We start from the raw sequence: 236,071 nt of genomic DNA on the forward strand, positions 1-236,071 counted from the left end.
TATCCTTCAATTAAAAAATAAATAAATTTTTAAAAAATGAATAATTTATATGCTTGGCATTAGTGTTCAACCTGAGATCGTTCTAGGTATGCAAAAAGTTAAATAAAAATATGATAAACTACCTTATCTGGCAAAGTCCAGAACAATGAGATGACTTGTATGTGAAAATTCTACTTGTGCTTGTATTCATATATGGAACATACATTACTTATATGGATTACGTACATTACTCGCATGGATTCATACATTACTCATGTGGATTACACACATTATTCATGTGGATTACATACATTATTTATATATGGACTATACATTACAGAGCATGCAAGTGTCATCTGAGGACTCTTCACTAAGGAAAAACTCCTATAACCAACTTTTGGTTTCCCCTCAGCCCATGTCTACACTGCAGCCAGATTCAGGACTACAGGGCTTTCCCTTTAAAGCCAATTCAAATTCATAAAAATATACATTTTCTTAAAAAATTGGAGTAAAACACAGTTAAACACAACATATAGTAACAATAAAAATCCCCACCAGCCACTTCTGTTTTCTTCACAAAGTTCGTTTTCGAACAAGTCCGTTAGCCCTCAAATATTTATTTTCTCGTTCTAAGCAGCTCTACTTTTGTTCTTCTCAAATATTTGCCCCAGATAAACAGTGCTCTTTCTAGGAGAGGAATTCTGTCCTTTTAATCTTTCTGCTCCGACACTTTGGCCTGCTGGCTTTTGTCCATGTTCACTACCTCAGGATGGCAACATAGCTGCTTTGGCTCCAGATAGCACATCTGCATCTGTCTCCATCTATTGGAGAAGCAAAAGCTTTCCCAGAAGCACCTCTAGCCTAATTTGCTAGGAAAAGTGTAACTGAACATTAATTGTTGGGCATGTTGCCATGTCAGATATGACTGGGGTTTGTCAAGTCACAGGAGGGGAGAGGATCTCCGGCGGGCAATCAATGATGTCAGCCACAGCTGAGCTCTTTGAGGGAAGCAGTCCTAGCTCTGTGTCCGAGTGTTTGCTTGGAGTCTGTTCCTAACATATGCTCTTTCTTGGCTCGGTCAGGACTCGGCACCTTCTCCTGATGACTCAGCAGACCCCTCCTGTTACTGGCACAACTAGCACCTCTGAGTCTCTGCCACAGTGGGTCCTAGAACAGGCACAGAAAGCTCCCAACCAGCCATTCATGCCTAAGGGAGGCCCAGCAGTGCAAACTGGATCTTGGCTATGCCTGACCCTGCTGCCCATCTTCTTAACAACGTTGGCATAGAGCTACCACCTTGCCTGAGGGTTTTCTTCCAGACTCTCAAATGCGGAGTAGAGACAAACAGCCTTGTTCTGGAGGCCACTCCCCACCTCCCTCCTCCAGGTCTCAGCCTGTGTATCTGCCTCCTCACCTGTTCTCCTGATCTTTTCCCCCATCAACTCCCAAGCATGGAAGTATAGCATTCTCTATTTCTTTGATACCATATTCTCTTTCTTCCTGATCTCTTCACATGTAATAAAAATAATACTCAGACACACATACCCACACAGATGGTGAGGCAAGAAATCAGTTAATTTAGTACTCATGAGTTAAATAAACTAGTTAATCTAGTATTTTTTGTTTGAAATCAATTAAAAACTAGTATTTCTGGGATGTAAGAATGAGGAGCATACTAAATCTGCCTATTTATTTATTTATTTAATTTTAGCTGTACTCGGTCTTCGTTGCTGTGAGAGGGCTTTTTGTAGTTAGAGTGGCTTCTCTTGTCGGGCAGCACGGACTCTAGAACACAGGCTCACTAGTTCTGGCACACAGGCTTGGTTGCTCCAAGGGATGTGGAATCTTCCTGGACCAGGGATCAAACCCGTGTCCCCTGCATTGGTAGGCAGATTCCCAACCACTGGACCACTAGGGAAGCCCAAATCTGGCTGTTTGGTTTGAGTCTTTCCTTCTACAAGGTATCTAAATGAGATTTAGTCATTTTATTGGAATACAAGCCCTGGCTGCTGCTGCTGCTAAGTCACTTCAGTCATGTCTGACTCTGTGCGACCCCATAGATGGCAGCTCACCAGGCTCCCTCATCCCTGGGATTCTCCAGGCAAGAGTAATGGAGTGGGTTGCCATTTCCTTCTCCAATGCATGAAAGTGAAAAGTGAAAGTGAAGTCGCTCAGTTGTGTCCGACCCTCAGCAACCCCATGGACTGCAGCCTTCCAGGCTCCTCCGTCCATGGAATTTTTCAGGCAAGAGTACTGGAGTGGGGTGCCATTGCCTTCTCCGGGGAAGGACTTTAATCCTTCCAATTAAAAAATCTCTTTTCTAAAATCTCTCACCTACCTGGTTTTCATATATTCTCCATTTGTCTTTTTTTAAAATCTTTATTACTTTCATTTATTTATATGTGTATTTTTATTGAGATACTATTCACATAAGATAAAATTAATCATTAAAAATATTTACGTATTTGGCTGCACTGGGTCTTAGTTTCAGCATGTGAGATCTAGTTCCCTGACTAGGGATTGAACCCAGACCCCCTGCATTAGGAGCTCAGAGTCTCAGCCCCTGGACCACCAGGAAAGTCCCCCAAATTAATCATTTTAAAGTATAAAATTCAGTAGCATTTAGTATGCCACAACTGCTTCTATCTAGCTCCAGACATTTTTTTTCACCCCAAAAGGAGACATAAACCCATTAAACAGTTGATTCCAACTTGCCTCTCCCCCACTAATCCCCACTAATCTATTTTCTGTCTCTATGGCCTTAGATATTTCTGGCTATCTCATATAAATATCCTTTCTGCATATATCATATAAATGGAGTCAGACAATATGTGACGTCTTGTGTCTGGCTTCTTTCTCCCAGCATAATGTTTTCGATGTTCACCCAGCTTGTAGCATGTTGTTCAGTTGCTAAGCCATGTCCGACTCTTTGTACACACCTGGCTTCCCTATCTCTCACTATCTCCCAGAGTTTGTCCAAGATCATGTCCATTGAGTTGGTGACGCTGTCCAACCATCTCATCCTCAGCTGCCCTGGTCTCCTTTTGCCTTCCATCTTTCATGTAGCATGCATCAGTACTTCATTTTTTTTTTTGACTGAGTAATACTGCATTGTACATATGTATCACAATTTGTTTATCCTTTCATCTACTGATGGACATTTGACTTGCTTCCACCTGTTGGCTATTGTTAATAGTGTTTCTGTGAACCTATGTGTACATGTATTTGTCTGAGTCTACTTGATTTTTTTTTTTTTGGCTGCAGACAGAATCAACTTTTCATGTACTCAACAAATATTTGTTGCATTAGATTAAAACTGCTGCATCAACCACTGATTTCACAAATGTTTTGCTTCACTGGATAGAAGTCACAGAATTTTTAAAATGTTTGTGATAGGAACTTTATAAGTCATCTTTTCAACCCCCTCATCATGAAAGTACATGCTCTCAAAGCAGTAGTCTATTTAGAAGGCCCTAAATACAGTTTACATCATGATGCGTGGTGCCCTACTGATATTGTTCTTTGTTAACTGAATGGGTACAATTCAGCTTTTGTAGTCACAGATGGTTCTCCTTGAGAAGTGATCTCTGAATTTAAATTTAGCGGTTTGTCATTCTTTCGTTGTTTTTCTTTACAAAATATTCCAAAAAACCACCATCATCAGCATTTTTGTATAAAGTAGATATGGCAGACAGTCTTAATTGGTTTCAGTGATAAAATTAATTTTCAGTCCAAAATAGTCCAAATGCTTCGTTGTGTTGTGAGATTTATTTTTTGGTTTCTTTTCTTTGAGGTTTAAGACACTGTCTTGCTCTGGATTAGTCGTTTTTATTTTTTTAAGACTTTTTTCTCTTTTTTTGACATGAACTATTTTTAAAGTTTTTATTGAATTTGTTACAATATTACTTCTGTTTTATGTTTTGGTTTTCTGACTACAAGGCATGTGGGATCTTAGCTCCCCAACCAAGGATTGAACTTGGCTGCCTTGAAAGGGGACGTCTTGACCACTGGACAGTCAAGGAAGATGCTGGATTAGTTATTTTTTGATTAAATGAACCAGTACCTTGGGCTTCCATGGTGGCTCAGATGGTAAAGAATCCGCCTGCAATTGTGGTGGTTCAGATGGTAAAGAATCTGTCTGCAATTCAGGAGACCTGGGATCAATCCTTACATCAGGAAGATCCACTGAAGAGAATGGCTACCCACTTCAATATTCTTGCCTGGAGAACTCCGTGGACAGAGGAGCCTGGTGGGCCACAGTCAATGGGGTCGCAAAGAGTAGTTCATAAGTGAATGACTTTCACCCTGGGGCTTCCCAGGCGGTGCTAGTGATAAAGAGCCCACCTGCCAACGCAGGAGAGGTAAGATCCGCAGGTTTGATCCTTGGGTCGGGAAGATCCCCTGGGGGAGGGAATGGCAACCCACTCCAGTATTTTTGCCTGGACAATCCCATGGACAGAGGAGCCTGGAGGGCTACAGTCCATAGGGTCGCAAAGAATTGAACACGACTGAAGCTACTTAGCACGTAATACTTTTGCAAGGAAATATTAATATTTCTTTAAACACCAAGGTTAAACATTTTTTTTGTATACGACATTGTAAATCTTTACATTTTTAGCAATTGAATGAAAGTGACAGGGAGTATGGTCTGGTGCATTATATCCACTCTGAACATAAAACCAGTGAAATTCATGGAACAGTGATTATCCCACCTTGATTTAGCAAACCACAGAGCAGTAAAAGTCAAGGTTGAAGGGTAGGGACTTAATCTTCACTGCTGTGCTCCCCTAATACCTGGAACAGTGCCTGGACACACTAGGAGGTCAGTAAATATTTGATGGATGAGTGAACGAAATTAATTTGACTCTGGTTTTTGAAACAATGCTAATAAAAATAGATGTGATTTAAAAAATAGCATAGTAAAAATGAATTCCTGTGTCTTCTTTATAAATATTGTTTTAATTATGGACTATCTCTTAGGAGTTACACTTATAAATTTTTATTGAGGTATAAGTGACATATAATATTAATTTCAAGTATAAAAATGATTCAATATTTGTATATATTATGAAATGATCACCATAAGAAGGCTAGTTAACATCTGTCATCAGACACAGCTGCAAAAAACGCTTTTTTTCCTTGTGATGAAGACTTTCAAGATTTACTCTCTCAGCAACTTCTAAATATGCAGTATAGTATTACTAACTGTCGTCACCATATTGTATGTTATATCCTCATGACTAATTTATTTTGTAACTGAAGAATTTACATTTTTAATTGATATGTGTTACAGTTCAGGAACTTAAAAAAAGAAAAAAAAGAAAGAAAAAAATTTACTTTTAATCAAAAGAGTATTCTTGTTTTGACAGCTTTTGTTTCATTTTCCATTTTAAAAGCTATATAAATCCTCACATCTTTCAGAAATTCACAAACTACTCTTCAACCACTATTTTATATTGAGTATTGTTTCTGAATGGCGATAAGGACTATTTGTGCCTTAGTGAAATATTCAAAATAAACAGTAATGAATGAATTTAGAACCATTGTTTATAGTAATTTTCTCTGGATATATGGGATTATAATTGTTTTGTTTTCTTCATTTTGCTTGTTTTAATTTAAATAATGAACACCTATTGTTCTTTAAAAAATGAAGACAAAATACTGGAAAAATGTCCCTAGTTATGTAGCACTTGAAGTCTTACACTAAATCCTTTAGGAAACCAAACTACTATGAACCAAGTATATTCTGGGGATGCAGCTAAGAGCAATGAACCAATCATCCTTGCTCTCTTGAAAGTTACATGCTAGGAGGGGTGGAGTAGAACAGGTAATAACAGAAAGCTGTCAGAGAAAGAGTGAATCTAAAGAGCTGTATAGAAAGAAACTATTGACACGCATCACTTTGCAGAGAATATTCTCTATTCATTTGTTTGAAGACCTTACACTCTTAAATCCATTTGTTTGAGGACCTTAAATACTTAAAAAAAAAAAATTAAAGTAATGCATATCTAAGGTTATTGATATTTCTCCCGGCAATCTTGATTCCAGCTTGTGCTTCATCCAGCCCAGCGTTTCTCATGATGTACTCTGCATATAAGTTAAATAAGCAGGGTGACAATATACAGCCTTGAATACTTCTTTTCCTATTTGGAACCAGTCTGTTGTTCCATGTCCAGTTTTAACTGTTGCTTCCTGACCTGCATACAGGTTTCTCAAGAGGCAGGTCAGGTGGTCTGGTATTCCCATCTCTTTCAGAATTTTCCACAGTTTATTGTGATCCACACAGTCAAAGGCTTTGGCATAGTCAATAAAGCAGAAATAGATGTTTTTCTGGAACTTTCTTGCTTTTTCGATGATCCAGCGGATGTTGGCAATTTGATCTCTGGTTCCTCTGCCTTTTCTAAAACCAGCTTGAACATCTGGAAGTTTACGGTTCACGTATTGCTGAAGCCTGGCTTGGAGAATTTTGAGTATTACTTTACTAGTGTGTGAGATGAGTGCAATTGTGTGGTAGTTTGAGCATTCTTTGGCATTATCTTTCTTTGGAAATGTAATGAAAACTGACCTTTTCCAGTCCTGTGGCCACTGCTGAGTTTTCCAAATTTGCTGACATATCGAGTGCAGCACTTTCACAGCAGCATCTTTCAGGATTTGAAATAGCTCAACTGGAATTCCATCGCCTCCACTAGCTTTGTTCATAGTGGTGCTTCCTAAGGCCCACCTGACTTCACATTCCAGGATGTCCAGCTCTAGGTGAGTGTGAGTGATCACACCATCGTGATTATCTGGGTCGTGAAGATCTTTTTGTACAGTTCTTCTGTGTATCCTTGCCACCTCTTCTTAATATCTTCTGCTTCTGTTAGGTCCCTACCATTTCTGTCCTTTATTGAGCCCATCTTTGCATGAAATGTTCCCTTGGTATCTCTATTTTTCTTGAAGAGATCTCTAGTCTTCCCCATTCTATTGTTTTCCTCTATTTATTTGCCTTGATCGCTGAGGAAGGCTTTCTTATCTCTCCTTGCTATTATTTGGAACTCTGCATCAAATGGGTATACCTTTCCTTTTCTCCTTTGCTTTTTGCTTCCCTTCTTTTCACAGCTATTTGTAAGGCCTCCTCAGACAGCCATTTTTGCTTTTTTGCATTTCTTTTTCTTGGGGATGGTCTTGATCCCTGTCTCCTGTACAATGTCACAAACCTCCGTCCATAGTTCATCAGGCACTCTGTCTATCAGATCTAATCCCTTAAATCTATTTCTCACTTCCACTGTATAGTCATAAGGGATTTGATTTAGGTCATACCTGAATGGTCTAGTGGTTTTCCCCACTTTCTTCAGTTTCAGTTTGAATTTGGCAATAAGGAGTTCATGATCTGAGCCACAGTCAGCTCCCAGTCTTGTTTTTGCTGACTGTATAGAGCTTCTCCACCTTTGGCTGTAGAGAATATAATCAATCTAATTTCAGTGTCGACCATCTGGTGATGTCCATGTGTAGAGTCTTCTCTTGTGTTGTTGGAAGAGAGTGTTTGCTATGACCAGTGCATTCTCTTGGCAGAACTCTATTAGCCTTTGCCCTGCTTCATTCCATACTCCAAGGCCAAATTTGCCTGTTACTCCAGGTGTTTCTTGATTTCCTACTTTTGCATTCCAGTCCCCTATAATGAAAAGGACATCTTTTTTGGGTGTTAGTTCTAGGTCTTGTAGGTCTTCATAGAACTGTTCAACTTCAGCTTCCTCAGTGTTACTGGTTGGGGCATAGACCTGGATTACCGTGATATTGAATGGTTTGCCTTGGAAACGAACAGAGATCATTCTGTCATTTTTGAGCTGGAATCAAGATTGCAGGGAGAAATATCAATAACCTCAGATATACAGATGACACCACTCTTATGGCAGAAAGTGAAGAAGAACTAAAGAGCCTCTTGATGAAAATGAAAGAGGAGAGTGAAAAAGTTGGCTTAAAGCTCAACATTCAGAAAACAAAGATCATGGCATCTGGTCCCATCACTTCGTGGCAAATAGATGGGGAAACAGCGGAAACCGTGGCTGACTTTATTTTTCTGGGCTCCAAAATCACTGCAGATGGTGATTGCAGCCATGAAATTAAAAGACGCTTACTCCTTGGAAGGAAAGTTATGACCAACCTAGACTGCATATTAAAAAGCAGAGACATTACTTTGTCAGCAAAGGTCCATCTAGTCAAGGCTATGGTTTTTCCAGTGGTCATGTATGGATGTGAGAGTTGGACTATAAAGAAAGCTGAGCACCTAAGAATTAATTGATGCTTTTGAACTGTGGTGTTGGAGAAGACTCTTGAGAGTCCCTTGGACTGCAAGGAGATCCAACCAGTGCATCCTAAAGGAGATCAGTCCTGGGTATTCATTAGTAGGTCTGATGTTGAAGCTGAAACTCCAATACTTTGGCCACCTGATGCGAAGAGCTGACTCATTTGAAAAGACCCTGATGCTGGGAAAGATTGAGGGCAGGAGGAGAAGGGGACGACAGAGCATGAGATGGTTGGATGGTATCACCGACTCAATGGACATGGGTTTGGGTGGACTCCAGGAGTTGGTGATGGACAGGGAGGCCTGGCATGCTGCGGTTTATGGGGTTGCAGAGTCAGACATGACAGAGCGACTGAACTGAAGTGAACTGAAAGTACAGCATGCACATTTTAAAAAATAAAGGACATCAGAGTTTTTAATGAAAGGTAACATTGTTCTGCGAATCCCCCCCAACCCTGTTCCACAGACACCATTAATTTTTTGTCCTCAGTTCTTCAGGCAGTAACTTCCATGTATGTAAAAGTATACTTCTATTGCTATCTATTTAGCATCTATAGACATTATCTACTGACTTTGTGATATGACTAAAGTGCTACTACCTCTTTCCCTTCACACAGGTCTACCACTATTTGTGGTTATTCTTATGGGATAATTTAATGATACGTGCTTAGTCACTCAGTCATGTCCTACTCTTTTTGACGCCATGGACGGTAGCCCGCCAGGCTCCTCTGTCCATGGGGAGTCTCCAGGCAGGAATACTGGAGTGGGTTGCCATGTCCTCCTCCAGGGGATCTTCCCAACCCAGGAATTGAACCCAGGTCTCCAGCATAGGAGGTGGATTCTTTACTGTCTGAGCCACCAGGGAAGCCCTAATGTTATGAGTTAACCTTTATTTATTTTTTTTACCCCCAAAAAGTATTTAATGATTTCCCCACTTGGTAAAATGAAGATCTGGGAGCTCCTACTGGCTTTCAACTTCTGCCATTTCCCTCCATCTTCCAAACAATTGACAAGAGTCAATTGAGTTGTAATAATTTTACAGCAGACATATATTAAATAAAACTCAGTGGCTAAGCTCTGAAATCTCTGAAAGTGGAATGTGAATGCTTTTTATGAAACAGAACTGAGAAACTTCTTTTATCCTAACACCAGCCAAATCATGGGATTGAACATAGTCAATGCCTAGGTTGCAGGGCTGGGACTAGGCCTTGGTCACAAAATTTAAGGGGGCACCAAAAACTCAGTAGTCAAGACAGTTACTATTTTGATATAATACTTTAAAAACAAAAAATTAATGCAAAAAAATAAAAAAAAAACAGTCCAGAATGAAGAAAATAAAGGCATTTAGAAATAAAGATAGGCTTAGGAGAATGAGTAGAGGAAAAAAGATAAAAACATGTTTTGTTTTTTGCTTTCACTGTGCCATGCGGCATGTGGGATCTAGTTTCCTGACCAGGATTTGAACCTGCACCCCCTGAAAAGGGAGTGCAGTCTTAACCACTGGATGGCCAGGGAAGTCCCCCAAAATGTTTATATTTGTACCCCACAATTAACGGTGGTCTGTGCCTCTTTCTATAGCATCTCTGATTACATAGGTTGTGTATTAGAGCTGAAAAATGTTCAGATGAGAGAGGAAGGTGTGCCTTCCAGATTAGGAATGTGTGTGTGTGTGTGTGTGTGTGTGTGTGTTAGTCATTCAGTTGTGATTCTTTGTGACCGCATGGACTGTAGCCCACCAGGCTCCTTTGTCCATGGAATTTTCCAGGCAACAGCACTGGAGTGGGTTGCCATTATCGTCTCCGGGGGATCTTCCCGACCCAGGGATCGAATCCAGGTCTCCTGCATTGCAGGCAGATTCTTTATCATCTGAGCCACCATGGAAGCCACTGCATACTATCAAGGTGCTACCACAGTTTGGCTTCAAGACTTGCAAACTAATGCTATGTTGAATTAAGAGACAGAATTTTTGTGTCTTTAAAGGTGACTGGAGGGGAGGGGCCAGCAGATGAATTTTCTTGTTTGTTCAGAACTCCATGCATTTTCAATGTAGTTTCCTGCCCCTGCTCTGTGCAGGCCTGTTGGTCCAGGCAGCACCGGTGCTTTGAATAAGGGTCAGCAAAGGGGTCACCCTCCTGATTATTCCCTTCTAGCAGAGAGGAGGAGGAAGCCCCCGGCCCCCTGTCCACCACTGAGTCGCTGCAAAATCCTGGGCTTCCACTGACAGCTGCAAATTCCTCTCCCAGGAGCTGCCAAGCTTCTGGGGTTGCCATGGTCCATGGGAGCGAAATGCTGGCCGCCCTCCGCTGCACCAGCCCGGAGCAGGCTGCTGATGCTTTCCTCCAGTTCCTTTCAAAAGCTTTTAAAGGAGATCCTCGAGGGGCGGTGGGGGGCGGGCGGGGGGGAGGTCCAGGACCTTAACCAGGGCTTCAGTGCAAATGGCTAGGGCGAATAAAAGGCTTTTCTCAAAGTAATGGAGCAAGTGTCGTGCTTCCGTCTTTCCCTGGAGGGAAAGGGAGAGTAGAGACGGTCCTTCCCAAGCTTCACCTGCTGTAGGCAGCGCCTTTCAGCGTTTTCCCCAGGGATTCCTCATCCCGAGTCTTCCCTGGAGGGCAAGGAGGGCAGAAGAGGGTGCTCCTGAAACTTGGCCAGCTGTTGGCCGATCCTCCTAGCTTGTTTCAAAGGGTTTCTCACCCTGGGGGTCTAGGAGGGGGAAAAAAATCAGCTCTAAACCAACCGGCTGTGTGATCAGGCTGAATGGATCTATCGGGTGTGGCTTGCAAATTCTGGGCACACTTTCAGAAAATGGGGAGTGAAGCGAGATGATGAGAAGCCCCTTGGCACAGGCCTCATGGGTTTCCCCGGTACCTTCCTCCCTGACCCGGTCCTCTTTGGGATCTGAGGGCGGGACGGCGGGCGCGCCGGGAGTTTGGGGGTTCGCCTCCAGCCGCGGCGGGTGCAGACAAAGAGGAGGCGGTGTGTGTGTGTGTGGGGGGGGTAGTTTGGGCCCGACGCAGGTTGCCGGGTGCCGGCCGCGAGGTTCGGGGCGCGGGGCTGGCCGCGGTGGGCGCGGCGGCGGAGCGCGCTGGGAGGAGCCGCCGCGGCGTCTTCTGCAGGCGGCGCGCGCCCTCCGGGCCCCGCGGCGGCGCGTCACGCTCTCCCCCGCCCGGAGCCGACGAGCCGGGAGGCGGGAGGCGGCGGCCGCGCGGCTGCTGCTGCTGCAGTGGGGCAGGTGGTGGCCACTGGCGGCGACCTAGGCGGCGGTGAGTGGGGCGCGGCGCGGGCCCTCTCCCCTTCCCCATCCCCTCCTCACCTTTCCCTTCTCTCCCTGCCCGACCCGCTCCTGCCCGCCCGGATCGGGGCCGGCGGGACCGGGCCTGGCATCCAAGAGGGAGGACCGAGTCCCGCGCACCGGGCCATCCCCGTGGGGCCGCGGGCGGCCCCGGAGAGATGGCCCTGGAGGCCAGGGGTCCCTGGGGGTGCTCTCCCCGGAGCCGGAAAGTGGCCGACCCTGTGAGCGCCGAGCCCGGCCTTCCTTTCCTCCGCCCGCCTCAAGATGGAGCTTGGACTCCTTGCCCCTGCGCCGCCCCAGGCGCCGCTCCCTCCCTGGCGCCCCTCTTCGTTCCCCTCAGTCCTGGGGCGGCGGGCCGGACCCCCGGGGTGCCGAGGCCCAGCTGGACCTGTTGCCCCGGCGGTCACCTTAGCCTTTCTCGGGCCCGCGGCAGCGGTGCCCGCGAGCCGGCATGGAGGGCACCCTGGCCGTGGCCTCCGAGGCGGGCGCCGGCCGGTGGGCTGGCCTCGCTGGCCCGGGGCCCGGCCGGCCGTGGCTTTTGTCCCCCACCCCACCCCCCACGAATGGGACTGTGATTCTTGGAGAAGGTGGATGACAAGATTGACAGGGATTTCCGAAATAACACCGCTGCCCCGTAACCCGAACCTTCTGCTTCGTCAGGGGATTGACTCCGGAGACAGATGACACTTGTTCAGAGGTTATTTTCAAAGCAGAGCCTCCTGATTCCCCTCCTTTGGAGGTCCTGTGCTTCAGAAATTGTGGTTTTTGATCCGCGGAGAAACCCTCAACTCCGCTGTTGCTCCACTTCATGTGGCTTTTCCATCTGGCAGGGACCGAGCACCACCCCCTTCCTCCCTTCTCAGCCCCACCTCTTTGGTATGAAGAAATTACACGTTAAGTCTGTAATCTTTAGTTACCTGTTTTTAGCAAAACCTGGGCGCCAATTAACGTGTTTAAAAAGGCGGGTGGAGGAAAATATATGCTGCCTTTTTTGGTTGTTGTTGGATTCAGCAGTCTTGCCTTCTTCCTGTTTCAGGTTAGGACAGTTCCTGGCCGGTAAGAGCTCAGGACTAGTGTTACTGCTGCTGCTTTTATGGTTGTGGTCCTGGCTGGTGTTTTTTTCTTTTCCCATTGATTACTACTGTTACTTATAATATGTACAAGTCCAGAGACCAGGTCTGTTAGGATTTGGGGTGTAATAATAACCTTTTGCAAGAATCCTCAGGTATATGTTGCTCCTCAGTTTTGGGGCATTTTTCTCTGGAAATATTAACATTTATTGAGGGCTTCCTGTGGTCAAGCTCTGGGCAGGTCTTTTATGTGTTTTGTCTCAATTAACCTAGCCCAGTGATGGTGCTATTCAGTGCTATTATCCCATTTTACAGAAGAGGCATAGAAAGGTCAGGAACCTTGCTCAGGGTCACATAGCTGATAAGTGGTAGTGTCAGGATTGAAGCTCTGGTATTCTGACTCCTGGTGCTTGGTAATTGGTATAGTGACTCTCCTGCAAGGAGCAAGTCTGCCCTCCTTAAAGCAAAGACAGTGGGTGATTACTTGGCCAAGGGCTGGTCCTGAGTTTCTGAGGTTCAGAGAAAGTGGTAAGGTACAGCTTAGGCTTCTCACTAGGCCTAGTTCAAAAGGGTGAACAACAAACTGGGTGGACCCTGTGAAGGTATTCTGTCTAAAGATAAAGATCGCCCATCCCTCTTTTTTTTCCCCTAACAATTGCTTAAGCACTTACTTGTGCTTCAGTGAGAGAGACATAGGCAGATCTGGTTTCTGTTCTTTATAAGTTTGGAATTTGGTGCTTTTCTCATTGACCTTAAAAAATTTTTTTAACCTATTGTCAAACATTGAGTCTGCCCCATCCCTTGTGATCGGTGAATGCATATGAACTTAAGCAAGTAATGTTTGACTCTTGCTTTTAAGTTCTGTCTCTGTTGGCGTTCCAAACCCAAATCATGGTGTGTAAGAGGGGGCTTGGTCCTCCTGTGCTCCACAAAAGGTAGGCACTTTTGAATTGGTCATATATTGGCTGCCTGTTCTTCATTATTTATTACAGATGTATTTCTGTTCTTCCCAGAGTTTGTGTGTATCTATCTCAAGCTATTTGTGTGTATGTGTGTATGTATACATATGTATATGATACATATCTATATGTATATTTCAAGGACCTTGACTTTCACTTTATAGTACCCTCTACAGAATTCTGCAGAGTGCTGTGTGTTCAGTCAATATTTATTATTCAGTTAATTGAAAATATGAGGTGCATAAATTTGAGGATTGTTTTTTATTTTTTTAATATTTATTTATTTGGCTGTACCAGGTCTTAGTTGCAGCATGTGTGATCTGGTTCCCTGACCAGGGGTCGAACCTGGGTCCCCTCCATTGGGAGCACAGAATTTTAGCCACTGGACCACCAGGGAAGTCCCAGGACTGGTTTTATAGAAAAAGGCAAAACAAAACAAAACTGAAGGTAGTGTAGTAAAGTCATAGGAAGATGGCTTACTACTTGTTAACATTAAAAGAAAACTTTATTCAATGTTAACTAAAACGAGCCTTTCACCTCGTTTATTTTTCCACTTTATCTGAATTATCAGCTTCTCTCTCCTCTTCCTTGTACAAATGACGTGGGAAGTCGATTGTTTTCTCTAATATAAAGAATGGACACTGTTGTAATCACTGCAAACCAGTAAGTTCTCTTTTTCAGCATTTTTTTGTAGTGTGTGGTAGTCTCCCCAGAGGGAGTTCGTGGGGCTGTGGTGCACCTGTATGTGGGCTGTACTGAGGTCTCATTTGGAATTCACTCAGCAGGTGTTTATTGAGCACCTATTGTGTGCTGGTTGCTGTTCTGGGTGCTGGTGATACAGCAGTAAATAAAAGGGAAAGCCCTGTTGTTGGAACTCCCTTCAGGTAGGGGAGGCAGACAGTAACCATGTTAATACAATTTATTGTATGTTGGAAAGTGATACATATTAAGACTAAATACTACAAGTTTTGGAGACAAGAGGTAGGGTAATGGAAATTCTAGATAGGGTGATGAGAGGAGACCTTGCTGAGAAAATGGCTTTTAAATAGAGATCTAGGTGAAGTGAGGGAATGTTGATCCCCGAGGGAAGATCATACCAGGGAATCAGTTGCAAGGGTCCCGAGGCAGGAGCTTGGGACGGGCTAGATAATTTAAGGTTGTAGTCCTTAAATATGTATTAAATACATATGTATTAAAATATTAATTTATTTTTAATATTTATCTTTGTTTATGTACATATTTGTCCGTGCTAGGTCTTTGTTATGGGATGTGGGATCTAGTTCGTTGACCAGGGATTGAACCAGGCCCCTGCTCTCCATTGGAAGCTTTGGAGTCTTAGCCACTGGACCACTCAGGAAGTCCCTAAAATATTTTAAAATAGTGAAAGATAAAGAATTTTGTGCCATGATACTAGCGATTTTGTTGAAGAAAAAGTTGAAGATGTGGGGGAAGTAAAGCTTAAAGAATTTCACTAACTTGCCTTAAAGGCCACACAGCCAGTGAATAGAGAGCTAGAAATTGAACCTTAGTTTATATTATTTTAAGCAATGCGCAGACTATATTGGCAATGAAACCTTAAGGAAGTGGCTGGCAGAAAGGCCAGACCAGTACTTGATGTTCAGACTTGCTGTTGAGAATATACTTTCCTGTTTGTATGCAGGATTTTTGCTCAGTCCTGGGAGACCCTGTAACTGACATTTGCATATATTGCGTTTTCCTGGAATTATGCTCCTAGCAGCAAAGCCTTCCTTTTTAGTCTTAAAAGATTCATGATTCAAAATCTGTGTTTGATATAAGCCTTTAAGTGTCTTCAATCTTAATTGGAAGGCAGTGATGGTATTAGTCTCAATATGAATTTTTTAGATGACTGTTTAGGGAGGTTCTAAACTAATATAGCATCTTATATATGTATTTTAATATACATAATGTATGTTTCCCATGTAAATGGAACTCAAGGAATCCATATGCTTTAAATCAGCACTTGAGTTACAATGCACTTTTAAGGGAAAACATATTGACTGATGGTACTGTGTAAGAATTTCAAGAGTGACCTCTTCAGATTTCAAATCGGGAACAGAAGAGCCTTTTTTTTTTTTCCCGGTGGGTTGGCAGACTGTAATTAACCAACCTTGAATTTGGCTAGGACATCTGGGTTAATATCCTGGCCCTGGCACCAAGTACCAAGGAATCTTGGCCACATTTAGTAAAGAGCTTTTTTTTTTTCAGATCTCCATCTGGCACTTACAGAAAGACAGATTCCACGAGCACTAACTCAATGGGTGGGTCTGTTTTTTTGATTGTCTGTCTTATGGGGGTTCAGCAACACAATCTTAAAAGTAGTCTTTGCAAAATCTTAGAAAAGTAGTAGTCCTATTACAGAATCCCTATTGGGAACCCTTTCCTATATCTCTTTCCCTGGGGAAGTATACTCTCATCTGCCTCTTCTTAGGAATCCTAATGAGACTACAGACAGGCATTTCGCTGCCCTAATGTTTTATATAAGCATAAGGTCTAATATACTTCTGACTTGAATTAAGTGTTTTGGTATTTGTATTCTCTTTTGCTTACTTATGTCTAAGTATAGCTTGGATTAGATCCCAGTTTTAACTCTGCCCATTTTTTACACTTAAAATTGCCAAGTGCTTGTTTTACTGTATCTTTTCTGAAGTTAAAGGCCTGAAGATCCAGATGTTCAGGACGTGCAGATCATCCAAAATTTGGGTTTGATGTAAAACGGAAGGCAACTTTAATAGATTTCTCCCCCCTCCCTGGTTCTACAGATCCCTAGTCAAGTAGAACACTAAAATATTTGGCATACTTTTTTTCCCTGTCTTTTCAGGAAAGATGAGATATTAGGGAAATTTTCTTTAAAATATTTCAATCAAATCTTTTGATCTCCTGCCTTCTTTGTTTATCTGGTTTCCCCCATAGAATGATTTCTTACTGGAGATATTACATTCTAGTAACTTAAGGCAGGAAGGAAGATACATAGACTCTACTTTTCCAGACTATAGAAAAATAAACTTTATAGGCAGGGTAATTTTATTTTATATTTTTTACAGCTTAAATGAAAGAAAACTTTTTATCACTAAGTGTTTTTTCACACACATGGGTGACTGGAAAAAAGTGTATTGCTAATTTCTGTTGTAAGGCATATGTGGCTTGCTTGAGTTTCGACATTGAGATTCTAGAATCAGTCAAATTTAGATTTTTAAAAAACGTTTTCTAGTGAAGTGATTACTTTTTTGAGGTTCTCGGGTTTATTTTCGCCTTGCATACCAGTTTTACAAGGACCTTTGCATTTTAATAACATATACTAGCCATATATAATATGTGATTTCAGTGTATAAGATATAAACACACATATTAAAAGACAGAGAAAAAAACAAATTATCCATAATTCTACTGCCCAGAGAAAATTATTTCAGTGTTTTAGAGTATATCCTTCTAATCTTTTTCTTTATACTTAAAAAATGTCTTTATGGGCCCCGGCCATATCAGCCTGAAGGCGCCTGATCTCGTCTGATCTCGGAAGCTAAGCAGGGTCGGGCCTGCTTAGTATTAAAAAAAAAAGTCTTTATGGCTGGATCTGTATTTTTATATAGATTTTAATATTTTATGTATTTAGTTTTGGCTGTGCTGGGTCTTTGTTGCTGTGCGGGCTATTCTGTAGTTGCGGTGCACAGGCGTCTCATTTTGGCGGCTTCTCTTGTTGCGGAGCACAGGCTCTAGGGTCTGTGGGCTCAGTGGTTGCAGCTCCCCGGGCTCTAGAGCACAGGCTTGTTAGTTGTGACACAGGGGCTTAATTGCTCCTCTGCACGTGGGATCTTCCTGGATCAGGGATTGAACTCGTGTCTCCTGCATTGACAGGCAGATTCTTTACCACTGAACCACCAGGGAAGCCCTGTATTTCTGTTTGGACGTAATTAAAAGTCTAATATTGTCACAGGAAATATTCTCAGCGCACCAACATGAGGGGAATCAGGACTACTTTTAAGTTTGAGGAACGTCCCTGGTGGTCCAGTGGTTAAGAATCCACCTTCCAATGCAAGGGATGAGGGTTCTGGCCCTGTTTGGGGAACTAAAATCCCACAAGCCTCATAGTGCTAAATTACTTAGCTATATGCATGCTTTTATATTGGTGTGAAGCACTTGCTTTCTCCAGTGAAGTTTGAACCTTGGGAATAAAGATTTAAGGGGAAAAAAAAAAGTTTGCGGTCCTGAATTTGTTTCAGCCCCAGCTCCGTGAATCTTGTGAAGTTGGACGGTTGCTTGACTTCTAGTCTCTCATTCTGTAAAGTGGGGGTAACACCTGCCTGTTCACCTGATGGGGTTGCTGTCTTAATGTGGGGATTTGGTCATGATGATAGTGCTAAGGGAGTCACTGGCCCTTTCAAATACCAAAGAGGCCCAGGAAGACAGAGGAAAGACCAGTCCTGTACCACTGATTGACTGTGAGTCACCTGGCATATCTTGCAAATGGCTGGAGAAGGAAATGGCAACCCACTCCAGTGTTCTTGCCTGGAGAATCCCAGGGACAGGGGAGCCTGGTAGGCTGCCGTTTCTGGGGTCGCACAGAGTCGGACACAACTGAAGTGACTTAGCAGCAACAGCAGCAGATTTATTACAGTAAAGCTTTTCAGATGAATGTGACCAATCAAAAGTGTCCTATGGGGTAGGAGAAAACCCCAGAAATACTGATTTATCAAAAATCTCTTGAGAGCTGTGAGGACTCTGTGCTGGGTCTAAGCAGCTGTCTCACCAGGTGAGGCAGCTAACAGTGAGCCAGTTAGAGGCTAAAGTGGAGGCGTGCTGGGGCCCTGGAAGACAGTCCGTTTCACACGGCTTGTTGTTGTTTGGTCCCTAAATCATGTCCAACTCTTTTGTGACTCCATGAACTGTAGCCTGCCAGGCTCCTCTGTCCATAGGATTTTTCTGTGTATGTGTGAGAGAGGATTAAGGAAGCTTCCAACCAGTCAGTCCTTAAGGAAATCAACCCTGAATATTCATTGGAAGGACTGATGCTGAAGCTCCAATACTTTGACCACCTGCTGTGAAGAACTTACTCATTGGAAGAGACCCTGATGCTGGGAAATATTGAGGGTAGGAGGAGAAGGGGGCAACAGGTTGAGATGGCTTCTCTGACTCAATGGACATGAGTTTGAGCAAACTCTGGGAGATAGTGAGGACAGAGAAGCCTGGGGTGCTGCAGTCCGTGGGGTTGCAAAGAGTCAGACACGACTGAATGACTGAACAGTAACAACAAAGTGGGAAGTAGCTCTTGCGTTTGGTGTTGATGGAGATGGAGGGTCTCTAGGCAGGGATGGGTTAGAGAAGACTTTCTAGGCTGGATTGGATTGAGCAAAGGCATAAAGGGTAGCCTGCTGAGATCGTAGCAGATCTACTGCTCTGTACTTTGAGGGCAGGTAATAGGAAATAAAACTAAGACATTTGGGTCTGCATCAAGGAGAGGCTTCCCTGCCCTGAGCAGGAGTCCCTTTTACTGGTCTGTAGGTCCATGGGGTCGAAATGAGGCAAACACGACTGAGCACAACATAGCAGCATTTTTGTAACATTTCAGTTTTGTTTTTTTTTTGCAAGTCTTTCTTATGATGATTGCTCAAAACTTATCTGGTTATAGGTGGTAAATAGGCAAACTTCTGGTTATTTGTTGTTGTTCAGTCACTCAGTCATGTCTGACTCTGTGACTCCATGAACTGCAGCACTCCAGGCTTCCCTGTCCTTTACCAACTCCTGGAGCTTGCTCAAACTCATGTCCATTGAGTTGTGATGCCATCCAACCATCTCATCCTCTGTCATCCCCTTCTCCTGCCTTCAGTCTTTCCCAGCATCAGGGTCTTTTCCAATGTCAATTCTTCCCATCAGGTGGCCAAAGTATTGGAGTTTTGGCTTTTGCGTCAGTCCTCCCAATGAATATTCAGCTTTGATTTCCCTTAGGATTGACTGGTTTGATCTCCTTTCAGTCCTAGGGACTCTCAGGAGTCTTCTCCAGCAGCCAATCCCAGCTCTGTTATTACTTTGCTACTTTATTCACTTTATGTTAATACTTTCTGGAAGATCTGGTTCAAACTGATAACCTCTAGAACTAGTTTTCTCATCTCTGAACTGGGGATCAAAGGAATTTCAAATAGTCATCATGACGATTAAATGAATTAATATCTGTAAAACAGTATCCGAACTCTTCTCTCCCCTTTGATCCCTTGTGTCTTCCCGCATGCCCATTCCTAAAGGAAGTTGGGGTTCAGCACCTCAGTTTTCTTCTCTCATGTAACTTGAATGGGGGGAAAACCCACTTCTACTGGTCTGGGAAATGAAAACCTTATTTCCTGCCATGTATAGAAAATTACTTTGAGTCGGAGTGCCTTGCCACTGTCTAAGGGCACACCTTTAGACAACAGCTTGCACTGATGAACTTTAATTTATGAGGAGCTAAGTATTTCGCATGGGGTAGGAACTCGTGCTTCTCCTGTCAGAACTTGTGCCTTGCCAAACCTCAGGCCCTTTTGTATGTTTGTCAGTTTGATTTCCCACTGTTTAACTCCAAAGGAGTTTCTTTGTAAGATCTGATAGAACTTGCCTGTGTCTGTGTGAAAGATTACCTACAAAGGTAAAAAATAACCAACAATGAAGTTAGGTTATTAAGATCCAAATGAAACCAATTCCTAGTTTTTATTGACAATATCAGCGGTGGTTGTACGGGAAAACCGTCTTAGGGACATCTGAATAAATTTGAAATAGCCGAGTATCCTTCAGGATTGTGCAAACTGAAATTTGGTTATTTTCTCCATTCCCTCTAAAGACCTACAACTATTTTTTTTTTTTCCTTTGGCTTGCGGGATCTTAGTTCCCTGGCCAGGGATTGAAGCCGGGCCCCCATGAGTGGAAAGCGTTGACTCGTAACCACTGAACCGCCTGGGAATTCCCAGCCTGCAACTGTTAAAGTTGCTCATTTGGAAAGTAAAAGCAAGAAGGTTTTTATAAAGAGAGGGGGAAAAAAAACCAGTGAGGAAGTCATTGATTCTTCTGTTGTCTGTGTGCCCTTTTCCTGTTCAGAACAAGCAGTTGGTGAGCGTTTGCGTTTGGAATGGGCCACGTGTGACTGTTGAAGGGCAAGTGAAAAGTGTGCCAATTTTGATTCCTTTGTGAAGGCTGGAAAAGGAAATGAGTTTTAACCTGCCTTGAGATTGACTTACTCATCTCATTGCTGTTTATAACAGACCAGAAAACTTTTATTCATCTGCATAGATGAAGGTCAGGAGTCTCTAAACTGGAGACTGGGGTTTAAGTCCTGGACCGTTAAGTAACTGTGACCTTGACAAGTGGTTTCATTTTTTAGAATTAGTTTCCTCCGTGGTAAAATGAGGAAGTTGAACTAGATTGCAGGTCTCTTCTAATTCTAAAATTTTATGATGCTATATTAAGCACATTTGCTCCTTTTTACACGTTAGTATAATTGACTGCTGCCGACCTATTAAGTAAGTTCTTCTGGGAGATACTAACCAGGCCTAGTCATTTCAGTTCCTTATTTAAGATCTGTCTCTAAGCTGGCGGTATTAGAGTTACAGAATTGTAGGAATTTTGTGAAAGCTTGTATAAATGAGCAGAATAGCTCTAATTATTCAGCTCTTTGAAAAAAAAAAAAGTCCTTTGCAGATGGAGGAACTTCGGGAGACTGCTTATTTTCTGCTTATCTAAGTAACAGGAACAGAAAATGAATCTTTGTTCAAACTGAGCCGTGCAGAGACACTCCTAATTGCAGGCCGACGCGTCATGGCTCAGCGTTCCGTCTTAGAGAAGTCATCGAATGTTCCAGCTCTGTTTGCTTTGCTTGGGTTTTGGCACCCTCCCCCTCCTTTCAAAAACAGCTGTAGACTTTGAAACTCTGGGTACAACTTGTATTTGGTACTATGTCATATATGCTTCAAAATTTAAAAACATGTAATTTTCGAGCACAGAATAATTTTTCAAGGGGTTATGTCTCTCTATTGACATCCTTTTCTGACTTTTTTTGGCAAGCATCCTTAACTGAGTGTTGAATCATTTAACATTCTACTTCTGACTTTGATGGAAATATGTAAAACTTTCTGTTTATCTTCAGCATCCTACTGTGTGATATTCTCAAACCAACACTTAAGATTGGTAGACTGACTTTATAAATTGCTCGATAAGGGCTCTGCCAGTTAGAAATTGAAATTACAACTTCCTTGTAGCACCGTTTGAATTAAGAGGCCAATTAATTTTCTGATCCTTCCCTGCTTGTGTCTGCCCTTGAATGTCTAAATGGGTTTTTCACATTGATCCTTTTAGGCAAACAGTTACTACACTATTTTCATCTTCTGTACTTTATCCTTGGCTAGAGATGTGTAGTTTGTGTTTTTAATCTTTGTGTTAATGTTAAGGCTGTTGGAGTCTGGCCTGTTTAAAAAGTTATATATTGTGTGTGAAATATGTATATAAATACTTACCTAGATAAGTTTCAGTGAAAATGAATCTTTGTGGTCGTCCAGTACAATAAGGTGGTAAAAGGCTAAAGAAGACCCAGAATTATGCCTCCTGGACTCTTCATAAACACCAGTATTTCCTCAAGGATTTCCACCCCAGAGTAACCCATCAAGAGTTCTTTGACATCTGGGTGGTCCTGTAGCTGTCGTCACTCTGGGTAGCAAGGGTTACTCAGGGGTTGGAAATCTTTGAGGAAATACTGGTGTTTATGAATAATTCTTTTGACAATGGAATTAAAAAAAAAGACATGTCTTTAATACCGGATAAATATTTGTTAAATAATCTACCGTGTGAAAGGCACATTGATCTGAAGTCAGTAAGTGAAGACAGTGAGGATCATGGTTTGTTTTTTTTTTTGACAAACCCCCTCCCCGCCCCATGTGGGATCTTAGTCCTCTGACCAGGGATCTAACCCATGCCCCCTGCAGTGGGAATGTGGGTTGCCAGGGAAGTCCTGTGAGGACCATGTTTTTGAGGAATAGCTGCTAGTGCCTTTACTCAGTTACATGTCTCCTGGGAGTTGGTATAAGTCAACCCTATAAAAACAAGGTGGTTAAGTTGGGAGATGTGGGACTGAGTGGAAGTACTGAAAAGCGGCATTACAGTTAAGTTGGTATTTTTTACATTTTAACTTCACTCCTGTCTCCCATGTCTCCTTTTCTCTGCCTTTAACTTGCATTATTGTTTTGTGTCATGCTTTATAATGATTTCTGAAAAGTATAAATTTAGCACTCCATGAATATAAATTATTACCAGCTCTACCTTCAGCTTGTGGATTAACCATAAACTTATCAAAAGCAGTACTAAAGTAACTTGGATGAACTGTGAGAAAGGCATCAGGCAACTTTCAGTCCTTAGAAGGTTCTGTGTCTTTAGCCAGGTGATCTTTGGAGAATGCTCGTAATCTTCAGGCTAGACTGAGATGCTGCTTTTTCTAATTTATATGAAAAATTAAATACTGAATAGTAGTTTTCTCAATTTCAATTTTTACCTTGTATAGGGCTTCTTAGTTTAAGTCTTAGGTCTCTTGCTGCTATGGATGTCTTAAGATGTTTCAGACTCTGTCCCGTGTCTCAGTATTTCATGGTATTCTCTTTCTTTTAATACTTATTTTGTTTATTATTTATTTGGCCATGCTGGGTCTTAGTTACAGCATTTGGGATCTTTGATCTTTGTTTTGGCAGGCGGGATCTTCAGCTGTGGCCTGCGAACTCTTAGTTGCGGCATGTGGGATCTAGTTCCTTGACCAGAAATCAAACCTGGGCCCCCTGCATCGGGAGCACAGAGTCTTAACCACTGGACCACCATGGAAGTCCCTTCATGGAATTCTCTAAGGTGTTTCCAGCTGCTCTGGCCTCCTGAGCAAATACCAGACGCTGCCTCCCCACCCCCACTGCCCCCACCTTTAGGCATGTTGCACGGCAGGACAGTCGGCTCTCTGGAAGATGGATTCTCTCGTTTTCTCTCATTCTACGAGGGAAAGTGGCAATCTTTCATGTCTTGTGTATGTTTATTTTGGGGAGGGTTGTGTGACTTTTCCCCTGGCTGATCTTCCCCACTAGTCCCTAGGGTTGGAATGCTCTGCTGGAGGTGGTGGAATAAGAAACAGAGGGGCCATCTGGATCTCCGCCTCTGTCATCACCCAGCCTTAGCAGACTTACCTCTTGCTTTACCCTCTAAGCCAACCACTTAGCTGCTGCTAAAACCAGATGCCTCCAGTTCCCTGCTCACTCTTTATTCTAGTTTATCTCACTTGGTATTGCAGTGATGTGAAGCAGTGGCTCTTTGGTGGCCTGTGCCCTAAACTGTGTCTGGTGACATCACACACATTTTCTCTGTGTTCACGGGGCAAGCTTCCAGGAGGCCTGAACCTTAGGATGACCGCAGGTGGCTCCATGTCACTCATCACTGTTCCAGCACATTGAACACTTGCCTGATACTCTGTCCCAGAGGAGATGCGCCTCTCTTCATCCCACAAGACGTGTTCTGTGTCTTCATTCAGTAAACTGACACATTTCCCCAGTGTTGATACTTGGGACAGTGCTTTTTCCTCTCTGAGTCTTACGTTTTAGCCACTGGAGTATCTCTAAATCAAAGCCAACTTTACTAAAGTTCACGGGGGAAGAAACAACAGATGAGTGGGAAATGACAGTGAGGTCTCATCCTTCGTCCCTCTTTCTCTCCTATTAGTTTCCCCCTCCAGTCTCTGGTCCTGCTTTCCGAGTGTTCTCACTCCACACTTCCCCGAGTCTGTGTCGGCTTCCTGCAGTTAGAATGCCAGAAGCAGCTGAGCATGGAGCCGCCTCAGTAGAAGGATGCGTTCACTCGCCTCTTTGTACTTGAAACGCTGCCTCCTGCTCCGTCGCCCTTAAATCTGCCAGGCGCTACCTCTCAGGTTCCCTTCTTGTATCCTGAGACACACTTATTAAATTTTCATCTGTAACTCAGTCTCTGTTCTTTGCTTTGAGTATTGCGTGGGTGTGTTTTCAAACTGTGTTGAGCCATCAGTTTTACTGGGCAGTGCCTTGTGCTGTAAGCAGGGCTTCTTCATGCATCATGTATCCCTGTCAAATAGATATTTTAAAGGTGCTCTTACTGGAAATGTTATTTTTTTTTCATCTTTATCTTAAGAACAACTAAATTATTCACAGCTTTACATTCAAGAGCTTATCCATTTTTCCTTTCACAGTGTGTTGTAATGTGATTGTTGTTGCTGTTTTGTGTTAGTTGCTTAGTGGTGTCTGACTCTTTGCGACTCCATGGACTGTAGCCAGGCTCCTATATTCATGGGATTCTCCAGGCAAGAATACTGGAGTGGGTTGCCAGTCCCTTCTCCAGGGGATCTTCTGGACCCAGGGATCGAAGCCAGGTCTCCTATATTGCAGGCAGGCTCTTTACTGTGTGATCTACCAGGGAAGCCTGTAATGTGGTAGGAAAGATGAATGCTGCATACCCAGGGGCACTCGGATGTCTGATTGGCAAGTTCATTATCTATGTCAAGGGGAGAGTGTCCTTATAGTCTGCCTTACACGTAGTTCTAGAGCCTCACTGCCCAGTACAGTAGCCATAAGCCATGTATGGCTGTTGCAAGTCCAAGTTGAGATCTGAGTAGAAAAATACATAATTCGACCATGGAATATTACTCAGCTGTAAAAAGGAAAAAAAATTGTCATTTGTAGAGATGTGGATGGACCGAGAGTCTTCATAATAAGTCAGAAAGAAAAAAAAAATACTGTATATTATCACGTATATATGGAATCTAGAAAACTGGTACAGATGAACCTGTTTGCAGGGCAGGAATAGAGACAGAGACATAAGAATGAACTTGTGGACACAGAGGGGAAGGGGAGGGTGGGACAAATTGGAAAAGTGGCATTGACACATATACACTACAACATGTAAAGTAGGCAGCTAGTGGGAGGCCGCTGTCCAGCACAGGGAGCTCAGCTCGGTGCCCCGTGATGACCTAGAGGGCTGGGGTGGGAGGGGGAGGGAGGCTCGACAGAGAGGGGACATATGTGTGCATATAGCTGATTCAGTGTAAAGCAATTGTCCTCCAATAATAAAATTTTAAAATAACACAATTGGATTTTGGCCTAATATAAAAAGAATGTAAAATAACTGATTAACAGTTTTATGTTGATTACATTTGAAGTCATACTTTGCATATATTTGGTTAACAAAAATAGGTTATGATTTCACCTGGTATTTAAAATTTTTAAATACAATGATTAGAAAGTTCAAAGTTATACATTTGCCTCACATTTTATTTCCGTTGCAAAGAGCGAGTATCTCTGTGTCCACAAAGGAAATCTAATTCAAGACTTCTAGCTCTTTTTTTTTTTTTTTTAAAGACTTCTAGCTCTTACACAGCATTCACTGGGGGTGGTAATTGAATCGTTTGCCCAAAGCCTCACTGGCCTACTTTTTGAAGGAGATCCCAGGGTTGGGAAACCCTCTAATGTTGTCTTCATCAAATGCTTAGAAGGTGAGATACAGGTTGCTTCAGGTTGAAAATGTCAGTATTGCATCATTTTAGGGGTTCTTCCAGAGAAGGCAATGGCGCCCCACTCCAGTACTCTTGCCTGGAAAATCCCATGGACAGAGGAACCTGGTAGGCTGCAGTCCATGGGGTCACTAAGAGTCGGACACGACTGAGCGACTTCACTTTCACTTTTCACTTTCATGCACTGGAGAAGGAAATGGCAGCCCACTCCAGTGTTCTTGCCTGGAGAATCCCAGGGACGGGGGAGCCTGTCCGGCTGCCGTCTGTGGGGTCACACAGAGTCGGACACGACTGAAGCGACTTAGCAGCAGCAGCAGCAGGGGTTCTTCTTTCATTGAGTCAGTTCAGGACTTTTAAAAACTCTGACTGTGTATCAAGGACTTTTTTAGGCTCTTTGGATGCAGAGACCAGTTTCATCCCTGACCAGGAGAATCTTAGTCATCTCACAGTGTACAAACCAAACTGATTCATCATTCAGTTATAGAAGACTGCTCGGTGGCTCGGGCAGTCCAGAGAAGGAGAGAGGGCAGGCCTCACAGTCAGAAGAGACCTCGAGAGGAGATGATGCGTCTGCTTTTATTCTTGTAGAGTCATTTCCTGTGTCCCCCGGAAGTCCTGGCATGAGGGGTGTGCTGTGTGGAGCAGTGGAATATGGGCCTTGGGTGCATAAACAGGCATGACTCTGCATTTGCCATATGAGGACTTTCACCTCATTTCAGCTGGGAGATGAGAACTGTTTCACTTGGCCCAGGCAAAGCCCATCAGCTTACTGATTGGGTTTTGATATCCTTCTGTGAAGTTGAAAACACTTGACTTTCCTTGTTTTACTCAGAAATTGAAGAAAATATATAAATGAACTTCAGCTGTAATTGTGTTTTATGTATGTACAGATATATCAGTGTGAATGAAACTGAAAGATGAAAAAAATTGAGTAACTTGCCTTTCCTTGGTATAAATACGAGTCAATTTGGAAAGTAACCAGAGTGTTGTGTAAGTGTTTTCAGTGGGTGAAGCAGGGGAGCTCAGGTTACACAGTGTCTCCCATGGTGGGGGTGGGGGACAGCAAGTGACACAGCAGGCAGCAGACACTTACATAACCGTGACTTCAGGGGACAGGATTAGGCTGTGAATGAAGCTCCCAGTCTCCGGAACAGGATATTAGAATGCAGCCCTGTGAGTTTTTGTCTCTAGCTTGACTTGAAAACCAGCTTCAGAAACATCTTTTCTCTCGACTAGACTTTGCCTTATTCTCAGAACTTCTTTTCCCCTTCCCTTCTAAGTGTATAGACATTTAACATTTTAGAATTAGACGGGCGCTCAGAAGTCTCAGCGGGCAGCTGCCTGCAGCTAAGACACTTAACCTGCCTGATGCTCCATCTCTTCCCTGGCACCAGCAGGACTGAGCAGAAATCCAAGTGTCCAGGTGCCCACTCTGCTGTTGTGGGTACCTTGTTTTTGGAGGCTCAAAACCTCCCTTTAAACTCCCTCTCCTGGCAGGTTAAATTCATTGCAAATTCTTCAACTCTTCCTTGGCCTCCCAGTAGAATTTCCAAATTTCATAAATATAGTATTTTTGCTTTGCTGATGGGCTGTGAAGGGGCTGAAGGGAAGTGCAGGAGATGTGATTTGCCTCGGAGGATGCTGGAGAGCGAGAGGAGAGGCAGTGCTTTTTGGAGGCTGATCTTATCAGGTGTGGTTCTTTCTTCCCCGACGGCAGGGCACTCTGAACTCTGGCAAAATTGAAGTCACGGTAGCTTTCCTTTCACTTTTGAATCCTTGCCCTTTCACTTAGGGAGTTTGTATTTGAATCCAAAACAGTAGAACTACAAAAGGACAGACTTAGAAAATGATATTATTTAATGAGTTATCCTCAGGATGCCGAGTTCCAGGAAGGGGTTAAGTGCTAGCTGAAGGTCATCCAGCTGGGACAGAATCCAGCTGTCTCATTTCCCAATCTAACCCTCTTCTCATACTTTTCTTTTTTTAGAGCCACATTTTTTTTTTCACATTGGAAAAAGAATAACAGTAAACAAAAACAAAACCCACAAAGCAACAGCAAAAGAGGAAACAAGACCTTAGGAAATCAGATAAGAATTATGAAGATGATTATTCCTTTTCACTTGGACTTATAATTTACATTACACTTGTTGTGGGGGACTGCTTGTTTTGAGGAACTTCTCGTTTCTGTAAAGTGCTTAAGCTTTTTTCTTTAGGTTATGAAGTGGTGAAGAAGAATGTGGAGTTTGGATTTTACTAAAATATCTTCTATAATAAAAACTTTTTATTGTGGACAGTTTCATTCACATATGTAGACAAGTAGTCCCATCACCACCTAACTCTTGAACATTCATCAACTCACCATCAGTCTTATCTTACATACAATCACACTTGTGTTCTTTAAACATATTTCTGCTCTTGCCAGTAAAATGTCTTTTTGCTTTTAAAAAAACACAGTACTTTAACTTGTCTTTCATGTAATCATGCTTTTTATAGTGTGAAGCATTTCTGTCTCAGGAGCTTATCCTCAGATTTATTTTGAGTTTACTTAGCTGAGATGTTTTCCAAGGTCTTAGCAGAGTTTTGATCTCTTTGTCACTTGGTAAGAAAAGCTAGCTGCTGTAACATACTCCACTAATTTTAATGACTTAAATGGATGGGAGTTTATTTTCAGTTATAGAAGAGTGGGGTAGGTATTTCATGGCTGGGGAATGAAGAAAAGTGATGCAGGGATTCAGGCTTCTTCGGTGTCCTCCATCGATGCTTTTGAAGTCGCCCTGCTCATCTCCATCAAGCCACTGGAAGGGCCAAGAGTGGGAAGATTTTATGAGGAAGGCCTAAAAGTATACACGTTGCAGGCCCTGCTCTCCTTCCATTGGCTGGGACTCAGCGGTCACACTGAGCTGCAGAGGGAGCTGGGAAATGTGGTCTGTGACTCCAGGAAGAGAAGGAAGTAGGCTTGGTAAACACCTAGCCTGTCTGCCTGGGTACCCACTTCGTATTGCTTACACTGGCCTGTTGTGCTGATTTCTTTTTCCTGTGCACACAGCACACTAGAGTCTGCTTCCTCACTCCCTGGCTGCAACCCATTTTCAGTTCAGTTGAGTTGCTCAATCGTGTCCGACTCTTTGCGACCCCTTGGACTGTAGCACGCCAGGCTTCCCTGTCTATCACCAATTCCCAGAGTTTATTCAACCTCATGTCCGTTGAGGTGGTGATGCCATCCAACCATTTTATCCTCTGTCATCCCCTTCTCCTCCCGCCTTCAATCTTTCCCAGCATCAGGGTCTTTCCCAATGAGTCAGTTCTTCGAATCAGGTGGCCAAAGTACTGGAGTTTCAGCTTCAGCATCAGTCCTTCCAATGAATATTCAGGACTGATTTCCTTTAGGATGGACTGGTTGGATCTCCTTGCTGTCCAAGGGACTCTCAAGAGTCTTCTCCAACAGCATAGTTCAAAAGCATCAGTTCTTCAGTGCTCAGCTTTCTTTATAGTCCAGCTATCACATCCATACATGACTACTGGAAAAACCACAGCTTTGACTAGACGGACCTTTGTTGGCAAAGTAGTGTGTGCTTTTTAATATGCTGTCTAGGTTGGTTATAACTTTTCTTTCAAGGCGGGCCTTAGGAAGTGGGCCTTAGAAAGCAGCCCATTTTACTGTGACTCAAAAAAAGTCATTAAAAATCTTTTTCCTGGAACTTCCCTGGTGGTCCAGTGGTTAAGACTCCGCACTTCCAGTGCAGAGGGTGTGGGTTCAATCTCTGTTTGAGGAACTAAGATCCCACTTGCTGTGTGTCTTGGCCAAAAAAACAAAAAAATTGTTTTTCCTGCTTAAGTAATTATATCTGTTCATTAAATAAAATTTGAGAAATCCAAGAAAATCCAAAGGAGGTATAAAAAATTATATTTGTTCATTAAATAAAAATTTGAGAAACCCAAGAAAATACAAAGAAGGTATTAAAACTACCAGTAATCCCATCACCTGGAGATAATGATTATTAATCCTTTGTTACATTTCCCTCCAATTTAAGAATCTTTAACCACTTAGAAATAACAATAAAATGTCACTAGTTCTTTCTTTGTTCTGGGTTGCAAATTCCAGAACTCCTAGGGTGGTGGGGAACCACAACAATGACAACAATCTGGCAATTTTGGCTTTTCTTAGCAAAGAGACACTGTGCAGAACTGTGGTGAGGCTTTGTATTTCTGGCATTTTCTTTTCTTTTTTTTTTTTTAAGTCTTGTTTATATTAAGGGCTTCCCTGGTGGCTCAGATGGTAAAGAATCTGCCTGCAATGTGGGAGACCCGGGTTCGAATCCTGGGTCAGGAAAATACCCTAGGGAAATTATTTTTTAAAATAATTTTATTTGTTTAGAAATTTTTGGCTGAGCTGGGTCTTCACTGCTGCCTACAAGCTTTCTCTAGTTGCGGCAGGCGTGAGCCACCCTTCCTTGCGGTGCACGGGCTTCTTACTGTGGTGGCTTCTCTTGTTGCGGAGCGCAGGCTCTAGTGCGCTGGCTTGGTTGTCGTGGCATGTGGGCTTAGTTGACATGTGGATTGACATGTGGAATCTTGACATATGGAATCTTCCTGGTCCAGGGATCAAACCCATGCACCCTGCACTGACAAGCGGATTCTTATTCACTGCACCACCAGGGAAGCCCTGGTGAAATCAACCTCTAGCTTACACATCAGAAGCCTCCATCAGTATAAATAAATATTGGACTTGGTGAAGTTAGTGATGTAGTGGAGTGGCGAGACCAAGATGACATTTTAAGTTCATGATTTACTTCCTCCTCGGTTTTCAGAATTCTCAAACATAGCTTAATTTCCCAGGAGAGAATAATAAGAGAAAGTGTTTGAAACTGAACCAAAATAACAACTTGCAAACTTGAAGTATATAAAAATATGTGCCTGGTAGGGAGCTAAATCCTTAACTTAGGGGGATGTGCTGTTCTCTGCTCACCTGCATTGCCTGTGCTGGTCTGTAGTGGAGAACGAGTTGCTTAATTTTCACAGGATGATAATTTCTTGGGAGAAGTTACTTTTTTTGAATTATCAGCTCCAGATTCAGGGCTCCAGAACCTTCTGGTTTTCCTTTAACGTGGTGAGGTGGCATCCTAGAGGCTGACCAGCGTCAGAGTTCCTGTTTGTGATGTCAGCATCATGACCTCACAGCCAGGATTGCTCAAAATATTTGCCCAGCTCCTGCCAGGATATGAGCTGAGGCCTGGCCCGATTTTACAGACATCATGAGGTATCGGTTTGTCTCTTTTTGCTGGATTTGTGTTGACTTTTCTGCAACTTCAGTAGATTAAAAAGTAAAGACGTTGACATTGGGCCCTCTCTATTTTATTGAAAAAGAGTGTATAATGTTTAAGAAGATCACCGTTTTAAAAGCACTTCTGGCAGGACATATGAAAACAAAACGCAAAAGAAGAGCAGAAATATTTTAACTGTGTGGATGGGTATGTGGTTCACCAGTGGCTCTGTTTGCTATGAAATTTGCTGTCTGTTTTCCCATTCCCTGCAAATAAACATAACAATTTTTGTTCTGTGGAAATATATCTATAGCACCAGCCAAGTAATAGTTTGAAATGATTAGACTTATTTGTTAGTGGTATGAATTATTTATGACCCGGAGGCCTGAATTCTGATATATCACAATCGAGAAGTTGTCATCATTTGGTTTTGAATGTATCGCTTTGCTCTTTGAACATGTTTTAGTTGGAGTTGGAAGAAAAAGTGTTGGTCCACATAGATACCCAGAAATCTAGTCTCTGAGGGTTAATACATAATAGAATTTTCTAAAGAATGTCTTTCTTTAAACAGACAAAAACTTCAGGAAACTGTGTTCCTGTGTGTTGGGTGTTAAGCACTTGATAAATTAACCCCTCCTATTTTTTTAAAATTGTCTTTTTTTGTTGTTGCTGCACCCCAGGAATCGAACCTGTGCCCTCTACAGTGGGAGCTCAGAGTCTTAATCACTGGACCTCCAAGGAAGCCCCTCCCCCAGCTGTTTTTTATTTAAGTAGATATTGGACCCTTTCTCTAAGTTTGGTTCCGTGAGTTTGAATTGAAAGATCACGTGGCCAAAATTCTGTCGCTGTTGTCATTTTTCTCCCTGCAAAGCATGTCAGTATCTGAGAGACTCAACATCCCAGTTTCTGGATTAGACCTCTTTTTAAAGGATTGTTCTCTGTGTTCTCTATTTTTTCCCCTCTGTAACGGTCACATGGCCCTATTTTCCTAAACACATACAACCTAGAGTCTCAAAACACTTATTCTTTGAGACTAGGAGCCCTTTCTTAGCTTCACTTGGTGTGTTCCCTTCCAAATGTGCTGGATGAGTCTCTTGGACTGGGATGTCTTTAACACAACTTTTTATTTTTTAATTATTTGACTGCTGAATCTTAGTTGTGGCACGTGGGATCTAGTTCCCTAATCAGGGATCGAACCCTGCCCTTCTGCATTGGAAACACAGAGTCTCAACCACTGGACCACTAGGGAAGTCCCAAGACAACTTTTTGAAATGAGTCGTCCTGTACATGTAGGTTGTAGACCCCCGAAATCACCAGTTTGAAGTCAGTTTTATCTATGGGTACAATATGGAACCCCTGTTTAACTGCTTTAGGTCACTGTTCACGGTTGTAAACATTTCTGTGCTTTCAGCGTGTATTCTAACGTAGGGAGAACTGAATCTTTAACTTTTGAATTTTTGTTTGCTTTGCAAGACCTCTTTCGTGGAAGGGTTAACCGGGATGGAGTCCGAATGGTAGTGGGTGTTTGCAGATGGGTACAGGGGGGTGATCCCAGAGGGTCTTTTTTAAAAAGATTTATTTATTTATTTTTACTTACTTATGGCTGTGCTGGGTCTTCATTTCTGTGTGCAGGCCTCCTCCAGTTGCAGAAAGCAGGAGCTACTCTTGTTGGTGTGCGGGCTTCTCATTGCCGTGGCTTCTCTTGTTGCAGAGCATGGACTCTAGGCACATGGGCTTTGGTAGCTGGGGCATGTGGACTCAGCAGTTGTGGTGCATGGACCCAGCTGTCCCACTACATGTGGGATCTTCCCAAACCAGGGATCGAACCCATGTCCCCTGCCTTGACAGGTGGATTCTGTACCACTGAGCCACCAGAGAAGTCCCCAGAGGCATCTTGAAATGGCACTGTGGCAGTTTGCTGGGGCGGTTGGAGCAGTACCAGCTCTCTGTGTCTTGTATAAAGTATTAGATGGCAGTAGAGTCACCTTTAAACTTGGGCTTCATTACTGGGTCTTTTTTTTTTTTCTTTCCCTTTCAAAGTCCTGATAACTAACCCACTGTCCTTACTATAGTAAAAAAAATGTTTTTATCTGGATGTTTTCAATATTCTTACATTTACGAGGCAGGTGATAAGTGATTGCTTATTAAATTGCTTACTAAAAGGAAGAACTACAGCAATTCTTTCTGTGTTTGGAGAAGGCTATAGCTTGAACTGTATCTTTAACCTCTGAAAACTTGCTTGTTTAGAATGGGAGACTGATTTGTATGTAATTTCCTGTCCAGTAATGTGCAGTGAGAGAGGTTCTATTTGAGAGGAAAGTGGGGTGCTTGGATTCTTAGAAATAGTAATAGCTGGTATTTGAGATGCTGTCTATGTCCTGGCATTGTTTTCATCTCGTGAAACTTCCCCAGTTGCTGATATTTTCCAGTATCTAACACACTAGACAAATGGATAGGAATCCTTGACTTCATAGAGGGTAGAAGACATTTCTTTTTTGTTGGGTGGAAGAATAGCCCTTCTTTCTGAAATCCCACCTTTAGGTAAAGCTGACATTCTCAAGAAATACAATACTACACTTCTTTTGTAGAAATTCCAAAGAGGCTAGGTCTTGTAAGGTTATTTGCTTCCCTGAAATAAATATCTTGTCCTTTTGTATTTATTATCTAGATCAGATCTTGGAGTTAATCACAAACACAGGTTATTAACCTAGTTCAAAATTTTTGTGTATTTCAGGCCTGGCTTTTTTGTCTTCTTAAAATAAACCTGTAGGTTACACAGAAACAAAACAAAACTGTTCTTCTGGTGTTGATGTTTGACGACAGTGATTCCTGTTTTTAGGTGGAAATGTAAACCTTTCGGTGAGGAGGGAGGCGCAAGGGACTCTGCAGCTGAGCCGCCTGTGTCCTGGGGCCCTTCTCCCCGCTGCATAGTTGGTTCTCAGAAGTAGATCTCTCTTCTCTGTCTGGAGTTTGAGAAGCATACAAGCAAAATAGTAGCTATTGTTAACTGTTCAGAAGTGAGCTGTTAAGTTCTAGAGACAAACATTTTACAAATGGTTTTTAGCTTGAAAAAATATTAGAACCATGGCATCATTCAGTGGTATAAATAAAAGGTTCTGGGGGTTGGTGTGTGGTATGTGTTGCAATATTATAGTTTGGAAAGTGGGATAATAAAATAATGTGACAGACTTAAAAATAAATGAAAAAAATACACCAGAACTTCAGTTGTTTCATCTAGGGAGGCGTTGTTCACTAATTATAGTGATAAGCCGTTCATAAACCCTTTTTGGAACTCTTGGAATTGGCCCATGTGCCTTGGATACATTTTTGCTCTGTTCAGTAATTGCACATCATTGTATTTTTGAGGTTTTTGGGTTCAAGTTTTGGAAACAGCTAGTCGTAATTTTAAGAGCCAAGTCCAACGAAGAGTATTGAGCCATTGAGATGGTTGGTCGCTATTGCCTTGGGTCACTATTAAGGTGCAACTTAAAAACTGTCTCTAAAGTTATTTCTAAATGAAGAGTTAAAAATATTTTTGACCAAAGCAGTATTATTCAAATAAACTTAGTGTTTCCTCAGGTGGTTACTTTGAAGGACACTATTTGGCACATAGATGGTCCTTGGATGGAGGTGGTTCTACAGCAGTGCCGATAGAACTTAATGGCGCTGGAAATTATTCTGCATGTTGCATTGAGGCTGTCGAGCACTTGAAATGTGGCTGGTGTGACGGAGGAACTGAATTTTTAACTTGATTTCATTTTAAAAGAATTTAAACAGTGCAGGTGGCTAGTGGCTACTGTATTGGAGAGTACAGACCTAGAGTATTTAGCTTCCTGCTAGACTTATAAACTAGGGTGAGCAGCTTGTGGTAAGAAACCAAAAGTTTATCAAGCCACAGTAGCTTGTGAAATATCTGATCCCCCTCCCCTCCTGCAGTGTGTAAAGTAGTAAAGTCTGGAATTTGTCATTTGTATTCAGTGATACTAATCTTTATAGCCTCTCCCAAGTTTATCCTGGCTAAGGTATTATCCGAAGGGTTTTAGATGAGAAGCTTTCTTTATGTTTGCAGTTTAATCATTGTCTTTTGATGCTCATGGTTCTTCCCTGCTGATTAAGACCTGTCTCAGCAGCCAGCCCCGATCTGTTACCAGCACCCATGGCTGGAATGAATGAAAATTCGACATGTCCCTGGAAAAGAGGTTGCCAACTGTCAGTTAAAATCTTTGCTTGGTAATGGTGGTTAGGTTAAGATAATGAAAGGAACAAATGAAATAAATGTAAGGCCTGAAGGGAAACTGTAGACATCTTTTCGTTTTGGACCAGTTCAGTCAGTTCAGTTCAGTTCAGTCGCTCAGAAGTGTCCGACTCTTTGCGACCCCATGAATCGCAGCACGCCAGGCCTGTCCATCACCAACTCCCGGAGTTCACTCAAACTCATGTCCATTGAGTCGGTGATGCCATCCAACCATCTCATCCTCTGTCGTCCCCTTCTCCTCCTGCCCCCAATCCCTCCCAGCATCAGGGTCTTTTCCAATGAGTCATGAGGTGGCCAACGTATTGCAGTTTCAGCTTCAGCATCAGTCCTTCCAATGAACACCCAGGACTGATCTCCTTTAGAATGGACTGGTTGGATCTCCTTGCAGTCCAAGGGACTCTCAAGAGTCTTCTCCAACACCACAGTTCAAAAGCATCAATTCTTCGGCACTCAGCTTTCTTCACAGTCCAACTCTCACATCCATACATGACCACAGGAAAAACCATAGCCTTGACTAGATGGACCTTTGTTGGCAAAGTAATATCTCTGCTTTTCAATATGCTGTCTAGGTTGTTCATAACTTTCCTTCCAAGGAGTAAGTGTCTTTTAATTTCATGGCTGCAGTCACCATCTGTAGTGATTTTGGAGCCCCCCAAAATAAAGTCTGCCACTGTTTCCACTGTTTCCCCATCTATTTCCCATGAAGTGATGGGACCAGATGCCATGATCTTAGTTTTCTGAATGTTGAGCTTTAAGCCAACTTTTTCACTCTCCTCTTTCACTTTCATCAAGAGGCTTTTTAGTTCCTCTTCACTTTCTGCCATAAGGTATGATCTGCATATCTGAGGTTATTGATATTTCTCCTGGCAATCTTGATTCCAGCTTGTGCTTCCTCCAGCCCAGCGTTTCTCATGATGTACTCTGCATTTAAGTTAAATAAGCAGGGTGACAATATACAGCCTTGACGTACTCCTTGTCCTATTTGGAACCAGTCTGTTGTTCCATGTCCAGTTCTAACTGTTGCTTCCTGACCTGCATATAGATTTCTCAAGAGGCAGGTCAGGTGGTCTGGTATTCCCATCTCTTTCAGAATTTTCCACAGTTTATTGTGATCCACACAGTCAAAGGCTTTGGCATAGTCAATAAAGCAGAAACAGATGTTTTTCTGGAACTCTCTTTTTCGATGATCCAGCAGATGTTGGCAATTTGATCTCTGGTTCCTCTGCCTTTTCTAAAACCAGCTTGAACATCAGGAAGTTCACGATTCACGTATTGCTGAAGCCTGGCTTGGAGAATTTTGAGTATTACTTTACTAGTGTGTGAGATGAGTGCAATATTGTGGTAGTTTGAGCATTCTTTGGCTTTGCCTTTCTTTGGGATTGGAATGAAAACGGACCTTTTCCAGTCCTGTGGCCACTGATGAGTTTTCCAAATTTGCTGGCATATTGAGTGCAGCACTTTCACAGCATCATCTTTCAGGATTTGAAATAGCTCCACTGGAATTCCATCACCTCCACTAACTTTGTTTGTAGTGATGCTTTCTAAGGCCCACTTGACTTCACATTCCAGGATGTCTGGCTCTAGGTGAGTGATCACACCATCGTGATTACCTGGGTCGTGAAGCTCTTTTTTGTACAATTCTTCTGTGTATTCTTGCCACCTCTTCTTAATATCTTCTGCTTCTGTTAGGTCCATACCATTTTTGTCCTTTATCGAGCCCATCTTTGCATAAAATGTTCCCTTGGTATCTCTAATTTTCTTGAAGAGATCTCTAGTCTTTCCCAAAGATCTTTAATCTTTGGACCAGTAGATTAAAAAAAGAGAATCCCCCTGCCCTACCCTGCCGCACTTCGTGGCTTGTGGGATCTTAGTTCCCCAACCAGGGACTGAACCCAGGCCACAGCAGTGAAATCTGAGTCCTAACCACTGGATCACCAAGGAATTTCCTCTAAAACTCTTTCAAGTCTCTTTCCTATTTAACTCTCTAAATTGATTTCTTACAAGAATCTTCTAAGGTTTGCCATACTGAGCATCTTATTCACACGCTCCATACCTTTCTTCCTCCCTCGTTTCTTTTCTGAAATTGTTTCTCTCTGCCTTAAAAAAAAAAAAAAATCCTGACGGCCAACACCTGTCCAACACTGTTGCTGACCGCCACCCCCTCAAATTCTGCCTTGTCCCTGAAGTCTTTTCTCTCTGCACAGTCCACTCCACCTTTGCATCTTCTAAGACACTTTTAGGACCATCACATCCCATAGTTTGGTATTTCTCATGAGTGGCATTTTATTTTTAATTATTATATATTTGTGGGTCTTTTCTCTCCAACTGCATCGTAAATTCTTGAGCTTGGGCCTGTGTTATATGTTGTTCTGTCACCTGTAGCAAGCACCAAAAATAACTTTTTAAAATATTGGGTACGTCCCAACTGGTTTGTTAACTCATTTAAACAATTCAGAGTATTTTTCTCATTTTTGTATAGTCAGCTTTGTTTATAAAGTACAACTAGGGATATAAAGATGACTAAAATACGGTTTCATCCCCCCCCAGGGTGTGTTTAATCTGGTAGAATCTCTAGGGGGCTTCATAGGTGGCTCAGTGGTAAAGCATCTGCCTGCCAGTGAAGGAAACGCTAGGGATACAAGTTCGTTGCCTGGTCGGAAAGATCCCCTGGAGTAGGAAATGGCAACCTGCTCCAGTATTCTTGCCTAGAAAATTCTATGGACAGAGTCTGGCGGGCTGTAGTCCATGGGGTCTCAGAGAGTCTAATGTCTAAACACATACACACACAGACCCTATGGCCATATAGACCCAGCTCGGTGTGCCAGGTGATAGGAAAGAGATACAGACTTAGTTCTATGGGAGACTGAAGGATGAACACATTTTCATTGGTGAAAGGTTTTGTGGGGCAGCTGCATCCCTATCTGGCCCTTGCGTAGGGTTTCAGCAGATGAAAATAAGTAGGCTTGGAAATAGAGAAAGAAGTGGCAGCCCTCTCCAGTGTTCTTGCCTGGGAAATCCATGGACAGAGCAGCCTAGTGGGCTACAGTCCAGGGGGTTGTTGCAGAGTTGGACACCACCTAGCAACTGAACCACCAAACTACCAGGCTTGGAAAGTGCTTTCAAGACTGAGTGAAAAAGCTGAAACAAAAGCATCGAGTGAAAGCACCAAGACTTCTGTAGGGATAGTTGCCAAATCGATCACGTGGGTGATTCATGTGTGTGTAATTGAGAAAATGAACCTCTGATCTTATCAGTTGTTCAGCAGTGTTTCTCAGACGTTAGCCTCAGAACTATCTGAAAGGCTTGGAATGCAGATAGCCGGCCCCACCCCTAGAGTTCGTTTCAGTAGGTTTGGGGAAGATCCCAAATAATTTGCATTTCTAGCAAGTTCCCAGGAGATGCTGCTGCCGCTGCACATTTTGAAAAGTGCTGATAGCTCCATTCCATCTGATGTCTGCCTTAGAGAAATGTCCGTCTTATGTATACAGATACCCCAATGTCAATGTGTCATTGTGTTCACGTTGCTTTCCGTACCTACATCTGGTCTTGTATAGATTGCAGGTTCAGGCTTCTTCCATCACTCAGCCCCTAGCACAGTGCTGTAATAATGCAGGTAATACAGTAGTAAACCCTGTACTTGTTAACTTGACTTCCAGATCTAAAAATGATCTGAAAGAGAAGCACATGCTTCTGGAAGCCCTTTGGAACTGGGAAGCCCTCTGTGGCTCAAAATGTAAAGCAAAAATGCTTACAGTAGCAGTTCTCAAATGTTTTTTTCCTCAGGACCCCTGTACATCCTTAAAAATAATTGAGGTCTCCAAAGAGTTTTCATTTATATTGGTTTTATCTTTTGATATTTCCCATATTAGAAATTAAAACAAAATATTTTAAATAAATATTTATTAATATTTATTAATCATTAGAAATAACTGGAGAAGGAAGTGGCAACCCACTCCAGTGTTCTTGCCTGGAGAATCCCAGGGACGGGGGAGCCTGGTGGGCTTCCGTCAATGGGGTCGCACAGAGTCGGACACGACTGAAGCAACTTAGCAGCAGCAGCAGAAATAATAAGCCCACTAACATGTTATATGTCTTTAATGAAAAATAACTATTTTCTAAAGTAAAAAAAGAATGAATGACAAGATGGCATTGTTTCACATTCTTGCCAATCTCTAAATGACTGGCTTTAACAGAAGACAAGCTTAGTAAAAGACAACTCCTGCATTTGAACTGTAGTGATACGTTATTTTGGTTGAAGTCTATGAATAAAATTGGCCTTACCCAGATTTATAGGAAAGGCAAAGCATTTTCAGGTACGTATGGATTTTTTTCTTTTAATACTTCTCCAAAAACTTGATAGGTTGTAGTTTCTTAAAGGTGAAATCTCAAACTGTATGAATGAACTTCTATCATTACATAAAAATCCACTGGTCTAATTTGTGCTTTGAATGAATGTGATTTTGTAATATTATACATTGTTGGTTGGAAAAAAATTGACTGAGTTATGAGATCTTGCAAATATTGGCACATTTCATTTATACAATATAATTATATTTGTTAGTATTGTCTATCTCATGAGAAAAACCTGTAGTATTGAGACACTCTCAGGTTCACAGAGGATGTGTGAATAACTTGAATTTTATTTGTCAACAAATAGTTGTTTTCCTTGAAGTGACAGGCTCACATGATTCATTTTTAAGGAAATAGCTGCAGGATACAAAGTCTGAGTAACCATAGTTCCCCAGTTGGGGAACTAGATCCCATGTGCTGCAACAAAGATCCCTCGAGCTGCAACTAAGACCCAGCGCAGCCAAAATAAATAAATTAAAAAAAAAAAGAAAATAACTGGGCTTCCCAGGTGCCTCAGCAATAAGGGATCCTCCTGCCAATGCAGGCAATATAGGAGACAAGGGTTTCATCGTTGGTTCGGGAAGATCCCCTGGAGTAGGAAATGGCAACCTGCTCCAGTACTCATGCCTGGAAAATCCCGTGTACAGAGGAGCCTCGTGGGCCTGCCGTCCATGGGGTCTCAAAAGAGTGGAACATGACTGAGCACGCATACACACACGTCATAGTATTATAAGGCTCAACTGCAATAATAAGGATAACATTTATTGCTAAATGATAATATTCTGGTGTTGTGGTCTTCACATGTTGGGAGGGTAGAGGGGGTCTTACCTTAGATCCAAATTTCTTGATTAAGTGACCATAAGCATCAGAATTTCAAATATTCTCAATGTATTAGTGAGGCAAGTACATCTCTCTTCTTTTTGCATGTGTTTTAGAATTGATTCATTTCAGTATGACATTGACTGACCTTGAAACATTGTGCAGAGCAATTGTTTCTGGGTCATTACATTTTGTGGGTACCATGACCAAGAACTTTGATCTTTTCTTTCTCAGTGAATTGACTTTTTTCCCCAAAAGCAAGCCTGACATGGCATTCATTAATAATGCATGAAAAAGAAACCTAAATTGGAAGATTTAAAAGCCAACATTGGTGATGTTCCTCCTAATTCTCTTATTGAGACATAGATTTTTCTCCTTCATTAAATCTTGGTCACAGTTCCCCTGCTTTGGGATTCAAGTGGCTCAGATGGACTGAGAGCCAGAGGCACAAAGATCAGACAACAGAAGACTAAAAGACCCCGAGTTTATGACCATTCTTAGGTTCCTGATAAAAACACGCCTCTGTTTCTTGGGTCAAGGCTTTTAGGGGGCAGCGTTTTGTGAGCTTAGAGTGTTGAGCTGCAAGGTTTGAAACTGGCTGAGGCTGACCTAGTCACTTACTGTGGAGGTTTTCAGAATTTCTCTTTAGGGAGGAGCGCTTGATGTGAGCTCAAGAATTCACTGTTGCGCCTGAGTGAAATATTTTAAGGAGTACTTCATCCTCTCTTCTTAACACTATAATAGCTTTTCCAGGACTTTTGTGCCTCCTCCATCTGTTCTGTCCTTCCCTACCTGATCGTCATCACTTTATGATGTTGGACCAGGGTGAAGAGTTGGCAAGACACAGACCTCTTGGTACTCTCTGCACTTAGCTTATCCCCATCCTCCTCAAACATTTTTGCACGTGCAAACAAGCTTTTTGGCACCAGGGACCAGTTTCATGGAAGAATTTTTCCAGGGAGCGGGTTGGGGTGGGAGATAGTTTCAGGATGATTCAAGTGCATTCCATTTATTGTGCACTTTATTATTATGACGTTGTGATATATAATTGAATAATTAGTTCACCATAATGCAGAATCAGTGGGAACCCTGAGCTTGTTTTCCTAAGCTCAGGAGGTAATATGAGCAATGGGGAGCGGCTGTTAATACAGATGAAGCTTCACTTGCTCACCCGCTGCTCACCTCCTGTGCAGCCTGGTTCCTCAGAGGAACCAGTCTGTGTCCTGGTGGGTTGGAGACCCCTGGGCTAGAGGAGACTCAGCCAAACCCTTCCATCTGTCTAAGGCAGGAGCAGGAGCAGGTACCTCTGCTTGCATCTGACCGACTGTGGGTGGTGAGGATCTAGCAGTAAAGCACATGGTTTCAAATCTGAGTCAGAACCACCCGACCTGGTGCAGAGACTCCCAGCCCACTGCCACGGTCCTGGCAGCGGTGGTGGTGGTGGTGATACTAAGGAACCTGGGAATTCTGTATTAATAGTCAGAATAGGCAATCACCGTCTTCAGATTCACAGCAGTTCTGTATCTGTTAATCACAATCTTCTCCCAAACCACACAATTTACCTTTGACTTAAAAAAAAAAAGCCACTTTTGTGACATTTTGAACCCTCTTGAGAACCATGGGAAGTCTGCAGAGTGAACCTAATGACGCTCCTGTCTTGGCTTGATTTCCATTCAGTCTGATTAGCTTTGAACAGAAAAACATACATGGCTGTATTAGTTTCCGTCTGCCATAGCAAGCAACCACCAACCTGGTGGCTTAAATCTGTTCTGTCACAGCTCTGGAGGCCAAATGTCCGAAACCATGGTGTCGCCAGGGTAGGTTCCTTCTGGAGCTCTGAGGGAGAATCCATCTCAGGGAATCCATCTCAGGCTTTTCTCTTAGCTTTCTGTGGCTGCTGGCCACCCTTGGCTTGTAGACACTCGGCTGTAATCCCTGCCTCCATCTTCACCTGGCTGTCTCCTCTGTGCTCTTCTCTTCTAATTAGGACACTGGTCCTCAGGTTTAGGGCATGCAGGTCACCCAGGAGGCGCTCACCTCAAGGTCTGTTCACAGATTCCAGATGGATATCTCTTTTGATCAACAGATTTTCCTTTCCTTTTTTTTAGCCTCATGGCTTGTGGGATCTTAGTTCCCCAACCAGGGATCAAACCCGGGCCTTCGGCAGTGAGAGCATGGAGTCCCACCATTAATATAGGCTAATATAGTTAGTGTTAGCCTATAGTTAATGTAGGCTTGTGCCACTGAGCCACCAGGGAATTCCCAGATGGATATATCTTTTGGGGAGGCTGCCATTCAACCCACCACAGGGACGAAGGGGCCAGAGCAGCACCTCTGTCAGCCCTGGCCATGTTGTTTACTGATGCTCCGGATTGCTTGTAAAAGAGAGAGTGAGGTCTGTGCTTCGTCACCCAAACTCGACTAGCAGGAAAAAAAAATAAAAAAGCACGGAATGCAAACATTTGAGAGAGTGTTAGTAAATAGCATTTTTCTCTTTGAATTCTGTTTTCTTAGGTATTATGTCTAGAAATATTTTTCCCTATTCCAAAATCCAAAGGTCTTCCTTCACTCTTAAAGAGCAAATTACAGTTTTGCATGAGCCCAAAAGTTGTAGATTCGTACTTGGTCTTGACTAAATCAGATGATTGTGTTTCTATAAACAGAATAAAGACAATTTTCCTTTAGTACTTTCTAGATACGGCTTTCTTCTTACAGAGTTTGCCATTGAACCCCCTCTCTCATTTAACATATATATGGTTTTATATTGAGTTATTATATATTTCTGTGGATTAATCTATATATAGTTATTATAGGCTTGTGATCATAAATCTTAAGCAACATAGAAATGAATGAAGTGAAAACTGAAAGCTAACTCTGTTGAGTCTGGTGGGCATTTTTCTGAACCTCTTTATGGGTTATGTGGTTTTTGGGCAGTGTACTGAACTGGTATTATTAGATGCTATAAAGAAAAGTGAGCATATTACCAGCCTTAGCTTCCTGTCTTTAGGATAGTAAATTGCTTTTAAACCTATTTCAACAGCATCTTCATTTTTCTAAAAGACTTTTAAAAAATATTTATTTTTGTTTGCTTAGGGATCTTTAGTTGTAGATTGTGAACTCCTAGTTTCAACTTGTGGGATCTAGTTCCCTGACCAAGGATTGAACCCACGCCAAGCTCTGCATTGAGGGCGTGGAGTCTCAGCCACTGGACCACCAGGAAGTTCCAGCATCTTCAATCTTTTTGATATCTAGAGTTTTCTAGGTTCTTATGTTCATTGTGGAGACATAAGGGAGAGTTTAGGTTGTGAAAGCTGCTTTCCATAATTGTTTCTATTTTCTTTCTCTAGATTCTAAACTTCTTTTTCTGTTTATCTCTTTGCAGACTTAACCCAGAGACTGACTTCACTATAGAATCACCCACAGTTGTATCCATGACTGGGGAAAGATAGTGGCAACAGGCAGAGGAGAAGCAGCTCTGACACACAGAAGACAATGAGTATGCTAAAACCAAGCGGGCTTAAGGCCCCCACCAAGATTCTGAAGCCTGGAAGCACAGCCTTGAAGACGCCTGCTGCTGGTAATACTTTATGTTTCTCTTTAACAGCAAGTACAGTTTAATCCGATATGAAGACTTCTATTTGAAAGTCTTGATTTGAAAAATGTAAGAAGACAGTCTTTATAGAACTTCGTATTCTTGAAAATACTTGAAAAAGTTTCAATTAAAGACATAGAATTTTGTATCTAGAAGTCTTTTAAAAAATATATTGTTTAGTTGTACTGGGTCTTAGTTGTGGCATGTGGAATCTAGTTCCCTGACCAGGAATTGAACCCTGGCCCCCTGCATTGGGAGCATGGAGTCTTAACCACTGGAGCACCAGGGAAGTTCCAAACTTTCTCTCTAGAAGTCTTATTCAATGAAGAGTCTATCTTAATTTCATTTCTTCAGTGTAAGGCAGCGGTCCCAACCTTTTTGGCACCAGAGACTGATTTCATGGAAGACAGTTTTTTCACAAACTTGTGGAGGGGGTGGGTTTGGGGATGATTCAAGTGCATTATGTTTATTGTGCACTTTATTCCTAATCTAACGCTGCTGCTGATCTGACAGGAGGCACTCATTTGGGCCCAGAGGTTAGGGACCCCTGGTACACCGGTGCTGAAATAATTGTCAAGCTAACTTCAGTATTTGATCCTGACAGTGTTAAAGTATTTCTTCAGTTTTCTTCCCCATGTATCTTCCTGAGCCCATCAGGACCTTTCTCCTCGGGGTTTAGGGATATGTAGAGAAAGCAAAGACTAGTCAGACTTAAAAGATACGATGACAGTCATTGACCCGAAATTGGCCATTGTCATCAGGGAGCAGGTACTACAGTGGCTCAAGTCTGGCTCATGAGGGAGGCCTGTGCCAGTTTATAGATGAACCTGCGCCTTTGAATATCTTTAGCAACCTGGAGAAGGCAATGGCACCCCACGCCAGTACTCTTGCCTGGCAAATCCCATGGATGGAGGAGCCTGGTAGGCTGCAGTCCATGGGGTCGCTAGGAGTCAGACACAACTGAGCGACTTCACTTTCACTTTTCACTTCCATGCATTGGAGAAGGAAATGGCAACCCACTCCAGTGTTCTTGCCTGGAGAATCCCAGGGACGGGGGAGCCTGGTGGGCTGCCGTCTATGGGATCACACAGAGTCGGACACGACTGAAGTGACTTAGCAGCAGCAGAAACCTGTTTCTCATCTGTTCTCCATCTCCTCCTCTACCATTTCCACTTATATCCCATAATGATCAGAGAGGCAGGAGGAGAGGACATCTGATGCTTGCTTTTGTCATCTTTTTATGTGATTTATGTACTATTAAATCTAAATCTTAGGTTTTCAGCCATTCTAGACAGGTGCCCACCATAATCTATTAAGTCCAACATTGTTTTTTCAAATTCTTTCATAAAGACATTCATTGGGCTTCCTTGAGGAAAGGAATCTTTGTGTTTGTTTTTTTCCCCCCACTGCTGTATTCCATCTACACACCTAGAAAATTTCCTGGCATGTAACAGGAGCTCAGTAAGTATTGACTAATTAGAGATGGTGAGTTCTTTACATTGTATGTATCAGGATAAAACCTGATTCTTTTCAGAGAGGCCATAAAAAGAAAGCTTTACTAATAAGGCAAAGGATTATGAAGAAATGGACTTATTTCAGGGCTATTTAGCCTTGTGGAAATCAGTTCTAATTTTGGCATCCCCTTCTTCTCCCCAAAATCTTTCCTCTTTTAAGACCCCTTCAAATGCCAAACCTTCTATGAAGCCATCCACTGTTATACTTAACCCCTGTTAGAATTGTCTTTTTCACTTTTAATATTTTTTGTGCACACCTTTTAGCATATAGAGTCCTTGAATCCATAGATCATATGTAATTCAACTTGGTTTCCCCAGCCTTCCTTGGCACACATGAGATTAAAGTAGCTTATTAAGACTAAAACTTATATGCTTGAAAGGAAGTCATTGCCAAGGAATTCAAGACACTTTTATGAAGATGGTTTTTCAGAAATTCATGCTTGCCACACTCTGAAGAATGATTGTTGATGTACAAAGTGAAAGTCAAAGTGAAGTCGCTCAGTTGTGTCCGACACTTTGCCACCCCATGGACTCTAGCATACCAGGCTCCATGGACACGTTGATGTACAAAGCTAGCACTAACTCTTAAAAAAAAATAAACTAGCCCCTGTCTTTGGCAGATTATTATCTGTTCTATCTGAGAGCACCCACTGTCTTCTAAAAAAAACAAGAATAAAAACCCTCCACAAATGGAAACTCCAGTCTCTCTTTCTATGTAGGGTAAAGAGATGCTCAGATGCTCAGTACCCACTCTCAGCCAGCCAGGCCACTCTGCTCCCCAGGTTTTGTGTGATTCATTCCTGCTGATCAGACCTCAGACTAGATGTCACCTCCTCCAGGAGGCCTTCCCTGACTGTTCTACCCAAAGGCGTTATCTCTTCCACAGCACTTAGACCACCTGAAATGGCTTGGTGTGTCTCTTAACTGTCTGCTTCTCTACCTCTAGACTCTGAGCTCTATGAAAGCATGGACTATACTGTTTTGCTTTGTCTCCCAGTGAAGAACAGTGCCTGGGACTAGTTCTGGAGTGGTTGGAACTAAAAAAGATGTATAACATGGATAAATACATTATTTCATGTAATTCTCATTTTGGGTTAAAAAAAAAAAACCATCAAGACAGATATCACTACTTTCCCCCTTTACAGATTAAAAAAAACTCGGGTCATGTAACGTCCTAAGATCAGGATATGCCCGTTAAATGGCAGACATTAAGAATTCAGGCTCTGTTTGCCAGTTCACGCTAAATATTTAATCAGTGGTTGCTGGGTGGATGCATGAATGTATTCCTAGTGGAAATACCACATTTCTGGCAAAATCTTAACTCTGTCTTTACCACTGGGTAGAGTTTTCAAGGAAATGGCAACCCACTCCAGTGTTCTTACCTGGAGAATCCCAGGGACGGGGGAGCCTGGTGGGCTGCCGTTTATGGGGTCGCACAGAGTCGGACATGACTGAATCGACTTAGCAGCAGCAGAGTTTGCAAAGTCATCTTGCTTTCACAGGGAGTCTGGCTCTCTTTTCTTCCTTCCTGGGACTTCCACCTCTGCTAGCAAAAGAATGGTCTTGAAACAGTGACGGTGGGGACTCCAGCACTAAATCTCCTCCTTCAAGTTAATTGAGAATCTCTGTTGTGACTATTGGCCTAGTCCTGTCAATTTTAGGTGACCTTTCAAATGGGGGAATAGAGTCCATTTCAATGGGTCTGAGTTCACTCATGTTGTACAGAATATGGGGAAACAATAAAATCAGACCTATGTTATAAATTCTGGGAAAAGGACTACATTTTTCCCCCTTGTTTTTGACTTCTTCCAATCTAAATTTCAGGAGAAGGCAATGGCACCCCTCTCCAGTACTCTTGAGCCTGGAAAATCCCATGGACGGAGGAGCCTGGTAGGCTGCAGTCCATGGGGTCGCTAAGAGTCGGATACAACTGAGCAACTTCACTTTCACTTTTCGCTTTCATGCATTGGAGAAGGAAATGGCAACCCACTCCAGTGTTCTTGCCTGGAGAATCCCAGGGACGGGGGAGCCTGGTGGGCTGCCGTCTATGGGGTCGCACAGAGTTGGACATGACTGAAGTGACTTAGCAGCAATCTAAATTTCAAATAAAGATTAAGTCTTATCAGCTCACTGAGTTTTGATAGCATTGAAAACAGTAGTAATGGATCAAGTATTAATACTTTTTCAGTTCAGTTCAGTTCAGTTCAGTTGCTCAGTCATGTCCGACTCTTTGTGACCCCATGAATGGCAGCACGCCAGGCCTCCCTGTCCATCACCATCTCCCGGAGTTCACTCAAACTCACGTCCATCGAGTTGGCGATGCCATCCAGCCATCTCATCCTCTGTCGTCCCCTTCTCCTCCTGCCCCCAGTCCCTCCCAGCATCAGAGTCTTTTACAATGAGTCAACTCTTTGCATGAGGTGGCCAAAGTACTGGAGTTTCAGCTTTAGCATCATTCCTTCCAAAGAACACCCAGGGCTGATCTTCTTTAGAATGGACTGGTTGGATCTTCTTGCAGTCCAAGGGACTCTCAAGAGTCTTTTTACCTCCTTGCTAAAAAAAAAAAGAAGAAAGATAAACAGAGTATCTCTTGAAGTATTGTGGCTACTTCTGTTGCTTTTGACTCTTCTTCTCAGTTTATTTTCCTTAACTTAGGAGTTGTCTGCTTAAATATAAAACTGAATCTTTTCTGATCCTTTCTTCTGTTTGCAGTTGCTGCTCCAATAGAAAAAACAATATCCAGTGAAAAAGCATCAAGCACTCTGTCCTCTGAGACACAAGAGGAGTTTGTGGATGACTTTCGAGTTGGGGAGCGAGTTTGGGTGAATGGGAATAAGCCTGGATTTATCCAGTTCCTGGGAGAAACACAGTTTGCACCAGGCCAGTGGGCCGGGATCGTTTTGGATGAGCCCATAGGCAAGAATGATGGCTCAGTAGCAGGAGTTCGGTACTTCCAGTGTGAGCTTCTAAAGGGGATATTTACCCGACCTTCAAAGTTGACGAGGAAGGTGCAGGCAGAGGATGAAGCTGATGGCCCGCAGACGCCTCACGCTTCCAGGGCGACTTCGTCTCTGTCCACTTCGGGAATCAGCATGGCGTCCTCGTCTCCAGCCACCCCCTCAAATATTCCCCACAAATCATCCCAACCAACCGCAAAGGAACCTTCAGCTACATCTCAGATCAGCAACCTTACGAAAACCGCCAGCGAATCTATCTCCAACCTTTCAGAGGCCGGCTCAATCAAGAAAGGAGAGAGAGAACTCAAAATCGGAGACCGAGTACTGGTTAGTGCAGAAACCTTCCGAGGTCATCGTGTTGACTTGAGAGATAATCACTGGCGAGGGGATGAAATATACACGTGTGGGCTCAGAATCTGTTCTGTTCATTCATTTCTAGAGAACTTAATCAGGTTTTCTGGGTTGTGTGAATATCCAACAGATTAGAAACTGGCTATGTAGTTTGTACATAGTTTAAGCATAGGTTTGCAGTGATCAACCTAGTTTTGTCTTCCAGTTTAGCTAAAAGAATATTGAATTTTTAGCTTGTAAATATTAAGATAGCTTTATTTGACAAAACAACCTGAGAGGTAGACTGAGATGTTTTTTAACAAAGGGTTTTTTTTTCCCTCTCTGGTTTTTAATTTTTGCTTTCGGATAGTATGTGGATAAATACGAGATCCTGTCTCCTTGAGTGTCTTGGAAAACTCAGACATCACAGGATGTTATTTCAGAACTTCTGTGCCCTTTAAACTATCAGCTTTAGGTCTAGGAAAAGGAAGGAAATGTACACTAGGTCCTGTTGTGCTAAAAAGGCAGGAAACAGTGTTTAAGGTCTATATGCTGTACATTCACGAATCCCCGAATTTGACATGATGAAGCATTGTTGTGAGGGTTAAAGTAGATGTTGTTGGTGTTCTTCAGTTGCTAAATCATGTCTGATTCTTGGTGACCCCATGGACTGCAGCATGCCAGGCCTCCCAGTCCCGGATTATTTCCCAGTGTTTGCCCAAGTTCATGTCCATTGAGTCAGAGATGCTGTCCAAACATCTCATCACTAGATGATGCATATATCATTCTTAGCAGTCAACACTCAATAAATGGTAGCTCTTTTTCTCACTGAAAATTTAAAGCTTTACTCTTTTACTTTTTCAACACTTTTGTTAAGTTCAAGGCATAACGTTTGTCTGAAGTCTTTGACCCTGTGCTCTTTCAATATCCTTTATATCTGTACAACTGCTTTAAAAAAAAAAAAGGAAAAGAAATATGGCTGTTAGTCTTTGGAGTATCCCATGCATTTCATTTAATGTTTTAGCAGTGGATCCTTTATTTTTTTTTTAATTAAAAATTTTCATTTTTGGCTGGGCTGCACAACCTGTGGGATCTTAGTTCCCTGACCAGGGATCGAACCTGGACCCTCAGCAGGTGAGGAGTCGTAACCACTGGACCACCAGGGAACTCTGTATCAGCAGTGAATGGAGTAGCACCACAGAACTGACGAGAAAATAGGCTTTAAGAAGTATAGTCACTTGCCCAAGTTTGTACAACCTTAAGAGTGATGTTTCTGCAATTCAAGTTTAGGTGTTTTTACTGTACAACCTGTTATGTAGAGTTGATGACCGGTAGCGTAATTTTGAAGTAGGCAGTTTTTGTGATTATATTGTCCTACAGACAAGGACATACACTGTGTTGAAGGCAGGTTTTAGATTTAGAATTCAGGACTTCTGCTTCCCAGTCCTGTAGCATCCATGAGTAGCAGCCTGTGAATTCACGAGTCCCCTCATACTTGTGGCGGCCCTTTATACCTGTTACCTTCAAGGAGTTCCTTCTGGATCTGTTAGTTTCAAGGTTAGTGGTTCCTTCTTCCAGTTATAAAAGTCATGAGTTTTAGCAGTTGATGTTTCAGAATTTAGAGCATCATTTCAGCACATCAGTGCTTACCAAGGCTCAATCTGTAACTTGTTTGTCTGGCATGTACTCACTTCTTGGGGGCCTCCCTGATGGCTCAGATGGTGAAGAATCTGCCTGTGAAACAGGAGGCCCAGATTCGATCCCTGGGTCTGTAAGATCCCCTGGAGGAGGGCATGATAACCCACTCCAGTATGCTTGCCTGGAGAATCCTATGGACAGAGGAGCCTGGATGGGGTCACAAACAATCAAACACAACTGAGTGACTAATACAATTACAGTTCACTTCTATACCAACTTTGAATCTGTCCCAGCTGCAGTTTTGTTGCACTGGAGGTTTTTTGATGCTTTTGTGTTTAGTTGATCAGTGTGTCCAACTCTCTGCGACCCCATGAACTGTAGCTCACCAGGCTGCTCTGTCCATGAAACTTTTCTAGGCAAGAATATTGGAGTGGGTTGCGATTTCCTTCTCCCGGGGATCTTCCCAACTCAGGGATCAAACCCAGGTCTCCTGCATTGCAGGCGAACTCTTTACCATCTGAGCCACCGGGGAAGCCCTGGGTTCTCCCTCTGCTGTTAGCAAAAGAGGATTTGGCTCCGAGTTTCCCAAATTCCCCTGCTCAAAAGAGTGGAGCGCCACGATCTGTATGTTTTTAATTTTATTTATGTGCTAAGCCCATGGGCAAATGAGAGTTGGGGCAGTTGGTCAAGGAGTCTGTCTCAGAAATAGTCATGAGTAAGATGAGTCTGCTCCCAAGACCAGAGTCTTTGCTAAACTTTTTTGATCTTAGTGCTCTAAAGATGTAAAGTGACTCTTAAAATTAAATATTCTGTACTTTTATCAGTCTCAGATTCTTCTTCTTTTTTTTTTTTCCGGTTCCTATTAAATGTTTAAACAGTTACAAATAGATTTTATTTTTTTTTAAAAAGCATTTATTCATTTAGCTGCACCAACGCACCAAGTCTTAATTGTGGCATGTGGCATCTCGTTCCCTGGCCAGGGATCAAACCTGGGCCCCCTGGATTGGGAGTGTGGAGTCCTAGTCACTGGACCATCAGGGAAGTCCCTGTCTTTTGTCTTAAAAAGTAAATAAATAAATGCTGTGGGACACCCAGATGGTGTTTCAGTTTTCTGCATTGTCAGCCCCTCGGGGAGTCCCTCCCATTCTCGCTGCTCTAACATGTATCCATCACCTCCATCTTAATTTTAAGCTAATCCTCCCTTTTATTTAACTTGTATCTGTTTTGTTCCTTAAGCAGCTGTATGAAGGTGTAATTTATGCATCCAAACATTCCATGATTTTTAATAAATGTACACAGTTATGCAGTCACTATAATCCAGTTTTAGAATATTTGCATCCCCTGGAAAGTTCCTCCTGCCAGTCTGCAAGTCATTCTCCACCGGCACCTCCAGCCCCAGGCACAGTCAATGATCCATTTTCTGTCTCTGCACATTGGCCTTTCACAGATATTTCCTATTTTTGGTGTTCAGTCAGTCAGTTGTGTCCGACTCTTCGCGACCCCCACAGACTGCAGCATGCCAGGCTTCCCTGTCCTTCACCATCTCCCGGAGCTTGCTCAAACTCAGTGTCCATTGAGTCGGTGATGCCATCCAACCATCTCATCCCCTGTCATCCCCTTTTCCTTCTGCCTTCTATCTTTCCCAGCATTAGGGTCTTTTCTAATGAGTCGGCTCTTGGCATCAGGTGACCAAAGTATTGGAGCTTCAGCATCAGTCCTTCTAATGAATATTCAGGATTGATTTCTTTTAGGATTGACTGGTTGGATCTCCTTGCAGTCCAAGGGACTCTCAAGTGTCTTCTTCAACACCACAGTTCAGAAGCATCAATTCTTTGGCACTATACAGTCCATGGAATTCTCCAGGCCAAAAATACTGAAGTGGGTAGCTGTTCCCTTCTCCATGGGATCTTCCGAACCCAGGGTTCGAACCCAGGTCTCCCATATTGCAGGTGGATTCTTTACCAGCTAAGCCACCAGAAAAGCCCAAGAATACTGGAGTGGGTAACCTATCCCTTCTCCAATGGATCTTCCCATTCAACCAGGGTCTCTTGGATTGTAGGTGGATTCTTTACCAGCTGAGCTACCAGAGAAGCCTATATTTCCTATAAACGCCCCCAAATCTTCCGTAGTTTTGTAATGTCTGGTTCCTTTTACTCAGCAGAGTGTTTGCGGTTCATCATGTAGTAATTCCTTTTTATGACTGATGATACTCCATTTTAGGGTTATACCACGTCTTATTTATCTCCTCACCTAGTTATTTAGTTTTAATTAATTAAAAAATTTTATTGGAGTATAATTGCTTTCCAGTGTAATGTTAGCTCCTGCTGTACAACAGCGTGACTCAGCCATGTGTATACATACATCCCCTCCCTCTTGAGCCTCCCTCCCGTCCCCTGTCCCTCCCCTCTAGGTCATCACATCACCCAGCTGAGCTCCCTGTGCTCTACAGCAGCTTCCCACTGCTGCTGCTAAGTCACTTCAGTCGTGTCCGACTCTGCAACCCCGTAGGCGGCAGCCCACCAGGCTCCCCCATCCCTGGGATTCTCCAGGCAAGAACACTGGAGTGGGCTGCCGTTTCCTGAGCTGTCTCTCTCACGCGTGTTAGTGTGTACGTGTCGGTCCTAATCTCCCAGTTCACCCTTGCCTCCCCTAACCCTTTTGTGTCCACAAGTCTTTTTTCTGTGTTTGTGAATCTATTTCTGCCCTGCAAATAGATTTGTCTATACCCTTAAACGCATTCTTGCTTATGGTTTAAAATGTCACGTTTTTGGTGCTTATAATCTTATATTGTAAAGCAGTTTTATGCTCACTCTCCGTGGTAACAAGTTAATCTTCTTCCCCTGAACTTTTTTTTTTCCTGTTTCTTGATATTTTTGGGGTCCTGAATCCTGAAGGAGTTAATATGTTTTTCAGAAGGAAAGATTAATTTCTAGAGATAGAAGTGCAAGTCAAGCATAACTTCTAAGTGGCGTCTTCCTCATTATGTCATTTTTGTTTACCTGTTTGTTCTAGGGAGAATTAAAGTATAAGAGAATGTCCGTCATCTGCTCTTTTAGTTTTTTAAGAGAACTTACTTACCATCAAATTTTGTAGATAGGGAGACTCAAAATGATGAAAAGGGAATAGTGAAAGAAAGGGTCTGTTTATTTGGTCTAGAGAAAAGATGGCTCAACAGCTGTGTTTACCACCCTGCAGTTCATCCAGTGATTACACCGAGGGTCTGCTGTGTGTGTGCCAGGCAGCGTTCTAGGTGCTGGAGACTTGGCAGTGACCAAAACCAACCCAGTGTTCCCTAATGGATGTCCCACTGCATTAAAATAAACATCTCCGTTCCTTCCAGGGACCCGCAGAGTCTGATGCTGTGGACCCTGCCCACACTTCCAAGCTCAGCTCTCTCTGCTTGGCTCCTTTTTCACTGCACTCCAGCTACACTGGCCTCCTTGCAGTCACTTCAGCACCCAGATTCATTCTCTCCTTAGGATTTGCCCTTTCTTCTGCTTGGAATGTTCTGCCCCCAGGTCTTTGCATGACCGGTGTCTCAAAGTCCTTGAGCCTTGACTCAGATGTCACCTCCTTAAGGAGCCTTTCCCTGTCACCCCAACTAAAGACCCTTCACAGCACTATCACCTCACCTGGCTGTGTGCTTTTTACAGCCCTCTATGTACTGAAAATGACATCATTTATTTGTTCATTGTCTAGTTCCCCAGACCAGGATTTAGGCTTCGTGAAAGTCTGGAAACTCTCTGTCTCATTCACTGCTTTCTGCCCAGCACTTAGAACAATACCTGGCACGCAGTAGGTACTCATAAAATGTTGTCAAAAGAATCAGAGGGTTGGGACTTCCCTGGCAGTCCAGTGCTTAGGACTCCATACTCCCACTGCTAGGGGCATGGGTTTGATCCTTAGATCCGGGGAACTAAGATCCCATATGTGGCCAAAAAATAGAAAAGAAAAAAAGAGTGTTTTAAATACTGTTGTCACATGACACCCTTAAAGGGCAGGAGTAACACTGAAGTATGATGGGAGATGCAGTTAGGACCCTCGGATGAACACTGGGCCAGGCGGACCTTACCTTTCTGGCAGGGGTTTGTCACAGTAGAGCTGCCCAGAGCTGGACTGTTCTCTAGCTGAGGTGGCGTAAACTACCAACAGGTCGTCTCACAGGTGATTAAGTGTGAAGTCAGGGCTAAATTTGTATTGGTAAATACCGGTTAGCCATGTTTACCTTTTTAAATTAAGCTGCTTAACTTAACCACGTGGCAGCTAAGCAGCCACCTCACAGAATTCTGTTGCTCAGAGAGCCCTGTGGAACAGTCCTTCGTGGCCACTCATTGGACATTTTATAGCTTTATAAACTGAGGCACAGTGAGGTTAAATGGCTTGTTTGGGACATGATGATGAATACATGGGAGGGTTGAGAGAGGATTAAAGGTTTCCCATTTCCTGTTATTGGACCCATTCATTAGCCCTGCAGAATTTATCAGAGTTCTTATTTTTCCTAAGAGTTTACAAGGAGGTTGTCTGTCTCTGGTCCCACAGCATTTTTTAGAAACTTCAAGTGCTTATCGCTTTTTGCTGGAATTGTTTGTTTGGATTTCTCTCTATCAGGGTCAACACTTCTTTTGGTTTATTTTGTATCCAAGGGCCCAAGCATGCAAGAAATACATGTTGAATGAATGAATGAGAATTTAAAAATCTGACATTTGCTAAAGCATGAGCACAGGTAGCTTTTCCTTTAGCCAAGTTTCTAGTTTGAGTTAAGAGGTATAGTTTGAACTAATTAGAGGTCTCCAGTGGTGACCTCTAATTTTGACTTAGGTTGACCACAGTGTTAGGAGTCATATATGTGTGTACATGCAATATATATGACTCTTAACATGTGTCTGTGTGTGTGTGAATATATATATATATGACTCCTGACACACACACACATATATATATATATTCCAAAAGTAAAGAGAATGAATGGTAATTATTTGTGTTTGCCTATTTTTTCGTTTCAATGTTCTAAAAAAAGATTTTTTTTTAATAATCTTGTTATCTACCCCTGAAACATAGATTTGAAAATTGTGGCTTATACTTAATGTAAATGCACATACTATAATACTCTGAGTTCTCTTCAATACATGAGAAATAAAACTTAGCTTTACAAAATCATATTTAGATGCTTAGAAAAGACATTGTAAAATGATTAAGTAGAAGAGTAAGTGATTTAGGACTTCATGTGACTTTCTGTCTCTGTTGAGGATATTTTGAATAATCACTGAGGGTCTTTTATAGGGGAAAGGAAAGCATTTCATCTGTCATATGAGTCAAGAATTCCAGATTAGGGGATAGGGAAAAGGATATGAAAACTGTTCATTCTAGGAGAAGGCAATGGCACCCCACGCCAGTACTCTTGCCTGGAAAATCCCATGGACGTAGGAGCCTGGTAGGCTGCAGTCCATGGGGTCGCTAAGAGTCGGACACGACTGAGCGACTTGACTTTCACTTTTCACTTTCCTGCATTGGAGAAGGAAATGACAACCCACTCCAGTATTCTTGCCTGGAGAATCCCAGGGACGGAGGAGCCTAGTGGGCTGCATTCTGTGGGGTCGCACAGAGTCAGACACGACTGAAGCGACTTAGCAGCAGCAGCAGCAGGAACCAGTAATCATCCATTTGAAACAAACTTTGTGGCATTCAGGGTAGACATATAGTCTGTTACCTGCATTTAGAGGAAACATTGCTGATCTATTGTTTGTGGTAATTTGCTATAAAGCTTCTGAACTGAGTGAAGCCATGGTTTGTCTGGAGAGTTTGCTGGTTTGTTTAACAAGCCCACAGCCTGTCCGACGCCTCTTGGAAAAACAGTGGTCATGACAGTAACTTAGACTCACCCCCAAAGAATCCAGCAGATTATCTGGAGAGATTGCCTCATCTTTGACTAATGTGCTATGTTCTGCTCATGTGATGTTGGTTAGTCTGCTGCTTAGGAAGGTGTGGAATCAGAGGATGGATGAAACAGAGGCCAGTTCTATGCAGGTTGCTATTCATACGTTCCATGGTTACCAAGAAGTGTGTTAAAAAGTCCGATTTGCCAGATCTGGAACTAGTACTCTCTTAGGCATGGACACGCTTGCTGCTAATATATGTCAGACATTGCACGAAGCAATTTTATGTGGGTTATTTTATTTAATCCTGACAACAGCTCTATAATTATTCCATTTTACGTATGAGGAAACTTAAGATTTAGAAATTAAGCGACTTGTCTCATCCATAGACAGAAAGTGAAAGTGAAGTCGCTCAGTCATGTCTGACTCTTTGCTACCCTGTGGGCCGTAGCCCATCAAGCTCCTCCGTCCATGGGATTCTCCAGGCAAGAATACTGGAGTGGGTTGCTATTTCCTTCTGCAGGGGATCTTCCCGACCCAGGGATTGAACCCAGGTCTCCCGCATTGCAGGCAGACGCTTTAACCTCTGAGCCACCAGGGAAGCCCTACGGAGCCGGAGCCGGCATGTGAATCTGTCCAACTCGGAGCCCATGCTTACTTAACCTGTGTTAGCATAGCTCATCCTCTGCTCGCTTCTGAGCCATCAAATTCAACCTCAAGCCACTGCATACCTTTTTCCTTTCATTGGTTTACGCGGGGAAGTGGCCTTTGCTGTAAGTTCCCTACGGAGAAGTCTGCTTTCATCTCCTCAGCAGGCGTTTGCCAGGTGTTCCTCCACTCTGCTGTGCGCCGTGGGTGGCAGCGCAGGACACAGCGGCTCCTGCGGGGAGTCTTCTCCAGCCTCCAATTCTGTCTTTCCTCGGGACGCCTGTCGCGACCCCAGGGCGTTTCTGAGCGGCCACCTGCACGCTGTCACCCTCACACTCCCTGCCTGCCTGCGTACCTTCAACCATAACTGCTTTGGGTCCTCAAATCAGACTCACAAAGAATTTTGTTTTCAGAGAAAAAGTATACACAGTAGCTTTGAGGCTTTAATATTTTCTATCCTCAACAAAGGTTAAATAGAGCTGGAAAAAAAACACGTGTCATCCCAAACCCTCAGGAAGCTGTGTGTGGAGAAAAACTGGAAACAAATAACTTTGGTATTAAAAAGCAAATTAGGGAGTTCTCTGGTGGTCCAGTGGTTAGGACACTGCACTTTCACTGCCAAGGGTTTGATCCTCCTGGTCGGGGAACTGAGATCCCACAAGTCATGGAGTACAGCCAAAGAAAATTAATTTTTTTTAAAAAAAAGCAAATTAGTATTGATCTTAAGACATTAGGAAGGGGAGAGTAATAAACCCCAAGGAAGTAAGAAAAAGGAAGTAGTGAGATAAAGAATGAATTAAATAAACTAGAGAACATTAAAAACAAAAAGGAAAAACTGAAAAGCCAGTTCCTTGTGAAGGTTGATTAAATAAGTTATCTTCCCAAGGTAATCTACATTTAACACAGTCCCACTGGACTCTTTTTTAATTAACTAAAATGACTTTTAAATTTATTGAATAAATAAACCTACATAACCTAAATGTCTCCCAGTAAGGGCTGATTTAATAAACTGGAGTGAATCCATGCAGTGGAACAACATGCGAATGTAAACACAAGCAGGACGTTCTGTGTCTTGATGTGGAATAAAGCAAGGTGCGGGACAGCACGTGTAGTGCACTGGCCTTAGTGTAAAAATGAAAGGGAGGAGTGAAAATGCGATTTAACATTTGCCTTTAGATCATGAAGAAATGCTGGCATGAAGAAATACTGTACATCAATAGCAGAGGTTACCTGTGGTGGGGAGAGGGGGCAGGTAGGGACAGAAGTCTAGGAAGAGAGGCTCTTCTCTAGATACATGCTTTTTAAAAAATTATTTTTGGCTGCGCCCTGAACATGTGGGACCGTATTTCCCTGACCAGGGATTGAACCTGCGCCCCCTGCATTGGAAGGCAGTCTTAACCACTGGAGTTCCAGGGAAGTCCTGATGTATACTTAACATTTGAAAGCTTTTCAACTGTGAGAATGCATCGTCTATTCAAGAATTAATTTATTATAAAGAGTTACTTTTTTAATCAATAAGAAAAAAGGGAACATCCCAAACAGAAACTGAGTGAAGTCCGTATTGTGATACATCTGTATTATGGATACTAAACAGCTACCATAATATGGCAGGGAAAGTGAAATGTCAAAATGTCAACAGCAACTGTCCCTGGCTGTTGAGAATACACAAATAACATGTATTTTCTGTTTGTGATGTTCTCAGTGGCCTGCAGTGACTTACCACCTTTATAATTGGGGAATTTTTTTTTTTTAATTGAGAAAAAGGTGCCCAGGTTCCATCCCTAGTTGGGGAATTAAGATCCTGCAAGCCACGAGGCTCAGCCAAAACATTTAAGAAGAAAAAAAGAAGCTTAATTAAAAGTAAGAAAGATCAATATTCTGAAGAAGAGTAGTAAGGAAAACCAGCACTAGCAAATACGATACAGGTTGCAAAGTAGCAGTAATTACAATGTAATGGTAGTAGCACAGATACTGAATTTCTGAAACTGTAAAAAGACTCAGATCTGCTCTTTCTGTGCACATGAGAGAGAATATGATAAAAATGAGTACCTGAAACAAAAATAGTGGCAAAGGAAGGATTAGTAAATGGTGATGGGATAATTTTGGAAATAATGTTTGCATGTTACATCGCCAGCAGCTGGGACAAAGAGACATTTAAAAAGATTCAAAGCTTTGACCAGTTCATGTGAAATAAAATGTGAAGAACTGTCGTTTTAATAGTTGTGAAGCAATGAAGAGCCTCACTGTAGAAAATATCAATATTTTAAATATTTTGAAGAATTAATATTTCATATATGTGGATGTATGAATATTTGTCCTTAATATGTATATGTTATTGCTTTACATGGGTAATGATGTAAAGAAAGTTTGAGAAAATGAACACAGCCATTGTTACAGTGGATTATACACAAATTTTGTTTTTCTTTTAGTAATGTAGGGGTTGTATTTTTTTTAGCTGATATTTATTTTGAAGCAGGAAACTCCCTCTGGAGTAACAGTAATTATTACTATTGGCATGAAGTAATAGTAGTAATTATTCCCTTTTTCTAAAGAATTCATTATTGGACTGTACCGGGTATCAGCCATCTATGGGGTTACACAGAGTCGGACACTTAGCAGCAGCAGCAGGTATCAGATCACTCTAGCAACAGAACCCAGGTGACCTTTGCTGACTTTTGAAGAGAACTCTTTAAACAGTTGGAGAGGGGGTTAAGAGAAGAGCTGCCTACAGAAATGATGGAACAAAGTATTAATGATTGGCTCTAACTGCAAAGGATTAGGCTGTGGAATTTTGTTCACCTCTTCCTTTTACTATTCTCTGCTTCCAGGTTGGTGGCACGAAGGCCGGTGTAGTCCGGTTTCTTGGGGAGACAGACTTCGCCAAGGGGGAGTGGTGTGGCGTGGAGTTGGATGAGCCTCTTGGGAAGAACGACGGGGCTGTTGCTGGAACAAGGTGCGTCTGCTGTTGGAATTTCGTCTCCCTCCTGCATGTAAAGATGCTCAAGCCAGCCCCACCCAGTGTGTGTAATAAAATGGACATGAGCATTTTGAAGAGCTGCACTTGTATTTCCTAAGACTCATCTACTGATTTTCCCTTCCACTAGGATTAGTTGTTCTCTCTTAGATGGTTTCTCTGTCTTTTTTTTTTTTCCCTTGTTCTATTTTAAAAAAATTTTGTGTGTGTGTGTCAGCTTTTTAAGAAAATTACTTATTTTTTAAAATTTTGGCTGCACCCTGCAGCACATGGGATCTGTGGCATGTGGGATCTTAATTCCTTGACCAGGGATCAAATCCACACTCCCTCTATTGGAAGGCGGAGTCTTAACCGTTGGACCACTGGGGAAGTCCCCTGACTCTCTTTTAGTGATATGTGCAGTGCATCTGAGTAGATTCTGAGCAAGCATTGGGTTTATGTATCTATTTATTTTTAAGATTTTATTTTTGTTTTAGAGCAGTTTTCAGTTCACAGAAGAATTGAGAGGAAGATGCAGATAGCCCTTCTCGACCTCCTGCCCCACCTCGTGCACAGGCCTCCCCCCATTGTCAGTATCCGGAGGGATGTATTTATTACAGCTGATGATTATAAGTATATAGGTGCTATGCACCAAATACAGTAATAATGCCTTGAGATTTTCAAAAATCTCTTAGTGCTGCGATGATTATGAAGCTATAGCGTTCATATTCTTGATATTAAGATGTTAAAATTGGCTAGAGTCGTAACATCTCCAAGTGTCAGTCTGATAACTGACTAACCACCTGATACTTCTCCACCTTTACTTGAGTGACTTTGCCAGCTAGGTGCTTGTTTGATTTCTTTTTCCCTTTGTTTAGCAAGGTTTTATTAGGTGGGATCACTGGGTTGCTGAACTCTTCTGCTGTGTGTTTATCAGATAGTAGAAATGACTTCCTTTTTACATAGAATCTTAGCAACAGACAAGTGATTCCGTCTCTGCGTATCACATTGTTGTTTCCTCGTGTGTCTTTGAAGACATCACTGAAGTTATTTATCAGCCTGCACACCCAGTGAACGCTGCAGGCTGGGTGTACCACCTCAGCCAGTTGGTAGAATTCACAGCAAGCCAGTCACAAGAGTCAGGAGAGCCTTTTGGTTATAAGTTTTTCTTTCTTGTCATTAAGCCGCTTTTTGTTACTGTCCTTAATTGTTGTCCCCTCAAGGTATTTTCAGTGTCAACCCAAATATGGCCTGTTTGCTCCGGTCCACAAAGTCACCAAGATTGGCTTCCCCTCCACCACGCCAGCCAAAGCCAAGGCCGCTGCGGTGAGGCGAGTGATGGCGACCACGCCCGCCAGCATGAAGCGCAGCCCGTCCGCCTCCTCTCTCAGCTCCATGAGCTCCGTGGCCTCCTCTGTGAGCAGCAAGCCCAGCCGGACAGGACTGGTGAGCCTCCCCGTCTGTGTGTCTCTGCATTCCAGGCACATCAGATGCTCCCCACCCCCATCAGCACGCCTGCTTTGCTTTAGGAAAGGTTACACCTCCCCTTGTCCTTGTATGAATTGTTCCTTCACTGTGGCTTGTGAACGTCCTTACACATTTTGCAACAAAAGAGAACCCAAACCTCTAGCACCAGTACAAGTTTGAAATAAAGAATTTTTAACAGCTCCTTTCAGACTTCTAAGACTGGGAGATACCACAGTGTTTGGTGAATCCATAGTAACGACTCCCTAGTCTAACATATGGGATGGTTGATCATTCTGATATTATTTTTGCATCAGGAAGACAGGAAAATTGGAGGGATCCCTTTCCCCAAGGACCTGGGTCTCTTTCTCTTTGCTGTCAGACTAGGAGCTAAAAGTATTTTGAGAAAAGGCATGTTCTTAGAATTTTCATGTTGTGTTCATGCAGTCTCACCCACTGAAAGCAGTTCAGTGGGTGTGGAGTGTAACTGCCTCAGGCCCAAGGATGCAGAGAAGAACTTAGACAACTGGAAAAGATGCCTGAAAGGCCCTGTGTTGCCTCCTTTCTCCATCTCCCCTTCCCACTCTCTCTCCCTTTCTCCCCTTTTCCTGCTTTGATCAGTAAGATAAAATCATCAGAATCAAAATAGGCAGCATCTTGTTCTGTTTGTTAATGTCATGCTTTCTTAGGGCCAAAGCAATGACTTTTTGGCTTTGCTTCCCCACCCCCACCCCCTGCCCTTTAGTTTATTCGCTTGAAGTGAGGTAGGTACTGTTCAAATTTGACATGACTGTGTGAGATTACACTCCAGACTGGATTCTGGGTCTCTGGTTCATGACAATGAACTGCAGACAGGAATTAGAATGTGAAGTGGCGCGATTGGGGAGTAAGGCTATTGGCCCCTGATCTCGCTTGGCTTTCTTTCCGTTGACACTGAGCAGGGATGGGACCTTTGGGGGCATCTTTCTTTATAGCAGGGGCTACCCTCCTCTTCAGCCATTGGACTTCTTCCCCTTACGGTCAGGTGATACAGGTACCTGCTTGACTATGTCATTCTGCATATAAAAGCCTGCATCTTGAACATGAAAATTACAAGTGAACTTGATAAGAAAAGCTTGACAAGAACTCTTAGAAAGTCTGAGCGAAATGAAGGTGAAGAAAACCCTCTTTTTGGATGAAGCCTTGTTGAGAGTTAGTCAGCCAGCTCTAATGTGGACATCGAGTTTATGTTTCAGGACATGAGTTTACATTTTCAGAATCCAGGAGCAATTCTGTGGACATGTCTACTCTAGATTCGAAATTCTTTCTTGAGTGTGTTTTTTTTTTTTAATGAGACATTTTTATTATGTTATAATTGTGTCCATTTCTTTGGAGATTCCCCAAGCCCTTTCTGTCCCCCCAACCTCTCCTCTTAATTTTTAGACCAGTTCTGATTCCTCTTTGAAGAAAACTAGCAAAAGAGAAATGAGTCTCATTGCCTTGCCTTTTAAAGCAGCTTATTTTTATATCTCTTTATATTGAGTGGTTATAGTTTCTAAACCAGAAATCACCATAAATGAATATGTGGAAAACATAGAATAATCAAATGCATGATTTCCTAAAAATACAGCTCAGCAATATGATCCATTGTACATATGTAAAAAAAGCTGAAAGATTCTTGAATGCAAAATGATCTTCTGACAGTATTTATCATGGTTCCACAGAACCTTTAGAGTCTCTGTTATTTTTTCACAGTGCCTGTAGGCCAAAAAAAAAATAGCTAACAGTTATGTTTATTAAGTATTTCAGTCCAAAAAACTTAATATTTATGTCCTCACGGTTTAGTAACTGTTCAAAAAAAAATGATACTCATTAGCTGAAAGCAAAAATAGTATTTGTAATTCATTCTTAAATAACCACAGTGAGTTACTATTAGGTTGCTCCTCATGGGCATTGCACATCCTATCAGACCTTGGACTTGTAGTGAACACTGCCACCCTCATTTTCTGTGCTGCATTGATTTGGGCTTTTTGTCCTGGCAGTGGCCAAAACCCAGCTTTGGAGAGATGTGACTGAAGGAATGTAGTGTCATTGTAAATACAATCCAAGGTTGAAGCTGAATTGCCTCCAAGCTAGTAGTTTGCATAATGTCCAACAGGTGTCACTGTTTCCCTGCGAGTTAGCTGCAGCACCCTGGGGTTTGTCTCCCTGCAGGGTTTGAGAAGCTCAGATTTCGCGTTTTCAGGAAGAAATGTTGGCTAAGACTCCACGCTCCCAATGCAAGGGGCCTGGGGTTCTACCCCTGGTTGGGGAACTAGATCCCATATGCCACAACTGAGGGTCGAAATGCCACGCTAAAGATGCCACGTGCTGAAACAAATGAAGATCCTGCATGCCGCAATGTAGACCTGACACGGCCAAATAAATAATTCTTTTTTGTTAAAGGGAGGAAATATTAGTACGAGAAAGTATAACCACATAGTGAAACTGGAAAGTCAAGGTCAGGTGGTTAAAAGAGAGAACAGGAAATCCCCTTCCCCCTCATATGTTTAAGTAATTCAAGAAATTTCTCTCAGTAGAAACAGTGGCATTCTCCTCATGCCAATGATCGCTTGGTAAATGGCCTCGGACAAACGCTGGCCAAAGGTTTGCAGCTTCTTCTGGAGCCCCTCCCAGCCCCCCAGAGTCCAGCTTGCAAGATTGTTATTCAGCTTGTCCAAATGACCTCTGAACTCTTTTACAGAAGGTTCTGTTCTCTGTGTTTTCACATGACAGTTAGGCACCTTGAGGAGGTGTCTGCTGTGTGAAACAGCAGAGATGAGAGCAGAAACAGGTTTTCTCCACGCCTCCCCCTGCCGCTGTCTCTCCCTTAACTCCTGCTCTTCTCCCCTCTCCCCCTCTCATCCACTCTTTTTCTCTCTCCTTCTTCCCCCTACTTCTCTTTCTCCATGAACTTCTCCTTTCCCCCTTTTCTCCCCCCACCCCCGTGCCCTTTTTCTTCCTTTCTCTTATGTGTGTACTTGCATACTCACCCATTCACACATGCTTTGAAAGCACAACATGAGTTTCCTTTTCATCTTATCCTTGTAAATCTTTCTGGGGACTGGCAATCAGGTCCTCACAGCTGGATCCCTGGGTGAAATCACCTCTGCCTTTCATTCTAGAAGAAAGGTGAAGAAAATCTGACAAAGTTCCAAGTGTGTAAACTATGTAATCAGTTGAAGGAGGTCTGTGATTCCATGGGTGACATCATGGTCACTTAATGGTGTGTAGAAGCTCAAGAAGTTGAAAAAAGTCTCATCCTGAAGTCTAAGGAACAGAAGATTGGCCACACTGTCTTCATGAGAAGATAACTATTCATGAAGTCCAGGTGGAAATGGAGTCTTGAGAAGTTGTGACCTGGGTCCTGCGGGATTTTTCCACCCGGCCCCCTCAGCCCAGCTCAGGGCACCTTTGATTTTGAGCCACGAACACCTTCCTGGTTTTTCTGTGGCCTCTTTACATCGGTGGGTTCTTTGTGACATTGACAGGCTCGAGGCATGCGCCGTCTTGTTTCCACGATGGAAAGCCTTTCCTAAGCCTGGGCAAGCCTGCGAGCCAGGGCAGCGCTTTTACTCTGCGGAGGAGACGCCCGCCCTGCATGCACCACCCTCTCCCTACATCCCTCATAGCATCGCTGCCCTTCACGTCTTTAACTTTCCTTTGCAGTTGACCGAAACCTCCTCCCGTTACGCCAGGAAGATCTCCGGCACCACCGCCCTCCAGGAGGCCCTGAAGGAGAAGCAGCAGCACATTGAGCAGCTGCTGGCCGAACGGGATCTAGAGAGGGCGGAGGTGGCCAAGGCCACGAGCCACGTGGGGGAGATAGAGCAGGAGCTCGCCCTGGCCCGGGACGGACACGACCAGGTGAAGTCTGGCCCTGACCTTGTGGTGGAGATGGTGATGGGTTCTAGGCTGATCTTGTCGCGACGTCGGTGACGGTTTCTAAATTGAGGGAGGAGGCTGGGCAGCATACCTGGTGCTCGGAGCCGGGGAGCTGATCTCGAGTGTGCTGAAATGAGCATAGATGTCTTTGCTGGGCTTGTTTGAAAGCTGTGCCCTGGGTCCCAGTTTGTATCATCATAAAGATGAAGTTCTGTTCTTCTTGAGTTTGCTGCGCTCTTTGGTCTTTACATCCAGGTCTCTTGGCCTGTCTGTTGTCAGATGAGCTTATATACCAGGACCTTAGCAGTGGTTACAACTCCTGTTTTGTAGATTATGCTTTGTATGAGTTTCAGCTTCAAAAAAGATGAGAGTGGAGACGTCCCTGGTGGCCCAGTGGTTAAGACCTTGCCTTCCAATGCTGGGGGTACAGGTTCTATCTTTTGTTGGGGAGCTGAGATCCTACTTGTGACCAAAAAAAAAAAAAACAAAACACAACCAAAAAACACCAAAGCATAAAACCAATAACACTAGTATTTTAACAAATTCAATAAAGACCTTAAAAATGGTCCACCTTAAAAAATCTTTTAAAAAGAGATGAGAGTTGTTTTAGCATTACCCCCTTTTGCTTTAATGGTGTGGTTTTTCATCATCCGGCTCCCAGAAGTGCTGCCAAGAATAACCTGTTATAAGAGATCATAGAAAGCACTTTAACGTGACAAGGTTTTTGACTAACGCCAACCCACAGTTGTACCACTTAGCTGTAGCTCTTTGGAGGCACGTCTGGGCCAGCATCTGGGTCAGGAGGAGGCCACTCACTGACACCCTTGCCTTTCCCAGCACGTCCTGGAATTGGAGGCCAAGATGGACCAGCTGCGAACGATGGTGGAAGCTGCCGACAGGGAGAAGGTGGAACTTCTCAACCAACTTGAAGAGGAGAAAAGGTGATCCCAAAACCTGCTCTCCTTTTTAAACCACCTTAGGGAGTGCTTTCCCATCCACAGCCTTGTTGGGGTCAAACCCTTGGAACCAGAGGACTGACTGTATGTTCAGTGGAGATGGGATTCCCCATGCTGTGTGAGGAGGGTTTGCTTTGACTTGGCTTTCTTGAGAAGTTTGGAACCAGATAGATGTGCCCTGATGAACTGAGCAGCTGTGTATTGAGTACCAACTGTGCACCAGACATCCTCTAGGGGATGGCCCGAGCCAGTCCATTCAACCCTGGGGCCCACCTCAGCCATTCCTCGAGAGGGGATTTTTTTTTTTTCTGGACCCAGTTACCTGGTATTTATGAAACATTGTCCACGTATCTGATGAAATTATGTGTGTTGGGGAGCAGGGTAGTGACAGAGGGGTCTTGACCTCGAGAAACTCACTGCCTTTAGAGGAAAACACAACTCTCAGTTAGAGAACTATCCAGGGCAGGATGAAATCCAGTGCTCAACTGTGTGAGACAAAGAGAGCAAGCTTGCTTTTCATAGAAGGACTTTTGAGGCCATGAGCGAACAAGCTCTCTGGGAAAGGTGTCTGCGTGAAATCGATTGACTTGTCTCAGGGTTATGGGACATTTGTCCTCAGTTGCACTTAATGCCATCTGCTGTCATTTCTGATCACAGTGATGTAACTCAGGGGTCTCTAGGATGACCAAGTGCTCAGGAAGATCACAAGCACTGGCTGTGGTGGGAGGTATGAGATGGGGGGGTCATACATTCAGTGCTTCACTGAAGAGATGACTAGCCACTGGGGAGGAAGTTCTCCTTGAATCTCATTCATAAAAACGGCTACAAGTGGACAGGACACACTGACAGACCCTTCCAGGCCCCTCTGAAGGCCAAGGCCCCTGTACCACTTGCTTGGGTTTTTATTTTTTATTTTATTTTTTAATTTTATTATTTATTTATTTATTTTTTGCTTGGGTTTTTAAACCAGCTCTTGCTGAGCTGACTTCTGGACAGTAGAAATGTTCCCTCAGCTCTTCAGTAAACTTGAGGGCATCAACCTCAAAATTCTACTGAGTAGAATTTTTTTATTCTAAACTTTGTTAGAAATGCTAGTGAATTTTATTTATTTATTTTTGCACGTAGCTTATGGACTTTGTCCTTCTTTTCACAATCCATAGGGTTGCAAAGTGTTGGCCATGACTGAAGCGACTTAGCGTGATAATGGACTTTGTCCTCCTTTTCTTCCTTCTCGTATACCCAATTTTGTAAAGATTCATAGTGTGGGTGTTACCCAGGTCTTGTAAATCTTCCTAATATCATATTTCATTGACTTTGTGATGGCATTGATCAAAACCCACAGCCCTTATCAGAGATTTTTATGATATGGTTGGGGGGAAAAAGCTTGCATTTTTAGAAGCAAGAAATAGAATCCTTGATCGCCTCTCTCCCAAATTATTCCCAGCCTTTTTCTCCCAGCCTTGGAACAGGTATTCATGTTGTCCTGGGAATCTTTGCATAGGGAGCCTGCTGACCTCACCCTGGAATATCTGATGTGGGTGGTATAAAGACAGACTTGTTTTTTTGCTACTTTCCCCGCTACGTTCTGTTACTGGAAAGCAGAAATTATAGACTTCCCTTCTCATACCTGTCTCTATGGTGATCAGACCTTTTCCTTCCAGGTTGATCTTGTCTTGATTAGATCCATTTCTGGTGGTTGTGACCTGGGGAACCAGTTGATTTTCTCAACTCTTCCCTTTCTGGGATCCATACCTGATTAAAACTTTGGCATTTCCTAAATGGAGAAGAGCTCTCCTCCACTTTGTGGATTTATAAACCAGAGGCTTTAAAATGCATTTCTTCATTTTCTACATCTCTAAGGCATTTCTTTCCATCGTCATCTGCTAAATTCATCAGGACATTGATTTTATATATATAATTTGGGGAATAAGGCAGAGGTGTTCCTTAGTTAGTTTCTTAAGTATTTCGTTTTGATTTTATTCCACAGGAAGGTTGAGGACCTTCAGTTCCGGGTTGAAGAAGAATCGATTACTAAGGGCGATCTTGAGGTAAAACCCCACCAGCCATCTAAAGCTTCTGCGGGTGCGGTATTCAGAAATTTGGATAAAACCACTGTGGCCAGAACAGGCAGCAGAGAGGGTGGCAGGAATCCCCACCTCTGGGCTGTGGGCTATGGCTGAGGGGCTGCCTGCCCTCCAGCCTGTCACTATGCATCTCAACTCTGGTAGCCGGGTAAAATTTTCACTACCCTTTTCTCATGCTTCCAAATTTAAAACCTTGCATTGTAGTCAATCAAGTCATAAATCTGGCAGTGTGTCCTAAGTGAGACTCTACTTATTCTTCCCTTGATCAGAATGGCATTTTAAAGAGCATTTTTTATTTTATCATGATGGTTCAGAACACTCTCAGCTTTCCTTTTCTATTGAGCAGGATAAATCCTTTATAACCCTATAGAAAATAAATATATGTTATGGTAACTGATTTTTTAAAGTATTAGTAATTACCAGAAAAGAAAAAGCAATTTTTATTTCATGGCATACTTTAAATTCAGAGATTTTCCTTTAGCATCAACTTTTCTCATCTCTTAACAGTTATTCAGGACTTCCCAGGAGGCCCAGTAGTAAGGAACACACCTGCAGTGCAGGAGACCCGGGTTCGATCCCTGAGTTGGGAAGATCCCCTGGAGAAGGACATGGGAACCCACTCCAGTGTCCTTGCCTGGGAAATCCCGTGGACAGAGGGGCCTGGTGGGCTGCAGTCCATGGGGTCTCGAAGAGTCAGACATGACTTAGTGACTAAACGACGACAGTGATTCATATGAATTTTTTAATAAGACCCCAGAATTAAATGGCTTTGATGCTTTCAAACCACTGCTAGATGTATGACAAATGCAAATTTAAAAATTTTCAAATTTAGCAGATTTTTGGTACTTTAATCTGTAATATCTTAATAGAAGTTTCTTGTCTGTGCAGTTCTCAGAATACACATTTTTGCTGCCATTGCGATTTTAGAGTCTACTGAATGCCCACCCCATGCTTGAATTTCAAAGCCCTTCCAAATAAGAAGGCTGATTTCTTTTGAAGTAAATGTATCTTTACAATCAACAAAGAGTAAGGGAAACATTTTCTGAGGTCTGCTGTTATAAGGCCCAGAATGTAATGGATTATGAGTAATTTTGACAGCTATCTTCCTCACTCATTTCATATAGAGTCACACTCCTTTAGTTGACTTCTGTGTTGTTCTCATCCATTTAAAAACACCCCAAAACCTCATTAGAAGTTTCATATCATCATCTAATTCATGTCAAATACAGCCTACAATGTTTTGAGGAGGAGCGAGTTAAAATATTGACGTCAGCACTAGATAGGCTAGTATGTCCGGTAAACATGTAATTAATCAAAGTTATGCTGAAACCCTAACACATATTGAAACTCTAGTTGAATGTCTCTTTTGTTGTTAATTTTTTTATTTTTTTACTGATAGCAAAAGAGCCAGATTTCTGAAGATCCTGAGAATGTAAGAGGGCACTTAACTGTATGGATACTTTCCTTGTTAACACAGATTGATTACAGATTAAAATGCTTATTGATACACTCAAATACTAACTGCATAATCTGACCTTGAGATATTGTTCTTAATATTTCTGTGCATGTGGCTTTCAAAGCAGTTACATTTGAATCCTGAAGAAATTGTATGTAATGACTAAGTTCTGTAAACCCATTTGTCTAACACACAGGCACATGTTTGTTCTATAAAGAATTTTGGCAAAAAGACAAGAATTATGTCTGGGGGCCCAACCTACTTCATTTAATTCATAAGGCCTCTAGTTTTAATAGAATTCTTCCAAAATATATGATAGCTGACCGAAACATAAAACATATTAGATGAAGTTGTCACAGAAATTCTGGGGTAAAATTTCCCCAAGTTTCATTTATTCCCATTAGAATAAAGGAACATGAGTCCCAGACTGATTGCCTTTTGTGTGAGCACCTGCTGCTGGCCAATGGCTGCCAGTGCGGCTGACAAGAAATTCGACTTCCAGTTTGTTGGGTCAGTGTTTCCCCTAGTTGGTGAAGCTGGAGGCAAGCATTCTTCAGTGAGGACACTGTGTTTTAAATGTATTATTCTTAAATGCGTAATTGGAGGATAATTGCTTCACAATGTTGTGCTGGTTTCTGCTGTACAACAAGGTGAATCAGCTGTAAGTGTACATATATCCCGTCCCTCTAAATTTATTATTCTTGAAGTGAGATTTTTTTCTAGTAGCAGTGCCACAAGGTATGGAGATGTTTTTTTTTTTTTTTCTTCCTCCCTCTCTTTATTATCAAACACCCAATTCAGGTCTTACCAGAGTGGCTCAGAAGCGTTCTTACCAGAGTACTTAAAAGCATGGCCTCATGGCGCACCCTGCCGGCCAAGATGCCAATTGAAAAAAACCTGAAAGCTTCTTCCTCTTCTGATTGACCACCACAAGAGAAAGAGATTAAAACAAAGGATTTTTCTTCCCAGCAGCTGAAATAGACAACTCAAGACTGAATTTTTTTTTAAAGCCTCCGTTCCAAAGGGTTCCTTTTTGTGCAGCTACTTCAGTGATCTGGGTCTCTTCTCTGCTCCCAAAGTAGGCTCCTTCTGCTGCATCCAGAGTCAGTCTGCATGAGGCCTCCCTCCTGCCTCTCCTGTGCGCTTCTCGCAGAGCTTTGGCTTTCCCTCTCAACTCCCCCACCCTCCATGGCCCCAGGACGCTCCTCTTGGGATACTGTATCCTGGTCTAAGAAAGTAATAATCCTAAAAGCAGGGTGGGCCTATCCAGCCAAGCATTTCTGTGACATACAGGGAAGGACAGGGAGGCAGCTTGCTAGTTCCTTTTGCTGATGGCTGGCCAAGTGCAGTGCAGAGCCCAGATCGTCCGTGGGCACTCTCTCACCAGTCGGGAGACACCCAGAGGATCTCGGAATGGGGAGAAGATCACGTTCAGTGGGTATTTGCTTTTTATCTGGAAGTAGTAGCGACTTTTTGGGCTCCCCTGGTGGCTCAGACAGTAAAGAACCTGCCTGCAATGCGGGAGACCTGGGTTCGATCCCTGAGTCGGGACGATCCCCTGGAGAAGGGAACGTGTACCCACTCTGGTGTTCTTGGGGCTTCCCTGGTGGGAAGTGACCTTTTACCCAGAGGACACTGAACTCTGTGTCAAGAGAAGAAAGGTACTGTTGCCTTTGCTTCTTCCTGTTAATTTTGCACTTCTGTTCTTGCAACTGTGACCCCAATTATTAAAATGTAGATCTGGATGAGATTCTTTTTTTGTGAAAGCAGGTAAATTGAACAGCCTCTGTCTAAGGCACATCTGGGGCTTCCCAGGTGGCACAGTGGTAAAGAATCCACCTGCCAATGCAGGAGATGTGGGTTCGATCCCTGGATCGGGGAGATCCTCTGGAGGAGGCAGTGGCAACCCACTCCAGTATTCTTGCCTGGGAAATACCATGGACAGAGGAGCCTGGTGGGCTACACATTCATAGGGTCACAAACATTGGAACATGACTCAGCAACTGAGCATACACACACAAGGCACATATAGATGAAGGGGACTCTCCAAACAATTAAGTTTCTTATTTTTATTTCATTATTTTGTTGAGTGTATAGACTGAAAGAAGCGAAGAATTTTTACAGAAATTTTTTTGTTTACTTTGAAAATATTCTATGATGGTTTTTTATACCTGGTTCATAAGCAAACTGACCCCTTGAATGCATTGAAATCCTTAGAGTACCCCTGGAGTGAGTAAAGATATTTATAGCATAAAAGATTCTACTTTCTGCTTAAGCTTTGCCCTGCTTTCTGTCACTTTAGGGTTTGTTGTCTTTTCCCTTATATTGTCCAGACAGAGCTATCCAACTAGTTAAAACCACAGAATAACCAGAAACTGCCGGGGGAAGGTCTGTCGACAGGTTTTATCAGTTGATTACATTGCTAACCTCTTCAGTTGGAGAGGTGAGTGGGAAAAGAGGTCCATTCAGACTGATCTAGATGATTTCAAGTTGATTAAGATTCTGCCACACTTAAGACTGTTAGAAAGAGATGGCCCTCTGGGTTCTGCATCAGGTTCCATCAAAATCTGAGGTTTTAAAACATGTGAGGATCTTACTGGCTCTTTTTGCATGGAGTTGAAACTCTTGCCTTTCTGTTGAGTCACCATGTTTCTTAGGTCTGAGCTGAGGCAAAATGATTGTTTAAGGATTAAGAGTATGAGCCCCTTCCCAGTTCCAGCTAAACTTTTCTCCTGCTTTGAGCTCCAGGGATGGAGGCTCTCAAGCATAACTGTCACTGAATTTTCTCTTTTAAATCTAATCCCCTTCCTCTTTTTTTCCTTGTGACACTCTTTGGAAAGCCCACTTTAATGGCTCCTCACCTGTCATGTATGGGAATGTTGCTAAGAATCCCAGATCCTTCTCATTCATCTCAGCCAGCACCACTGGTGTGGTTTCCTTAGCTCCAGTTCCTAGGCTTCCTTTGTTAGGTTTAATACTTGACCCTTGCTCACATCAAATTGTATGCAGAAGTACAGAGATCTGTGCTAGGAACTTACCAACCAGATGTAGACTCATGACATTAATCTTGTCCATATTTGGGTGATGGATGTCCAGTTTGAGGGCCAATCTACTTTTTTAAGTCACTGAGTCAGTTACATACACATTAATGTCAAGTAGCTGTTGCGGGGAGGAGGGAAAATGATAGATTAGAGGAATATTAACTATTCTAATTTGTGCTGATAAACTTCACTTATCAATATAACTTATATTTGGCTGCATGCATCTGACACTTTTCATCTTGCCTCACGTGTTTTCCATGTTTTCTTTCTCAGTAGACTAGCTCATGCCCCCTGCCCACCTCATCCTCTCGTCCATAGTGTTCATCGTCACCCCCCACCTCTCCATCTCAGCCCACCCTCACCCTTCTCCATCACCCTTTCTGTTCACCCTTTGGCGGAAGGTACTGGTGGCTCAGCCTGCATGCCGCGCCCTTCTCCTCCTGTGCTGGCATGTCACGGTGGCACCGTTGTGTTTCTTCCTCTTCCTTTTTACTAACAGACGCAGACCAAACTGGAGCATGCCCGCATTAAGGAGCTTGAACAGAGCCTGCTCTTTGAAAAGACCAAAGCTGACAAACTCCAGAGGGAGTTAGAAGACACTAGGGTAATGGTTTTCACTATTTAACGAAGCTGATCCATGTTTGTGAACGATGGACCCCGCGGGTGACGGGCCCTGCAGTTGGCCTACAGCCCTGACCCAGTGGTTCAACTTGAGTCTGCGGGTCCTGGTACCGCCCAGGTCCTCATGGGTGTAGGCTGATGGGTGGGCCCAGGTGCTTTACGTCGAACCTTTTGTCCAAGGTGAAGATTCATTCCTTTGGTTAATTTGGCCAAAATCATCATCTAAGGTCTGCAGCTATGCAGACTGCATGGACAGCTACAGCTGCATTTGCGGGTCTTTGTATGAATACCAGGAAATAACCTTTCTCCTGTTTGCCACCAGCAGTCAATTGTCCTCTTGTTCTCATATTCCTAGTGGGTTTTCGAAGTAATTTTTTTGTTATTGTTTTACTTTAGCTCTCTTTTTCTGCCTTCTTCCCTGACCTCTTGGGTGAAGAGAATGGAAAACATTGGCTCCTTTTAAAGAGAGTTAAAGATTTTCACCCCAATTTTTTTTTTCCCTTGGCACCTGATCTCTTTGTATTTCTGTTACCCAGTAGGTTAAATTCTCAGTGGTCAGGAGGGAAAAGTGTGTTGGGAACAGAATGACTTCTGCCAACCCCCAGCTCACAGTGTTTGGCCCTAGGAGGCAGTGCATTAGTCATGTGTTCACTTGAAAAATGAAAAAAGTGACATTTCTTTATATATACACTATTCCCAGCACTTTACAAATGTTAACTTAGTCTCACCACAGTCCCACGAGGGAGGTAGTAGCATTGTCCCCATTTTACAGATGAGTGACACTGAGGCACTGAGAGGTTAACTAATATTCCCAGCTCACACAGCTAATAGAGATAGTGGGGCCAGGATTTGCATTTGGGCCATTTGACCCCAAAGTCTGTGCTCTTAACCACTACAGGATGGAGTCTGTCTATTACAGAAGTCGTTTTGTGCTAAAAGATTTAAGAACTAATCTGAGTCACATATAAGAAAACATGTATGTATGTATACCTTTTAAATCCTGAATTTGACTGTCAGTAGCTAAATCACCAAGATCCTTAATTTTAAAATTTCAAAAATTATTGTCTCTAATCAAATTTGGTATCCTGATTTTTTTTCTTTTGAATTATTAGTGTTTGTAAAAAATTCTCTTCTCAAGAAATCATTAATCTAAAAAAATCTAGAAAATCAAGTCATTTTTCTTCTCTAAGTCATAAGTTTTTTATTTTTTAAGAAGAAAGAAAATGTTCTCAGTTGGCCTCAAAACTAAAGATGTCTTCTGTGTATTTGGTAAGGAAAAAAATCCTGGTAATTTGGTGCCAGGCATTTGTTACCTGAGAGTCAGACTTGATCTGGGAAATACAAGGGACTGATAGGGAGACTGAGCCCCTGTGGTGTGGCTGGCTACTGAAGCAAGGGTTTTTGTTTTTGTTTTTTTTAACTTCTGAAGTGCTCTCCTATACAGCTTTGTCAGCAAACAATTTTTTTTTTTTTAATTTTCTGTGGATAAGAAAGCATCCATTCACAGCACGATTTATTCAAGTATTTCAGATTCAAACTGTTGCCTTTCTGTAACAGTCCTGTTGATCCTCACTCTCGGTCTGCCAAGTATGGAACTAACTACTGACCCATATAAATTTCCCATCACCCACATTCCTTTTTGGGAAGTGCTGTAAAATTTCTCTAAGCCAGTAAGCCCAGTTTATAAACAGTGTGCTTGGTGCTGTAGAGACATTAGCAAGAATAAGAAACAGTAACCTGACTTTTATGGTGGGAAAGGCAGACACAGATAGTTTCGCCCCGGGGCAGATTTGGGGAAATGAAAAATAGAAGTGCTGTGAAAATGCTCCACAATCAAATTATTATTTTCCCTCATTTTTTACTTGGCATTTCCTTAGTTTGACTGTTTTGTTGTGACTGATTAAGAATTAGTGCCCTGTTGGGTTCAATTTATTTGTATTATAGACATCGTAGCAATGGAGTTTAATAATGTACCTTATTTTGTGGTAACAAGCTCTCTGAGTCCTCACCTCCCCACCTCCACCCCAGGAAAAGCTAAGTCAATGAATTACCATCTTTCAAATACCTACAATCCTGAAACACAATTACAGCCAGCTCTGAAATGTCCAGTGACTTGATCATGCAGTCTTGGGAGTCCCAAGTGCTTTATTTTCTTGTTCATGGTCAACCCTTTAGTCTTTATCCACCTCACAGCCTGTGTTTGGGCCAAGGGGCTGAAGGACGCATACATCCATTGCCTCCTGTCCTGTTAAAGGCAGTGAGGGAACGAGCCTTCACCCTGCAGGACATTTGATCTGTGGAATTTGGGACTCACTGATGTCTTGAAATCATTCAAGATCCCCTTCTATTTCCCAGGTTAGCCCAATAAATAATTTTTATGCCCGAAGCTACCATTTCCCACATTTTTTGTGCACCGAACTGATTGTCTATCAGACAACAGAGAGAAATAGCTTCCTAAGAATAAAAGGACGCAGGTTAGGAAGATGGTTTTCCTCATCCTGGGGTACAAGTTTAAATAACAGTAGATTCCCAGGTTCTGTCCCCAAGCTCAGGTAGAATCAGCGTGTGTGGGCCTGCGAACGCACATCCCTGGTGACTCGTGCACACACTAAGGTCAGAGAACCACTGGGTTAGGGCAGCGACACATGTACGCAAGACGGTGAACGATTACAAACTCTAAAAGGGGGAGGGATTCTGTGTAAGATTCTTACGTATCATTGCAGGTAAGTAACCATTTTTTCCTTGTCCTTTCTTAAAAAAAAGTCTAGTCAATTTGTTCTTCTTTATCCACTTGAGGCTTTTTTTCTCCAGTTGTTGTGGTATTCACTGAAGCATTTCCTAGGTAATTTTATGCCAGTGCTACCCAATAGAATTATGACATGAGCCACAGATGTTTTATAATTTAAAAATTTCTGGTACCCACATTAACATGCGTAGGTTAAAAGGAACAGGTGAAATTAATAACATTTTATTTAAACCAATATATCCAAACTATTATCATTTCATCATATAATCAGCATAAGAAATTGTTAACAAGATATGTTCTGTTTTTCCCCAAGTCGTCATTATTTGATGTATATGTGACTCTCACAGCCTCGTTTCAAGTGCTGAGTAGCTGTATGTGGCTCATGGCCGCTAACTGGACAGCACACTTCCGTAAAGTCACTGCCAACAGATAGAGAAGCGTTTATACCCCTTGGGTAGAGTAGGCAAAACAAAGATTCTTCTTCCAGAAGGCAAATATATAAGAACTTTGAAAGGTGCTGTTTATATTAACTAACTATAGTTAATGGGTACTCTTCTTGATTTAAGGTTCTTTAGAGGGAAAAGAGTTATTTGGGGGGTGAGTTAAGCTCAATAAAATTCAGTTTTATTTTCCTTTAGCATCTCAAAATGGTCAAAAGTTTGCCAAAGGCTGTAATTGGACTATATTTTGAATTGGAGTGTCTAGAACCAGGCTTAAGCCACAGTCAGGCCTGGATTGACACATAGACATTCTCGGTGGCTTGACTGGTGCCTGAGATGGGGTAGTCCCTAAAGATCTCCAAGGTTAGAGAAAATCATCAGTGATTCATCCTTTAAATGGTCTCTTCTTTCTCCTTGACTGCTGCTAACTAGGTGGCCACGGTGTCAGAAAAGTCCCGCATCATGGAACTCGAAAAAGACCTCGCATTGCGAGTGCAGGAGGTAGCTGAGCTGCGGAGGCGGCTGGAGTCCAATAAGCCAGCTGGGGATGTGGACATGTCACTGTCCCTCTTGCAAGAGATCAGCGCTTTGCAGGAGAAGTTAGAAGCCACCCATAGTGACCACCAGAAAGAAGTCGCTTCTCTGAAGGAGCATTTTGGAGCCCGGGAAGAAATGCATCAGAAGGAGTTAAAGGTTTTGCAGGCCGCCACAGAGAAGCTTTCCAAAGAGAATGAGTCCCTGAAAAGCAAGCTCGACCACGCCAACAAGGAGAATTCAGACGTGATCGCCCTGTGGAAGTCTAAGCTGGAGACAGCCATCGCGTCCCACCAGCAGGCCATGGAGGAGCTGAAGGTGTCCTTCAGCAAGGGGGTCGGCACCGAGACAGCCGAATTCGCCGAGTTAAAAACGCAGATAGAGAAAATGAGACTGGACTACCAGCAGGAAATAGAAAATCTGCAGAACAAGCAAGACTCAGAAAGGTCTGCTCACACGAAAGAGCTCGAAGCCCTAAGGGCTAAGCTGATGCAGGTCATTAAAGAGAAGGAGAACAGTCTGGAAGCCATCCAGTCGAAGTTGGACAAAGCGGAAGAGCAGCACCTAGTGGAAATGGAGGACACCTTAAACAAACTGCAGGAAGCCGAGCTAAAGGTAAAGGAGCTAGAGGTGCTACAAGCCAAATGCAATGAGCAAACCAAGGTTATTGATCATTTTACATCACAGCTCAAGGCTGCCGAAGAAAAGCTCTCAGACCTTGATGCGCTTCAGAAAGCCAGCTCCGAAGGTAAATTGGAAATCGAGAACCTCAGACAGCAGCTTGAGGCAGCTGAGAAACAGATTAAAAACTTAGAGATTGAAAAGGATGCTGAAAGCAGCAAGGTTTGTAGCAACATCCTCTGTCTTTTTTTTTTCCCTCCATTTCTTATCTTGCGTTGTACCTTATTTTTCAGTTGAGGTCATTCATCCTTCAAACTCCTGACTTAGTTAAAACTGGTGCTGACCTAATTTCCCATATGAGTGGAGTATCTTCTGAGCATCTTGAGTATGGTTTCATCTGAGGAGATTAGAGAAAATAATGACTCAGGGGTGTGGATAGATTCTGGTTTCCTCGTATCAGAATACTTTATTATTGGGTTGGCCAAACAGTTCATTCTTGTCTTTCCATTAACATCTTACGGAAAAACTTGAACTAACTTTTTGACCAACCTGATACTTTATCTCTGGACTTGCTGTGATCTCTTGTTTCAGCTTGATTCCAGTCTATAAACTCTTTTGAAAATAGAGAACTCCCCAAAATGATGGTGTTGAGGTAAATGAATTGAATATATAAGAAGCTTAAAAGATAATCTCATCCTTACCCATTGCCTGTCTGTTGAATCATATGGAAGCTTCCCAGGTGGCTCAGTGGTAAAGAATGCATCTCCCAACACAAGAGACATAGGTTCAGTCCTTGGGTCAGATAGATCCCCTGTGGAAGGAAATGGCAACCCACCCCCTTATTCTTGCCTGGAAAATCCCATGGACAGAGGAGCCTGGTGGGCTATAGTCCATGGGGTCACAAAAGAGTCAGACCTGACTTAGTGACTAAATAATAAGAGTCACAGGTAAAACAGAATGTGAACTCTGAGTGCACTTGACTCTTGTAAATTAACATGCTATGATCAATAAGAGTCACAGCAAAATGAAGGTTAAGAGCCCGGATCCCTCCACATTGCTACTTATTCTCATTGGGGTTTTTTCCTACGTCCCAGTGAGAGCAAGGTCTATTCCTTGCTCTTTGGAGGATACACTGGACAAATGTGCTTTTGACCAAGGCATAGGAAATGATAAGAAACCTTTGCCAGCTACATTTCTTACTAACTAGCCTTGTTAAATGTCATAGTCATTTTTAACTGTTGTTCAAGGAAGGAATCCTCTTTCCCAGTCCTCCTGCCACTAGCTCAGGCACTGGCACTGATGCTGAATGTTCTGAGCTTTTTGTGGGAGAAGCTGCTCTATTGGCAAAGAAGGAAGGGTTGTGATGGTTAAATGGGGAGAGGTGAGGACAGACGAATGGCAAAGATTGCTAAGTAACCTTAGCCGAGGATGACAAGCCCAGAAAATTTTTCTCCAGTCTCCTCATTTGGTTTTAAACTACCAATCCAAACACAGAAATTAAATTAATAAAGAATATGTAGCTAATGGTTGGTCTACTTTTTTACATGAAGATTCAGTGAAAGCCAATTTTTCTGATGGCTGTTGTCTAGTACATGTTTAAAGTTTTGTTTTACATGTTGAAAAACTTCAAGCATGTACAAAATACAGAAAATGAAATACAGTCACATGAATCTACTACCATTCCTATCTTACGGTCTTTAAAAATCCAGAAAGTGAAACTGCTCAACCGTCTCATTTAGAAAGTAAGCTGCTGGGACTTCCTGGGTGGTCCAGTGGTTAAGAATCTACCTGCCAATGCAGGAGACACGAGTTCGATCCCTGATCTGGGTACTTGAATCCGAAATGTTCCGGGGCAGCTAGGCCTGTGTGCCACAAAAAAGAAAAAAAAAATACAGTAAACATCTATATTTTCTGTTTTAGATCTTGCTGATAGTCCAAATTTAGGTATAGAAAAATACTGTATTTTGATTATTTAAAAATAGCCATGGACAGTCTTATCTAGCTCTGGTTGTGTGACAAGTCATTGGCTTCTTAGAACTAAAAGCAACAACACTAAAATGACTTTTACCCATGCCTTTATTCCTTTCAGTTTTGTTTGGTTGTGTTTGTTTCTCATACATTTTTTTCATATTTGTCTTATGTTTTCTTTCTCATTCCTTTTTGTTTCCTTTGGTCCATTGGCTTCTGTACCATGTAACTCTGTCTGGTAGGCTAGTAGCATCACCAAAGAGCTGCAGGGAAAAGAGCTAATGCTTAATAACCTTCAGGAAAACTTGAGTGAAGTCAGTCAAGTGAAAGAGGCTTTGGAAAAAGAACTGCAGACTTTGGTAAGTACCTGTCAGGAATCTGAATCTCAGGGTTTCTGGCCAATTTGAATCATTCCTGTTTTAAAAAAACACACGAAAATTTCTATAAAGAAAGAAGTATGGCACCTATTTCCTTTCTTTTGCAAAGTATTGATTGGCTGATAATCAGGGGAATTGGATCAAACCCAAACTAGCAATAAAGGTAAGTATTGCTTTTTTTAAAATCTGTCCTTTGCCTCTGGTAATGCATTGACGTTTTGACATGTTGCTGACCACTTAGTTTCACTAAACACGGGGGCCTTCCAAGTTATGTTAGGTTTCATGTGTGGCTCTTGCCCTGTGCCTTGTCGTCCCTGCCCTGAGACAGCAAAGCCGGCAAGCTCCCTGGGTCACAGGCAACCTCCGTTAGCAAGGCAGTGATGTTTGTGCGTGCTCGGTCGTGTCCGACTCTCTGTGACCCCATGGACCGTAGCCCACCAGGCTCCTCTGTCCATGGGATGCTCTAGGCAAGAATGCTGGAATGGGAGGTCTTCATGTGCCTTCTTGCTTTCCACTTTTTATACCTCTGTGCTAATAGCAGTCGTGGGATAAAGGTGTTTTGATATTTTTTTGATTTAAATGCCAATATTACATATTTCTACTTTTTAAAATGTTAATACGTAGTTAACTGCACTATTCATTATGATAGCTACCATCCACTTGGCTGTATAAATTTGAATTAATTAAAATTTAATAAAATATAAAATTCGAGACTTTCCTCATGGTCCAGTGGCTAAGACTCCACATTCCTAATGCAGAGGGCCCAGGTTTGATCCCTGATCAGGGAACTAGATCCCATGTGTTCCAACTAAGAGTTTGCATGCTGCGACTAAGACCTAGTGCAGCCAAATAAATATTTTTAAAAATACAGAAAATTCAGTTCCTCCATTGTGCTAGTCACATTTTAAGGGCTTGATAACTCCACGTGGCCAGTGGCTGCCAACTGACCAACACTATCATTGTAGAGAGTTCTGATGAACCCCCAGTTTTGATGCATAGTATTTCAGGTACATTTTGAGAAAAGTTGGCCTGGAGATTACCATTTTTTAATATAGTGTCCTTTAAGAAAATGCATTTGGGGTGTCGTGCCATTTCTCTGCCCTCCTCCCCAAACTTTCAGGATGTCTTACTGTTTGTTTTTCAAGTTAGAGTATTTCTCTGTGTCCTCTGAAGAGAAAACATGCCTCCTGAAGTCTGGCCTTGGGAATAACGCAGGTGGACAACCTGTGGGCTTTGATGGGCTTGTGGTTTGTGAGCCCATTTTTTAAATCAAATATTCATTTAAAAATTCACTTGGTGTCTCTAGCTCAGAATTCATCTCAGGAGAATCAGGAGAGGGGTTTTATCCTGCCCTCCTGTCATATTTAGAAAAGATAGTGAGTGAGCGATGGACTTTTTAATGTAAAGTAGTTGACACAGATCTAGTTTCCAGATACTAGGTTCTAATTATTCTTAGATGTAAAACATGCAAGAACTCAGATCCCCAGACGTAGAAAACAAACTTACGGTTACCAAAGTGGAAAGGTGGGAGAAAGAGATAAGTTAGGAGCTTATCATTGTCATATACACATGACTATATAAAAAATAGATAACCAACAAGGACCTAGTATAGCACAGGGAGCTATACTCAATGTTTTGTAATAACCTATAAAAGAGTTTGAAAAAGAATAGATAGTTGTGTGTATATAACAGAATAACTTTGCTGTACACCTGAAACTAACATAGCATTATAAATCAACTAAACTTCCAAAAAAATATATTAAAAAAAAATTCTGAACCCTGTTTGCTGTCTCAGGCAGATTTCTGGAGCAGTTCTGCTACTTGAGGGTAGCAACATGCAGAAAAAGTATACACGTGGCACCACATGTACATACGCACATGTGCATGTACTGACATAAGTGTGCATATCCATACACATATACAGACATATGTGCATGCCCAGGCAGGCACACAGACACAAACCTCATTCACTCGTGTGCACACATGCATGGTACGCATATGGTAGTAATTGACACCTACATGTTTTAAGCATAGGTTAGCTTTAATGAAACAAAACTAGCAACAAAAAATAATGTTACGGTTATTGAAACTTTTTATAATTTGAGATCTGTCTATTCTGAATGTCTGATTGTTTTTCTTTAGAAAGAAAAGTTTGCTGATGCTTCAGAGGAGGCAGTCTCTTTTCAGAGAAGTATGCAAGGTACGTCTCACTAACATAAGAGCACTTTAGAGGAGGTCATGTCTTCAAGCGGGAGCCAGTCTTCAGCTCAAATAAAGTTCCTGCAGTGCATAGTAATACTACATTCCCTTGGCTTCTTAAAGCCTCAAATTCCAATTAATTCTTTTTATTTTTTTGTGAGCAGTATGAAATGTATACGGGTTTATTTTCAGTTTATCCCCTTCTACATTATACCTACTATTAGATGCCAATATGTCTAACACATTAAAATATTTCCACATAAAAGAAAAAATTGAAAGGCATCATCACTTCTCTTATACTATCACCAAGTCAACCAAGCTGTGTCAGCCTTCAGTCCATGCCTTCAGCCTCCTTTCCTCACCATCCTGAAGTCCCAACATGTTCTTAGTACTGGAAAGAGCCAACATCACCATCCAGACACAGCTTACCTTCCCAAACTGCTGTCACTTCTGCAGTCTAATCATTTCACCTGGAATCTATCCTGCCTTCTAGAAATATACAGTCCAGTTGTATTAAAAAACTCACCCCTGTCAAATATACCCAAGACACATTGAGTAAGAACAGGAGGTTACAAAATAGTATATACTCCATGGTTCCATTTATACAAACCTATGGGTGCCATTTCCTACTCCACGGGATCTTCCTGACTCAGGGGTTGAACTTTCATTAATTACATCCCCTTGGCAGGTAGATTCTTTATGACTAGCACCACCAGGAAAGCTCATACAGAACTATATGCACATATATTCAGCACTAACCCCCAACACAGATGTTTGAATGGATCATGTCCACAGTATTTCTAGTAATGAACTCTGGGTGGTCAGGTTGACTCCCATTAATTCTTCTTTTTGACCTAAAGCTTGATGCATGTTAAAATGTAGATGTACTTGGGTAAAGTATCATCTTACTTAAGCTTCAGTCATTGGCAGCTCTATTGAGTTTTAAGTGGAAGGAGGCAAGAGATCCCTGGAGAATGGATGTTCAGTGCCTACCTAATCTTCAGATCTGGGGAGACAGAAAATTGCTTGCTTGCTTGCTTCTTTAGGTTCATTATATAGTGGTTTGGTTTCTAATGGGATTCTTAAGTATTCCCGTGACCCCAAATCTCAAACTTTTGATTTGATTTGATTATAAGACAATTAAGCTTTAGGTGGCCTATTAACTCTGAGATGTATTAAACTTTTAACTTAATCCCAAATAGAAACTGTAAATAAATTACATCAAAAAGAGGAACAGTTTAACGCACTGTCTTCCGAACTGGAGAAGTTGAGAGAAAATTTAACAGGTAAGAACACGTCTCTGGTTATTATAAACGTTAAATATAGTAGGCTTCCTAGGATTTGAGATTGTTTTAGTGTGTGGTTACAATGTATCTACTGTTCAAGCATAAAGTCTTTGCTCATTGTGTTCTCTTGTGATGAAATCTTGTTGGAGGTCTGTAAACCGCAGCAAATCCTCTCTGCCTTGCTTTCAAACAAGTCAGAATCCACCACACCTCACCACTCCCAGTGCTGCCCTTCATCCCAGCTAGCCAGCATCTTTAATCTGAGCTGTAGTAACAGCTGGCCACCTGGGCTGCCCACTTCTGCTCTTGCCCCCTTCAGTCTTCTCTTAGCATAGCAGCCAAAGAGATGCTTTCAACTTTAAGTCAGCTCATGTCACATCTCTGCTCAAGGTGGCCCAGTGGCACCCATCTCGCTCAGAGTAAAGGCTGTGGTCCTCAGCTCCCGTCAGGTCCTGTTGCCTTTCTGATTTCCTCCTGTGCTGTTTTTCCCCAGGTTCCTTCCACTGCAGCCGTATCTGCCTCCTTGGTGATACTCGATTGTGAAGCATGTTCCTGCGTCAGGGCCTTTGCACCTGCTTTTCTTCTGTCTGCATTTCTCTTCCCTCATTTCCCCTAGGGTTTTACTTAAATGTCACTATCTCAGAGAGGCTCTTTCTAAGATTTCACACTCCCCAGCTTCCTTCCTGGCTCCTGTCTCTGCTTGTATTCTTTTCCCCCTCTTAGCACTTACCACTCTCTAATATATGATTTGTTCTCTTTCTTGTTCATTGTCTCTCTTCTCTGCTAGAATATAATTTTCATGAGAGCAGGGATTGCTATGTACAGATATTCCCAGAGCAAGTTTTGGCATACAGAATGTAGTTAATATGTTGTTGATTATAATACAACAGCTCTATTTTTTTTTCTATATATATATATATTCAGATATGGAGGCAAAATTTAGAGAGAGAGATGAAAGGGAAGAGCAGCTGATAAAGGCAAAAGAAAAACTGGAAAATGACATTGCAGCAATAATGAAAATGTCTGGAGACAATTCTTCTCAGCTGACAAAAATGAATGACGAACTACGTCTGAAAGAAAGGTATGTATGAGTATTAATAAGAGCGCCTGCTTTAGGTTAGGCTCTCAAGGAAGGTCTAGATGGGAGGAGAGCCAAACTCTTCAGGATAGTTATGTTTTAAAAGTTGCCTGTCTCTCATCCTTTATTGTCTCAGTGTATCCTTGAATCAATTATTTAACCTTCTAAGGGGAAGGTAGTAGTTTACCAATGGCAATAACATCTTTAAAAAAAAATTTTTTTTTAATTTATTAATTTGGCTGTGCTGGGTCTTAATTGTGACATGTGGACTCTTAGTTGTAGCTTGTGGGATCTAGTTCCCTGACCAGGGATCGAACCCAGACCCCCTGCATTGTGAGCGTGGAGTCTTAGCTCACACCAGGACCACCAGGGAAGTGGTCCTTAACTGGACCACCAGGGAAGTCCCAGGCAGTAACATCTTTTATAGGCAGTTTAAAATATTTTTAACTTATTGCAGTGTAACGATAGATAACAATTATGAAGGGCTGACCGTATGCCACATGGTGTGCTGACCACTTTGTATAGAGTATATTTTTCTGATAATCCCACGAGCTGAGTGTATTATTGTTCCCATATTAAAGAAAAAGAAATCGAGGCATAATGAGGTTAGGCAACTTCCCTGAGGTTTCAAGTCTAGGCAAGTTCTGGTCCCAGCGCCCTTGCTGCCCTTGATCACTACACCGTACTTCTTCAGGGCTAAAGCTTCTTTCATCTAACTCTCTGTTCTTGTCTTTATTCTGAGGGTCTTGTTGCTTTGATTTGTGTTAATGGCTGCTGTATAAAAATCAAATGTTTATTTTATAAGGCACATTTTTTAGAAGACATGTTAGCACCATTAGACTTCTGATTCTGAAAGTGGTAACACCTGGCGGTTATGTTTACATCCAGCCATGCGAGGGCTTCCCTGGTGGTCCAATGGTTAAGACTGTTCCGTTAATGCGCTTCCATCGCAGGGGGCACAGGCTCGATCCCTGGTCCGGGACCTAAGATCCCACATGGCGTGAGGTGTGGCCAAAAAATAACAACAAAAGCATTCGGCCGAGCACTCCCACCCGGCTCAGCGGTGGGGGGTGACGGGCACTGGACCTGGGTTGCCTGGCTCTGGTCAGACTTGCCGCGAGGCAGTCACAGCTGCCAGGGGGTTGTGGCGCAGAGCCTTGGAGAAGTTCCGTTTCTGTCGGTGTTTTATCCAGGGTTTCCATCCAAGTTTCCCTCCTCTGATCTATGAGACAGCCTGCTCTCTAGGCTGATGGCCCTCATACATCTTCATTGGACCACAAGGTTATCTTTAAGCTAGAACTTCAAATTATTTATTGTTATTTTCATATCTGCATTCTGAAGCGGCACCCAAATGAGTCTTGAATATTCTAGTCTGCTAAAATTTGGAAACCTCTAAGTACTTAATACGTTTCCTTTTCGCTCATCTCTCTGCATTGATCTATGTGCTGTGCTGTGCTCAGTCGTGTTTGACTCTTTGCGACCCTATGGACTGTAGCCCGCCAGGCTCCTCTGTCCATGGGATTCTCTAGACAAGAATACTGGAGTGGGTTGCTGTGCCCTCCTCCAGAGGATCTTCTCGACCCAGGGATCGAACCCAGGTCTCCTCCATTAGAGGCAGATTCGTTACCGTCTGAGCTGGACATAAAATAATAAATGTTCACACTAAGAGTAGTTGTTACTCTAAGGTATTTATAACCATCACAGTCGTTGAAAAGTATGCTTCTGGACAAGTCAAGGTTTTTGTTTTTTTTTTTTTATTCTAGATGTTATTGCTCATAACATTTATCATCATTAAGCCAGTTATTATCAATATTATCAATATTATCTTTTAAAGTATAACTCAGGATTTAAAGTACTCTTGGAAAAATCTGACGCTTCATTTTGAAATTCCTTCTAGAAATGTAGAAGAATTACAGCTGAAACTAACCAAGGCTAATGAAAACGCAAGCCTTCTGCAGAAAAGTATTGGGGAAGTAACTCTCAAAGCTGAACAGAGTCAGAAAGAAGCAGCTAAAAAGCATGAGGAAGAAAAGAAAGAACTGCTGAGAAAACTGTCAGACCTGGTAAGGAGAGAGAGAGTCAGTGGGACTGGTGGCCAGCAGGGGCAGAGTGGGTGGCTGGCAGGACAGCTGTGGCCAGGTGAATTCCTTCTGACATGGGGTATCTGCAGGAAAAGAAGATGGAAATGAGCTGGAACGAGTGTCAAGATCTGAAAGCCAGGTACGAGGAAGCCAGTTCCGAGAGCAGAGCCAAGCACGAAGAAGTCCTGCAGAACCTCCACAAGCTGCTACGGGACACAGAGGAGCGGCTGAAGGCAGCACAGGAGGAGAACCGCGAGCTGCTGCAGAAGCTGGAGGAGCTGGGGAAGCAAGCCGACAGAGCCAGAGTATGTGGTGGGGAGGACTGTGTGCCCCAGTATAGTGAGCTCTGCATCCCGTGTCAAGGTTGTAAGGGTGCTTAGAAAGCAGCAGCGCATGGAATGGGTTCAGTGGCCTTCAGAGCGCATGGCAGGAGGGGGAATGACGTCTCCTGTGGCTTCAAGTGTTTTGTACCAGGCGCTCTTCCTTCTCAGGGTTGGTGGTGGCTACAGGTCTTTCCACCCTGAATGCACTGTGTAGCCATCACCCCCTACGCTGCTTCACAAAGAGCCTTCTGTTGCCTGAGCTCTGTCCGTCTGCTCGTAATAGACTCTCTGTCGCAGAAAAGCATGTCCCTCTAGTCTTGGCCGTCTTGCTGCCACCTTGCACCAGGGTTAGGAGAGACATCGTGCAGAAAAGCAAGAGACAGAGGCCATGCATGAGGCAGGTGGGCAGGGAATGGAGCCCGGTTGGAAGAACAGAGGAAAAAATCAGAAGGGAGACCTCTGGAGACGGCTTTCGTATGTCCCCAGGAAAGCACTGAAAGCTTATTAACAAGGAAGTTGGACTGAAGGGCTGTGAGAAAATATCCTACTACTGAGTAGAGTAGAACTCGATACATTGAATGTTATTCTATGGTGTCAGGATCGTGTCAGTGTCCCAATATGTTTTCTGACCCTCTTACTGCTATTTAAATTGCTCAAAGAAAAGTAAATTATTGTCTTTAATTGTTTTTAATGTATCAGAGAAATGTTTATATACATGTAGGAGTTGAGTAGAATAAAATACAGAAGAATACATGTAGGACTTAAAACAGATCCCTGATACTGGGAATGACTGTGGGCAGAAGGAAAAGGGGGTGACAGAGGATGAGATGATTGGATGGCATCACCAACTCAATGGACATGAGTTTGAGCAAGCTCCAGGAGATAGTGAAGGACAGGGAAGCCTGGCGTGCTACAGTTCATGGGGTCACCAAGAGTCAGACATGACTCAGCGACTGAACAACAGCAAAACAGATCCCTTTTAAATTAAATGGAACACATCATAATATACGTCATGTGTGAAAGTGAAAGATGCTCATTCATGTCCGATTCTTTGCAACCCCATGGACTATACAGTCCATGGAATTCTCCAGGCCAGAATACTAGAGTGGGTAGCCTTTCCCTTCTCCAGGGGATCTTCCCAACCCAGAGATCGAACCCAGGTCTCCTGCATTGCAGGCAGATTCTTTACCAGCTCAGCTACCAGGGAAGCTATATGCTGCCCATCAAGGCTTTCTCTTTCCCCTGTGAAATATCTCCAGTTTTATGAAACATTTAACACTGGATATAATTTCCAGAATTTTGGACTTTGAGGCTCCCTTTATCTTGGTAGACACCAGTTTTCTAATGTTTCCCTTAAAATGCTGTAGCCTGACCAAACCACAGCATTCTAGAGGTTTGTGTAAAGCCCCATTAATTTTGTTTGTTGTTGTTTTCGTCAGGATCATTTGGTTAAAGTGCCAGAATTGTTTCCCTTCCAAAGTAGTCTGAATATCTGATTTCTGTGAACCTCGGTGTTTGTCAGCAGCAAGGGCTCAGCAAACACTTTTGAGAGCTGATGAATCCTTCAGATGTTTTCCCCAGGAAAATTGATATACACACTCAAGCCGTTTTGGGTGAAATCTCAGGAAGTTCATGGAGCCCACGATGCTCCCATGTTCCCTAATTTAATTGCCAAACTATGCCATGCCATCCAGTACAGTAGGCCCTGGACGCATGTGGCCATTTAAATTTTAACTAGTTCAAGTTATAAATTCCCCTTCTCAGTCGCACGTGCCACTCATGTGGCTAGTGGCTACCACAATGGACAGTGCAGATCAAATCCTTTTACATCATGGCAGAAAGTTCTGGACAGCACTGGTAGACACTGTGGTCAGTTTATTTTATAAACCAGTACTTTTTTTAAAAGCCCATTTATTTTGGTCATCAAAGCCTAGCAAATTAGTCTGCATTTTAGTTACATGTATCATTGGGACTAAATCAGTTTCAGACCAGGTTCTTTAGTAAGGGTCTGTTAGTTTGAAAGGCAACAGTTTATAACACCTCCTCCCTCTTCCCTTTTTTGGTTAAAATATACTTTTTGTAGTTCTTTGGATTGTGTTTTTAAAAATTCTTCTATGAATCTCTCCTACGATAGAAATTACTGGATAATTGGGAACGGCAGGAAAAGAATCCCATGCCCTGATGTCAAACTACTGTTTGTATCTTCTAGTTAACTGTCAGGAGTACTTCAGAGGTTGTTTCAAAGATGAACCAATAGAGTTATCAGTGTTTTGCAAAGCTACAGTTGCTTTGCATTATCCTTTTATGGGCTCTGTTCATCTAGTTTCTTTCCCCTGTTATCCAGATAGTTTCTATGACATTTATTATAAACTTTTTTTTTTAACTTCTATGACTTAGATTATGTTAAGTTACTCGGGCTTGCATTTGTCTGCTTGATTTCATTTTGTTTCCATTCTTTCCATCTTTTGTCTCTGTAGTCGCTAACTTACTTATTAACATCAGCCAAAAGAGAAATTGAACTAATGTCAGAAGAGCTGAGGGGTCTGAAATCAGAGAAGCAGCTTCTTGCCCAGGAGGGGAATGCTTTAAAGTTAGAAAAAGGTTCACTTCTGTCCAAACTTGTAGAGTTGGAGGCCAAAATAACTTTACTTCAGGAGGACCAACAGAAGCTCTGGTCAGTAAATGAAACCCTTAATTTAGAAAAGGAGAAAGTCTGGGAAGAAAAGCAAGACGCTGAAAAGCTTTATCAGCAAGAACAACTCGATAGAGCAGCTTTGGCTGTGGAGAGAGAGAAATTACTAAAAGAGATCAACATCGCGCAGGAGGAACTCTTGAAGATAAATACGGAAAACGAGTCTTTGCAGGCTTCTGAAGCAAGCTTGCAGGCACTCGCAGAGGAACTGCAGTTCAGCAAAGATATTCTAATGGCCGAGTCTCAGAAGTATCGGGAAGAAAAAGATCACCTGGAGAATCGTATCAAGAAGCTGGTCACTGAAAACCTCGCGTTGGCTAAAGATAAAGATGAAATTATTCAGAAGCTTCAGAGCTCCTATGAGGAGCTGGTCAAAGATCAGAAGAGCTTGGTGCAGGAGATCGAGGATCTCACAATAGAGAAAAAGTCAACTTTGGAGAAACAATCAGGTCTTGACAACATGTGTATAGCCCTAAAGGTCGAAAGAGATCGTCTTCTTCAGAGCAGCAAAGACCTGCAGTTCGAGAAGGACATGCTGCTTCAAGATCAGGAAAAGCTGAACACCAGTCTGGAGACTGCCCTTCAGGTCAAACATCTGCTCAGCACGGAAGCCGGTGAGCTCCGCACACAGCTGGAGGAGGCCAGCAAGGCACTGAGGAAGGCTGAGCTGGAGATTCTGCAACTGCAGGCCACGAACACAAGCCTCACAAACCTGCTGGAAGAAATTAAGACCAGCCGGGAGATCACAGACTCCGAGTGCATCCAGCTTCTGCACGAAAAAGAGACCTTAACCTCTTCTGAGAGAAGGCTCTTGGCCGAGAAAGAAGAACTGCTAAATGAAAATAGGCTCATCACTGAAAAACTCAGCAAATACTCGGAAGAGTCCGCCCACATCGAGATGAACCTGAATGAGAAGATCACATACCTCACTTCTGAGAAGGAGCTGGTTTGTCAGAAAATCACTAAGCTCAAAAAGCAGCAGGATAACCTCTTGAAAGAAAAATCGGTACTGGAGATGCGGAATGGGGATTTACTGGTAGAAAGAGAGAACTCCATGAAGGCCATGGAAGACCTTAAAAAGAAATATGATCAAGAGTCAGCCAACAGAAGAATCGTTGTGCACGAGAAGATGAAACTGCTCAGCAATCTCGATGCTCTGAAGAAAGAGCTTCAAGAGAGAGAAAAGGAAAACCAAGAGCTCACAGCCACCAAGTGTGATCTCTCTCTGATGCTAAAAGAGGCCCAAAACGCCAAAAAGATGCTAGAAAAAGAACACACTGACGTATTGCAAGCCAAGGAGAGTTTAAATGCTGAACTCAAGGCCTGCTGTTCTGAAAAGAACATCTTGTTAAGGGACGGGTTGAATCTGCAAGAAGAATGTCAGAAGTTAAACGAGAAGATTCACACAATGCAACAGTCCCTCGTGCTGGAGAAAGAAGCCAGGACGCAGGACAAAGAGTCGTCCTTGTACGAGAGCAACAAACTCCATGGGAAGGTGGCGCTCCTGGAACAGGAGGTGGAGAAGCTGAGAACCTGCACCCAGGAGCTCCAGTCTGAAAACTACACGCTTGTCCAAGATAAGACCAACTCAGAGCAGAAAGTGGCTGACATCATCAAGGAGAAGGAACTCCTGAGTGCAGAGACGGCGCGTTTGGCCACCAACATAGAGACTCTGAAGAGTGACTTTGCTGCCTTGTCCAAGTCCAAGTTGGAACTGCAGGAACTGCATGGCTACCTCACCAAGATGCTGGACGACCTGCAGCTGAACCACGAGGTGACCCTGGCTGAGCAGGCCAAGGCGACGCAGGACAACAGGAACCTCCTGGCCGAGAAAAGAGAGATGATGCTGAAAAAGGACGAGCTCCTGAAGGAGAAGGAGAAGCTGGCCGAAAGCTACTTCCTCCTCCAGAAAGAGATCAGCCAGCTGGCCAAAACCAACAGCCACATCTCAGCCAACCTCCTGGAGTCTCAAAACGAAAACCGTATTTTGAGGAAAGACAAGAGCAAGCTCGCTCTAAAAATCAGAGAGCTCGAGACCCTGCAGTCCTTTACGGTAAAGTGGGAGGTTCAGGGATTGGGCCCCTGGCCTTCACCCTGTTCACTAACCCTGTAGTGGCTGAGGGAACGTGCCTTCATTTCCAAAGAAGGAAATGCACCCCATTTAACCACTTGGTCAGGTATCTCAAGCTGTTTGTTACCACCTGAAAGGGCAAGTGTTCACCAAATGTCTAATTGTTGTCATCTCTCTCTATTAGAAAAGATTGCAAACTGTGAATAAAAAGGATAAATGTTTTTTAATTTAGGGAGATTTTTTCTGAGAAAGGCAACCATAGTTCTTAAAGGCTTAAGAACAATGATAAAATGGTCACATGTTAAAACTTAGCATCTTCTATGTGGCTTTAATTGTTTCATAAATCTTCCCTCCAGCTACTGGGAAGGTGTAGAGGCAGAATTCTCAGAAGCTGGATAAGATCACATGAAATTGTGATCTAATGCCTTAAAAGATTTTAATTCACTTCTGTGATTTTATTTTCAATACTGTATCAACTAAGGATTTGTTTCCATGTGTATATTATCTTTTTTATTCACAGCCATGCTTGTATTCATTGCCTACAGCTTCTCATAGACTTGGTCATTCAGTGCTTCTCATTAAACACTTGAGCCTTAAACACTGTAACCGCCCAAATAATTTCCATTTTTGTTTGAAAAGTTCCAACTGAGATTCCATATTTCAATCTCTCAACTATGATTAAGAGAAAAAATTTGGCCACAGAAGGATGTAAGGCTTTCTTATCAGTGAACATTTCTCTCAAACAGAAGTCAGAGTGATGAGCACCATTGTCAGTAGAATTCAGAACTTAGAAGGCGCAGGTTTATAGGGATCTGAAAATACATAAATTGCATATTTGAGTTTGGCTTGTTGAAAAATGGCACAGAAAGTGTCTATAACTTTGTTCTGCTTGTTCGTCTTGGTCTGTCTGTCTTGGCATGGGGTTGGTTACCGGCTCACCATCTCTGTGTGATTCCCTTCACCACACAGATCCTGAGCCTCGTGGCCTGAGCGTTAGTCACCCCCTCCCAGGTTGATAAGGGGTGCTCTCATTTCTCACACTGCTTTCTCACACTTAGGCTGCTCAAACCGCTGAAGATGCCATGCAGATAATGGAACAGATGACCAAAGAGAAGACTGAAACACTGGCCTCCTTGGAAGATTCCAAGCAAACAAATGAAAAACTGCAGAATGAAGTAATCAGATTTAAATGGCTTTTTGTACAAAGGACAGCCTATCGACTTCATGGAATTCTTGATGACTAACTCAGGATGGTTTATTTACTTATTTTTTTTGAAGTGTGGCCTTACACAGGTTTGATCTATGTTAGTGGAGTCACATGTACACCAGGATGATGATCCTATGAAATAAAGTGTATTACTTCATTACCTATTTAGTAAGATCAACCTTTAAAAAAGGAGGGGAAAACCCTGGTAGTGTGGGTTTCTGCGATAGTTTGTTTACTGATACAACTACTGAGAGGAGGTACCAATGGCATTCTCTAGCTTTTGTGTTTTTTATCGTAAATCACATGCATTTTTTTTTCTCCCAACTGCCTCCCAACTTTGAGCCACTGGATTCCATCCCTCAGCCCTGAGTTTGACATAGGCCTTTTTCTTGGCCTGTTTTGGTACTGCCTCCCCTTATATCTCATTTTGAATCAGTCACTTCTGGGTCTCAGACAGATTTGTGGCATCAGGGTAATTTTGATTCTGTCCAAAAGTAGCATCTCTCATCCTTGCACCTCTCTTTTGATTCCTGCCCGCCCTCCTCCCCACACCCCATACCAGCCCTTTCTTTCTTTGGAAAGCTGTTACGTAAATCCAAAGCAGATTGCTTCGCCGAAATAGTTATGTGAAGTTCTATAGAACTTCAGATGCTTTTTAAAGTGACAGTCAGGTGAGATGTTAAGAAGTTAAAGCCAGGGAAGATCCAGACAGGCACACTGAATAGCTGTCGTAAAGATCAGGCCTCCTCATGGGAAGCAGAGCAAGGAATGAAATCCATAATGGCATAAATATTTTGAAATAATTAGACGGGAAATAAAGCTTGACGTAGAAAAGAGTACATTTATGATTGAATTGACGGTCCTAAGAGAACAAGACTTAAGCTGAAAACATAAAAGCATTAAAAATTTTAGATGGTAATCGATTGGAAGCTAAAGTAAATAAGATTTTAAGGAATGTCCCTAACCTTTGAAAGTAGATTCAGGGAGAATCCCTTGTTTCCATAACTTACCCCTTGGTGTCTCGCTACAGCCAGAATACAGACTGGATGAATCACTTTCTGGTCCCACTGAACATTCCGTGAATCTGGAATGTTAGGGAGCATTAAAAGGAAGATGGTGGTGTTAAAATTTGCAGGACACTTTCCAGGGCTCCTGACTTCCAGGGCTCCTGACCGGTAGCATGTAGTAGGACAGAATGACCTCTGGCTGAAGGAGATAACAATATGAGTCCTAGAAAGCCAGCATGGCACCAGGAGTGCACACTGTATGATGGGTCACCCATGACAAGCTCCCCGTCCTTGGGGGCTGCACACCTAGAACTCCAGCCACCTGCCAGAGCCTGAGGTTGGTCATGTCCCCACTGACTCCAGTAATGTGTCTGCTTTTCCCACCAGAGGCCAGGCCGTAGGCTGGCCACATCCCACGTGGGCAGGTGATGGGACTGAATGTGAGTAAGTGCTTTTCAGTCTCGCTATGTGGTTTTTCCCTTTTCAGACTGAAGTTCAGGTGAATAATTAAATTTTTCCCATCTACAAATACCCCAGGAATTTTTATAATGAGGATTATATAAATTGAAATTTGGCACTGACATTGAAAAATATCATATCCTAAATTACTAGTCTTGTGGGAAGGAATGTGTTTTCATTACAAAAAATTAGTCCTTCATGTCATGCCTTTGCAATTTATTTCTAATGTTTTTATTTTCTAATGCATGTTTTAAGATGCATCGTACATGAGTAGCAAGCTCAGTGATAAATTTTAGGAATTGTATAAAAGTGAAAGAGACCTTTTGCTTTATGTTGCAATTTAGTTTGACCTTTTGGCCAGGCGTATAGGGAATGTCTGACTTAACCTATGGGGGAGGCTGCAGTTTATAATAGACCTGATCATTTGTAATCTCTTCACCCAGATGATCTTTTTATTTGTTTTTTTGCAAAGGATTTTAATTTTACCTGTCTAAAGCACATTTTCATGAATGATTTGTCTATCCACTCATGTGACTGGAAAATGAAATAATTTCATTAAGTTTTTTTCTCTTGGTCTTTAAGTTGGATACACTTAAAGAAAACAACTTGAAAAACGTGGAAGAGCTGAACAAATCAAAAGAGCTTCTGACGGTAGAGAACCAAAAAATAGAAGAATTCAAGAAAGAAATGTAAGTTTACCTGTTATGAAAGAAATTATGGAACTTATTTAAAATTGCAAAAGTAGAAACAGTGCTAGTTACTTTTTTCAAGTACTTGACAAGTATATATAAAGTCAAAGTAATAGTCTCCGTCCTGCCCCCGCTAAATGCCATTGCAAACCTTGAGAATTCACCCCTATAACCACTGTGAAGTTGGAACTGTAGCTCAGTTACAGGGTCAAAATGAAATATGGTGAGTGAGTTATAACACTTGGAATTCAAATGTGACTTGATAAAACCTTTTGCAAATACAAGGGGAATTAGAACTTTTTCAGGTAGTATGTTTATATATATGTGGAATCTAGAAAAATGGTAGATGAACCTATTTGCAAGGGCAGGAATAGAGACAGAACGGACACATGGACACAGAAGGAAGGGGAAGGTGGGACAAATCAGGAGATTGGGACTGACTTATATTCACCACCACGTGTAAAGCAGACAGCTGGTGGGAGGCTGCTGTGTAGCACAGGGAGCTCAGCCTGGTGGTCTGTGATGGCCTAGGGGAGTGCGATGGGGATGGGGCGGGAGGGAAGCTCAAAAGGAAGGGATATATGTATAGATCATATATATGATTCACGTTGTAGTACAGCAGAAACTAATATAACATTATAAAGCAACTATACCCCAATAATAACATTTTAAAAAAGTAGTATGCTTATGTGGTAGCTAATCTCAACATTAGGAAACATCAGACCTTCTATTAATTAATCCCTTAAAATACTTTCAATAGCAGGTGGGGGAAAGCATGCACTTTGAAGAGTATCAGATAGTCTTGATTTTAAGAGTAATCTAATCTTCTGGTGTGGACATTAAATGAGCAGAACTTTGAAAGCCTTTTTCTAATCCGAGTTTACTCATCAGTCTGCTGCCTGTGTTTTAGGCAGACAAGCTGCCTGTGTTTCCTTTGTCAATACCGCCTTTCGAGTTTGGTTCTTATAACCGCTGCAGATGGTTATTTATCTGGCACTGTAAGTGGGAGTTACAGAGTAGATTTCATTTTGCTTATCTGTTCTGAGAACTACTCGGTATCAACTGTGTGAACCGAACATTTAAAGCCAGTTAATCTGGTGAACATTTGAGGAAGGCCCTTCTGCTAGGTACAGTTGAGCTAGGAAGGATCCAAAAATGAATTGTATGTGGACTCTGCCCTTCAAGGGTTTGCATTTATTTCCAGTTCTGCTCAAACAAATAGATGAGATTCAAACAGAAACAAAAGCATCAATTCCAAACTCCTCTTCCCAAGTTGGCATCCTCAATACTGCTTGTTGATCAAGCTTGGGTTAGATTAGTATATTATCTGTAGTTCTTCTGTGAGTTCCTAAAATCCTCCTAGAAGAGGTCTTCTCTGGGCTACTTACCTGGGATGGACAGCTCACAACGCTGACGATGGATCCTTTCGTCAGTCTTCGTTTTAGTGATATTGCTCTAGACGGTATTTAAACAGCTCCCAACAGTTCCATTTACACCTATGTATATGTGTAGAGTTGTGGTGGTGGCCTCCAGGAGAGGCTTGACTCTCCTGGTCTGCCAAGGCTAAACAGCATAAATAGAAACAGCCATTGCTTTTTCTATGATGGGGAAAAAAATTCGAAGCTGTTCAGAGAGGGGAGGTTCAGCTACAGTTAGGGATCTCCCCTGACCCCGTGACACAGTAGCCCTGCCAGCCTGGGGGTCTGGAGCACTACATTGACTTCAGTTCATCTGTGTCACACAGGCATCTGGTGAGGGAGGATCTGAGCATCGGGAGAAGATTCCCTCACCAACCTCCCCGTGCCATAATCCCACCTCTGAGCTCCCCGGGCCGTACTAGGTAATGGAGGGGCAGGGTCAGAGCGGACGTATCACAGACAGCCCCGGGGAGTCAGATAAAATCCCCTGTCCTGCAGCACCCTGCAGGAGCCTCCTGTAAGGGTCGTCACACTGGTCTAGATTTATGTGTCCCCGTCCTCACTCAAGTCTTTCTGTTCTGTCTCCACCCCTAGTCAGCATGGGGTGGTCTCACTTCTGCCAAGAGAGAAGCTCACTCTGTGTGCCCTTGTTGAAAGACCCCATTGAATAACAAAAGCTGAGCCCGCGCCTGTAGGCCCACGGGAGCAAAAACCCATGAGCCGTACTGCCGCCCACCTCACCTGGGCCTGCCTTCCTCGCAGGGCTGGGTTCCCGCATCTCCCTTCCCCAAGGGGAGTAGTTCATGCAAGGAGGAGCTGCTACTGCCAGTCTGCCGTTTTTCCTGGCTCCCCACGGCTACGAGAACCTTGCCCCGTGTCAGTAGCTTGGCACAGCATGGCCCAGACTCAGAGCAGGACACAGGGGCAGCGGGAGACACAGCAGTGACGTTCGTGAGAAGCCGCGGGAGGGAGGTGTGAGGAGTGGGTTGAAAGCGCCCCCCCCAAACACACCCCCAGTGACTCATTGTTCCCTGCCTGAGCCTTGGCCACATTTCAGGGACCAGCTGATATAAATGTACTGTGTCATGAGAACAGTGCTGCTCAAAAAGAGACCCGCAGTCATTTTACTGTGCTCTGAGCTAGAGGAGGAGCAGCTCTTTGAGTTTTGTGGTTTACCACATACCCGGGATCTTCATGGGCGCTGGAGCTTTTCAGGTATTTCTCATTGCCTGCCAGGACTGGCGTTCCTGGAGGAAAAGGGACACCTCTGCAAACCCAGGAGTTCTAATGGGAACCAGCCGTAGGAATCTTGCCCTTGGCCCTGGAAACTCAGCCAGCCCTGGCAACTAAACGTCCCTTTTCCTCTATGCCATTTCCTAAACTGGTTTTAGGAAAACTATTGATTTTGGCTAGCCAGGTCCTATTTTTAGTTGGAAAGAGAACAAAATTGTGTATCTCTGGTGTGTAGTTTTTGACTCTGAAGGAAAATGATATAAGCAATCTAATTTTTGCCTTTAATTACTCACCTGGCTCAGTCGTAAAACTAGAATATACTAGGACTTCCCTGGTGGTCTAGTGGCTAAGACTAGGCCCTCAATGCATGGGGCCCAGGTTCATTTCCTAGTCAAGGAACTAAATCCTACATGCCACAACTAAGACCTGGTATAACCAAATAAATAAATATTTTTTAAAAGTAGAATATGTTTAGCATGGTAATTATTAAATTTATGATAGATTCCTCAGTAGAATGTTTGCAAGTCAATATCAGCAGTGTTTATTTTGCATCTCAGTTTTAAAATCGTGAGTCTTCTTTTGTTTTACAAGATGTCGTTATATACATAGGGAAGAAAAAGCAGCTTATAAAATTGTGAGAAATATATTTGTAGGTATTTTCAGAATTATTCCTTAGAGTACGTCCAGGAGTTGGGCTGTTGGAGCGTCCTCTATCTATGAAATGTACATATCTCTCCTCTGGTCTAAAGAAAAGTTGAAAGATGTTTCTATGTTCAGACCACAACTGAGGTCTGTCTGCCAGTTCTACCTCTAGCTCTCTTGATTCTACAACTTACTTGGGGCAAATCTTTTCACTTCCCTGAGCTTGAATTTTGTCATCTTTAAAATATAAATAACAACATGAGCCTCCTTGGGCTTTGGGGATTAAATGAGAAAATGTACATGAAATCATACTGTAGATTTTAAAACATTGAACATATATCATTTGTATAAATCTTAGGGCATCTTGATATTCCTGACTCCTTGTTTTAATTTTCCTTACTGGGGGCTCTTAATGGAAACCAAGGTTTTAAAATTTTTTTAAGGATGAAAATGTGTAAGAGAGAAAGAGCAGGATCAAGAACTTACCACTGACAGGCCACACAAATGCTGAGCCCAAATAGCTCCTAATGAAGGTTGTGATCACTTGGGAATAAAAGGTTTGGCTTATGATGATTTCATCATAAGTAAAATCCTCTAATTTATCAAGAATTGATAGACTTTAGCCAGAAGATAAACTTTACTTGTAGTGTGTGTATGTGTATGTATGTGTGTGTTGATCCATAATTGAAATCAAGCCTCCCAGCTTTTGAGTCTAAAATTCCTTCTTAGTTTTTCTTCACTTGCTAAATAAACATCTCTATCAAATGCCAATTTTAATATGCTAAGAGAATTTTCGTGTTGACATATTCCCCTATATCTTCACAAGGTTAGCCCTATAGGTATGTTATAGGTACATGGAGAGTTAAAAATCAAGAAAACTGCAGGTACCAAATACTGCCACCCATTAGACAACTGAGGTTAAAAATAGACGTGTTCATGCATCAGCAGATGGAATCATACCCAGATGACTTGATTCAGAATTCAGCCACGTTATGACAGCTCACTAAATGGAGTGTGGCCAGCCCAGACTTAAAATTCATAATTGCATCAAAACCACCTTCTATGGTTTAAAACTAAAATCCAACAATCCAATAAACTATTTTGAATATCCACATGTAAAGGATAATTTGGGATATATATTTTTAGTCAAGCTTAATAATAGGAAGATGTTTAATACATGTGTTTACCCTGCTCACATTTTATATGCTGATATTCATAATATGTATGGTCAGCAAGCTGTATTTTTATTTGCTTCTTTTAATTACAAGTCAACAGTATGGAAAGAATATAATCAAAATTAAACACTTGTTCTGTAATTAGAAAACTGCATTTCCTTTGGGCATTTCACCTTTAGTCATCCTGAAAATATACCCAGATTCACGGCAACACTTGATTCTGACAAATGCTAGCAAATGGAACTATCAGCTTTACATTTCTTCCTAAAAAAAAAAGATTACAGATTTGTACAGTTAGAGCAGAATACTGTGGCAATGATGGAAATCACTATCAATGTAGTGTATTTAATTTTCTGAGGGAAACAAAGGGAATACCGGCCATTTCATCTGTCATTTATTTTAGAGAGTAACATTGCTTTTTTGTGTGGGGAGTATTTAGAAGTGGGGTAAGTGTGGGTGGTGAGAGAGTAGATGTAGTGTTGATTAGATTTGGGGGAAAAAAAAAAAAAAGTAATAATTGCAGGCAGCAGTCCTCCCCCTGAGAGGTTAAAGCCATTTGGCCCCTCCTGCAGGTAGACAATACTGCCTCCTGTTATTACAGATCCTATCAGGCACGTGACCCAGATATATTTTCCCCGGTGCAGTGGAGTTGGTTGTCTCCCACAGTTTCCTTGCCTGTCTTGTTTCTATGGTAACCCCACACTCGCTGTCCTTGCAGAGAAACCCTAAAGCAGGCAGCAGCTCAGAAGTCCCAGCAGCTCTCAGCGCTGCAAGAAGAGAACGTGAAACTTAACGAGGAGCTGGGGAGGAGCAGGGACGAAGTCACCAGTCACCAAAAGGTCAGTGGGCGTCCGTCGGGGTGGGCACCCCTGGCCCTGCCAGGCCAGCATCTGCTGCTGCCTTGGGCAGGGCTCGCGGAGGCTCCTCGGAGACTGTGCTTGATGTGGTTGGGTCATTCCAGTGGGATCTCAAGTCACCTGTGTTTTATGTCCCCTCATTTTCAAGCATGCTGCTATAGCACTTAGGTAGGAGTGAGCTGACAAGTCCTTTAAAAAAAAAAACACCGGGAACTTGCAAGCAAGGAGAAAATAAGATTTTTTATCAGATGATCTTATGGCAATGCATAAATGGAAAGGGACAGTATGTTTTGCCTCCTGCCTTGGTTTCAGTTTTGTTTTTTTTCTCTAAGATGTTTTTTTTCTTTCATCAAAATTGATTTTAAGAAGAAGGTTCCAAGAATACAGATTTGGTGTGAAGGTTGGAAGCTGTTTTTAAATAGAACTCTGCTTTTCTTTTAAGTAAAAAACAATGTTTAAAGAGCTCCTAAGGGAACTGTGTATACCTGTGCACTGATGCATTGGTTTATGAAATGTGTGTTATACCTGGAATGAACTAGAAGCTAACCACAACCCACTTGTTTCCCTATTTAAATTATAAAGGTTTCTGATAAGCTCATTAAACAGTGAAGGAAAACTGATTTTAAAGAATGCCCTATTCTTTTTTTTTTTTAATTCTTGAATCAAAATGCTAGACTGTTAGCCACATCTGGCCTCAGAGCAGAAACTCAAAAAAACAAAAGACATTTTAAAGAGAATTTTACCACGTGGTCATTATTCTTTGCTTTGCATGTCAAGGGGAAATTTTTTTTCCCCAAGCATATTTTGCAAACATTATTTCTCATTTGGATGGAGTATTCTGGAGTAATTTGTACTGACTGTCCATCAATGTGGCGTCGTTTGTGGTGAAAGCACTCTTTGGAGAATTGATTTCAGACTTGTAAGTCTTCATTAGAGCTCTCCACAATGACCCTGCTTCATGGGAGAAATGGCCCATCTCTCCAGACCCCAGGATGACAAGCGACGCTCTTGGTGACTATAGCTCACGCTCAGTGGCTCTTACCTTACTGTGAGACAGGCACAAATACCTGACAGCCGTCCTCCCGTGAGCCGGCCCTGTCATCACTCCATGTGTTAAAGAGGAAGCAGAAGCACCAGAAGGTAGTCATGTGCTCAGCCTCACTCAGCCGGTAGTGTCGGAGACGCGTGTCAGATTCTGATTTGGGTCAGGGAAAGAAAGAATCAGAGTGGGTTGACTTAAACGGGGTCACTGCACTCTGCTTTGGTCAGTATGTGAGAGAGTGGGGTTCATGAAAAACAGAAGCCCTTGGACCAGACGAGGTTCTTTTCTCCTGGCTCAAACCAGTGTGTGAAACACTGGGCACCTCTGACATCAGCGTGTCTGTAAGGACTCGCAAGGGAAGGATCTCAGCCAAGTGCTGAGTCTGTCTGTCTCCTTTTATCTCATCTCACGGAACATCTTTGGTGGAGAGCGTGGATCCCACCAGTGGGAGGAACACACAGAGGTCAGCTTCTCGTCTTATGTTGTGACCTTGACTGGACCGTTGATTACATTTCTCTTGTCTGTCACTCAGAACCGGCAAGACTTAGGAGTGACGCCTCACGGTTCCTCAGGCAGGGGTTTTCAGGGCTCCTCTCCATCCGCCAGCTCTTCCTCTTTTGCCTTGGGATTCAAATTTACCTTCCTTTTGAAAAGGTTTTGTGACTAGAAATTTGAAACGCGGAGACTTTGAAGAGTGTTAGGAAACAGCACCTGCAAGCAGCAGCTAGGGCAGTGGCTTCCGTTTAAACAGGGGGTGGTTTTGTCCTTTGAGTTTTACTCTGGAGAGAGAAGCAGGCGGCTGGGAACCAAACCACGATAGGCTGTGACGTGAGAGAATGTCCATGGTGAGCACCAAAGAAGACCGCAGATAACGCTTCACTTGACGTGCGTACGTCTCAAAAAAGTGGAGAGAATCTCCCCATTGAAAGTAACTTAGGCTAAAGAAGATTGATTCATTCATCGGCTCTTATTACTCTTACTACATAATCTCCAAGAGTCCAGAGATCTAGACTCCAAGCAGTCTACACAAGCCGTTTACTTGTGTAAAATCACAAATTTCCACTTTGTTGCTTGCTATGGTTGAGCCAAACTATCCATAAGCTTTGTTCAGAAATATACTACAGAGTTGGGCAGAAACCCTATTTCAGAAAAAGAGCTGAAGCGGAGGGGGGACTTCCCTGGTGGGCAGTGGTTAAGATTCCATGCTCCCAATGCAGGGGGCCTGGGTTCAATCCCTGGTCAGGGAACTAGATCCTGCATGCGGCAACTGACACCTAGTGCAGCCAAATAAATTTAAAAAAAAAAAAGAATTTTAATTGTAGTGCTGTAGAAATATCCAGTGTTTCATGCTAAAGTGAAGACAGTAAAGACTGAATGTGGGACAGATAAACACTGATCTGGACCTGAGTTCCTTCCTGTTCCCTTTGCTCAGCGGCGCAAAAGTTCGCTGACCGTGTTTCAATCGCTGAGCAGATTGTTCTGCCGTTGTTTCATAGAATCATCATACCTGCAATAGTGAGGTTACATTATAGGAAGGAAGCTGAGGCTCAAACATGAAGCACTTCACCAAGGACACACAGCCAGGCAGCGGAGGAGCCAAGATCAGAACTCATGCCTGACTAACTCGTAAGTCTGTTGGCCTGCTACTATCCTTTGCTGAGAATAAAACTTAATTCTTTGTACTTCATCATTAAGTGTTAAGATTAAAAGAAAAAAAGAAAAACCCTCTGAACCAGGAATGGAGTAGGTGGGGTCAAATAGTACTATAAAAATGCACTTTCAATCCTACCATTACTTTTTTTTTCTGCCTCAAATACTTACTTTGCTTAGAAAACCCAAGGGATCCCAGAATCTGTTCTACATCTTAAGGCTCTCACTGGGAATATTGGCCAAGGGTTTTGATTTCCTCAAGAAGCCTTTTGTGAAGAGAACTATTTCATTTCCTGTGTGTTATTTGCAAGTGAGATGATTTGTTGCAATAAAGGAATCCCTGTGTCCCTGTGACTGGTTTTGTAGAATGTCCTCTCCTTTTATCGTCTTAAAAGCTGATGTAGGAAGCTCTGAAATAACGAGGGCTAACAGAGAGCAGGACTGGCTGATGGAAGGTAGAGAGACGATCCACTCTGTGCTTCATTAGAACCCACATCTGCCTTGATTGACACGTGGGTGCCATGTTCCCCCCGGAATAAGTGTTGGAACAGTTGGCAGGCTCACCTGCTCTGGCTCGTAGCCCTCGAGAACCCAGCTGACCAAGCCAGACGCTGAACCCACACGTGCGCATTCTTTGTGGTCTGCTCCATCAGATATTGTCCCTTACAGTGAAAAATGGGTCTCTTAAGTCCCCTTTCTCAAGCAGGATTTTCATTTTAAGAGGGGAGGGGCGTGATAACCAAGATCAGTTAGGGTTGTGAGAGGCGGAAGTGTTGGCGTTAGCTGGCATCACCTGTAACAGAAATCCTTACAAAATGTTACAGAGTGCCTCCTCTTTTCAAAGAGGCTATGTTAGATTGGACATATGGAATTGCTATTGTTTTGCAATTTCATATGACTCAACCAACTAGATAACGTAATTTACCCTTTCTCATGACGGACGGTTTTGAGGATTGTCATTATAATTGCTGTGGACGGTTTGCGCTCACATTGTTTCCCGCCTGATGGCCGACTGGTTTTGTGCTGCTTCAGGTTTTGGGTGTGTGCACGTGTTCAAATACACACTGCATAAATGTACTGTTTTAACCAATTTACAGTGTGCAACTCAGTTGCACTTAGGTCATTTACAGCGCTGTGTGACCATCACCTCTATCTAGAACATCATCACCAGCCCCCCCACAAAGAAAACTCCAGTAAGCAGCCACTCCCCATTCCTCCATCCTCCCAGCCCTGCCAACCACTAATCCATTTTTAATCCCTGCATATTTGCTTATTCTCTACATTTCACATAAGTGGCAATAGACAGTACGTGTCCATTTGCATCTGGCTTTTCATAGCATATTGAGGCGCATCCATGCTGTAGCCTGTGTCAGGATTTCATTTCTTTCCGTGGCCGAGTTGTATTTTACCGAAGGGATAGACCGCATTTTGCTTGTCTGCTTCAGGTGTCTTAGGCTCCTCCACCGTTCAGACTGCCTCGCATCCCTCCTGAAGCCTCCATCCGTGACAGGAGCTGCTACCTCTCATCGCCCCTTCGGGTCTTCTGAGGGTTGGGAAAGCCTCCTTGTTTTCCTAAAAGCAGTGCTCAGCCTAGCCACACTGTTGACACTCGCAGCCCTATCTTCTCCTCATTTTTACTTCCAAACTTTGAATAGTCTGCTTTGTGCCCTGTTTCTCACCTCCCCCTCTGCTTCCCCGCCCCCTCCAGTCTGCTTCCTGCCGTTCCCAGTGCACTCTGGCGTGAAGGATGGCTTCCCTGTGGTGTCTGCACATTTGCGTGGCTCCTTCCGCCCTCTGTGGACGTTCTGACTCTCCTCCTTCAGCTTCCTCCACACCGTTTGCTCATGTTTCTCTTGCCTCTCCCACCACACCGCATCACTTGCTATTTGTGTGTCTGCTTTTCCAGGTCTTCTTCCTCGTCCCCCACTCGGTGCACTTGGCCTCTCTGCTGGTCGTCATCTTTCCTCTCCAGGTGGCCGCTGCCTTCCCTGGTTTGGGTCACAATCTCCTTCTTGGCTCTCTGTGTGTGACACTCGGAACTCAGGCTCTCTCCCCACCTGGCGCTGAGACAGTAGGACTCCTAGAGCAAGACATGCAGGTTGAGTGAATGAAGGAGTGAACGGGTGATGAAATAAGTTCCTCATTTTCAGCCAGGCCCTTCAGTCCTTTTTTGCAGAATACGATGCAGAGACTGTGAGACTTGCCCCTTCCACTTCTCTCACACGAGTCCACTCACTTCCAGTCTCCTGACTTTGTTTCAGAGAGGTCGTGGTTGCCAAAATCCAACCGCAACATAAGCGGGCCATGCGCCCCATGTGGATGGTAGATTCGTACAGTGGATTCAGGCAGGGTCACGTGGTTTCAGGATTAAGAAAACCATGCAGTGCATTATTCTTTTCATAGAGAAAATACTAAAAATAATCCAAGTGATGTGAGTTCTTCTATAGAGGCAGTCACCTTAGGGAGTCACTTTCGGAATGTCTGATTTATCATTCCCAAACTGCACGTGTTTTCTCCCCCGGGAGGGCTGCAGAGACACTGAACTGTCACTATGGGAACAGTGCTGATTTTTTTTCCCCCTGGTTATTCGCAAAATGAGGTCACAGTTGGCTTATGGAAACGAGACAGATATTAGATGACTCAGTCACGGTGTTTCATCAACAGTTCCTCCTCCCAGAGGATATGACAGATGCAGTAAACAAAAGACTAAGAGTTATCATCTCAATTGATCCATGAATAATCACCTGCCTTTTACGTAAGTCTGCATTCCCAGACCTGAATGTTTAGAAAGGAAGCACTATTTTTAGCTTGTCATGTTTCATTTTGGAAAAGTAGTGATCATCAGCCATCAAATTTTAATCTGGGCTGAAGTGGGGGTGCTCATGGGCAAGTAGGGGGCGAGTGAAGGTTGATCCCAGAATCTCTCTCCCTCAATACCTAATGAAAGACACACACTTATTCAGCTATTAAAAGGGGCTCCAGGGGCTTCCCTGGTTAAGAAGCCACTTGCCAATACAAGGGACACGGGTTTGATCCCTGGTCTGAGAAGATCCCTCATGCGACAGGCTGACTAAGCCCGTAAGTGCCTAGAGCCCATGCTCCACAGCCAGAGAAAGCCCACAAGCAGCAGCAAAGACCCAGCTCAGCCATAAGTAAACAAACAAATTAAATAATTTTTTTAAATGATAAAGAATAAATAAATAACAAGAGCTCCAGGAAAATCCAGCAAAGCCAACCAGTTTCCTATTGTAAACGCTGAAATTGACAGTGGCCTGACTCTGTGTTCATAGTGGTAAGAGAAAGGAAAACAGATAGCAAAATTCCCAGAATTTCACTCTAACTCCCCTCACCCCCAGTTTGGAGAAAACTAGACTAAAGGGAGTAAGTAGGCAGCCAAGGAAAGAGCTTTGAGGCTAAGGAGCCCTCTGCTACCACTCAGGATTCTACCAGACCTGGAAGAAAGTGCTAGCTGTCATTTTCCACAGCTAGTCCAGCCAACAGAATGGCTTAAGTAAATGAGGGTTGGGTGGGAATGGGTGGGAATGGGTGGGTTTCCCCCCCACCCCTACTTCAAATGATGATAAATGCACAGGTAGGTAGTACCAGTGGGTCCAGCCACTCCAGAACTTCCTCAGGGAAGCCTACCCTCCCTCTTGGCTCTGCTGCTGTCCTTAAGCATGGAGGTTTCATCTTCTCAATCTCAATGAGTCTTTTTTTTTTTTTTCAATGACTTAAACATGCAGACCTTGCAGAACTTTCTGGAAGGAAGCAGGGGGAAGGCCAAGCAGAGGGCTCCTCTTCACGGCATTTATCTCTTCATTTGGAGACCCTCCAGATCTCTGTAATAGTGTCACCAGTTGCAGAGATGAGTCTGGATTCCTGCAGAAAGGGAAGGAAACACAGAGGAAATGAGAGTAGATGTTGAAAGAGCCAACTTATGATGCTGCTCAGTTGCTCAGTTGTGCCTGACTGTTTGCAACCCCTTGGACTATAGCCCACCAGGCTTCCCTGTCCTCTCCCAGAGCTTGCTCAAACTCATGTCCATTGAGTCAGTGATGCCACCCAACCATCTAATCCTCTATTGCCCCCTTTTCCTCCTGCCCTCAGTCTTTCTCAGCATCAGGGTCTTTTCCAATGAGTCAGCTCTTCACATCAGGTGGCCAAAGTATTGAAGCTTCAGCTTCAGCATCAGTCCTTCCAACTTGTAATACCTGCCAGGTAATAGAGTTACCTCTATCCCAACACACTGGGTGAGATGCAGGATCTAGAGGAGAAAGCTCAGAGAGAGACCTATAGCAGACTCTATTCATCACTTGAATTGCAGTCTCTCCATCCTTGCCCCGGGCCCTCTGACTACAGAAAGTATAGCCCACAGCACCCAATTTTCAGTTGTAGCTTGAACATGAAGATGAAAGGGCTCAGATAAAGTAGGAAGGACATAAAGGACAATTCATTGACATTACATGTGAGCAAATAGAAGGTCTAAGCAGAGCTGCCCATGGTAGGATGAGCAACTGAAAACATGCTGTACCAAAAGAGGAAAAAAGTAAAGAAAGGAACCTAGGAATCCAAAGAGTGATGGGGAATTCAGGCCATGAGAAAGCATTACCCAGAGTAAAATATGGCTGTGTGTTATATAAAAATTTAAATGATGTAGGGACTTCCCTGATGGTCCAGTGGCTAAGACTGGGCACTCCCCATGCAGGGGGCCAGGGTTTGATCCCTGGTCAGGGAACTAGATTCCCACATGCAACAACTAAGTGTTCGCATGCCACCACTAAAGACCCTGCATGCTTCAACTAAGACCTGGTGCAGCCAAATAAATACCTATTAAAAAAAACTTTAGTGATGTAAATAAAACAACTGTTTAAAGAGACAAAGATGAAATAATACAAGCTGAGTGGAGATAAGGAAGAGTTAAGGAAACAAACTGAGGACCAAAGCCATACAGTATCAGAACTGCTAAATATGTAGAAATAGACAGGGACCTAACAGGTGTTTCTGAAAATATACAGAGAATTCTTCAGGTCCCCAGGCAGAAAAAGCAGATTCCCTAAAAAAGAAAAAACAGCCGACTGCAGCTGCATTCAATGCCAGAAAAAAGGAAAAACAACGTACTACATTGTTTCCCAAGTTCTAATGGACAGAAAATACGATCATGAGCCTTGTATCCAGGCAGTTATTATTCAGGTAGGAAGACAGATGTTTCTGAACATGAAAGAACTTGGAAGCTGCAGCATCTGTGAGTCCTGCAAAGTAGCTACTTGCTGATAAAATTTAGCCAAGCAAGACATGATTTAAAATACAGGACTTGGGACTTCCCAGGTGGTCCACTGGTTAACCTACTTTCCAATGCAGGGGATATGGGTTCAATCCCTGGTTGGGGACCTAAGATCCTACATGTCATGCAGCCAAAACATTAAAGGGGAAAAAAAAAACCAAACCAAAGACTTACTAGATCGAGGGAAGCTGGGCAAAGGGACTAGAGGTGAGTACTAAATCCAGGTAAATAGACAGCTAAGCTGACAGTTTAGGGAACTACAGATGAGGGAATAGAGTTGTGATTCCAACTTTTTATTTGGAAATCATTTTATGCTTTGTGGAAAGTTGTGAAAATAAAACACAGAATACCTAACCACAGTGCGATTGTCAAGTTCAGGAAATGGAACACTGTTATCTAAGGTACAGGCTCTACTCCTGCTTCGGCAGTTGGTGGTGGTGGTCTTTATAGTTTTTGTGGGTTTTTTCTTTACCTGATTCAGGATCCAGTTGACTCAGGTCTCTTCAGTCATCTTTATCTGCAATGACTCTCTGCCTTTGTCTTTTATGACTAAATAAAAACAGGCCTGTACACATAAAATTTTTCATTTTGGTTTTCTCAAGTGTTTCCTCATGATGATATTTGGATCACTCATTTTTAGCAGAAAAATAGCATAAGTGATACCCATTATTGCTTTATCCCATTATTGGCGATGTCAGTTTTGATCATTTAGTGGAGGTAACGTCAAAATATTCGCAAGACAAAAAGAAAAAAAGATCAAAGACAAAGGAGAAATAAGAAAAACATACAGAGAATATGACTAACAAAATGTGAGGTGGTAGACTTGAAAGCAAGTGGAAGTATGCAAACTTCCTCATCTTTTACATCAGGATGATGTTTGATATTATTTTCAATTAAAATTTGCTTAAATGTAAGAAAATGATATTAACATCTTAGGTTTTTTAAAAAAATATATATTCTACTTTAAAATTTTACAAAATAAATGTATAGTATAAACCTAGTAGGAGTTCTTAGAAACGAATATGTCTTTGTGGTAAAGAACATTTTTCTAGGACTTCCACGGTGGTCCAGCGGTTAAAAGACTCCAAGCTCCCAGTGCAGAGGGTGGGGTTCAATCCCTGGTCTGGGAACTAGGATCCCCACGTGCCATGTGTCGCAGCCACAACTTTTTTTTTATTTTAAAAAAGGACATTTTTCTGCCCTCAATCATTTTTTATATTTACTTGCTTTTTTATTTCTTCTGTTAAATTCATATAAAGTTAAATTTGCTTTTTTCTCTCCTTTCTGTCCTTCTTCTGTATACAAAGAGAAATGTGTGTGTGTGTGTGTGTGTGTGTGTGTGTGTGTGTGTGTGTGGCAAGACAGCTAATATTAATTGTTTCTTCTCTGAAAGGGCTGTTCCCAGAAATTGCCAGATCCTCCTCTTCCTTTCCGCGCTCCCCCGCCACCTTAACCTTCTCCACTTCTGAGAGCAGGAGTCTGTCTGTGTGGGAGGCCAGACTAGAACTCTTCAGACGCTGGGGCTGGGGCCCTGACTTGCGCTGTCAAGGTAGAGCGGATATTTTAGACCTCAGAACAGTAGCTTAGAGAAGAGGCTGAAGTCGCCCACGCATGAACCACTTCCCTGGGGAAGTCAGTGATAATCGCAGCTACTGAGCGCTGGCTCCCTTGGACTAGCTGAGCAGAGAGTTCCTCTGAGGGGACCCAGGCTCCTCAGTGCCACTGCCACTCACACCCGAGCACAGCACCAGCTCACTGACTATCTGACACAGTTGTTCACGTGCCACATAGTTATCAAGTGCCTGCCATGTGCCCACGCATGTGTGCTCAGTCGTGTCCGACTTTTGTGACCCCATGGACTGCAGCCCGCCAGGCTCCTCTGTCCATGGACTTCTTCAGGCAGGAGTACTGGTGTAGGTTGCTCTTTGCTTCTCTGGGGAATCTTCCCAATCCAGGGATCTAACCCACCTCTCCTGGACTGGGAGATGGATTCTTTAGCAACTGCGCCACCTGGGAAGTTATTGAATGCCTACTGTATGCCTGCCAGTAACAAAACAGAACATTGCTTTTCCTCCTTGAGGCTGTGGTTTTTCCTGTGGTCATGTATGGATGTGAGAGGTGGACTGTGAAGAAGGCTGAGCGCCGAAGAATTGATGCCTTTGAACTGTGGTGTTGGAGAAGACTCTTGAGAGTCCCTTGGACTGCAAGGAGATCCAACCAGTCCATTCTAAAGGAGATCAGCCCTGTGTGTTCTTTGGAAGGAATGATGCTAAAGCTGAAACTCCAGTACTTTGGCCACCTCATGCGAAGAGTTGACTCATTGGAAAAGACTCTGATGCTGGGAGGGATTGGGGGCAAGAGGAGAAGGGGACGACAGAGGATGAGATGGCTGGATGGCATCACTGACTCGATGGACATGAGTCTGAGTGAACTCCAGGAATTGGTGATGGACAGGGAGGCCTGGCGTGCTGCAATTCATGGGGTTGCATAGAGTCAGTTGGACACGACTGAGCGACTGATCTGATCTGATCTGATCTAAAGGTTTTTAAAAAACATTTGTTTATTTATTTGGCTACACTGGGTCTTAGTTGCAGCACGAAGAATCTTTAGTTAAGGAATGCAAACTCTTAGTTGTGGCATGTGAGATCTAGTTCCCTGACCATGGATTGAACCCTGGCCCCTGTATTGGGATCCTGGAGTTTTAGCTACTGGACTACCAGGGAAGTCCCTCCAGGAAAATTTTTATTCAAGTAGCTTTTTGGGTTTTTTTTTTGTTTGTTTGTTTTTTGAATCCTGAAAATTTATTATTTGGGAGAATTTCAGATATTGATCCTTTGTTTTAGAGCTTGTGATACTAATCAGAAAATACACATTTTGAAATGAAATTCAAAAGAAAAGAATAATTACATATAAGGCAAATTACAAAGTAGTTCGACTGGACCTGCAGAAGCAGAAGTGTGTGTCTTGATTCTGAACTTCAGCACATCCTTCACGTCACACAAGCTAGTATTTTCTTAAATGACAACATTTAAAACAAATTACTCACCATGTTTATCACATTATAGAACAGTTTTGTGGACAGATGAACTCTTTGAGGTTTTCTGATCCAGTGTTCCCTTCAATCGTGATCATTTGTATACTATTTTCCCTGCAACATTGTATTCTTAATAGTTTTCTGTAAAATAACCCTTCCTTTTATTTAACCTTTTATTACAAACAAGTTCAGTGATACTCCCAGATATCCAACTCCAAAGGCAATCAGCTCTTGGTCATTCTTTTTTTGGTAAAGTTTTTTTAATGATTTTTAAATTTAAAGAAATTTTAAAAATCTTTATTGAATCTTCGTTACCATATTGGCGTCTGTTTTATGTTTTGGTTTTTTGGTCTTGAGGCATGTGGGATCTTAATTCCCTGACCAGGGATAGAACCGATGCCCCCTACATTGGAAGGTGAAGTCTTAACCAGTGAACCACCAGGAAAGTCCCTGTTGGTCACTCTTGTTTCAGTTTTACTCTCATTGACCTTCTACTCTTTCATGGATTAATTTGAAGTAAATCCTAGACATACTATCATTTTATCTGTGAACAACTTAATACCTCTAAAAAATAAAATTATTCATTTCTTTTAAATTGTAATGTTATTTTACAATTAGAAATAATTGGACATGAGTTTGAGCAAGCTCCAGGAGTTGGTGATGGACAGGGAGGCCTGGCGTGCTACAGTCCATGGGGTCGCAAAGAGTCAGACACGACTGAGCTACTGAACTGAACTGTTTGTAACATGAAACAATACAAATACATACCATTTCAAAGTTACCATTCCTCCTATTGTTGTTTCATTGAGGCAACATTATAAATGGTTGAGTGTTTCTTTCCATAGTGCTCTTCATTTGTGTAACAGTCTCTCTCTATATAATAATAGTTTTTGTTTTTTACAAAACCTATATTGTATATATTACTCAAATTTGCCTGTTGTTGTTCAGTCGCTAAGTCGTGTCCTCTTTGTGACCCCATGGCACACCGGGCTTCCCTGTCCTTTATCTCCTGGAGTTTGCTCAAATTCATGGCCATTGAGTCAGTGATGCCATCCAATCATCTCATCCTCTGTTGCCCCCTTCTCCTCCTGCCCTTAATCTTTCCCAGCATCAGGGTCTTTTCCAGTGAGTCGGCTCTTTGCATCAGGTGGCCAAAGTATTGGAGCTTCAGCATCATTCCCACTGATGAATATTCAGCGTTGATTTCCTTTAGGATTGACTGGTTTGATCTTGCAGTCCAAGGGACTCTCAAGAGTCTTCTCCAGCACCACAGTTCGAAAGCATCAATTCTTCAGGCTCAGCTTTCTTTATGGTGCAACTCTCACATCCATACATGACTGCTGGAAAAACCATAGCTTTGACTATATGGACCTTTGTCGGCAAAGTGATGTCTCTGATTTTTAATGTACTGTCTAGGTTTGCCTCCCCCCACCCAAAGTTATATTTATTAAGATAAAATATACAAATTCACCTTTCATAGATACATGGTTCAGTAAGTTTGACATATATATACAGTCATATAATATACCCTTACAATCAAGATTTTCTTCTCCCCAAGAAGTTCTCTCATATTCTTTTTATAGTCAGTCACTTCCCAATTCCTAAACACCATTTCTCTCTTCTATGGTGCTATAGTTTTGCCTCTCTTTTGGGCTGGCAAAGAAGTTCATTTGTGTTATCAACCCGGTTCAGTCCCTGGTTGGGGAACTAAAATCCTGCAAGCTGATTGGTGCAGCCAAAAAACAAAAGTCAGGGTCACAAAAGACAAGGAAAGAATGAGGAACCAGCTGGACTAAAGGAATATGATTACTAAATGAAACTTGTTATCCTGGATTCGATCCTGGACCAGAAGAAGGAAAAAAAGAAAAAATACCCACCATTTCTGATGAAGAATTGGTACAGAACTTCCCTCGTGGTCCAGTGGTTAAGAATCCCCCCCTCCAATACAGGGAACAGGGGTTTGATCCCTGGTCTGGGATGATCTCACATGCCGAGGAGCAACTAAGCCTGTACACCACAACTACTGAGCCCACGAGCCCTAGAGCCCGTCCTCTGAACCTAGAGAAGCCACTGCAGTGAGAAACCCACATACCACGACAAAGAACTGCGATAAGAACCATTGTGATTTTCTTTAGGATTGACTGGTTTAATCTCCTTGCTGTCCAAGGGACTCTCAAGAGTCTTCTCCAGCACTGCCTTCACTATCTCCTGGAGTTTACTCAAATTCATGGCCATTGAGTTTAGTAATGCCAGCCAACCTGCCACAACTAGAGAAAGCCCACATGGCAACGATGACCCAGCGCAGCCAAAAAATAAATAACAGGCAGTACAATAAGTACCCTAAATTTCTGTTTCATGGAAATTCAGGCACAAGAACTTCATCCTCTAAGAAACAGGGAGAATCTCTGCATGCTGTTCTTTGCAGTGTTGAATGATTTTCCAAGTGTTTATTGATTGCTTGTATTTTCTCTGCTGTGAATTACCTGCCATGTCACTTATGTATTTGTTAATTTTTTGTTAATTTTTTTTGTTCAGTCCCTGGCTGGGGAACTAAAATCCTGCAAGCTGATTGGTGCAGCTTTGTTAATTTGTTAATTTTTTTCTTGTGTTTCAGTTTTTATAACTATAAAACAGTCTTCCTTGTTTTAAAAATAAATACAAACCACATACAAGGATGCAGAGAGAATGAGAGCCCCTCTTATCTCCATATCCCACTCTCCAGATGTTCTTCTCCCTCTCTCATTTCATTTTTTAAAGTTTGCCTCCCACTCTTTTTCCTTCCTTTTACTCTTTAAAAATTTCTAAATATTTCCGTGAAGTGAATTACTCATGCAGCAGAAGGATTTATCTTAATGGACTAGGAAAGGAACGTCTATAGTGGGAAAAAAACCTGTATGTTAACCTCTGTAGATTTCTTGATAGACTCATGTTCAAAACATACATGTTTCTATTGAAGAATTTTTAAAGTATAAAGACCTTTATAGCAAAGCACATACATAACTGACACGTAATCAGAAATAAGACCACAACTACTTACTGTGAGTAGCAGCTTAAATTCTAGGAACCTAGAATCTTAAATTCTAGAATCCATAAATTCTTAAATAAATGAAATTTACAGAGTCTTTACAGAGTCTTTGCTGTTATCCTTTGATTAAAAAACAAACAAAAAAAAAGGACTTCCCTGGTGACCCAGTGGTAAAGAATCTGCCCTGCAATGCAGGGGACCTGGGTTTAATCCCTGATCTGGGAAGATTCCACATGCTGTGGGGCAAGTAAGCCCATGGCCACAAGACCCAGTACAGCCAAAAAAGAAATGATTTTTTTAACTGTAAGAGTTTGTTCACCTTTTTGTGTTATTAACAGTGTGACTGTATTTGGCTAAACTCTGTGGTATAGTTTGGGAGTAGAGGTGTGTCTTCCCTCACAAGATTGACTAGCTGAATCTTTTGTTTTTTCATCCTTCATAGAAGAACAAAACATTAGAACTAATGGGCCACTGGAAATTCTTTTGTAACTTTATTTTATAGGTGAGAAAGAAATGAGTGGAATATAAGAGGCCTAAGATGACGCCCTTGTAGAATAAATTACCGATTCTTAGCCCTACCCAAGTTGGTGACATTTGCCTTCTATTATTTCAGGAAAGGAACCAGAATGCTAATAGTGAAGCTTCCCCTCATGCATCTAACAAGTGAAGGAAACATTTATTGAATGTTTAAGATATGGCATGTACATGGTGTTGTTTAATACTTCAGCTCTCAGGTGCCTGAGGAAGAGGTCATACATGATTTGTAAATTAGTAACTGTGGGACTTCCCTGGTGGCCCAGTGGTTGAGACTCCACCCTTCGAATGCAAGGGGGACGGGTTCAGTCCATATGGTGATGTACACTTGGTCTTTTCTCACTGCCTCTCAGGAAAGCCAGTTGCTTTAGCTTCACTGGAGCGTGGGAATGTGACCTGCAGGATGAGAAATCAGCCTCTCTGAGGGCTTGTTATGAACTGAACTTTTTTTTCTGTGTGTGTTTTTTTCCAGCTGGAAGAAGAGAGATCGGTGCTCAATAATCAGTTGTTAGAAATGAAAAAGAGGTAGGCTTTTCTTTTTGTGTATATTATTTTGTGTGTGTGTGTGCGTGCGTGTTTAATAAGGAAAATGTTGGAACATGCTGTGTGAAGTGACTTGTAGAAAACATACGACCTTCTTATACTCAGAAAATTGCATCGTGTTAGTTTGGTACTTATAATTGACAAATTTGGAAAGTTTCAGTATGAATTACTAACAGAAGATTTTTGATTTTAAGTCATGTTCAGTTGCATTTATTCAGAAGTATCCTAAAGTCAGATTGTCTCATATTACATACTGCTGTACCTCCTAGTTTCAGTAACTAAAAATACTGCCGTTTTACCTAGAGTAATTGATCTGCATATAAGTACTGATTTCAGTTACATAAAAAGTTTAATTTTTTCACAATAATGGGAAGCACCATTTTAAACATTTCTATTTATTTTCTGAAAAAGAGCTTTGTTATTTGTTATTCTTTGATGATAATCAAATGCTATTCAAATGGAAGTTGCCAGGACTTTTGAGTAAGGATAAATGGGCCCCCAGGAATAATCAGCCTGATGCTTATGCTTTCTGATGGTCTCTGTCTGCTCTTTTACAATGTGCAGTTTGTGTTTAGAGAAACTCTCTGCTTTACTCTGCATGCCAAGCAGGTTTAGCGTGCATTGTTGCTAAGACCCACAGCCTGTACAGCAGTTTGCTGTAGAGTACATCACAAGAGTGATGTGCTTTTCTGTTTTATTAAATGTGAAAAGAAAAATAAACCTTTAGAAATAGTACAATCAAGAATTCCTGGGGCTTCCCTGACAGTCCAGTGATTACAAGTCCTCGCTTCCGCTGCAGGGGGCACGAGTTCGAATTCCACGTGGTGCTTGTGCAGCACGGCCAAAAATAGAGAAATAAGTTTTTTGAAAAGAATTCCTGTATACCTCAATTTAAAAAACATAAGAAAATAAAATAGGGAAGAAAAATTCCTTCACAGTCTTGCAGAGCACCTTATTCTCGATTGTCAGGGCAGAGGAAGCTTCCCTTACTGACCGCTGACGCAGGTGTTTACACTGACAGTCTTCCTCCTGCCAGCATGGCAGTTGCTGCAGGACCTAGGGCCTTATTTAGCCCACAAAGATATTCGGGTTCCATAAGCTACATTCTAAAGGAAATTAGGCCTCAGTCCAGGGGTGCCTTCCTCCTTTTTTTTTAAGACATCCTTAAACTCTTTCTTCTTGAAAGTTTCACATCAGATGGCATATGTGTTCCACGACCGCCACAACCCTGGTCCAGCCAGGTGCCCACCAAGTGCCCCTCGTGAGCTAGTGACTGGCCTGCTATGACTCACCCTGGGGCCTGGGTACAAGCACGGCTCTGCCCATGGGGGCCTTGGGATATTTAATTTTATATGAAAAAGGCTTTGTGTCTTTAAAAAGAACCCTGTATATGCAGTTATCAAGGGTATGTGGAAACATAATAGCACTTACTCCTGAGGCACTCTGGTAAGGGAATGTATAAAAATCAGCAGATGTGAGTACTGATGTAATTAATCCCTTTGCACTTATGTAGCACTTGTAATTCACAGATTTCTCATATCTCTAAACAAACCATTGAAATGTATATTGGGGCTTGCACTTAAAAATGATGAAATCCGAACCCCCAAACTTGGGCAACTTGGCTAAGAACTCAGATGCAGGCACAAGACCCAGGACTTCAAATCTTTTTACACGGGGTCTTTTCTCACTGTACATTTAATGTTTGTTTATTTTTACTTTTTAATATTTTTTAAAAAGAAAGATGAGAGGCTTTGTTACTCTTTTCCTTGTGACTTTGACTAAATCACATGCCTCTCCAAGTGTGATTAGACATGGGACTTTTTTTTCCCGGCTTTAGAAGATAGAACAAATTTGGATACTTGTCTGTCCCTCTCTCCTTATTTCATTCTGCTCCCGTGTTAGGTCCTGGGTATGTTTAAGAGAATCTCTCTTGAAAATTATTCTTTTAATTGAAAAATGCAGATAAAGATAATTTTTTCTGGGAGTGAAAAAATTTTAAACATGGTTTCTTATATTTAGAGCTTTGGTGGGGGAGGGGTTCAAATTGTTAATTAACCCTTATGGAAAATTAGGTCTATTTGAGAAGTCTGGATGCAAATATATTTTAGCTAATTTGGGGGGACCATGAATGCATTCTGAAAGTCAGTTTTGTAAAGGATTTGTATGTAGATCTAGGTGTGTAACAGTTAAGTACATGTAGCATAGAGTACTAAAAAAAATTTGGATACTTCCTTAATTTAAAAGTCTGGAGTGACTTCTCTGGCAGTCCTGTGGTTAGATCTTCGTCTTCCAGTGTAGAGGGTGGGGGTTCTGTCCCTTGTTGGAGAACTAAGATCCCACTCATATGCCTTGTGGTCAAAAAACCAAAACATTCAAAAAAAAAAAAAAAAGCAATATTGTAGAAAGCTCAATAAAGACTTTAAATATGGTCCACATCAAAAAAAAAAAAAAAAAAAACCTGGAAAAAAAAATCTGGAAAGTACTTAAAAATCACAAAAGATATTTGAAATGTGGTTGTTCAAGCAAGAACTGAGATCTTAGTCAACATACATAGCCAAGAAAGAATATAATTGCTTCATTCAGACTATATTGTTCATTATTTTGAAGTGCAGTACTTACTCCTGACATGGGGTGAAACAAAATACTTATTAAGACATACTTAATAAGTTAAGACTTATTAACCCAAAAAACTATGGGCTTTTTGCTATCTAATGTTGAATCGCAGGCAACATGCAGTGAAATTTTTTCTCTTAGCCTGAAAATGTAATCATTTCTTTGGAAAACCAGACTCCGAGTTAGGCAGACCTCTTTCAAAGCCGTTTCCAAGGCCTCCAGTAGATGAAGCAGAGCTAACCTCAACTTGCTTTACCTAACAGAAGGAGAGAAACATGTTCCTCTGGCCAGAAAGCCTGTGGCAGATTTGGGAACCAGTTTGGCTTCCCTCCCTTCTGGAGGCTTTTTGATGTCAGAGAAGGGAGCCCAGAGCCAAAATCTTAGATGCGGACTATAGAGTCGGGATTAATTCTGCGGGCGACCCCCGCAAGATTTCCGTCAGGAAGGAAGACTGGCGGGCGGCCCGCCTGCCAGTTCTGAAGAGGTCACTGCCCCTCCAGCTCGCTCAGCTCTCTGTGGGTTGCTAAGTGTCTGACTGTCTCGAGCTTGCGCTACTTACCAATGCTCATCTCACCCCCTCTCTTTTCCCTTTCCTACACTTGCTTCCTTTGCTCTATCTGTGTGTCTTTAATGGTAAGACTAAAGAAAGTCTATCCACGTTATAATAAATAAATTTCATATATTTTTTAGTAAACCAAGTTGTCATATATATTTTTTGGCTGCCTTTGTCCCTCTGTGTCTTGCTTTTGTTTTGAAAAATATCCTCAGCAGTACACACACACACATACACACACACGCACATATCTTTTTTATCTCTCTATATACAGCACAGAACTTCAGTGCAAATTTAGTTCTCCTTGCTGTATTTGCAGTTCTCTTCATGTTCCTAATATTTGGTTCTTGTTACCTTGCGTTTTTAAAGCTTGCCCCGTAACACTTTAAGGTATTTCCTTCATTATCGGAATTTATTTCTTATGTAAGTGGTAAGGAAAGAATCTGGGTTATACGTTCTCTTGGGGGAAAGATTTCTGGCCCCTGAAGCCCTTCTTTCATGTTGTTTATCTTCCCTCCTTGATATTTTTAGTAAGGCCAAGTCACTCGAGCCAGAGTGGCCTTAAAGTAACACAGGCCCTCTTGTCAATGTGATGTGTGACTCAGGTGTCAGTAATATTGGCAGAACTAGTTTAGACCATCTTGGTTTGCATCATCTTGGTTTGGGCTCAGGAATTGCCTGAGATGCTGACAGTGAAGACCTGTCACCAAGAGGAGCTGCCAAGGTCTATTTGTCCCTTCAGAATTTGGTATACAAATCACAAGTCAGATCCCTTTCTTAACCACCCACCTTTTGATGAGTTTTGTCCAAGAAATAACGGTTTGCTATCTTCTTAGAAGGCAGCCTCACTTAGAGGCCATTTGTATGTGGAGATAAGCAAAGACACCTGTGCCTTTTTCTTCTGCCAGCTGATGGCGTCCTTATCCTCCCTAACACAAAGATTTAGAAGAATCTAAATCTGCTAATACCCCAACCCTGGTATTTCTCAGTAAAAATATTTAAAATCACATTGTTCAAATTTGAGTTGAATTTACAAGTGAATCTCTTGAAATTGTTTGCTTTGAAATAATTCCTTTATTATTTTACAAAGAAGCAGAAAGTAAAAATGGCCAAATCATGGAAATACAAGCTCTTACTTTTAATGGCCTTATTAACTTTACCTAATGTGCTGTATATAGCAAGAAATTGAAATAGATTTTACAATAGAATGAACTACCAAATATCCTTTAATAGAAACATAAGGAGCAGAAGATTTATTGAATCTTCAGATAAAAATAGATACTTACTTTCCAGATAGAAAAAGATGCCTATACATTTCTTTCATTTAAATCTTTGGGGTTCTTTTGTTTTTTGTTTCACATAAGCACGATCCTCTTTCCTAGTGAGGTGTCATGCAGTTAGTAATTTAACATCACCAAGTGTTCGTATAACACTTGGGTGTTGAATTCAAGACATTTTCTGTAAGTCTCAGATTCTTTTCTTACTACTTATTCTGGGGTATAAGTGTAAGCCACACACTGAGATAAATACAACACTTATATTTTCCATCTTTGTATAGAACTTCAATTTACCATAAACCATGAGAATTCTGTAATTCGTGTGCCGGATATCTTGGGTCTCACTAACCAGACATACATTCTGCCATTTCTAACCTGGGCCTCAGTTTCTCATCCCTCCTGTCAGTTCTAAGACAGACCAAACCACTACGCGCTCCATGTTCACCCAGCTCCTCCCAACAGAACCGGGAGCGATTTTTCTCTTTGCACCGTGAACTCTCAATGATGATTATCCACGTGAAGGCAGTGCCTTAGGTTGTAAGACCCGAGGGCTAGCTAGGAAATTTTCCCCCAGTAATGTTTTTCCCCCAATATTTTTGTGATACGAGGTCTTTTTTCCTCTGTTTCACACCGCATGTAATTAAAAAAAAAACATTTCAAAATTTGAGGTTTCCAGGAGCCGCAAATACAGTACAGAGAGTCCTGCGTTCCCTTCTCTCGTCTTCCCCTCACATGCCCATCTTAGCACCCCTGGTCCTTTGATCCAAACCGAGAGAGTAACATGGGTCCAGACCTCTTAGCCAAACTCTAGACGTTGTTAAGACTCCCCCAGTTTTTCCACACCATGTCCTTTTTCCTCTCCCAGGGCCCATCTAGGACACCCCATCGCCTTTACTTGTCACATCTCCTTAGTCTCCTCCAACCTGTGGCACCCCCTCAGTCTTTCCTTGGCTGTCGTGACACTGGCACTTTTGAATTTTCACCACAAAAATGTAAATAAAAGCACACATGTTTATAATCACACAGTAGCTTCCTGCCCTTTGGGGTCGTCTCTGTTGTGTCCCTCCTTCCCTGTCTTCCTTTCATCTCTCCCTTTCTTTTCTCACTCCCCTGACTCCAAGAAACATCTTCCTCTCCTGGAAAGCCTGGTGCCCCTCCCTGTGCTGACAACCAGATGCTGGGTCGGCCTGAGAACAGACTCCCCGAGCACTGACCTGCTCCCTCCAGGTGTCCCCCCAGCTTCCATTCTGCAGCTGGAAATCCATCTTCACGTTTCTGTCCTAGCCTTTTTTTGTAATTTACCTTTCATTTCTATGAGCAAGCAAAAGTCGTCTTCAGAGTCTTTATGGATGAAAAGTAATGATCCTTCAGTTTGAATAGTGGTCATAATCTCTACTACTGTTTTGGCCCATAAGATCTCCAAAACACACTCTGGGAACTTGCTCAAAGTTACTGAAATTAGTGAGAACCAATCGATACTTCCAGCATAAAACTGCTCTGCATGATGTCTGTATAATCGCTTTGCATGTGTGTTATTTTAATTGTTGTTATTGCCTGGTAAGAAATAGCAGAATTCATCTGGGAGGGGGGTTAGATTTTTTTGTTTTTAATAGTTCTTTGCGGGGTGCAACAGTCTTGTTTTTTTAATTCGTCTTCCGAAGTTATTAACTTGTTTCTTTAAATTCAAACGGATACAATGATATGCAGATTCTGGTATATCTCTGCATAGGTAAACTTTTTCTCCCCTCACAGTAAGTAAAACTTCAAGTAAAATTTCGCCAGCATAATAGCCTTAAACCCCCTGTAAAACTTCCCTGTGATACTTTCTCCCCTTACATTAAGCTAAAGTTAATTGAGTGTTTTTCTCCCATCCTTGTACACTGACCACCCTCTCGGTTGATTTCTGGAATTTTTTTTGAACTCTTTGGTCTTTTAGAGAATCCAAGTTAATAAAAGACGCAGATGAAGAAAAAGCTTCCTTGCAGAAATCCATCAGTATCACTAGTGCCTTACTCACAGAAAAGGATGCCGAGCTGGAAAAACTGAGAAATGAGGTAGGGTACCCTCCTCAGGGAGCCTTCCCGCGCCTGTCGGTGCCCGGAACCCGAGCCTAAGCCAGCCCATGTATTTCAGGTCACGGCGCTCAGGGGAGAGAACGCGTCCGCCAAGTCCTTGCATTCAGTTGTTCAGTCTCTAGAGTCTGATAAGGTGAAGCTTGAGCTCAAGGTAAAGAACTTGGAGCTTCAACTCAAAGAAAACAAGAGGCAGCTCAGCAGCTCCTCAGGTAACGTGACCACCGCCGCCTCCGGAGAGGAGCTCTTCCCGGGGTAGAGCTGCCCTTGGAAGGAGGCACCTGCGCCGCCCTCCGAGGGGCCCCCCCCTGGCCTGGGCTCTCCCGCGCTTTCATCCAGGGAGACCCCACTCAAAGGGGGCGTGGCTGCCTCTCCGCACTTCCAGACCTTCCCGCGGTCCTGAGCTGCAGAAATTTATACTGCCATGTCGGGGGCGACCGTGGGTTCTGAAAGTGCACTGCCGGGAGGAGAACATGATAGGCCACCCACCAGCAGTGGGCCAGCCCAAGGGAGCACCGCCGTGCCTTAGGGGGCCAGATACGGGACCGGAACTCCAGATGTGCTCAGAGGCGCCTGTGGGGATTCCACACCAGAATGAGTTTCTCCCACTGGCCCTTTCGTTGTAAGAACAAGGAAACAAGATGGGATGGCAATTTTTTAAAATATCCCCCCTCCACTTTTTTTTTTTTTAACATAAGGTAATACTGATACTCAGGCAGAAGAGGATGAAAGAGCCCAGGAGAGTCAGGTAATATGCCTTCCTTTTGCTTTGCTTACTTGTTTTCTTTTTTTTTTTTAATCATTTAATGTTTTGACTAGATAATGTATTCATATGGTCTGAACATTGAACAGTATTAAAAATATATACACTGTTTAAAAAAAAACTCTCCCTCCAAACACCATCCCTCTCCTGCTTAGTTTCCAACCCCCTAAACAGATAATCAGGGTTATTACTGTCTTTTTAAATTTTTTCGGAGATTTTTAAAAAATGTATATACAAACCAAGACTAACACAGCCTTTCCCCTCTTTTGTTACACAAATGGCATAGAAACTGATCTCTAATTTTTTACACATGTATAGTATTCCATTATATGGAGAGATATATATATATATACACACCATAATTTAATCAGTCCTTATTGGTTGACATGACTTTTGGGACGTTTCTGATCTTTTAGGTGCATTATAAACAATGCTATAGTGTACTGTCTTGCACATCTATCATATTACAGCTATAATAATATTTCTTTAGGATTAATTCCTAGAAGTAGAATTACTCTGTTAAAGGTTCCTTCCTCATCTTTACCTTAAAAAGACAGTTCTTGAAAACTGTCTCCTAAAGCCAAAATTATCAAAATAGCTTTAGTTGTACAAGTGGGATTACATGGAGGTAAACTATTCTATTTTTGGAAATGGATGGCATCACCGACTCAATGGACATGAGTTTGAGTAAACTCCGGGAGTTGGTGATGGACAGGGAGGCCTGGCGTACTATAGTCCATGGGTCGCAAAGAGTTGGGCACTACTGAGCGACTGATCTGAACTGATAGCCCAGAAGTAATAAACATGTATTTTCAGTTTTAATTAATATTTTGGACATATTTATCCCATTCAAAATTCAAAGGTACAAAAGCCATCTTTCACTTTTAAATAAAAGAGAACTCAGTGACTTGGTGATTTGTTTGTTATGACATCTCCTTTGAAAGGCATGTAAGAATTCAACCAACAGCCTAACTTTAACCCTGGCTAGCATTGTCTCTGCTTAGTTTATATGTCTAATGAGCACAAAATTAACAATGTTTTCTCTCCCCCCTCTTCCTTTCTGCTTCCGTTTGTTTCATCTGCCACTGCCAACACTTTTCTTCCCATCAGCAAATGGTTTGTTTTATGTTTCCTAATTTGTGAGCATGTATGTGAGTGTGTGTATATGTGTGGCTTCCCACTGTACTTCCCATTTTATGGCTTTTTTTCCCCTTCCTGATATGATACGTAGCTCCCCACAGGATATAGTCTTATAAAATACAGTTTGAGAAGTGAGATAAGAGTCAGTGGGTCTGCCTTCAATGTCAGAAGGGATATTCTGCAGAGAATAACAAAGCTAGTGATTTCTAGCTTTGTTTTGTAACTGCCCCAGTGGGAGAAAAAGGCCAAATATTTCTTTGAAAAATAAATACTGGATGGGCCAAAAAGTTTGTTCAGATTTTTCCTCTTACAGAAAAGCCCCAAATGAACTTTTTGGCCAACCCAATATGTATGTATGAGTGTACACACACACACACAATATTTTTTTAAATTGTAAAGTAGGATTTTTTTTTCCTGATGGACATTTAGAGAAATGAGACCTTTTCATTATTTGTAGAAGAGAGGAGAAATCATTTTTAAATTAAAGTGCCCTTGCTTTGAAACGTCGGACAGGAGTGTTTCCTCCTGGTGGTCAGTCACCTCCTTACCCCACTGCTCCGAGTCTGGGCCCCGGTCCCCTGAACACTGCCCTCTCGGTGTGTGCCTGCATCAGTTGAAAGGGAGCTTAAGTCTTCTCTTTAAAATCCTTCTTTTGGGGCTTCCCGGGCAGTCCAGTGGTTAAGACTCCTCTCTTCCATTGCAGGAGGCATGAGTTCAATCCCTGGTCAGGGAACTAAGATCCCACATGCCATGGGGTGTGGCCCCAAACAGAAAAACTCCAAAAAAGCTCCTTCCTTTTTCTCTGAAGACCCACTTACCATCCCACCATAATAAGTGAATGTTAAATTGTGGTCTGAGGAGAATTTACATAAGCTTATTCAAATCTACAGAACGTGAAAGTCCTGGATTGGTTCTACAGTTTAGCTGAACAAGTAACTAGTTGTGCTTTTTGTACAATTGTGTGTGTGTGTGTATAAACATGTTTGAAAAGGGTTGAGTCACGGCCATTGCTGGCCCCTGTGACTTCAGCACACTCTGCATCCACAGCCTGAGTATAATTGCTGACTTCTTGATGCTCCAGGGTACATATTTCAGGCATTTTACACATTTTTCTCCCAAACAAATTAGATTGACTTCCTCAATTCAGTAATAGTGGACCTTCAGAGGAAGAATCAGGACCTCAAGATGAAGGTGGAGATGATGTCAGAAGCAGCCCTGAATGGGAACGGGGACGACCTGAACAACTACGACAGGTATTTCAAGTTCAGCGATGCTGAGTGGAACCTGAGTTCCATCTAAATACGTGTGTGTTTTTAAAGTTAGGTTCTCCAGACAGAAAAGGACAAATATGGCTTCTATGTGGAATCTAAAAAAAAAAAAAAAAAAAGTGATACAAATGAACTTATTTGCAAAACAGAAATAGAGTCACAGATATAGAAAACAGTCCTGACTTATGGTCACCAAGGAGTAAGGGGAGGAGGGATAAATTGGGAGACTGGGATTGCCATATACACACTACTATATATAAAATAGATAACTAATAATGATCTACTGTTATAGCACAGGGAACTCTACTCAGTACTCTGTGGTGAACTATATGGGAAAAGAATCTATAAAAAGGGGGCTTTATGTATGTGTATGGCTGGTTCACTTTGCTGTACAGCAGAAGGTTTCACAACACTGTAAATCAAATATAATCCAAAACTAAAAAAGAAGGGAAAATATACATATAACTGAGTCACTTTGCTATGCAGTAGAAAATTAATGAAACATTATAAATCAACTGTACTTCAATATTTTTTTTAAAAGTTAGGTTCTCCAGTGGATTGGAGAAACAATTGCTTTGTGATTATTTGGCCATAAACTGACTTCCACAAGTCTGGCAAGAGTAGAAATGGTTTGATCTGAAGATTTTAAATGCGTACCCTAGTACTTGTACTTGAGGCTTCGCAGAATCCTTGCTTGTGTTTTATTCCTTACAAATGGTACTGTCTCTTGAATTTCTTCTGAGGGACATGAGTTTCTGATCATACACATTGATAACATTTGCAGTGATGACCAGGAGAAACAATCCAAGAAGAAACCCCGCCTCTTCTGTGACATATGTGACTGCTTCGATCTCCACGACACAGAGGATTGTCCCACCCAGGCCCAGATGTCCGAGGACCCGCCCCACTCCACACACCACGGCAGTCGGAGCGAGGAACGCCCCTACTGTGACATCTGTGAGATGTTTGGGCACTGGGCTACCAACTGCAATGACGACGAGACCTTCTGATGAAGCCTTCCACCCAGAACTGGGCTCTCTCAGATGCACTAGCGTGTAGGCAACTGACCACCAGCATTATGCGTGCAGACTTCAGGAGAACTCACGTTATTTTTGACCCCCATCAACAGATCTAAGAAAATATTTTGATCTTCCACAAAATCGCCCTTTTAGTCTCCCCGTATAAGTTTATAAGTTAGAATAATAAATAAGGGGGGGTTTTCACCTCTGATTTTTGTCTTCTTGATTTTTAAAAAGTATTCCATTGCACCAGATGCCATTACACGAATCGTCCCTATGAGGGAGACCTCACAGAACAACTCCTAGCCTTTCAGTACCTTATTTAAGTTAACTTTAAATTATGCCGTTCCTCTTCATATTTGCACTAAAATATTTCCAGGCTGCATTTGTATATTTAGATGTTTGGGTTAAGCTTTGACACTGGAATGAGTTGAAAAAAAAGTATGCCACTTTGCATTTTCATCTACTCGTTTATTTTTAGTCAAAGAAATAGCTGAGTTCTTTGCACTACCCAATGTCAGTAGTGCCTTTATTTCAGGCTTGATGATACTTTTAGGTGTGATTATAAAATCATGAAACAGGTAAAGGGAGGGGGAAGCCCCCAAACTGCTGTGGGGACGTTTTATTATAATCTCGATGCTGCACCCACTGTACTCTACTGTGGTGTTTTGTTTATCCGTTTTGCATAATTTCAGCTTCTATATATTATATGTATATATTTTTGTAAAATCTATATTTTGGGGAAAAAACCTATACAGTATGTCTTTCTTTTCAGATTTTTATCTTTATGAAAAAGGAAACACTTAAAATGTTCATCAGGACGTGACACACTAGGCCAGGATCAGCATCACGTGGCTTCGCAGCTGTGTGTTCTCTGTTTTCATTTTCTTTCTTTATCAGGAATAAGTGGGAGAATTTTCTCCAGGTTTTGTTTTTCTTCTCCAACAAATATCCCCAGCAGTCGGTTAATTAGATAATAAGCCACTCTAAAACACCTAAATGAACCAATCTACAATCTTTACAACTTTTTTTTTTTTTTACTGTGTTTTTAGATGAATGTACTATGAGAAATTCAACATTAATAGTTTTGGATTTTCTTATCACAAAAAATAAAATGAAGGACCTCAACCACAAGTTTAGTAACCAGTTTGAATCTATTTATCTTTATTTGAATGTCTTTTAGAATATGTAAAAAGTAATAAATAAATGTACCCTCCAGGAGACATGTATAATAAAAACTTCTATAATTGTACATATGCCTTTGATGTATTTTCCCCTCCAGATTATCAACTATGTGTTTGACAAGTGAAAAATAAATATGTAATCAGTTGAAATTTGGGATTATAAACAAACATATCATAATAGGAACTGTTTCACAAACACAAAATGTAAAGCAGTATTAAAATCCAAGCAAACAAGTGTTCTGTAACTACTTTAATAAATGGTTATTCTTTTTTGCCAGTGTAGTAGACTGGTATTATTCTCAGGTTTATTTGTCCTAATGGTTTTTCTTTAAATGAGCAAGCACCAGAGGTCCAAATAGCAATTTCTACTGCAGTCTGTTGAGAAACTGCTTTTAAGAAATGATCTCAAAGCATTCTGTGACCCACTCAGCATAAAATAAATACCCAAGGTGGTTATCCATTGCATTGTCTCACTGTATTACTCACAGAAATGTAAGTAGCACTGTGCAGTACCAACTACCTACTAAAGAATGAAGTTTGGAAAGAAACTCTGAAAGCTGCTGTGATATTTACCAAAATGATGACTGAACCAAGCAGTCTGGTTTTATGAGCTCTGATCCCCCCACAGGTAGATATTTCCAAAGCAGAGGTACCAGTTGAACATGACCAAAAAAGTGTCCTGACAGTAGTCCTTGACTTAGCATTGACAGAACTAATGAAAAGACTCAAATTATTAATCTACACTTATTGAGATCATTTCTCTCTCTCTCTCTCTATATATATATATATTACACACAAAAAACAAATCATGTTGTACACCCAAAATGAATGTTAAATGTCAATTATATCTCAATAAAAAATACACTTTAAAAAGAAAAGTTTCTAACACTGAACAAATTATTTTAAAATTAAATATGTTTGGGACTTCACTGGTTGCCCAGTGGTTGACGCCCAGTGCTTTCAATTCAGGTGGCACAGGTTCCATCCCTGGTTGGATCCCGATGATGCATTGTGAGTCTGAAAATTTTTGATAGAGTCAAGTATTTTTGATAGAGTCAAGTTGAGAGTGGAAGTATGTAAATATGTGGAACTGATTATTACCTCCAAATTCCACTCTGCTTATTCATATGTGAAAAAAAAAAGTGAAAGTGTTAGTTGCTCAGTGGTGGTTGACGCTTTGTGACCTCTGGAATGTAGCCCACCAGGTGCCTCTGTCCATGGGATTCTCTAGGCAAGCATATTGCAGATCAGTCGCTCAGTCGTGTCCAACTCTTTGTGACCCCATGGACAGCAGTACGCCAGGCTTCCCTGTCCATCATCAACTCCCGAAGCTTACTCAAACTCATGTCCATTGAGTTGGTGATGCCATCCAACCATCTCATTCTCTGTCGTCCCCTTTTCCTCCCACCTTCAATCATTCCCAGCATCAGGTCTTTTCAAATGAGTCAGTTCTTTGCATCAGGTGGCCAAAGTATTGGGAGTTTCAGTTTCAGCATCCTTCCAGTCCTTCCAGTGAATATTCAGGACTGATTTGCTTTAGGATGGACTGGGTATATAGCTGCTATTCCCTTCTCCAGGGGATCTTCCCCACCCAGGGATTGAAACCTCCTCTCTTAAGTCTCCTGTATTAGCAAGTGGATGCTTTAGCATTAGCACCACCAAGGTAATTGCTTAGTGCATCCTTTCCTCATAACAGTGTGTAGCGGATTGAAGGGAACCAGGCAAGACCAAAACTTCAAGCCTCATTCAGTTCAGTCACTCACTTGTGTCGGACTCTGCGACCCCATGGACTACAGCACACCAAGCCTCCCTGTCCATAACCAACTCCCACAGTTTACTCAAACTCATGTCCATTGAGTCACTGATGACATCCAACCATCTCATCCTCTGTTGTCCCCTTCTCCTCCAGCCTTCAATCTTCCCCAGCATCAGGGTCTTTTCAAATGAGTCAATTCTTCACATCAGGTGGCCAAAATATTGGAGTTTCAGCTTCAGCATCAGTCCTTCCAATGAATATATTCAGGACTGATTTCCTTTAGGATGGATTGGCTGGATTTCCTTGCAGTCCAAGGGACTCTCAAGAGTCTTCTCCAACACCACAGTTCAAAAGCATCAATTCTTCGGCGCTCAGCTTTCTTTATAGTCTTACTCTCACATCCATATATGACTACTGGAAAAGCAATATCTTTGACTAGACAGATCTTTGTTGGTAATGTCTCTGCTTTTTAATATGCTGTTTAGGTTGTTCATAACTTTTCTTCCAAGGAGCAAGTGTCTTTTAATTTCATGGCTGCAATCACCATCTGCAGTGATTTTCAGATCAGATCAGATCAGTCGCTCAGTCGTGTCTTTCTTCTTCCAAAGAAATCCCAGGGCTGATCTCCTTCAGAATGGACTGGTTGGATCTCCTTGCAGTCCAAGGGACTCTCAAGAGTCTTCTCCAACACCACAGTTCAAAAGCATCAATTCTTCGGCGCTCAGCCTTCTTCACAGTCCAACTCTCACATCCATACATGACCACTGGAAAAACCATAGCCTTGACTAGACGGACTTTTGTTGGCAAAGTATTGTCTCTGCTTTTGAATATGCTATCTAGGTTGGTCATAACTTTCCTTCCAAGGAGTAAGCGTCTTTTAATTTCATGGCTGCAGTCACCATCTGTAGTGATTTTGGAGCCCAGAAAAATAAAGTCTGACACTGTTTCCACTGTTTCCCCATTTACTTCCTATGAAGTGATGGGTTTTACAGCCCCCCCCAAATAAAGTCTGTCACTGTTTCCACTGTTTTCCCATCTATTTGCCATGAAGTGATGGGACCAGATGCCATGATCTTAGTTTTCTGAATGTTGAATTTTAAGCCAACTTTTTCACTCTGCTCTTTCACTTTCATCAAGAGGCTCTTTAGTTCTTCTTCGGTTTCCGCCATAAGGGTGGTGTCATCTGCATATCTGAGGTTATTGGTATTTCTCCTGGCAATCTTGATTCCAGCTTGTGCTTCATCCAGCCCAGCGTTTCTCATGATGTACTCTGCATATAAGTTAAATAAGCAGGGTGACAATATACAACCTTGATGTACTCCTTTCCCAATTTGAAACCAGTCTGTTGTTCCATGTCCAGTTCTCCTTTCCCAATTTGAAACCAGTCTGTTGTTCCATGTTCAGTTCTAACTGTTGCTTCCTGACCTGCATACAGGTTTCTCAAGAGGCAGGTCAGGTGGTCTGGATATTCCCATCTCTTGGAGAATTTTCCAGTTTGTTGTGATCCACACAGTCAAAGGATTTGGTATAGTCAATAAAGCAGATGTTTTCTGGAACTCTCTTGCTTTTTAGATGATCCAATGGATGTTGGCAATTTGATCTCTGGTTCCTCTGCCTTTTCTAAATTCCGCTTGAACATCTGGAAGTTCCCGGTTCACATACTGTTGAAGCCTGGCTTGGAGAGTTTTGAGTATTACTTTAGTAGCATATGAGATGAGTGCAATTGTGCAGTAGTTTGAACGTTCTTTGGCATTGCTTTTCTTTGGGATTGGAATGAAAACTGACCTTTTCCAGTCCTGTGGCCACTGCTGAGTTTTCCAAATTTGCTGGCATATTGAGTGCAGCACTTTCACAGCATCATATTTTAAAATTTGAAATAGCTCAACTGGAATTCCATCACCTCCACTACCTTTGTTCGTAGTAATGTTCCTAAGACCCACTTGACTTTTCATTCCAGAATGTCTGGCTCTAGGTGAGTGATCATACCACCATGATCATCTGGGTCATGAAGATCTTTTTTGTATAGTTCTGTGTATTCTTGCCACCTCTTCTTAATATATTCTACTTTTGTTAGATCCATACCATTTCTGTCCTTTATTGTATGTATTGTATGTCCCATCTTTGTATGAAATGTTCCCTTGGTATATCTAATTTTCTTGAAGAGATCTCTGGTCTTTCCCATTCTATTGTTTTCCTCTGTTTCTTTGCACTGATCACTGAGGAAGGCTTTCTTATCTCTCCTTGCTATTCTTTGAAACTCTGCATTCAGATGGGTATATCGTTCCTTTTCTCCTTTGCCTTTCACTTCTCTTCTTTTCACAGCTATTTGTAAGGCCTCCTCAGACAACCATTTTGCCTTTTTGCATTTCCTTTTCTTGGGGATGGTCTTGATCCCTGCCTCCTGTACAATGTCATGAGCCTCCGCCCACAGTTCTTCAGGCACTCTATCAAATCTAATCCCTTGAATCTATTTCTCACTTCCATTGTATAATCGTAAGGGGTTTGATTTTGGTCATACCTGAATGGTCTAGTGGTTTCCCCTACTTTCTTCAATTTGTCTGAATTTGGCAATAAGCCTCTTTCACCAGATCCCAAATAGCCAGTTAAACACTCAAAGTATTGAAAAGCATGTATCTTTCTACTAAGCTATTTATTGAGTAATTATTAAATTATGGGCACCCTGCTAAGCCTTTTACATAGATTACACGATGTAGATTACATCCTGTTTCATCTTTGCAACTCACCAGGTAACATGCGAATTTTACCTGGATTTTACTTCAGATACTAGTTAGGTGAAATACCGTGTCGTATAAATGTCTACTAGGAAGAGCTAAACAGAAAAGTCACTCAAGGTTCCCTCAGCCCTTAGCCATTTTTGTAATTTTAGCCTACAAACTCAAAAGAGCAAAGCACAGGACCTTTAGATTGCTATAGTTTAAAAGATTTATTAAAAGATTTAAGACATTGCTATAACTTAAAAAATGGAAGAAAAGTTATGAACAACCTAGACAGCATATTAAAAAGCAGAGACATTACTTTGCCAACAAAGGTCCGTCTAGTCAAAGCTATGGTTTTTCCAGTAGTCATACATGGATGTGAGAGTTGGACTATAAAGAAAGCCCGAGTGCCTAAGAATTGATGCTTTTGAACTGTGGTGTTGGAGAGGACTCTTGAGAGTCCCTTGGACAGCAAGGAGATCCAACTAGTCCATCCTAAAGGATATCAGTCCTGAATATTCACTGGAAGGACCTATGCTGAAGCTGAAACTCCAGTACTTTGGCCACTTGATGCGAAGAATTGACCCATTTAAAAAGCGCCTGATGCTGGGAAAGAATGAAGGCTGGAGAAGGGGACGACAGAGGATGAGATGGTTGGATGTCTTCAACGACTCAATGGACATGAGTTTTAGTAAACTCTGGGAGTTGGTGATGGACTGGGAGGCCTGGCGTGCTGCAATCCATGGGTTTGCAGAGTTGGACACGACTGAGCGACTGAACTGACTCACTGAAAAGATTTCCATTCAAATATAGCTTCATTATCATTTTACAGAGAGTATACTTGCTAAGAAGAAACCCTCAATTTTTAAACCGGACGTGCAAGATCTAGTCTCTGTGCTTAAACTCAATCAGCACCCAGCTCAGGTGCCCTGGACTGTGGAGTAGTCTGGATGGGGTCTTGGGATGCCTCAGAACCCACGCGGTCGAGGAAAGAGGCGGGCACTAGGACCCGGAGGGAGAGTGGCAGATGCCCTCCCATTCCGGTTTTCCGGGTTCGGCGTGCTGTCAGCGGCCCTGGTCACGTGAACCTATCGTCACGTGATAGCGTCGGTGGGCCACACGTAGGGGAATGCAGATCTGGTTCGAGTAGGGGGTTAAGGGGGCGGTGGGGCAAGATGGCGGCACACTTGTCCTACGGGCGAGTGAACCTCAATGTGCTGCGCGAGGCAGTGCGTCGCGAGCTGCGCGAGTTCCTGGACAAGTGCGCAGGAAGCAAGGTGAGGGACAGTGCGCCGCGACACCGCCGTCCGGCCTGGCCTCATCCGGTCCCTAACTGCCTGGGCTCCAAGTGTACTAGGTCTCCTAGGGCTTCCAGGGAGGAGAGCCGGCGGAAACGATAAGTCGGGGAGAGGGGCCTTTTGGTGGGGCTTCCATCGCAATGTACGCGTGGCATCGCTGTTGTTTCATGGCTGCAGAATAAGCCACCGTGTTGTCTCAGCCCTTCGTGAACCAGCTTGTGTCAGGTGCCCCTCCGGTCCAGAGAGGCGGATCCGGTGCTCCCTGCCCAGTTCCCACCCAAGATATTGGAACTGGGGAGGCGGCCACGCCCAGGAACGTAGCTGCACCAGTGTCCATTCATTACAAAGATCATACGTGTCGTTATAGATCATATTCTCAAAAGAATTAACATGAACTACCAACACCTTGCGATCTGCTGCTCACTGGAATCGTGAGAAGTCGTAACTATCTGAGATTTTTAACGTCAGCTTACTTTAATAGTATTGTTTTTCTTGTTAGATGTTTATTAGCACCCAATTCACAATGGAATCAGAAACCGTAGATCAGGAACTTCATAGGACTTCTTTTAAGTGGTATTACCTCCCTCCTCTCCCTTTAGGATTTATCAGTCTTCTAAGTAACTGGCAATATAACTCTGAAGAGAAGAGGAAAATTGGGGAAATTCAGCAGTCAGTATTAGAAAAAATAGGACCCCAAGAGGTGGGGTGAGTGCTAGCAGCTATGGATAGAAAACAAAAGCAGGCTAAGTCCTAGGCGCCCAGTTCCAGCTCATTAAATAACTCTGAAATCTGAATGAGATCATGGATTGTATCAGTGTCAATACCCTGGTTGTAGAGTCTATTGTATTGTAATTGTCTATAGTTTTGCGAAATGTTTGCATTGGGGGAAACTGGACAAAGCATATTGGGGAGTCTCCCTGTATTGTTTCTTCAACTGAATATTTATAATTCTACAGATGTCTCAATAAAAATTCAATTTAAAAAAGAAAGAAAAGGAACTGACATTGGAGTTTAGCAGTAGAAATGCTCAGAGGATCCCAGAGCAGTGCTCAGTGAGGTCGTTCAGTCCCAGGCTGGAGACTTGACTTCTTTATGCTGTTTATATTCAAGGTCCTAATATGGCCTTGGATGTTTTTTAAGAATTAATTAGTCTATTTATTTTTATTTTTGCTTGCGTTGGGTCTTCGTTGTGCCTGTGAGCTTTCTCTAGTTGCAGAGTTTGGGGCTACTCTCTAGTTTTGGTGTCCGGGCTTCTTCTTGCCGTGGCTTCTCTCCTTGTGGAGCGCGGGCTCTCTGTGCACAGGCTCTTTAGTTGCAGCATGCAGGCTCGGTAGTTGTGGCTTGCTGGCTCTAAGGCACGTGAGCTTCAGTAGCAGCATGGGGGCTCATTAGTTGTGGTTCAAGGGCCCTTGAGCATGCAGACTTCAGTAGTTGCAGTACTTGAGCTCAGTGGTTGTGGTGCATGGGCTTAGCTGTTCCGAGGCATATAGAATCTTCCCAGACCAGAGATCAAACCCATGTCCTGTGCATGGCAAGTGGACTTCCATCCACTGTGCCACCAGGGAGTCCTGGACATGTTACTTAAACTTTCTGAGCCTTTAAAATTTTTCTCAAAATAAACTTTGTAATACCTATATCAGAGGTTTTAGTTTTTATAATTGAATTGTATGCTACTTATAAAATAGTAGGTTGAACTGTTGCATTTGACAGTTTCCATGTGGTTCAGTCTAATAATAATACTGTGACACAGATACACAGCAAACTACAGTTCCTTGTTTTCTCTAATTGTTCAGTCGCTCAGTCGTGTCCAACTCTTTGCAACCCCATGGACTTTAGCACTCCAGGCTTCCCTGTCCTTCACCACCTTCTGTGGCTTGCTCAAACTCATGTTCATTAAGTCAGTGTTGCCATTCAACCATCTGGTCCTCTGTCGTCCCCTTTTCCTCCTGCCTTCACTCTTTCCCAGCATCAGGGTCTTTTCAGCTCTTCACATCAGATGGCCAAAGTCTTGGAGCTTCAGCTTCAGCATCAGTCCTTCCAATGAATATTCAGGGTTTATTTCCTTTAGGACTGACTGGTTTGATCTCCTTGCAATCCAAGGGACTCAAGAGTCTTCTTCAGCACCACAGTTCAAAAGCCTCAGTTCTTCAGTGTTCAGCCTTCTTTATAGTCCAATTCTTGCATCTATACATGACTACTGGAAAAACCATAGCTTTGACTAGACTGGCCTTTGTTGACAAAGTAGTGTCTCTGCTTTTTTAATACGCTGTCTAGTTTGGTCATAGCTTTTCTTCCAAGGAGCAAGTGTCTTTTAATTTCTTGCCTGCAGTGATTTTGGAGCCCAAGAAAATAAAGTCTGTCACTGTTTTCATTGTTTCCCCATGTATTATCCATGAAGTGATGGAACTAGATGCCATGATCTTTGTCTTTTGAATGTTGAGTTTTAAGCCAGCTTTTTCACTCTCTTTCATCTTCATCAAGAGGCTCTTTAGTTCCTCTTTACTTTCTGCCATAAGGGTGGTGTCATCTGCATATTTGAGGTTATTGATATTTCTCCCAGCAATCTTGATTCCACTTAGTGCTACATCCAGTCCGGCATTTCACATGATGTGCTCTGCATATAAGTTAAATAAGCAGGGTGACAATATACAACCTTGACGTACTCCTTTCCCAATTTTGAACCAGTCTGTTGTTCCATGTCTGGTTCTAACTGTTGCTTCTTGACCTGTACACAGCTTTCTCAGTAGGCAAGTCAGGTGGTCTGGCATTCCCATCTCTTGAAGAATTTTCCAGTTTGTTATGATCCACACAAAGGCTTTAGCATGGTCAATAAAGCAGAAGTAGATGTTTTTCTGGAATTCTCACTTTTTTTATGATCCAGCAGAAGTTGGCAATGTGATCTCTGGTTCCTCTGCCTTTTCTAAATCCAGCTTGAATGTCTGGAAGTTCTTGGTTCACATATTGTTGAAGCCTCCCTTGGAGAATTTTGAGTATTACTTTGCTAGCATGTCAAATGAGTGCAGTTGTGCAGTAGTTTGAGCATTCTTTGGCATTGCCTTTCTTTGGGATTGAAATGAAAACTGACCTTTCCCAGTCCTGTGGCCACTGCTGAGTTTTCCATATTTGCTGGCATATTGAGTGCAGCACTTTAACAGCATCCTCTTTTAGGATTTGAAATAGCTTAGCTGGAATTCCATCACCTCCACTAGCTTTGTTCCTAGTGATGCTTCCTAATGCCCACTTGGCTTTGAAGGACAGTGATTAAATCTTAAGTTTCCTAGGACTGCCAGTAACATTACTTGCCTTGATGCTGGTTTTTATTTTTTATTTTTTTAAGATCCACACGATATAAATGTGACCAGAGCCAGTTACAGTCTGTTTATTCAGACTTTGAGGGCAGTAGTTGTTGAAATTCTTGACATTAACTGTAATGTTCATTTCTCCCCTCTTGTAGGCAATAGTTTGGGATGAGTATCTCACTGGACCCTTTGGCCTGATTGCACAGTATTCACTGTTGAAGGTAAGTGAATTGTTCAGGTTTTGTTCAGGAATTAATAACTGTGTACTTCAGCAATAGTAAATGGCTTGCAGGGCTGTTTGGTCTTTATAAAACAGCTGCTAATGTATGGCTAACATTTTGTATACAGTGATCCTTTGGTTAATGATTCTATATTGATCCTATTTGCTCTCATTGTTATCATTTAGTCGCTAAGTCGTGTCTGACTTTTCTGTGACCCTTTAGACGGTAGCCTACCAGGCTCCTCTGTCCATGGGATTTCCCTGGCCAGAATACTGGAATGGGTTGCCATGTCCTTCTTCAGGGGATCTTCCTGATCCAGGGATCAAACCTGCATCTCCTGCATTGGGAGGTGTACTCTTTTACCACTGAGCCACCACAGAAGTCCAGCATTATATGACTGTTACCTGGTATCTTTGATAGTTTATTGCATTAGAGTCATTTACACTCAAAGACTGTCACAGTGACTTCATCCTGAAACCTTATTGTTAATACAGCTGGCTTGGGGAAATCTAAATTTTGAGAACAAAGCATTGATGTGCATCGACTGCAAGTGTTTCTGATGTCTGAGTCTGACTATGATACTTAAAGTTGAGTGATTTTGTTAACCTTTTGTGTATGTGTTTTCTTAGGAACATGAAGTGGAAAAAATGTTTACGCTTAAAGGAAGTCGTTTGCCAGCAGCCGATGTCAAGAATATAATTTTTTTTGTCAGACCCAGGCTAGAATTGATGGATATCATTGCTGAAAATGTGCTCAGGTATCTCAGAACTTATGTTTGTGCCAGTAGGAGTTAATCCTTCTAATGTTTTTAATGTCCCGAGCTTTTCATTGTAAACCCCTTCTCTTGCCAGTGCCTCGGATAGTGGTCTTTTGCTTCTTGTTTGTTTGTTCTTATTTATTTATCTGGCCATGCTCTGTCTTAGTTGCAGCACTCGGGACCTTTGATCTTCGTTATGGCATGTGGGGTCTTCAGTTGCAGCATGCAAACTCTTTTTTTTTTTTAATATTTATTTATTGGCTGTGCTGGGTCTTTGTTGCTGCACATGGGCTTTTTCTAGTTTCAGAGAGTGAGTTCTACTCTCTAGTTGTGATGTGTGGGCTTCTCTTTGCAGTGGCTGCTCTTGTGGAGCACGGACTCAAGGGCACGTGGGCCTCAGGTGCTGCCGCTCATGGGCTCCAGAGTGCAGGCTCTGTAGCTGTGGTGCGCGGGCTTAGCTGCTCCATGACACGTGGGATATTCCCAGACCAGGAATTGAACCAGTGTTTCCTGCATTGCCAGGCAGTTCCTTAACCACTGGACTATCAGGGAAGCCCATGCAAACCCTTCGTTGGGATCTAGACTGCTGACCAGGGATCCAACCCGAGCCCCCTGCACTGGGAGAACAGAGTCTTAGACCCTTGATCACCAAAGACACCCCAGCAAGTAGTCTTTTAGAAAAACTAGGACAAACATGGAAAAATACAAAAATGGAAATAGGAAACTTGTGGCATTGTTCAAGCAGTCTGAGAGGGCAGTTATTATAAAACCGCATTCTTTTAGGACAGCTAAAAGTTTGGATATGTATCAATAGAAAGGAGCCTGTTTTTAAAAATGAATAACAACAACAAAAAAGCCTACCTCTAATGGTTATACTGATGACAAGGTGCTTGAATTTCATAAGCAAAGTAAGAGCTGATTAAAATTTAATATAGCATCCAGTCTAGAGAGGAAGTTCTGCCAGCTCCATCTGCACTCTGTGATATAATCGATTGATTTTAAGATTTTAAAATCTTAAAAGCCATATGGGCTATTTTGAGAAGTTCACTGTCAAGGAGAGGAGAAAGAAGAGTCAATACTGAGCTTTCATTTGAAAAGGAGTCTCTGTGGCTGCATTGGTTTGGTTAAAGAACCATTTGTTTTCAATAAGACACAGATACACCATTTCAGTAAACCTCAGAGCTTTAATGCCCCTGAAAATAGTTAAAGAGAAAGCTAGAAAATGTACATATTGGCTATGCATCAATGCTGGTTTCCTGTCGGGGGAAAAAAAAGAGAGCAAGAAAGTGACTAACTCTTTGGGTCTGAAAGTCAATGTCATATGTTTATCTCACCAGCATTTATTTAGTGCTTTCTGTGTGCACGGCAATGGGGATAGAGTAAGTGAAATAGTCGAAGACTCTAGGGAGCTCATAAGCTAACAAATGTTCCTTCTTTTGCAGTGAAGACAGACGTGGCCCAGCAAGAGATTTCCACATTTTGTTCGTGCCACGACGTAGCTTATTGTGCGAACAGCGGTTGAAGGATCTGGGTGTTTTGGGATCCTTTATTCATAGGGAGGAGTATAGCCTAGATCTTATTCCTTTTGATGGGGATCTCCTATCCATGGAATCGGAGGGTGCGTTCAAAGTAAGTTTGGCATTTTCTGTTTTAATGTCAGGCTGTGATTTTTGCCCAATTTATGAGCTTGATGGTCATATTCATCTCAGATGTACAGCAGAATGCTTCAGTATTTTTTCAGATTATATTCTATTATGGGTTATTATATTAGGTATAGTTTCATGTGCTGTACGTATATCCTTGTAGCTTTTTTTTTTTGTACTAGTTGGTATCCGTTAGTCCCATACCCCTAATTTGTCCCTCCCCTCTTCCGTGCCCCACTGGTTTCTTGTCTTGTCTTTTTTTTGGATGGGGGGCTGTGAAGTAAAAAAGAATAGCTTTATTGCTTTGCCAGGCAAAGGGGGCCACAGTGGGCTAATGCCCTCAAAACTGTGTGTCCCCTCCTGGAGGGAGTAGTGAGGAGTTTTATAGCAATGGTCCAAAGAGGGCGTGAGCAGCTTGTGGACACGCTTCTGATTGGTCATTGGTGAGATGCATGGAGGTCAGCATCATCAACCTTCTGATTCCAATGGGTCTGGAGTCTGCATGCTTAATGAGCAGCATACAGTTAACTTCTGCCACCTGGTGGGGATGTCAGTAGCTGGTGTCTGGGCTTACTAAGGCTCAGGTTCTTTGTGTCTCAGCGCAGAAGGGATTCAGTGAGAGGCAAAGGGTTAGGCAAGAAGCAGAGTTATTAACATGGGACACTTGTAAGAGGTGCAGGCCGGCAGGTGGGGGCTCTGCCACCGCTAGTTGGTTTTCTGTGTCTGTAAGTCTGTTTCTGTTCTGTGTATACATTCATGGTATTATCTTTGCAGATTTCACATATGAGTGGTATCACGTAGTGTTTGTCTTTTTCTGTCTTATTTCGCTAAGCATAATATTCTCTAGGTCCATCCATGTTGCTACAAATGGCACTATTTCATTCTTTTTTAATGGATGAGTAATATTCCATTGTACACTTGCTAAGTTGCTTCAGTTATATCCAACTCTGTGTGAGCCCATGGATTGTAGGTCTGCAGGCTCCTCTGTCCATGGTATTCTCCAGATGAGAATACTGGAGTGGGTTGCCATGCCCTCCTCCAGGGGATTGAACCCATGTCTCCTGCATTGGCAGGTGGGTTCTTTACCACTAGTGCCATTTGGGAAGCCCAATATTCCATTGTGTGTGTGTGTATACAGTCACATACATTTATACATTTATATACACACACACACCCACACACCCGCCACCCCCTCCATGTCTTCATCATCCATTCATCTGTTAATGAGCACTTGGGTCGCTTCCATGTCTGTTGTAATTAGAACTCTCATGAATGTTGGGGTACATACAGTATCTTTTCAATTAGTGTTTTTATTTTTTCCAGATATATATCCGGGAGTGGGATTGCTATTTCACATGGCAATTCTAGTTTTTTAAGGAACCTTCATACTGTTTTCCATAGTGGCTGCACCAATTTATATTCCCACCAGTAGCGTGGGAGGGTTCCCTTTTCCCTTTGCTCCATACCCCCTCCAGCATTTATTATTTGTAGCCTTTTTAATGATGGCCATTTTCACTGGTGTAAGGTGGTACCTCAACGTAGTTTTGATTTGCATTTTTCTAATAATTAGTGACATTGAGCATCTTTTCATGTACCTACTGCTGCTGCTGCTGCTGCTGCTAAGTCGCTTCAGTCATGTCCGACTCTGTGCGACCCCATAGACGGCAGCCCACCAGGCTTCCCCGTCCCTGGGATTCTCCAGGCAAGAACACTGGCCATCAGTATATCTTTTTTGTAGAAATGTCTGTTTATACCGTATGCTTATTTTTTTTATTGGAGTGTTTATTTTTTCGTTAAGTTGTATGAGCTGTTTGTATATTTTGGAAATTAAGCCCTTGTCCATCGCCTTGTTTGAAAATAACTTCTCCCAGTTCGTATGTTGTCTTCATTTTGTTTATAGTTTCCCTTGCTTTGCAAAAGCTTATAAATTTGATTAGGTCCAATTTGTTTATCTTTGCTTTTATTTCTATTGCCTTGGGAGACTGACCTAAGAAAACATTGGTATGATTTATGTCAGAATGTTTTGCCTACATTCTCTTCTAGGAGTTTTATGGTATCACATCTTATATTTAAGTAAACATGGCACTTTTTAAACAAATTTTCTTGGTTGATTTATATTTTTGGCTGCAGTGGGTCTTTGTTGCTGCGCTAGGGGGCTAGTTGCCGCAAGCACGGGCTACTCTCTAGTTGTCTCTTGACTTAGTTTGTGATAGTTTTTGCTATGTGTACATCTTTCTAAGTATATTCTGTACTCAGATGAGTGCACAAATCATGAGTATAAAGTTTGATGGATTTTCACAAAGTGAAAACACCTGGGACTCTGCTTAAAAAGAAAACAACAAGAATGCTACCAGTATTCCAGAATGCCTCCTTTTGCCACTCTAGTGACTCCCCACCCTCTGTGTGTCTTCTTAATGTAATCATGTTTATCTGTGTTTCCTTCTTTGAATTTTGCGTATGTGACAGGGATCCTGCTGGTCTGGAGACGAGAACTTTTGAGAAGCACTGGTGTTGTGCCCAAAGTTATTTGAAACTTTTTCTTCTGTATTATGTTGTTACTGTGATCACCATCTTCAAAGAGTTAACCTGAGGAAGAACTCAGTGGCACCCCTGATGAATTTTATAACCAAGAGAGTTTCTTGGCTCTTTTTTTTAAAGTCATGTTCCCCATTGTTTTGCTTACAACAAACCTCTTCCAGTGGTAGTACAGATTTCTCCACCTGCCCCCCGCCCCCAACCTAATGTTTTATATGAAACATACAGAAAAGTTGAAGCTTGAAAGAATGGTACAGTGAACACCTGTATACTCATCACCTAGATTCTGGAATTAACATTTTGCTGTATTAACTTTAAATCACGTACCTATAATGATGTACCCTGGTGTAATCAATTCACATCTGTGTAATTAATGTGACTCGGTAGCAGCTGAGGAAAACTTGCCCCAGCATGACAAAACCTGCCCAGAGGAGAGATTTCCTGTTTATTTAACCGCTGGTTTGCAAGAAAGGACAGAATTCTTTTTTGCCAAGAATTTCAAGCCCTTGGCTGTATATGTTCACTGAAGATTCTATTTTAGAAATCAAGGATTTTGCCTGGATAATAAAGCTAAGAATTCTACTTGAATGTTAAATTCAAGTCCGATTTCTAATAGAGGTGAAGTAATTATACTTATTTATTGGATTTTAAACAGTGAGCATAATTAGGTTTTTGGTTTCTTTTTTTTTTGGCATCAGGAGACACATGTGGACCTTTCTGTGCTTTGGGGATTTGATTTTGATTGTCTTGAACATTGTACTGTACAGAATGTGGGAATTAGAGTTCAGTTCAGTTGAATGCTCAGTCACAGGGCTTAAACTGTTTTGGCCTTCACTAGTACATGTAGGAATGAATACATAGAAAATCTGCCTACCTCCTTTTTAAACATTGCAAGATATTCTACTGTATAGGCATGTGGGACTTTGGGGTCAAAAAAACATGTATATTTAAATGTTAATGGGTATTAGCATTTGTCCCCTCCAAAAATGTCCTCATGGCTGAAATACCAGGTGAAATTCCACAAGCACAGAATAGAGGGATATTAGGACAAATAATCACCCACCACCAGTCATATGACAGCAAAAAATTCAAGATAAATATGTATCCTCAACTTTTAAATCTTTTTTAAGAGATAGAATTATAAAAGGAATATCTTTATAGTAATGCAGCTTTCTAAATTTAAACAATTAATACTACTTTGAGAGATGTTCTCTAATTTTTTTTTTTTTAATTTTGTCTTGGCTCTGCTCCGATAGGGAGTTTTAAGTAATTTTTCCATAAAGTATGTCTCTGGACATTCTTGATTTGGCTGTGTCGTATGTGGTGAAATGTTAGCATTGCCAGGCTTGGAAGAGCCACCAGGCATTACTTTCAGTGAAGACCAAGCATCCTCACAGGCTCCTTCCAGGCACAGCCCCCCTTCCTCCCTGGGGCAGAACAGATGAATTCCGCCCTCTCATCCTGAATCCCTCCAGCGTCCCCTCCCTCCTGGCTTTGGAGGCTACAGACATGTCAGGAGGGTCAGTGACGGGTGTCTGGTCCAGTGTTCCATTCTGACTTATGAGTGGATGATGATTATGAAAAGGAAAAATCCAAATGATTTCTAATTGTTATATAATAAAATAATAGAAAAATAAAATAATAAAACTATTGTTAATAAGAGCTATATGTGAATATCACTAGAAAAGCTAATAATTTTATTTATATTTTATTATTATATTAATAATGTTAAATATTAATATTGTAAATAATGACAAAAGCTAACATAAGCACTTGTATGTTTCAGGTCCTGGGATGAAATGTTTTACGTGTGTTTTCCTCATTTAATCCATATACTGTGTTGAATATACTCCTTCTGCAGACAATAAGGCATAGAGAAATTATCTAATTGCCCCAGGGCACCAGCTGGGCAGTGACACAGCTGAGGTTCGGAACAAGACAACCAGAGTCAGGAACCTGTGCTCCTACCAGTGTCAAAACTTCTGGAGTCTCTCCTGTCACTTCCTAGCTGTTCACTTCCTAGCTGTTTTTTTTATTTTTAACTTTTTATTTTGTATTGGAATATAGCCAATTAACAATGTGGTTTTTTCATTTTTATTATAATTTTCATAATTTATTGACTTTTTAGGTTTTCTTCCCTTGAGTTGTCACTTTTGTGCCACTTTTGTGTATTATGTTTATTTTTATTTCTATGTTTTATTTTCAATTAGAGAATAATTGCTTTACAATGTTGTGTTGGTTTCTGCCATACAACAACGTGAATCAGCCATAAGGATACGTATGTCCCTCCCTCTTGAACCTCCCTCCCACCTCCCCCAGCTGGTTTGGTGTGTATTTTTGTTTTGTGTCCCTTTTTCTATGCCAAAGAAGCATAATTTTGCCTGCTTTACAAAATTTACCCTGTATACTTCATAAGGCAAAATATATTTTCTGAAAATGGGATCACTCTAAAGATGTTCAGCTGCCCCTTTTTCATTTCTCAAGATGTTACGGCCTTCAGTCGGCGTCAGTGTGTGTGAAAATCTGTGTCATGTTTGTAAAGACTGCCGTGTACCCCGTTGTGAGGTCACCTGGGATTCTGGGGCTCAGGGAATACGTGCACTCGTGGGCATCGCCACGTGGCCTCCCGCAGTGCCCTCCTAGCCTCTGCACTCGCCACTGTGAGTGAGGGAGCCTGGTTCCCTTCTCAGTCTTTCTTGGTGGTAGTGGTCTAGTCAAGAAGTCATGTCCAACTCTTTGTTACCCCTTGGACTGTAGCCCGCCAGGCTCCTCATCCATGGGATTCTCCAGGCAAGAACACTGGAGTGGGTTGCCATTTCCTCCTCCAGGGGATCTTCCCGATCCTGCTTGCCAGGCAGATTCTTTACCACTGAGCCATATGGAAAGCCCGTAAAATCTTTTCTAATCAGTAGCTTATTCAAGAGCTGGTAAACTAGGAGGAGTGCCTTCCAGAAGGCTCTGCCCTGGGAGAATTGCTTCCTAGCTGTCCCCTGATGGCACAGCTCTTGGGCTCCTGGCCTGGGCTGCCAAACAGCAGCTTCGTAAACTGGACCCCAGTTTGCAGCTTCCTGGCAAAGTGGGGAAGTGGAACCCATCTTACCCAGTGGCTGCCAAGTCCCACCACCAGACGGAGGCAGGCACCACAAGGCACCCAGGTGACCGTGACTGTAACTAGCCCTTCCTCTCCACAGGAGTGCTATCTGGAAAGTGACCAGACCAGCCTGTACCATGCAGCCAAGGGGCTGATGACCCTGCAAGCTCTGTACGGGACTATCCCCCAGATCTTTGGGAAAGGAGAGTGCGCCCGGGTGAGAAACGGGAGATGCTTCTGGTGGTGGAGCAAGGGCCCCCTGGTGCCTGGGATGGGGAGGAGTGGGAATCTGTTTTGATTTGAAAATTCGCATACTTGCTAAAATTTCTTTATAGCTCCCAAATTGGCACAGTGCTCTGCAGATACGCTCAGGGAAGCAGTAATTTGTATCATCCAGTAATTGAAGTTGCGCATGTTCTCAGCTGAGATCACAGCAAGCAACGCTCTGCCTTCAACTCATACCATGAACAAGTGTGATTTTTGCCACTATACTGCCGTGCAGTACTCATTGCCACTTCTGTGTGTGTGTGTGCATTTTTGTGCCTTTTTTTTTCAGTTGGTGATTTCACTGTTAAAATGGCCCCCAGCGGTGGTGCGGAAGTGCTATCCAGTTTTCAGAATGTAGGAAGGCTATGATGGTCCTTTAGGGAGAAAACTCATATTAGATGAGCTTCATTTAGTGTAAATGATAGTGTTGGAGAATCAACAGCATATATTTAATGTCTTTAAATAGAACACACATAAAACAAGATTATATATTGATCAGATGATGAAAGTGTTGTAATCAGAGACTCAAGAAGCCCTCACCCTAATGGCCCTGCAGAGCGGTGGTTCAGTATTCACTGATTCAGCATTCATGGTGACTTTATAGAATAGAACTTCCGTGAATAATAGAAATAGACTTTGATTTTATGCCTCGTTGAGAAATAGCTGGTAAAGTGTAAGCACTGGAATGGGCATCCAACATGGAGTGGTTTTCTGTCACTGTTTATTTCTTGTCCATCTCACTCTTCCACCATTTTTCTCCAGTTTTTACTTTTTTGATACTTTGCATTTTTAGCTGTTTTTTTTTTTTTTGGCTGTGCCATGTGGCACATGGATATTAGTTCCCTGATCAGGGATCAAACCTGGGCCCCTTGCAGTGGAAGTGCAGAGTCTTAACTATTGGATCACTAGGGAAGTTCTAGCCAATTTTTTTTTTTTTAGTCCTAGCCAGATTTTTAAATCTGCTTATGCCCAGGAGAGTCCCACCTGACCCCATGTTTTGTTTCCAGCAAGTGGCCAATATGATGATCAGGATGAAGAGAGAGTTTACAGGAAGCCAGAATTCAATATTCCCTGTGTTTGATAATCTCTTGTTGCTTGATCGGAACGTGGATTTGTTATCGCCTCTCGCCACTCAGCTTACATACGAAGGACTCATTGATGAAATTTATGGCATTCAGAACAGTGAGTAAAGTAACCCTGCCTTTTACCAATAGGTAATCTGATAGGAATATCCAAAAGACCAGTTGAAATTTTTTTTCAAAGAAAAACCCATATTCTAAGCAGTATTTATTATAGTGGACAGAGAAGAAAAAATATGCCGAAATTGTAATTCAAAAGACCATTTTTTTTTCAGGAGACACTTCCTTTCTAAATAACTCAGTATTTGGAAAAATTAAAATGCGGACTTTAGACACTAGGATTCAGTGACATCTGAGCACACTGTCCTTGTTGGTCACACATAGGCTGGCGAGTGTTTACTGCACAGGGCTGTGTGTGCCCCCTGTGAGCAGAGGCCCAGGGCTAAATGCAGGTGGCCCTGCAGTTGGAGAACATAGATTCCAAGGTGGGCAGTCATTCAGGAAAGCTTATGGACGAGGTGGCTTTTGTACTGGATTTGGAAAGGTGGGTAGAATATAGGGGGGTGTTGCTGGTGAGGGGCAGTCAGCATAATACCTGTGGGGAACCATGGGGCAAATAGCTTGCTGAGGCAGGGGGCACAGCCGGGTACATTCTGGGAGAAAGGTGATAGATAACAGGAGGTTGGAGACACTTGATGATAGACTTGAAGGCCTACTAGAGTTAGGCTTAACAGACAGTTGGGGTCAGAGATCACAAGTGTGTTTTATTTGGTTTTGACCGCATGCTTTGTGCCTGTTTCTGTCACTGTTTAAAATTGGAGAAGACTGTAATAATGATCTTGATGTATTCCATATCTTTAAAAACCTATGAGGCTCTGGCAACCCCATGACCACATTCCTATGTGGCAGCTGGTGCCCAGTGAATATCCCTTCTTTAGACAGGCCCTTCTCTCTAGAATACCACAGATTCCACCACTCCTGTCCCATCCAGGCCTCCTTCCCTCATTTACATGAGCCCCAGTCTCTTTTGGCATCCTGAATTATATCACAGGGAGCCAAGGAAGAGCCTTGGAGGAAAGCATGGAGGCAGAAAGCCAGCTGGTGGTGGCCAGGGCTCAGGAAAAGGGTGGGGAGTCAACTCCTGTTGGGTACGGGATTTCCTTTGGGTTTTTTGTTTTTTAATTTTTTGGTTGCACCACGAGGCATGCAGTATCTTAGTTTAGCAAGTAGGAATTGAACCCGCACCCCCTGAAGTGGAAGCATGGAGTCTTAACCATTGGACTGCCAGGGAAGTCCCAGGGTTTTCTTTTGGGATAAAAAAAGTTCTGGAACTAGAGACCAGCTGTGGTTGTAGAAAGTTGTGTATGTAATAAATGCTTTTGTAAAATGGTTAAAATGGTAAGTTTTATGTTAGGTGTATTCTACCATAAGAATGCATGGAGAGCAGATGGATAGATGGATGGCCAAGGGAGTAGATGAAGACACAGCCATGAAGAGGGGTTTCCACAAAGCAGAGTCTTTAATGATAAGGCTGTGAAAAGTCTTATTTTTAAATTATTTGTTTCAAAATTAGGCTTTTTTTTTTTTTTTTGGCTGTGTTGAGTCTTTTTTGTGGTGCAGGGGCTCAGTAGTTGCAGTACATGGGGTTAGTTGCCCTGCAGCATGTGGGATCCCAGTTCCCCGTCCAGGGATCAAACCCAAGATCCCTGCATTGGAAGGCAGATTCCTAACCACTGGACCACCCGGGGAAGTCACCAAGAGATGGCATCTTGAATACTTCTAAAAACTCCATTTCATGGACAGAGGAGTTCTATGCTAGATAGTAGGTGGGAATCAAAGAAATGAGGGAGCCCCTCCTCTCATGGTTGCAGAGAGCAACCACCTAAGAGACCTTTAGAAGGAACTAGGGTTTAGGGCAGGGAGGTGGCCTGGGGAGTGAGGGGAGGCCATGTAAGATAGGTGAGAGGTAGGAAGGGATTCTCCAAGAAGAGAAGGAATATGTGTAAATTCAGTTTCTTGGCAGCAAGGTTTGTTTTTTGTTTTTTTGTGTTTTTTTTTTACAATATAAGTCAAATGTTGATTAAGGGAAAATTGAAAAAAATAAAGAAGGAAAACACACATCTTCCATGATCCCTGAAATCCTGCCCCTAAACTTTGGGACAACGTTAATATTTTGGTGTATTTCCTCATAGTCATTTTTCTATTAAGAGTTTGTTTTCAGTTAACAAAACGACTGAGCAACTTCACTTTCACTTTTCACTTTCATGCATTGGAGAAGGAAATGGCAACCCACTCTAGTGTTCTTGCCTGGAGAATCCCAGGGATGGGGAAGCCTGATGGGCTGCCGTCTGTGGGGTCGCACAGAGTTGGACACGAGTGAAGTGACTTAGCAGCAGCAGCAGCAGAATCAGCTTGTACAAATTATTCTGAAAAATTTTGGGGGGTGGGTTGTGGGAGCCCACGCAGCTTGTGGGGTATATTAGTTCCTTGACCAGATTTTGATTGAACCTGGATTGAACCCAGGTCTTCACAGAGAAAGCGCTGAGTCCTAACCACTGGACTAGGTACAGGGATTCCCTGAACCTCGTTTTTGATTTGGTATAAGATGAGCATTTTCTCAGCATATGTATAATTTTAATAGCTTAATTAAAGTCCATAATATATATTATACCATGGTTTGTACAACCATTCCCCTAATGGTGGGCAATTTATGTTTGGGTTTCTTTTTTTTTAATGGTTATAAAGGCATCTGTGTACATAATTTTTTTTCATATACTGTATTTCTTCCTCTGCATTCTCTGATGCAGGATTTAGGGGTCAGAAGTATTAATGTTATAAGGTCCTTGATTCATACTGCCAAGTTTCTTAGAGTTAAACCAGTTTATATGCTAAGGCAACTCGTAAGAGCATGTAGGGTATTTCTGGAAATGACTAAGTTGGTTTGGAGGGAACACAGGTGGGAGAAGTGGATTAAGGCTACTTAGTGGAGGAACTGGATGCTGTGTTTTGTATGTTTGTTTATAATGCTCATTGCAACCCACCAACTTGATTTCATGATCCACTAACAGGACATGACGTACAGTTTGAAAAACACCATAAGATAATGGGAGAGATCCTTGTAAAATTTTTTTAAGTGCAAACATAACCCATCCCTGAATAAGTTTAGAAAGTAACTAAACATTGCTGCAGTGATTTAGATAGGTGACTCCAAAGAAAAGTGGAACCATGATATTAATATTGAAGAGTGACTGCATTCTGTACTGTGATTGTGGAAAAATCAGAGCCTCAGTGCCATGCACCATTTTTTATAAAGCCAGCTTCCACCCTCTTCTGAGTTGGAAAATTCTATTTAAGTGCCTGAGCTAAACTGGTTCTTCCATTAAACGCACTCAGGGCCTTGTTCCCTTCCGCTGTTTTTCAGGTTATGTGAAATTACCTCCGGAGAAATTCGCACCTAAAAAACAGGGCGATGGTGGTAAGGACCTTCCTACGGAAGCAAAGAAGCTTCAGCTGAATTCTGCAGAGGAGCTGTACGCTGAGATCAGAGATAAAAACTTCAATGCTGTGGGCTCCGTGCTTAGCAAGAAAGCAAAGGTGATCTCTGCAGCATTCGAGGTGAGATGGTTTGGTTGTTACCCAGCTTCTGTAGGTCACAGGCTAGACTGCCCACCCCTCCTAGCGAGCAAGGACTGCCAAAGTGCAGCCACTGAGCAGGGCTGCAGTTCTGAGCAACTGTGGGCTCAGCCACTGGAGAACTCAAGGTTTTCTTTCTTTTTTTTTTAAATATATGCACCTTCATTCATTCATTCTGCACTTCGTAGCATGCAGGATCTTAGTTCCCCAATCAGGGCTGGAACCCCTGCCCCTGCATTGGAAGCAAGGAGTTCTAACCTCTGGACCACCAGGGAAATCCCCGCCAAGGTTTTCTTTTTAAACTTCTCCCCAGACCTATGAGAAAAGGTGTTTTTCTCTTTCAGGGAGAGAAAGGGGTAGTATTTTGAGTTTACAAGCGTTCACCATAAATATTTGTTTTACCTTCTTTGTAATTATTTCCCATCTCTCTCAAGAGGAAGCCAGCTGTACTCTAAATTTAAGATCCTCTATAATAGAACTTGCAATTTGGGCCAATAGCTCCCAGTTTAGCCAACATGCCAATGGCAAGGGAACTCTGCAGATGCAGGAGGTGATAATAAGAGCGAAATCCCAGGAGCCCAGAGCTTTTAAATGGACGGCTTCATTATCACCTTCCTCCCTCCTCTTGCCCAGCCACTGGTTTATTCTTGGTTAAGCTCATTTTTGAAATGGGAATTCAGTAAGATGCTGAACTCTGCGTGTTTAGTCTTTGGAAACATGTATTAGGAGAACTTTGAAGACTGATTTTTTTCACTGAGTGTGTATTTCCAGGTTTCATCTTTATTTTTTTTAGTGTTTTTTTTTTTTTTTTAACGTGGACCATTTAAAAAATCTTTATTGAACTTATTACCGTTTTTGCTTCTGTTGTTTATGTTCTGGTCTTTTGGCCATGAGGCATGTGTGATTCGACCAGGGATCAAACCCACACCCCCTGCATGGGAAGGTGAAGTCTTAAAACACTGGACATACCTGGGAGGTCCCTAGGTTCATCTTTGTTAGGATTCGTTAATTGATTTTCTTCAATTTTCTGAGTTACTTGCTTTACAATTACTAAACTTTGCAAAAAAAAAGAAAAATTTCTCACCACGAAGTAAGGTTGTTTTTATCCGTGGATAATATTCAAGATTGAGGTTCAGCAGTAAGAATGGATTTTTTTTCTGTTACAGAGGAAACTTTTTGCTATTTATGTTCCCCTCTTAATATAATGTCTTCATTTTAATTTTTTACTCAGAAATGTTTCTGGATAACCTAATATCGTCCTCCACAAATACTAATCACAATATTATCTGGTTCCTGGGAAGGAAAAAAACCTTAGGCATTTGCTCCCTAAAAAAGTACTAATGTAGTGAACAGGAACAGTGAGCCTGTCTTTTCTGTTTTTCTGTGTCATGTTGAAGATGGGTCTGGCCTGATTTATTTGTATTCCCTTCTTTCTTTTGCATTAGTATAAATTGAATGTCCCCTAAGCAATACAAAGAACAGAGCGCTTAAAATATCTTCCCCACTTCCTGCTCCTGCTGTTTTATGCATTTCAGGAAAGGCACAATGCCAAGACGGTTGGGGAGATCAAGCAGTTCGTTTCACAGCTGCCCCACATGCAGGCAGCGCGAGGCTCCCTCGCAAATCACACCTCGATTGCAGAGCTGATCAAAGATGTAACTAGTGAGTATCCTTGGGAAGTGATGGAGCTTGCCTGGGGCTGACTAGCACGAACCATGACTGACACCATGGCCATTGGCACCGCCATGCTCCCTTGGGAGGGTTAGCTCTGTTTTAATACCGTATGTTATCCTCAGTGTTAATTAAATGTTCCCATGTTTATAGTCAAAAATGTTCCCTTTGTGGTTAACTCAGTTTTCTTTCATTAATAAGATAATGTAATCATGTGATACAATATTTGGAATGTCAAAAAGAGAAAAAAATTCTTCCCCTAACATGAGGCAGTTAATTGTTTCGGTCTGGTTTTTATCCTGTCATTAAGGATTACTTAGAGCAGAATCCAGTTTCTGTTTTAGTTTTTGTTTTTCCCTTGAAGACTCCCTAGATGGAGAGTGTATGTTAAGTATTTTGAAAGAGCTTGGGAAATGTCTATTACACCAAAGATGAATTTACTTGTTAAAACACAGGCTGTAAAAGCTGAGTTAGAGATTGTTCAATGCCCTGTTTTATAAAGTATGCTTTGAATCTTACATAAAAGTGTTAGAAAATCAGTCCTTTGTTTTCATATTGATGGAAGTGGAGATCAGGTGAAACTGGGTTAGATCTGATGATGCAAGTAAAAGGCTCTTGGCAAATTAGCTTTCATTGATACTGAAGAAAAGGAGAAGGCAATGGCAACCCACTCCAGTACTCTTGCCTGGAAAATCCCATGGACGGAGGAGCCTGGTAGGCTTCAGTCCATGGGGTCGTGAGGAGTCAGACATGATTGAGCGACTTCACTTTTACTTTTCACTTTCATGCACTGGAGAAGGAAATGGCAGCCCGCTCCAGTGTTCTTGCCTGGAGAATCCCAGGGACGGCAGAGCCTGGTGGGCTGCCATCTATGGGGTCGCACAGAATCGGACACGACTGAAGTGACTTAGCAGTAGCAGCAGATACTGAAGAAAAATTCCTAAGATCTTATTAGAATCCTAAGGATATTGAGATTTCATGAGAGTCCTAAGAATAGCGAAAGGGTACAGTGGTTGACTATTCCTGGATGTAACTTAGGAGGTCAGAGTTATAGTTTTCCATGTTTCTTAGATTCTCCTCAGGTGGCAGTTTGAATTTTTGTTTGCTTTCTTTTTTGCATGTCATGTTTCCTAGTCATGCTCTGTGTATAAAAGCATTAACATTTATTGAATTTCTTACTTACAAATTTGCTGTTTCCATTTTAGCTTCTGAAGACTTCTTTGATAAATTGACAGTGGAGCAGGAGTTTATGTCTGGGATAGACACTGATAAAGTATGTGAAAATGAAACTGTTCTAGCAAATAATTGATACCTTATAAAAACTAAGATTACAGCTAGAAAAGCAATTGCTTTGATTCCCATGCCTTATCTAAATATTTTAAAGAGCAGGTGCAAAATGTGAAAACAGAGATCTTAATCAAGTATTTAAGATTATTGTATTGAAGGCACTTTCTTCAGTGCACAGAGAGGTGAGGCCCTGCCTCTAAAATCAAAGATCTCTAAATGAATAGATTTACTTCCTAAGTGAATTGATCTTTTTTTTTTAATTAATTAATTTATTTGGCTGCACCGGGTCTTAGTTGAGGCATGTGGGATCTTTTCGCTGTGGCATGTGGAATCCAGTTCCCTGACTAGGGATCGATCCCAGGCCCCCTGCATTGGGATTGCTGAGTCTTAGCCACTGGACCACCAGGGAGGTCCCAGCAAATTGGTCTGATAGTTCCTTTACATATCCACCTCTATTACTAAATTTGAAATGATTGAATTTGTGAAAACTCCCATCTTCTAGAAAGATTCTTGTTACTTTATGCTGATAAATTGCTGCTGGGATAGCCAGGATCACACACCCGGGACATGCAGCAGCCTCTGGAGGTTGTCCATCCATGGAGACAGATGAGTCCAGACAGGCTGCTGGGTCCCTCAAGTCTGCCCTCGCCAGCCTGTGCTCCCCGATCGCTGGCGTGTCTGCATGGTGGGGGGTGGGTGGTGTGTGTGTAGCAAGGGCCGAAGGAGCTACTCTGGAGGGAGCTGAGGGAAAGTGCAAAAAGAATGAGCCCTTCTTCCACTCATCTCCTTTATTTGACTTTGAAAAATAATAGTAAATATCCAGTTCTGTCAGTCCCCAGACCAGATGCTGGTGCCCATCTATACTTTGTTTTCAGGTCAACAGCTACATTGAGGATTGTATTGCCCAAAAACATCCCTTGATCAAGGTGTTAAGACTAGTTTGCCTCCAGTCTGTGTGCAATAGTGGACTCAAACAGAAAGTTCTGGATTATTACAAAAGAGAAATTCTACAGGTCAGTATGTTTTTAAATGACTAATTTGCCAGGGGTGAAAGCGTCTTTCTAAAAAAATACTTCCCAAAGCTGCTATTTGGGTGTAGGGTTTCCATTATCTTTTAAATGTTTTAATACCTGGAGGGATTGTCCTTGGTATTTGTCTGCTGTGTTTGCATAATAATAACGATAGTTAATGTTTATTGAGCTTTTACTACATGCCAGGCTTAGTTAGAAGAGTGTTATGTGTATTCATTTGTTTAATCCTTACAAAGGTGATGAGCGAGACAGTCTTATCCCCATTTTATGGATGAGAAAACCAAGGCACAGAGTAGTGCTGTAACTTGCCCAAGGTCAGCAGCTAGTGTGTGCCAGTTGTTGTTTTTCATTCCCTAAGTTGTGTCTCTTTGAGATGCCATGGACTGCAGCACTCCAGGCTTCTCTGTCCTCCACTATCTCCTGGAGTTTGCTTAAATTCATGTCCGTTGAGTTTGTGATGCCATCTAACTATCTCATCCTCTGTCATCCCCTTATCCTTTTGCCTTCAATCTTTCCCAGCATGAGGATCTTTCCCAATGAGTTGGCTGTTTGCATCAGCTGGCCAGGGTATTGAAGCTTTAGCTTCACCATCAGTCCTTCCAATGAATATTCAGGTTGATTTCGTTTAAAATTGAGTGGCTTGATCTCCTTGCAGTCTAAGGGACTCTCAAGAGTCTTCCAGCACCACAGTTCAAAAGCATCAATTCTTTGGTGCTCCACCTTTATGATCCAACTCACATCCGTACATGATACTGGAAAAACCATAGCTTTGACTATGTGGACCTTTCTTGGTAAAGTGATGTCTCTGCATTTTAATACTTGTCTACGTTTGTCATAGCTTTTCTTCCAAGGAACAAGCATCTTTTGATTTCACAGCTGTAGTCACTGTCCACAGTGATTCTGGAGCCCAAGAAAGTAACGTCTGTCACTGCTTCCACTTTCTCCTATCTGCCATGAAGTAATGGGACCAGATGCCATGAACTTAGTTTTTTTAATACTTAGTTTTAAGCCAGTTCTTCCACTCTCCTCTTTTACCCTCATCAAGAGAGTCTTCAGTTCCTCTTCACTTTCTGCTGTAAGAGTGGAATCATCTGCATATCTGCGGTTGTTGTGTTCTTTCCCAGAGAATCCCATGGATAGTGTGTACCGGAGCCAGGACTAACCCCAGACAGCCAGGGACTAGTGCTCCTGCTCTTTAACCAGACAATTCCACAGAGGAAGGGAACTTTCTGATGATGATTCCTTAGCCGACTTACTTAAATCAAGCCTGTTACTTTATAGTAAGGAAAAGCCCACCATTGTTTTTAAAAGTCTCCTCTCTGTTTAAAAATGTTTCAGCTGTATGTATTTGCTGTTACTATTTACAGTTAAGTACATTATTGTCAAAACTAAATACTCACTTAGTTTGGGTTTTTTGTTTGCTTCTCCTTTAAAAAATTACATGTGCATTCTCATCATATAACATTCAAATGAAGCAGAAGTATATGGTGCAAGGGCTTCCCAGGTAGGTAGCTCAGAAGGTAAAGAATCTGCCTGCAATGCAGGAGACCCGAGTTCACCCCCTAGGTCTGGGAAATCCCCTGGAGAAGGGAATGGCAACCCATTCCAGTATTATTATTGCCTGGAGAATTTCATGGACAGAGGAGCCTGGCAGGCTACAGTCCATGGAGTTGCAAAGAGTTGGACACAACTGAGCATCTAACACACACACACACACACACACACACACACCGTACAAACTGTGACGCCCCGCCTTGCCTCCCCTGCCCACCATTCCCCTCCCTGGAGGGGACTTACATGAGCAGTTTGGTTGGAGTGCTTCCAGATCCCCTTCTTTGCGTGTGTGTACAAAGAACGTTTACATACACAGACCATGGGGCGAGACCAACTGGATCTGAGTCCCAGCTCTGTTACTCATTAGCTGTGTGACCTTGGGCAAGTTATTTAAAGTTCTCTGTAAAATGGAGATAATAGTATCTACCTCATGGGGTTATAGTAAGAATGATTAAGTTAACATATATAAAGCACTTAAAACATGGAAAGTATCATATAAGCATCAGCTTTTATTACTCATTAGATCTCTTTTAATAGAGATAAAATCCTATTATGTGAAGTACAGTAAGTCCCCTACACACAAACCTTCAAAAATTAAAAACTTTCAAAGATGTGAATGTGCATTCCATCAATGTGAGACTTAAGAGAAACTTCAGCTTGCCCTCCAATTGTGTTAGTTGGGTACTCAGGCTAACTTTGCTGGACTTAAAAACACACTCTCAGAACAGAACTTTTTCGTATCTAGAGGACTTAACTATATTCTATTTTTTTGTCCTTAAGAATAAATCCAGAAACTTGTTCTTAATCAGGATGTGTAGGTCTGCCTCATTCTGCTTTTAACAGCTAGTTATATTCCATATGAAAATATACTATAATTTTTTTTTTTGGCCATGCTGTGGGGGATCTCAGTTGCCTGACCAGGGATCAGACCCCCACCTCCTGGGGTGGAAACATGGGATCTTAACCACTGGATTGCCAGGGATGTCCAGAATACTATAATTTATTTGATGCTCACTTAAGTTGGGCCCATAAATTCTCGGAACTTGAAAGTGAAAAGTTTAAATCCTTTGAGTAATCCAGTGAGCTGGATTTGTTGTCATGGGCAAGCAGCTTTAGGACAGGCTTCCGTCCTGCCCTGCCTGCGCCCGCGGACAGTCATCACCTGGATTTTGGTAACGTGCCCCAGAGTGCTCACCAGTGAATTTGTTGGAAGTGCTCCTTTTTGAAAGTCACAGAAACCATTTTCCTGATTTGATTTCTCTTGCAGACCTACGGCTACGAGCACATCCTGACCTTGCACAACCTCGAGAAGGCTGGTCTGCTGAAGCCACAGACGGGGGGCAGAAACAATTACCCCACTATCCGGAAAACGTTACGCCTTTGGATGGATGATGTAAATGAGCAAGTAAGATGCTCCTCTTCAACTCACTGAGAGCTTCCCAGGTGGCTCAGTGGTAAAGAGACCGCCTGGCAATGCAGAAGATAATAATAATAGGAGACTCGGGTTCTATCCCTGGGTCGGGAGGATCCCCTGGAGGAGGAAATGGCAACTCACTCCAGTATTCTTGCCTGAAAAATCCCATGGCCAACGGAGCCCGGTGGGCTACAGTCCACGGGGTCGCAGAGTCAGACACCCCTGTGCATACTTCAGCTCATTTGAGTTCCCATTGCTGGTGTATTGCCATGACATACGCTACTTGATCTATTCACCTGCTTTGCTTTCTAAAGACAGTTTTCTAATTTTTTTTTTTTTTTAATGTGTGGATCCTGGCAGAAAGCAGTGCTCTTGTACTGAGAAGTTTGATGGAGTTTTATAAAGATGGGGTGGGACAGGCAGTGCAGTAGAGAACCACTTACCCCCTCCCATCTGAGGTCTGAGGGCAGGGGTTCCAGAACCAGGAGAGCAGAGCTGTGTGGTGACAAGCCAAGGGACTCAACCAGCCTCTGGCAGCATTACAGAGAGGGATTCGGGCAACAAAACGTGACCGCACAGTCCTGTCCTCTCCATTTTCGAGCTGGTGTGGAGCCCACAGGGCTGCCTCCTGGGCACACAGCACCAGGTAGAAGGTGGGGAGGGTCAGGCAAGGATCCAGTACAAAAGGAAAGCAGATGGTGAGAAGCAAGGTTCCTCCCACAGCCAACCCGTCTCCACTCAGAATTGATCACTAGAACCAGTTTGTTACGCATCTTCCCAGAAAGATTCTGTATATAGACAAACATTTTTTAAAATATTTATTTATTGATTTGGCCGCTCTGGGGTCTTAATTGTGGCATGTGGGATCTAGTTCCCTGAACAGAGATCGAACCCGGGCCCTCTGCATTGGAGTACAGAGTATTACCCGCTGGACCACCAGGCAATCCTAGACAAACATTTTTACATAAATGGTGCATATTCTATACCTTGGGTCTTCAAAGTAGGGTGCACTTTGCTTTATATTTGTTATTTATTCCTATCTTTCTAAATTTCATTTTTCTTATATTCTTTTTTTGGTTTTTCATAAGGGGCTTTATTAGGCTGCCTCTTGGCACAAAAGCTAACAATTAAACAATCTCTTCTCTCAGTACTAAAATTGGATTGTTTCTCCCCAGTGGGAATATCAGTTCAGTTCAGTTCAGTCGCTCAGTCGTGTCCAACTCGTTGCAACCCCATGAACTGCAGCATGCCAGGCCTCCCTGTCCATCACCAACTCCCAGAGTCCACCCAAACCTATGTCCATTGTGTCGGTGATGCCATCCAAGCATTGCATCCTCTGTCATCCCCTTCTCCTCCTGTCCTTAATCTTTCCCAGCATCAGGGTCTTTTCAAATGAGTCAGCTCTCCACATCAGGTGGCCAGAGTATTGGAGTTTCAGCTTCAATATCAGTCCCTCCAATGAACCCAGGACCTATCTCCTTTAGGATGGACTGGTTGGATCTCCTTGCGGTCCAAGGGACTCTCAAGAGTCTTCTCCAACACCACAGTTCAAAAGCATCAATTCTTCGGCGCTCAGCCTTCTTCACAGTCCAACTCTCACATCCATACATGACCACTGGAAGAACCATAGCCTTGACTAGACAGACCTTTGTTGGCAAAGTAACGTCTCTGCTTTTGAATATGCTATCTAGGTTGGTCATAACTTTCCTTCCAAGGAGTAAGCATCTTTTAATTTCATGGCTGCAGTCACCATCTGCAGTGATTTTGGAGCCCAGAAAAATAAAGTCTGTCACTGTTTCCACTGTTTCCCCATCTATTTGCCATGAAGTGATGGGACCAGATGCCATGATCTTTGTTTTCTGAATGTTAAGCTTTAAGCCAACTTTTTCACTCTCCTCTTTCACTTTCATCAAGAGGCTCTTTAGTTCTTCTTCACTTTCTGCCATAAGGGTGGTGTCATTTGCATATCTGAAGTTATTGATATTTCTCCCAGAAATCTTGATTCCAGCTTGTGCTTCCTCCAGCCCAGCGTTTCTCATGATGTACTGTGCATATAAGTTAAATAAGCAGGGTGACAATACACAGCCTTGACGTATTCCTGTCCCTATTTGGAACCAGTCTGTTGTTCCATGGCCAGTTCTAACTGTTGCTTCTGGACCTGTATATAGGTTTCTCAAGAGGCAGGTCAGGTGGTCTGGTATTCCCATCTCTTTCAGAATTTTCCACAGTTTATTGTGATCCACACAGTCAAAGGCTTTGGCGTAGTCAGTAAAGCAGAAATAGATGTTTTTCTGGAACTCTCTTGCTTTTTCCATGATCCAGCGGATGTTGGCAATTTGATCTCTGGTTCCTCTGCCTTTCCTAAAACCAGCTTGAACATCTGGAAGTTCACGGTTCACATATTGCTGAAGCCTGGCTTGGAGAATTTTGAGCTTTACTAGCGTGTGAGATGAGTGCAGTTGTGCAGTAGTTTGAACATTCTTTGGCATTACCTTTCTTTGGGATTGGAATGACAGCCGTAATTCCCGTGTTGTACAGTGTAAATGATGTATTAGTTTGGCTCTTCACTGCCCTGACCAGCCTGTACCTACCTCACCCACCCACCTCTTACCCTCTCAGCACTCAGGTTCTTACTTCCCCGAGAAGGGACGAAACCTGTTGTGCTTCCTGCAGTGCACGTACAGAGTCTTAATCCATGGATCACCAGGGAGGTCCCCTCCTTCATTCATTTATATATGTATTTGACTGCATTAGGCCTCAGTTGCTGCCTGTGGGATCTTTTACTATGACGTGTGGGTTTAGTTGCCCTGCAGCGTGTGAGATCTTAGTTCCCCAGCTAGGAAATCGAACCTGTATCCGCTGCATTGGGAGGTGGATTCCTAACCACTGGACCACCAGAGAAGTCCCCCCTCCTTCATTCTTTTAACTTCTTTTTAATTGCACCATAGTGGTTTTCAGTTATATCTTGTTTTATGATTTATTAGAAATTCAAGTCATTTGCAGTCTTTCACTAGTTCATTCAGTGTTGCATTAATATGTTTGTGCTTTGGTCTTTTCTCCTCTGGAGCACAAGCCCCTTTGTGGGATAAATGCCTGAAAGGAGAATTGACAGGTGCAAGGGTTCTGTTTCTCGGCTAGAGAGTTCCACTTTACTTGCCAGGAAGTTTCTTGCCAAACCAAGTAACAACTTTCCATCTTCAGTTCCTAGAGATGCTTTGAGTGGCTTTTGAAGGTTTGAGTCGAAAGTGCACCTTTGGATGGAACAGTATGGAAACGTGTACATTACCATGTGTTAAATACATAGGCAGTGGGAATTTGCTGTGTGACGCACGGAGCTCAAATCCAATGCTCTGTGACAAACTAGAGGGGTGGGATGGGGTAGGAGGGAGGCTCAAGAGGGAGGGGATGTATGTATACCTATCCAGGTGGTGCTAGTGGTAGAACCTGTCTGCAGATGCAGGAGACTTGGGTTTGATCCCTAGGTCAGGAAGATCCCCTGGAGGAAGAAATGGTAACTCAGTCCAGTATTTTTGCCTGGAAAATTCCATGGACAGAGGAGCCTGGTGGGCTCCAGTCCATGAGGTCGCAGAGAGTCAGACTCGATTGCACACATGCACACATGGCTGATTCGTGTTGATGTATGGCAGAAACACAATATTGTAAAGTAATTATCCTCCAATTAAAAGTAAATTACAGCTCTCTTTGCCGCATCTACTGTGAGAATGAAGACCATTCTCAGCAACCAGACTGTCGACATCCCAGAAAATGTCGACATTAACTTGAAGGGACGGACAGTTATTGTGAAGGGCCCCAGAGGCACCCTGCGGAGGGACTTCAATCACATCAATGTAGAACTCAGTCTCCTTGGAAAGAAAAAGAAGAGGCTCCGTGTTGACAAATGGTGGGGAAACAGAAAAGAACTGGCCACTGTTCGCACAGTCTGTAGTCACGTACAGAACATGATCAAGGGTGTTACACCGGGTTTCCGTTACAAGATGAGGTCGGTGTATGCCCACTTCCCCATCAACGTTGTTATTCAGGAGAATGGTTCTCTTGTGGAAATCCGAAATTTTTGGGGTGAAAAATATATACGCAGGGTTTGAATGAGGCCAGGGGTTGCCTGTTCAGTATCTCAAGCCCAGAAAGATGAGTTGATTCTTGAAGGAAATGACATTGAACTTGTGTCAAATTCAGCTGCTTTGATTCAGCAAGCCACCACAGTTAAAAACAAGGATATCAGAAAATTTTTGGATGGTATCTATGTTTCTGAAAAAGGAACAGTTCAGCAGGCTGATGAATAAGATCTCAGTGATCCTGCTGCAGAAACAACAAGATAGCAGATGGTTCTGTGGACTCAGTTGTGGTGTTTTAAAGAGACAATAAAAACTCTTGATTTGAAAAAAAAAAGTAAATTACAAAAAAAGGTGACCCCTTGGCTGCTAAGAACAGAGCCAAGCATGAGTAGACTGGAGAAGAATATTTTGATATTAGAGAAAGATATTTCAATATTGCTGCCAGATATTTCAGCATTGGAGCAAGCTATTTTTAGGGCTTTGTGTTTCTACTTCAAAGCCAAATCAAATAATTTTGCATTACCCCAAAAGCCGCAGTTAGGTGGCTCCACTTCTCTGTCTCTTGCTGTACAAGCTTTTTTCTCTTCAATTATTTAACAGAATCCCACAGACATATCGTACGTATACAGTGGTTACGCTCCGCTCAGTGTGCGACTGGCCCAGCTGCTTTCCCGGCCTGGCTGGCGGAGTATTGAGGAAGTTCTGCGCATCCTCCCAGGGCCCCACTTTGAGGAACGGCAGCCGTTGCCCACAGGACTGCAAAAGAAACGTAAGTCCAGGGCCCGTATCTACAGATACTCATGCGCTGTTTCTGTGGTTTTCGCATATTAACGCACTTGCTTTATACATTTGTAAAGGACTTAGGAGTCAGAGTCCAATATACTGCTGCTGTTAGTTGTGAATTACATTGTAAGCACTGGAGCGCATTACTCCCTTAGGAGTAGCAGATTTCAACCTCTGAGTTGAGGATCTCCTAAGTTAGAAAAAACATTGAGATCAAAATCATGGTTCCTGAGTTTCAAGTGAACTGTCTGTACCAAGACATATACGACTTTTCTTAGGAATGATGCAGTTTTTTTAAGAGGTGGGAAAAGAAGCATCGATAATAAATTGTTCTTCCGTTGCAGTCCAGGGGTTAAGACTCTGTGCATTCCAATGCTGGGGGTGAGGGTTTGATCCCTGGTCAGGAAACTATGATCCCACATGCTGCACAGCCAAAAATAAATACATAATTTTCAAAAATAATGATAATTCTTCATTCTGAAATGTTCAAATTTTAGGTCAACCAGGAGAAAACCGAGTCACTCTGATCTTTTTCCTCGGGGGTGTAACCTTTGCTGAAATTGCTGCCCTGCGATTTCTCTCCCAGCTGGAAGATGGAGGTACAGAATATGTCATCGCCACCACTAAACTAATCAACGGGGCCAGCTGGTTAGAGTCACTAATGGAAAAACCTTTCTAGGGTGTTCCAAGTAGACTTACCAATGAACTACAGAATAAACTGCTCCTTTGAAGAAGTTACGGGAACGGCAGTGCAGTTCCATGGAGGAATAACAACAGGAATGCAGAATTTACTTCGGGGTCAGCTTCTTAAATTAGGCTGTTTTCTCCGTTCAGTTTCTCTTTTGTGTTCTTAAATTTTTTAAAGAAGAATGGAAGAGACTCAGCCTGTGTAAAAGAAATCCCAGTTTTTCATGTTCTGAGCCCAGGATCTCCATTAGAGACCTCTGGAAATATATGAAGCGTGGTGGGGATGGATAATCTGTTCAGCCATAAATGGGGCCAGTTCTTAAGAACGCAGGGACCAACCAGGTAAAAATGAAAATAAAAGTGGAAGTCCAACCCCTAATAAACAGTGCTGAATTTCTTGGAGGTGCATCATGCCTAGGGCAGTGGCCAAGTGTTAGGGACCTGGGGCTGGTATCTCAAATACCTGAGTTTGAGACTGTTTTTTCCTGTCGAACATGGCACCATACATCCAGTGTCACCGGTCTCTATGTTACCTGGTCGTCAGGGCAAGTTTTGGCTCCTTCTGTTTTTGATTCCAGTGCTTCTAAAAAAGCAAAAGGTTTGGAAGAGCTTCTTGCCGAAGAACAGATTTTATGCTGTGATCAGCTGAATTGGTGTGGGTCCCCAACTTATCAAGGGCTTTTTACATTGAGGAAAACTCAGCTTTCTGAGAATGTATTTGAAGATGTGTTCTTAGTGCATGTTATTAAGAAATTTCAGTGGTAGATGCCTTCAGTTTTCTTCCCTGCTCATCGTGAGCCCCACCATCCAGCTGGTTCCCCCCCGTAAGCAGTGACAGCTTTGCTTTGGCATGTGGCAGCTCCCCCTCCCAGGTAAGTGCCACACCTGCTGCCCCAGCAGTCTGCAGCCACTCCTTACACAGCCTCCGGTGTTTGTTATGCTAGGAAACACCCAGCTCCCTGGTTTGGTGATGTCATCCCCCTCTGGTGCAGCTTGTTGGTGATCCAGGCATCCAGCTGCTACCTTTCCTGGGGGAGACTGCTAGGCTGTAGAAGGGAAGAGGGAAGGTGCTGGCAGAGAAGTTGGAAATCTCCCTCCTGCACTGTCCCAGCATCCGAAAGAGTTAAGGCCAAGAAGGGGACTAAATTAATGGTTTTATAGCCCTTGCCCAAGTCTCCAGCAAAATTAGTTGACCCCTCCCCCTTCTTTGCTGGGGTCCAAAGTCAGTGTCCCTCCCCAGGTGTCATTTCTTTTCTTTTTTTTTTTAAATTATTTATTTGGCTCCACTGGGTCTCAGTTGCAGCACTTGGGATCTTCTTTGCTGCAGCATGTGGGATCTAGTTCCCTGACAAGGGATCAAACCCAGGCCCTCTGCATTGAGAGCACAGAGTCTTAGCCAGCGGATCACCAGGGAAGTCCCCTGAGGTGTCATTTCTGTTGTTAATTAGTACCTGTACATGTTTTTGTCTCTAGTGAAATTCTGTTAGCACATGCCATGTTATGAGTGAAGGAGAAATCCTGCATTTAAAAAAAATCTCTTTAATGTAAAAATGAGGGGTAGAAGAGGGAATATTTAAAAGATAAGCTTCTTGTGAATTTAACTTGGCTTTAACATTCAGTATTTGGAAAGGTCTTAAAGAAAGCAATCCCTGTTTTAGGAATCCTTTCTCAACTCCTTGTTAGCCCAGGGAGATTAGTTTATACCTTCCAGCCCCAGTGGCTCTCAGTCTTAGCTGCTGTAGAGAATAAAATGCACCTTGTCCATCAGTGTTTTTGGCTCCTGGGATTCAATTCCAGTCCAGGCAAGTGCCCTTGGCTGGGGTTTTGTCCTGTGAACAGATGCTCAGTTGTGTCTCATGTGTCTGCATTCACTCATGACTCTCCATTCTCTTGCTCTGAGCATAGTTAGGTCAGCTCCTAAAAATGCATTCAGCATAAGACTTCAAAACCTCAATTGCTCCATTTGTATGCAAATAGAAAGTGGGGGATAATTATATATTATACGCCTTTGTGTAAGTTCACTTAATACTTGAAGCAGTCTTTGTCCCAAAGAAGTGTGCCCTTACTGAGAAAACGGGTACGTGAATGGTACATTTATTCTTGGAAAGGGTGGATTGTTTACATCATGTCTGGACTTTTTGTCTAGTTGGATAGATGGTTCTGCAACACCAGCAGTCCTACAAAAAGAAGTCTCCGTAGATAAAGAAGCCTGCATAGGCGCTATTTTGTGTCCTTCTGTATACTTTTGAATTGTAGCCAAAAGAGAAATAAGTATTTGAACCCCAGTTTAACTGTGGAGCAAGAGACTAATGGTTAAAGGAGGTTTAAAACAGCACACTGTAAAGTTTTTCTTGTATATTGGAGTACAGCTGATTAACAATGTTGTGATAGTTTCAGGTGGACAGCAAAGGGACTCAGCCATACATGTATCCATTCTCCCCAAATCCAGGTAACAGCACATTTAATTCTTGAAGAGAACTGGGAAGGGAGATTTCCATGTGTTCAGCCACTGTAGCTCTGTCCTAATGACAAGTGGATTATAATTAATCTGACATGTAGTCTGTCTCTTGTTTTCAGTTGAACTGTTTATATTCAGCAGAGCTGAACTCAAAAAAAAGAAATACTTCTTTAAAAAAAACCAGAACAAACTGAGTGCCTAAAGCAGCCAGTAAGAGGGGCTGTGCTAAGGATGGCAAGGCAGAGAAATACAGACACCGCATAAGACTATGAATGATAAACAGAATGAATTATACTTGAGAACCTTGTATATATTTCAGTCCTATGGTTTAACAATGACATAGTGTAGAAAATAGAGGATGTTTTTTGTCATCCAGCAATCAAAGACAGTACTGTAAAATTTCTCAGACTCTCATTTCTAAATGGATGCATGTGAACTTCAAGCTACATAATGTGTCTCAGCTTCAGTTACTCCACTGCGACATTATTTAGTTGCTAAGTCAGGTCTGACTCTTTACGACCCCATGGACTGTAGCCCACTAAGCTCTTCTATCCATGGGCTTTTCCCAGGCAAGAATACTGAAGTGGGCAGCCATTTCCTTCTCCAGGGGTTCTTCCCAACCCAGAGATCAAACCCATGTCTTCTGCAGTGGCAAGTGGATTCTGTACCACTGAGCCACCTGAGAAGGCCACTCCGTTGGTATAAAATACCCCAAATTGGGTGGTGATTAGAGTCTACAAAGGCTGGAACACAAAACTGCCTTAAGATATCCATATGAAGGATGTGAGAGTTAAAGGGTAACAGAATCAGGTCTATTTTAGTAGCCTTTTGCATGTTACTTTGGTGTGGGATTAGAATATAAATCTCAGCCATACTTGCCTGCGACTCGGCAGGACACAGCCCTCCAGATGACCAGGTCTCTGTGGGGAGTAATTACTCACTGGCTTCCTGCACGCAGCTTGATAATGTTCCGCTCCTGTTTTCAACCCGGCTGCAGCGGGGCAATGATTTGATAATAAGAGATCCTGATCAAATTAGAGAGCCATTTGGCTTCTGGATGAAGATGTTGATAAAAGTGTTGATGTCCATGCTGCCTGTTTTTTTTTAAAGGTCAAAACATAGTCTTAACTACAAACTACTACAAAAAACAGGAATGGGGAGCAGCATAAAGTTTGTGCTTTCTTTTCCCTTCATTGTTACATCTGGGAAAGGGTCTGTTCTTTATTGGCTGGAATCCTGACTGGTTCTTTTAACCTTAACATTTGGAGGAGTTGAAATTGGAAGTAGGTACATTGCGAAGGTGTCTATATAATAAGTCTCTAAACTGCAACTCTGAATTAGAATCTAGCACTTGAGAGCTCTTGGTTTTCTGAGCTAGTTCTCACACAAATGCTTGTAATTGCATGTTTTAAGACAAAAAAGCTAAAGTTTTTGCTTTAGTTGGACAGTCATAAGTGAATGTTGTATGTACAGTGGTTCTTCTTGTCTGAGACTCAAGGATGGGACTGCTGTTTGTGGAAGTTTGTTAGAAAAGAATCTGGACTGTATCCCATCCACAGTGTTTAGAAAAGCCAGGCAGAAGGGCCATGAAATCCCCCCTGTGTACCACTTGCTCAGCGCCTCTAAGACAGGAGCTTTTGCAGGCAACCTTAGAGCCGTGTGGGCTGTGATGGTGACACAGGCAGAGGGTGGGCAAGCCTGCCAGCGCCCTGCCTGGTCTGGACTTGCCTGTGCACAGCTCCGTGAGAGCTCAGGGACCACGTGGAGATTGTGATTGGTCTCTAGACCACACCTAGTTGGTGAGTGCAGCTGCTGCCTGAAAGTCCCTCAGCTTTGCCGACATCACTGGAGCGCACACAAGCCTACCTTCGGACAGCAGACCGGAGAGGGACCGCAGAGCTGCCACAGTGGAGGATTCGTGGAAACTTTGTTGAGTGAGTGAAATGGGGAGACAGGGAAGTTGGTGGCTGGCACTGAGGGGTGTTGCTGGGCAGGGCAGCAGTGGAGGTAAAGAATTGGTTTGTAATTGTTACCATCTGATTCCATCCGAGGTGGATGGTGGAAGATAGAGGGCTGGAGCGGATGCCAAGAGCACAATGGGCAAAGAGATAAGCCCAGAGTCAAACTGATACCCACCTCTTGGCACTCCTGCGATCCTGGCTGGCCATAAAGCAGCGGTCCTCGGACTCTTGTAAATAGATAAGCCTTGGGGCCAGAAAAATTGCAGAAGGGCTGCAGTGAGGGCCCGCTGCTTTCCCCCTACTCAAAACGATCTCTTCCTCTCCTAAGCAGCGCTGACAGCTGGGGCTGCGGCTTGAATGATGGCAAAAAGCAAGCTTTACTCCATTAGCCCATTAACAACACTCACAACATTAAAAATGCAGGAGGTGGATGGGAGGAGAGGGCTGGAGATGAAGACCAGTGCAGCAGCGGGAGCTGGGAACTCTCCTCTCTAGGCTTCCCTGCTCCGAGCTCAGATCCAGATCAGGAGCCAAAGAATGAGAACGTTCAGTTTAAAAGAACTATATGATATAAATGTAGACAGTGTCCACGTGGGTTGTTAGGGAGAAAATCAGCCCTTTGGGCTTCCTTAGCCTCGGAGAGGGCAATGGCAACCTACTCCAGTACTCTTGCCTGGGAAATCCCATGGACGGAGGAGCCTGGTAGGCTGCAGTCCATGGGGTCGCGAAGAGTCGGACACGACTGAGCAACTTCACTTTTCACTTTCATGCACTAGAGAAGGAAATGGCAACCCACTCCATATTCTTGCCTGGAGAATCCCAGGAATGGGAGCCTGGTGGGCTGCCGTCTATGGGGTCGCACAGAGTCGGACACGACTGACGTGACTTAGCAGCAGCAGCCTTAGGAAGGTGTGTTTATACTTTTTAGAGGTCCTAGTCTAGCCCCGTGTCCACACTGCCTCTAACGGTGCGGGACTCGGTTGCGCTCGCTTAGTGTTCAGCGGAGGTTGGTCTAGCGAAAGAACCGTCCTCTTGGCGTGCTCAAGGTCTCCTGGGTGCCCCCACCCTGCAGGTTCTCGGGCCTCCCGCGTAGGGCGATGCCGACCTCGTCCACCATCCACGTGCTGCAGCTTCTGCGAGAGCTGCTGGCCTTCGTGCTCCTCAGCTACACGGTGCTCATCGGGGCGCTGCTGCTGGCCGGTTGGACCACCTACTTCCTGGTGCTGAAGTGACAGCGCCGCCTGCCCGGCTCCCTGCCCCTCCCACCTCCCGCCCCGCACCCGGCCCCAACCACCTGCCCTCCAGGGCGCTGCTCCGCCTCCGACCTCTGCTCCGCCTCCGACCTCTGTCCTGACGGACCCGCACGGCCGGCCAGCCAACCAGAGAACTCTCCAGGGGCGAGGACCCGAGACCCTGTCCAAACACCCTTGGCGACGGCCGACTTCGCTCGGCTCCCTCTACCCCAGGGTCGGCTCCGCCCCGCCGCGCCCCACGCGGAAGCTCTGGCGGTTAGGTGTCTGGCAACGCGGTTTCTGCCGTTACCTTCAGCCCCGCCCCTTTCATCGTCTGTCCAATCCCGACTGCGCTCTCGGGCTGGGGCGTGGTCATGGGACTAAGCCCTCTCAAGTGGCGGCCGCTCCCCGCCCCCTGCTCGCGAAGTGCCATCACTTCCGGCGTGTGCGCCTGGCGTCCTGCCGCCGCGGAATGGCGGCTCTACGGAGTTGGCTTTCTCGGAGCGTATCCTCGCTTTTCAGGTACCGCTGCGGTCGTGTAGGAGGTCAGGGTCGGACGGAGAGTGGGAACTCTGGGAGCGCCGTAACCAGACTGCAGCCCCGGCGTTGCGGGCTCGCGCTTCGCTTCTCGGCCGAGCGGGTCACGGCGTCCCGCCCCTCCCGGAGGTTTGAGGACGCCCCGCCCCTACTCCAGGTCTGAGGCCTCTACCCCCGGGACACGCCCGGACTTCACGTCCCACTGACGGATTTTTCGTTGTTCACCTGCCGAAAGAGCATTCCCCCACTTCGGGCTGTCTTTTGGGGGCGTCTCGGTCTGCCCGCGAAATGACTTCGGTTGGCCTCTTGAAGTCACAGGGGAGAATTAAGGGGAAAGGCCTGGGCTGGCGGTGGCTTGCCGGAGGGAATTTTCCCTGAGGGGGGAGGAGTTCCGGAAGTGTTCGGCTTCCAAGCAGGCCTGGTTCCCCTCGCAGCGCCTGCGGGCTCCACGTCGTGTCGCAAGGACCATCAGACCTTTTGCAGCCTAGGCCGGAGGACCAGCGCTAAATCCTGCCTGCAGAAGCGTTTTTATTTGGGCCTTAGTTTTTAAAAAGCTTTGAGACCACTATTTACACGTCTACACCTGGTACCTCTCAAACTCCACCACCATCCGCCCTCATTCCCGCGCGGGGGGAGCCAAGTAGCGATTGCCTGTTTGTGCGAGTCCAGGCCTCTCTAGTCCGCCCCGCTGCTCACTGAGTCCCGTCCTGTGAAAAGGCACCCTACGTCGTCATTTGGGTTCCAGCCTGGCCCCACTTTGAGTCTCCACCCCCTCCACGTAAATTGAAGAGGTTCTTCCAGATGGGTGGTTGTGCCTTATTAAACTTATTAAACTCTGTTTCTAGGTACAGACAGTGTGTTCCAGTCGTGGCTAACTTTAAGAAGCGCTGTTTCTCGGAATTGATAAGACCATGGCACAAAACGGTGGCTGTGGGATTTGGGGTCACTCTGTGTGCAGTTCCTATTGCCCAGGTGAAGTACCATCTTGTCACTCAGTGTTTTTGGTCTTTGTGTACTGTGTCCTCTGAAGTCTCAAATAGGCGATGAAGCATCTGACAAGCTCTAATGGTTTTCACCCAGCGCTCTCCCCAGCCCCAGGTGATGGTATGCTGTATCAGCATTGTTTCATAGCTGAGCAGATATATTAATATCCTCATTTTGGTCATTTGGTAGAAACTGGTATGTCAGTTTGGTCAAATTGTATAAAAAGGGAAGAAAGAAAATAATGTATTACAGAACAATAATCTTTTCATTGAACAAAACTTTATGGGGCAACTTTTATGTGTCATACACAAGAGACTAAGTAAATCAAGATTTCTGCTTTTGTAAATCTCACATTCTGGAGAGGAGGAGGAAGAAAAAGTGGAATGAGAAAAAAGATGAGCTCACAGATAGCGGAAGGTCAAAATGTACTTAGATGTTTGTACTTTGTGGGCCGTTGTAAGCATTGGAATTTATTATGATAAAGAAGCCACTGGGGATTTTAACATAAGATTATTATGGTCTGACATAAATTTTTTTTTAATTTATGTTTAATTGTAGGATAGTTGCTTTAAACTGTTGTGTTGGTTTCTCCTATACAACAGTGTGAATCAGCTACCAGTTCAGTTCAGTTCAGTCGCTCAGTCATGTCCGACTCTTTGCAACCCCATGAATCACAGCACGCCAGGCCTCCCTGTCCATCACCAACTCCCGGAGTTCACTCAGACTCATGTCCATCGAGTCAGTGATGCCATCCAGCCATCTCATCCTCTGTCGTCCCCTTCTCCTCCTGCCCCCAATCCCTCCCAGCATCAGAGTCTTTTCCAGTGAGTCAACTCTTCGCATGAGGTGGCCAAAGTACTGGAGTTTCAGCTTTAGCATCATTCCTTCCAAAGAAATCCCAGGGCTGATTTCCTTCAGAATGGACTGGTTGGATCTCCTTGCAGTCCAAGGGACTCTCAAGAGTCTTCTCCAACACCACAGTTCAAAGGCATCAATTCTTTGGCGCTCAGCCTTCTTCACAGTCCAACTCTCACATCCATACATGACCACAGGAAAAACCATAGCCTTGACTAGACGAACCTTTGTTGGCCAAGTAAATATAATAATAAGTATACGTATATACTTTCCCTTCTTCAGCTTCCCTCCCACCCCTGACATAAGTTTTTAAAGGTTGTTGTGTGGAACTAAAAAGACCAGTTGGGGTGCAGGCATGAGATGATCGTGGGCCTGAATCAGGTGGGGAGAAGTGGGTTGACGGTCAGCAGGTGTTGCTGTTGGGTTAGATGTAAAGTATATAACTTATTTCCAGTGGTTTTAAAAGGCCTCAGCAACTGAAAGAATGGTGTTGCCAGATACTGGGATGGAGAGGAGTGGGTTTTGAGAGGAGGAAATTTAAGAGTTTGGTTTTGCAAATGATGTCTAGGTAGAGCTGTCAACTAGACAGCTGATAGGGAAGTGACATCTTATTTTAAAACCATTGGTTATATGCCTTATCAGGAAGAACTAAATAGGAAACCAGCAAACATTTTGGCAAAATGTACTTGATACTTAAATGTGTGGTTAATCATGACAGCAAGATTAATTCCCTTTTTCACAAGTATTTTCAGCATCTCCTGAGGCTCTCTCATGAGCCCTTTCCTTTCTGTGCCGTACTCGGCCCTCGTCTCTGCAGACTGATGAATCTTTAACCTAAAAATGCTTACTTGGACACCAAGTTATTTTCAGTCATAATTAGGACAGCCTTTTCTTTCTTCCTCCAAAAGATTTTTTGTTTGTCCTTTGTAGTTTGTATATTGTTCTTAAGCCCTAGTTACCTCACTCAGTTCTGGGTCAGATGCCAGGACCCTTTGGTTGACAGGAGCCTCAACTCACTCTCCTGCAGGAAAAGCATTGCCACTTCCGTTCTTCAGAGCCTACAGTGGCTCTCCATTTTGTGTCAAAAAACTAAAATTCAGAGAACTTCCTCACAGTTCAGCAACCAGGCTAGATTCCCAAATAGCCCCTGCTTGCATCATATGTATTCTCCTCGTTTCATCTAACCCAGGATACCTGTCCATTCTAATCCTACTTGTCTTCAGACACAAGTCCCACCCCCTTGTGTGTTTGTTGTCGTTTTTAGCGTATTTATTCATTTTGGCTGTGCTGGTCTTCATTGCTGCACTCAGGGTTTCTCTAGTTTCAGTGAGCAGGGACTACTCTCTAGTTGTGTGTAGGCTTCTCACTGCAGTGGCTTCTCATGGAGCGCAGGCTCAGTAGTTGTGACACACGGGCTTAGTTGCCTCACGGGCATGTGGAATCTTCCCCAACCAGAGACTGAGCTTGAGTCCCTTCCATTGGCCGGCTGATTCTTAACCACTGGACCACAAGGGAACTCCCCCACCTCTTTTTAAAGCCTTCTTAGTTACTTGCCAGCAATGAGCTCCCTTTTCTGACCACTTATGTTGTATATTTTGATATTTGGTGATCATACATTTGACTCTGAGTCAGCAGAATACAAACGAAACTTTGGAGTGAGGAGGTTTGGTTTGGAAAGAGTTACATAACTATTCTGAGCTTCCATTTTCTCATCTTAAAAAAAGACATAATAATACGTGGACTGTTGTGAGGGACAAGTAAATGAGCACTGTAAAATGGAAGGCGTTTTATGAAGCCAAAAGGCTCAGCAGGTAAAGAGTCTCCTGCAATGCAGGAGACACAGGAGATCCGGGGTTTGATCCCTGGGTTGGGAAGGTCCCCTGGAGGAGGAAATGGCAACACACTCCAGTATTCTTGCCTAGGAAATCCCATGGGCAGAAGAGTCTGGTGGGCTGCAGTCCATAGGGTTGCAAAGAGTCAGACACAACTGAGCATGGTATAAAAATAAATAAATTTATATTTTTTTAATGGAGGGTATTAGCAAGACTTAACTTACCAGAATAAGTCAAAATTAGCTTTTCATGAGCAGAGAGGATATCATTCTTTGCTCTCTAGCTCTTCAGTGCAAGGTACTTAATAAATTCTTATTTATTTGATCAAATGAAAAGTGTGATAAATATAATTCATGATTTATTCATGTATCTTTTTTTGGCTGCACCAGGTCTTAGTTGCAGCACATGAGATCTTTGATCTTTATGGTGGCATTTGAACTCTTAGTTGCCACATGTCGGATCTAATTCCCAGATCAGGGATCAAACCCAGGCCCCCTCCATGTGTTTATGCTCTAAATAGCAAAAAAGAGATAACAGATGATAGAGGGGTTGGTTTGTTAGTTCTGATACAGTAAGTCCTCTGCTGAGGGAGAAAAAGGGGAGAGTCATCACAGTTTCTAGTATTTAATCAAGGTGGTCACAGCCCCCTTAACTCATGAGCTGGTTATACTGGTTTTTGTTTTTTTCAAATAAAACAGCTGAGGTCAGAGGAAAGAGTCTCCCTGCTCCCCCCAACCAAGACTGTACAGCTCAATCAAGAGGGATTCACCCTCTCCACCAGCCGTTTACTTTCTTACGCTCAGCTGAACTCCTTATCAACTCTGTGAAACCTTTTCTAAGCTATTGTCATTTAACACAGATGTGATTGCTCCCTTATGTGCACCCCTCCAGACTTCTTCCATAGCACCCATGGTACTTGATTGTATTAATTCTCTAGTTCACTCTTAGCTCCGACTCCTCCTCCTCCATCTGAAATCTTTAAGATTCTTATCTTTATATCCCAAGCATCTAGCACTGTGGTAATGAAGAATCATACCTTTGTGAAATTTGTGATTATAAGTACTAAGTCTTTTATAAAAAGGAATACTTTGCTCTTCGGAGCAGAGAATGACAAATAAAAAAAGTAGGTAGAAACCATACTGTAGAATCATTTTCATATGTTGTCTTTAATAGCACAAATAAAGCTTTAAAAGAAAAAGTTAACACAGAAGCAGCAGAATGTAGTTGTAGTGTGGGAATTACATTTTTTCCTTGGCTGTGATCTCAGCTTGATTTTTAGGTTAAAAGTTAAGTAAAAATGTTTGTGTCTTTCAGAAACCGGAGCCTCATTCTCTTAGTAACGATACATTAATGAGGAGGGCTGTGTCTTTGGTAACAGATAGCACCTCTACCTTTCTCTCTCAGACCACATATGCATTGATCGAAGCAATCACTGAATATACTAAGGTAAGTGTCTCCTCGTTAAGTCTTGATCATCTAAATCCATCATTAGCAAACTATGGCTCACGGATCAAATCTAGTCTTGCCTGTGTTTGTAGTTTGATTGGAACATGGCCAGTTTCATTTGTGTGTTGTCTATGACAGCTTTCATGAGTTGAATAGTTGCAAACAGACCACTCTCTGGCCCTTGACCAAAAAAAGTTGCTTTGCAAATCAGTTTACCTGTACCATTTTTCTAGATTGCACATATAAGCAATATTAGGCAATTTTTTTTTCTCCTTCTGACTTACTTCATTCTGTATGACACCCTCTAGATCCATCCATATCCCTGCAAATGTTACTATTTATTTCATTCCTTTTTATGACTGAATAATATTCTGTTGTATATATGTACCACATCTTTTTAATCTGTTTCTCTGTTGATGGACATTTAGATTGCTTTCATGTCCTGGCTATTGTAAATAGTGCTGCAGTGAACATTAAGGTATATGCCTTCTTTTAAATGATGGTTTTCTCTGGATATATGCCTAAGAGTGGGATTGTTGGGTCATACGGTAGTTCTATTTTTAGTTTTTTAAGGAACCTCCGTATTGGTCTCCATAGTGGTTGTACCAGTTTACGTTCCCACCATCAGTGTAGGAGGGTCCCCTTTTCTCCACGCCCTCTCCAGAGTTTGTTCATAGATATTTTAATGCTGGCCATTCTGACAGTGTGAGGTGATACCTCATTGCAGTTTGCCTTTCTCTGACTGGTACTGTGGAGCGTCTTTTCATGTGCTTTTTGGCCATCTGTATGTCTTTTGGGGAGAAACGTCTGTTTACGTCTGTTGTCCATGTTTTGATTGGGTTGTTTTTTTGATATTGAGCTGCATGAGCCATTTGTATACTTTGGAGATTAATCTCTTGTCAGTTGCTTCATTTGCACATATTTTCTCCATGCTGAGGGTTGTCTTTTAGTTTTGTTTATGGTTTCCTTTGCTGTGCAGAAGCTTTAATTAGACCCTATTTGTTTATTTTCATTATTCTAGGCAGTGGATTGAAAAAGATCTTGCTGTGATGTATGTCAAAGACTGTTCTGCCTATGTTTTCCTCTGAGCAATTTATAGTATTTGGCTTTACATTTAGGTCTTTAATCCATTTTATTTGTTGTGTATGGTGTTAGGGAGTGTTCTCATTCTTTTGCATGTAGCTGTCCTGTTTTCCCAGCACCAGTTATTAAAGAGACTGTCTTTGTTCCATTGTATATTCTTGCCTTGTCATAGATTAGGTGGTCATAGTTTTGTGGGTTTATCTCTGAACTTTCTAATACTATTCCATTATCTATATTTCTCTACCATATTATTTTGATTACTCTAACTGTAGTACAGTCTGAGGTCAGGGAGCCTGGTTCCTCCAGCCCCATTCTTGTTTCTCAAGATTGCTTTCACTATTTGGGGTCTTTTGTGTTTCCATATAAAATGTAAAATTTTGTTCTAATTCTGTGAAAATGCCCTTGGCAATTCGATTGGGATTGCATTGAATCTGTAGGTTGCTTTGGATAGTATGGTCATTTCCACAATACTGATTTTTCCAATCCAGGAACATGGTGTATGTCTCTTACCTGTTTGTATCACCTTTGAGTTCTTTCGTCAGTATCTTACATTTTCTGAGTACAGGTCTTTTGTCTTAAGTTTATTGCTAGATATTTTATTCTTTTTGTTGCAGTGGTAAATGGGATTGTTTTTATATATATATATATATATACACACACATACATTTTTCATATTCCTTTCCATATGGCTCATCACAGGATAGCGAATTTAGTTCCCTGTGCTATATAGTAGGACTCTGTTGTTTATCCATTCTCTATATAATGGTTTGCTTCTGCTAATCCCAAACTCCCAATCCATCCCTCACAGTGGTGAAGTTCAATGAATAGCCAATTTGCAGCAATGGGACTTCTATCCCATTGAGATGTAAGTCTCACCCTAATACATCTCACTTATTTTACTAATTTCTTCTGTATTTGTAGGCTGTTTATACCTTAATTTCTCTGTACCGACAATACACAAGTTTACTTGGGAAAATGAATTCACAGGAGGAAGATGAAGTGTGGCAGGTGATCATAGGAGCCAGAGTTGAGGTAAGCAAAGAGTTACTTGGATTATTCTGTTAGTGCTCCTACCTCATTGTGGTATCTAAATTATTAAATGAAGGTGTTTTACCAGTAACTGTCCTCTCAAACTGCTATTGAACTGAAGAAGTCCATTTAAATGTGCTTAATACTAATGAAGAGTCATGTTGTCTGAAGCGCTTTTGTTTAATTTATAGATGACTTCAAAACAACAAGAGTACCTGAAGCTGGAAACCACCTGGATGACTGCAGTTAGTCTTTCAGAGATGGCAGCAGAAGCTGCCTACCAAACAGGTAGGTTAAAGTTTGTACTGTAGAGGTGCTGTTGGAGTTTACATCCAGCCAAAAAATGAGGGATACTGTGGCTCTTTGTGAGAAGATGTTCCCATTTCCAGCATATTGTTTTCATTTACACAAAGAAAAAATTAATGCCCTTGTAGACCAGACCAGTAGAAGCTAGATGGTACAGAAAATGAAAAATGATAAAACTGTCAGTTGGAAATTTTGATTGCTTGCAAATAGTTAAGGATTTTACTTTTTTAGTAACCTAGATAATCTATCTGTATCTCAGGCTTTGTGGTAAACATTTTATAGATACTTTTAATCCCTGCAGTTCTTTTTAAAGTAGGAGTTATTATTATCATTCCCACTTTACAGATGAAGAAACTGGCAGATAGAGGGGGTTACATAATTCACCGAACATGCTGTGGTACCCAGTAAGTGAGCAGCCAAACTGGGATTCAACAAGTTAGGTCAAATCCTAAAGCCTTTGTCCCTGGTAGCCAGGGCATCATCCTCTCTACCTTAGTGCCTCCCAGTATAGAATGGTGCCCCATTCACCAGGGGTTTTCTAACCATCACTATCCATCCAGTAGGCTTGAGGTTGAATGATTTTCCAGTGTATTTTGAGGGAAATCCTCATTTAACATCTTACCTGAACGGTCCCAAACTATGTCAACATAAAAATTCTTAAGAAACTGGTTTGTTAAAATGTTTGTTTTCTGAAATCTTAAAGATGTAAAAGATGTTTTAAGTAGATACAGAAGGAATTCTTAGTTAACTAATGCCCAAGGAATCAAGAGATTCTGCAAACAGGACTGGAATGAAGACCAAAACAACAGAAGCGTGAACTAGCATTAGTGGCACACCAAAGATGGGGGCAGGGTCTCCAGGCACAGTGAAGAGGGAGCCTTGCTGAGAACATCGCCAGGCAGCCTTCACCACTCACTAGGCCAGCTTAAGGTCTAGCAGGAACAAAGAGGGAAGGTAAACTACAAGCATTATCTAAGAAAAAGACGTTTTCCCAGAACTGACTGAAGGGGCTCACAAAGGTTCTGAACAGAATTTAAAATATAAGTCTATCTCACATGGCAAGAAAATATTCAGAATGTAAAATATACAAAGAAAAATCCTAAAAACTATAAGAAAAAATAGAATACTTACAAAGGAAGTATATGCGTGAGTGTGTTAGTTTTTCAGTTGTGTCCAACTCTTTGCAACCCCGTGGACTGTAATCCACCAGGCTCTTCTGTTCACGGAATTCTCCAAGCAAGAATGCAGGAGTGGGAAGCCATTCTTCTCCAGGGGATTTTCCCAATCCAGGGATCAAACCCGTTGGTCTCTTGCATTGCAGGCAGATTCTTGACCTTCTGAGCCATAAGATAAGCCCCAGAGGAAGGATATCTGCAACCCTAAGATACAAGGTGACAAATCAGTAATCATTCAAATATCATTAAAATGTAAGAGTGAAAGACCTTCCTACAGAGACTCAAGGTTTACCAGTTGGCATGTACTTTCTGGAAAAGTGTTTAAAAAAAAAATTAGAAGCACCTGAGATACAGAAATAATGAACAAAACTTAGTACAACTTGTCAGAAGCTCTGAATGTTAAATTTTTAAGTAATCAAATCAGTTTGGGAAAGCAGTGAAAGCATGCTAAGCTTTGTTGTTTGAGAAGGGAGACGTTGGCTTAACATAGACATTGTTAAACACTTCAAGAAGAAGTGCTGGGGGAAGGGACAAAGAAAACTTAATAAATTCAGTTAAGGCTACAGGTTGAAGAAATAAAGCCTGTTAATTAGAAAACGCAAAGTAAAGGAACATGTTCAACCATCAGTAATCACAATAAAGAGTAAATTTACTTACTAAATGATACTTCGTATTAAAAAATAATTCTAGCTAAAACTGTTTACAGAGGCACATCTAAAATAACAGATAGGAAGATTGGGTATTTTAAGATAAACTGAAATATCAAAAAGCTGAGCAAAAAGGTGACAGCAGTGTTAGAAGAGGGATTCAAGACAGAAAACATTAAAAGGGACAGAACAGTTTATCAAGACACCACTTGAAATGTGTGCCTAATAAGCCAAAATCTGATAGATTTACAAGGAGAAATTGAGCTTTACACATATCTCAGGCTCATAGGTCAAAACATGAAAAAAGCGATTAGGTGTTGGAACAGGATAATTTTTTTTTTTTTAAGCCTAACCAAATATATACACTGAATACAAAATGTTGCCCCCACCAAAAAAAAACCTCTTCAAATACAAATAGTATATAAACATGTACAAAAATTGATTTTTATGCCAAGTGACAAAGACTCAGAAAATTACTTGATATCCCCTTCCTCACCAAAAATAAAAATGGAAATTTAACTTGCACAACTCAAGTATATTAAAAAAAAAAACCCTGATTTTAAAATGGACAGAAGACCTGAACGATTTTCCAAAGACATATAGATGGCCAAACAGGTGCATGAAATGATACACAGTGTTGCTAAGCATCAGGGAAATGCAAGTCAAAACCATGATGAAATATCACCTCACACCTATCAGCATGGCTATTATCAAAGAGGATCATAAATAACAAATGTTGGTGAGAATGTGGAAAAAAGGTAACCCTAGTACACTGTTGGTGATGATGTAAAACGGTGTAGCCAACTGTGGTAAACAGTATTGTGGTTCCTCAAAAATAAACCTACACACCTATGGTCAACTAATCTATGACAAAGGAGGCAAGAATATACAGTGGAGAAAAGACAGTCTCTTCAAAAAGTGGTGCTGGGGAAACGACATCTACAAGTAAATGAATGAAATTAGAATGATCCCTAACACCATACTCAAAAATAACATCAAAATGGATTTAAAGACCTAAATGTAAGGCTGGATATGATAAAACTCTTAGAGGAAAACACAGAACACTCTCTGACATAAATTGCAGCAATGTCTTTTTTGATCCACCTGCTAGAATAATGAAAATAAAAACAAATGGGACCTAATTAGACATAAAAGCTTTTGCATAGCAAAGGAACTCATAAAAAGAAAACCCTCAGTGTGGGAGAAAATACTTGAAAATGAAGCAACCCACAAAGGATTAATCTACAAAATACACAAAGAGCTCATACAACGCAACAACAAAAAAAAATCAAAAAATGGGCAGAACAGTCAAGTAGATATTTCTCCAAAGAAGAAATACCTATGGCCAACAGCACATGAAAACATGCGCAGCTTCACTAATTAGAGAAATACAAATCAAAACTGCAATGAGATGTCACTTCACACTGGCCATCACCAAAAAGTACAAGCAATAAATGCTGAAAGGTAAAGGGAACCCTCCTACACTGTTGGTGGGAATGAAAAATTGGTACAACCACTATGGAGAATAGTATGGCGGTTCCTTAAAAAACTAAAAGTAGGACTACCATATGATCCAGCAATCCCACTCTTGGGTATATATCCAGAGAAAAGCATAATTCAAAAAAAATACAGGCACACCAATATTGACTACAGCAACACTTATAATAGGTAAGATGTGGCAGCAACCAAACTATCCATCAACAGGAGTGGATAAAGAAGATGTAGTACATACTGGGCTTCCCTGGTGGCTCAGTGGTAGAGGAATCTGCTTGCCGATTCAGGACACGTAGGTTTGTGCCCTGGTCTAGGAAGATCCCACATGTCAAGGAGCAACCTAGCCTGTGCTCTAGAGCTTGGGAACTGCAACCATTGAGCCCACATGCCCTAGGAGCAGCCACAGCAATGAGAAAGATGTGGCACATATATACAGTGGGATATAACTCAGCCATATAAAGAATGAAATAATACTGCAACAACATGGATGGACCTAGAGAGGGTCATACTTAGCGAAGTCAGAGAAAGCCGTATATGACATCACTTATATATGGAACCAAAAAAGGCAAAATAACTTAGAAAGATAAATAGAGTCACAAATATAGAAAACAAACTTATGGTTTTCAGAGGGAAAGGTTGAGGGTGGGAATAAATTGGAAGCTTAGGATTGACACATAGATACTATATATATAAAACAGGTAACTATTAAGGCCCTACTGTATAGCACAGGGAACTCAACAGTCTGTAGTGACCTATATGGGAAAAGAATCTAAAGAAGAGCAGATAGATGTATGTGTATAGCTGATTCACTTTATTGTACACCTGAAGCACACCATTGTAAATCAACTACTCAAAACCTTCTTTTCAAAGAATTGTAAAAATAAATAATAAAACTGAAAACTGGGAATTCTGTGGCTGCCCAGTGGTTAGGACTCCATGCTTTCACTGCCAAGGGCACAGGTTCAGTCCCTGGTGAGGGAACTAAAATCCTACAATCTTTTTTTTTTTTCTTTTCTTTTTGCTGTGTGCAGCACATCCAAAAAAAAAAAAAAAAACCCACTACTATATGATCCAGCAGTTCCTTTCTGTGCTGTGTGCATGTGTGTTAAGTTGCTTCAGTCATGTCAAACTCTGTGCAACCCTATGGATTGTAGCCTGCCAGGCTCCTCTGTCCCTGAGGATTCTCCAGGCAAGACTACTGGCATGGGTTGCCATTTCCTCCTCTAGGGGATCTTCCCAACCCAGGGACCAAATCCATTTCTCTTATATCTCTTGCATTGGCAGGTGGATTCTTAACCACTAGCACCACTTGGGAAGCCCTAATTACTTTCTACTCCTGGGTATATATCTGAAGAAATCTAAACTATGAATTTGTTTTTTTTTTTGTTTGTTGTTTTTTTGTGTGTACACATTTAGTTTTATTGTAACAAAGCAACTTGTACACTTTTAAGGTTTAAAACTGAGCATCATCTTTCCTTTCCAGTGAAACAAAAAGAAAAATTTAAAAATAAACAGGAACAAAATTACAATAGAGAATGTCAATTGCAAATAAGATCCTACAGGTTCTGCTGATTATGAATTTGAAAAGATGTATGTGCTCCTATGTTCATAGCATTATTTACAATAGCCAAGATTCGGAAGCAACCTAAGTGTCCATCAGCAGATGAATTGATAAAGATGTAGTGTGTGTGTATACTGCTCTGCCACAAAAGAATGAAATTTTGCCATTTGCAACAGTATGGATGTACTTGCAGGGTTTAGGCTTAGTAAAATGTCAGACACCAATAAGTACTGTATATCACTTAGGTGTGGAATCTAAAAAAGAAAACTAGTGAATATAACAAATCAGACTCATGGGTATAGAGAACAAACCAGTGGTTACAAATGGGGAGTGGGAAGGGGATGAAGAGGTAGTGTATAAAATAAACTACAGAGATGTACAGCATGAGAAATAGAGCTGCACATAATATATTATTATAACAACTAAGTGGTTTAGAACCTTTAAAAGTTGTGAATAGTTATGTTGTACACCTAAAACTTCTATACTGTTGTAAATCAGCTATACCTCAATAAAGAAAAATGGAAATTTGAAAGTACTCAGAACTCTCATGACAAGTCTCATTAATAGCAGACACCTAGAGCGTTGTAGACAAAGTAGCTCTTAAATAGAAATGGACCCCTTATTTAAAGATGAATGTCATAAATACAAAACACAGCAACCATAAATGACAGGTAATGTTCCCTGTACCAGGAGGTACTGAAAATAAACTTTTAGCCCAGTAAGTTAGGAAAAGCAAATAAATTCAGACAGTGCCAAATAAAAGGTATAAGACGACGAAAAAATAGTCAAAAAGGCAAAAAACCTGGTTCCTTGTAAAGAATAAGGAAAATAAGGTTTGGATTGGGGGCAGGAGGAGAAGGGACGACAGGATGAGATGGCTGGATGGCATCACTGACTCGATGGACGTGAGTTTGAGTGAACTCTGGGAGTTGGTGATGGACAGGGAGGCCTGGCGTGCTGTGATTCATGGGGTCACAAAGAGTCGGACACGACTGAGCGACTGAACTGAACCGAAGTATAACTTTTAGAGTGCAGAAGTAACATCAGAAAGAGCTATTATAGTTTATCTATTTTTGGCTGCACTGGGTCTTTGGTGCGCAATCTTTGGCGCTCAGGATTCTCGTTGTGGTGGCTTCTCGTTGCAGAGCACAGGTTCTAGAGCACAGGCTCAGTAGCTGTAGCACACAGGCTTAGTCGCCCCTCAGCATGTGGACTCTTCCCCGACCAAGGATCAAACCTATGTCCCCTGCTTTGGCAAAGCCCAGAAAGAGCTATTAGGGAGTTTTTTTAAATCATAGAATATTATGATATTTATGTAAATCCTAAGTTGGCCCAGGAAGAATCAAAGCAAGAGGAGTAACCACAAAAGTTGAAACAATATTCATAAAAAATCTGTGCCCCCAAATTAGACACTAAGTCCACGCAGTTTTGTGTGAGAATTTTATCAAATCTTCAAGAAACATAAATCCTGTGTTACAGAAAGTGTACCAGAAAATGACGACAAGCCTCCCAACTATTATAACTGTCTAAAGCCACCGTGGGCTTCCATGGTATAAAGAATACGCTTGCCAATGCAGGAGACATGGGTTTGATCCCTGGGTTGGGAAGATCCCCTGGAGAAGGAAATGGCAACCCACTGGTGTGAAGTGGTACCTCATTATAGTTTTGATTTGCATTTCTCTAATAATTATGTGATGTTGAGCATCGATATCCTTGCCTGAGAAATCCTGTGGACAGAGGAGCCTGGTGGGCTACAGTCCATGGGGTTGCAGAGAGTCAGTCACAACTTAGTCACTAAACCACCACCACCAAAGCCATAGGCCTGAACCCAAACTGGACTAGACGAGCACTAGAACAAAAACCTACAGCTCAGTGCCACCTGTGGATAGATACAAATTAAAAATAGCCATATACCTTCAAAATACAATTGTAATTCAACACTGGGGGGAAAAACTTATCAAGAGAACATAGGCAAAACATTCTCTGACATAAATCATACCAATGTTTACTTAGATCAGCCTCCCAAGGCAATACAAATAAAAACAAAAGTAAATAAATGGGACATAGTCAAACTTACAAGCCTTTGCACAACAAAGGAAGCAAACAAAAAAGAGCCTACAGAATGGTAGCAAATAATTGCAAACAGTGTGAACCGACAATACTTAATTTCCAAAATACACAGACAGCTCATACAGTGCAACAACAGCAACAAAAAGAAAACCCAATCAGAACATGGGCAAAACATGTAAGATATTTCTCCAAAGAAATACATATGGCCAACAGGCACATGAAAAGATGCTCACCGTCACTAATTATTAGAGAAATTTAAATCAGAACTATAATGAGGTACCACCTCACACCAGTCAGAATGGCCATCATTAAAGAGTCTACAAATAACAAATGTTGGAGGGGGTGTGGAGGAAAGGGAACCCTCGTATACTGTTGGTGGGAATGTAAGTTGGTGTAGCCGCTATAGAAAATGGAGATTACTCAGAAAAGTAAGAACTGCCATATGGTGGAGCAACCCCGCTCCTGGGCGTGTACCCAGACAAGACTATTAATTCAAAAAGATATGTGCAACCCTGTGTTCATAGCAACACTATTTACAATAGCCAAAACATGGAAACAACCTAAATATCCATCAGCAGATGACTGGAGAAAGAAGATGGGGGTTCATGTACACAACGGACTACTACTCGGCCGTAAAAAGGAAAGAATGCCATTTGCAGCAACATGGATGCAACTAGAGATATCATACTGAGGAGGAGAAAAACATACATACTATATCACGTAACTGTGGAATGTAAACTAGGACACAAGTGAACCTATCTGTGAAACAAGCATGGACACAGGACAGACTGGTAGTTGCCGAGAGGTTGGGGAGGGATGGACTGGGAGGTTGGGATTAGCAGATGTAAGCTTTTATATATAGAACGGATAAACAACAAAGTCCTACTGTATTACATAGAGAACTCTATGCAGTATCCTACGATAAACCATAATGGAAAAGAATATTTGCAAAAAGAATATATGTATTACTGAATCACGTTGCTGTGCAGCAGTAATTAAGACATTGTAGATCAACTGTACTTCAATAAAAATAAATTTTAAAAGATCTTGTGTACATACAGTGAAAAAACCCCAAAACCTATCAACATTTAATTCACTACTTAAGGTTATCTACAGTAGGTTTAAGGAGAAAAGCCACCTCTGTAATCATATCAATGTATGCCCCAAGAAGCTTCAGTAAAATGTAGTGTCCATTTATGATTTAAACCTAAATTAAGTACAATTATAGTTTTCCTAACATCATAAAAGTAGCTGTACATCATAGTGAAATATGAGAAACATTTCCATCAATGTCAGAAATAAGGGTGCCTGCTGTTCTCCACTACCTTTCAACATTCTACTAAAGGTTCTCTTTAATGCAGTAAGCTAGAAAAGAACTGCTCGAGTGTTCTGTAGATGAATTAAATATGCGCATCTATACGGGCTTCCCTGGTGGCTCAGCTGGTAAAGAATCCATCTGCAATTCAGGAGCACTGGATTCTGTCCCTGAGTTGGGAAGATCCCCTGGAGAAGGGAATGGCTACCCACTCTAGGATTCTGGCCTGGAGAATTCCATGGACTGTGCAGTCCGTGTGGTCACAAAGAGTCAGACACGACTGAGTGACTTTCATATGATGAAATACACTAGCAACAGGTATCAATAAAATGATATCATTCAAAAATAAAATTGCAAAATATGTTCACTAAATACCGTTTGTGCCATTATGTCAATTTAGAGTCAATTTTTTCCTGAGTATTCCATGTGAATACAGTAACTTTTAAAAAAGATTAATTGGCCTTAGTGGTTCATGAATTGAACAGTAGCCCATCTAGTATTAATTAGTAGATGAAATGTTGCTTTACAGTAACATTTTAAAGGATGAGAAAGATGCTGTTTAAACTTCCAAAAGATAGAGCTTTGACAAATTTGTGAATGATCTCTTCATTGTCAAGTAGAAGTGTATTACTTGAATGTAGTTTAAAAAATTAAAATCTTAAAACGCCTATACTAAGAGCTGTGCAGCCATAAAGATGATTGTGGGAATTGCATTTGATAATTATGATGACTGCTGACAGCTGGAGGAAAATGCCAGGGTTTTGACAATAGAGAGGAAAACAGACCTGAATATGGAGGTAGAAGGTTCTCTACTCTGCAGGGAGGCTCAGGTACAACCACAAAGAGCCCCTAGGCTTTCCTTGTGTCCACTCAGCATAAATGGCCCATCTTCCGGCAGGCGCGGACCAGGCCTCCATAACGGCCAGGAGTCACATCCAGCTGGTGAAATCGCAGGTGCAGGAGGTACGCCAGCTTTCCCAGAAGGCGGAAACCAAGTTGGCAGAAGCACAGACAGAGGAACTCCGACAGAAAACCCAGGAGGACGGGAGCGAGAGGGCCGAGCCGGAGGAGCAGGAGGCCTACCTGCGTGAGGATTGACACTGCTGCCGCTCAGCCTGCAGAAGGCAGGGCAGGCGCCACCCGGCCCCGGCTTAGCACAGCTTCCTCCGCACAGAGAGGCAGTGGCAGGGCCTGCCCGGGCCCGTCAGACCAGAGGTCGTTGGGAGCTGTGAGTGCCTGACCCCCGTCCCCACCGTCTCAGGCCTGTACTGGACCTGGCTCTTAGCCTGTGGGCACTGCACCCCACTCAGCAGGGTTGCCCTCTCGCCCACCCTGGATCTTTTTACCTCTCACCCAGAGCATTTCACCAACCTGGCCAGAGAGAGGGGGCCTTCTCTGTCATGTCCACAAGTTCAGTAGCTGTTTAACCTCAGTTTTCCCATCTTACTTACATTTTCTAATGTGATTCAGTATTTGCTCCCTCCATAGGGGCATGAGTTTAGGGGAGAAGGGGAGACTGTCCTGTTTATGAGATTTCTTTGTGTTGAGTGTTTCTAATGCCTTCTGTGACCTGGCCCCAGTGCCCTGTAAGGATATCTCAGGCAAAGGAGCCAAAAATCCATTGTTCTTAAGGGACTGAATATGGAGTGTTTACCTGGTGCTCACAACAGGACTTACTCCAACACACGCTTCTCATTTCCTTTTTTGCTTGGAGTTTCTCTATTGTATCTGAAGGAAGATAATTTTTTTGCATTTAAAAAAGAAAATGTTTCTGTGTGTCTTCTGGAGTCCTGTGCAGTGGCCCTCCTTTGCCCGCCGCCCTCCCCCTGCCCCAACTAGAGGAGCCCTAAGGGCTCCAGGAGTGCCCCGGCACCTCATGGAGTTCTGGCAGCATTTGCCATGTTTTGCCCCTTTAACACATACTGGTACAAGTTAGCCAGATTTCAGTATTTTAATCAAAGGTAGCAAGGTGTGGGAGGGGTTTACAAAAACAAAGTCAGTGTTCCCTGTAGCCTGTCAAGGGCCAGGTTGCAGGGTTCTTGATTTCTCATGATTGAAAAATTAAACAGTCCACTCGCTCAGCCCACCCCAGGAAGCTGGGACAAGGGGGCAGCTGCACACTTGAGCCCCTCGTCTATTACCAGTGACCACATGGTCCACATCTCCAGGGGATTGAGGCGGTGGACCAGAAGGAGCCCTCGGTACAGACAGGGATCTAGAGGGTTCAGGGGCCGCCGGATTCCGAAAGTCTTGAAGCCAGCGTGGTGCATGGGGCTCACCCCCAGCTTTCTCAAGCACATCCCCACAAAGACGTCATCAATGGGGAAGAGTTCAGCCTCTTCCACAGCCAACTGGAGGCGCTGCACGGTGGCTCTGGACATGACATACCCCCCACCCCCAGCATAGGGCGGGTAGTGGCGGGCCCTGTACATGGATGGTGGGATGAAATATTTGACCTTGGTGTTCCTGTTGGGCAGGGCCTGACGGATGACGTCCCCCACCAGGAGGTCCTGGGCTGGGTCCCAGCCATCCAGGAACTCCAGCACATTGGGGATATGGACAAAGACGTCATCATCTCCTTTTAGTATGAAATTGGCCTGGGGACAGGCAGCAGCCACCCAGCGCTGCAGGTGCAGCTCTTTGAGTGTCAGGTTGAAGAAGTCCTCAGCAAAGTCCCACTGCAGGATGTCATCAAACTCGCGGCTCTCGTAGGCCAGCAGCTGGGCTGGGGGAGCAGGCCCTGCCAACCCCAGGAGGAACACCAGCTTCAGCTGCCGGCCCTTAGCCCAGCTTCCCGCCCGGCCCCACGTGCTGCGGATGGCCGCGCGCCGCTCCACATGGCCGGGCTGCGACTTGATGGCCAGGAGCAGAAAGGTGTCCTCGGCACAGCCCGAAGGCTCCAGCAGGATGGAGAAGTTGCGGCAGTGGCGGTAGGTCAAGAAGAGGCGGTGACGGGTGGGCAGGAACAGGGAGGCATTAGCCACCGTGTGGTTGGGTAGACATGGGCTGCGCCGGAGCCCTGGGGGAGCCCAGAAGGGCTGTCGGGCCACGGGCCCCCCTGCTGGCTGGGCCTCCTTCTTCAGTAAGAACAGGCAGCTGAGCAGCAACACTGCAAGGCTGTACAGGACCAGCCACCCCACCTTGTGGAACATGGTGGTCCTGCAAGGAGAGCGCTGGTGAGCGGACGCAGTCCTGGCCCGGCCTCCACCTCGTCCATCCAAGAGCAACCCACCATCCTGCGTGCGTGCTAAGTCGCTCACTCATGTCCGATTCTCTGTGACCCCATGGACTGTAGCCCACCAGGCTCTGTCCATGGGATTCTCCAGGCAAGAATACTGGAGTGGGTTGCCATTTCCTCCTCCACGGGATCTTCCCAACCCAGGGATCGAACCTATGTCTCTTGCATCTCTGCTTCCCTGGTGGCTCAATGGTAGAGAATCCACCTGCCAGTGCAGGAGATATGGGTTTGATCCCTGATCCAGGAAGATCCCTCATACTTCAGAGCAGCTAAGCCTGTGCACCACAACCACTGAGCCTCCAGCAACTAGGTCCTTCTATTTTTTTCAGTGTGTCCTCTGGCTCCTTCCACAGCCCCTCCCATAGAACAGACCAAGCACACCAGCCGTGCCAGCGCTTGCTTCCCTTCTGCTGTCATTAGAGAACTTGGCTCAACTTTTTCTCCAAAAAGACTTGCAGCCACTTTAGATATATGAGACACCACAAGTGTTTTCAGTATTTCCCAAGAAACTCAAGTACCTAATGAGTTTCAGTGAAAATGACACAGCTTATTTCCAGAAAGAAACTCGAGAGTGCTCTGTTGATGGAAGACCCAGTCTCAGAGATGACAGCCCCAGACACTGTCCTTAGGGAGTCTGGTCCACTGGGGAGAACCACTGTAGGGCAGCAGCAGGTGACAGAGGCCACAGAACGCACCCTTCACACCTGCCCCAGGTAGCTTGGGTTTCCTGGGGAGTCAGTGAAATGGGGCTTTAGGAAAAACACAAAAACATGCACAGGAAGAGCGTGAAACAAATAGGGAAGCCATAGACTTGTATCAGGCTCCCCTGCAGACACCTCTCACCAGTTCCTACTGCTTACTGAGTTCCGGTTTTCTCTTAGCAAGTCTCCTGGTGATCCAAAGAGAAGGCTGAGAAATGGTAACTTAGCACAGTAACCTACCCACAGCTCACAGCAGCAAAGCCAGGCCTCAGTCTCCCTCCTCGTCACCTCCCTGCTATGTCCTGGACCAGCTAGCCATCACTTCGATCCAGTCTACCTGCATTAAGCTCATCCCTGTTGTCTCTGCTGCCACTCCCCCAAAAGTATCTCACAGCTGCCAGAATTGTGGTGTGGGAGAAGACTCTTGAGAGTCCCTTGGACTGCAAGGAGATCAAACCAGTCAATCCTAAAGGAAATCAGTCCTGAATATTCATTGGAAGGCTGAAGCTGAAACTCCCAATACTTTGGCCACCTGATGCAAAGAACGAACTCACTGGAAAAGACCCGGATGCTGGGAAAAATTGAAGGCAGGAAGAGAAGGGGATGACAGAGGATGCGATGGTTGGATGGCATCACTGACTCGATGGACATGAGTTTAAGCAAGCTCCAGGAGCTGGTGATGGACAGGGAGGCCTGGTGTGCTGCAGTCCATGGGGTCACAAAGAGTCAGACACGACTGAGGGACTGAACTGAACTGACAGCTGCCAGGGCTGCTGTAGCAGGCAAAACTGGCAGGGTCACAGCTCTCACAGTCCAAGAAGCCAGTACAAACCTCAAAGTGTTGAAAAGAAATTAAAGCAGTGTGAGGGAATACAGTGACCCAGAAGGCTGTCTTAGCCAACAGTAGTTTAGAAAGACCTTCCTGAAAAAGAACACCTGAGCAAGAACTGAACAAAGTAAGGATCCAAACCACATAAAGGTGTGGGGGGAGGGGGAGACTTCCCTTGTGATTCAGTGGTTAAGAATCCACCTGCCAATGCAGGGGACATGGGTTCCATTCCTGGTCCGGGAAGATTCCACCTGCCGTGGGGCAGCTACACCCATATGCCTAGAACCTGTGACCCACAACAAGAGAAGTCACTGCAATGAGAAGCCGGAGCACCACAACTAGAGTGGCCCCTGCTCACTGCAACCAGAGAAAGCAAGCGGGCAGCAACGAAGACCCAGTGCAGCCAGAAATAATTTTTTTATTAAAGATCTGGGGAGGAGGAGTGGGGAGAGGAGGGGAGAGCATGGTCTGGGCCGGAGGGAACAGTTGAGTGCAGAGCTCCTGACAGAGGACAGGAGGTGTGCAGTGTGGTTGGAGTGTAAAGGACAAGGAGGAAAGTGGTAGGTAGTGAAGCAGAAGCAAAAGCCTGAGGAAGGTCACATACAAGATCCATAGTGAAGTTCCCGGGAAAGATCTAGGGTTTTATTGTAAGCACTGCGGAGATCCCTTAGAGGATTTAGCAGAGAAGGTCACTACTGCTGATGCTTAGATGATGGTTTATGGAAGGGCAAGAATGGAAACACGAAAGTAGCTAGCAAACTCTTGCATTAGTCATTAAGGGAGCGCAGCTGAGACTAGGGTGGAGGCTGTGGGGCGCCTGAGGGCCAGATGGATTGCAGGCATAGAAAATGGCTTTCAGGTGTGGGAGATACACTGGCTGCTGGAGAGGACGCCGGGGGAAGGGGAGAGTGGGGGCAGATTGGTGGCGCCATTTACCGAGAAGGGCGCAAAGCCAGCAGTTTGGTTTTGACTTGTGCGTTTCAGAGGCGCTGTGGACCCGATTGCCCCTTTGCCCACAGCGCTCCCAGGGCGCCCAATTCCTCGGCGCTCCACTGCAGGAGCTAACCCCCAACTCCCCACCGCAAGGACGGGCCGTTCCTCTGCTCCCCACTCCACTGCACTTACTGTGAATTCAATTCAGTACCTGCTAAACATAAGCCTCCCTCCATTCTGTGACCCGCCCCCTCCCCCTCCCCAAGCCTGGTCCTTCGGTGAGTGCACGCCTTACCCTCAAGTGGGTGCTGAGCCCTAAGGGTCTGATATTGCTTCTGGGATCCTCACTGGTCTCGGTAACCTGGTATGCTTCGATGAGGGCAAGGGTCAAGGGCTGGTTCATTCTCCACACGACAGTCCGTAAAGGACTGTTGTGGGGGCGCAAAGTCCCGCGGGGTCGCCAGAACAGGAACCAGAGCCCCGCGGTGGGCACCCCTCTCCCGGCTGGAGCACAGTCAGCAGCGCTGCACGACGGGGAATCCGGAGCAAGCGCCCCCAGGCTGCCCCCGGCCAAACCCCCAGCTCCGGCCATTCGGCATTCTTGCCCCAGTGGGGCGAACAGAAGCCGAGAGGTATCAGGAGACACCCCTCACCTCACCCCCGGCCCCGGCTCCGGCCCCGACGGTTCACTGGGGGCAGGAAACGGCTCCCGCCGGGCAGGGCGACCACGACCTCAATGCAACCAGGTCGGTGCATTGCCCCTCCCGGGCATGGGCCCGGCACCCCTCTGCTCACACTGGGACAGGCCCCTCCCAGCAGAGGGGCTCCAGGCCGACCCAGACCCGACACCCGTCCGCTCGCCCCTCGCCGACCTACCTGAGCCGTGACGCCGCCTGGGCACAGGCGAGGAGCTCGCGCAGCGGGACCAGGTGAGCACAGTTTGCTCTTCTGGGCTCGTGCGGAGGGCGGGGCTTCGCGGCGCCCGCCAGCGCTGGCCACGCCCGCGCACCGCTGCCTCCCCAGCCGCGGACGTCGGGCTTGGGGGCGAGGCTTCTGGAGGGCGGGGCCCCTCCCACCCCACGCACCTGCAGGCCAAGAGGTTCTCCCCGGCCAGGGACCCTCTTCCAGTTCCCGGCTCCTCCCCACCCCAGCTCCCCCGGCCAGCAACCCCCTCCTCCCCTCCCCGAGGACAACCCCTACCCCCCGACGCCTTTCCTCCCTGGCCAGCCCCCCCAACCCCGCTGCTAGCCTCCTGCTCCTCCCTAGCCAGGCATTCGCCGCTCCTCCTGGCCAGCACCCCCCTCCCCAGACGCACGGCGGCGGCCGGACTGTCGCGGGGTCAGAAATGGACCGGCCGGACATCCACGGTGTCAGAACCACCTTTAATCCCGCCCTACATGACGAGCCCCCGGAGCGCCTCCTCGGTCGACCGCCACTGGATCAGCTGGATCTGGATCTCCACCGTCAGGGGCTCAGGCTGATAGTCATTTTCGTACACTGAAACCAAAAGATTTTACTTCTGAGGGAATATGAAAATGTGAATCCGGAGAGATGAGCGGGTTGGCGGTGCACGGCCGACCCGGGCGACTCCGTCCCCAAAATGCAAACCTGACCTGGGTCCCCAGGCCAGCACGGTTTCAGAATCGCCCTGGGGTCTTAACCGTAATAAGGCATAAATCACATCTAATTAAGTCATTCAACAAGCTTCAATTTGAGTTACAAGATGAACTAGCTGCTTTTTCTTCAGACATCTTTTTCACTTGAAAGAAGGCTGACAAAATATGGTTGTTTCTGCACTTTTTGGTGGGCCCAGTGGCTAGGACCCCACACTCCCAATGCAAGGGGCCGGGTCCATTCCTGGTCAGGGAACTAAATCCCACATGACCGGGGGCAGCCAAATAAATAAATATATATATATTTTAAATATGGTTATTTCAGCGTGAATATTTGGCAAATATTTTCTTAAAAACGAATGAAGCAAGCCTGGCACTCCAGGCAAAACATCTGAAAGCATTCGGATAAATACATTTGTAACATTTGCACTTTCAAGTAGAAAGTGCAAATACTTTGTAACATTGTATCTGCCACCATGAACTTAACAGTTTTCCAATACTGGAAGACTTTTCCAGTGATAGGTTTGAGGATAAAGAAGGCAATTTGGAGATAATGGATAAAGAAACACGTGAACAGTTGGAAAATATGCGTAACTCAGTGAACCAGTATTTCACAAAAAACAATGACCAGATGTTAGCAATTGTCCATGAGTAAGACAGATGTTCAAAATGCAGCGTTTGTTTTTTTTTTTTTAAAGGCAATGTAGACTAATGAATTTAACATAACTTATTATGAAAAACTTCATCCATATAGATTGTTTCCATGTTGTAACAACCTTCTTTTAAAAACTACTGGTTGTCAAGCCTGATGTAATGTCAAAGAATATCCACAATTATTTTAAAGTCTATTAAGTTATTTCCATCTTTTCCAGTTGCATGTCCATGTGAGAATAGATTTTCTTCATATACTTTAACTACAGCAAACATCACACAGACTCACTGCAGAAGCACCTCTGCATATGTGGCTTCCTCAGTTAAGCCAGACATTAAAGAAATTAGCAAAAATGTAAAAAGTAAAAGCTTTCTTTGAGCTCATTTTAATCCCAGGGCTTAATGATAAAATTGCTTAAAATCAGTGATAAAGAGAAAACTTTTAAAGCTTAAAGAGAGAGGGCGAAAAAAGGACACATTATATAAGAGGAACAAATATGAAGATGACATCAGATTTATCATCAGAAAAAAAAAATGCAAACCAGAGGACAGTAGCAGAACAGTGGACATTAAACACTCAAATTTGAAAACTATCAACTTAAATTTCTCTCTTCTCTCCCCACTCTCCTTTGGGGGCTCCCACTCTGTGGATATGATTTCCTTTGAGTTTATGTCACTGATCACTAATGCTCTGTTCATTTTTTTTCCAGCCATTTTTCTCTCTGAGTTTAAGTCTGGGTAGTTTCTCCTGCTTCCAGTTAGTTTCCTCAGTCTTCCTTCTGCATTGTCTAATCTGCCATTAATCCCGCCGAGTACATTTTTCAAGTGATACTGTGGTTTTCATCTCTACAATTCTGATTTATCTTCCATGTCACTATGTAACATGGTCAATCTTTCCTCTAGCTTCTTGGCTATATGGAATATAATGATAAAGATGGATTTAATGTCCTTGTCTATGAATTCTATCATATATGTCATTGCTGAGTCAATTACAATTGATTCAATTTCATTATATACTGAATTGTCTTGCTTTTTTACATGCCTGGTAATTTCTCACTGGGTGGCAGACATTGTGAACTTACCTTGAGTGGCTGGCTACCTCACCTTGGCTTGGCTATTTCTGTATTCCTATCAATATCCTTAGGTTTTGTTTTAGGACACAGTTAAGTCTGACCCTTTCAGGTCTTGCTTTCCCTTCATGCTCAGAATCTGTAGTGTTTCCCAGAGTACTGGGCTCAATCCTTTTCTATCAACAAACTCATATCTTCATGGCTTTAAACACCATCTATAAGCTGATTCATTCATTCAATCGATGTGCTGGGAGCTGGAGATTGTTTGGCTTTAAAGAATACAAGCATAGCTCCTGCCCTAATAGAGCTTACTCGTGTGTACATACGTGTGTGTGTGTGTGTGTGTTAGTCACTCAGTCGTGTCCAACTCTTTGCGACCCCATGGACTCTTTGCGTCCACCTGGCTCCTCTATCCCTGGGTTCTCCAGGCAAGAATAGGGGAGTGAGTTGCCATGCCCTCCTCCAAGGAATCTTCCTAACCCAGGGATCGAACCCAGGTCTCCCACACTGCAGGCAGATTCTTTACCATCTGATCCACCAGGGAAGCCCAAGATCTCACACGCTGTGGGACAACTAAGCCCATGTGCTGTAACTGCTGAGCCCGCACCCTAGAACCCGTGCTCTGCAGCGAGAAGCCACTGCAGTGAGAAGCCCTCGCACTGCAACTAGAGAGCAGCCCCCATTCACCGCCCCTAGAGAAAGCCTGCGTGCCGCACGAAGACCCAGTGCAGCCATAAATAAATAAATTTAAAAAAAAATTAAGCACCTACACAGATTCACATCTATGTAGGTATCATTGTGATACCTGTGATCATTGTGATTTCCTGTAAAGGAAAACACAGGATGCTGTGAAGAAGATAAAGGGCCTAACCCCAACCAGACGATCAGCTTCCCTGGAGAAGGGTCACTGAAGCTGACTGACCCAGGAAGCAGCAGTGGAGTGAGTGGGAAGAGTAAAGGAAGTACTCTGAGTAGACTTCCCCCGTGCAGGCTAAGGAAACTGCAGTCGTTCTGAGTGAAGACCGCTAGGTGTTCTGACCAAGGCAGAGGAGATGGAGTCAGAGAAGAGGAGGCAGCTCAGCACACTGTCGACCATGGGGACTCTGGATGCACACCCAACTCAACTTCTCAACTTCACGTCCCCAAAGCTGAGCTCATCTTCTCCCCCCACCGCACCGGGCCCCAATCACTGCCAGGCAGAAGTCCTGCCTGCTCCTGCTCCCCAGTCACCAGGTTGGCCTGTTTCTTCTTCCTCATGGCTCTCTGCTCTGTCTTCTCCACACCATCCCCACCACCCATTCCTAAGCCCAGGCTCTGATTCTTGCCTTAAGTGCTTCTTTTTTTTTTTTAAGGTGACTTTTTTTTTTCCAGCGAGAGAAAATTCTCATAAAATTCAGAACATTTAAACCATTTAAAAGCATACAGTTCGGTGACTTTTAGTAAATTTACAATGGTGTGCAACCATCACCACTAATTCCAGAACATTTTCATCACCCTAAATGGAAACCCATTAAGCAGTCACACCCCTTTCCCCTCCCCCACTTCCAGGCAACCACTGATCTACTCTCTGTCTCTATGGGTTTGACTCATCTCAACATTTCATGTAAAATGGAATCATACACTACGCAGTCTTTTGTGTCTGGCTTCTTTCCCTTAGCACTGAGTTTTCAAGCTTTACCCATGGAGTTGGATGTGTCAGGGCTTCATTCCTTTTCATGATGGAATAATTGTATGGGGACTTCCCTGGTCGTCCAGTGGCTAAGACAAGTCTGAGCTCTCAATGCAGGGGCCCCAGGTTCGATCCCTGGTCAGGGAACTGGATCCCACATGCCACAACTAAAAGGTCTCAAGTCCCACAGCTAAAGATCATGCATGCTACAACTAAAGAACTGGCTTGCCACAACTAAGACCGAGCACAGCAAATAATTTTTTTCTTTAAAAAGTCCCACTGTATGGGTCGGTCACATTTGGCTTACCCAGTTCATCCACTGATGGTCATCTGGGCTGTTTCCACACTGCCTGCTGCTCACAGCACTGCTGTGATCTTACCTAGACTTTTGCAGCACTCTCCCAACTGAGCAATGTCTTCCATCTCTCCCCGTAAACCAAACAGTTCTAAAAATTAAATCTAAAACTTACCTATTTCAATGCTGCCACTGCCCACACAACAAACCTGAAATCCTCATACAGCAAAGAAGAGCTAATGCCCTGCAGGAGCTTCCCAGGTAGGGCTCACATGGTAAAAGAACCTGCCTGCCAATGCAGGAGACATAAGACACCAGTTCAAACCCTGGATAGGGAAGATCCCTTGGAGGAGGGACAAGTATTCTTTCCTGGAGAATCCCCATGGACAGAGGAGCCTGCCTTGGGATGGCAAAGAGTCAGAGACGACTGAGCGACTTAGCATGCCATGCAGGAGCAAGACTACCGCTGAGCTGGAAGGACACTGGACCCCCTGAACCCGAGCCTCCCCTCCCCATTCCGTCCTGCCCCGCCCCGGGACGCCTGTCCTGCCCGGGTCCTGACCGAGGCAGGCCCCCGTGCACAGGGCCACACAGAAGACTCAGGGCTTGGTCCTCAGGGTAGGTGTGGCCCTCCCATCAGCTGGAAGATACAACTCTCCATCCTCCCATCCCTTCAGTCCCCAGTCAGGCTGACCCCTCAGGGAGTCCTGCTATATTTGTGCCCTTCCCCAAACTCCTGTGTGGAAATCCCAGCCCCCCATGGTGATGCTGTTGGGAGGTAGGGCCTTTGGAAGGTGATTATGTCATGAGGGCAGGGGGTGGTTGGTGCTGGCCCCTCTCCCACCAGGTGAGGACCCAGGGGGAAGGTGCCAACCAGGCCGAGGGCCGTCACCTGGTGCTGCTGGCATCTTGGTCTTGGACTTCACCTCCAGAGCAGCTGGAAAGCAATGTCTGGTGTTCACTCGCCACCCGCCCTGGGGCAACTTACAGCAACCCTAACAGACTCGTCCTCGGCAAACCCTCCCTGCCCTCTGCCCCTCATCAGCACCTACCTTTTTTACCTTTCTTATTCTTCTTTGCATCCTGAGAGAGAGAACCACAGAGTAAGTTCCTCACTGGAGTGGGGGGGTACTGGGGGAAGGATGGGTCCAGACACTAGCGGGTGAGAGCTCCCTGGTCAGGGTCCCTCTTAGACCAGGGAGGTGAGGCAGGGGTCTCCTCCGGAGGAGCTTCCCGGCCTGCCTGCTTGCCTGGCCCTTCGGACTCGAGAAGGCCACCCATCAGGCAGGTGACCCTTGTTGCATGCCCTGACCCCCATCCTCTTGTGGTTCTGCTGCTCTTCCCCATCCCCCCTCCCCCTCCATCCCCTCCCCACCATGACCAGGCATCTGTGGGCAGGGGAGGGGTGGGGGGGCATTATACCCTGTTAAGTGTCAGCCGGTCAGCTTCCAAGGTCCGGATCACCCCAAAGTTGCACACGGTAGACACGAACGGCTCCCCCGCCAGCAGGGGCTCTAGCACCACCGGGCTGCTGCCCAGCACCCGCAGGATGGGCGGGTCCTGGCGCAGCTCCTTAGGAAGCTCCTTCTGCTTCTTGCTCCCCTTTTGTGCCTGTGGGGAGAGGCCAGGTGGGTGGACGGGGTGGGCAGGGGGCCGGGAGCACCCTCCCACCACCCAGGCCACCGCCCCACCTGGAGGTACCTTGGGGGGTTCTTTCTCCCCTTTGCCTGCCTTGTCTTTCTTGTCTTTCTCCTTCTCCTTCTTGTCCTTCTCTCCTTTGCCCTTCTTAGCAGCCAAGGGACTGTCTGAGGAAGACGGCTGCTCCACAGGCCAGGAGAGAATCTAGGGGGTGGAGGCGGGGAGGGGGCTAGCCAGGATCTTTCTGGAAAAGCACAGAGACCCTGCCAATGGGGGAGCAGGGCTACAGATGCCCGACAGAGAAGCAGAGCACAGGAGACAGGGGCAGAGTATGAAGCCTGGAGAACGCTGGCGCCCACCTTCTCCTCCACGACGGTGACCACGGTCCCTGAGAGCAGGAAGGCCTTGAGCGGCACCAGGTCCTTCAGCGTGTGCTGCATCTCATAGTTGCAGGGGATGACATCAGACCAGGGCTTGGGGACTGTGCTGAAGAGCACGGTCCTTGGGAGCAGAGAGGCCACATGGTGGGGGGCTGTGCCATCCGGGGAGGGCTTTGAGAAGATCAGCAACACATGGGCACAGCCAGGGACAGAGGCCAGGAGGGATGGGGGCACAGAGAACGGTAAACATCCGGTGTGGTCTGGGCCAGGTCCCCAGCCACGTGAGCATCCTTACCCCGGGGATGGGCAGAGCCGGGGATCCAGGAGTGGCCGCAGTTTGGCCAGCTCTTCTGCAGAGTCTGTGGACCGTGGCAACGGCTCAGAAGCGCCAGAGACAATGGACTCCTCCATCTCCCCCAACTCGGACAGGGAGGCCAGCCCTGATTCCAAGGACTCTTCTACGTCTTCGATGATTTCTTCCAGAATGTCCTCACCCAGCTGTTCCAAGCTGGAAGGGGGCTTGATGATCTGTCAAAGATGTGAAAATACATTCAAGACTGCCAGCCTCAGAGCTCACGCCCGACACGACACGCACACGGTGCGAATGGGCGCCTGTGCTTGATGGATGTGAAGCAAAGAAACGCATGGCCTTAGAGGGCAGGAAGTTAAAAACCAGCCAAGCAAACAAACTGAACAGCCAGTCTTGATTCTTCCGAAAGTTCTGTGTTAGGAGTAAAGACAGGGACTTCCCTGGATGTTCAGTGGCTAAGACTCCAAGCTCCCAACACAGAGGGCCTGGCTTCAATGCCTGGTCAGGGGACTAGATCCCACATGCCACAACTAAAGATCCTGCATGCCACAACAAAGATGGAAGATCCAACATTCTGCAACTAAGACCCGGCACAGACAAACAAATAAATGAGTAATAATAATAAAGAGTCAAAATAGTAACAATTTCTTCACACGTTAGGAAACCCTCGCATTTCTCCTAGTCGGATGACGCTGTTGAGTTTTCTTGTGATGGAAAGGGAGAGGGGAGGTACAGGGGGAGTTGGAGAGCAGGGTCGGGAGGCCAGCAGCCTAGTCCCGAGAATCTGGGCTGCTCCCTTGTTAGGTCCTTTGCTTCTGTTTCAGGGGGGATTAGGAAGGGGTGAGCAGGACTCAGAGTCACTCCAGCTTCAAGGGGCTTCCCAGGTGGTGCTAGTGGTAAAGAACCCACTTGCCAATACAGGAGACTTAAGAGATGTGGCTTCGATCCCTGGGTCAGGAAGATCCCCTGGAGGAGGAGACAGCAACCCACTCCAGTATCCTTGCTTGGACAATCCCAGGGATGGAGGAGCTCGGAGGCTACAGTCCAGGGGATCGCAAAGAGTTGGACACGACTGAAGTGACTGAGCACACCAGCAACACCAGCTTCAAGAAAGGGGCTGAGCAGAAGCTGCCTTCCTGTTCAGAGGAGGGTATGAATTGGAAAGGCCCATGTCAAGGGGTTTCCTGGTTTCCCTAAAGCCATCCTGTCTGCACAGGGGATCCTGAGAACCCAAGGGCAGAGCTGCCCAGGCACCCACCTCGGCCAGGACGCCACCGTATTGGCTTCCTTCGCCTTCTTCATCTTCTACAAAGTCGTACGTCACATAGTAATTGTAAGTGATGAAAGGGCCTTGGGGCCCTGGTTCTGAGTCCAAGACCGAGGAGTCCAGCACCCCTCGGAGGTTTCCAACAGTCACCAATAACTGTGCCTCGGGCGCCAGGAGATCTGCAGGAGGGAACAGGCAGGGGTGAGGGGAACTGAGGGATGAGATGGACAGACAGAGAGCAAAGGAGGGCGGGTGAGCACGCCTCCTGCCTCCTGCTCTGAGCCGGGCTGAGCCTCACTTTGCAGACTTGGGTTCATGTCCCAGCTCTGCCAAGTTCAACACGCAGGGAACTGGGGTAAGTCTCAGGGGCTTCCCTGGTGGCTCGGACAGTAAAACATCCACCTGCAATGTGGGAAACCCGGGTTCAATCCCTGAGTCAGGAAGATCCCCTGGAGATGGGAATGGCTACCCACTCCAGTATCCTTGCCTGGATAAGTCCAAGGACAGATGTTACAGTCCATGGGGTCACAAAGAGTCAAGACACGACTGAGTGACTGACACTTTCACTTTCCTTCGGGCAAGACACCCCTCTTCAGCCTTGTTTTCCTGATCTGTATAATGGAAATGGCAGGAGCTGCTTTGCAGGATGCTTGCAGGTGGAGGCTATGTGACTTTAGCCGGTGCCTGACATGCAGAGGGCGGAGCTATTACTACCCTGTTTCATCACCCTGACCTTGAGAAGACTCTGGTACAGCCACAAGGGGTGATCTCAAGTCACCAGCAAGCCAAGAAGCTGATTTAAAGAATGTTTCCCATTTGTCTCGCAAGGAAGGGAGGGGACCGCAATGGTCCCAACCCCCTACCATTTCTGTCCCCAAATCTCAATCACATGGATCAAAATCTGGGCGAGAACTCTGCCCAAGAAAGTGAGTTACACCTGACCAAGGTCTGAGTCAGCCGAGTTGGGTGACAAACAAGACATGTACACCCAGTAGGGTGGTGGGTAGGCCGGGGGGGCCCTCAACAGTTCCCCCAAGCCCTGCGCCTTGGCCCCCTCACCCTCGCTGCGGCTGAGCCCCCGGAAGAGATGCTTCTCGCTGGATGCCACGGTGATGTCGTCCAGCACGCAGAGCCTGGCCAGGCTGTCGATGGTGAAGCCCCGGTAGTGGGGCACCAGGGCCAGTGGATTGCCCTGGAGGAGCAGCAGCCTCAGGTGCTTCAGTGTCTGCAGGCCGGCCACCATGTTCTGCAGGTCCGTCAGGTTGTTGAAGCTCAGGTCCAGGGAGACGAGGTTGGGCCTGAAAGGCGAGCGGCACGGCCCAGGAGCACGAGGCCAGGTGAGCAGAGCGGTGGGGACAGGCGGCCGTGGTCGTGTCACTGTGCCTGCATCTGCCAGCACCCCCGGCACCCCGAGTCCCGGCTGGACAAGGCCCGGTGCTGAGGGCGGGATGGGAGACTGTGGCCTCCCTGACACTCAGGCCTCAGGCTGCGGTTGACCCGAGTTAGCCCCCTGTCTGGATGGAGCCCCCGTTTCCCCCGACCCTCTGGCTCTTGCTGTGCACAGAGGTGGCCGTCACATCCTGCTTCCACTCAACTTGTATGTGTATAGACCTCTTCTCAGCTAACCATCTGGCTATCTCCCATACATCTAGAAGGTTCTCAGCAGAGACAGAGAGACTGGTGAGGAAGGTGGAGGCAGGCCTCTGTATGGAGGGGCCGTGGGGGTGGGGTAGGAGAGCCCGACAAACAGGGGGGCCTGGGAAGAGGGGGTGTGAGCCTTGAAGGGTCTGGAAGCTGGAAGAAGTGCCCCAGGGTCAGACCAGGCCACGACTGTGGGAAGCAGTCTGGTTTGTTCCTTTTATTTTTTTAAAATATTTACTTATTTATTTGACTGCACCAGGTCTCGGTCCTGGATGTGGAATCTAGTTCCCTGACCAGGAATCAAACCCAGGCCCCCTGCTTTGGGAGCACGGAGTCTTAGCCACTGGACTGCCAGGGAGGTCCCTGGTTTGTTTCTTGGGGCACGTGGGTGAAGAAGAGCCAGCCACTAGGGACAGAGGCGGTGCCCGCACATCCCACCCGGTGGCGGGCCTCCCTACTGTGCAAACCAGAAAGTGAACAGATTCCAGCTCTGAGAGCAGAGGCAACAAATACAGTTCACAAGGGGACACCTCATCAGCACAATCCCGCCGTCACACGTGACCATCTCCCAGCCGCACCTGCCCTTCTTCCCTCCTCTCATCCTGCCCTAATGTTGACCAGCCAGTCACAGAAATACCCGAGAAGAACACTTTGTTTGGACCGGCACACAGATTTTGCCCAATACCAGCCTCCTTCAGGAGAACTGGTGGAAGCATCAGAAAGATGGATTCGCAGGACAAGTACCCTCCTTTTAAATTCAAAACAGCAAAAGATGGAGCTTTCACACATACATGTTTCTATGAAATCCACACTCAGCATCAAGCAGGTGACGTTATCATAAGCCTGTTTTCCAAATCAAAGACCAGAACACTTAAGGGACGTCCCTGGAGGTCCAGTGGTTAAGACTCCGCGCTTCCACAGCAGGGAGTGTGGGTTTGGTCCCTGGTTGGGGAACTAAGATCCTACATGCCATGTGGCCAAAAATTTTAAATGAATAAATTAATAAAAAATAACCAGAACGCTTAGAACTCTGGCAGAGTTCTGAACTCAGCTGTCACACACAGCCCAAAGCGTGTGTTCTCTTCCTGTGCCTCGGCAGCTTCCCTGACGACGGAGGAAGTGGAAGTCAGGGATTGGAATTGTGCATGGTTGAGGTTCTGCAGGGGCAGCTTTGCCAAGATAAAGAGGAGGAAGGAGGAAATTAGGGTCAGAGACAGGCCTTCCATGAGCACATTCCCAGGCCACCTGGGAAAGCTGCCCTGCTCCTCGAGGCCTTCCTGGGCTGTGAGGAAAGAACTGTCATGAACCTCAGCCCAGGGAGGTCTGCCCGGGATGCTGAGCCCCGGGAATCCTCACAGGGGCTTTGACAGGCCTCTCTGGCCCAGCTTCCTCTGAGGGAGGGTCTTTTTTGTTTTTTTAATGTGGATCATTTTTAAAGTCTTTATTGAATATGTTACAATGTTATTTCTGTTTTATGTTTTAGGGGTTATCAGCCCCAAGGCATGTGGAATCTTAGCTCCCTGACCAGGAATCGAACCTACGACGCCCTGCACTGGAAGGCAAAGTTCTAACCACTGGACTGCTGGGGAAGTCCCTCCTCTGATAGGCTTTCATGGGTGGTGTCTGCTGCCCTCAGATGACTCAGACTGACCACTGCTCACCCACCAAGAAGACAAAGCCAAAGCAGACTTGTCTGTAGGGCAGTGGTTCTCAGGTGGGGGTAGCTTTGCCCCCCAGTGGCCCTGTGGCACTTTGGGTTGTCACAGCGGGTCTGGGGTGGATGCTCCTGGCCTCTGATGGGTGGAGGCCAGGGAGATGCAGGACGGCCCTCGGAACCGAGAATTCACTGGCCCGAACAACAGCAAGAGGAATCCTGAATTGGAAGCACGTCCTCAAAGCAAAAGGTCCGCTCACTCTCATTGGCTCTTGGTGCCCTCCCTGGGCCTCAGTGGGATTTTTGGTTTATGACGTCAGAGAAAAAAACCCTAGGTCTGGACTTAGCAGCCAACCAGGAGTTATTACAGAAAAGAGCAAAGCTGAGTTCTCCAAGTCTCCAGCTTAGAGGGGCCCCAAAGCTCAGCCCCCTCCTCCCTCTTCCCCCGGGGGGCTCCCGAGTTACCAGTGGTCGCTGGTGACGTGCAGACTCTCCAGGGGGCCCAGGAGCTTGTTGTGGCCCAGCCCCAAGTGCTGGAGGCGCGGGGGTGGGTGGCGGCACAGACACTCCATGCTGGCTATCTTGTTGCCGTACAGCTCCAGGACCTGAGACGAGCGGACAGACAGCCCGGGAGCCCAGGTAGAACAGAGTCCGCCCCCTCCTTCAGCCCTGGGCAACTTAGGAGGGGAGCTGCGAAGTACTCAGGCCTTGTCTCTCTCTGCCCACCTGGACTCTCTCCTAAGGATCCAGGAAGAAGGACTTCCCTGGTGGTCCAGTGGCTAAGACTCCACACTCTCAGTGCAGGGGGTCCAGGTTCAATTCCTGGTCAGGGAACTAGATCCCATATGCTGCTGCTAAGACCCAGTGCAGCCAAGTAAATAAATATTTAAAAATAAAGTAAAAAATATAATAATAAAATAAAGTAAATACAGCCTTTGGGTTGGTGATTTTTAAAAAAGGGTTCGGGAAGAAAATATTCCTGCAGTAGCTGTCAGAAAGCTTCTTTTCCTTTTGCAAAGGAAACTTTAAAATATGGAGTGGAGCTGATGTCGGAGAGGGTGAGAGGGAACATCTGTAATATTTTGGCAACTTCCCAATCCATGGCAGTTGTCCCTGGGGAAGCCAAAGTGCCCCTGGACCAAAGAAATAAGCCCAAAGATAACAGATTCTTGTGTTTCTCCTCCCAGGCCTTCCTCATTTTCTTCTTGAGCCCGGCACTGAGACATACAGCGGAGCCTCTTCTGCCATCAAATTTACTAGTCCCGGCATTTAATTTAAAATTGAGACCATTTTGATACACTCAGCTGAAGACTCATAATATTGTCTGGCCTACCATTTTTTCATTGTGGTTTTGTATATATTAAAACATAATTTGTGATTTCAACCCTTTTTAAGTGGACAATTCAGCAGCTTTAAGTACACTCACTCAGGGTACATCCGTCATCATCACTGTCCATTTCATCGCCCCACACAGAAACTCGACCCACTGAACGTCTCCCCAGTCCCTCCCCTGCTCCCCCTGTATCCTCTAATGTACTTTCTGTCTCTCTGGATTTGCCTCTTCTACGGATTTCATGTAATCATCTAATACGTGGCTTTTTGTGTCCGACCCCTTTATTCAGCACCACGTTTTCAAGATCATCCACGTTGTTCATTTCATTTTTTTTTTCTTGCCACACTGTGTGGCATGAGGGATCTTAGTTCCCCAACCAGGGATAGATCCCATGCCCCCTTAGGTGGGTGGAAGCAAGGAGTCTTACACACTGGACTGCCAGGGAAGTCCCTGTCATGCCTTTTCAAGACTGTGTAGACAGACCACATTTTGCTGCTCCATTCATCTGCTGATAACACACAGGCTGTCTTCACCGTTTGGCAACTGTGAACAGTGAACACTAGCGTACAAGAATCTGAGTCCCTGCCTTTGAGGCTTTGGGGTGTATACCTAGGAAGGGAATTTCTGGGCCACATGGAAATCCTGTGTTTCACTTTTTAAGGGATCTGGCCAACCTTTCAAAAGCCTTGGACCCACCCTTAGCATAAGACATGATGGTCAAATCTCTTGGGGAGTGGGCAAGGAAGTGCAGGGTCTCTGGGCAGCTCTGGCTCCAAGACCCAGAATGGAACCTGGGCTCCTTTACCTTGAGAGTTGGGGGCAGGTTGGTGGTGTCAATCTCCTTGATTTGATTAGCACTCAGCACCAACTCTTCAAGCTTCACAAATTTCAGGAGCTCTTTGTCCACCAGGCTTACCTGGAAAGGAGGAAAGGGATATTGGAGCTGCAGTGGCCGGGGTGGCCCTGGAATCTACTAGAGGACAGCAACGGTGGGTCCAGCCTCAGAGAGTGACCACCCCACACCCCAACCCCCTTCCTCTCCTGTGCGCCTTTCCTGCAGCTTTCTGCCAGGGCCTGCAGAGGCCTCTCACCTCTCAAGCCTCACCCTTCCTCTGACACCCTTCCAGCTTCCCTGTCTTGTGTCCCTTGCTGGACTGTCAGCTCCCGAGGGCAGGAATCAGAGCCATGGTGAACCCTGTGGTCTTAAAGGACCACTCTAGTTTACATCCCACAGGGTCAGGCCAGAAACTTCAGGGGCCTGTCTATGAATCCTCAGTTGACTTTGGCTCCAAGGACATTACGGGCCACCCTGGCTGGGCCTCCCTTCTCTGGGGCAACAAACTAGGCAAGTTTGCTGGGCTTGGTAGCCCTGCTCTGTGGACAAGCTGGTGAGATTAACCAGGAGGAGGGCAGAGCTAGGTCTTACCACCCGGTCCCGTAAGGGAAATGGCTCCCCTCTCATCATCCCTGTACTTGAGGCTCACTCCCAGCACTCACATCCTTGTCCACCACCCGGAGCGACCTGAAGTAGGTGTAGAAGAAGCTGTCTTTGAGCATCAGTGGATTCTGGATGGCCAGCTCTTTCAGGAAAAGGTCCTCTGCACTTGAGCCCTCCACCAGAGCCCAGGGTGAGTGGGCGCTTCGGACTAAGCCCAGCAGATCCTCTACCGTCTCCTCCCCAGGGCTCAGGGACTTCTCCTCTCTGGGGATCAGCTCCCGCCATACTCGGCTAGTTTGAGGAAGAAATCGTGACTTATTCTGCAGTAAGGGGTGGGGGAGGGGAGGAACAGAATTTCTCTCTTTATGACTCACCCCCTCTCAAGGATTCAAAACTCCCAAAATGGAATAGACTATAAGACAGGACGAGCAGGGTGAGCTTAGAAACCAGGAGGTGTGAAAGGCAATCTGTGGGAGGTACTTAGCCAAGGAAAGGTTTCCGAAGCAGAGGTGGCAAAGGCTGAACATTTGGCCCTTTAGATGCCATAAGTGGAGGATGAAAGGTTTTGGTCCTTGAGTTTACTGTCTTCCACCCCTTCGTCTTGAGAGGCATCTGTCTATGAAGCCCCAAAGCACAGCACAATGCCAGGCACACAGTAGGGGCCCAGTCAATGTTCATCAAACAAGTTAATTAGTTCCTTGATTAGCATCTCGGTTTTCTCTTCTGTGAAAATGGGGACCAGCCCGACAAGGGAATGTGGGGTCCCAGCTTCCCACTAGTCAATCCTAAAGGAAATCAGCCCTGAATATTCACTGGAAGGACTGATGCTGAAGCTGAAGCTCCAGTACTTTGGCCACCTAATGCAAAGAGCTGACTCATTGGAAAAGACCCTGATGCTGAGAAAGACTGAGGGCAGGAGAAGAAGGGGATGACAAGATGAGATGGTTGGATGGCATCACCGACTTATTGGACATGAGTGTGAGCAAACTCTGGGAGAGAGTGAAGGACAGGGAAGCCTGGTGTGCTGCAGTCCATGGGGTCTCAAAGAGTTGGACAGGAACACCAAAAGGCCTCCCACCAAGCCCATGGGAACCATTCAGGACTCAGGACTTCCTGGCACACTTGAGAAGCCCCTGGTTCTGAAGGTCATGCTCCTCCTGCACTTAGCTGGTGAGGACAGCCCCTTTGGCCACATCGCAGCAGGGTCCTAACTGTACACCTGCTCTCAGGACGATATTTCACCCCTAAAGGAGGCTGGTGTCTTTAAGAGAGCCTGCCCCGGGGTCCCGCTCTGCTCGAGGCGGGGTCCCTGCCTTCTACCGGGTCAGTGCCCACAGGTGGGGCCTATCTCGTCCTCTCCTGCAGCGTCCCTGTTCCCACAGTCCACCGCATCACCACTCCCAGGTCAGGACGCTCCCTAAACGCCCCGATCCAAACATCCTCTCCAGGCTTCTCCTTATCGACCAACTCCTGGGGCTGGTGGCGCCCTCAGCACCCAGAGCCAGCCCTTCCCCAGCCCCGCTCTGCATCCCTGGGCCCTGGCCTGGCCCCTGGTCGGTCCCCTCCGTTTCCCAGACCCCCGAGCACCTCCCCCGGCCGCCCCGCCAGCGCCCGCACCCAGCTGCCGGTGCCGCACGGGAACTCGTGCAGACACAATTGTCGCAGGTGCTCCCGGACCGCGGCGCTCAAGGTCCGGGTCTCCGGCTCCATGCTCGCGCGTTCGCCGCGCCAGCTGGTTGCTAGGCACCCGCCGGGACGCTCCAGGCGGCGGAGGCGCGGTTGCGCAGGCGCTCCTGGAACCCACTATTCTCGCTTGCGGACACTTTTCCCTCAGCCAGAAATCAGAGACCCAACTGCACCGGGTTAGCAATACTCTTCCCACCACCGCCTGGGGGTGATTACTGTGGTGGCCCCTGCAGGTATTGAGCGCTTCGCAGCTGCTAATCTGTTTCTTCTCTGGAGCACCTCGGAATAAAGTATGAATTCTTATCCCCCTTTGGCGAAACTGGGGAGGAGAAATGAATCCAAGGACAAACAGTCCTCTCTAATCAGTGGATTCCAAGGTGGATCTGTTTAATCCCTGCGTCAGAAATTTTAACCACTGTCCACCCAAACAACAGATTTATCACCAAGGCCCCGTTTTAGACGGGTCCAATCTCATTCATCTTTCCATCCTCAGTATCTAGCCCACTGCCCGGCTGGCAACAGACTCCTGGGCACCGGTTTGTGAAATTAACAGGATAAGATGATGGGAGTGGGGCCTTACCTGGTGGTCCAGTGGCTAAGATTCCACAGTCCTAATGCAGGGGGCCTATGTTCCATTCCAGATCAGGGAACTAGATCCCTGCCCTCCACCCTGGGTCAATGCCCACAGGCCATATGCTGCAGCTAAGAGTTCACATGCTGCAACTCAAAAGATCCTACATGCTGCAACTAAGACCTGGTGCAGCCAAATAAATAAAAATAAATATATAAAAAGAGATGGTTCTGATTCCTATAATTTGAAAATGCAACATCTTGACTGAGATCTAATGTATGTAACTAAAATTCACCTGTTTAAAGTGCACAATTCTTAAGTATATTCATCAGTATTCATTCAGTTCAGTCGCTCAGTCGTGTCCGACTCTTTGCAACCCCATGAATTGCAGCATGCCAGGCCTCCTTGTCCATCACCAACTCCCAGGGTTCATTCAAACTCACGTCCATCGAGTCGGTGATGCCATCCAGCCATCTCATCCTCTGTCATCCCCTTCTCCTCCTGCCCCCAATCCCTCCCAGCATCAGAGTCTTTTCCAATGAGTCACCTCTTTGCATGAGGTGGCCAAAGTACTGAAGTTTCAGCTTTAGCATCATTCCTTCCAAAGAACACCCAGGACTGATCTCCTTTAGAATGGACTGGTTGGATCTCCTTGCAGTCCAAGGAACTCAAGAGTCTTCTCCAACACCACAGTTCAAAAGCATCAATTGTTCGGTGCTCAGCCTTCTTCATAGTCCAAATCTCACATCCATACATGACCACTGGAAGAACCATAGCCTTGACTAGACAGACCTTTGTTGGCAAAGTAACATCTCTGCTTTTGAATATGCTATCTAGGTTGGTCATAACTTTCCTTCCAAGGAGTAAGCATCTTTTAATTTCATGGCTGCAATCACCATCTGCAGTGATTTTGGAGCCCCCCAAAATAAAGTCTGACACTGTTTCCACTGTTTCCCCATCTATTTCCCATGAAGTGATGGGACCGGATGCCATGATCTTAGTTTATAGTGCCACTATATCCATAGTGCAGCTCTCACTGTAATCTAATTTTAAACTTTTTCTTCATTGTTGGGGACCAGAGTGAGGTACTCCGCCCATGGCAAAGGTCATGAGGAAGGAGGCTTGACATACGCAAAGGCGGGATCAAGCCTCAGGAGTCCTCCTGGAAATCCTTGAGTATCTATCCCCATAAACAGAGCCTGCCTACTTTACTACTTTGTGCTCACCTACACCTCTGACTTTACGGGGGGCTGTCCCCCACCACCTCTTTTGGAGAAGGAATTAACTTAGAGCTCCAGTTAATAATAATTCCTGGGCGTGATAGGAGTGTTTCAACCTACAAACTCCTCTGAAGGTTCTCTAGCCTGCCTGACAGGCTTGTCCGGCCACATGTGATTGCTCACAGCCTCCCAAACGTGAGAGACATGAGATGCTTTAAACCTTCTAAAAACAGGTTCCTTAGAAAAGTTAGAAAACTATTAGTATAAGTATAATGGGCTGATTAGAAATTGTATTGGTGAAGGGTTTTTCATTTGTTGAGCCAATGTTTGTTGCTAAGTCTCCATATCCCCTGCCCTTACACACATTAATGAATATATAGAAGAAATAAGTATTAACCTTTGATATTAATCACGTTAGACCTTAGGCTAAGTAAATTCTTTCCTTAACTAAAACCCACTACATCCTCACCCTATAGGAATGTAACTTTATTTGGGTAGTGTCTGTTTTAAGAATAATCACCCCTGGAGAAATAAGTGTCCTGGTTGACTGACCGTTGTCACAAGGAGAGGGTCATAAATTGTCAGCAGGCCCCCCTGGCCAGAAGATGATGTAACACCCCTAAGACCTCTGTATACATTTGTGTGAAGCACCTGACTTTAATAAAAGTCAGGACTGCTGACCCCGCGTGACTTTTGTATAACATCTCAGTGTATAAAAACAGACTCTGGAAAATAAAGAATTGGGATCAGTTCCTCGAAATACTGGTCTCCCCATGTCGCTCTCTCTCTCTCACTCTGGTTGAGTCTCCATCTGGAGCGCGGAACCCACCAAGCTTACTAATTTTGCCTGGGCTTCTAAGATCCGACCGGGGAGGCCTCAGTGTCTCCTCTCCTTCGGGAGAACAGAAGGACGCCTGCGGCCTACGTAAGTGGTGCAAGCTTCTTGTCTTGAAGTTTTATTGGTCCCCCGCGTAAACCAAGCTACTCAGCCTCTTTTCTCCACTGAATTTTCCTACTGAGCTATCCTCATTCTATTACTCTTTATATCTTTGATAAATATTTAAATAGCCGCCGAAGCCGTCTCCCCTTCGAATACCCTGGATCAGCCGGGGCTGGACCCCGGCACTTCATCCCAAAAGGACACACAGCATAATAGTTTCAAGGTTCAGATATGTTGCAGCACGTCAGTACTTCATTCCTTCTTATGGCTGAATAATATTCTATATATGGGTAGAAGGCATTTTTGTTTATCCATTCACCAGTTGAAGGACATCTGAGTTGTTTCTACTTTTTGGTTCTGATGAATAATGCAGCTATGAACATTCATGTACAAGTTTTGTATGAACATAAGTTTTCATTTCTCTTGGGTGGATACTTAGGAATGAAATTATTGGGTCATATGGTAACTCAACGTTTCACATTTTGAGGACCCGCTAAACTATTTTACACAGAAGCTGCACCATTCATTTTACATTTCTACCAGCAATATATGAGAGTTCCACTTTTTTCATATCCTCACCAACACCAATTATTTTACATTTACAAAACCTATAGCCACCTTAATAGGTATGAAGTGATATCTCATTGTGGTTTTCATTTGCATTTTCCTAATGCCTGTCAAGAAGGGACTGGCGACCCACTCCAGTACTCTTGCCTGGAAAATCCCATGGACGGAGGAGCCTGGTGGGCTGCAGTCCATGGGGTCGCTAAGAGTTGGACATGACTGAGTGACTTCACTTTCACTTTTCACTTTCATGCATTGGAGAAGGAAATGGCAACCCACTCCAGTGTTCTTGCCTGGAGAATCCCAGGGACGGGGGAGCCTGGCGGGCTGCTGTCTATGGGGTCACACAGAGTCAGACACGACTGAAGCGACTTAGCAGCAATGCCTGACAAAGAGATGGGAATACCAGACCACCTGTCCTGCCTCCTGAGAAATCTGTATGCAAGTCAAGACGCAACAGTTAGAACTGGAGATGGAACAACAGACTGGTTCCAAATCGGGAAAGGAGTACAGTTCAGTTCAGTCTGACATGACCGAGGGACTGAACTGAACTGAATGCCTGACTGGGCTCCCCTGGTGGCTCAGTGGTAAAGAATACGCCTGTCAGTGCAGGAGACATGGGTTTGATCCCTGAGTTGGGAAGATCTCTTGGAGAAGGAAGTGGCAACCTACTCCAGTATCTTGCCTGGAGAATTCCATGGACAGAGGAGCCTGGCAGGCTACAGTCCATGGGGTCCCAAAAGAATGGGACACGACTGAGTGACTAAATAACAACAACAATGCCTGACTAATGATGCTGAACATCTTTTCATGCGATTATTTGTATTTTCTTTGGAGAAATGTCTATTCAAATACTTTGGTCATTTTAAAATTGGGTTTGTTTGTTTGTTATCATTGAGTTGTAAGAGCTTTTATATGTTCTGGATGCTAGCCCCCCCGTCTTGTTCATGATTTTCTCCCATTCTCCGGGTTGGCTTTCACTTTCGTGGTAGTGTCCCTTGACAAGCAAAATGTTTTAATTTTGCTGAGATGTAATTTATCTGTTTTTTTTCCCCTTTGGTTGTTTGTGCCTTTGGTGTCATTTTAAGAAACCACTGCCTAAACCATAAAACTGAGTTTTGAGCATTCTTTCTATATTCTGCTCAGAATTCCTTTGCTGGATTTGCATTTGGTTAACATTTTTTTCCCCTAGTCTTGGTTTATCTTTTCATCCTCTCAACAAGGTTTTTAGAAAAGAATTATTATTTTTTTTTAATTTTGAGGAAGTCCGATTTACTGACTGTGATCCCCAAACACCTGGACATCTGTCATTCTTTTTGATTGTCCTGTATTAGAACACCTTTACTGCTGTGAGAAAAATTTCCCAGAACTTGGAAATAAGACAAAAAGGGAGCCATGCATCTTTTTAAAGAATAAAACAAATATCCAAGAGCCTACAGTGATCAGTGATATATATCAAAGAGATGAACCAGGGAGGATACCTGGGATTCCAGGGACACGACTGGGTTTGTGGTTTTACTTTTTCCTCCATTCCAAAACCACAGTATGGCTTCCCCTTGCCCAACAGTTTATCCAACCCCCACTAGCAAATTTCCCAGTGACCTCATGTTCTCAAACCTACTGTATCTCTTCAGCCTTTATCTTATTTGACCTCTCTGTGCCTTTTGGTGGTGCCAATCATTTCCGCCTTCTTGAAACCGCTTCTTATCTTGTTCCATGACCACATGTTTTCAAGTACATTTCTTTCCCTCTTGAGGATGTCTTTTCAGTGTTTTAGACTAAATCCTCTTCCTGTACCTGTTCCATTAATGGAGGTGTGTGCCAGGGCTCCACCCTTGATTCACAACTCACATTGGTCCTCTCTCTTAGATGTCCAGTTTCATCAACACGATATACAGGTGGTACCCAATGTATGTCTCCAGTTCCTTCCTTCAAGCTCCAAGTGCAAATGCCCAGTGGCCTTCTGTGCACTCCCACCTTACCACATCAATAAACAAATTCTTTATGTCACCTGAGCCCTGTAATCCTCTCCCAGTAGGGACCAACACCATCTATCCAGTTGCCCAAACAAGACACCTGGAAGTCATCCTCCATTCCTCCCTTTCCATTATCCCCAGATTCAATCAATCACCTCCTGAAGATGGGATTCTATCTCCTGCAGATTTTGCCAATCCATCCACAGGTCTTCATTGCCTTTCTCACTATCACCCTGGTTCGCAGGGTATGCACCTCCATTCTGGCTATGTTGAACGTGAAGTCCAGGTGGGCCATTCAGGTGGAGATGTCCATAGGGCAGCTGGACATTTAGATAAAAGGAGAGAAACATTAAAGTGTGAGAACATAGACCAAGTACTGGGCCCTTTGAGGCATGTCCATTAAAGAGCAAAGCAGGAAGATGATTCAGCCTCAGAATGCACTGTGAGAAGCTGATATCCAAAACATATCAGGATAACATTTTCAGGGGGAAAAAATGTTCTCAAGAAGAGGAAGTAGTTGATATTATTGCATGCCATGAAAGGATGAAGTCAAATGATAGCTGAAAAGAACCCAGTAAGCTTGGCAATATGAGGTCACTAGAGACTATGTGGGTTCTCACAAAAGTTATAAAGTTAACACCTTAAAACCACAAAGATTGCTATTGTTTTTCAGTCCCTAAGTCATGTCTGACGCTTTGCAACCCCATGGACTGCAGCATGCCAGGCTTTCCTGTCCTTCACTGTCTCCCAGAGTTTGCTCAAACCCATGTCCATTGAGTCAGTGATGCCATCCAACCATCTCATGCTGTGTCGTCCCCTTCTCCTCCTGCCCTCAATCTTTCCCAGCATCAGGGTCTTTTCAAATGAGTCAGCTCTTCGCATCAGGCGGCCAAAGTATTGAAGCTTCAGCTTCAGCATCAGTCCTTCCAATGAATATTCAGGGTTGATTCCCTTTAGGGTGGACTGGTTTGATCTCCTTGAGAGTCTCCAAGGGACTCTCAAGAGTCTTCTCCAGGGCCACAGTTCGAAAACATCAATTCTTTTGTGCTCAGCTTCTTTATGGTTGAACTCTCACATCCGTACTTGACTACTGGAAAAACCGTAGCTTTGACTATACAGACCTCTATTGACAAAGTGATGTTTCTGCAGGTCAGGAATCCAGTATGGTGTAACTGGATTCTGTTCTCCGCTTGTTCTGTGTTCTCTACCAGCTAAAGTTCTTTACCAGCTAAAGTCAAGGTATCAGCTGGGGCTGCAGGTCTCACCTAGGGCCCAGGTGCCTCTTCCCAACTTACTGGTTGTTGGTCAAACTAATTTTCTTCTCATGCTTTCCACCTGGACCCTCCACCTTCAAGCTAGCAATGGAAGTTGGGTCGTTCTCATGCTTTGAGTCTCTCTCACTTCTTCCTTCTTTAAGTCTCGTGTGATGACACTGGGCCCACCTGGTAATCAACCTACCTTAGGGTCAATTGATTAGTAACCTGAATTACATCTGCAAAGTCCCCTCTGCCATGTAATGTAACAGCACTGTGGGAGTAAACACCAGAGGCTGTAAGTCGTGGGGGCAAAATGTTACCTAGTGTGGACTTTTCTAGAGGGTTTTGAATAAATCATTGGAGTGAAAACCATACTGTGAGGTAAAAGTAAGTCTAGATATCTCTGAAGAAGCTTGGATAAGAGGAGAAAAGAGGGGACTTCCCTGGTGGTCCAGTGGCTAAGACTCTGTGCTCCCGATGCAGTTGGCCTGGGTGTGATCCCTGGTCAGGGAACTGGATCCCACAATTTGCAGCTAAGATCCAGTGCAGCCAAATAAATAAATAAAAATAAATACTTTTTAAAAGAATAGGAAAGAGACAGCAATGACTAGAGGAGGGCTTGGGCTTAAGGGTGGAGGGGGTTGCCAACTGTCTCTTCTGGTGTACACTGGGTTCTATGAACCACCCAGGTCTGACCTCATCCCTGAGCTTGTGACTTTTATCCAGTGGCTGACCTGACATTAAATAGATGCCCAGAGGGCATCTCAAACTTAACTCACTCCAAATAGGACTCTTGATTTCTCATCTCTAGACTTTATCCCCCCATGGCGCATTAACCATTCAATGGCTGTATTTAAATCCTTGGAGTCACCCTTGATTCCTCTCTTCAGTTCATCCCCACACCAGTCCAGCAGCCATCCTGTAGATCTTCAACTACTCCATCCTGGTCCAAGTCACCATCACCTCTCACCTGTACGGCTGCATAACCCAACTGGACCCTCTGCTTCCACCCCAGATCACACAATCCATTGTGCACTCAGCGGCCTATCTCTTTTTCATTCTCTAAAGGACACCAGAGCCTACGTTTCCCCACCTACAGCCATGCAGCAGTGCCTCATCATACTTAGAATTAAACCCAAATTCTTTTTTTTTTCCTTTGGTTGCACCACACGTGACATGTGGGATCTTAATTCCCCAACCAGGGATCGAATGCATTCCCCCTGCAGTAGAGGAACCAGAAGCTCGGAGTCTTAACCACTGAACCACCAGGGAAGTCCTAAACCTAAGTTCCTTAAAGCCCTCTGTGACCTGGCCTCTGCCCAGCTCTCCACCACCCTCTCCTTCTCTCAGTTCATTCCAGCTACCATGACCTGTGACATCAAGATCATTTTTGCACCATGGGACCCCCTGCTTGGAGCACCCATTTGCCAGATCTTCCCACAGCAGACTCCTACTCATCTTTTAGGTCTCCGCTTCAGTGATATTTCATTAGAGAGACATTTCCTGCTCCCCTGACTGCATATGTCATCTATCACTCTCTGCCTATCTCTATCTCTGATCCACTCTTGTTTATTAATGGTGTTTGTTGTCAGCTCGTTGCCCACGAGAACACCAGTTTCCTGAAGTCAGAGACCTCATCTAACTTTTTGGCCATCATTTCTGAAAGCTGAGAATAACATCAAGTTAGAGTTGGCACTCAAAATACGAGTAAGTGATTTCAACAAATAACTCCGGGACTTCCCTGGTGGTGTGGTGGTTAAGACTTTGCACTTCCCTTGCACTGGGCCTGGTTATGGAACTAAGATCCCACATGCTGCGAGCAGCCTGGCCAAAATACATAACAACTAAAAATTAAAAAACTAGTTGACAAGAACCAGGTAACTCTGGAGCATGGATTCTGGCTTGAGGCCTGTGGTTACAAAGATGCTGTGGAGGATCCAACGATGTTTAAGGCCAAGCAGCGGGGAGTCAACATCTTTGACTCACTCAAGTTCACAGTGGTTATCAGGGCTGTCCCCGAGCTCTGGCATGGGCATGCTTCAGAAACTTCCAGAGATAATACATTTTATAAGCTTTGTGCCGGCTTTACACCTACACACATTCACCATGACCCTCCCCAGAAATTTCTTGTGGGGCACTGACCCTCAACTCCGGTTAGTCATACGTTCCTTGGGGGTTCTGCCTGTCAACCCCAGGGGCTTTGAAATTTCTTCTAGTCAAATCACCAAGCTCTTTCCAAGAAGAAATGGCAAAGACGTGTATGCCTTCCTGTGGGCTCCGTGTGTGCATCTGGACTGAGTCAGGCATCTGCCCACCTTGAGGGTAACCTCAGCATTTCCTTCCAGCCCTGCTTTCACCCAGGCTCGGATGGCAGAAGTTTGAAAGTGCCTTCTGTAGAAAAGCTGAGTAATGACTTTGCCATGGGTGGGACTTTCAGTGTCCCTCTTCCTTGCAACTGGCCCTTTATATATATACCTCCCTAAGACTATGGCGAGCACATCTCACTCCAGCAGCTGTTGCCGAAACAGCCTTGCTCTCTCCTGCCATGGTCTCCCTCTCAGGTATCACTGGGTCCTGCGGCCACGGATGCTGGGGGGCACGGTCGGGTCTCCCCAGACGGAGAAGAAGACTGGAGGGGCCCAACGCGGCACAGCTCCGGTGGAGGAAGCTGGGGCGGGTGGGGGTGTGCGGTCCGCGTACCTCACAGCATCACTGTCTTTTTCCAGGATCCTCCGGGCTTGCCCTGTTCCTGCTCTGCTGTTCGGGAGCTTTGCTCTCCTCCCATAGCCATCCACTACCACAAGACGTACAATCAGCTGTAATCACAGAATTGAAGTTCTCATTTTCGAAACTCATGGAAGAATATGTAAGTGCCCACCAGATTTCTTTTCTAAGCCATTTCTTTAAAATGCCTTCCTGGGCCCCCAGAAGAAGCCTACTCTTTTTCAGACCAGAAGCTAGGGCTGTGGACATACCTGGAAGGGATGGGAACAACTAGACAGGCTTTTGTCGTTCTTGTTGTTCAGCCACTCAGTCGTGTCCGACTCTGTGATTCCATGGACTATAACACATCAGGCTCCTCTGTCCTCCACTGTCTCCTGGAGTTTGCTCAAATTCATGTCTATTGAGTGAGTGATACAATCTAACCATCTCATCCTCTATCGCCCTCTTCTCCTGCCTTCAATCTTTCCAAGCATCAGGCTCTTTTCCAACAAGTCGGCTCTTCACATCAGGTGGCCAGAGTATTGGATCTCCAGTTTCATCACAGACAGGCTAGGATGGAATTTTTGTGAGGTTGGTGGTGGGGGTCAGAGACAGAGATTAGCCCAGAGACCCCCAAGCTCAACAATTTCTCACGCACCCCTACTTTTGTGGGCTTGTTCATCCCTGACATATTCGGTTCACAGGTAAATTCGTTTTCCTCCCTCCCTGCTCTTCAAAGAGCAGCCAATCTCAGCCTAAGCTGTACATGATAGCCCAGAAAATACAGGATGCTAAAATCCTCCTGTGGGTCACAAGGAGCGTCTCTTACGGCAAACAAGGACGGTTAACACATGTGTGTGTGTTACTTATGAATTAGGGCTCCATCAGCTTCTAGTAGAGGCCCAGCTGAGCCTGACCCACGGCAGGGAAAGTGGGAGGCTGAGTACATGAAAATGCTCTTTCAGTTTCTCAGGGTTGTGGTCAAGACAGGAGCTCTTACACAGCTTTGAGTAAACAGAAAGCAACACGTGGAAGTGAGTCGTAAGATTGGCCTTGATCTTCCCTTCCATCCTGGCATTTAAACTTTAGCCTTGGCTTTTTTTTTTTGTTTGTTTGCTTAATTTATTTATTTAACTTTGTCTGGACTGGGTCTTCATTGCTGCACATGGGCTTTCTCCAGCTGCGAAGAGTGGAGGCTACGCTCTAGTTGCGGTGTGCAGGCTTCTCACGGCAGTGGCTTCTCTTGTGGGCACAGGATCTAGAGCAAAGGTTCAGAAGTTGTGGCATCAGCGCATATTTGCTCCGTGGCTTGTGGGATCTTCCCGGACCAGGGATGGAAGCTGTGTTCCCTGTATTGGCAGGCAGATTCTTAACCACTGAGCCACCAGGGACACCCCTGCCTTGGCTTCCTTCTACAGATGCAAAGGCGGAGGCTGTTGGCTCTGGTGATCAGGCAGCTTGAGGTTGATGAGATGCTTCTAGTCCCCAGGAAGAGAGATGGGAGAGGGCGTGGTCTGGAGTCCAGGGTGTGTTGGAGTAAAACCTCTCTGGCATCTTGGAGACCTCTCCAGCCAAAAATAACCACCACCTCCCACCCTGGCTAGGAGAGGGGGATATCTTTTTTAATTAATTTATTTTAATTGGAGGCTAATGACTTTACAATATTGTGGTGGTTTTGGCCATACCTTGACATAAATCAGCCATGGGTGTCCCTGTGTCCCCCATCCTGAACTCCCCCTCCCACCTCCCTCCCCATCCCACCCCTCAGGGTTGGCCCCAGTACACTTGCTCTGAGTGCCCTGTTTCGTACACCGAACATGGACTGGTGATCTATTTCACATGTGGTAATACACATGTTTCAGTGCTTTTGAGAAGGGGATATATCGACTTTACACGGAGTCACAGAGAACCAGGAGCAGCATAGAAACGCAGACGCCCTCTCCTTCCCCACCTCTCTGGGCCCCTGAGCAGCTAAGAGTGGATTCCAGAAGGTTGCGCAATCCTCAGAGGAGAGGAGGTAGAGACGTGCAGAAGAGGCAGGATGGAGCCGCGGTTAGTGGCACAGGCTTTGGGAGTGCTGCCTGATGTGGGTTGGAATCCCACTCCATCACCTGATCTTGCACCAGCTCCACAAACCAGCTGAGCATTAGTTTCTTCTGGGAGAGGGGACACTGCCCATCACAGGCTTGTGGCACCGGTTAGATGAGCCACTGAAGAGAAAGCACTGCCCAGGCCCCTCGACTTATTATTGGTGTTTAGTTGCTCATTCGTGTCTGACTCTTTGCAACCCCTTGGACTGTCGCCCGCCAGGGATTCAGACTGTAGTCTATGGGATTCTCTAGGCCAGAATACTGGAGTGGGTTGTCATTTCCTTCTCCAGGAGATCTTCCTGACCCAGGAGCTATCAGGATTTCTGGCTACTTTGCAACACTAATGCTCACCCATTTCCCCTCCTCCTTCCACAGGAGCAGAAAGAGAAGGGAGTGGCAGAATCCTGCACGTGCCGCATGCAGTGTTTTTCTGTGAGCCCTCAACCGCCACACAACATCAACAGCTCAGCCATCCTGCCTTATTTCAGAGCGATCAAACCATTTTTCAAGGACACAAATAATTTTTCTGATGTCATGGACCATCTCAAAAAACTTGAATTGCAACGTGCTCCAGACATTGCTGTTCCTACAGCCACCTATCCAAGTAAAATGTTCGTCAAGTGTGTTTTAGAAACGTTTTCAAAGTGCCTGAAATTAGTGGGCACTGAACCCCCGAAGGTCACTGAAGACCATCTGGTTGACCCTGTTCCTTTTGACTGGCAGGAATGCAAGGAGCCTTAAAAAAAAAAGATGAGTAACAGCTGTGTATGAGAATTCTGCTGTGAGTTAAGTAAATCATTCTAGTTATCCTCTCAATGAAGCCTCAAAATTGCAAGTCCTGGGAAGACTGAGATATAAATGTCTGAGCTAACTTGAAAATGATTTCAAGTTATGTCATTGTTCTTTGTCTTGTTATTTATAGAATGTTTTTCTTTGGAAGACTTAAATTGTATTACACCCTTGTGAGGGCAGGAGGTTATAGCTATTTTAATTTATTGATATTTATCATACTGAGATTGTTAATGCTCCTTGGAGGAGCCCTTGGAAACTATTTAATAAATTATGCTGAATTTTTCTCATAACCTGTTTTGGATTTTGTGCATGGGTGAACAGTGGTGACTGAGGGGGTAGACGGGGTATCCAGGCTTGGTGGTGTTGGGGCTTAGGGTGACTGAGACGTGCTGTAGAAATAAATAATATCTGTCACTGCTGTTTCTCCTCATTGGAAAGGCTTAGTGGCAAAGGATGATAATTTTAGCAGTAGTAAGCGTTTATTGGGCATCTTCCTGCCAGACACTGAAAGTCTCACTCTCTCCTCTCTGTATAGGTGGGGAAACTTAAGCAAGAAGTCACGTAGTCATTTGCCCAAGACTGTTAAGTGTGTGCAGCTGGGGGACCGATTCAAGCCTTTTTTAAAAATGTATTCATTTTTTGCTGCACTGAGTCTCCACTGCCGCCCTCGGGCTCTCTCTAGTTTTGGCGAGTGGGGCTTCTCTTCCTTTCAGTGATGCACAGGTTTCTTGCTGTGGGGCTTCTCTTGTTTCGGGGCACAGGCTCTAGGCACGAGGGCTCAGTAAGCTGTGGTGCACAGGCTTAGTTGCTCCATGACATGTGGGATCTTCCTGAATCAGGGATCAAACCAGTGTGCCCTGCATTGGCAGGTGGATTCTTAACCACTGGACCACCAGGGAAGACCCTCAAGCCTACTCTTTACCACTCTGCCTATCTTTGTTCCTCTCTGGGCAGCAACTGGGTCTTTGAGGCATTTAATGCCATGCCTGGCACAGAGCAATCATTCACATGCCTATTGCCTAGCTCCCCACTGGATCCTCAGTGACCCTGCTCCCCTGTTCCTACAAAGGTCTGTTCCATCATTTCAGCAGTGACGTAGCCAGGGCCAAGGATTTCCTCATGTTAAGAGATACATCCATAGCTGTCCACAGTACTCAGCTATCATCTGGACGAATGGTTCTCCAAGTGTGGTCTCTGGATCAACAGCCTTGGCATCGGCTGACAATGTGTTATAAACGCAAAGCCCTGAGCCCTACCCGAGACCTAGCTAGGCCTACTGAATCTGACACTCTGGGGGTGCAGCCAGCACCCTGTGTTTGAAAAAAACCTCCACATGTGTGCTCCAGCCTGAGAACCACTGTTGATCAGCACCTTCATCTTCACCTTAACCGGGGGGAAACTGAAGCCCAGAGAGACAGTATAATTTGCCCAAGTTCTCGTGTAAAAGGAACGAGGTTAGGACTCTGAGATGCACAGTCCAGCCTCGGCTTCTCATCCTTATTTTTGTGGGTGTTTTCTTCTTCTTCTTCTTTTTTGGTTCTGTTGCTCACCTTGCAGGATCTTAGTTCCCCAACCAGAGATTGAATCTAAACCACCACAGTGTAAGCACTGAGTCCTAACCATTGGACCTCCAGGGGATTCCTTCTGGTGGGTATTTCTACTCCAGTCCCACACCAGTCTTTTAAAGTCCCCAAATATCCTAGCCTCCAGTGACAATGTTTTGATCAGTCCTTCCAGAAACACCCATGTGCTTGGACATCTATTGCTCCTTTTGACTGTCCTATGTTGGAACATTCTTACTATTGTTAGAAAAACCATCCAAAACGGGGACATAAGGCAGAAAGATGACCATATGTCCTTTCAAAGAATAAAATTAATGTGTAGTACTCTGTGGAGACATAAATAAATAAAAAGGAGGAAAAGGACAAATGTTCCTTGCATAATTCTAGTTAACATAAAAGAAGAAAATAGAAAATCACCATTAAGCACCACAGTAGTAACTGCTGAAGATAATATCAAGAGATGAAGGCTGAAATTAATGGCGGAAATGGAGGAGAAACACGAAATGTGCACAGGCTTCCAGCAACTGTCTCCCAGTTTTCACTAATCATTGTGCTGGTTTTACCTTGCATCCACAGAGTCTCCAGGAGGTGCTCCAGCTGGACTCCCCTCTCCTTGACAGTAGGGCGGACAGTGACTTGCTTCTAAAGCAGAGTAGTAACTTCCCCGCTGGTCCAGTGGTTAAAAAAAAACACAAAAAACCTAAAACAGAAACAATATTGTAACAAATTCAATAAAGACTTTAAAAATAGTCCACATCCAAAAAAAATCTTTAAAAAAATTAAAAATAAGTCTCAGAGTAGGGATGGGAAAGACAGAAACCCACTGGACGATAAACATGGCGGATACCTTCCTGAGCCAAGGGGGAAGAAGGTCAATACCACCTGTAGCGGCAGAGACACCTCCAGGCAGGGGTCTTGGATGCCCCAGATGTATCGTGATGGGAAGGGCACCTCCTCACTTTTGGGGGACTCTTCCACCAAGTCCACAAGCCCAGTCTCCTCCTGAAAAAATATCAGACACACCCATATCTGCAAACTGTGGGCTGTTCTGCAGATTCCCCGACCGCTTCAAAAGCGTGAGAGTCAGGAAAATCGAGGAAGACTAAGAAATTGTCACAGAGCAGAGACCAAGAGGGGATGATCACTGGATACAGTCTTGGAAGGGATTTGAAAAAGGCAATAGTGAAAAAAAAAAACTAGTGGATACCCAAATTAAGCCTGTTCTGGTATTAATTTCTTAGTTTTGTTTTGTTTTGTTTTTCAGTCGTGCTGCACAGCATGCGGGCTCTTAGTTCCCTGACCAGGAATTGAACCTGCGCCCCTTGCAGTGGTAGTGTGGAATTTTAACCACTGGACCATGGGGAAATCCCAATTTCTTACTTTTGATAGATGTGCGCCATGGTTACATAAGACGTTCGTATTTAGAAGAAACTGGAGAAGGGTGTATGAGAACTCTGTACTATCTATAACTTTGCTGTATGTCTGAATGTATTTCAAAATAAAACATTAAAAATAAAATCCAGTTCCTCAGTAATGCTAGCTGCATTTTAAGTGCTCAATAGCTACGCGTGGCTGAGGCTCATCCTATATGGGACAGCTCAGAACATCTCCACCACCACAGAAAGTTCTGTACAGCACTGGTCTCAGGAAACGGGACTCTGGCACAATTTATTATTGATTAGGTCCCCAAGTCTGTGAATGTGGAGAAAGTTGCTAAGACGATTTCTGTCCAGTAGAGAAGACAACTGCTGGGTGACGGCTTTATTGACTACAGAGCACTAATGAGGTGGACATCTACCTGTGCATCGTCTTCCAATTTTCATTTTCTTCACGGATGGTGGATAAACAGAGGGTCGGTCCTTCTTGTACTGGCCGTGGAGTCAGTCGTGCTGGACTCATTGACTCGTTCATGGACGAGGTAAGAAAAATCTTGGCGTGTGCTCACTCTCTGTGTAAGAATTAAGTTTAAACAGCCTGAAACTTATGTTTGGTGGAAATTGGAGCCTGCCTCCTGCTGCTGAAGCTGGAAGGGGAAGAGATTGGCAGCTGAGGTGTGGGTGCATCATGGAAAACTGCTTCCCCCTCCTAGAATAATTCTCCCTGAAAAGTGTGTATTTTCCCCTCCAGGCAAGTCTTCAGTACTCCATGGGCACCATCTGGGTGTCCTACAAGTCAATTCAATTCTGACACTAACTTTGTGGGGTTAGCACAGACCCTACGGTCAAAAGCTCAGTCCCACAAGACGGCTTCTCTCTACTTCAGATACCAATCACAGAGAGTGGGTCCCAAGTTACTCACATTTCTGTCTGTCTCAGCTACAAACCAGGGGTTCCCACAACCCCCTGATGAGGCTCAGTGATTTGCTAGAATGGCTCCCAGAACTCAGGGAACCTTTGCCTATGTTTATTGGTTTATATAAAGGATGCTGCAAAGGATAGGAACGAACAGCCAGAGGGAGAGGTACAAAGGGTGAAATAAACAAGGGTCCTGAGCACAGGCGCTTCTGTCCCCATGGAGCTGGAGTTTGTCCTCCTCTGGCACATGGGTGTGTTCACCAACCCCTGCAATTCAGATCTACACAGAGGTTTTATCCTGCGAAATTCTGGGCTGTATGAAGCACAAGCTGGAATCAAGGTTGCCGGGAGAGACATCAATTACCTCAGATATGCAGATGACACCATCATTATGGCAGAAAGCAAAGAACTAAAGAGCCTCTTGATGAAAGTTAAAGAGGACAGTGAAAAAGCTGGCTTAAAAATCAACATTCAAAAAACGAAGATCATGGCATCCGGTCCCATCACTTTGTGGCAAATAGATGGGGAAACAATGGAAACAGTGTGAGACTTTATTTTCTTGGGCTCCAAAATCACTGCAAATGTTGACTGCAGCCATGAAATTAAAAGACACTTACTCCTTGGAAGAAAAGCTATGACCCATATAGACAGCATATTAAAAAGCAGAAACATTACTTTGCCAACAAAGGTCTGTCTAGTCAAAGCTGTGGTTTTTCTAGTAGTCATGTATGGATGTGAGAGTTGGACTATAAAGAAAGCTGAGCCCTGAAGAATTGATGCTTTTGAACTGTGGTGTTGGAGAAGACTCTTGAGAGTCCCTTGGACTGCCAGAAGATCCAACCAGTCCATTCTAAAGGAAATCAGCCCTGAGTATTCATTGGAAGGACTGATGCTGAAGCTGAAACTCTACTACTTTGGCCACCTCATGCCAAGAAGTGTCTTGTAATCATGGTTTGGTCTTTCTGACAAGCATCCTGAAGGTGTCCAGGAACCCATCCAGAGTCCCTTCATTAGAACCAAGACCTCCTACAACAGAGGAAATCCCCAGGGATTTAGGAGCTCTGTGTCAGATACTCCCAGCATCTCCATAAACTCAGGAAATTACAAGAGGAATTGGGGGCAGAGACTGAATATATATTTCTACTCTGTCTCCGCAGGTGATCAAGGCAGTTCAGACTTTGCCTTTTTTTATTGTTGTTTCTTAGATTTTTTTTTAATGTGATACCTTTTTTCGCTCTTTTTAAAATTTATTTTTAATTGGAGGATAATTGCTTTGCAATGTTGTGTTTGTTTCTGCCATACAACAGCGTAAATCAGCCATAAGTGTACCTATGTCCCCTCCCTTTGGAATGCCCTCCCACCCCACAGAAGTGGACCATTCTTAAAGTCTTCATAGAATCTGTTACAATATCCCTTCTGTTGTTTTATGTTCTGGTTTTTCGGCCATGAGGCATGTGGGATCTTAGTGTCCCGACCGGGGATTGAACCCGCATCCCCTGCATTGGAAGGTGAAGTCCTAACCACAGGGAAGTTCCAGTTCCATCAGATTTTGGATCAGGAGGCAGGGGGGATGCTCTACTCAAAGGCAGGAGGGCACTCGGTGGGATTCCCAACTGCTGGAAGGTTGATGGTCTCGAGGAGAGGAGGCAGATGCAATAAGATCCGGACTAGGGGCCATGGGGGCTGAGACGTTAGTGGCTACCAAGCCCCCGACCCTGCCCCAGTCAGGCCTCTCGCCTTTCTCCTTGCTGTTCTGCTTGAACCAGTCAATGCTCAGTTGGTGGGGAACCCAGGACCTCCGAGAGATCTGCCAACAACCCCAGTCTTTCTCCCTTTTTTTCACTGAAAGCCCGCAGTTTGGGGGAATGACTCAGCCATGGGCTGGGGACTCCACCGTGGTCTTCTAACTAAAACCAACTTGTGGCTCTTGGAAGGAGAAGAAAGGTGCTCTTGAATTTTGTGATGTCTCCTCTCGGACTTCCAGCCCCTCCACCTACAGCTTCTCTGACCGAGAGGCAGAGGATCTGCTCACTGAAGTCCCTCTCGCCTTTGGGTGGACCATCCCTAACGTGAGTCTGGGCTGCAGGGCTGGATTTGGAGGCCTGCAACCTGAGCGGCGGCCCAGGGCCCTCTTAGAAGGGCCACACGCTGTTTTCAATACTGTGTGGCCACTGTCTTGAAATTCTGAAGGATTTTTTTTTTAACAAGGGGCCCCACGCTTTCATTTTGCACTGAGCCTACAAATTATATAGTTGGTCCTGCTGGGGTGTTTGTAGATTTCTGGGTTTTACGCCAAGATTCTGACTGAGCGGGTCTGGTCTGGGCCTTAGACTCAGTATTATTAACAGCTTCACTGATATGTAACTTACCTGCCTTGAAGTTCACCCGTTTCAAGTGTTTAATTCAATGTATTTTAAGTATAGTCAGAGTTCTGCAATCATCACCACTATCTCATTCCAGAAAATTCTCGTGCCCCCCCAAAACCCCCCGTTTCCCCTCCCCGCAGCCTCCAGGAAATCTTGATCTCTGCCGCTCTGTGCTTGTCTTTTCTGTACGTTTCAGAATCAGACAATATGTCTCCATTTTTGCCCGGCTTCTTTCATTCAGCATCATGTTTTCAAGGTTAATCCATGTGGTAGGGTGTGCCAGTGTTTATTGCTTTTTACTCTTGAACACTATGGGATCAGCATGTTTTACACAAGCCGTCAAGGTCTGAGGTAGTTGGTTCACCTGTACGGAGACGTTTGCCTTGAAGCCTGCTTTCCCCATTTCACAGAAACAAGAAAAATTTGGAGGGGAGATGAGGGAGGAGATTAGGGGTAGAAATCTGTCACTAAATCAAGACCACCTACCACAACACTACGCAAGAGGGAAAAAAAGTCCAATTCATCTTTGTCTTTCCTGATAACACCGATCTAGGACAGAGATGACCACGGTGATAAGAATGATGCATCCTAAGTTATCTGGAACTCAGCTAACAAGAACTCTCAAATAATTAGAATTTCTTTTGGTGATAACCTGCAAAAACCTAGAAAGAGGCCAAAGGATGATCAGATTTTAACATTCTGGTGACAAATTTAATATCTCCTCCACCAAATGATTTCCAGGGTCCATCTTGTGAATCAGGATTCCACATGGATTAACCTTGAAAACGTGATGCTGAATGAAAGAAGCCGGACAAAAGTGGAGACATATTGTCTGATTCTGTTGTTACACTCCAAAGTGAAAACATTTAAAAACCAAGTGCCGCTGATTTACAGAGGAAAGGAAAACAAACACGCCATCACGGGTCACAGAGAAGAAAACACTAATATGGTCATAGGACTCAGTTTTTTCAGAGGGAATTTTTTGGACTGAGCTTAAACATAAAGGCTTAAACTTGCTCAGCTTATAAGAGAAGAGTCAAGAATATGAAGCTGTAAGAAAAACACTTTTAAGCAATGTCATTTTCTTATTCTGGAGGTTCGAGATGTGAGAAGAAAAATCAAAAGGAAATAGAAAAGGCAATCAGATAATAAGAAAATGAAGAGAGGAGGTGGGAAGCAGAGAGAACAGGAGAAAGAAATGCGTAAATGTGAAAACAAGAAAACAAATGTCCAGTAAATGTGAAACTTGGGGGAACCCCACCAAGTAATTGAGAAAGGCAAATAAACAGAAGGCTCTCTTTCCTGCCCGTCCAATCAGCTCGGCCTGGAGGCTGTGAAAGGCCTCCTCAGCCACTTCTGGAAACAGGTATCCATCTTATAAAAGGATTCTACCCCTCACCGGGAACCCCACCTTGGCATCCTATCCTCATGGAACTTCCTAAGGAGATGATCATAGCTGGGACAGGATATACACAGTGACATGTCCATAACAGCATTAATGAGAATATCCGAAATAAACAGGGAGGGACTTCCCTGGTGGTCCAGTGGTTAAGAATCTGCCTGCCAATGCAGGGGACACGGTTTGATCCCTGATCTGGGAAGATCCCACATACCATGGAGCAACTAAGTCCTTCTGCCTAGAGCACGTGCTCTGCAACAAAGAGTAGCCCCCGCTCCCCACTAGAGAAAGCCCACGTGCAGCAACAAAGACTCAGCACAGCCAATAATGAATTTAAAAAAAAAATGACTTTGCCTTCCATAGGGCCATGAGTTCTATCCCTGGTTGGTGAGCTAAGATCCCACAGGCCTTGTGGCCAAAGAAAACAAAACATAAAACAGAAGCAACCTTGTAACACATGGTCCACATTAAAAAAAAAACCCTCAAAAAATTTTTAAATAAAATCAATTAAAAAAGAAAATGAATAGAGAAACAAGAGTGGAAGCAACCTGTGTTAGTCCAGGCCACCCGAGGTGCGTATACCTAGATGGGATTCGCTGTGGAAAAAAGGTTGCTCTGCAGACAAAGCTGTGAGGGAAGGGGAGGAGGAAGGAAAGGAGGAAACAGAGGAGGAAGAGGCGGGTCTGGCCCCTGCAGAAGGGACCAGAGAAGGAAGGAGGGTAGGGAGTAGCTTCTCACCTGTCAGGAAATCCTCCCAGTCTCTTTTCAGAGGGATGTGTGTGTATTATTTTAGAAGTCAGTAAATTAAACACGCTTCAGATTTTGAAAGAAATAGCTGTCAGAGAAAAAAGGATGAAGAATGGAGAGGTTTGAAGGGTTTTACACATATCGGTAAAAAGGTAAAATTCTTTGGCTGTTCCAAGGCAGTTCACCATAGTAGTGGGTTGTGAAATTTGTAGTTTCTTCTCTCTGAACTTTGAAATTAGGCTAGAGTCCCCTGTTCACAGCTCTTCAGACTCCCAGCTGAATGGCACAAGCAAAGCAGAACATCAGGGCCAATCATTCCTTGCATAGTGTAACTGATTTCTCAGTGTATCCAATATTGCTTCTCTCAGCCTTTCTATGGGCTATCCAAAACTGTAGTACTTTATCATGAGGACTATTCAAAATGACAATTCTGAGGTTCTGTGAGATCCCAACTTTATGAATTTACTTATTTGAGGGCCCTGGAACAATTCTTCCTCCAAAAGCTGTGGTGTAAAAGCAGATATTCCTGGGTTTTAGTTTCTGGTCTCTTCTCTACTTAGGACCAGATATAACCTTCAATAAGCTACTTCAGTTTTTCTAAAGTATGCAATTTAGTTGTGTGTGTGGTGTATATGCGCATATATGTATATTCAGAGCTGTGTAACCATCACCACCACCTCGTTCCAGAACATTTTTATCACCCTCAAAGAAACTTTGTACCCCATTGCAGTCGCTTCTCATTCTCCCTTTTCTTCAGCTCCTGGCAACCACTAACTCACTTTTTGTTTATGGATTTGCTTATTCTGGACACTTCACGTAAATGGAATCATACAATACGTGGCCTTTTTAGTCTGGCTTGTTTTACACAGCATAGTGTTTTCAAGATCCATTCATGTTGTAGCTGCTTTACATGTCAGTACTTTATCCCTTTTTATGGCTGAATAATATTCCATTGTATGGCTATGCCACATTTGATTTATATGTTCATCAGTTCAAGGGCATTTGGGCTATTTTCACACTTGGGTGGTGTGAGTAATGCTGCTATGGATATTTGCACACAACTGTCTGCTGGAGTCAGTTTCCACTTCTTTGGGGCTCATGCCAAGGAATGGAACTGCGGAACCCCCACAGGAACTCTAACTTTTGGAGGAACTACCAAACTCATCCACAACGGCCGCACCTTTTTACATTCCTACCAGCCTTGTGCAAGGTTCTAATGTCACCACATCTCAAGAACACTTATTTTCCATTTATTTTGTTTTTATTATCACCATTTTGGTAGGTGTGAAGTGACCGCTCACGGCGATTTTTAACACTCATCTCCCTGTGCTCGGTCGCTCAGACGTGTCCAACTCTTCGCAACCCTGTGGACTGTGGCTTGCCAGGCTCCTCTGTCCATGGAATTCTCCAGGCAAGAATACTGGAGTGGGTTGCCATTTTCTAGTCCAGGGGATTTTCCTGACCCAGGGATTGAACCTGAGTCTCCTGAGGCTCCCACATTGGCAGGCAGATTCTTAACCACTGAGCCACCCAGGAAGCCCAGGCATCTCCCTAATGACTAACTTGTGATGTTGAGCATCTTTTCTTGTGATTGTTAGCCATTCACATACCATTCAAGTCCTTTGTCTATTTTAAAATTGTCTGTAAAGGTCCATTCAAATCGTCGTCTTTTTATTATTGAGTTGTAAGAGTTTTTCTATATGTTCTGAATACCAGCCCATTGCCTAATACATGATTTGCAAATATTGTTTTCCCCATTCTGTGGGTTGTCTTATCACTTTCTTGATAGCATCCTTGACCCACACAATTTTTATTTTTGATAAACTGTACTCTATTTTTCCTTTGGTTGCTTGTGCTTTTGGTATCAGTCTAAGAAACTGTTGCCCTGTCCATGGTGATGAAGATTTACATCTATCTTTTCCCGTCACTAAGTCCCAACACCATCTGCTGAAAATATTATTCTTACCCCACAAGAGTCTTGGCATCCCTATAAAAAACCATTTGACAGTGGATTTATAGGTTTATTTCTGGACTCTCAGTAGAATAAAATTCCATTGATCTACATGTCTGTTTTTGTAAATTTATCTTTTTAAATTTTTTTTTGATGTGGACCATTTTTTAAAAGTCTTTATTGAATTTGTAACAATACTGTTTCTGTTTTATGTTTTGGTTTATTGGCCTTGCAGCATGTGGGATTTTAGCTCCCTGCCCAGGGATTGAACCCACACCCCCTCTGGACTGGAAGGCAAAGTCTTAGCCACCAGACCACCAGGAAGTCCCTCCGTGTCTGTTTAACGCTGGTACCACCCTGTCTTGACGACTGTAGCTTTACAGTAAGTTTTGAATTGACAAGTGTGAGCCCTCCCACTTTGTACTTCTTTTTCAAGATCGTTTTGGCTGTTCTGGCCCCTTGCAAATATTTCCATATGAAGTTCAGGATCAACTTGTTCATTTCTGCAATAAACACAGTTGTGATTCTGATAGGGATTGCACTGAATCCGTAGGTCACTTTAGGGAGTGTTACCATCTTGGCAATATTGTCTTCTAATCCATGAACACAGGATGTCTTTCCATTTATTTAGGTCTGCTCTACATTTTTTTCAACATTAAAAAAAACTGAGAGGTGACATTTACATGAGATGAACCATCCTAACATGTAAATTCAGTGGCATTTAGTATAGTCACAATGTCATATAACCACCATGTACATTAAGTCCCAAAACAGTGTCATTACCCCAAAAGAATACCCCATATCCATTAAGTACACCTCTATTCTTCTCCCCCTGCCAACACCAACCTACTTTCTGTCTCTAAGGATTTGCCTACTCTGGATAATCCATTTATGTGGGCTCACACAATATGTGGCCTTTTGTGTCTGGTTCCCTTCACATAGCATCATATTTTTGAGGTTCATCTACACTGCAGCCTCTGTCAGTACTTCATTCTTTTTTATGGCTGAATAATATTCCTCAACCTCAACAATGCTTTACAGTTTTCAGTGTCAGAGTCTTGCCCTTCTCTGATGAAATTTATTCCTAGGTATTTTATTCTCTTTGACACTATCCTACAGGGACTTGTTTCCTTCATTTCGTTTTTGGAGTGTTCACTGTTAGTGTCCAGAAATACAGCTGATTTTTGTGTATTAGTTTTGTGTCCTGGGGCCTTGCTGAACTCATTGACTAGCTCTTAGCGGTATGTGTGTGTCCCTCAGGGCTTTCTATACAAAGCATCTTGTCATCTGCACAAAGGGAGTGTTTTTCTCCCTCCTTCCTCATAGGAATGCCTTGGGTTTCTATGTCCTGCTGATCTGCCCTGACTGCACTCTCCAGGACAGTGTTGTCCAGTCCTGGAGACAGCGGACATCTCTGTCTTCCTCTTCATGGATGGAAAGCATTCAGGCTGTCATCATCCCATATGTTCACTGGGGGTTTTTCGTAGGTGCCTTTATCAGGTGGAGGAACTCCCCTTCCACTGCCAGTCCCTGGATGCTCTCATCATGGCAGGTAAGCCTTTGCTATCTCCAGTGTAGGATGAGGGTCATAATCCCCACCTTATGGGGTCTTTTGAGGATAACAAGGGGTAACATAATGATGTCTAGCACGGGGCCTGGCACCCATCGGCTGTTATCATTTGCAGGAAGCCCCAGAGTCAGACTCACTTGGGGCTGCAGCCCCGCTTCGCAGGCATCAATCAGTGATGCTGTGGGCAAGTTCTGCGACTCTCTAAGCCTCAACTTCCTTATCTCTACAGCAGGGATAATCGGAGGACCTGTTTTGTGGAGTTGTTTCATCGTCCCTGGCAGGTCGTGGTAGATGTAACTTAGATCATAAGCTCAGGACACTAAATCTCTGTGCTCAGGGAGATGAGTGATAAAATGAGATGTGGCTCCTGTCCTTAGGAAGAGGTGATGTTGTGAATGCGGTCTTGACATTCACAGTACCAGGTGGAAGGGGGCATGTGATGCCAGTGACAGAAATGGAGCCCCGGTGGTAGTTCAGGGTCTAAAGTGGGGTGGCCCAGGCCAGGGCAGGCTACAGACAGGCGGAAGCACTGGGCCTTCCGGGGTGGGGGTGGGGAGGATGGCACACAACGAAGAAGCTGCATAACCACAGCGGGTGCAGCTTGCCTGGAACCTGTTGTGGGAGACAGTGTCAACGCCGAACAGAAGGCCAGGCTGAGGGCAGGGCTTTGTTCCTGAAGAATAAGTTCTCAAGGGCTGGGAGGGGGCCTCAAGATTTTGGAAAAAGGGATGGTGGTGGAAATCTCCCTGCTATTTTCAGGTCAGGGCTGGAGAGGTTGGTTGGGAAGTAGCTCAACTCTGACCCATACCAGCTGTGCCTGCAGTGTGGCCTGGGACCACAGTCAGCGACTTTGTGGAGAAAGAATTCACAGCACAAGGATGTGACGGATGAAAAGGAGACAGGCAGGATGATGTGGAGAACGAAGGACCAGAAGGACTGCAGGATATTAAAAAGGAGGATTGTCTCAGCTACGCGTTAATAAAGACAGGGATCGTGGGAAGAGGGGCTGGGGGAGAAGGTGGGAAAGAAGGAAGGAAAGAAGAGCGAAAAGAGCTGCCTATAAACTGGCACGTTGAACCCTTACAACGATCCGGTGGGGCTGGTGTAATTAGTGTCCACATTTTATAGTTGAAAGATTTGGGGGCCCAGAGGGGCTGTCACTTGTCCAAGGCAGTGGGGAGCCAGAGGGTAAAGAGTCTGGCTTTTTCTCTAAATGCTGCAGGAAGCCACTGGATGGTTGACCACGGGAAGACCAGTGTTGGTAGGCGTCTTTAAAAGGATCCTGCCAGCCATGTGGGGAACTGAGGCGGGAGCAGCAAGAGGAGGAACCCGGGAATGTCACACTGTCGGGGTGGGAGCTGAGGGTGGGGAGAGGTTGTTGGATTCTTGATCATTTGGGGGAACCCACTGACAGGACTCCCTGGTAGATGGGAGATGGGAAGTGAGGGAAAAGGACAGAACGAGGGGGCCGTGTGAATTTCCAGCGTGAGCAACTGGGCAGGTGGTGGCGTCATGTGAGGAGATGCTGAGTATCTGGGGGTACACACGCTCTAGGCTGGGGAGGGTGAGATATAAAAGGCAGGCTGGTTACAAGGGGAGAGACTTGAGATGCTTGTGGGGAGAGAGGAAGGAGTCAGCTGGACAAAGAGAAAACTGCTCGAGACAGAAGAGGCTAAGAGCCGAGCAAAAGCCCCAGTGGAGAGGGAGGGCAGGGTTGACCCGAAGGGAGGTGTTACATCTGATCAGTGTCTCTTCCCATGAAACATGCTCTTCCCTGTGGGTCTTGCCCCCTCTGCTTGGCTGACTCTTGTCCTGCTGGGTCCTGGTTCGGGGGGTAGGGGCCACTCCCTGACCCCCTCCTTCAACCCCAGGGGTGGTCCCTGCTGCTCCTCTAGGGCACCCCATGCTCCTCCCCATCCCTACACATCAAGATGGGTTTTGTTGTGTCTCCAATAAACTCACTGTGTGACCTCTGAGCTGAGTCCAAATTCAGCCTTCAGCACATGTGTCTTGATCAAAGTCTGGAGGAAAGAGAGCAAGTTGGGTGAGACTCTGGCAATTTTGGGGGTGGGAGGAGGTGCAAAATTGATGCTTTGTCTATCAGGGTGTGTGTCGGGGGTGCTCAATTAGGCTAGGGACTCAGGAGACACCAATAGGTTGGCATCCAGGCTGTGAGACGACAGGTGAGGGGGCAGGTGGAAATGGCCCCATCCCCTCCACCGACCTGTATGGTATCAACCTGCCCTGCTTAGTCACACCAGTGGGAGAGACGATCAGATAGGCTAGACCAAGAGATTAGACTGTTTGCTATACAAACCCATTAAGGCAGGAAAGTAGACAAAGCTTCCCCCCCTACCACCCCCTCCGCCGACTCCCTAAACAATAAGGGTTTTCTAGCTAATGACTCAGTGAAACAGAAAATCAGATCAATCAGGTCTCCCCATTCCCCAGGGTTCTCATTAACTCTGACTGTAGTCTAACACAAAGCCTTTGTGGGTTTTCAAACGACGGACACTGCAGGCATAGATGCAGTTCTAGGAAATGGTACTCAAAAGCACATTTACTATTAACAGATGAAACCCATATGGCGTCTGGGATGTGCTTCAAAATAACGGGGGCGGGGTGAGGTAGATACCAAAGAAAAGCGGCCCTGAGTCGGTCATCTTTTAAAGTGGATGGTTGGGTACATGGGGGTTCATTGTACTGTCCTCTCTGTACTGTACTGACTTCTGTGTTTGCTGGAGAGTTTCTGAAATAAAAAGGTAAAAGCACACATTGAGTATAACCACACCAGCCTAGCAAGGCTAACTTCAGAATCTGACATACAGATAAGAGCGACTGAGAAGGTAAACTGCGTTCTATAGAATCGGGTCCAAATCCAAGATGAAGTGCTCGCAGATGCCATTTGGAAACTATTCTTACCACATTTACAATCCAAATGACTAAAGTTGATGCTTCATATTAAGTATACACTCATAGTAGCCAACCTCTAAACCCTGCAGGACACCTACACGTCTGCACCTGCTGGTTGCACCCCCCTCCCCGCCCCAGCTCTTCAGGCTCCCCACACCCTCCGCCTGTCTGGCACAGAGTTGGGGAAGGGGTAGCTGGGTTGGTGGAAGGGCGAGGGCCTGAGGGTCACTGGGCGGGTTCCCTGGGTACCTGCTGTGCTGGTTCTGAGCTGGGCACACTGGCGGCTGTGGGCCCCTTGTCCTGAGGGGTCTCAAAACCCGGTGGGGAACATGCACGGTAATGACCAGCATCCTGAGGAAATACAGTTGTCTGAGGTCTGACTTGGTGTGTGCATGTGTGTGTGTACACATGTGTCAAAGCTCACGTGTGTTCACATGTGTGAAAGCGCATGGGTACCTGTGTGTTGCGGGGTGGGGCAGGAACATTAGGGCTGGTTTCTGAAGAACAGACATTTAAGGATTATATAGGGAAGAAAGAGGGACTTCCCTGGTGGTCCAGGGGTTAAGGCTCTGAGCGCCCAACGCAGGAAGCCTGGGTTTGAGTCCTGGTCGGGGAACTAAGATCCCACATGCCTCAATCAAGCCTGCATGCTACAACTGGAGAAGGTTGTATGCCACGATGAAGACTCAGCACAGCCAAAATAAATAAGTAAACTGGAAGAAACAACGGGAGTTATTCAAGAAGAGGGGTGGAGATGGGCAAAGTCTTGGGCAGAGGGAGGAGGCTTTGGGAAAACCTGAAGAGAGAAACCAAACCAAACCAAGCCAAGCAGGCCCGCTCAAGGCACAGAAAAGAGCAAAAATGTGATTGGAAAGGCAAGCAGAGGAAGGACGGGCTCAACGCAGAGGGGCGGACGGACCTTTCCCTGGAAGCCCTTGAAGGAGTCAGTGCCATGACTGGACCTGGACCACTTCAAGCTCCCATGGACTGTAAGGCCAAGGCTACAAGCCAGAAGGGATAGAGGACATCATCGTGTGAACTTGAGGGGCGACGGCAACTTGGACTTGGGTGGTGATGACAGTGGGGCTGGAGAGAAGTAGATGGTGTGTTTGGAAGACTTCCAGAGGGCACGTGAGACAGAACTCGGTGTGGGAGAGGGGATGGCACAGATAAGCCTCTGGATTCGGTGGATGGAGGATAAAATACATTTTTAGAGGATGAAAAATGAAAACTCCAGCCTTCTGGTCTGACCCATGTGGCCTCGCCATCTCAGAAACGACTGATGTCTTCCTCTATGAAATGAGGAAACCCACGCCACTGACTCAAGAACTGTCCAGAGGTGGCCCAGTGCCTGATGCTGAGGCAAGCAGGCTCCAGAGCCCTGGCCTCTTCCCTCCAGACACTCTGTTCCCTCCTTCCCCACACTCAAACCCTCCCTTCTTCTCCTAATTATGCCCCAAGTTATCTTTTGAGATTCCAGACCTAACATGTGGCCAGACTCAAAAAGCTAGAAGAACCCACTGATTATCTCAGTGGAAACCAAGTTCCTTCTCGCCCCAAGGAATCCATGAACCACTCACCGATTTGTCAGGGGCCCCTGATTCTCAAGGCCCCAGATCTTGCTTTGTGTCATGAAGGTGTTTTTCCTCGGGGAAGGCGTGGGGGTTTGATCAGACAAGAGCCTGCGTATCAACCCACTGCATTTTAGTCAAGAGATACGGATCTGTACAGTTGTTCAGTGAAACAAGACAGCGGCTCTGGAGAGGGGCCGGCAGCCCAAGAGGCCGGCACGGCTTACCTTAAGAGTCACGCTGCCCAAGCACAAGGAACTGGGGCGGGGGGGAAGGGGTGGTGGCAGGGTTGGGCATGGGCAGAGGAAGATGGGAGGGCAAAAAGAAGGGCTTTTAGATTAAGCAGAAATCATCAAAGTTCTCAGCACAACAAAGGGACATCTCTGCTGGTCAACTTTCCAGCATCTTCCGTGTATGGTATTGGGTCGACAGTCAACAGGGAGGCCCCTGCCCCTTGGGGTGTGATGATGACGTAGATCCCCGCTGGGTGCTGGCCTGGGGCTGGCCATGCTGGTGGCAATCTGCGCTTTCTGGGA

The 236,071-nt window shown here is 43.9% G+C and overlaps 7 protein-coding genes and 1 long non-coding RNA gene across 26 annotated transcripts; 5 read left to right on the top strand and 3 right to left on the bottom strand.

Annotated features, from left to right (window-relative positions):
- Positions 1 to 11,425: 11,425 nt before the first annotated feature.
- Positions 11,426 to 128,205, top strand: CLIP1 (CAP-Gly domain containing linker protein 1). 15 transcript variants are annotated; one of them, XM_059876358.1, is made up of 28 exons: positions 11,426 to 15,857; positions 44,175 to 44,369; positions 48,611 to 49,182; positions 60,173 to 60,297; positions 61,521 to 61,743; positions 65,449 to 65,646; positions 66,502 to 66,605; positions 68,608 to 68,668; positions 70,104 to 70,136; positions 73,701 to 73,805; positions 77,441 to 78,385; positions 80,374 to 80,490; positions 82,651 to 82,708; positions 83,910 to 83,993; positions 84,918 to 85,074; positions 86,969 to 87,134; positions 87,242 to 87,457; positions 89,953 to 92,220; positions 93,297 to 93,413; positions 95,494 to 95,600; positions 97,345 to 97,440; positions 100,787 to 100,907; positions 115,964 to 116,016; positions 122,414 to 122,531; positions 122,611 to 122,761; positions 123,248 to 123,297; positions 125,581 to 125,705; positions 126,505 to 128,205. In XM_059876358.1, the coding sequence occupies exons 2-28, from the start codon at positions 44,285 to 44,287 to the stop codon at positions 126,728 to 126,730; spliced, it is 6,681 nt and encodes a 2,226-aa protein (XP_059732341.1). In that variant the 5' UTR covers positions 11,426 to 15,857; positions 44,175 to 44,284; the 3' UTR covers positions 126,731 to 128,205. The 15 variants fall into 15 exon arrangements, 14 of the variants coding, with proteins under 14 accessions (XP_059732341.1, XP_059732338.1, XP_059732343.1 ...); XM_059876355.1 differs by having other exon boundaries at positions 11,426 to 11,520; XM_059876356.1 differs by lacking the exon at positions 11,426 to 15,857 and adding an exon at positions 27,201 to 31,364.
- Positions 20,801 to 31,162, bottom strand: LOC132342612 (uncharacterized). The gene is made up of 2 exons (XR_009491068.1): positions 31,074 to 31,162; positions 20,801 to 24,665 (listed from the first exon to the last, which is right to left on the bottom strand). It is a non-coding gene; the product is annotated as an uncharacterized lncRNA (long non-coding RNA).
- Positions 128,206 to 133,520: 5,315 nt separating the features above from the next.
- Positions 133,521 to 163,091, top strand: VPS33A (VPS33A core subunit of CORVET and HOPS complexes). The gene is given in 13 exon segments (NM_001046049.2): positions 133,521 to 133,673; positions 137,149 to 137,214; positions 137,844 to 137,971; positions 139,414 to 139,600; positions 145,341 to 145,457; positions 146,515 to 146,689; positions 150,008 to 150,201; positions 151,755 to 151,881; positions 153,096 to 153,163; positions 154,053 to 154,190; positions 157,030 to 157,167; positions 161,850 to 162,018; positions 162,530 to 163,091. Coding segments are annotated over 13 exon segments (1,791 nt in total). The 5' UTR covers positions 133,521 to 133,571; the 3' UTR covers positions 162,712 to 163,091.
- Positions 160,868 to 161,508, top strand: LOC100335936 (large ribosomal subunit protein uL6). Its single transcript, XM_059876366.1, has one exon. The coding sequence runs from the start codon at positions 160,899 to 160,901 to the stop codon at positions 161,277 to 161,279; it is 381 nt and encodes a 126-aa protein (XP_059732349.1). The 5' UTR covers positions 160,868 to 160,898; the 3' UTR covers positions 161,280 to 161,508.
- A 726-nt stretch (positions 163,092 to 163,817) lies between the features above and the next one.
- LOC132342613 (uncharacterized) lies at positions 163,818 to 168,708 on the top strand. Its single transcript, XM_059876367.1, has one exon. It carries the CDS (start codon positions 168,236 to 168,238, stop codon positions 168,368 to 168,370), a length of 135 nt encoding a protein of 44 aa, XP_059732350.1. The 5' UTR covers positions 163,818 to 168,235; the 3' UTR covers positions 168,371 to 168,708.
- A 93-nt stretch (positions 168,709 to 168,801) lies between these two features.
- On the top strand, positions 168,802 to 186,491 carry DIABLO (diablo IAP-binding mitochondrial protein). Of its 5 annotated transcripts, none has more exons than XM_005217750.5 (6): positions 168,802 to 169,204; positions 169,753 to 169,879; positions 173,893 to 174,024; positions 176,029 to 176,139; positions 176,328 to 176,424; positions 185,603 to 186,491. In XM_005217750.5, the coding sequence occupies exons 3-6, from the start codon at positions 173,929 to 173,931 to the stop codon at positions 185,800 to 185,802; spliced, it is 504 nt and encodes a 167-aa protein (XP_005217807.1). In that variant the 5' UTR covers positions 168,802 to 169,204; positions 169,753 to 169,879; positions 173,893 to 173,928; the 3' UTR covers positions 185,803 to 186,491. The 5 variants fall into 5 exon arrangements, with proteins under 5 accessions (XP_005217807.1, XP_010812186.1, XP_005217805.1 ...); XM_010813884.4 differs by lacking the exon at positions 185,603 to 186,491 and adding an exon at positions 183,965 to 184,434 and having other exon boundaries at positions 168,802 to 168,892; XM_005217748.5 differs by lacking the exon at positions 185,603 to 186,491 and adding an exon at positions 183,968 to 184,434 and having other exon boundaries at positions 168,802 to 168,892.
- A 150-nt stretch (positions 186,492 to 186,641) lies between these two features.
- Positions 186,642 to 191,376, bottom strand: B3GNT4 (UDP-GlcNAc:betaGal beta-1,3-N-acetylglucosaminyltransferase 4). Its single transcript, XM_024977699.2, has 2 exons — positions 191,282 to 191,376; positions 186,642 to 187,863 (listed from the first exon to the last, which is right to left on the bottom strand). Exon 2 carries the CDS (start codon positions 187,854 to 187,856, stop codon positions 186,783 to 186,785), a length of 1,074 nt encoding a protein of 357 aa, XP_024833467.1. The 5' UTR covers positions 187,857 to 187,863; positions 191,282 to 191,376; the 3' UTR covers positions 186,642 to 186,782.
- A 381-nt stretch (positions 191,377 to 191,757) lies between these two features.
- Positions 191,758 to 207,111, bottom strand: LRRC43 (leucine rich repeat containing 43). Its single transcript, XM_059876206.1, has 13 exons — positions 206,982 to 207,111; positions 205,424 to 205,684; positions 204,732 to 204,842; positions 203,059 to 203,198; positions 200,358 to 200,596; positions 199,290 to 199,477; positions 198,017 to 198,249; positions 197,701 to 197,842; positions 197,405 to 197,545; positions 197,126 to 197,314; positions 196,756 to 196,786; positions 196,517 to 196,640; positions 191,758 to 191,919 (listed from the first exon to the last, which is right to left on the bottom strand). Exons 1-13 carry the CDS (start codon positions 207,072 to 207,074, stop codon positions 191,799 to 191,801), a joined length of 2,013 nt encoding a protein of 670 aa, XP_059732189.1. The 5' UTR covers positions 207,075 to 207,111; the 3' UTR covers positions 191,758 to 191,798.
- Positions 207,112 to 236,071: the final 28,960 nt, after the last annotated feature.

Source organism: Bos taurus, chromosome 17, assembly GCF_002263795.3.
Source record: "Bos taurus isolate L1 Dominette 01449 registration number 42190680 breed Hereford chromosome 17, ARS-UCD2.0, whole genome shotgun sequence".
Lineage (NCBI taxonomy): Eukaryota > Metazoa > Chordata > Mammalia > Artiodactyla > Bovidae > Bos > Bos taurus.

Coding starts and splice junctions, on each gene's coding strand:
- CLIP1 (XM_059876358.1), top strand. CDS start 44,285: ATGAGTATGCTAAAACCAAGCGGGCTTAAGGCCCCCACCAAGATTCTG. Junction 70,137..73,700: donor TTTCTGAAGATCCTGAGAAT/GTAAGAGGGCAC, acceptor TTTTACTAACAG/ACGCAGACCAAACTGGAGCA. Junction 100,908..115,963: donor AAGTCACCAGTCACCAAAAG/GTCAGTGGGCGT, acceptor GTTTTTTTCCAG/CTGGAAGAAGAGAGATCGGT.
- LOC100335936 (XM_059876366.1), top strand. CDS start 160,899: ATGAAGACCATTCTCAGCAACCAGACTGTCGACATCCCAGAAAATGTC.
- LOC132342613 (XM_059876367.1), top strand. CDS start 168,236: ATGCCGACCTCGTCCACCATCCACGTGCTGCAGCTTCTGCGAGAGCTG.
- DIABLO (NM_001045882.2), top strand. CDS start 168,843: ATGGCGGCTCTACGGAGTTGGCTTTCTCGGAGCGTATCCTCGCTTTTC. Junction 169,880..173,892: donor GTGCAGTTCCTATTGCCCAG/GTGAAGTACCAT, acceptor TGTGTCTTTCAG/AAACCGGAGCCTCATTCTCT. Junction 174,025..176,028: donor CAATCACTGAATATACTAAG/GTAAGTGTCTCC, acceptor CTGTATTTGTAG/GCTGTTTATACCTTAATTTC.
- B3GNT4 (XM_024977699.2), bottom strand. CDS start 187,856: ATGTTCCACAAGGTGGGGTGGCTGGTCCTGTACAGCCTTGCAGTGTTG.
- LRRC43 (XM_059876206.1), bottom strand. CDS start 207,074: ATGGAGCCGGAGACCCGGACCTTGAGCGCCGCGGTCCGGGAGCACCTG. Junction 205,685..206,981: donor CGTGCGGCACCGGCAGCTGG/GTGCGGGCGCTG, acceptor CCCTTACTGCAG/AATAAGTCACGATTTCTTCC. Junction 191,920..196,516: donor GCCAGCACCAACCACCCCCT/GCCCTCATGACA, acceptor CCCTCAGAAGTA/AAATCTTTTGGTTTCAGTGT.